This window comes from Schistocerca nitens, chromosome 8, assembly GCF_023898315.1.
Source record: "Schistocerca nitens isolate TAMUIC-IGC-003100 chromosome 8, iqSchNite1.1, whole genome shotgun sequence".
NCBI lineage: Eukaryota > Metazoa > Arthropoda > Insecta > Orthoptera > Acrididae > Schistocerca > Schistocerca nitens.
In genome coordinates this window covers 48,233,965-48,522,322 of record NC_064621.1, presented here as the reverse complement: position 1 = coordinate 48,522,322, position 288,358 = coordinate 48,233,965, and positions in this window count along the sequence as shown.

Below are 288,358 nucleotides of genomic sequence, written 5' to 3'. Positions count from 1 at the left end.
TACGGGGTGTACATAAAGTCCAGGAACACTTTAAATTATTTATTGGACAAGAATCATACATTGTACAGATATCATACATACGTCGTTTTGAAGAGAAACCCTGAAAGTTTTTTTTTTTCATGTATACCGCCACAGCGTAGTTTGATAATTTGCTGATAGTCAGCACTAGTCGCAAGCATGGCGAGTTCAGGTGCGGAGTGAGCTGTTTCATGAAAGATCTGGTGTATGCATCGCCTCTACCATGTGATTTAGCAGAGCTCTGGGAGAGAATACGGGAAGCGACTGTCAAAGTCAACGATGCTGTACTGGGACAGGTATGGCAAGAATTCGATTACCGTATTGACGTCTGCCGGGTCACTCATGGTTCGCATGTCGAATGTTCGTAAAAAAAAAAAAAAAAAATCCTTTCAGAGTTTCTCTTCAAAATGCAATATGTATGATGTCTGTACAATGTTTAGTTCTTGTGCAATAAATGATTGTAAGTGTTCCCGGGCCTTACGTACACCCTGTATTTATCCAGAAAGGCTCCTCAACCTGTTCATAGTAGTGGCAGCGTTCCGCCATGTCTGTAGCCCGTAGCAGAGCGTCACCCTGTGTCTAGCCAACAACAAATCTAATTTTCTGGGCTTCAGTCCAGGTACGAGGCAAAACATTCTGAAATGCTCTGATAAAGACCACGGGGTTTGTTCTTCTCCCTTCAGAGGCAAATACCAGCAGTTGTCAATGTATAAGTAATCCTTCATCTGCAAGTAATGTTGAGAAACACGCCGCGCTGTCAGTGACAGGCGTGTTTATATTCGTTTGTGGTGTAGCACATGGCAACTGCACTTGCTCGACAGGCACAGCTGCCGCAAGTGTTGTTGCATTCTGCAACCTTCGCTATTTTCCTTCGACGTGCTAGCCACGTGTTGTGGGAAACCAGAGAAAGAATCTAACTTCTGCAAAGCTTTGTTTTCTCTCAGATGTTGTTTTGGAATGGCAGTAGTTCTAGCGATGCTGATTCATAAACTTTCCTCTGCTTCCTTTAAACCTGAGTCTATTATAGCTAGAAATTGACTTTCTTTCTCTTTTAGAGCTACTTCTGCTGTGTCTACATAAATCTTGAACTCCGATGCTACCTTTTCAGCAAGTGTGCTGCCCTTATCCAGCACCCCGGTTTCAAACTTTTCAGTTATTTCCTTTGCTTCTGCACATATCTTATCTCTCTGCTTTTTGGCAAATTTTGACTCTAAACTGTAAGTGGATGCATCGGTAACAAATATGAGGGATGCAGCCATCGAGCTGCAAAACATGTGCAAAAAATTACCTAGAGAAGTAGAAAAGTTAAGTCTAAGACCACTCTTAGACGTAACTTTTGTGCTTCTCTTGGCAAGTTTTTGTACACGTCTTGCACCTCGCTGACTGCGTCCGTCATATTTTTTACCGACACATGCACTTGGTATTGCTTCTCCTGAATTTGAGAATATGCTTCACTAAGGTTTTATAACTCACCTGCAAGTTGTTCCTGTTTATCGTCTATGGATGACACTATTTCTGTTAACGTATTTATATTGGTGGATAATTATTTCTTGTTTTAGTTCTGTTAACTTCCTGGATAGTTCATCAGATAATTCAGTGCGTATAGTTTTGCTCATCTCATTGAATTGTTGACTGATATTATTCTTGAAATCGTTAAATGCCTGATTTTTCTGTTGTCCTATATTTTCCTGATGTTTAGTGAAGTGCTGTGTCGTACCCTTAAGTTGTTATGTTACACTTTCCTGAAATTCCTGTTGTTTTGTAAACTGTTGTGTTATTTGTTGCATGAGTTGCATCAAATTGTGTGTCTCACTAGTATTTACATCGTTTTTGTGAACTGTTTCCTGTTCTTGCGTTAGCGATGTCGTGAGCAAGTAATCAAAGGAATTTTCGCTGTCGCGCCCTTGAGTTTTAGTATTTGAAAAGATGTTTCCCGGTGAGAACTGAGAAATTGTCTCATCGAGCATCATAAAAGTGACATCATGATTGGTTATATAACCACTGTCATCATTTATTGATAGTGGGACACCAACCTCGTTTTCGTTGCCATCAGCCAGTTCACGAGTTGGCGATTTATTTTACGTGTTGCGAAGCTCAGATTTCCGACATCTAGGCTTACTGCATTTTGTAATGAATTTTTAACAATGGCCATTTTTTTGACTCCATTTTGAATAGATTTTAACAAAATTATGAATAAAATTTTTCGAAAATAATATTTTGTCTATATGGTCTAGCATTAAAAGGTTTTCGCTTTGCTTTTCGTATTTAACCAAATATAACATTGATGATGATAATTCATGGCAATGTTTGCCGACAAGATAAAGAATACAACCTTTTAACACTAGATTGCGTACTCACGGCAGTTCTCCTTGGCCGTTTTTTCGTACGACTTGGAAAGAGAGAAAAATTAATGAATGATCGACGATGCGTCGGTTCTCGATTGTGTTCAGGAGACGTACAGATTGATTGCGCGAAAATAGTTTCTCAAATGACCTCTTAACCCGGATTGCTTTCACGCAATCAGACTCTTCAATGAAATTACCTAAGGGACCTATTTGAATAATAAAAAAATGCAAAACAGTGAAATTTTGTAAAAAAAGTTGTCAGATCGGAAATTGAACACATTAATGGTCTCCCAAATACAATCGAGACACCGCGATAAAGAGCGAACCTGTAACAAAGTTCATTTAAACATAAACATTATTTGTGGTCAATTTAAAGAAAAGAATAAGCATAGATTTTCTGTACAGTCAAACATCAATATATTCTCAAAGAACAAAGGCGTTAAACTATAAATATTAACAAATTTACAATGAATACAAAACTTACATTTTTATGTTTTTCTCATACATGGAGCAGTCCAACAATCGCTGCTTTTGTATGTGTGATATTTTGTAAAAATTAAATGTCCTGGCGTGCGCGTATTTTTTTATCGTCACAAGGTTTACAAAAGCGTTTACTTTCTTGATAATAACGTGGTTTTTCACACTAAATGAAATATAACTTGTAGCAGTGCTACACAACACGTCTTAACAAGTCGGCAACCAAACATCAAAGGTAATGAAGTACACGTTAACATATCGGCGACCAGAAGTACAACTAACTATAAAGACTCTAGAATTATCCTAACAAATGATAAATTGTTCTTTCTTCTGTTTCGCAGCTTCTTGCTATCAAGCGCTGCGGCAATGATTTTAAATATCTGCGCCCAGCGAGTCATAGTGTACTTTTTAAGCGCTGGCCGCGCGTCTTGGTATAGGCGCACGTTATAAACAGATTTCATTTCTTTTCTCTCGCGTTGTCATGCTTAGTATCATTACAAACTACAGCTCGGTGGCTATCCTTTTCTCATATGCAAAATGTCTGAAATCCAATAATATCACATTGCTTCCCGCGTGAGGAGCGATGACTCCGTCAGGATCATCGCGACTCACGCGTAGTCGTGATATTATTGCTTTCGTGAAACAAGTTAGTAGGCCTATTACTTGCAAAAATTCTTTACAATAGATTTTACACACTACATCAGGCAAAGTGGTTAACATACAGAGTATCAGGTAAGTATATTCGTACGACTGAAATTGATAGTAACTTGTCCATAGGGTACTACATGACAATTGAACTGTGCTCTTTCTAATGTATTGTACAAGGATAACAAATGTTCATTACTCGGTAAAAGTTAATGAAATTAAGATAAAGATACACATACATAGATACATTATACATGGCATAATAAATATTAAAAAATAACAAAGAAATAAATTACTTGACTTCGCAGGAAGTCTGGGTGCTGTGTGCACTCGTGGAAAATACATGTTACAAAAAATTGACATTCTTGTTTTTCAATGACATATTACAGGAATATTTTTGTCGTTTTTTCGTCGAAGATTTCTTGCAGTAAATACGTAGCACTTTACTTATTTGTGGCTTTCTTGACCTGCAAAAAAAAAAAAAATGTTTCACTACACTTGGGTAGGTATGAGTTGCACTGGGAGTGGTAGAACTTCGGGTATAAATGATAGCACTGTACTTGAGCGGGGAAATTGATTACACTTTGACAGTGCAGGAAAAGTGGGGCATCACTTTCACTGTGGAAGTTGGAGTAGTTGTCGGGGTGTGATGTTGCGTTGGAAATACGTCGTGGATCAGGAACTGGAAGATTGGCTCTGCAACATGTTGAGCCGTATGGTGGCGGTCTCTATTTCACTTGACACATGTCCGTGCTTCCATTTATGTTTTCGTACATGAAAAATACAAAAAAAAATCTGTATTAGAACGTGCTTACTTACTAATAACTTAGTCTAAAAGAAAATTGGATTAGGTAAGGATAACAATTATTTATGTAGATAAGCTCTCATTCTCTTAGGAATGCTTAGTTCTCATATTTATCTATTTTTCTGGTTTTATTTGGTTCGACACATTTTCGTCATTACTCGGCCTGGTCAGTAAATTCGGTAGCAATTGTCAAAATCGAGCTTAAGACTCTTCCGATTAGTGTCTTTATAATTTCACAAGGTACATGAGTGCTTAATTCATTGCTTTATCATATTTTATTTTGAATGCATTTCAAACACATTTGGCATCCGCGCTCGTTGTGCAAAGAAAAATTGATTGTTGAGCGCTCAGCGTACACAGTGTTAACGTCCGCTGGTCACAATCACGTGATAATAACTTGACAGTTCCACAACGCTAGCAGCAGTATTCTGCGAGAAGCAGAGCGTTTGGTGTCTACTAGCCGTGGTGTCAGTTTTTACACAGTTTTTCGTCGACTCTGGATCACGGAAGCAGCCAGATGCGGCGACTCCCGCAGCTGTTTCGAAGAATGTGTCCGTGGAAAGACGTACAGTACCGTTTGTGGTAAGTACAACACTTATTCACTTTCACTCTTCGGCTTTCTACATCGCGGTTTCGTGGTACAAGTACTTATAACTTTACTTCACACGCGGTATTTCAAACGTGTCCTTGGAGTTATCATCTTTTCAGTTCACACGTTATTGTTAATTCGTGTTCACATTTATTTGGTCGTCATGTTAAGGTTCACACGCACCACTTTTATACGTGTCCATTAATTACTTGTCTATAGTCGGTTCACACGCAGCAGCATATACGTGTCCATTTATTACTGACTGCATTATTACTACAAAGTACAGTTAACATTTAGTATACATATCGTGTCTAAAAATTATTTACAAAGGAATATGTAGTCTCTGTGACTACAAGGCCTGACGAAAAGCGTGTCTCTTGTTCGTAGTGTGTGCTTCCAAGGCACTTTAGGTTTACACTTTGTTCGAAATCTTGTTATTCTTTTCTTTTCACAATAGTTACTCTTTTCTGAAGTTCAGCTCTTTTATTTTCTCTCTATTACGTCGTTAGTTTGAAGACATAATCAAGGTGGCTTCGTTTACGTGATGAACAGTTCGTGTTCAAACTACCATTAGGGAAATTGGGAAGCTTAGTATTCCCTGTCGTGCAATTGCACATAACAAATCTTAATTGAACTCGCAATTTGCGGAGAATAAGCATAGCCCGTCGACAACCAATGTGTCACGACTATCCATTCGTATAGCCTGTATGTATCAATCATGCAACCAGCCCGTAAAATTCACTTCTCTACTGGATAAGGTAGGATGGTAAGGATACTGGTTAGAGGAAAACACAAAAGACTTTTATGGAGTGAAGAGATTTGAAGACACATTGTTAATGACATACGATATGATGAGCTTAACATAAATTATCATCAGCTTAGTTTTTCATGACAAATAGTATAATTAAATCGATACAGTAGTTTCAGTGTCGTCTGATCCAGCTCTCTAAACAATTTTCTATGCATATCTAAAATTACTTAAACCATGCATTAGCAGTGAACTGTGTCTGTTAACTATCTTCTGTTCCATGTATCGTAAAATTGGTTTTCTAAAAAAAAAATCGTCGCATCTCGAGGACCTGAAATAGATATTTCTAGTACTAAATTAGTTTATTTATAAATGATCTTTGTAAGTATTTCAGCTGCACTGTGCCGTAAAATTCTTATGTGCGTATACGGTTTTCTCCGTATTATAATAAAATAATTGAGTTGCGCACTTCTTTCCTGCTACCTGGATCGTTATTGACTTACTTGATTCTTATATGCTAAGCTGCTGCTTTTTGCCTGCTGCGTTTCATAGGTGGTCTCATAAAATTTGTTGTCACACACTCCTTATGCATAACATGACATTTACCTCATTAGAGTAAGCGACCTTAATAAAAATTTTTTTTTTTTCCTACGAGCAATCATTCTGGTCTGAATGATCATTTTAATTTATTTCATTCAAGAGGAGAGAGCTTTGCTATACTTAAAACTAGTGATAGCAGGTGGCACTTAGCACGTCCCTACTATAATATTTATTTGTCAGCTCTTTCGGCTGTGGCCGTTCATGGCTCAATCAACTTAAAACTAACTTACATCTAAGGCAAATCTTGCTCTCCTACAATAAATGTGTTTTACTTAAGGTGCTCATATAAATTACTTATCTTGCTGTGGCAGGTCAACAGGGTGTTAGTCCTGTGCATTACTCTTACATACGTTGGTACTTCACACATAGTATGACAACTTCTAGTGTGTGTATATTTTATTTTAGCAGCTTAACTTAACAGATATTTTCATTGGTTGACTCTGTATTTCTTCAAGTCTGCGTGATGAAACAATCCTTTTATTCGTCCAGATACAGGGTCAGCTAATAGCAACCAATGTGCGGCTTTCTTAAGATAATATATGGTCCTTCATACAAGTGCTGCCACTTGCGATTCTTATGATGAATCAAAGATGGTTTGAAGTGGGTCTTTAATAGCACTCGTTCATTTATACGATACGATAAGACTTTGCTAATGTGTTTGTCATGCGTCTTTTTTCTTAGGTTGGCATGAGTGGTTAAAGATATGAGAGCTTATTGGTTCCGCAGCTTCCCCGTGGAGGCCTAAAGAAGCTGCTAATGGTTTTCCGACTGGGGTGGAGCTGAAATGTCAGTTATTTTTACTTGACTAGTATTTTGCGACATACCAGGTCGAAAATTTGCGTTCGTATCCCATACGACTTGTGCATCTCTTGATTGCGTGTTATTTGACATCGCGTTTGGTGCTTGGTTCGCCTGTGTGTAGAAAATGGTCGGATTTCCTTGGCTATTATGACCGGCGGTGTCAGGAAAAGCATGCGACGAATTGTCCTGACTATTTTTCCTGAACTGTTGGTTGGGTTGGTGAGAAAATGTCACATTTTTCGGCTGTGCATAATTCATTTGGTGAGAGGGAGTGAAGTGACTCGGCTGACTGTACTGTTGTGGTCCGTTATAACTGTTCCATTTTCTCTTGTGACGATTTCCATTATTCGTCTTGTTGTTCTGGTACTGGTAATTAGCGTTGTGATTTATCGGTGAATTACCGTATTGTTGCTGTGTGTTTTGATAAATCGGATTGTATCTGTTCTGGTGTGGATATTTGTTATATTGTTTTCCATTACGGCAGTTGAAACTGTTATGATTGCCGTAAGGCTGAGCGTTTGGTTGTCCCGTGTTATGTTGGTACGACATTCCAGTGACGCAATTTGTTATGTGCTGCTGCGGAGCGGGCGGTCCATTATTATAATTATTCCGCGCGCTCGCACGCACATCCTCATAGATCATATCCAAATTGTCAAGAACAGAAAGAAAGGCTTCTAGGTCTTCTTCACTCACATTAACTAGTTTTTCTCTTATTGACACAGGAAGTTTTGACTTTAAGATCATGATTACATCTTTGGTTGAAATGGGCGTGTCCCAATACTGAATTTTACGTAGATATTTTTCAAAATAACGTCTCAACCCTCCTCCTTTGGTGTTGAAAGGTTCGGCGTTGTAAACCTCCTTTCGGAGTCTTTGTTGTATACCTGAACTCCAGAATTTATTCAAAAAATGCTTTTCAAAATCTGCATAGGTGTGGCATTTGTCTATAATTTCTGTACCCCAAATTGATCCTTCACCGTGTACATAGCCTAAGATGAACTGTATCCGCTGCCTGTCGTTCCATGATTCCGGAAAAGCGCCTGTGAATGATTTTAGAAATACCATGGGATGTATATTTTGTTTTTCAGGTATAAAAGGCTGAAAAACTCTGTGTTTTAGCACACTCTCGTCTCGCATTAGTTCAACGAGTGTTAGTTGATCGGCATGACTACGTGATGTGGAAATTTCGTCACGCGTATTGTTTACTGGTGGTGAGAATTGTTCCTGACACTCGGGATATTGACGATTATCGTGTTCTGGCGATAGCGAATACTCACTTTGATTGTCACCTTGCAATTCCGTAACTTGTCGTTTCAGTTGATCTATATCATTGCTTAGCTGACGTTTCCATTCCGGAAGATCGTGGCTAAATGCTCGTCTGATTTCACCTAATTCACTGGTTAAAGTGTCACCAGAAGTACCGGGAGCGGTTAAGATTTCTGCTGTAGCAGATTTAACCGTACCCTTTAGTTCAGCGTGTACCTTGCTGACAATGTACTGTTCTTTGGATTGCATCCACTCTTCAAATTCCCTATTAAGTGTATTGCTTATACCGGTGTTGACATCTGCGATCTTTTTGTCAATATTGACATCGGATATTTGCTGAGCCAGGTCTTCGACTCGCTCGCCAACGTGGTTGACACTTTCTGTCAATTGGCTTACTCTCTTTGAAACATCATTGTAATGTTTCAAAGAGTCACTCGCAGTTGATTTACACACATCTATTTGGGCCTGCATATCTATGAACTTGCTACCAATATTGGTCTCGGCGGATTCCACCATCGAAAGAACACTATCAATTTTTGCGTGTACGCTTGCGTTTAGCTCGCTTGCGTAAGCAGTGGTAATGGCTTTAATTTTTTCCTCCATGGTGTCATTCGAATTTTTGATTTGTGCTTGGATGTCGGTAATAACAGAATCTATATTGTTCATTCGCACTTGAGTGTCCTCTATCCTTGATTCTAAACTGTTGAACCTGCTGTCACTTTGATTTGCTAACTGACTGATTTGCGTTTCAATATTGTCACTTTGGTTTGTTAACTGACTGATTTGCGTTTCAATATTGTCACTTTGGTTTGTTAACTGACTGATTTGCGTTCCAAGATTGACACTTTGGTTTGTTAACTGACTGATCTGCATTCCAAGATTACCCATGTTTGCTTCAAAACTGGTTTTCATATCAGCAAACAATTTTAGTATATCTGACAGCGAGCATTCACGTGACTGCGACGCTGTCTGTGGCGCCGACAGCTCACGTGTCGCTTCGTCGTCTGTTGTTCCCTCACTACGAGATTCAAGTTTGTTTACACCCGCGCGCGGTCTAAGTTGCCTTGGTTGCTCATCAGCCATCGTAAATTTGAAGTAGTTACACTGCACGAGCTAGAAAAGATAATTTTTTTTTTTAATTATGATTTTCACTTGTCAGGTGCGCCAAGGATTTCGCGTCCTGATTTCTCAGATTTTGCTTGCGCGTTATAAACAATTGAAACTCTGACACGAAAATGCCAATATGGCAACGGGAGTGATAAAATAAATGAAAAAAAACTTATACAGCACTGAAACTGGCACAGATAGCGGCCATTGTGATTCACTTAAAGCACAACAATGGAAATTCTTCCTAACTATTTCTAACTATTGTAAGCGAAATGATGTGATAGAGGCGGATCTAATAGCAAAAGGAAACAGAAATTTGGAAATTAAATTGCTTGAGGAAAAGGGAAAAAAGCGTAGAGAGTGAATGTCACGAGCCGACTGAATGCTCGGTACGCAAAGCTTCAAACGTAATGAAAAATCGTACTCACATTAGTTGTCTTGCGCGCTGCTATTTATTGCTGTTGTGGTTTCTTACTGCGATTTTCTGCATATGCGTCCTTTTTTTTTTTTTTTTTTAATCACTGGTTTTGGCTTCCAATTTTCTCCAGATGGTAGCATGAAAATAAAAGGAGCAAATTAGTTTTTTAGTCATGTCCCTGTTCGGGCGCCACATCTAGCATTAAAAGGTTTTCGCTTTGCTTTTCGTATTTAACCAAATATAACATTGATGATGATAATTCATGGCAATGTTTGCCGACAAGATAAAGAATACAACCTTTTAACACTAGATTGCGTACTCACGGCAGTTCTCCTTGGCCGTTTTTTCGTACGACTTGGAAAGAGAGAAAAATTAATGAATGATCGACGATGCGTCGGTTCTCGATTGTGTTCAGGAGACGTACAGATTGATTGCGCGAAAATAGTTTCTCAAATGACCTCTTAACCCGGATTGCTTTCACGCAATCAGACTCTTCAATGAAATTACCTAAGGGACCTATTTGAATAATAAAAAAATGCAAAACAGTGAAATTTTGTAAAAAAAGTTGTCAGATCGGAAATTGAACACATTAATGGTCTCCCAAATACAATCGAGACACCGCGATAAAGAGCGAACCTGTAACAAAGTTCATTTAAACATAAACATTATTTGTGGTCAATTTAAAGAAAAGAATAAGCATAGATTTTCTGTACAGTCAAACATCAATATATTCTCAAAGAACAAAGGCGTTAAACTATAAATATTAACAAATTTACAATGAATACAAAACTTACATTTTTATGTTTTTCTCATACATGGAGCAGTCCAACAATCGCTGCTTTTGTATGTGTGATATTTTGTAAAAATTAAATGTCCTGGCGTGCGCGTATTTTTTTATCGTCACAAGGTTTACAAAAGCGTTTACTTTCTTGATGATAACGTGGTTTTTCACACTAAATGAAATATAACTTGTAGCAGTGCTACACAACACGTCTTAACAAGTCGGCAACCAAACATCAAAGGTAATGAAGTACACGTTAACATATCGGCGACCAGAAGTACAACTAACTATAAAGACTCTAGAATTATCCTAACAAATGATAAATTGTTCTTTCTTCTGTTTCGCAGCTTCTTGCTATCAAGCGCTGCGGCAATGATTTTAAATATCTGCGCCCAGCGAGTCATAGTGTACTTTTTAAGCGCTGGCCGCGCGTCTTGGTATAGGCGCACGTTATAAACAGATTTCATTTCTTTACTCTCGCGTTGTCATGCTTAGTATCATTACAAACTACAGCTCGGTGGCTATCCTTTTCTCATATGCAAAATGTCTGAAATCCAATAATATCACAATGGGTACTTTTCAAATTAAAATAGCTTTAGCTGCACACCTGTTTGGTTCATTAGTACCTTATCTTACACTTCAATGATGACTTCGTGGAAATTTTCGTCTTTTCTGTAGAAATGCACTTTCCATAAAGGATATTAACTGGAAGGAAAAGGGATTATCTACTGGGAGAGACGGCACCAAGTGCGGCCATATAAGCAAACAGCTAGCAGCTTCCTACCTTTACCGCTGAAATCCACATTCCCAGCTTGTCTCGTTTGTAGGCATAATTTAATTTGCTCATTCAATGGTTTTATCATTCCAAATCTCGCGGACATGATCAAACACAATGAAAGTTTCATTAGTTCCTTGTAAAACTAATATTAATCAAACAATAGAAAATCGAGGATCGAATGTAACAATATTATGAGAAGGAAAATTGCTACTCACCATATAGCGGAGATACTGAGTCGCAAATAGGCACAACAAAAAGACTCTCACAGTTAAAGCTTTCAGCCATTGGCCTTCGTCAACAACAGACTCTCTCTCTCTCTCTCTCTCTCTCTCTCTCAATCACTCACGCAAATGCAACTCACACACATGACTACAGTCTCATGCAACTAAAAACATGTGTGTGTGTGTGTGTGTGTGTGTGTGTGTGTGTGTGTGTGTTCGTATGTGTGTCTATTGTTGACGAAGGCCAATAGCCGAAAGCTTTAAATTGTAAGAGTCTCTTTGTTGTGCCTATCTGCCACTCAGCATCTCCGCTTTATGGTGAGTAGCAGCTGTATGGTGAATAGCAACTTCCCTTCTCACGATAATATGAATCATTTATCTCAAAAATTTTTATCACAACAATTGAAAGATCTGTTCATATTTCGCTCGGTGCCATCCTTTAACTGTTCGCCATTGAATACGGATGTGGAAATGGATTAAAAATTGCTTGAATAATTGGAAAAATTGATCGGAAAGATTAGTTGAGAAAATTTTGAAGGTAACTTATGAATGTGTGCACAATCTTGGGTGAACCTAAACTGATACCAGTATCAACAGACCTTGAATATCATTACATTCAAGGCCAATAAACATAATTTGCATTACATATTGCTGCTACCAGTAGTGTGCAGTACCAAATAAACACCGCAACCATTGAAATTGTCGATCTGTCTATAAGTTCTTCAATGCACGAAGCAAAATATTTTTAGTATAAGAAAACAAAGTTCGGTAGGTGCCTATCAAGTCAGAGTCATTGCCCTCACGTTAATTCCATTGCGCTTAGTCTTGAGTGTGACAATGTTGATGCGGAAACGCTCCTCCAGATTCGCCGTTAATTATTCCTGTCTGCACCGAACCTCTTGATGCAGGATCTCGGCAACGAGTGAAATGATAAACAGATAGGAGTTGAAATTATAACCGTGCGAATAAATGTTCCTTTTCTAATAACTTTTTATCAGAATTTTAAACGAACGGTTAAAATACACATGTTTAACAATGCCGGTACGACGGATCCAATACGTTCGTACGCTGCCACTCCACAAACAAAAGGGTGAAGATACATGAATTAATAAACTGAAGAGCGTATTTCTTACTCTGTTTCATACAGATATTTAACGATGTATGAAAACATTATCCTTGCCACAAAACAACTCATAAATTTATTTTTGGCGGTTTCTTTGGTTTATAGCTCCTTCCGCTTACATATAGCTTATATATAAGAAAAGAAAGTAAAATCATATGATTCAATACACAAACCATCCTAGAATACTTCTCAAGTGTGTGGGATCTGTATAAAATAGGACTAACCAAGGGTACTGAATGGATAGAAAGTAGGGCAGCACAACTGGTTGCAGATTTCTTCGACCTGAAGGGACGATTTAGGTAAGCTACTATCCTCGTAAGGGGCATATGTGCCTTAATCAGTGCACTAATTGAGAAAGATAACAGTAAATAACGGGGCATGCTGGAACAGCCTTCGAGCTGATTTGGAGATATTACCCCTAAAACCTAACAACATCAGTAAAATTTAGTTACTACCTTTTAACCAAGGAGGGTCCTCACTCATGGGGAAGTCTGTGGACAGGGAGGACCGTGAATGGCTTACAGCCTTTGTTCTGGGTCGTCTGGCTGCACAGGAAAACCAACATCAGTGGTGCACTTGGCGGCGAAGAGGTGCCATTGTGGCAGTGGATGCATTGGTAATAAGCCCGGCTGGTACTCCTGGCGCACACCGCCCTTCACTGTACTGTTTACCCCACACTGCACGCAGTATTCCAGATGATGATACTGGGGGGATGAAGCAGGCAGCCAGCATCACATCAGGCTTTGTACATGTATAGTCAACAGAAGCACCTCATGGTAACGCAGCTTGGGAAGGCAGCGCTGACAACGTCGTAGCACTCGTCTTGTTAAATGAACCGTGACAAAACACTGACACTGGATGCAGGGTAACAATCCTGCCTGCTATTTCCACATTCCCTGGTGAAGTACAGCAGATGGCAACGGGAGTCAGTGGCGCTGCGCGAGCGAACTGCCGACGGCACGACCGAGAGTGTTGCCTCGTCCAAGCGGAAGAAGAGACCACCCGAGTGACGGTTCAGCGTGCGTGGCGTCTCGAAAGTGCGGCCCTCTAAGTTCTACCTCTGGCGGAAGCGACAAGTGAGGATCTTGGGGTGATGCGGTGGTACTTAGGCCAGCAGGCACTTCGCTGATCGCTGGTTTTTGGTCTGTGCAGCCTATCGTCTGCCGCTACAGTTGGAGGCGCTGCAAGGAGTCGCCACAGATCTGTGGGAGAGTGTCACGAAGATGCTGAAAGAAATGAATTGTCAGATGATTGAATATAGATGTGAACTGTTCTGTGAAAACCTACTTTCAAGAAGAAACCTTCACTTATGAAATAAGATTAGATCAATTGCAGCACACACTGAGACATTTCAGCAAAAATTCTTCCAATGGACCATGAAAAAGGACCTAATAACAGACCGAGCGAGGTAGTCTGGGGCTAGAACACTGGACACACATTCGGGAGGACGATGGGTCAAACCCGCATCTGGCCATCCCGATTTAGGTTTTCTGTGATTTCCCTAAATCACTTCATGCAAATGCCGGGATGGTTCCTCCGACTCCCTTCCACAACCTCAGTTAACCCGATGGGACCAAAGACCTCACTGTTTGGTCGCCTCCCCCTAATCGACCGACCGACGTAATAATTGGTACAATGTGTAGGATGCAGATGGATTAGCGGTGGAGTGATGGGCAGGTGGACCCAGTAACACACTGCTTAGCAAGAGGAATGTTTTATTCAACTTCAAATACACATCACATCATTAGTAATGTGAGACAAACACGCCTCACTCTGCCAACCCTGGTCAGCATCGGCTCACAGGGGCTGCTTCGCACTGGTGATGAAATGCGCATGGAGGCCGAGCAATGACGAGTGACAGCATACTCCTACTTACCCTGTGATGGCGTTTCAGTGTGGAATGACGACACCTGGTGACTCAGGCCCCACTCGCAGCTGCCCTTGGGGTGAAGAGAGGCTGCCATTCACTAGATGGGACCTGCTACCGCTTGCAGAAATCTGGTGACAGCAATCACAAGTGGCAATTGAGTTGTACTCTGGCACTGAGTCCTAGAGGGAGGCTCAGTGCAGGAGGTGGCTGGAACGATCCAGCCTCAAACCTGTAGTTGCAGCTGGTAGTGCTCAGTTGTCTCATTGTCCAGAATGGATCTGGTATTGTGGAGTTGCTGCAGAACTCTGAACGATTCTACCTCAAAATTCACATCTATTTATATAGCTCTGAGGCGCATTTGCTGCACTGTTACCCAGCCCCAAGAGCTCACAACACGGTACTCTCCCTGGTGTGGTGATATTGCCCTTCCGACTTGAGCCGTTATCACAGTGCAGTATTCCATCAAAGCAGTGTTATAGTTGTTTCCTTTTATTTCATTATAATTCAGTTTTGGTCTGAAAGTACTCAGTGGTACCTGACCACAAAAGTAATAATTATAATATCATATAAAGAGGAGCATCATCCACCTCCATTAATTACTTTCAAAGACTAGTGAAAGTATTTCTTTATGTCCCTGTAGGCATGTACTCCTTTAATTTTCATATTAGACAGATAAATTAATAAATAAGTGGCCTTATGGGCAATTCGTATTATTTGAAAGGATTCTGTGTACATCAGTTGACATTTCTTGTTTTTCTTTAATAATAATGACGGTTTATAATGAGTCTTGCGTAATACTTTTTCACCAGTGGAGTAGTTCCACATATTCTCTAATTTGCTATCACTTTTGTAAGGTGACATGGTCTCCTGACCTTCATAGCTTACATATTCCGCCCTCACAATCGTATTCTGCACGTCAAGACGCTTCATTCGAAGCCAAACTCGATAAGGTAGAGTCAATTTTGTATGAATTCATGTAAGCGATATGCAAATCTAATAAGTAAATCGCAAGTGCACACTGAGGTTGAAGAAGTCGAGGCTAGTGTACACAACATGATGGCCACAGGAATTTTCGTTCTAGGGAGGCGGCCAGCCCGCTGGGAGGCCAGTCCCTTCAGAGGGGTGAGTTGGCACACACCTACTTCGGCCGGAACGACCGCCCAGAGAGAGGACAGCTTTTGCCAGAGAGAAGGGATAACGACCCCGTGTTCGACTTAACAGCAAATTCCACTACATTGTGTGGGAAAAACCAGAAGACCCATTTTTTGACATGACCTTAAAACCTGCGAAGATCCCGACACATAGTCCCCGCCCACCCCACTTAAGCTCCACCCCTGATCAGCAAGATGCTCCGCCCAACCGGAGCAAAACGATACACATCGTCGCAGATATGTTACTCCTAGAACGAGATCTAGAAAATGAACAATTTCCAACGTATAATGCAAAGACTTTAAGTTTCAGGTATTAATGTAAACGTTTACAGACACGACTACGATTATAACTGTGTGTTATTGATGAAGTAGAAGTGTCTATAACTTAAAATGGATTTCCGGTACCTAATGGTACTTACAACAAGCGGAACAAAAAATCACGAATGATTTAAAATAATAAATGAAAGCGAAATACAAACGTGCTGTCTGTTAATTATAATGTGAGCCAATTATCATCAAATTAATCGCTTAAAATAACGTGATCTTTCGGGAAAACTACACTTCGCAAATAATGTGATTGGAAATGTTATGTATGACGGTAATAAAAGCTTACGATGTCGCAGATGGCAACAGAGTTTATTTCTTTTATTCATCCAAAAAAAATCTTTCCAGATTATAAGACACAGAACAAACACAAACCAAAACAGCACAGTAAAAATACTGTATTATGTCAGTAGAGACATAAATGTAAGCTTTATCCACCAAACAGCTTGCACTATTTGCATTAGCTTCACTATCTTGTTTCTAGTCCCTGTATCTCAAACATCCAAAATATTCTGCTACGGAATAGAAGCAATAATCTAATAAGAATAGACAGGCCTACTTGTTTACAATGTCCTCACTTGACTCAATATTTTTATGTTTATAAAATGTAGCTTGACTCATTAGACCTAAAGAAATGAATAATATAAAAATCATACTGATAACAAAAACGTTATGAAGACAGTCGTATTTTCCATACATGACACATGAGGTATTTTATTAATATGGTATTTGCGTCTGTATGTAAAGTTAGAAGCAGGTACCTATATTGCAACCTATGAATTATTGTTATAATTACCAAATACTTCAATGGAATGACTAATTCACTTCAAAATTACGTACTATTTATTGATCTACTTTCAGTTTATCTGTAGTGACTTAAATGTTGCGTGGGTGCAGGAGTGCCTTAAGAAGTAGGAGCTCTTATTTTGTATACTTGCTGTAGTGTCCGTTCTTGTTACGAAGTAAATATTTAGCGTTTTCAGTAATACTTTTTCTTAAAAGCAATTCATTTAATAGAAATCCCAATACTCGCGACGTAGGCCGAAATTTTGTGTTACATAAACATTAAAATATCTGCTTAAGTTTTCTTAATAATTTAAATTTCGTTAAAACAAGGCAGCAGTTAGTTCCAGTAGTGTCTATTCTGTCTGTTCTTACCAGAAAAGAGTAATTAAACGTTTTAATTCGTTTTTATCAACACAGTTCGTATTTGTTACTGGTTAGACAGATGTGATGTAGGCATACAATATATGAGTTGCTAACGTTTAAAAACATATCTAAACATTCTTTATAACGTGATTCTCCAAAACCAAAGCAATTAGTAATTAATTCTTCTGCCGCTGTACCTCTAAAACAGAACGTAAACAGCGGCAACAACACAAAACAATTTATCATCGTGTGTGTGTGTGTGTGTGTGTGTGTATGTGTGTGTGTGTGTGTAGTTACAGCCAATCTCACGTCCTTGACAAATTTGAACTAATTCTTCTATGGAATTCAATCATGAGTGAGAGATACAGGAGCTGTTATAGAATAGCGAGTAGGGTGATTTGTTGCCAGTCTTGTAGAAAATATTCTCACTAAGGTGGGAGGGGGCGGGGGGGGGGAGATGCTGTGGGGAGAACACTGGGAAAACTCCTGGAAATGCAGAGTATGCAGTAGGAACATTTTGTCTGAAGAACAGAAAAGGAAGCAAGTAGGAATTGATCAGGATCAAGAGAGATAAAGGGGAGGACAGTGGTTAAGAACTGGCAGTGGGCAGGAAGAAAAAACGCAAAAAACAGGTATTTACTTCTGCCAGAGTTCAGTGGAGCAGAGCCTTGGGTAGGACTAGCAACATGAAATGTACAATGCATTTCAAACAATGTCAGGAAACCTAGGAATATACGCGTTGGGAAGAAAAAATGTGGTGCTGCTAGGTAGTAGTCATGGGCAAGATGTAGGCCTCAGTTACAGAAAAAATTAGGGTAGCATACAAGGTCACGAGTATATTCAAAGTAAATTCAGGGCTTTGTCAAATGATGGAGGACTTAAGGTCTTTAGTTACGGATTTCACAAAAGATGACCATGTGGTGATGGTGGGTAGGGGTCGGAAACAGTTTGGACAGGAATGGGGCAAAAGACATAGGTGGTGACCTGGAGAAGACAGTTTCCCTGACACATGGCACAAATGCACACTTTGATGAGTTGTCCCAGTGTCATGATCAGCCACACCTATATGGAACTTTGAGGCAGATTAATGTGGGGTTACAGAAGGCAGTGATGGCAGCCAGGTTCACACATGTTGCTGTCATGCCAGTCAATACCATCATGGTGTCTCACTAGACATGGCCTAGTCCTAAGCAGGAAGAGGAAGAGAAGATTGGTACAGTAGATTCACCATAGTACATGGGGTGTACCTCGGGCCAAGCATGATGAAATATTTGCTGTCATACACAGGAGAAGCAGATCCTTTTTATAATAAATCCAGATAACAGATTTCCCCAACTAAAGAGTATCTGCAGCAGATAAAAAAATCTGATACAATAGTTTACAATATGGATATTTTTACATGTCATAAGAAAACAAGAACCCATCGGAAGAAGTATCATGGGACATTCCAGAGACTTAACAACTCTTCATCAAATCATACAATCAATAAAACATAAAATACAACAGTCTGAAGGTGAGATTCAGTCCTTGTACTGCACAGTAGTTTCTGTCACTGAGCACTGGTGTAAAGACACAGAAATCAAACATGTATTATTAGCATTGTATGTAAGGACAGACCCTTACTGCAGGGCTACTTCGAAAGGGTTGAGGATTGTGAATTTATACAAGAAAAGATATGTGGCTCAAATCAAGGTGTGTCCTTACTATAATAAGTGAAGACAAACACTTTGAAATATCAGCTACTGAATTAAGAGGGCTTCATACAACCAGAAAATTAATCATATTGTGTGTGTATCAAATTCCTAGTAGTAGTGTGGGAACTTTTTTCAATAAATTAACAGAAGTTCTAAAAGCCTCAGACACTAAAGTAAACAAACCTCTCTGTGGAGACATAAACACAAATATGAAAACAAAACCCTCATCAATATTCTTCAGAGTTTTCGCATGTCCCTGTTGGTCAATGGTGTAATAAATATTACTGCAGTGACTCCATAGGTGATTGACACTGTGGCCACAAACATGGACAGGGAAAAGTGTGATGCAGCTGAAAAATATCTTTGGCTGTCAGACCATTTCTGGCAAATAACAACAGTAAAATCTGGCATTGGAAAATCCCCGAAACTGCAAGTTTGTGAAAGACATCTATCAGAAATAAAAATAGAAGATATTTCAAAATAACAAGCAAACCAAAGTTGAGATGAATTATATGGAGAAACTGATGTAAATGTGAAAAATCTCTAAATTCTCAACATTTTTAAATTGAATTTTGAAAAGATATTTCCAGAGGTACCTACATCATATCAATGTCTCACAAAACAAGTGGATAACGGCAGATATTCAAAGGCCTTGTGAGCCATTAAATACCTCAGTTCCATGAAAAACAGTTATAATGATTCAGAGTTCTTAAATAATTATTTGAAAGCTATGATAAAACTGTCAGGGCTCCAGTATCTAGGGATATGGTTTTGCTGATGGGAGAAGGGAGGGATCTTCTGAGAAGGTTTCCCCAACTCCCCCATTTTGGCTGAGCTGCTGTAGGTGGCGGTCATGTGTGCGTGAGATGTGCTTGCTTGTGTGAATGAATGATGTGTTTCTCTTTATCTGATGAAGGCTGTGGCCGAAAGCTTGTGTTTAAGTGTGTTTTAATTGTGTCTGTCTGCAACTTAACATATAAACTTTATGGTAAGCAGCAATGTGTCTTTTCCTACACTGTTGATATCCTTCCCTGGATTTTCTGTTGTTTGAATTTTGACAATATACTTTAATAATGGGCCTGTTTAATGGCATACTACTTATAGAAAAGGAAACAGTGAGGCTTGCTTCTATGCTCCAAATAGCAGAAAGGGTAATATGTAGAGACCTCATAGACATGATTTTAAAATATGAAGCAGCTTATCAATGGATCATGGATGCAGTACAAGTCACTGCTAGGAACAATAAACACGTGGAAAAACTGTTACATTTATTATGATTTAGCATTCCTACTTACCACAGTATGTAAACACAGGTAGTAATGTGTGCAGTGGTTAGGGCATTCATCATCAGCACCATGTGATGTTTTAAATTTCACTAGTTGGGTCTTATGGTAATGACCTGCAAGGGTAAGACATCTTACAGCAAATATGTTGAGGCACACATGAAGCATGCAGGATGTACCTCATTGGTGCACATTGACTACTTCAGATACCTCTCAGATTTGAGAAGTGATTACCCTATTTTCCAAGCGGAGAAAGATTGTAATAAGTAAAAATAATGAAAGGAATCATATTCAGTGGACTCTGAGTTTAATTGTAGGTCACCAAATCCCAGCATTTCTGGCCTACGCTGTTACAGTGGTGAAGACAGTGTGGGGATGTCAAACCGCTGGCTCTAACCCCCAATAATATTGCTGCCCTATACGGCAGCAAGAAGAACTGTCTCTTTGCCAGATCAATTCTCTAAAGAGAAGAGAACTGACCTTAGCAGCTAAGTCCCATAAGATTTCACACACATTTGAACCTTTTTTTTGACAGTGGGCAACTGATCTGTGGGGTAGGAAAAGCAGGATTTACAGACACGAATGTGGAAGCATCGGTGTTGTGTGGGTTGGGGAGCATTTGGCTTTTGGGTAGCAAGCCTATTACTAGAGTTTGACACTGAAACATTTTCTTCCATAATCTTCCAGATGCCATGACCACTACTCTTATTTCCTTATGACAAGATCACCTGAAGGTGGAGGATTTTGATTGTTTTTGGAGAGTTGGCTCGTGCATATGTTTCTGTTGATGTTGCAGGCAGTGAGGAGCTGGTAATTATGATGATAAATAATCACTCAGCACTTGCTACAAATACTTTTATTCTATGCTACATCCATTGTGTATATGCTGCGGTAGAAGAAACAAAGTAGATAAAATTGCGCCCATGTAATGGGTTACACAATTCACATACAGGAAATGAAGCTCATAGTGCTGGAAAGACCATTGTGTCTCTGTTTGCAAGGAACATTTTTAAAACCTATTGACACTCCTGTGATGGTAGACAATAGCCTCCACTGAAGAGAAGACAGTACCAATCACGCAAAATGCGGGCTGGCTGTTTTTGTCAATGACATATATCAGCCTTTACAGCACCCTTAATCACATCAGCATAGGCAATTGCTGTGATGGTACATGCTTATTTAATGTTTAGTGTCTTCCACCACATGATCCTTGACAGTGAGACCCTCTAAGAGGTTATTGCTCAGTTTTCACTGATAATTCTCCTGCATAAAGTGTAGTATGAGGGGAGTGGCACCTGGTTGAGGGTTTGAGAAACTGAGGGTCTCACACAGACTGAAGATATCATTCTATGCTATGCAATGCATGCTACCTGCTTCAGCACTGCTACACGGTCACCTACTACCATAGATCTATTCTCACCCTGCTTGCTCATCTTGACTGAAACTGCACATTGGGACGTGGCTGTCAACCTTTGTATATGTGAATTCTTCCCCATCTGAACCCACGCACCAGATAAAGTAGACCTGACAGAGGGAGTGCCCAAAATGGCTAACTGGGCAGTAGCCAGCCAGTTGGCTGTCTTTAAGCATTATGAAAGCATTTCATTACTTCCACGTTCCACCAAGCTACTCACACATTCATCCTCACGAACTTTGATTAGCAAAGAAACGTCTGCTGACTTGAAGGAAAATAATTAGAGATTAAGTAGAATTTTTGAGTTCCTTCAACAAGTCAACTTTTGCAAATATTTGTTACTAAATTTTGATTGTTACTTGAAAATGATTAACAGAATTGTTTTTCTAAAGATGATGGACAATTCACATCAGTCTGGTGATTAATCAGTGACACTACTCTTGTTTGTGTCTGATTATCTCATTAAGTTTGTCTTAAAGACTCTCTGTCGTTTTTTTCATGGGAGATTTTAGTGTGTCCAGAGGGAGGCTGCGGTTGCCAAATATGTTCCACATTTACTAAGCAGCAAAATTATTCTGTTATATTTTTAATTATTTTCCCCTTCTTGACAAGAGTTTATCTAATGACTCAATGTTGTTGTTTAAATTTTATTTCTCTGAACTTTTTTTAAAAATCCAAATCCCCAACCACATATTGGGGTGGGTGGAAACTAACCATACATAAGTATTACATATTACTGTTTTATTTTGTATAATAGTATTATTGTACCATCTCTATTATACATACATACATAAATACTTGTTCCATAGATTATGAATACGATATTTCGTAATGATGTGGAACATGTCACTTAAACGTAAGTTTCCTTTATACATAATTATTTTTTATTGAGTATTATTTTGAAAACCCTCGCTCTAAAGTTAAAATGTCTGATTCCATTTCTGACTTATATTACTACTCATAATATAGTTGTACATCAGATAAAACACACACTGAAAACATAACAATGCATAACACTGTAAATCAGAATGTTATTTATATCAGTTCAAAATGTATTTAGCTGCAGTATTCTTGTGTAAGTGTTATGCATCCTACATTTCATCAAACATCATTTCACAACAAAATCCTACAAAGACAACTACCAACATACCTCAGATCATAATAAGATTAGGTAGACATAGAAATTCTGGAGGTAGTTAAAGTGATTATATAATTGAATTTGCTGTGAAATTGACATTTATCACAGTAATGCAAATTTCCTTCCATGAAAAGAATTCATCAGTCTCATTATAACACTAGATGCAGTATATTTCATGACTCTTGACAATTAATTTCTCAGTAGTTAGCTTACATTTCTTCCTTGAGGTCATTCTTGGTATGAAGTTACTGATCACAACTGGAAATGTAGCTATTCTATTATCCTCTGAAAAGTTTTGTATATCACCACAAGACTTCAAATATTATCAATTATCTATAGTGTGAGACCTAATATTTTTATTTTAAAAGTGTTCTGCACAGAAGTACAAGTTTCATTAATTGCATCTTTATGCAGTCACCATCTTGGCTATTGGATGCATAACAAGAACCCCAGGGATTATGTGTAAACACACAGAACATGGAAAAGATTCTTGCACGGGTGATATACCCTGGCGAGAAAAAAGGGACCAGACTCCATTCTGGCTCAATGTCCCGTGTTATTAAAATATCCTGACTAATTGTTCAATACATCATGTGTATTGTCATGATATTAGGTGTTACCAGTTTTCAACTCAAGCAAGCGTCAGTACTGTGGCGCATGGTGGCAGCACTTGGACTTCATTAAAAAAAAAAAAAGAAACTGGTCAGAAATATTTTCCAAGGACCTGCAAGATAATGAGATTAATGGTGACTTAATTCCTTCATTTGTTTGTCACATCCCAGTTTTTCCACTATTAGACATGAACAATAACCTAGCTTCATTGGAAGTGATGTAACAATTAGAACCATTTGTGATGTATACACCTCAAAAATGAAATCTTTTACAGTGCAGTGGAGTGTACTGTTTTTGAAACATTAATGAAACATGAAATTTGTGAACCAGCCTGAATCTGAATCCAGATACCACACTGGTTTTTGTAGAGTAGCTCTCTTGCCAATTGAGCCAGTCATCAGACTTTGATAATCTACTACCTCTTTTCATATCTTTCCAAACAAACCTGTGGCTCTCTCCAAGACCTTCCAGGAAGACCTTTATTGACTGAAATGATAGAGAAGAATTCTTACTCTCAGCATAGGGGCTGATTTTCTGTTAAATGTAGAAAGATATGCAGGGAGGTGCTGGGTATAAAATCGTGAACCACCTATGAGATTTGCTTCAGAGGCTCAATTTGTTTATGCCTTCAGTACATTCATGTTACATAACATATTTAGGATGACTACTTTCTTGACACTGCAGCACAGAGAATGGCATTTAATTATGTAGGACAGGCAATGCAATAATGAAAATGAAAATTCTTCAGTGATGTAATTTTATTGAATCATTAACTTTCTATAAATTACTAACACAACAGATTAAACCAAATGTGGGGAAGAAGGTGCATTTAGCCTGGGACTCAATATCTGATGTTCCAAGAGGATACCATTATCTTTGGGAGTGTAGTAATGTCAATAGTTAATCATTAAAAAAAATCTCAAAGGTCACAAATGAATTCCTTTCACTTTGCAAACTACAGTCTCAATCATAGATGGTTAAATTCTCTCACTGGTCATACAAATGGTGTAGCAAACTATATTTGATTATTCAGATAACTATATTTGAAAACACAATCTGTGGTACACTACATGCCACAATTTCAATTGTTTCTTAGGATAGTACACCACATTAACATTCAAAAGTTGTACAATTTAGAACATTATGAAATAATTCCATACATACAGTACCAACAGTACAATGAAATTACAAGATGATACATACATTGTACGTTGTACAAAATAAAAGTTTACTGAGTACTCCGACAATATACAACCAATCATTTAATTGCAGATACATTAGTACAAAAAGAAGTGTCATGAATAATATAGTATTACAGAAACAGATTACAAGTAGACATACAAAAAACATAATTACATTGGGCACTTAAGGAGAAATACTGCTTGTACCATGATGACAGTGAACAATCAATCTTACACTACTATAAATGACAGACATAAATCTTAAGAGTTGAAAGTACCTATTTGTCTTTACCTCCAGCAATTTTGATGTTGTTTTCAAACCTATAAATACATGCTTGTGTAGGTCACAAATGCAGTAGTAGAGACATGCAAAACATCACGAGTATCTATGACCAGTGTCCAATTGGGACATTCTTATGTTTATGCCAATCGTCATGCATTAGAACACAACGTCTGCAGTAATATGGGAAATACCTAGCTATTTCAAAAAGCTAAAATTAATAACATTTCCAGCTGTGTTATATTACATCATAATGTTTCAGAGGATGCATACATTGTGTCAATTATGCTACAAGAAATCTTGTGCAATTATGATGTATCCATCATTTGTATTAAAATTGTCAGAAAGACAGACACAAATTCCCGTCTGTTCATCTCAGAGTAGCACTTACACCCATGTCTTCAAAAATGGTTCAAATGGCTCTGAGCATTATGGGACTTAACATCTGAGGTCATCAGTCCCCTAGAACTTAGAACTACTTAAACCTAACTAACCTAAGGACATCACACACATCCATGCCCGAGGCAGGATTTGAACCTGCTACCATAGCTGTCGCGCAGTTCCAGACTGAAGCACCTACAACCGCTTGGCCACTCTGGCCAGCCCCCATGTCTTCAATATTTGCTCCATGTACTTGAATTAAACCAGCAATTAATCGTAGTAAGTCAAATGAGTGCTTTTAAATGGGAAGTGTGTGGGCAACTGTATAATTACAGAAAGAAACTCAGTCAGCATCTTTGCAAAAACCGTCAACAAGAGCTGCCTGTTGCCACTACAACTACTGTAGCGTCTTATCAGTGCTATGTGTGTGACAAAATTTTTTCTCTTAAAAATAATTTGTATCACCACCAAAGAAATATTCATGGTTTGCAGGAAGGGGGGTTGTTCTTCAAGTGTACATTGTGCCCATTTCAAAGTAGTTCAAAAGAGGGTTAGATAGATCATTTACAAACTGCTCATCAAATTCAACTTAATTCCGAAGATCTGCAGTTCTCAAATGAAGACGAGTTTTTGCAGTGGAAAGAAGACACTGAACGCACGACACACCCAAAGTTTATTAAAACGCATGGGTCTACTAGTTCCACACATTATTATGGCTGCCATCGGCCAGGTAACTTTATCTCCAAAGGTAAAGGCACAAGACATCTTAAATTGACAGGCAGCAACAAAATGAATGGAAAGCGCCCTGCAGAGATGAAAGTAACTGTGCACGAATGTGGAACATACCAAGTACATTTTGTGTCGACCCACATTGGTCACAAACAAGATTTAACGCACCTGCCCCCGAGTCAAAAAGACTGGGAAACCATAGCAACAGATATTGCAATGGGACTTCCGTATGACAAAGTTCTAGATAACGTACGACAAGTTTGCAGGATTCAGACTTGCAGAGAATCCATTTGACTACCAAGCAAGACATATATAACATTGCAGCAAGCTATAACCTCTCCTCCAAGTCGGTCAGACATAAAAATGATGCAATCAGTGTCGAAGCTTGGGTAAAAGAAATGAACGAAATTGAGAATCCGTCTGTGTTATTCTATAAACCACAAGACTCGACTAGTGAACATCAAGAACTGAGGAGTGAGGATTTTGTATTAGTGATAATGAACAGAGCACAACGCAAAATGTTATCAAAATATGGAGAAGACTGTATCTGTATTGATGGAACCCATGGGCTTAACGGGTATGATTTCAAAGTGATCACTCTCTTAGTACTGGATGATCTCAGGCAAGGATTCCCATGTGCATTTCTAATTTCGAACAGGAAGGACGCCGATGTCTTAAGTATATTTTTGCAGTACGTAAAATCACAGGTTGGACCAATTTGCCCGAATGTATTCATGTCTGATTTGGCAGAGTCATACAGTATTGCATGGAACAGGACAATGGGTGCTCCTAAGATGAGACTCTATTGTACCTGGCATGTGGACAGAGCATGGAAAACTAATATCAAGCGGAAAATTTCAGATCTGGATCAAAGAAATAAGGTGTATCGGCTCATTAAATCAGTGTCAATGCTGAGAAATGTAAGTATGTTTCAGGAATCACTGCAAAAAGCACTGCAGAAGCTCAGTAGTGACCCTGACACATCAGAATTTGCTTCATACTTCAAGACACACTATGAGGGAAATGTGGAGTGTTGGGCCTACTGTCACAGAATGTATGCCGGTCTCAATACCAACATGCATGTGGAGAGTATGCATAGGACGTTAAAGGAAATACATGGTAATACAAGACAGATAAAACGACTGGACAAAGGCATATCTACACTAATGTCCCTAGTTACAGCCAAGATGTTTGACTGGCTTATAGCAAATGTAAAAGGGAAGGCTACAAGCAAAGTTCAAGACATTCGTAATAAACACAAAACTAGTTTGTTAATGGACAAGGACCTCATCACTGAGGTAGATGGTGGTTGGGAAGTGCCATCCACATCATCTTCAGAGGTGTACATTGTTAAAGATAACAGAGTCAACTGTGAGTGCAAATTAAAATGTAGTGATTGCAATGTGTGCATACATAGGTATTACTGTACATGTATAGATTACAGTATTAGATTCAATATGTGTAAGCACATTCACACTGTTTGCCGAGATGACAGTGTCAGTGAAAATCCCCTGCAAAGTCCAGAGGTACTGGGTACTGATGTTGATGCCACCAGTGAGAGAGCAGCAATATTAGCTGAAGTAAGCACAAAATATGTTTAAAAAACACCAAAATCTTTGTTAGAAGGGAGACAGAAGCTTATTTCAGAGTTTTCCAATATTGTCAGTGGAATGACTGAGACTGAACTTCAGTTGGCCAAAAAAACTGTGTTATCCTTAAAGGCAAATGTAGGAGCTGTTCGAGCCCAAAACAGTTATTTCAAACAAACAGATAAGGGCCAGAAAAGAAAGCTAATACCACAGCGGAGGTTGTTTTCTACCAGGAAGAAAACAGCACGTAACATTTCTCTGGCTGTTCCAAATGCTGAAGAAAGATGTGAAGTAGTAAAATCACTTCTGAATGAGGGTATGTATCAATTTTCAAGTTATTGAGTAGATACATTTCTGTGTTGAACCTTGGCAGAGTAAAATGTAATTCATGGTTAATGTACGAATTTGTGTTCAGTACCTGTCAACTTTGTGTGAATTATAATTTGAAATTTATATGCAGAGCTCAACATGAATCATGATGTTCCTGCAGAGCATAGTCGTGCCGTGCCAGATGTACAGAACAGCAAAACAAGTAAAACTTGATGGGATCCATCATTCTAAATATGTGTGGTACTACTATAATGTCCTCACACCAAATAAACATGTCACATTAAGTAAAATTTAGAATTTTGCTGTTCAGTAGCAATGCAGTGTGTTTGGAATCTGATGTAATAGTTACTTGCAGTACACTATATGTATATAATATCTTTCAGTACCTATCAATTTTGCCTCAATTGTGATATGAAATTTATTTGCAGGGCTTGACACCAAAAGTCACTTGCATGTTGTAGAACAACCACACAGTATGTTATGGCAGTCAGGTATTCATCATGGTGCATCAGGTGTGTGTAAAGTAAATCTAATGGAGGTAACATATCTGAATATGATAATAATCTGAATTCATATTAATGTATATTGATATCTTTAAATTCTATTTTACTGTGTCCGCATTATAATATTAAATTAACTTACAGGGCTGGACATGAACCACATTGTTGCTGTGCAGCATGGTTATGCCATACCAATTGTGCAGCACAGCACAACAGGTAACACTTAATCGGACCCATTATTCCAAATGTATCTCATACTGCTCTAATGTCCTCATATCAGCTAAGGGTGTCAGATTAAGTAATATTCACAATGTTGCTGTTCAGTAGCAATGTAGTGTGTTTGGATTCTGATTTAAAAGTTACTTGCAGTGGGATATATGCCACCTTTTAGACCTATCAATTTTGTCTGTATAATAACACAAAAACTATTTGCAGGGCTTGACACCCACAATCAGGTCCATGTTGAAAAACCACACACTATGCCATGGCAGCCAGTTGTTCATCATGGTGCATCATATGCGTGTAAAGTAAATCCAATGGAGATAACATTATTTGATTATAATGAAATTCTGAATTTATATATGTATAACTGAACTTTAGTTAGCCAAAAAAACTATGTTATCCTTCAAGGCAAATGTAGAAGCTGTTTGACCCGAAAATGGTTATTTCAGACAAACAGATAAGGGCCATAAAAGAAAGTGTATGCCTCAGAGGAGTCTGTTTTCTACCAAGAAGAAAAGAGCACGTAGTATTTCTCTGGCTGTTGTTGATGCTGTAGAAATCCAGTTCTTGATGACTGGACCTGCAAATAAAATTCACGTCAGATCGCATTAGATATTAAATTAATATTTGTTTCACAGATCATGAATATGACTCTTTATAATTATGTGGAATGTATCAGTTTAACAAATGTTTACTTGTCATGACTCTTTGTGTTTTATAGAGGAAATTATAGGAATTTGATAAAAGCAGTGTTATCTGGTGTATTACTACATGAATTATTGTTACTTACTTCAAGCATTACTGTGGTGACCCGGCCATGCCAACAGCATTTCAGTCCCTAATTCTACTTATTATAGATGCATGACCTCCACACACTCGAGTCTTCCTGAAGATGCTGAGTGGTCTTTAGTTCTGGGATCAGATATTGCAGTTCCTCTCAAATCTGATCCTAATGCAGCTGTAGTGGACAGGGTGGAATGCTATCCTGAACTCCAAATGGTGGAGACATCTCAGGTCCTTCCCACCTGCTTGCAATGCATCACACTCTGGACTGTAAATAAAGATTTAATTAGAATTCAGCCATGCCATATTGCTATCAAATAACAAAAGTGTGAATAATAATTAATATTATACTGGGTTGAAAACCAGTATCAAAAAATACTTATATTGTGCCGGATTAACTGAAATACCATTACACACCTGACTTGCCTTTCACTAGGCCTGATGAGGCTGAGTGAATCACAATCCTGACCTCTGAAGTGCTGATATTTCATGGACATTTCCACTCTCCTTCTGGCAGAGTGCATCCCAGTCCTGACCTCCTGAACTCCAGATGTTGGGGATATAAGGTCCTCCACTCTTGATACAGTCTATGGGGCCTGACTCTACATCAGTGCCAAGCTCCAAATGTTTGGGACTTCCCTCTAGTCCTCAAGATGGCATAGTCCGGACTGCAAGTAAGCATATAAACAGAATTCAGAAATATCACATTGCTCCCAAATAATAACAATTTACATGGTGGATAATGACGTACTGGACTAAAAACCAGCATCAAAACATCCTTATATTGTGCCCTATTAACTGCAATACCATTACATACCTGTCTGGCCATTCAGTAAGCTTGATGAAGCTGAATGGATCCGGATTGCCCCCTCTGAAGTGATGGAATTCCAAGGTTCTTTCCACTCTCCTTCTGGTGGCCAGATAAGGCTTACTGTATCCCAGTCCTCGTCATCAGCTCTTGTGGCATCCTAAGGTGCCTGACTTGACATCAGTGTCAAGATCCAAATGTTTGGGACCTCCCTCACTGCTCCTTAACATGGCATAATCCAGACTGCAAGTAAACACTGCATTGAATTTCTACTGTTCAGAAAGAATATAATTACAACTACTACTCTGTCTTCTCAACAACTACCACTTTAGAAACTGTATAGGCCTAAGGCGAGTAAAGTAGAAAGTTTGCATTATGGTATCTTCATATATTAGACAGGCAGTCTTCAGATGAAACACTATTACTTTAATAAATAGGATTACTTAATTAAAAAAAACAATGTTACATACCTGATGTGCTGCTCATATATAATTTGTCATTGTTAAAGAATATAAGGTCAATGGAGCAGTACCACAGACATTTGATATGATGGGTTCCATCAGGTGTTACCTGTGCTGTGCAGCAAATTTGATGTGGTGTAACTATGCTGCACAGAAACAATGTGGTTCATGTCCAGCACTGTAAAATAATTTTATATAATATTGCAGACAGTAAAACAGAATACAAAAGTATCAATATACAAATATCAAATCAGAACTTCATTATCCTCAAATAATGTTATCTCCGTTAGATTTACTTTACACACACCTGATGAACCATGATGATAACCTTACTGCCATTACATAGTGTGTGGTTGTTCAACATGGACCTGATTGTGGGTGTCAAGCCCTGCAAATAATTTTTGTGTTATTATTTAGACAAAATTGATAGTTCTACAAGGTGGCTTATACTCCTGCAAGTAACTTTTAAATCCAGAATCCAAACACACTACATTGCTACCGAATGGCAACATTGTAAATATTACTTGATCTGACATCTTTAGTTCATATGAGGACATTACAGCAGCATGAGATACATTGGGAATAATGGGCCCATTAATGTGTTACCTGTTGTGCTGTGTTGCACATTTGGTATAGCATAACCATGCTGCACAGCAACAAACTGGTTCATGTCCAGCCCTGTAAATTAATTTTATATTGTATTGCAGACAGTAGAATAGAATATAAAAGTATCAATATACATACATAACTGTCGTGGTGGTTACTCTGCGCCAAACCACCCCTCCGGAAGGCCTTGATAGGCTACGGCCGAGATGTTGCAGCATGAAAGAGACATACCATGGACTTTTACTACAGCATCTTAAGGGAATGTATGACACTGCCGTACGCACCTACACGTCAGGTGACGGTGGACCGTGCCAAGGCACAGATCATCAGATTAACACGTTGCCACCTTGAGGGTGCGATCGTCAGAGCGCGCACTCAAGACAGAGTGGCCCAGGAGGAACCGTCCATGTACCACGTCACTACAGAACGACGGCGCCGACGCAGGACACTGATCCAAGCTATAACGACGGAGGACGGACGACGCCTTGATACCCAGCGCGACATAGGAAACGCCCTTCATGCTCACTACACTAGGCTATACTCGGAACATCGACATCCCCCAGAGGTGATCGCCGAAGTCTCTCAACTCACTTATGGCTCGATCTCTCCGACAGCGGCGGCGGATTTGACTGCAGATGTAACGGAAGAGGAAATCATTGAAGCAATACAGGCTGGGGCTGCTCATAAGTCCCCGGGACCTGATGGCCTTCCTCTGGAATTTTACCGGACGTATCAACAATTGCTGACACCAGCACGGACTGATATTTGCCGCGATCTTATGTCTCCCACGACGCAGATACCTGGGGCCTTCCTAGAAGGACTGATTGTGCCCATACACAAACCACGAGGCGGATCCAGGATCAGTGACTATCGGCCCTTGACCTTACTCAACAGTGACTTGAAGAATTTCACCCGGCTTCTGGCGGCACGCCTAAAGCGATCAGTACGATGTGTTGTGTCGCAGGACCTGGCATCGTTAGGTGGTGTCCATAATATTCGCACTGCATTGTGCCGATATAGAGATACAATCGCGCTAGCCAAAGCTCGCCAACTGCCAGGAGTTTTGACCTCACTCGACTTTACCCAGGCCTTTGACAGAGTCGACCACACATTTTTGATGGAGGTACTGCGACACATGGGGTATCCGGACGTCATAGTTAATGTACTGATGCGTCTCCTACGCGGCGCGACGTCCAAGGTGTTATATAATGGCCGTCTTACGCCGCCGATACAGATCCAGCGATCGGTGCGACAAGGCTGCCCTCTTTCGGCGATATTGTACGCCCTCGTCTTGGAACCACTCCTCTGCGGCTTCCGACAACGCCTGACTGGGATGTCCGTTGGTGGACACACTTTTTGCTGCACTGCCTATGCGGATGATCTGGTACTCCTTCTTCGCAATAATGACGATGTTCGTGCAGCTCTGGCGTGGGTGGCGACCTACGGCGCGGCATCGGGGAGCCATTTCAATCTCAACAAATCACACGCCCTGTCTATAGGCAGGGGCTACCCGACGAGAGCGTTGCACCGCTACGAATCAGTGACACAATCCGCTGTCTTGGCATTGATTTCACATCTGACATGAAGCGTTCAACAGCCCTTAACTACAGGCGTTTATTGAATCAGATGAGAGCAGGAATAAGTGACCACCGTCTGAGACATCTAGACCTTCTGCAACGGACACGATATGCTAACGTCTATTTGGCGTCACATATCCCCCATTTTGCACAGATACTCCCCATACCATCTACCCTGGCTCACCGCATGTTGGCGGCTTTGGGATCCTTTGTTAATACGGGCATGTTATTTAAGATTCATTACGAGTCCCTAACCCTCAAAATGGTTCAAATGGCTCTGAGCACTATGGGACTCAACTGCTGAGGTCATTAGTCCCCTAGAACTTAGAACTAGTTAAACCTAACTAACCTAAGGACATCACAAACATCCATGCCCGAGGCAGGATTCGAACCTGCGACCGTCGCGGTCTTGCGGTTCCAGACTGCAGCGCCTTTAACCGCACGACCACTTCGGCCGGCCCCTAACCCTCCCGAGGAGCAGAGGGGGTTTAGGCCTTTGTCATGTTCAGGACAGAGCGAAGGCCCTTTCTGTCAGCTGTCACCTGCAACTGTGGCGACGAAGGCCGACGTGCCTCACAAGTCTCTTACTGGAAGCCTTACGACCAATCTCACTCGCACCCCGTGTGATGATATCGGACATCCCAGCACCTTTCTTCTACATTAGCCAGTTCTTCCTTGAATTAAGCTACATCCGCACCGCACTACTACCCACACGCTTGATGATGACGAGGGCGGTATATACTGCCATGCAAATGAACAGGACGCCGAATGTGATTGAAAGCAAACACCCCACTACAAAGTGGCGCGCTGTGTGGCAGGCAGTGAATGCCACCACCCTTGATACTGACGTGCAGTCTGCATGGTACGTAACTGTTAATGGGAAACAGTTGTGCCAGTCCCGCCTACATCACATCCACCTCGCCGATTCACCCTTGTGTGCCATATGCCAAGTGATTGACACGAATGAACATCGTTTCGAATGCGGGTCGGCAAAGGACGTTTGGTATTTGGTGCGTCAGATATTCGCTTTTCTCACACGCACGGCTCCCGACAGGATAACTGCCCGACCACTTCTTTTCCCCGATGAGATTTATTTCCCAAGAGCAAAAACGAACTCTGTGACGTGGATCAGCGGCCACGCTGTTCACTACCTCTTCGGTAATGGCGAAAAGACAGTACCCGATTTTAGCTATTACCTCAACGAACAACATTGTGCGATCGTCAAGAACCCTAAATATAGGCAATATTTTTCTAATTTCCTTTGGAGCGCATTCCATAATCCGCCTTGCAGCTGGATTATCGATGAGAAGATAACCATAGCACCTCTTCCCAGTTCCTTTTTTTATGAGATTGAACAAACAACGGAAACAATACAGCAACGAGAAGACAGTCATCGAAAAATTCGCAGCGGCCTACGGTATGGAGCATCCTTTGTCGTAACGGGACGACTTTCTGTTATTCTGTTTATATTATATAGCCGAAGAGGAACGGCCTTCCTTTTATCCATTTGTATAAAAAAAAAAAAAAAAAAAAAAAAGCAGAAAAACAAACCTTCCAAAATCCTTTTTCCTTTTTTTCATTTTTGTTAAAACAAGTGGCTAGGATAGCTGGCTATAAAAAAAAAGTCTATCCTAAGGTCCCGGGTTCGATTCCCCTGCTGGGTCGGGGATTTTCTCCGCTCAGGGACTGGGTGTTGTGTTGTCCTAATCATCATCATTTCATCCCCATCGACGCGCAGGTCGCCGAAGTGGCGTCAAATCGAAAGACCTGCACCAGGCGAACGGTCTACCCGACGGGAGGCCCTAGCCACCCGACATTTTTTTCAATGCTCCAAACACGTAAACACAGCTGACGCACGTCACTGTCCAAGGATTCCCCGGCGACGGCATAGAACAACATCACAGGAGAATTAGAAGGCGAAAACCTCACCTAATATTCCGTCTGTCGATCTGTATTCCTATCTGCCATCGGAAATCTTGAACCATCCGGTAAATCCCATGTACCTTCCCGGCGCCATACCGCGCAAGCGAGAACAAACTGCGCCTACCAAACTGTCCCCTCACGCGTCATGAAAACGCCCAATTCACGCCATACTATTGCCAGCAAGAAGAAGAAAACAAGTGCGTGGAAAACACGCGTGATGGTGACACTTAGATGTTGTACAACAGCGGAGAGCACAGGCTGGTATGCTTACCACCCTGGGCACATCACAATGACCTGGCTTGTCTATCAAGAGGCCAACCATAGCAGCACAACGTCACCATGTTTTTGGCTTGTCTATCAAGAGGCCAGGCAAAGTAATTCAACGTTCAGCTAGCCACGGGAGAGTTGAGTGGCGTACCATCGATGCAGAAAACGAACTGCGCCCTTACCTAGCAGTCTGCAATTGCTTCATGGCCCCCTCCGTATAAACAGTGATCCTTGATTAGTACAACAGCAGCACCAGGTGACTGTTCAAAGTGAAACAAATATTAGTTTGTTTATGTGTTCTCTTTCTATGTCTTCTTGTGTTAGTTAAGATGTTCCTTTCATGACGATTGTGTGTGTACATGTAATTGATGCCTACTATGTTTCTCGTATGTTTTATGTGTTTAGTTAAGAGTTTTCTTTCATAACTATGATGTTTTTGTATGTTCTATTGTTAGTTGTAAGTGAGGTGCAAAGTTTCTTGTTTTGGTTTAGTATATGTGATCAATTGTCTATACTGAAAAAAAAATTAAAATGAATGAATGACTGCAAACAGAATGCAGAGTTGGTATGGGTGCTGTAAGCGTATGACATACAAGTCTTGCTCATGTGAGCGTATGTAAATAAATAATGACATATGTAATATGTTTGCTTCAGTTTCAATTTTGTTTTATTACCTCTGAAGAGCGCAAGTTGAATTTTAATGTTTTAATGTATTTGCAGAAGGTAAAGTTTTCTTGTCAGTCAATGATAGATATGCTTTTCATATTTTTTGCTTAAGGCATTGGCCAAGAAACTCAGTTTTTAATAATAACGTAAATATGGATATAAGCTTCTTATGTCTTGGTGACGATAGGATGTAAGATTTATATGCTCGTGTGGTGTCACCGCCAGACACCACACTTGCTAGGTGGTAGCTTAAATCGGCCGCGGTCCATTAGTACATGTCGGACCCGCGTGTCGCCACTGTCAGGATCGCAGATCGAGCGCCACCACACGGCAGGTCTCGAGAGACTTACTAGCACTCGCCCCAGTTGTACGGACGACATTGCTAGCAACTACACGTACGAAGCCTTTCTCTCATTTGCCGAGAGACAGTTAGAATAGCCTTCAGCTAAGTCCATGGCTACGACCTAGCAAGGCGCCATTAACCATATCTGGAGAGAGTCTCACTTGTATTATCAAGAGAAATGTACCATAATTAATTAAAGTTAAGTATACGAGAAGCTCCGTTCTTTTCTTTGTAGCATTCATAAAGTATCCTGTTTGAGACTTAACGCAAGACGGCGTGAGTTGACGCGTGCCCTTTCGGCTACTTCTCAGTGTGGCGTAGCTAGCTTGTTACGCCACAGCTCGCATTTTTGAAGGCATTTCTGCCAGTTTTCGGGAAATTCCATATGTTTTTCTGTTAGACATTCAATAGTGGTACTTAGCCACGTAATAAGATTTTGATAGGATGTCGTTGTAAAGGTATGAATGCTGTGTTTGAGTGGGAAACTAATAATGTATTTATTTATGCTGGCGTTGGCCAGGTGTAAATCCTTGCCAAATCCGCAAAAACAGCTGTTCAGTGATAGAAATTTGTCTTACACACGCAGAGATGGTTTAAAACTTTTATTTGTATGTATCAATTACTACGCATGAAGTAAGCCATACTCCCTATAAAAATTCTTTGCAACGGGAGTCTGATGAAAAGCGTCAAAGCTTTTCATGTTTATAATTAAAGGAGATAATTGCTTTTAAAATCAGTATTTAGTTTATTGCAATATATGAATTGTGATGGAGGTGAATTCTTGCGCCATTGAGCATGGGTAAAGGGCTATGATTCTTCTCTTTGCAAACTTGGTACACTTTGTGCATGAAAGGAATTCTTCTGATGTGTTCCTAGCTGGGAAGCCCGGCGACCAGGTGGACACAGGTATTGCGCCCACGGGCGAGCGGCGGCCGCGCGCCCATGTCGGCATGCTTCACAGAGGGCAGGCCCCCAGAGCGACAGGCGAAGACGCGGCATACATCAACAAGCTGCCAAGGGAAGCCGTGGACATTCGCACGTGTGCCCGAGGCAGCGGAAACTACAAACTTAGAGCGAAAAACAGCTTTGTCACAATTCTAGGTAACACGGACAGAGCGGCGAGTTGAATAGCAACAGTATAGCTTGGGCGTCCAAGAATCTCAAGTGGACCGGGGAAGTTTGGTCGTTTTCCGCGAGCAGAACACTTGGAAACGTAGCGGCAATACTCAAAGGGAGAAGTCTAGATTTATTTGTATACTCTGTCTCACACAGAATATCGCTTGCGGAATGTGACGGCAAGGAGGGAGGAAATTTTGAAAGAGACTTCTTCATTGGCAAGAATCTAATGTTCGCTTTGAAAAATAGTACGAGCTCCGTAATTTGTGAAAGGGCGGAGACAAGACACTGGAGGAGAGCGGCTCTGTCTCTCTCTCCAGGTGCCAGGAGCTCACTAGTACTGCGCATTCCGAATTTTGCTTCTGAAGAGGCAGGTGTTCCCTCTTGACTGCTTCCGATGAGTCGCAATGATTCTCTTATCGCTTATCATGAGACAATGCACTTTGCATTCGTTGCAATCAGCGTAGAGAACCAAGTTTGTTAGATCCAAGTAGGCGAGCTTCACTCACTGTGCGCGTTATCAAGAGCCTAACTCAGGATCATTTTAATTTACTACATGTCCAATGACGGTAGTACTGTTAGAACAGTTTTGAGCTTTGTTTAATGCAGTTTCACGTAGGTTTTCACTTGCAGATGGACGCATACCGTCGTCTAGTAGTGATAACTTTTCTAGCTGCGCATTCTTCTTTCGCTTTCTTCAGTTTCCTTGCAATGCGTCAGATGTTCATAAAGATGCAAGGCAGAGTATTTACCGTTTGTCCGCTAAGAGAGTCATATGATCAGCTGTTTTTTTTTTATTCCCTCATTTATTAAACCAGGTCAACCCCTCTCATGTAATTTATTTACATGTTAAATTAGAATGAAGTCGTACAATGCTCATGATAAAAGGCAAATACCAGGGCAGGCACCTTATATAATTCACTTGGGAGCTCTTGGTGTCAATTCAATTCTATTTGTCGTTTTTTTTTAATACTTTCTACAGTATCTGGCGACCCAAATTTTTTAATTTTTTTAAAATTTTTGTTTATCATTATTTGATTAATGTGTGAATGAATGTTTAGTGAATTGATAAAATTTCAATAATTATTGCATATACAGTTTAATGCAGTTTCACTGAATAAACCACTTACGTGTTGAACAACACTCCTTGAATTTCATTTATAGAATCTAAATAGAATTCACACTTCTTTCTCCCTCCCACACGAGGTATCTTGCAAAGGTTATTGGTGATAGAGTTTCTACATGTCGCCACTCCTGACTTTATTGTGGATTGACCTAACATCTACTTGGTAGAGAAGGAATATCATGTTTAAAGTGAATTTCAGACCATAATGCCATTATACCTTCTTGAATTGGCGTAGCCAGAAGAGAATAGAATCTGTCTCTCCCTATCAAAAATCATCGGCAGAAGTTGGAATCGACCTCAGACCGTAAGTATATGATCCTATCATCAGTCTAACAGACCATCAAATTTTACACCGTCGAGAGTGAGGAGTGGGGCAGACGTTGTCGGTAGAGGGCGAGGCAGTGCAATGCCTCAGCCCCTGCCGGTAGGCAGCAAACGGGTCGCAGAGAACTCAGATGCAAGCGGTGTTCAGAGGCAGATGGTCGGTCAAGAAATCTCTCGCTACAATGTTGTTGAACCAAATTGTTATTACCAATGTGACAGAAAGCGAAATATACTGTAGATTCACTTCAAGTTCACTCTTAGCTTCAGCACCGAGGAGAAAGGGCGATAAAAATTTTGTCGACGTGTGCTTTCGGTTGCCAGATGTCGTATTAGCCAGTCCCGTGTTTTACTTCAAGACTATGGTCATAGTCAAGGGTAATGTAATCAGACTGCAGTTAAGATTTCCTCCGGGAAGTGCCTCAGTCTACAATGTTGCCAGATCGAGCATACTGCCGGACATAGAATTCTGAGGGGAGCACGACTGTATTGTCCACCTTACGTGAACGACTCGGCGGTCAATGTTTTTGTCTAAGACTGTATCTACAAGACATATTGCACGCTGAATAACTAGAAGAATTTACAAAAAATCAGTTTATGAGAGGAGTGTTAACTACAGCGTTCAAAGTATTCATAGTATTGTAGACGTGTGTGCAAACGCCTTCCAATGCCCACTCAGGGAAGACAAGTATACACAGTCTAGCTTCAGTACTATAAATACACCTCAGTTTGTGGATGAACTCAGACTTAGGTTAATAATCATTTTGAATATTTAGCAGTACTGTACCTATTGGTGTTAAACTCGTTTTCAACCAATGACTACCACAGCTACAGGAACACTACTTGTGATTCCTCTTAGACAAAATACTTATGCAGTGCTATCAGACGAAAAGATCAACCTGACACAAACTGTGGGAAGTTTGCTTTACAACCTTCGTACCTGGATAAAGAGCTTTTCCTTTTTGAGATATCTGTGAACGTTGCTGCATAAGGCGATTTAAGAAAAAACTAAATTCCTTCAGCTACGACAATGTTTAAAGAAATCGTATTAACGGCACTAAATTGTGGTTTGTAAATCGTTTACCGGCCGTACGCTGCCTCGCTTCACTGGTTGGAAGGCATATTGTATATAGACGTGGAAGAGAGGGCACCACTAAATTCTAAAATCCGTATGCATTGCATACACACAGAAATTATTGTTACAGTGTACTTATGGAGCCCAATGAGTGCACTGCCTAATTTCCGGTGAGAAAGAGCACTGGCAAACAGTCTTCGCTCAATACGAGAAGACGACAACGGGAAGCCGGTGGTGCAGGCAATAACACCCAACTATTTCTGTCGACTTAACACCATGACGACAGACAAATTGGCGTCTCACTTTATTTTGATTATAATTCGTTAGCCTTCTTGCGACCTCGTTTTAATACCTCGTGGGAGCACGCATAATATTTTGCTTTTTGAGCACTGAACAATAACACACATAGATAGTAGATGGAAGGATGCAAAGAAACAATCAGACTCATGGGTGTGGATCCAGATCATCAGTAGAAGACTAAACGAGAGGGAAACATTACGAAAGCAATGAATACGCTGGTTAGTATATGTTATTTGTATAGATCTAAAGATGAAAAAGCGCAGATCTGCACAGTGCCCGCAACTGCACTTTAGTTTCTGTCTTAATGGGCATAATTTTTAGTTTCTTCTCTTCTGAATTTTCAAATGAGTTGATTATTACATGGTACAGAATATTTAGTTAACTGTGTTTCTTACAGCTTAGATTCACACCAACACTTTTCTACATTCTAGTGCAATTCATGAAATTCTACTTGTATGATCACAAGACTGCACATAGATGCAATCGATTTTGAGATGCAAAGTGTTTGTTATCTTACTTTTCGTGACATGTGGCCAAAGTTGATTTCCAAAGACTTTTTATTGTACTGAAATAATCTTTTGTCACAAAGTAACAAGGTAAGTGTTTTGTTTGTATATATTTTGTGGGAAACTGTAATCGTGATGTAAGATTACACACCTGAATGTTAGACACAGTTGGTAGGAGAAAACGCTGCATATTAATCAAACCCCGCGCCTCCTCTCCGTATCCTCCTATGACTCGAGCACAGGATTTTCCTCCTACAACACTACAGAGCTGCTCCTAGCACAGCTGAGAATTGGCAACATCGTCACAAACATTTGGCAACACTGCGACAGCGCAATCACTTCCGCATATGTTACTGAATTGACTCGCTAAATTTACTTGATATTCCCTTTCCATTTGAATAATTCGTGCTATATAATCCTCATGTAATCCAAGGCACTGAGACAGAAAATTAAATTTGTTGCCTACAGAAATGCTATTCTTCAAATAAGTGGCAATTTTTTTTTATCTTTCACGATGCGTTATGAGGCTGAGCGACCAACACCATGATGAGAGTTGCGTGCTGGCAGCAGTGTGTCCCTAGCCCCGTGGTACCGCCCGTGTCTCGTGTCGCAACGGCTCAATGAGTCATCAGTTCTAACAGTAGTAGGGGCCAGCATGTGCGAGCTTTTTTTTATGGTTTATTTTATGGAGCTGCGAAATCCATAAAACAAATATGTAACGAAATCAGAAGAAAACCTTCACACATGAAAGCCTCTTGGCAGCTCGACTCAATAAGTTGTGTTGATGGTCATAGATCTCAGCTTTCTGACTGCCAAGCTGCTTCACAATACAAGCGTCTCTGAAGAAATTCGAATCGACCGTCAACGATACGAAATTCAATATTGTTCTTTACTTAAGACTCACATGCCAGGGTGATAAGTATGAAGGCCGGCCGCGGTGGTCTCGCGTTTCTAGGCGCGCAGTCCGGAACCGCGCGACTGCTACGGTCGCAGGTTCGAATCCTGCCTCGGGCATGGATGTGTGTGGTGTCCTTAGGTTAGTTAGGCTGAAGTAGTTCTAAGTTCTAGGGGACTCATGACCATAGCTGTTAAGTCCCATAGTGCTCAGAGCCATTTGATAAGTATGAAGGAAATGAATTGATTAGCAAATCGCAAGAAAATACTTTCAGCTCACAGTGCAATGGTGAAAAACTTACAATGCTGCACAACAGGTAACGCCTATTTCCGCTGCTTACAAGTAAATTTTGGCTTTCTAGGAATACATAACTTTATTTATGAAATGCCACATTTGCATACCTGTTGAGTATTACACAGCATATCAATTAAACACAGACCCAATCGAAACCTAAGTGAGTAGTATTTTACTAATTTGTGCCGAAGAGGCACGCTTGTGTACAGATACTCAGTTTTATTAAAACAGACTTTTGTCGTAAGGTTATCGTGGGTAGTTTTATTTCATTTCTTATAATACAGTGCACAATTTTCGTAAGGTTTCTTTTAGTGTTGTTAAAACAATACTAAACATGAGAGAGAAATTAATCATCAATGATATATGCGAATTCTCTGATGTTATCTAAACAGTCTGACAATGCAAGTGCAGTTTATTGATTACATGCATGTAGAAAACTTGTTCTGAGTTAAAGCTGTCAAACAAGGTTTGAAGAAGAATAACATGCCACTACCAGACGACAGCTAATGTAGAAATTACTTTTCTATTTTGGCACGATGCGCTCTTCCCATACATAATACAGAATCTTCGAGATGCATCTGCTGCCTGGCCGTCTATTAAACCTGAAAAGAACAAATTGTCGCAGAAGTTAGCCCTTTTTCCACATGCGACTATTTTGGGTTGAGAAGTGAAGGGAATTATGTTCAAAGTTACATTAAATTGATAACTTCAGCAGACAGCAGTATTGAGTTTTACAAAATGTAGCAGCGAATGTCATAGAACTCGCGACGCAGTATCTACAGTGCGCGACGCTTAACGTTACGCTACTAGCTAGCAGCTCCATAAGTCAACAACAGTTCCTCCAGAACTTCCGCATTCCACAGCGCTGTGAGAGAATGCATATGGCTGGATCTAGACTTCTGAGGGACAGAAAGTTACAGCTTTTCTTTTGCACTGCACGACGGTTTCAACAAACAGATAGCGCAATAGAGTAACTCAAATGGAAAGCAACACTTCCTATTTAAATTTCTGCATCCTACAGTATTGGCATATACGTTATTTTATGTTGGTGATTACAAAATAGAGTCGAACGTATGCACTGGATAGCCGAGGCAGCTAGTTCATGGCGATTCGGTCAACCAAGTAAATGAATGTTCTGAAGATGCTGTAAACCACTACAGGGAGCCCGTGTGTCAGAATTCTCATCGAGTGTGCCGCATTGGTGTTAGGATAGAAAAATAAGTCACAGAGAAGAGGATTTGGTGGTTTGTTGGAGTGATGATATGCTCATATACTGACGGTCTAGGTTCGATTCAAACTTCTGCCGATGCATTTTGATGGGGAGAGACGGATTCTATTCGCTTCTGGCTACGCCTGGTGAAGAAGGTACGAGGGCGGTTCAGAAAGTAACCTCCGATTGGTCACAGTGCGGGTTGTGGGGGGAGTAGCGACGCCATCTGTGCGTTCACGCACTCAACAGGTCAGTCGGCATCAAGCCGTGGTCGAGTGAACGTCGTACCTGCGCTAGTTTAGTTTTTGTGGCAGTTTGAAATGTGTGCTGCAATAGAAAACCCCGCCAAATGTGAAGTGCGTGTTGTCATAAGGTTTTTTACAGCCAAAGGATATTCTGCAGCAGCTATTCATCATGAGCTTTGTGCCGTGTACGGACCAAGAGTTATGAGTGAAGGAGTTGTCCGTGAATGGGTACGTTTATTTAAAAGTGGACGAGAAAACGTTCATGATGAAGAGAGGAGTGGTAGACCATCATTGGTGACTGACGAACTCGTTCAGACAGTTGATGCAAAAGTTCGTGAAAATCGACGTTTCTCAATGTCGGAGTTGTCTACTGGTTTTCCACATATTTCTAAGACTCTCTTGTACGAGATAGTGACAGCAAGATTGGGTTACCGTAAGTTCTGTGAACGATGGGTGCCCAAAATTCTTACCGACCACCACAAAACTCAAAGAATGGCCTCTGCATTAGACTTTCTGTCACGTTATGAGGACGAAGGAGAACCATTGTTAAACAGAATCGTGACCGGTGACGAAACCTGGATTAAGTACGTGAACCCTGAGACAAAAGAACAATCAAAGATGTGGGCACATTCAAATTCGCCTACCAAACCAAGAAAAGCCTCGCAAGATTTTTCTGCCAGAAAACTGATGGCAACGGTGTTTTGGGATGCCAAAGGGGTGTTGTTGGTTGAATTCATGGAACGTGGTATGACCATTAATCAAGACGTGTACTGTGAAACAATAAAAAAGTTACGACGGGCTATACAGAACAAACGCCGTGGTATGCTGACTTCCGGTATCGTTTTTTTGCACGATAACGCCCGTCCTCACTCTGCTCGCAGAACAACGGCCCTTCTTGAGTCCTTCAAGTGGGACGTTATCAACCATCCACCTTACAGCCCAGACCTGGCGCCAAGTGATTATCACCTCTTCATGCATTTGAAGAAATGGCTCGGGTCACAGCGGTTTGATGACGACGAAGAGCTCAAAGATGCGGTCACAGGCTGGGTCCAGGCACAAGCGGGTGATTTTTATGCAGAAGGAATTTCAAAGCTTGTGAAGAGATACGATAAGTGCCTCAATCGCTATGGAGACTATGTTGTAAGATGTATATATTAAAATATTTTTATTTAACTTGGTGTATTTTTTTAAATCAACCGGAGGTTACTTTCTGAACGGCCCTCGTATAACGGCATTGTGGTCTGAAATTCACATTACACATGATATTCCTTCACTACCAAGCAGACGTTAGGTTGAACCACAATAAAGTCAGGAGTGGCGACATGTAGAAACACTATCACCAGTATCCTTCCTTATACCGGTTATTTATTTCTGGTGACGAAACAAGCGCTATGAAGGGTCACAGAACACTTATTCCATCTTTTATGTGAGCTTCTGTATGTCGATAAAATTGTTTCTGAACGGGGAATGCAACTCAGACCGCCCTTAACGTGGAATTTGATCCCTCTGTGACAATACAGCTCAACTACAATTTGTTGTTTGTTCAAAACTGCAGATTCCTCAACATCTCCACATATTGCACGTGAATGGGTTCGAATTCTGGCCCGGAACTAAAATTTTCATTATGTATTATCAAGCTCTAGCATGAGATCACCTATCTGCTGGTGGATAACAATTTTGATTTGTAATGTATTTTCATTTGCAGTGAAAACTTACGATATCTGACTTTTCGACTACCAGTGAGACACAGAACTACTTGCTAGATCACTCTAAGTTCAGGGATGTTATTCCGAGCTGCTGGTGCAGAAAAATTCGATAGCTGACGTCTGTTTGTATGTAGTCAACAATGATATGTGTGGGGTTCGATTCCCAGTCAGCATTGAACTCTGCATCATATTATTTCTTGTTCAAACATGCTCACATGTCGCTGCTGGTGTAACAAACCCATACTTAAAGTTCGTTTTTCCTAGAAATTAACAGCGATATGTGCCGGTTTGGAGACCTGGGAAGTAAAAAATTAATATTTCCCCTCATCATTTCAGTTAAAACATCTAGCTACTGCCGAGGAAATCCGATATGTCACAGTTGATTGTGCTTCGATAACAATCCGATTAGGTTCTGGGTTCGAATCCCTGCCGAACACAACGCTTTACCTAACAGCATTTCAAGTGAGTTACTTGTGAAGAAGCAATAGTTAACATCTCTCGTAGTTCGTTAACAGGGACAATAGATGTTGGGCAGGAATTCGCGTCCATTAAAAATGTTTACATTATGTAATTTAAAGTTGATATTTGCTAACTTATACTGTCTAAAATCGAGGTATATCACTCTCTGTATGCCTAGTCAGGAATGACTGTTAGTTTCCGTCAGTCACGAAATCTTTGCTTAGTCTGCATGACCTGGGTTTGAATCCATATGGAGAACGAGACGGTTCGTCGTGTCATTTGAAGTTCATACATATTCATAACCAGCTGCTCGTGAATTACTTAAAGTTTTAATGTCATTTTCTCTTAAATAATAAGTACAGTATGTTACTCTGAAGAGAAAATCAGGACTATGACGAACGTACTACGTGCGTTACCTATCTGACGTAATAATGAGAGTGCTAACATTTCAGGTACGTGAATTGTTGTAATAAATGTGAGCTTACAAGCCTTAAGGACAGTCTTATCTGTGATAAGGTGTCCCTTGATATTTGTAGTATCGTGTTATTACATTACATCTTGAGCTATTGCGATGCAGAGCAGTGTTTTCTAGTGGTGACTTGTTGGAACTATTTTCAATAGTCAAATGACTGTACGAAGGAGCGATTAGAGGACCTGCTAGACAGCTGCGTCATGCGGGTTGCATGCGAATCAGGCGAAGTGCAATTCAGGTCGTTCGGATACTATGAAGCGAGACTGTACACTTGACAGCATAAAAAGTGGGTCACTGCCGAATGCAACCAACATAACGTAGCTGTGTTGCAGGTCCTCTAAACACCAAAACCCCATGGGGTACAGTCCTTTGACTACACACAATGGGTACCGCAAGAGACTACTAAGAGATCAAAGGTCTTTATGGCAGTCAATCTAAGCGTCAACTAATATCGTCATACAAAACATATTAGAAAACACGTTCTTAGCGATGAGAAACCCCATAACACTCATAAACTAACTTTAATTACAACAAGTGACATTCCAAAAGTTCTGAGAAAACGGATTATTTTACATATATTGTACAGTAATCCTTGGTCAAAATTAAATACTTGAGACAATATATGGAGTTACAAAGCTGTACGGCAATTGGAAAAAAGTTTTTCGCTCTCTAAAAGGTTTCCCATCCACGTGCTGAAGGTCGCTCAACGGCGAGTGGCTCTGGAAACTGGATATTGGACGAACCAGTAGAAAAACGCGATTAACGGCAACAAGCACTCTAAGGAAATCTCAACATTAACAGTGAATCACTGGTAATTTCTCGTAACACATCAACAGCTACGTGTACACAAATTTCAACTTTAAATGACATGACCAACGTCGTCGTTATGGACCTGGATTCAAACCCAGCACCTATAGCCATTGCCACCTAAGCTAAGCTTTGTTTGTGTCTTATTGAGACCGGATAACTAGGCACAAAGAGACGTGAAGTATAGACGTTTGCACCAGTATCAGTTATCAATTCAGATCCTGAAAATAAATGACGAAAATGTTTGTACTGAACAGGATATCCTGTCATAACAGTTACCGTCCTGAGAACTACCCCCAACGATGTTTAATATGGTGGCATTGACAAGGAACAAGGTATGCTCATGTTTAAAATTGAAATGCCACCATATAAAGCTTGTGACAGGGATGCGAACCCAGCACCTAATCGGATTGTTAACGAAGTACAATCATGCTCAAAAGTATCCGAACGACCTGGATTGCATTTCGCCTGATTCCCATGCAACCCACATAACGCAGCTGTCTAGCAGGTCCTCTAATCGCTCCTTGATACAGTCGTATAACTATTGAAAATGGTTCCAACAAGTCACCACTAGAAAACACTGCTCTGTATCGCAATAACTCAGGATGTCAAGTAATACCACGATACTAAAAATATCAGGAAACACCTTATCACGGGTAAGACTGTCCTTAAGGCTTGTAAGCTCGCATTTATTGCAATAACTGACATACCTGAAATGTTAGCACTCTCATTATTACGTCAGTTAGGTAATGCACGTAGTAAGTTCGTCGTATTCATGATTTCCTCTTCAAAGTAATATACCATACTTGTTATTTAACACAAAATGTCATTAAAAATTTACGTTATTCACGAGCAGCTAGTTGAAAATCTGTATGAACTTCATATGACACGACGAACCGCCTCGTTCTGCATATGGATTCAAACCCGGGTCATGCAAACTAAGATTTCGTGACTGACGGACACTAACAGTCATTCCTGACTAGGCATAGAGAGAGTGATATACCTCGATTTTAGACAGTATCAGTTAACAAATATCAACTTTAAATTACATAACGTAAACATTTTTAACGGTCGCCAATTCCTACCCAGCATCTATTGTCCCTGTTAACGAACTATGTTAAATACTGCTTCTTCACAAGTAACTTACTTGAAATGCAGTGAGGTAAAGCTTTGTGTTGGACAGGGATTCGAACCCAGAACCTAATCGGAGTGTTATCGAAGCACAATCAACTTTGACATATCGGATTTTCTCGGCAGTAGCTAGATGTATTAAATGAAATGACGAGACGAAACATTAATTTTTCCTTTCCAGGACTCCAACCCGGCACATATCGCTGTTATATTCTAGAGAAAAGGAACGTTACGTATGGGTTTGTTACACCAGCAGCGACATGTGAGCATGTTTGAACTAGAAATAATATGACGAAGTGTTCAGTGCTGACTGAGAATCGAACCCCAAACATATCGTTGTTGACTACACACAAAGAGGCGACACTTACCGAATTTTTCTCCACCAGCAGCTCGGAATAACATCCCTGAACTTACAGTGATCTCGCAAATAGTTCTGTGTCTCACTGGGAGTCAAAAACGTCAGATATCTAATGAAAATGCATGAAAATGCATTAAAAATAAAAATTATTATCCACCAGCAGATAGGTGTTCTCATGCTAGAGCTTGAGAATACATAGTGAAAAGTTTAGTGCTGGGCCCGGATTCCAACACATTCATACGCAATATGTGGAGATGTCAAGCAATCTGCAGTTTTGAACAAACAACAAGTTGTAGTCGAGCTGTATTGTCACGAAGGGATCAAATTCCGCGTTAAGGGCGGTCTGAGTTGCATTCCCAGTTCAGAACCAATTTTATCGACATACAGAAGCTCAAATAAAAGACGGAATAAACGTCCTGTGACCATACACAGTGTTTGTTTCGTCACTAGAAATAAATAACTAGTATAAGAAAAGTTACTGGTGATAGAGTTTCTACATGTCGCCACTCCTTACTTTATTGTGGTTCCACCTAACGTCTACTTGGTAGAGAAGGAATATCATGTTTAATGTGAATTTCAGACCACAATACCACTATACCTTCTTCACTTGGCGTAGCCAGAAGAGAATAGAATCTACCTCTCCTTATCAAATAACATCGGCAGAAGTTGGAATCGAACCTAGACCAACAGCATATGAAACTATCATCAGTCCTACAGACCACCACACCCACTTCACTACGGCTCATTTCTCTATCATAACACCGTTGCGGCACACAAGATGAGAATTCCGACACACAGGCTCCCTGTAGTGGTTTGCAGGATGTTCAGTACATTCATTTACATGGTTGACAGAATCACCATGAACTAGCTGCCTTGGCTACCCAGTGCATACATTCGTCTCTGTTTTGTAATCACCGAAATGAAATAACGTAACTGCCACCTACACAGAACTGCCAACAGTGTAGGATGCAGAAATTTAAATAGTAAGTGTTCCTTTCGATTTGAGCTACTCTATTGCGCTATCTGTTTGTTGAAACCATCGTGCAGTGCAAAATAAATGCTGTAACTATGTCTCTCTCAGAAGTCTATATCCGGCCATATGCATTATCTCACAGCACTGTGGAATGCCGAAGTTCTGGAGGAACTGTTGTTCACTTCCAGAGGTGCTGTACCTATGTCACAGCTAGCAGCGTAACGGTAAGCGTCGTGCACTGTTGATAAGACGTCGCGTGTTGTATTACATTCGCTACTACACCATCGTGCAGTGCAAAATAAATGCTGTAACTATGTCTCTCTCAGAAGTCTATATCCGGCCATATGCATTACTTCACAGCACTGTGGAATGCCGAAGTTCTGGAGGAACTGTTGTTCACTTTGTTCACTTCCAGAGGTGCTGTACCTATGTCACAGCTAGCAGCGTAACGGTAAGCGTCGTGCACTGTTGATAAGACGTCGCGTGTTGTATTACATTCGCTACTACATTTTTTTTAAACGCAATTTTGCTGTCTGCTAAAGTATTCAATTTAATGGAACTTTGAACATAATTCTCTTCACTTCTCAATCCAAAATAGTCGCATGTGGAAAAAAGGCTAACTTCTGCGTCATTTTGTTCTTTTCAGGTTTAATAGACGGCCAGGCAGCAGATGCGCTCGAAGCATTTGTATTATGTATGGGCAGAGCGCATCGTGCCAAAATAGTCAGAAAAGTATTTTCTACATTAGCTGTCGTCTGGTAGTGGCATTTTATTCTTCTTCAAACCTTGTTTGACAGCTTTAACTCAGAACAAGTTTTCTACATGCATCTAATCAATAAACTGCATGTGCATTGTCAGACTGTTATAGATAACATCAGATAATTCGCATATATCGTTGATGATTAATTTCTCTCTCATGTTTTGCATTGTTTTAACAACACTAAAAGAAACCTTACGAAAACTGTGCACTGTATTGTAAGAAAGGATATAAAACTATCCACGATAACCTTACGAAGAAAGTCTGTTTTAACAAAACTGAGTATCTGTAGAAAAGCGTGCCTCTATCTGCACGAATTAGTAAAACACTATTCACTTAGATTTCGATTGGGTCTGTGTTTAAATGGTATGCTGTGTCATATTCAACAGGTATGCAAACGTGGCATTTCATAGATAAAGTTACGTATTCCTAGAATCCCAAAATTTGCTTGTCAGGAGCGGAAAGAGACGTTACCTGTTGTGCAGCATTGTAAGTTTCTCATCATTGCACTGTGAGCTGAAAGTATTTTCTTACGATTTTCTTATCGATGTTTGATCTAACTGCTTGCAGCTCTTACACAGAAGGGATAAAAACGTTACGTTCATCGAGGCTGGAACCGCGAACCATAACAGCCGCTTTTCCACAGGTCAGCACGTCAACACAGAGCTATCGGATAGATATTGTTTTCGCCTTCCTCTTACGAGGCCAATAGTAGCTAGAACACGTAAACTGCTGTTTACAAGCCGAGATTAGTTGCGATTTCCACGTTCAATGACTTTGCTGGGCTGAAAACCGTAAATTTACAATCTTCTGTTGCACCTCAAGCGATAACAACTCAGGTTATTCAATGGAAATGACACGAGAAATCAAGTGAACTTTGAGGCTTAATTCCGTGCACACCAGGAAGTAACTCGTCGATCACTGAGTTGCCAAATATACCTTGCGTCGTTGCCAAATCTCAGTTACATTTCCAGCAGGAAGAAGACGAACCGATGTGATCCTACAGCGGGCTGGGAAGTGACCATAGCTGGCGGCTCAAAGACGCGGCTGCTACGGCCTGGAATACGTAATGCGTCTGATTCGCATATCTGTAACTAGGTTTAGGGACTGGGGCTTAGTTGCTAATAATAGTCAGAACTGACTGCTACTAAGTATCATAAATCAGTAACTCTCATAGTTGTTTTTATATTTCTTTCGTAACTGTACTCAAAACTAAGAAATTCATTCAGGACGTTTTCGTGACTCGCAGATAGTCGAGCACAACAAACAAATAAAAATAAAAAGAGAATGTGTGTGTGTGTGTGTGTGTGTGTGTGTGTGTGTAGAAAATTGTTGTAAAGCCATTGAATACTGGTATGTAAGGAAATCTTTCATTAAAATAACTCGCTCCACATCATTACGAAATGTCGTATTCATGATCTATGGAACAAGTATTAATCTAATCTAATCTAATCATATCATATTGCTGACTATCCATGATGAGTCATGAAGTACCGAAATTTTCGCCTATATGAGTAACCAAATCTAAACTTGAAAATAAAAGACGACAGTTTTTGTAATACACCGGGACTCCTATCAAGAGCTTTTCATCCCTGTTAACTAACCATGAAAGATGTCTCATATACTTCAAATCAGAAGTAACGAAGTGTGTATGAATTTAAAGATGAAGCGCATGATGTGAAGTTCTGCGACGGAGATACGAACCCAAGACGTAATCGGATTGTTAATCAAGTAAAACCAAATGTTACGTATAGGTTTTTCTTGCCAGCTACTATGTGTTTAATCTAAAATAAGGACACAAATTTTTGTGCCTGAGCGACAATCGAACCGCACTCCTATCGTTCTTCTTTATTGTCCACAAATATTGCTTAAGTGTCAATTGCTTACTCACCAACAGTAGGATGTGTGCGTATTTGTTCAGAAATTGTTGGCAACATGAACAGACATTAAAAATGCACGTTAATTTTCACTAGCAGGCCGGTGTGCACGTGATAGGGCTTGAAATGGAGTTATGAATATTTTTGTACTGGATCAGGATTCGGACCCACATATGTACCTTTGGAGGAGACCTAGAGTAGACTGCAGTCTTGGGAAAAGGAATGAAATGATTGAACTATACTGTTCCGAGAGATTCAGATCCTCGGAAGAGGAGATACGAATTCGAATCACAGTCCAGCACCAAATTTTTCAACGTCTCTAGTTCAATCAAGTACAAGTAAAATAAGAGCCTTGTTCCTTTAGGCGGCTATCAGTTCATCAAATAAAATAAAATTTTCTAATGTAAGTAAGTTTACTGGTGACAGTATTTCTGTTTACCCTGACCTCCACCTGTCATTTTCCAACGTAAACCGGCTCTGCCCAGTTTGGAATGAAGGAACGTGATGTTTAATGCGGATTCTGGATTATAACAGCTTTCTCTTGAGGTTACCAGAGGTAAAGTAAATCTGTTTGTGCCTCTTAAAAGTAAATGCCTGAACGCACGCATTGCACTTGTGATAGTTCGTTCCACCAGACCATTGCGGCCACATTTCCTAGCCCCAGGAGTGTGCTGTAATGGATGATGTGCTTATCTTACTAAACTAGTCACGGTGGAAAAAACGCGAGTTTATTAAATGGTTAAGTAGAAGCAAGCTTCTGACGTGGAGATTATGCTATTTTCATGTCAGCAGGATGTAAAGACTCTTCTAGGCGTCATAGCCTCGATTTGAAGCCATTTGGAAATTTTACTAATTCAGGAAATTTCTTAGTTCCAGAAAATCCACTGTGAAGTGTGAAGTTACCGGATAATTCGATTATCACCGTGATTATTACTATCATTTTCTTCATACCGTTGCTGGAACTCATGTGCTTGAAGATCATTTAAGTCCTTTTGGTCATTATAGAAGTAGTTTCCCAAGAACAAGTTCTTTCCCTGTCTACGGAATCCTTTTCATGTTAATATCAAACATCAGCAATTACTCGTAGATCACATTAAAACTAAAGTAATTGATGAAGACCTTACTTGATAACGAAAACGCGCTGCCTTTCTTCATTTACTTGCGCCTAGAAATGGCTGTCGAATACTGCCAAACCAAAAACAAAGGGATCTTACTGCCTTCCAGTATACGTCACTGTCGGTTCTTCGGTATGATTTGGTCGACGTGACCTGTTTCAAGTTGTGTATGACACAGAACGTTTTAGAAAATCAATTGCTTTCCTTTGCAATAAACAGAAAGATTTTCATTCTAAGATATCCAAGTCCAAAATTTTCGCAATATTAGTTCAAATTTAATATTCGCTTCCATAATGTAAGGAAAGTATTTCACAGTTGCAAAACCCGCATCCGACTCACTGTCCTTACACTTAGTCGCTGGCCATAAATTCTAGCTCAAAGTGACGCCAGTTTAAGTAACCTAATGTAGCGAAGACTGTTTGCCAGTGCTCTTTCTCACCGGAAAATATGCAATTCACTCACTGGGCTCCATAAGAACACTGTAACAGTAATTTCTGTGTGTATGCAATGCATACGGATTGTAGAATTTAGTGGTGCTCTCTCTTCCACTTCTGTGTACAATATGCCTGACCTAAACGGCCCCTTTATCATTACAGTCCCTGGGCGGTGCAACATCATATTGACAACAGTAATGTGCTTATACTGACAACCTCATTGTTCGTTTTACCCGATTTTGTAATCGTTTAAGTAAAACAACATGACCTTCCAGTGGGAGACATTTCGTCCCCCTTTCCTTCTGTGAAATTTGTCAGTAAGCTTTTTGCCTTCGAACCAGCGAAATGCGGCAGAGTACGGCTGGTAAACGATTTACAAACCACGATTTAGTGCCGTTATCTCAAATAGGAAAAGCTCTTAATCCAGGTACGAAGGTTGTAAAACAAACTTCCCACAGTTTGCGACCTCATTTTAATACCTCGTGGGAGCAGGCATTATATTTTGCTTTTTGAACACCGAACAATAACACACAAAGATAGCAGATGGAAGGATACAAAGAAAAAATCAGACTCATGGGTGTGGGTCCATTTCATCATAAGTTCATCATAAGAAGACTAAACAAGAGAAAAACATTACGAAAGCAATGAATACGCTGGTTAGTATACATTATTTGTATAGATCTCAAGATGAAAAAGCGCAGATCTGCACAGTGCCCGCATCTGCACTTTAGTTTCTGTCTTAATGGCCATAATTTTTAGTTTCTTCTCTTCTGAATTAGCAAATGAATTGATTATTACGTGATACAGAATAATTAGGTAACTGTGTTTCTTACAGCTTCCATTCGCACCAACATTTTTCTACGTTCTCGTGCAATTCATGAAATTCTACTTGTGTGATCAGAAGACTGCACAGAGATGCAATCGATTTCGAGGTGCAAAGTGTTTGTTATCTTACTTTTCGTGACAGGTTGGCAAAGTTGATTTCCAAAGACTTTTTATTGTACTGAAATAATCTTTTGTAACAAAGTAACAACGTAAGTGTTTTATTCGTATATATTTTGTGGGAAACTGTAATCGTGATGGAAGATTACACACCTAAATGTTTGACACAGCTGGTAGGAGAAAACGCTGCATATTAACCAAACCCCGCGCCTCCTCTCCGTATCCTCCTATGACACGAGCACAGGATTTTGCTCCTATAACGCTACAGAGCTGTTCCTAGCACAGCTGAGAATTGGCAACATCGTCACAAACATTTGGCAACACTGTGACAGTGCAATTACTTCCGCCTATGGTACTGAACTGACTCGCTAAATTCACTTGATATTCCCTTTCCATTTCAATGACTCGTGGTATATAATCCTCACGTAAACTAAGTCACTGAGACAGAAATTTCAATTTTTTGGCTTAAGAAATGCTATTCTTCACATAAGTGACAACTTTTAACATCTTTCACGATGCGTTATGAGGCTGAGCGACCAATACCATGACGAGAGTGGCGGGCTGGCAGCAGCGTGTCCGTAGCCCCGTTGTACCGCCCGTGTCTCGTGTTCCACCGGTTAAGAAAATCGTCAGTTCTAACTGTGGTAGGAGCAGAACGTGCGAAGTGTATTATTTCATGGAGCTGCGAATTCCCAGAAAAAATTCTGTAACAAAATCAGAAGAAAACCTTTACACATCAAATCCTCTTGGCAGCTCGACTCAGTAACTTGTGTTAATGGTCGTAGATCTCGGCTTTCTGACTGCCAAGCTGCTATACAATACAAGCGTCTCTGAAGAAATTCGAATCGACCGTCAACGATACGAAATTCAATAATGTGATAAGTATGAGGGAAATAAATTGATTAGCAAATAGTAAGAAAATACTTTCAGCTCATAGTGCAATGGTGAGAAACTTACAATGCTGCACAACAGGTAACGCCTCTTTCCGCTGCTGACAAGCAAATTTAAGGGTTTCTAGGAATACGTAACTTTATTTATGAAATGCCACGTTTGCATACTTGTTGAGTATGACACAGTATACCGTTTAAACACAGACCCAATCGAAATCTAAGTGAATAGTGTTTTACTAATTCGTGCAGACAGAGGCACGCTTTTGTACAGATACTCAGTTTTGTTAAAACAGACTTTCGTCGTAAGGTTTTCGTGGGTAGTTTTATATCCTTTCTTACAATACAGTGCACAGTTTTCGTAAGGTTTCTTTTAGTGTTGTTAAAACAATGCTAAACATGAGAGAGAAATTAATCATCAACGATATATGCGAATTCTCTGATGTTATCTATAACAGTCTGACAATGCACATGCAGTTTATTGATTACAAGCATGTAGAAAATTTGTTCTGAGTTAAAGCTGTCAAACAAGGTTTGAAGAAGAATAAAATGCCACTACCAGACGACAGCTAATGTAGAAAATACTTTTCTGACTATTTTGGCACGATGCGCTCTCCCCATACATAATACAAATGCTTCGAGCGCATCTGCTGCCTGGCCGTCTATTAAACCTGAAAAGAACAAAATGACGCAGAAGTTAGCCTTTTTTCCACATGCGACTATTTTGGATTGAGAAGTGAAGAGAATTATGTTCAAAGTTCCATTAAATTGAATACTTTAGCAGACAGCAGAATTGCGTTATAAAAATGTAGTAGCGAATGTAATACAACACGCGACGTCTTATCAACAGTGCACGACGCTTACCGTTACGCTGCTAGCTGTGACACAGGTAAAGCACCTGTGGAAGTGAACAACAGTTCCTCCAGAACTTCGGCATTCCAGAGTGCTGTGAGATAATGCATATGGCCGGATATAGACTTCTGAGAGACAGACAGTTACAGCATTTATTTTGCACTGCACGATGGTTTCAACAAACAGATAGCGCAATAGAGTAGCTCAAATCGAAAGGAACACTTCCTATTTAAATTTCTGCATCCTACACTGTTGGAAGTTCTGTGTAGGTGGCAGTTACGTTATTTCATTTCGGTGATTACAAAACAGAGTCGAATCTATGCACGGGTAGTCAAGGCAGCTAGTTCATGGTGATACTGTCAACCATGTAAATGAATGTACTTGAACATCCTGCAAACCACTACAGGGAGCCTGTGTGTCGGAATTCTCATCTTGTGTGTCGCAACGGTGTTATGATAGAGAAATGAGCCGTAGTGAAGTGGGTGTGGTGATCTGTAGGACTGATGATAGTTTCATATGCTGTTGGTCTAGGTTCGATTCCAACTTCTGCCGATGTTATTTGATAAGGAGAGGTAGATTCTATTCTCTTCTGGCTACGCCAAGTGAAGAAGGTATAGTGGCATTGTGGTCTGAAAATCACATTAAATATGATATTCCTTCTCTACCAAGTAATCGTTAGGTGGAACCACAATGAAGTAAGGAGTGGCGACATGTAGAAACTCTATCACCAGTAACTTTTCTTATACTAGTTACTTATTTCTAGTGACGAAACAAACACTGTGTATGGTCACAGGACATTTATTCCGTCTTTTATTTGAGCTTCTGTATGTCGATAAAATTGGTTCTGAACTTGGAATGCAACTCAGACCGCCCTTAACGCGGAATTTGATCCCTTCGTGACAATACAGCTCGACTACAACTTGTTGTTTGTTCAAAACTGCAGATTCCTTAACATCTCCACATATTGGGCATGAATGGGTTCGAATTCTGGCCCGGCACTAAACTTTTCACTATGTATTCTCAAGCTCTAGCATGAGAACACCTATCTGCTGGTGGATAATAATTTTTATTCTTAATGCATTTTCATTCGTTGTCAACACTAACGATATCTGACGTTTTTGACTCCCAGTGAGACCCAGAACTATTTGCGAGATCACTGTAAGTTCAGGGATGTTATTCCGAGCTGCTGGTGGAGAAAAATTCGGTAAGTGTCGCCTCTTTGTGTTTAGTCAACAACGATATGATTGGGGTTCGATTCTCAGCCAGCACTGAACACTTCGTCATATTATTTCTAGTTCAAACATGCTCACATGTCGCTACTGGTGTAACAAACCCATACTTAACGTTCCTTTTCTCTAGAATATAACAGCGATATGTGCCGGGTTGGAGTCCTGGAAAGGAAAAATTAATGTTTCGTCTCGTCATTTCATTTAATACATCTAGCTACTGCCGAGAAAATCCGATATGTCAAAGTTGATTGTGCTTCGATAACAATCCGATTAGGTTCTTGGTTCGAATCCCTGTCCAACACAAAGCTTTACCTCACCGCATTTCAAGTAAGTTACTTGTGAAGAAGCAGTATCTAACATCTCTCGTAGTTCGTTAATAGGGACAATAGATGCTGGGTAGGAATTCGCGACCGTTAAAAATGTTTACGTTATGTAATTTAAAGTTGATATTTGCTAACTGATACTGTCCAAAAATGAGGTATATCGCTCTCTTTATGCCTAGTCAGGAATGACTGTTAATTTCCGTCAGCCACGAAATCTTAGGCTGCGTGATTGGTTCAAATGGCTCTGAGCACTATGGGACTCAACATCTAAGGTCATCAGTCCCCTAGAACCTAGAACTCCTTAAACCTAACTAACCTAAGGACATCAAACACATCCATGCCCGAGGCAGGATTCGAACCTGCGACCGTAGCAGTCACGCGGTTCCGGACTGAAGTGCCTAGAACCGCACGGCCACCGCGGCCTAGCATGCATGACCTGGGTTTGAATCCATATGCAGAACGAGGCGGTTTGTCGTGGGATTTGAAGTTCATGCATATTCTCAACTAGCTGCTCGTGAATAACGTAAATTTTTAATGACATTTTGTGTTAAATAACAAGTATGGTATATTACTTTGAAGAGGAAATCATGAATACGACGAACTTACTAAGTGCATTACCTAACTGACGTAATAATGAGAGTGCTAACATTTCAGGTATGTCAGTTATTGCAATAAATGCGAGCTTACAAGCCTTAAGGACAGTCTTACCCGTGATGAGGTGTTCCCTGATATTTTTAGTATCGTGGTATTACTTGACATCCTGCGTTATTGCGATACAGAGCAGTGTTTTCTAGTGGTGACTTGTTGGAACCATTTTCAATAGTCAAGCGACTGTATCAAGGAGCGATTAGAGGACCTGCTAGACAGCTGCGTTATGTAGGTCGCATGGGAATCATGTAAAATGCAATTCAGGTCGTTCGGATACTTTTGAGCACGACTGTACATAAAATCAGAAGTTAAATATCAAATGTTTTCACCAATAGCGAAATGCTGGAACCTTAATTGACGATAGAATTGTTTTTGCCTGATTGGGATTCGAGCCCAGCATCTAGCACCGTCGTTTTCTAGCCAGGAACAGACGATAAATAGCGGTTGTTGGTTCACCAGTAGCGAGATGGGCGCATGTTTAGCTAGACATCAGACGACGAAAAGTTCTGTGCTGAATGGAATTCAAACCCCGCACACGTGGTCATGAAGAAACGTTAAGTATCAAATTCTTTTCCAATAATAGCTAGGAATGGCATGTTTGTACTGTCAATGATGTGATGGAAAATACTCTGCTGGCTAGAAGTTGAATCCACAACATGTCGTCGTTGGTGATCACAACGAACACAACGTCAAACCCAAATTCGTTTTCACCAGTAGGATGGGGAGGAATCTTTGAACTTGAAAAGATGTAAGGAAACGTTTGATCTTGTAATGTTGTGATAAAACGCTCATCATGTGGCTGTGAGTTGAAACGAACACGTTACAGCTGACAACGCACGAAGAGACGTTGAAAATGCAACTATTTTTCACCAGTAGTTCGGAGTGCACATGCTAAGGCTTGAAATGAAATAATGAATATTTTGTGCTGATCAGGATTCGAAACCAGATAGGTGCCTTTCGAGGACGCCTAGAAGAGTTTGCAATCTTCGGGAACATAGTGAAATCGAATTGTAATCCCAGTCCAGCACCACAATTTTCAACGTCTCAGTTTCAAATCAAGTAAGACCCTTGTGAACTTACATGGCCATTGGTTCATTAAAATGAAATACGTTTTCTAGTTTACGACGGCTTGCTGGTGACAGAGTCTCTGCCTTACGGGGTTTCTCCATCTGTCACAGCTCGAACAAATGCCCAGTCGGCAGCGAAGGGATGTTATCTTTACTGCGGATATTGAACTACGGAGCTTACAGGCGTTCTGCACTTGGCGTTACTAGGGGTGAAGGAGAGCTACTTGTGTGTGTTAAAAATTTACGCCCGACGTGAGATGTGAACCTACACGTTTTACACCTCAATACAAGATTAATCCACCAGACCACAGAACCCCCTGCCAAGCACATAATTATGAATTGTAGAGTATTCATTTAGATGTAGATGCAGATGTCAAGGGACGCGTAACAGGAAGGAGGGCGGGATCTGGGAATGGATTGAAGTGCAGAAGTGCAAAATATAAGCGTGAAATGCTTGCAAAGTATTGCGTATTTAGATGTGTGCCACAGTTCGTTTTATCTTAGGACCGAGAGATAAGGAAGGACTGTTCTCAGAACGAAGAATGGGTTACAGGGAAGAGGAGATCAACGAATACGGTTTCATAGGTGGTGAGAGGAATGATAGAGAGTAAATACAGCAGCAATTAAAAGAGAAACTGTAGCGTCATTGGAAACCGTTAGATTTGTTTACAAAGTTTTGGGGGAGTGTAATAGAAGGGTACTTGCGGCGATAGTGACAGAGAGAGAGTGTGTGAGAGAGAATAGAAGAGATATTAACAACGAGTAAACATAAATGTTCGTATGTGTGTGAAACCTTAACGGACTTAACTGCTAAGGTCATCAGTTCCTAATATTACACACTACTTAACCTAAATTATCCTAAGGACAAACATACACACCCATGCCCGAGGGAGGTCTCGAACCTCCGCCGGGACCAGCCTCACAGTCCATGACTGCAGCTCCTAAGACCGCTCGGCTAATCCCGCGCGGCGAGTAAACATAATATGAAATCGTTGGCGTATTGTGTGGAGGACGGAGGGTGTATTCATGGATGGAGGGGAAGAGAGAGACGTATTTGAAATAACAAAAACTATTGTGACAGAGTCCATCTACGGTGATTAGTTTGTAGGTATGTAGACATGGTATAAATGAAATCAAATGGTTCAAATGGCTCTGAGCACTATGGGACTCAACTGCTGAGGTCATAAGTCCCCTAGAACTTAGAACTACTTAAACCTAACTAACCTAAGGACAACATACACATCCATGCCCGAGGCAGGATTCGAACCTGCGACCGTAGCGGTCGCGCGGTTCCAGACTGTAGCGCCAGAACCGCTCGGCCACCAGCGGCCGGCAATGAAATCAAAATAGAATACTTAACAAACTGTATATTCAAAAGAAACCCACTTGAATTAAAAGGGCAACTCAAAGGAAAGCTAACCCATATTGTATCATTTCTGTTGCCACGCGATCTTCCACTAGCTTCCAATGACGAAAAATGGCCGGCGGATGTGGCCGAGCGGTTCTAGCCGCTAAAGGCTGGAACCGCGCGACAGCTACGGTCGCAGGTTCGAATCCTGCCTCGGGCATGGATGTGTGTGATGTCCTTAGGTTAGTTAGGTTTAAGTAGTTCTAAGTTCTAGGGGACTGATGACCTCAGATGATAAGTCCCATAGTGCTCAGAGCCATTTGAACCATTTTTTGACTCTACCTCGAATAGACCTCTCCCAGTGAGCCATTATGGCAGACAGCCTGATGTGTATTTCTGCTTGCCGCTCTTATACTGATTCCAGGAGAGGAGGTAAACATATTTACGTCAAACGGAGCGGCAGAGGCAGAGGCATGCGGCGCAGCCGTGCTGGCTCGTCCCGGGCTGTTGGCCCCCCAACGCCACCGCCAGATCGCTCACTTCCGTCTCGCCTCGGCCAGCCTGGCTGGCCCGTAGCTCGCGAGCCGCGGCTAGTACAGACCCGGGCCGCAGGGCCATGATCACGCCTTGAAGGATCAAAAGTTACACCTAATCTACCCAAGTCTGTAGTACGAACAAACGCAGCTACAGCTATTATGCTATAACATGTGCAGGCACACCTACAGTTGACGATTTATTCAAATATTTGACGAACAATACTTTCAAAAATACATTCATTTTAAACATAGCTAACACAAAATATTTCACCTAGCTAGCAATAGCGTGACACAGGAAACTATACTATCTTGTAAGCGCTGTGCATTAGATGTAGCCTCAAGAAAACCTGTATTCAACCACGACAACTGAGCGGAATGTAAAAGTAAACAGGTTTGGCGGCAGCTTCTCCAAATAATAGTATATACTTAGTATATAATATACGTTTTGTGCACTTATAACATGTTCTCAGTGTCTCTGAAACAATACGTGCTGCACGACGGAAATTACTTTCTGCTGAGGCACTTCATTTACATCTCAATGATACACGACTACTAGAGAACATTGCTCTTTACGGCAGTCAATCCACTTGTAAATTAACATCATGATATCGCAGATATTAGGCAACACGTTACTAGGGATGAGTAAGGCCTTAAGGTTTGCAACTAAACATGCTACTCCTAGCTACTACTGACTATGAAGTTGGTTATTAACGTGTCTCCATAACCATGTGTGCAGCGTTCGACTCTCAGTCAGCATAGACGTTTTCGTCACCTTATTTCTAGTTAAACGTGTCCACATCTCGCTGATGGTGAACCAACATTGGACATTTCTCGTATGTTCCTGGTTAGACAACGACGGCGGTAGGCGCCGGGTTCGAAACCCGGTCAGGCAATACAACTTCAGTCGTCATTTAAGGTTCCAACCCCACTACTGGTGACAAACTGTGATATCTACATTCTGATTTTACGTACTTATTCAATAATCCGATTAGGTGCTGGGTTCGCATCCTTGTCCCCAGCATTACATGATGGCATTTCAATTTTAAACATGTGCATCCTTTATTCCTTGACAATACAACACTATACAGCGTCTTTCGAGGTTAATTATCAAGAAGGTAATTGTCATGTTAGGGTTCCTGCTTTCGTACAAACATTATCGTCATTTACGTTCAAGTTGAGAATTGATAATTGATACTGGTGCAAACGTCAATATTTGACGTCTCTTTCTGCCTAGTGATCGTGTCTCGATAAGGCACAAAGCTTTGCTTGGTTAACAATGGCTTTACGTTCTGGGTTTGCATCCGGATCCAGAACGAAGACGTTGGTCATGTCATTTAAAGTACTACTTCGTGTACAAGTAACTGTTGATGAGTAATGTGAACAATGATGTTACTTGTGATTCGCTGTTAATGTTGGGATTTCCTTCGAGTGGTTGCCGCCGTTAATCACGTTTTCTTTTAACTGCTTAGTATTACATAAAGTTGATGTGAAACCACTCCCCGTTGAACGTTGAATGACGTTCAGCATGTGTTGGGTAATCCTTTCAGACAGCAAAGAACTTGTTTCCAATTGCCATACAACTTCATAAATCCATATACTGTCTCAAATATTTAATTGTGCCTAAGGATTACTGAACGATTTATGTGACAAAACTAGTTGTCCCATAACATTTGAAATGTCACTTATTGTAATTAAGTTTAGTTTACAAACGTTAAGGACTGTCTGATCTCTTCTGTACTATCATGATTTTACTTTACATCTGGATGGACTGTCATAAAGACTGGTGTTCTCTAGTAGTCTCTAGCGGTACCCATTGTGTATCTTACAACGACTGTACTGTGGAGGGTTGCGACTGTGTGCAACACAGATATGCTTTGTTGGTTGCATACATTCAGTTGCAGCCTACACGTTGGAATTCAGGGGTGACCCACTTTTTTTGCTGTCGAGTGTACATATGAGATAGAACAGAATGGTGCTAGCACGTGAAATTATAAAGTACTCTCAAGAAGGTATTACAATCTGGCCAGCATCTACCACAAGAAAGAGGGATCACACTTGGTAATCACTGCACACAGGTACCTGCTACTCTATCTGATCAAAGGTATTCGGACGCCACTAAGTATTACAGAAGCGAAAACTAAATGCATCGCTAGAGGCTGTCTCGCCTGTATCGAAGGTGGAGGAGCGTGTTGTGCTATCAGTCGAGAGGCAATAACTGCAGAACTGGTCAGTCAGAAGAACTGAGACACTTCGAAAGTCATTAAATGTCACCTGAGTAACAAATCCATCAACAGACGTTTCAGTCCGTCTAAAGTTTTCGAAGTCAACTGTTGGTTAGTTGGTACTGAAGTGAAAATGCGAAGGGGAAACCACAGCTGAATCGAGACCAAGTCAGACCTCCTGTATAAACGGGCAGGAAAAGTCGAGCGTTGTGGAGGATGGGTGTAGAAAATTGTATGAGGTCAGTGAACGAATGACTCGTCCGTTCCAAAGTGCTGCCAGCAATGCATCTGACATAAGGCCAGCACTTAGGACTTTAGGATACGGTGGTAGGGCAGCTCCTCATAAGAGCAGTGTCAGGCGCAGAGGCAAGAGAACGCCCATGTAGCGGTAGCAGCAGTACCTGTTGTTTGATACACAGTAGTTTAGGTTAGTTTGTGTGAACTGTACTGTGTATTTTACTGCGTCAACTACTGTTTAGCAAATTACCCTAAGCTTTTTTCTCTGCATGAGTATTAGTGCATATCCTTATGTCAGGTGGCTTCCTCGCGTGTTTCTTCCTCCACCAGAAGTGCAAAGTCTTGTGATTACATTTCAGTGTCGTGTTAGTACGAAGTGCATAGTTTAGATCAGTGCATTAGATTTTCCACATTTATTTCCTGGCGTAGCTTTTGTAGAAGCAGAGTCTTTAGTAAAAAAGGAACTGTTGATTTATCAAATTGTCAGCAGAGACATTTATTTATGTTTTCAGAGGTTGCAGATCTTGCGGTCTCAGGCTATAGTGCGAACCTGCAGAGCAAATTTTGGTGTTCGTTTATTCGCCTCGTTATGTTTTGCTTACATTCAAACCTCAGTAACACCGCGGTCGGGTAATTTCCCTTTCGTGGGGGGGGGGGGGGGGGTCTGTTTGTACTTTCTCATTTACTCCTGACTGCTTTGCTTGTATTTTTTGAGATCTTGTTCAGTAACTTTAGACAGTACGATATCAATACAGACTGTGCTTGTTGTGAATGGACACTAGGAGAAGTGGCTGCTGTCCGTAAACTGCTGCAAGCTAAATTGGCCATTGTCGACAGTCTTCTAGATTCTGTTCAAAGCGTCGGCGACATCAGCGTGCCAGTGTAGAAGCCTACGACACCGCTGGTGTCGTTGGAATCCGCTGGTGACCTGGTTGCCCCTTGTCGATGTATCCTCCGATATGCAAGATCTGACCACTCCGTCCTCACTCGAGAGAGAGTGACAGACAGTGGTGGGTTAACGTGGGGTGTCTCTGGGCGGAAGGCGAAAGAGGGAATACGCTTACACCTGGCTCCGTATGCCTTAGCAACAGGTGCGAGGTGCTACAGTAGAGTCTCGATAGTTCGAGTCTCGATTGTTCGAGTCTCAATCGAGTCTCGATAGTTCGAGTTTCCATTAATCCGCGCCTCTTAGAAAAAAAAAATTGCAACGATCTACTTTCTTTTCTTTACTGACATGATAAATAATGAAAACATCGTTGCAAAAGATAGATAGGGAGAGTACAGCTCAGTGACAAAGCAGACAACAATGCAATCAACACCGACGAGCCGGCCTGGGTGGCCGAGCGGTTCTAGGCGCTACAGTGTGGAACCGCGCTGCTGCTGCGGTCGCAGGTTCAAATTATACCTGGGGCATGGATGTGTGTGACGTCCTTAGGTCAGTTAGGTTTAAGTAGTTCTAAGTTCTAGGGGACTGGTGACCTCAGCAGTTAAGTCTCATAGTGCTCAGAGCCATTTGAACCATTTTTGAACACCGACGATAAGCCCGCTGCCGTGTTGCACGACCATCAGTTGTCAGTATGGCACGAAGTACCCCGACTGCTGACTGCTGCTACCGATCAAAACTGGGGAGTTCATACTCTGCTGTAGTTTCCAGTATCTGTACTGCACAGTGTTGTGTGTCGTTTTGTTTGTTGGCTGTGTGTTCCGTTGTACACCTTACAAAGATGAGTGCTGTAACAAAAAAGAGGAAATTTGTGCCTTTGCATCTAAAGTTAGAAGCACTAAGACGACTTGACAAAGGAGATACTTGCTCTCGAATACGGTCTAGGTGAAGTTACTGTTGGTGACTGGCGAAGAAACCGAGTTAAATTGGAACAGTTTTCTTCACAGAAATGCTCGCATGAATCCCTCAGTCGAAGAAGTATAAAGAAGTCAAACTTCGAAAAAACAAGTGAGGCATTTTTCATGTGGTTTACCCAACAGAGACAGAATGGTGCTCCGATTTCTTGCCCAATCTTGCAAGAAAAAGCTTTGTTTTTCAGAAACCAGCTGCAGGAAGGAGATGACAATTTCGCCGCTAGCGTGGGCTGGCTCGAAAAGTGGAAGAAGAGGTATGGAGTGAGTCAACTAGACGTGTGGAGAAATACTCTCTGGTGACGCTCAGACCGTTTCAAAATTTATCGTCGAGTTTAAAAAAATCATAACTGGCGAAAATTTGTCTAATGAACAAATATATAACTGTGACGAAACTGGGCTAAATTTTAAAATGTTACCAGCGAGAACACTTGCTTCTTGTGAAGAAAAAAGTGCTCCTGGGCACAAAAAAAGCAAAGAGCGGCTCACAGTTATGGCAACTTCAAATGCAACTGGAAATCACAAACTAAAACTAGTTGTGATTGGGAAGTCTGCCAAGCCAAGAGCGTTCAAGTAATGTATCCATCTCAGGTCTTCCGGTTGTCTATACACATCAGAATAATGGCTGGATGAATCAGGAACTCTTCAAGAACTGGTTTTTTAACTCATTTGTACCTGACTGCAAAAAATTTTTAAAAGAAAGGGGACTGCCATGCAAAGCAATTTTGCTCATGGATAATGCGACCTCACATCCAAGTGCAGGAGAACTGCAGTGCGACGGTATCCGAGCCTTGTTTTTCCCACCAAACGTTACCTGTCTCATTCAGCCCATGGATCAGGGCGTTCTGGAATGTCTAAAAAAAAAAGAGTATCGACGGCGATTGCTACAGTCAATCCTGCATTCCGAAGACAACGAAAGCATTGTGGGAGCTTTGTAGAAAGTGACTTTGAAGGACGTCGTGTACTGGATTAGCGAATCTTGGAGCGAAATAAAGTCAGACACAATTTCTAAGTCAGGGAGGAAAATTCTACAGGGAAGTGAGCCAGACACAGAAACTGAAGATTTAGCGGATGAGGACGATCAACCATTGTGTAATTTAATCAGAAGATTGCCAGGGTGTGAAGAGGCAGAAGAGGTGGAAGTAGGCGAGTGGTTAAATTCGGACGAACAGTTGGAAGTGACAGACTCTCTATAATTGACATGTTTAACATTCCATCGCAGTGTGAGAGTGACGAGGAACAATAAAGAACAGCGGTAATTGTTTATTTCCTATTGTACTTCTACGAAACGTGAGTAATTCATAGTAATACCAACAGTGTTTGTCGGTATATTGCGTGATATTTTAGAGTCCTCCAGGAACTCTGTCGTATGACGAGCTATGTTGGCGTAATGGTTAAGGTGTTTGGCTGCCAAGCGTAAGATTCTGATATCAAACCTAATTCGGTATTTAATATTTTCTTTATTTAAAAACAATATCGAAGTGTTTTACTTCATGAATTTTATTCGTTTGAATGAAATTTTTTGAAATTTCCAATGCTTTTTCTGTTCATTATAACCGTAATAGATTTTCGGTTTTTCTAATTTTGTCCTCCAATATTTCTTTTCACAGCAGTTAAAAACAATGAAAAGGCACACATACAATATTCATGTTATCTGTTTTGTTTGTGTATCTTCTCTTCGGCAGTCGCTGTTTTACTACTCATATTGAGATATATTCTTTTGCGACACTATTAAAAGTACAGGGTTATTACAGGATTGAAGCGATTTCACAGCTCTACAATAACTTTATTATTTGAGATATTTTCACAATGCTTTGCACACACATACAAAAACTCAAAAAGTTTTTTTAGGCATTCACAAATGTTCGATATGTGCCCCTTTAGTGATTCGGCAGACATCAAGCCGATAATCAAGTTCCTCCAACACTCGGCGCAGCATGTCCCCATCAATGAGTTCGAAAGCATCGTTGATGCGAGCTCGCAGTTCTGGCACGTTTCTTGGTAGAGGAGGTTTAAACACTGAATCCTTCAATAACCCCACAGAAAGAAATCGCATGGCGTTAAGTCGGGAGAGCGTGGAGGCCATGAGATGAATTGCTGATCATGATCATGATCTCCACCACGACCGATCCATCGGTTTTCCAATCTCCTGTTTAAGAAATGCCGAACATCATGATGGAAGTGCGGTGGAGCACCATCCTGTTGAAATATGAAGTTGGCGCTGTCGGTCTCCAGTTGTGGCATGAGCCAATTTTCCAGCATGTCCGCGGGCTACGCGAGAAACTTGCCCGCACGCGTTCAACCGTTTCTTCGCTCTCTGCAGGCCGACCCGTTGATTTCCCCTTACAGAGGCATCCAGAAGCTTTAAACAGCGCATACCATCGCCGAATGGAGTTAGCAGTTGGTGGATCTTTGTTGAACTTCGTCCTGAAGTGTCGTTGCACTGTTATGACTGACTGATGTGAGTGCATTTCAAGCACGACACGCTTTCTTGGCTCCTGTCTCCATTTTGTCTCACTGCACTCTCGAGCGCTCTGGCGGCAGAAACCTGAAGTGCGGCTTCAGCCGAACAAAACTTTATGAGTTTTTCTACGTATCTGTAGTATGTCGTGACCATATGTCAATGAATGGAGCTACAGTGAATTTATGAAATCGCGTCAATCATTTGTAATAGCCCTGTATTATTTAGAGCAGAATTTGAAATATATTCCTCTTCTGCAACCGTAATAAGCGTCTTATTTAGACCAGACGCGTTTTTCTCTTTTGAAGCATCTTCAGTGGACAGTATTTTGTCTCCTCCATTGCCAAGTAGCCTTTCGTAGTTTTGTGCTGCGGTAACACAATATTCAACGTTTGTGTCGGCTGATCAGTGTTTTAGCAAATAAATGCTGTTTGTGTGTGCCACACACAAAAATTATATTTGACATAGCTCAGAGCACTTCACTGATACACAGTATATTCAAGTCCTAATGTTTTTGTAAGTCCACAGTTTTGTTTAATGTATTTTGTCTACTTCCTTTTGATTAATTGAAGTGCTTTAAAATAAAGCCAAACGCAATAAAACTTTTATTACAGTCGCGAAAGACGGAATATTTATCAATATTACATACGATACCTATCTGGTACTTAAATTAAATGAGATATTGTTATACAGTAAATTTTATATGAAATTTAGGTATCTTGTCCACATTTCATTCTCAACATTGTGGCAACTAAAATCGACCATACGGAAAGTATACGCTATGGACTTCTACCTCTGCAAACTCTTCAAAATTTCGTGCAATGGTTTTCTACATTCGGGGTGCACAATAACTGCGCTGAACATCGAAACAAAATTAAGTCATTTATGGGGGGAAGGTATCAGTCAATAAGATGTGTAAAAATAAAATTTTTGTGAAATCGAATGATAAGTGTGTAAAAGCAGTCGGAACACCACGTGTCTGCACAGGCGAGCAGTGCAGTCATGACAAAATCGCGCACAGCGCGGAATGCGGGGAGCACGTCTCTGTAGCAGCGAAAGGGTTAATGCGACCGTGGTGGCTTTACTTCATGAACTGCGTGCTCCCCCTAAACGTTAAGTTTGCGAACTATACTATACTACGGCGCTGCTTCTCTTGGCGCGTGTGTCGTGTGCAACTGGCAACACAGCTATCTCCCGCGTCTGGGCGGGCATGCGCGAGCCGCCAAGATAAAAGAATTGAACTATAGGTGCAAAGTAATATTCGATTGGATAAATTGAACCTAGCTTGTGTAAGGCGAAGCTACTGGAACTCATAGTACTGTACAAGCCAAAAACTCCACGCTAACAGGCCGAGAACAGGCTAACGCTAAAGGGCATAGTTTAATAATGCTCCCCCCGTATCATCCACATTTAAATCCGACCGAGAATATATAGGCTTAGGTGAAAAGTAATCTGGCAGAAATAAGAAATTTACGCTCATTGAGGTTGAAATGCTGATAAAAGAAGTCATCGCAAATGTTACATAACAGGACTAGTGTCAAGTTGTCAGTCATACCAAAAATGTATTTATGTAATACCTCCCTTCTCTTGTTATTGTGTTAGCAACTACCTCTTTTGCCTAGACTCAGCAGAATTTACAGATATACATCTGACTAAGATTCTACTGCAGTTGAAATAGTGGCAGAATCATAAAACAGCGTATTATTAAACTAGCAACAGAGGGCGAGACATATCATTAGTTATGAGAGAGCCCATTGTCAGTATAAAATAAATGTGCAGGTTCTTCAGTTACATTGTTCCAAAATTCACAGCAGTTTTCGTTTCACAGGCTACTGAAGGTCCTTGAACATTGCATTATTTCTTTTAAAAAATTCTATAGTTGCTTGAATACCGTGGTAGACATGGAAGTTGCGCATATTAATCATATGGCAAAATCCTCTACTCTTTGCGATCTATCATTTGCCAAAATCTTGTTTGGATATCTCAGACCGTTTATGAGTTACGAGGGCTTTGTGAATATTTCATTCTGCGTTTTTCAGTGGCTTGTGCGTTCGTGACGGAAACGTTTACACACATTCCATTTTCTGGACGCTGGAGATATATAACGATATTCTTCGAGGTTTAATAAATAATTCAATGTGTTACCTAAATTTTGTATGCAGCAACATAAGATATACCACATCACACGAAAATTCGTAGCGATACCTATTTTTCACTCCAAACTTTAAGAATTTCTCGCAGTAGTTTAGCTAGTACCGAAATATCATAATACACTCCTGGAAATGGAAAAATGAACACATTGACACCGGCGTGTCAGACCCACCATACTTGCTCCGGACACTGCGAGAGGGCTGTACAAGCAATGATCACACGCACGGCACAGCGGACACACCAGGAACCTCGGTGTTGGCCGTCGAATGGCGCTAGCTGCGCAGCATTTCTGCACCGCCGCCGTCAGTGTCAGCCAGTTTGCCGTGGCATACGGAGCTCCATCGCAGTCTTTAACACTGGTAGCATGCCGCGACAGCGTAGACGTGAACCGTATGTGCAGTTGACGGACTTTGAGCGAGGGCGTATAGTGGGCATGCGGGAGGCCGGGTGGACGTACCGCCGAATTGCTCAACACGTGGGGCGTGAGGTCTCCACAGTACATCGATGTTGTCGCCAGTGGTCGGCGGAAGGTGCATGTGCCCGTCGACCTGGGACCGGACCGCAGCGACGCACGGATGCACGCCAAGACCGTAGGATCCTACGCAGTGCCGTAGGGGACCGCACCGCCACTTCCCAGCAAATTAGGGACACTGTTGCTCCTGGGGTATCGGCGAGGACCATTCGCAACCGTCTCCATGAAGCTGGGCTACGGTCCCGCACACCGTTAGGCCGTCTTCCGCTCACGCCCCAACATCGTGCAGCCCGCCTCCAGTGGTGTCGCGACAGGCGTGAATGGAGGGACGAATGGAGACGTGTCGTCTTCAGCGATGAGAGTCGCTTCTGCCTTGGTGCCAATGATGGTCGTATGCGTGTTTGGCGCCGTGCAGGTGAGCGCCACAATCAGGACTGCATACGACCGAGGCACACAGGGCCAAAACCCGGCATCATGGTGTGGGGAGCGATCTCCTACACTGGCCGTACACCACTGGTGATCGTCGAGGGGACACTGAATAGTGCACGGTACATCCAAACCGTCATCGAACCCATCGTTCTACCATTCCTAGACCGGCAAGGGAACTTGCTGTTCCAACAGGACAATGCACGTCCGCATGTATCCCGTGCCACCCAACGTGCTCTAGAAGGTGTAAGTCAACTACCCTGGCCAGCAAGATCTCCGGATCCGTCCCCCATTGAGCATGTTTGGGACTGGATGAAGCGTCGTCTCACGCGGTCTGCACGTCCAGCACGAACGCTGGTCCAACTGAGGCGCCAGGTGGAAATGGCATGGCAAGCCGTTCCATAGGACTACATCCAGCATCTCTACGATCGTCTCCATGGGAGAATAGCAGCCTGCATTGCTGCGAAAGGTGGATATACACTGTACTAGTGCCGACATTGTGCATGCTCTGTTGCCTGTGTCTATGTGCCTGTGGTTCTGTCAGTGTGATCATGTGATGTATCTGACCCCAGGAATGTGTCAATAAAGTTTCCCCTTCCTGGGACAATGAATTCACGGTGTTCTTATTTCAATTTCCAGGAGTGTAATTGTGACCATTAACGAAGTAATAGGTAAGTGATCCTGAAGCTGACGAATGAAGCTCACAATTTACTACCGTATAGTTTCTCCAAAATTAGGGTGACCAGACGTCCGGATTAATCCGGACAGGTCCTCATTTTTAGCTCTTTGTCCGGGGTCCGGACGGATTTTCACAGTGTCCGGCTTTGTCGCAAAGTTGAGCGTAATACAGCTAAATTCACAATTCGACCCGTTCTATTGCTGCTTCCTTAAATACTTTAACTATTGGCACAGCCTTCGTGATAAACACGCACGAAGGCGGTGTTAGTAGGTGGTACCAGGATCGTCGATGTTATCGTTGATCAACCTATAAGCGAATGCAAATATAGATTATTTAAAATTTTCGTTTCGTATCTCCGCTTTGTATTGGCTTGGCTTCCTGTAGTGCACGTTTGATTTGTGAGTGTAATTTTTAACCGAGTGAGTTACGTAAAATATTTGGCTATGCCTAAACGATAGTGTACATTTTCTGATGTCCTTTCCTGCAAATATTCGGGTTTCAAGAAAGGGAGAAATGAATTTGAAGCGGAATGTAAGATATGTGGAGCTGGAACGTACGCCTCAGTGGCCAATAAAGGTAAGAAACAACTCGACAGATTAGCTGTCATGGTTTTATTTCATTGTTTAATAGTCAATCAATTTATTTGTATTCGGAAGGTTAAAGTGCAGTTTACATGTCGTCAGCTGCTGCTTGATTGGAAATGTTGGTAGCGGTGCGTCGAATGAAGGGAGGTGAATAGTCTTACGTTTTTCACTTTGTAAACAATTCCGTGTTGTTGACATAACAAAACAATTGACGCCACACAGTCACCATAATCAATGTTTTTAATTTTTTTATATTGATCAGTTAACTACCACCGGACCATCAGTAACAATTGACAACTAGTTTTAATTCCCGGTAGAAACACGCAATCTTATTGGCTGCCAGACTTTATAAAACGAAATGCATGTTGCTTTGTCACTGAAATCTTAAATTTCTTGCACAGGTGACCAAGATCTTGAAGATCACATTGCCACTCAGAAGCATAAAAGAAACCTTCAGGCTTCCAGTTCAATGTCTAGGATAGAGACATTATTTCAGCAACAACAATCTACTTGTGCTATAAGCCACAGAGTTCTTGCTGGAGAAGGAGCATTAACATTCCATAATGTTAGCCATCATTTTAGCTACAGATCAATGAATTGTATGCCAAAGAAAGTATGTATGTTATGTCTATAAATAATAAACTCATTTATTAAAATTGAACGTGTGTTTGATGGCGAATACTGCAGATAAGGATACCACCCGTCAGCTCTGGAGAAGTTACATGAAAGTAGGCAGTCAGGAGTGGCGTTTAGGCAGCCGTCTTCGTTAAATCTTAAAACTACCGGAGGTTCGAATCCTGCCTCGGGCATGGATGTGTGTGATGTCCTTAGGTTAGTTAGGTTTAAGTAGTTCTAAGTTCTAGGGGACTGATGACCTCAGAAGTTAAGTCCCATAGTTCTCAGAGCCATTTGGACCAACTCGGCAGTCACGTGACTTCTCCAAAGCTGACAGGTGCTATCCTCATCCGCAGTTGACCCGTTTGATGTGTCTTCTTTTTTCTTCCTTTGTCATCCTGTTTGAAGCTGTTTGTCCTCGTTTTTAAACAATTGCATCTGGTCACCCTATCCAAAATCGTTTGAAAAAGACTGCAGATGGAGCAGCTTGCGCGGCCGACAGTTTTACGCAAAAGCAGGCCTGGCGTTATCTTCGCATGCTGACGCATTCAGCACGCGCTGGCAACTACGCTTTCCTCCACTCGATCCGTACTGAACTGTCAAAAGTCGCAACTAACTTCAAATGCACTATAGTTTCCGTTGCTTACTACAATGTGTAAACAAGTGAAGAAAAAGCAGGCCAGGAAAATTTTTACTGTAGAGTAGGAGACACACTCTGGCAGCAAGTAAGGACGTGTATTGCAGCGACATGGATTGACACCAGAGTCCCAGACCGGCCCAAAATATAAGATGTGCTGCGCCATCTTAAAGACGACACAGCTCTTCGTGTGCCCCGTGCGTATGGTGCCGTTGCGAGTGCAGAAGCATCTACGTAGGTCAGACAATTCAGCAAATCGTACCGAGCACGACAGACATCTTAAAAAAAAAGAAGAAGTTTGAAAAGTCGGCCGTAGCTGAGCGTTGCCTGGTAAACGGACACAAAATACTGATTGGCTTGTGCGTGAACGTAATGGGATTCCGTTATACACTACTGGCCATTAAAATGGCTACACCAAGAAGAAGTGCAGATGATAAACGGGTATTGATTGGACAAATATATTATACTAGAACTGACATGTGATTACATTTTCACGCAATTTGGGTGCCTAGATCCTGAGAAAAAATGGTTCAAATGGCTCTGAGCACTATGGGACTTCTGAGGTCATCAGTCCCCTAGAATTTAGAACTGCTTAAACCTAACTAACCTAACGACATCTCACACATCCATGCCTGAGACAGGATTCGAACCTGCGACCGTAGCGGTCGTGCGGTTCCAGACTGTAGCGCCTAGAACCGGTTGGCCACCGGTCCGGCGATGTTGAGAAATCAGTACCCAGAACAACCACAAACAGAGCTTGGATGGCGTGTACGGGTACAGCTGCCCATGCAGCTTCAACACGATACCACAGTTCATCAAGAGTAGTGACTGGCGTATTGTGACGAGCCAGTTGCTTGGCCACCATTGACCAGACGTTGGTGAGAGATCTGGAGAATGTGCTACCCAGGGCAGGAGTCGAACATTTTCTGTATCCAGAAAGGCCCGTACAGGACCTGCAACATGCGGTCGTGCATTATGCTGCTGAAATGTAGGGTTTCGCAGGGATCGAATGAAGGGTAGAGCAACGGGTCGTAACACATCTGAAATGTAACGTCCACTGTTGAAAATGCCGTCAATGCGAACAAGAGGTGACGGAGACGTGTAACCAATGGTACCCCACACCATCACCCGGATGATACTCTAGTATGGCGATGACGAATACACGCTTCCAATGTGCGTTCACCGTGATGTCGCCAAACACGGATGCGACCATCATGATGCTGTTAACAGAAGCTGGATTCATTCGTGCACCCAAGTTCGTAGCTGAGTACGCCATCGCAGGCGCTCCTGTCTGTGATACAGCGTCAAGGGTAACCGCAGCCACGGTCTCCGAGCTCATAGTCCATGCTGCGGCAAACGTCGTCCAACTGTTCGTGCAGACGGTTGTTGTCTTGCAAGCGTCCCCATCTCTTGACTCAGGGATCGAGACGTGGGTGCACGATCCGTTACAGCCATGCGAATAAGATGCCTGTCATCTCGACGAGGCCGTTGGGATCCAGCACGGCGTTCCGTATTACCCTCCTGAACACACCGATTCCATCTTCTGCTAACAGTCAGTGGATCTCGACCAACGCGAGCAGCAATGACGCGATACGATAAACCGCAATCGCGATAGGCTACAATCCGACCTTCATCGTAGTCGGAAACGAGATGGTACGCATTTCTCCTCCTTACACGAGGCATCACAACAACGTTTCACCAGGCAATGCCGGTCAACTGCCGTTTGTGTATGAGAAATCGGTTGCAAACTTCCCTCATGTCAGCACGTTGTAGGTGTCGCCACCGGCGCCAACCTCGTGTGAATGCTCTGAAAAGCTAATCATTCGCATATCACAGCATCTTCTTCCTGTCGGTTAACTTTCGCGTCTGTAGCACGTCATCTTCGTGGTGTAGCAATTTTAATGGCCAGTAGTGTAAAATAGACGGCCGAGAGTAGAATGAACAACAACAATTATAACAGAGAAAAGAGGCTCACAGTGAGTAGTGCGTGGGGGTGGGCTGCGGGTGCCGAAGGAAACCACGGCGGATGCTCAACGCTTGCAGTTCCAAACTTGTCGCCGGGCTCTTGCGCCACCTGACGCCACCCTGTCCCGCGGCGGGCCGGAGTTGCTACGAGCTGTCCGCCTCACCTTCCTCGCTCGCATCGTTTCGGCCCTCTCTCACTGGTGCCAGCCGCCACATTCGTGGTTATAAAATCAGAACATTGTGCTATCCCCTGCTCCTGACAACGATGGCGGTGACAGCCAGAAAACCTTGAGAATTTTATTCGAACTGACGCGGCTTTACAATCGAGAAGACTTGATTCTGATAACCCTCTTCTTATGAGGTGTACACCGTATTATTGGTCGAATATCCATACGTGTCGAATTCCTCTGGACTGTATCTCGTTACTTTATATGAATTGCAGTCTTTCATCCATTAGATGAAACAGTCTTCATCCATATAAAGTAACTCCGTGTTAGTGAATTTGGTCTTCAGAAAGGCATAGTGAAATTGCTGCACATGGAATTAGGAAATGTCCGATATACACATACAAACATAAACAGCTCTCATGAACTCCGTCGAAAACTTATCCATCGCGAGAACGAATAAACCTTGGCTGAAGAATGTGGCCAAGCGACGGTGTTTTCTTAATTTGTCGACTCTTTCTTGAAAATAGCATTATTCATCAATTTTTAAAAAAATATTTCTCTAAGTCACGTGTCACAAGGACACTCCGTTCCGTTTTAACGTCAATATACTTCCTCAACCAGTGACTTCACTTGAAAGACATTCCACAGGTGACGCCAATCAGAACCATTCCAAATGGATACGTTGCTGGAGATATCTGCAGTGCATAATGCATATCTGTTTTCGACCCAGCGCCGTCATTAGACTGAGGCTGGAGTCCTTTTATGGGACGAGGTGCTCCATTGCTGTGCGTATCATGCAAGCTAGCAGAATATGCCAAGTCCATCTTCCACACCATATCCTTTACCAGACCAGCTGCCACACCTTGAAATCACCTAATATATGGCTGTCCTCCTCAGACAGCCATCGAAACTTCCCAACCGCCAGATTATGTTGCGTGGCATATCCGTATAAGTTGTTAACACGAAGATACGTATGTAACTCTCATACTCATATGCTTTAAACTGTCCGCCCATTGCCGGCCTGGGTGGCCTAGCGGTTCTAGGCTCTACAGTCTGGAACCGCGCGACCGCTACGGCCGCAGGTTCGAATCCTGCATCGGGCATGGATGTGCGTGATGTCCTTAGGTTAGTTAGGTTTAAGTAGTTCTAAGTTATAGGGGACTAACGACCTCAGAAGTTAAGTCCCATAGTGCTCAGAGCCATCTGTCCGCCCATTCACGTCTTGTTTGCCTTGGTGTGTCTGTGCACACACAGCCAAAGTCCACCCTGCATGCTGCATTCGAAAAAGAAAACCATGTTGACATTGAAATTCAGTTGCGACATACAATATAATGTGGAATTCAAAGTGTATGTGGTCATGCATACTATCCAGAACTTCTCGAAAATACCTGCAAGTAGTTGTACGCCCATACCCATATATAGCTTTGCATACTCCCCTAAATCATGGAAGCTGAATTCCTGCTAAACATTCACCAGATGCTTATACTCAGAATTCGTTATGGTATAGCCTGTAAGATTACTGGTGAATGTGGGTGTGTCAGGCAATGTGACTTACAAGGGGAGGCCACGACGTTTGGAACGCGGATTTACCGCAAACTTCATACAATCGTAGTACTCCATGAGGACAACAAAATCTGTAAGCAGTAGCGCGTACTTCTCAAGCGTTATTGAGAAAATCGCAAGATAATTTCGTTACAGTAAATACGCGTTCCAAACGTCGTGGCCTCCCCTTGTTAGTTGAGTCTCTCTTTGAAATGCAGGTATTTATAAGGAAAGACAACATTATTCGTCATGAGTGGAAGTTCGCATCATCGGAAAATGCAGCTTTAGAGATTTACGTGTCCTCCTAATGTATTTCTAAAGCAGCGCTTGCATGAATCGAATTAAGTCCAGGAACTGTGATGTAATGTTTGGCGTCCTCTCGCCTGGAGACGAGATGTGTGGCTTAACGCTCTCAGGCAGGACATGATCTGGTCTTTGTGCAAACCAAAATCACCCAAATGCACAGTTATGAAATATTCATTATAACTGCTCAAATTGTAGAAGGATGTGAGTATGAGTCATGGCATGTAGTTGTTTAAGTTGCATGCAGTGTTGCTGCGCTGCAGAACTTCCCCTGGGGGATGATCACGGAGATGTAGGTGCCATTATTGTGATCAAAATACCACGCAAGTTGTTCTACCTCACTGAGCAGCCACCTCCCAGAATTGTCCCTCACAAATGATATCAAACGATTTTTACCTGAGTCCTACCACCATCCAACTCTATAAGTCGCAACATGTGGTACATGCTGCTCTGTAAAGGTTGCATATGTATCAGTGCAGTCTCTCTTACAGAGCGCGATATGAGTGAGTAGACATTTAAAGTCAGTGTATGCTGTGAAGGGGTAACGCTCCTCGTGCTGGTATTTCTAGTTTTCAATTGTCATTTCCACATGTCCCCGGTTCCTACGTGGAACAGTCAGTCAGATGCTTATCTAGACCATCTCTCGTAGTACAAGTGTTGTTGCGTCTAGACCGATAATGACATTTAAGAATGTTTTTCTGTTTGGGGTGAAAAGGTAGCAATATATATTCTCTACCCACTTGTATCTGAAAAGTGTATAAAGTTATTCCTAAAGTTTATAAAAGAATTATGAATGAGCGCTATAATTTGAATGCAGTAGAGTACTTACTATCTGTTTCCTAAAAACTAATATCTGTTTTTTTGTAACAGAACACAGAAATTTCAAAAGCTACCACCTGTGTTTCATAGTGATGAGGTTATTTCCAAGTATGACTCTGTGATAAGCATTTACCGTTCGATGTAAATTGCTATGTTGATGGCACATCTTCCATTACTGCACTGTGGAGGTAGTAAATGAAGGTTCGAATAAAAATGCCTTTCTTTAAAAAAAAATAAGTTTTTTTCTCTTCTTCTGTATAAATTTTATGGCTGGTTTAGCGGAACCAGTTGGTAATGATGATTATGTTTGCTTTGTCGGGCGCTCAAATGCTCTTTCACCAGCGCTTGTACACATTCCCAATCTGTACACAGTGGAGTCCAGCCACTTTCATGAATGATGAGGACAACACAAAGGCCCAGTCCCCGGGCAGGGAAAATCCACAACCCGGCGGGGAATCGATCTCGGGACCCCGTGATCCAGAGGTAGCAACGTTAGCCGCGGACTCGTTGGCAATGAGGGCTACTCCCTTTCTCTATTAGCAAGTACCCTCTTGGTTGTGCTAAACCAGCAGCACATCCTTAAGCGTTTTGAATTTGATGCAGTGTATCCATGTTATTACTGGAGCGGACGAGAAGGAGGAGATGGACTGCATTGATCTGCTCTCTCAAGTATCCCCAATCAAGTGCAGTACCAGTGTGCAGAAGGTATATAATAAAATACATTGATACCGTATATGACTGTTATTTACCACAGTACTGTACTATCAAAGTAGAAAGTAATAATAATAATGAGCTTATGGCTTTGGTAGCCGGGAAACCCCTCGCGGGGCGGTTCCGGCCGCCGCTCCACAACTTCTTTAACGCCACTACGGCGACTTGCATGTGAATGAGGATGAAATGATGATGAAAGACACGCAACACCCGGTCATCTCGAGGCAGAAAAAATCCCTGACCCCGTGCGCGAGAAGCGAGAACGCTACCGCTAGACCACGAGCCGCGGACAAAGTAGAAAGTGAGTATTTTGTTGACGCAGAGTGAAGTTAACTACACATTTGTACGCATGATTGCCATTTATGTCCTGTAATGTTAGTTACAAGGTCCTATTTTCTTCTTATGTAGGAACGTTATTTGCTATAATATGAGAGTAGCAATAGTGCATTTTTTTGTGTCTTTTGATGTTAAGTTCCATATTTACAACCACGTTCCTCAAATAATCAGCAAACAGCATTGAGGATGCATTACCGTGCTGGAAATTGCAGATGTTTCTTGCAGTTGCCCCGTGGAGGTACAGACTAAGAATGACGGTCTCAGCATGATGGAGGCACTAGGGGGGAGGGTGGTGGCGGTGGTGGGAGGACCAATGTGAGCACACGACAATATTGTTGGTAGGAGAAAGAGCACACTGGGGGAGGAGAGGCATCAGTTGTGGGTCATAAGTTGCCGTCTTCATTATGATAGTTTATTCTTATTTTTTAATTTTTACGTTCTTCTGGGCCATGCCCATTCAGCCTTCTCAATAGTAATGTCAATTATGACGATACCAAAGTAAGGACAACACAACATGCAGTCCGAAAACGGATAAAATCTCCGACCTAGTAGGAACTGAACTTGAGACCCCTCACTCAGCAATTCGCCTCGCTAGCCACTTAGCTACCGAGGTGGACATGACAGTTGCCACTTCACACCGAAAGTAATCGAATTCCTGTTTAAACATGAATGCAAGTAGGCTACTCGACAGCTACCATGGCCATAAATTATAGTAACTGTCATGATAGTTATAGATCACCTCCAAAATGAACAAAAGAAGGACCTAAATGAAAGCTTTATTTATATAAGTGGTACTAAGGCAATTGTCCGGTTTGGTTCCATAAGAGAACAGTACTCCCCCACTTAGCTTGTGCTGGAGCTGCACCCCCACTCATAGGGAGAAACGAACATAAAAAAAAGAGAAACCAGTATTCGCACAGAAAGATTTGAGTATATTTAAGCGTTTGTTTTCCCTGCGCGCCTTTCGGGAGTGGGACTGTAGAGAAATAGTGTGAAGGTGGTTCTATGAACCCTATGAACCCCCTGTTTTAAGGGTGAATTACATCTGACCTCTAACAGCGGCCACAGTGTACTGTATGTATCGAGTTTGTGGTTACACAGTTCGGAGAACTTCAGGTTTTGCTGAGGCGCCTTTAATTTACATTTTGTGTGCCGTAAGTCATTACTACGAGTCACCTTTCGTCCTGAGCAAAAGAGTCATGCATGGCTTCAGTGTGTAATCATTGACAAATAAGGGTTGAGTCGTCTCGTCTGCTCAGCAATAGAATCACGGAACAATGGAATCTGTGCGCTGCTGATCTGGCCACTGTTAGGCTATCAGAAGTCAGTAATCTCAACGACAATCAAAGTGGAACACTGACAACGAATAACGTGGATTGTACCTCATGTGGCTATAGTCAGTGTAGCATAATATTCTGCGAAATTAATTCACAACGATGAACGGCGAAATGAAGCAGCAACATACGCCTACAGAGGGAACATCAAGATGGTAAACTGTGCAGCACAGTGAAACACGGCGTTCTGCATGAGTAATAACAACAGTTCGCAGAATTTCCCAAACACTTAACATAGGTTTTTCTAATAATTTTGCTCTGAAACGACATACAACAAAAATACTGTAAAACAGTTTTCTGAATGTTCTGGCCCTTTTATTAGTTTGCCTTTGTATTTCACTGTACACAGATTTCATTGGTAGTAAACAACGGGTCAAGCAGTCCTCACTAAAGGCGGGAAAGCGAACTTGGACGAGAATCTGGTCCAATATATATGGCGTCACAACGGGGAATTTCACAACGAGCAGCATATCGACCGTGGCAGGTAGAATCAGATGCCGCAGAATTTTGCTTCATGGAGAGAAATGTGACTGATGAGATGCATAAGGGCTTTCTGCCTAACAAACGAAATTTAGCAGCCACCATATTTGTAATTTTGGCCCTTATTGCTGGTGTTTCTACATTATTGCTTAAATACTCTGAATATGATGTGATGTAATGCTATCATATTGATGATCTCCAGAAAAAAGAGCCGCTTGTGGTACGGTTCTTTGTAATAAAATGTAGGTAGCGAAGTATTGTTGGTTAAAAATATTCGTGTTTGGTGTTTTTCGTTGTTGGTGTTTTTCGTATCGTTACTTGGTGGATCCCGTTTCAAGATACCAGCGCATTAGAAGTTTAACAAAATCGCGCCTTTTTTGTATAATTTATTGTAATTAATTGTCAGTTAACGACATCCCAATAGATAAGGCTTTGACAACATCATAAAATCAAATAAATGGATATACTTTACGTCTTTGAAAAATAGTGTTACGCATATGGACACGAGCTGAGAACGAAGCGGTTTCTGGCTAGGATCTCCTTTCAGCGAGTCATTTTTTAGTCTTCTTCAGGAGTCACATTTTTTAGTCGTTTGTGTATTTTCTCTCGGCATCTGTGACCTCCTTCTACATTTAATAGAAGCATATTCTGGAATATTCGATGTTTTATATAAGTGTATATATTATATATAAGTTTGGGGCTGTATTTGTTCCATTTTGGAACGTCGTACGGAACATCGACCATTTAATTGCAAAAATTTCTGTCTGCGTCACTGGCTGACTACCTCACAGTTCAGTACAGTGTGTCCTACAGGCACAACGACATCTTGATAAAGGAGCAAATATTCGCTTTAATACACACTGTGAAAGAGAGGCAGTGTTAGTTCAGTGGGGATATTATCAATTAGAACAATAGACAATCCGAATCCCGGACACTTTCTCGCGCATGTGAAAAAGTAAAATGCGTCAGGCCGGAGTTAATACTCCAAAGGAATGTCAAAGCAGTTCTCTAAATACGCGTTACAATTCATTGTTAATTCCACCGACATGTCCACAATATTCTCCGCTATTTTTTTCGCTTATCTTCAACGTTCACTAACGGAACTGACGTAACTATTTCAAAGGCGTCCATTATTGTTAAACAATCTTTGTTGTTTGCACGGCATACACAGTCGAAAATTGCAGCTGGAGGGGCAGTGCTAGCAAATTACCGTGAGGAGGACGGTCTGTATGAAACACCAACTCGTAACTGAATGTTCAACGACTACATTGGAAACCCCGTTAGAATGTGTGAATTTTATAATGCCGATTACCATTACAACAAATAGAGTTTCTACTTTCCAACAAAAACTTTCGTCGGAGCAGCGCACTTCGTAAAAAAACAGCATTGCTGAGAATTTCCTGTGGTGTTTTGAGATACACTGCCGGTCAGAAGTTTTCGATCCCTTACGAAAAAAGCTATATACTTTGTTTCAGTGTTCAAACACAACATACAAACTAAATTCACCAACAAAATAAATGTTTTCTCTCTCTGTGATTAAGTACAGTTGAATATGGTTTAGATTTTAGCCTCTTCAAAGTACCAACACGGTGCCCTCAGTACAATTACACAAACTCTTGTCATTCTGGAGATAAGATTTTGTAGTGTTTTTGCAGATAGTGTAGTCCAACACTTCTGTAAATTATTCCACAGACCATCAACATTAGATAACCTCATTTATCTATTCTGCCTGTCAAGTCCATCCAGTAAGACTTCAATTGAATTTAAAGCAGGAGACTAACTTGGCCAAATCATATTCTTCTGATCCCCAGATTTTTCTTTCCCATTGAAAAGCCCTCTGCACAATTTAGATGCATGTCTCGGATCGTTGTCCTGCTCCAGAACAAATCCACGAAATGTAAGTCTCTTGCCAGATGGAACTGCATCGTTGATGAGTATCCTTGAGCTATTACTCCTCTAATTTTTTATTAATTCTCTTTAGGCCATTGACTTCATCAACCATAAAACATCCCCACACCATGGCTGACCATCCGCCGTTGCCGCCAAACAATACTGCTCATACGTTCTCCACGAAGTCGACGATGGCTTCTAAAATACTTCATATCTAGATTCGTCCGTGAAAACCACTGCTTTCGCGGTGCCCGTTGTAATAGTTCCACCTTATTTTGGTCACATAATAACCGTTTTATGGCCGCTATCCACACTTTAAAACTGGTTCACGGAGGAGTCGTTGCACTGTTGGGACAGCGATTGGAGTTGCTCGCATAGTATTTACTTTCTCGAGAATTTGAGGTGCAGTACGCGTCCTCTGGTGATTAGTGTGTGCACATATGAACTGATTTTCCCTGTATGATGTTACTCGGTGTCTTCCAGACACACTTACATTGACACTAGTTTACTTGAACCGCTACAACGTATATGTCACTGTAGATGGGGTTATGCCAACTTTTGTTGCTGTAGTCTTTCTGGAGTAGCGTTCCTGATGCAGGGCTAAAATTACAGCACGTTTTTCAATTCCAGTCTTCTGATTCTGTCTCTTTAGGAGATAATACGTTATGAACGTCACTAGGTATACAAGCACACTGCCAGATTCACCCACTGTACTGTACACTAACGCGAACTGAAGGAATGAGGCCTATTAGAACGGAACCAGTTTAGGTTAAGGTACGTCAGTGTTGTAGCGGATGCTCATCAGTGCCCCTGTAGGTGAACAACTAGTCAAATACACAGTACAGGCGCTTCCAGCTTTACATGATTGTAATTGTTTTATTATCGGAATTGGGGATGTGATAAAATATTCAGAATGAATTCTCTGTTTTAATTAAAAATCCGTAGTTGTGATAGGTAATCGAAAAATTTTGTCCGGTAGTGTATATAATGACGGATCCAAAACCACAGCTAATGGCGGGGGTTGTTGCGTGTTCCTGTGGCCAAGCACATGTTGCAAAGAATCAGATTGCACTTCCCAGGGAGACTTTCCATAGAAGCGCCAACGAACTATGCGTGAAGCTTTAAATTAGCTGTGGAAACTCACAATATAAACATTGCGCTTTTACTGTACTGTAGAAGGTTGTTCCAAGACATTCAGACGTGAGCTCTTCTCAGGAAAACTAATTTAATGGTAGCGGACACTAAGAATGCCACAAAAAAAATCTGTAATCTCGCGCAGAAGTTAATGTTTATGTGGATCTGGGGACACGCAAACATTATATTTAATGAAGTAGTGGATGAGTTAGTGGGGATCGCTGATAAAAATGGCTCTTTAAAATATGCCATCTCACCGAAAGATTGCATTATACAGAAGAGGAAGACTAGAGTGGGCACTCGAATATCAGTCATCAAGGAGCAGTAAATGGAAATATTATGGACAAACATAGCCAAACATGCCCTTTAAGCACTAGTTCCTGGTTTCACAGCGTCAAGGCAAATAAAGTTTTTATGTTCCATAATTTGCATTACATTTAGTCACGAGTGATTCCTCAGCCATTTACATAGAATACACGTTCGACATAATCTTCATCGTGAATATGCTCTGATCTTTATTCATCTCTGTAATATATATATATATATATCTCTGATTGGAGACGAAAATAAAGCTGTAAACATCACACGTCAGTTAATGCACGGTGCATAATACGGTGCCGTCACCCGGGAACCTGTGCCTAGGATAGTATGGCAGTGGAGTGGGAGTCCAGCTACCAGACGAAAATCGACGTCCACTTGCTTCACGCCCTCGAGTCGAGGTAAGAACGGAGACAGCATGTAGCAGAATACTCAGCAGCCGCATAGCCTCGGCACAGCAATTGAGTTGTGCGCTTTACTGTTCTAGTAAACGTATATTAAGTAAACTCTCCAAGTATTGTGAGGTTCAGTGACAGGCTGGATAGTAATAGTTTAAACAACGTCGTGTAATGATAAAATATTTAACCGCAGGCAGCGCTTTCTATTGTTTGTTTATATTGCTATAATCTTTGAATTTTCCAGCGTAGCACCAACTCGCGATAGCGCAATCTATGGACAGTGTCTTGTACGATATTCTCTGATTCTTCGCATCTGACATCAAATCAAGGTATGATGTGGAGACGGATACAGAAATACGTTTGTGCAATTTCAATAACAAACGAATCATTGAAAGAAAGCTAGTAACGCTGTTCAGTACGGCAACTGATGAGGGAGGCAAAAACAAAGATACAGATTATGAGTACTTTCAAACGCGCTGAAAGAGGTGTTAGACGGTTCGAGAGTCCGAGATGACACAATTCAGGATCTGCTTTCTAACACACTGACATGAGCGACAGCAGATACTGCATCCTAATCGGTTGCAAACGTGACACTTACTCCATCTCCAGCCGCGACATCAGCAGCTGTAGCTGTAACACCCACCGTTAAACTCCCAGCCATCAGCTTAGAGCTACTTTCAGGAGAAATATTTATTTATTTCTAAATCTGAACAGCTGAGGGCCATCGGGCCCTGTCATGCATCTGAGCAAAGTTTCACATATGAAATACATTTTTACGGCATATTTACCTAAAAAATAGAAGTTTTAATATGATAAATAGTATCAAAATGGTTATAGTATCAATACGAATAATGTGAGTAATACTATGAGCTGAGAGGTTAATACTGGCAGTACTTCTACTACTGCTGCCGCCGCCACTAATAACGTTAATAACAATAAAAATGGTAATCATGACAGCGATGACAATGCTGATAGCGGCAGATGTAAAAAGAATGTGTAGGTGTACAAAATAGATCTTTTTTCGATACAGCGAGTGCTGGGGAAAGGTAATTTAAGTATGTTTGGCGCAAACGAGTGCGTTGAAGAACAGTCGTATCCATTATTTATGCTTCAGTAGATATGTCACTAGCTCTATTCTGAAGTTGTAAATGTTATTCAGTTATCTAGTATAGTGCAGGAGGTTATGCCAGAGTCGAGTTCCTGCTTCAGAGAAGGACTTCGTGAAAGTGCCTCAACCATGGAGTGGTGTAGAAAGGATTTTTCTCTGATAGGAGTGGGTATTACTGCGATGTTGTTGAGACAAGAACGTTAAGGTCCAGGAGTGATATGAAGGACAGTGTACGTTGGTAAGACAGCAGAGAATCCGAAGGATATGGAAAAAATCTGGACTAGTCTGCACGCAGTCAGGATAGGTATGTATATGATGGTGAAATATGATCAAGGAGTGGAACACCACAGATGCGACGAACACAGGCATCCATGACCAGTTACAGGTACCTTGAGCTTTCCTGAGAAAGACCTTGCAGGGTACATTCAGTGTAATCAATAACTGGAAGTATATGTGTTTATAGTAATTTCTTTTTCTGTTCAAGAGGGAAGAGGTTTTTATGGTATATTATTGTAGGGCATGCAGAGATGCTGATGCCGTCTTGTACAGAGCAGTTACGTGTTCATCCCAATCTATATTTTCATCTATTATTTCTGCTAGAACATATGCTGAGATAGATAAGTTGATATTTTTTCCAATTAGGATTGAAGGTGGTAGGAATTCCCGATAATTCGGGCTAATGAGGCTAGAATGACGGGTCAGAACTGCTGAGATTTAGGGTGGGTTGGCCTTTAACCCGACAGACTGTCTCCATTTTGGTATCGCGCAAAGGTCGGTATTGACATTCTCGATGACTGTCTTCAGGCCTATTGGTTTTGTACTTAGATACACCTTTGTCACGTTGTGTTTTCAGCAGGGCAAAACTGATGACACATCATTGTCATTCAATGAACAGATTATAGAAACTAATAAAGAACCGTAGGACCTGTCTAAAACTGCCTGCGTCCTTTGAGTCTCCATGGTACCCAACATGACACACTGCTGGCGATGCGACGTGTATGAGCGATACCATTACTCTGCGCTCGGCGATAAATTTAGTCTGCTAAGTTCGGAAACTAAATGTCGGCAATGTCAAATGCTTCACTGAAGTCCTAGCAGCATATGGTAGTTGCCTCTTGTGCATCCATGACAAGCTTCAGGTCATACTGTATGTTAACTTTATTAAGGCAGATATTGTGCTTCGATGTTTACGGAAGCATGATTGTTATTCCTCTAGTAGGTTGTCTGTAGTTAGCTAATTTGTTAGCTGGCCTCATAATGTTTATTCTAAGACCTTCGGCGCCGCAAGAAGAACGCAAATAGGTCTGTAATCAGAGGGTACTGTTGCAGCGCCAATTTTAGGTAGTTCCGTAACTAGTCCATATTTTCAGACCTCAGCGAAGACACTTGTGGTTAAAGAGTGGTGTTAGATGCCTCCACCTTCACCTACACCCATACTTCGCAAACCACCGTATTCTGCATGGCGGAAGGTATCTTGTCCACTACTTGTCATGTCCCCTCCTATTCCTGTCGCAAATAGAGCGAGAGGAAAACGACTGCCTAAAAGCCCCCGTACGAACTCTAATTTCTCGCATCTTATCTCCATTGTACTTACGCTAAATGTACGTTGGCAGTAGTAGAATCGTTCTGCAGTCAGCCTCAAATGCCGGTTCTCTAAACTTGTGCAGTAGTATCTTGAGGAAAGAGCATCGTATCCCCTCCAGGGATTAACATTTGAGTTCACGAAGCATCCGTGTAATAGTCATGTACCGATTGAAACGGTCGGTAACAATGCTAGCAGTCCACCTCTCAATTGCTTCGATGCCTTACTTTAGTTTGTCCTCTGCGGGGACCCCAAAAATTCGAACAGTACTCGAGAATGCGTCGCACTGGCGTTCTAAACGCCGTCTCCTTCATGGATTAGTTACTCTTTCCCATACTTCTCCCAATAAATCGAAGTCGAGTATCAACCTTACCTATAACCAAAATGATGTTTTCATTACATTTCATACCGCTTTGCAACGTTATGCCTGGATATTCAATCGAAGTTGCACCCAACTAATGCTGTATTTGAAGGTTACAAGACTGTCTTTCCTATTCATCCGCATTTACTTACGCTTTTCTACGTGTGGAGCAAGCTGTCACTAGAAATTTTATCTAAATCATCTTGTATGTTCCCATAGTTATTCACCTCAGTGTCGTCAGCAAACAACCGTAGGTTGCTGCTCACCCTGTTCGTTGGACCATTTATGTACATGGAGAATAAAAACGTTCCTACCACACTTCCCAGGCACACTCCCGAAGATGCCCTGAACACACGCCGTCGAAAATTCTGTGCTGGGTTCTACTACTTAAAAAGCTTTCAAGCCACTTGCATATCTAGAAACCTAACACATATGCTCGGACCTTTAACAGTCTGCAATTGGGCACGAAGTCAAATGCTTTCCGGAAATCTAGAAATATGGAATCTGCCTGACATAATCATGGTTTGTAGAATATCACGTGAGACAAGATTCAAAAAATGGTTCAAATGGCTCTGAGCACAATGCGACTTAACTTCTGAGGTCATCAGTCGACTAGAACTTAGAACTAATTAAACCTAACTAACCTAAGGACATCACATACATCCATGCCCGAGGCAGGATTCGAACCTGCGACCATAGCGGTCGCTCGGTTCCAGACTGTAGCGCCTAGAACCGCACGGCCACTCCGGCCGGCGTGAGACAAGGGGATGCTGTAACTGTTATAGTGGCAGCAGTGAGTCAATAGCAAGCTTCATCACTTGGCCAGTGGTGCCATCGTGTCCAGTAGATGCTGATCTGATACGCATGACAGCTTTCGTGACACTATTACGAGTAACATGGTTCAGATAGAATTTTTCGTGCTACAGTCGTTTACCACTATCAAGGAATCAATGAGTTTCTGTTTCGTTGCCGTTCAATTGTGGTTGTTGTCAATGTGAAGAATCGGTTGAGTTCTTCAGCTGCGACAATGAAATCAGCTGCAGCTTTAACTTTCTATATGCCAAGAGAACGCAAGTTTTTCCTTAGGGCAGCTAGTTTGTTTCTGTTGTCGGTCAACGTACAGGCATTCCTGAGTTTTCCCTCCGTGACTGATTATTACTGTTTTGCTTGTAGGCAAGGCGATTTTCCGGCATAGGGCATACATTGTATCATTGATGTCCCGAATCTCTCAGACTCATGAGCTGTTTTATTTCTTCAGTTAGACAACGTGCAGATTTCCTCCTTTTTTTTTTTGTCCGTAGGGGAGTACATTTTTTTCATAAATATTTTTTAGTAAATCGAGAGGTTTTTCGTTTCCAAGGAAGAATGTCACTCAAACTATTTCGTGCGCCTTACTTGCAAGTTCAGATAAATTACTGCATCTGAAGCCTCGGTATGTAGTCAGTTGTGTTTTCTTTCTGGGACATTCTACTGCATACTTCATGAAAATTACGTCACAGGCAGGCATGCCAGGTGCAAGTAGTTGAGAGGTGAAAAACACTGTGTTAGGGATTTAATTGCAACTATATGTACGAGAGGCTGACTAGAGCCTATATGATGGGTAAGAGAAACTTGAAGCAGTGAAACGTTTGAAGAAGAAAGCACCTGTCAAAATTTCGCACTGGAAGGAAATGTTGTGTAGAAAATTTACACTCCTGGAAATGGAAAAAGGAACACATTGACACCGGTGTGTCAGACCCACCATACTTGCTCCGGACACTGCGAGAGGGCTGTACAAGCAATGATCACACGCACGGCACAGCGGACACACCAGGAACCGCGGTGCTGGCCGTCGAATGGCGCTAGCTGCGCAGCGTTTGTGCACCGCCGCCGTCAGTGTCAGCCAGTTTGCCGTGGCATACGGAGCTCCATCGCAGTCTTCAACACTGGTAGCATGCCGCGACAGCGTGGACGTGAACCGTATGTGCAGTTGACGGACTTTTAGCGAGGGCGTATAGTGGGCATGCGGGAGGCCGGGTGGACGTACCGCCGAATTGCTCAACACGTGGGTCGCGAGGTCTCCACAGTACATCGATGTTGTCGCCAGTGATTGGCGGAAGGTGCACGTGCCCGTCGACCTGGGACCGGACCGCAGCGACGCACGGATGCACGCCAAGACCGTAGGATCCTACGCAGTGCCGTAGGGGACCGCACCGCCACTTCCCAGCAAATTAGGGACACTGTTGCTCCTGGGGTATCGGCGAGGACCATTCGCTACCGTCTCCATGAAGCTGGGCTACGGTCCCGCACACCGTTAGGCCGTCTTCCGCTCACGCCCCAACATCGTGCAGCCCGCCTCCAGTGGTGTCGCGACAGGCGTGAATGGAGGGACGAATGGAGACGTGTCGTCTTCAGCGATGAGAGTCGCTTCTGCCTTGGTGCCAATGATGGTCGTATGCGTGTTTGGCGCCGTGCATGTGAGCGCCACAATCAGGACTGCATACGACCGAGGCACACAGGGCCAACACCCGGCATCATGGTGTGGGGAGCGATCTCCTACACTGGCCGTACACCACTGGTGATCGTCGAGGGGACACTGAATAGTGCACGGTACATCCAAACCGTCATCGAACCCATTGTTCTACCATTCCTAGACCGGCAAGGGAACTTGCTGTTCCAACAGGACAATGCACGTCCGCATGTATCCCGTGCCACCCAACGTGCTCTAGAAGGTGTAAGTCAACTACCCTGGCCAGCAAGATCTCCGGATCTGTCCCCCATTGAGCATGTTTGGGACTGGATGAAGCGTCGTCTCACGCGGTCTGCACGTCCAGCACGAACGCTGGTCCAACTGAGGCGCCAGGTGGAAATGGCATGGCAAGCCGTTCCACAGGACTACATCCAGCATCTCTACGATCGTCTCCATGGGAGAATAGCAGCCTGCATTGCTGCGAAAGGTGGATATACACTGTACTAGTGCCGACATTGTGCATGCTCTGTTGCCTGTGTCTATGTGCCTGTGGTTCTGTCAGTGTGATCATGTGATGTATCTGACCCCAGGAATGTGTCAATAAAGTTTCCCCTTCCTGGGACAATGAATTCACGGTGTTCTTATTTCAATTTCCAGGAGTGTATGTTAAAGTCACCAGTTATCAACATGTGCACGTGTATTGTTTCGAGACCTGAAAGAGCAATTTCGAAGCAGGCAAGCACACGTACTTAGGAAGTTTGTAAAGAACACATTTCAGGCACTTTCTTTCAAGGAATATGAACACATATTCTACTTATTTATCTTCATTTTTGTTCGATGTGTGTAACATAGTAGGTTAAGAACCATAGAGTACGTATACGCCTACTCCTCCCTCTCGTCTGTTACATCTATCGTGTCTAAGAAACACGTAGTCGTCAGATTTACCGAGCTTGTGGGAATGCTTTGTTTGAGCCAGATCTCTGACAGCAGTATAGTACGGACACCTATGTCTTCCAATCCATGACGGAAGTACTCGAGATAAGCTGCCAGAAACAGGATATTTGTACATGCAATATGGAGCTTAGTGTATTCAGGTGCAGCACGTGTGAGGATACTGCTAATGGACACTTGCGACACTGAGTAAGCAATGAGCAGACTATAACAGAATACGCGAAGGTGGGGCAGTGCTGGTTCAAGGAAGTGAAAGCGCTGGGTATCTTTAGGAACGAAGGAGGTCTTATGGCCAACGCCACAGGGATTAGCAGCAGTCGTTAAACAGCCGAGAGGCGACAAGAAAATAAAATCCCCATACAGAGCTAGAATAGTCTGTTAACAACAGTATTGAAATCAAGATAAATGGAATAAAAGTAGTATGTACAATACCATTATTGGCTCTAACGATAAGAAACAACAATAATATGGTAAAAAACTGTTCCATAAAAATGGGGTAAGACTAACAAGTGAACGTTTCCAAGTTTAAATAAACGATGTTGATGAAATCTGGGAGTATAGCTTTGTTTCTACCTAGTTCCACAGTAAGAAGTAGAACGCAGCCCATAATGTGATCTAGATTTAGAGGGAATATCTTCTAAATGAAGTTCCACCTACCTCAGTACGGCATCTGGTCACCAGCTCGATTCTCTGCATACGTTGATACTGTTCAGAACTGTTCAGACGATGTTAAAAGCAGCGTTGAAGAAAAACGTCGTCAATACCTACGTTTGCAAAGTCCGCCTAAACTCTGGTAGCAAGCTATCCTGTAATATCTTGTAACGATTTTCGGGTGGAAGACGATTGCTTCGTTCTTTTAGAAAAAGTGTCAAAATTCGGCAACAAGTTCTTTATTTCTTTAGGTTCGAAATTAAAGAATTAGCCGTCAGCCCGTATTTATTTAAACGACTGATATAAATTTCCTCAGCTCACAGTTCATACAACCCAGTGTACACGCAAAACAGCCAGAAATGTACTTAAGTTCGACCCGAATTATTACGTGATCTACAGTCGATGCTTTGCTGCAATATATGAGTTTCACATTCGGTCTTTTTTCCAGTGGATTTGTAATAAAAAAACTGCTCGCCAACTATTCCATAGATGAATATGAAACATGCGACGCGGAATTCTACAGAGGCCGAAAGTTCACACGCGTTAATCTTCCCAACTAAACACTTCACAAAGCTCAAATTTCCACAATCTGTCTGTAAATGAAACTGCTTTCACGGCAATACCACCCGGACGCGAAATACCAGTAACTTCTTCATTTTACTCATAACATAGACGGACGCGTCCCACATGGCCTGTACGTCCAGTGGCTAGCCAACGACTGACTCCCTGCCGTTCCTTGGAGGGCCTATAACTGATTGATAGAGCGCGGGAAATGCTTAACTCTGATTGGTTGTTCAAAATGACCAGCCAATCGAAACAATCCTTCGAGTTATTTCTCGCGCCAAAACTGTCCAACGCCAATCAATATTCAAATATGCATTTACGTCACTTCACCGTGCAAATCTTAATAAAGTGTTAAACAAAACCAAACGAAAAGAAAATTAATCTTGAAGTGACTTTAGAAAATCTTTACTCTGCAAATGGGTATTCTGGCTGCCTTCTTACAAAAGCAAGTACTCTTGGACGTACGTCATCAGCAAGGTAGGGAAAGTACAGCTTTCATTGCAACTGCTTGCTTCACACTTTCCCATGACATAGTTACGTAACGTTAAACATAAGATAATAATGAATCTTTACGTATGTCCCACATATACGCTCTTACTCACTCTCATTTATTCGCACAACGAAACAAATTGTTATTAAATAAATATTAACCCTCTCTGAATTCTATGTTACTAAAATGAAAAATAGTGGACATTTTTAATTATAAAAAATGTAAATAAATTGTTCTGCCATTTAGTGAACTTCAGTAATAATTCCAAATGATACTAAGAGACAAACTGCTGTGAATCCTAATTGACTTTAATCCTATTAGTGTCAGTTTTTGGTGTTTTAGGTAATTGTCTCTAAATCTGAAAGTATCTCAGCTAGATAGCTGGGATTTTAGCACAACCTTTCTTTCAATAACAAAGGGCTGTATATTGGCTTTTAACAAAACTGAGTAATATATAATACAGGTTATTTAGATTCTTAGGGACTTGAATAATCTGTCGGTCGAACTAACACAGGTTGCACTTCCCACGGCCAGGCTAGCGTCAGGTGCGAGTGAGCCACGCTAAGATACCAGCGGCCGTATATTGCCACCGCCAATGGCTCCAAAGCTACGAGCCCGTACTTCAAAGTAACTTACTGCAATAAAATGCTATTGCGTATTGACTCGCGACGTTAAAGGTGGTTTCTAAAATCCCATTTTTGGAAGATAAGCTGTCACTATATGATGCCAGAGAATTTAAATATTATGTTTTAAATTGTTATTTTACATTTCACATTTATGTCCTTCTTTCCTTTTATTTTACCGTTTCACATACATGTATTTTGTTAACTGATAACAATCAGTAACTCATTATTATGATGTAAAATCATTACATTAATGATAATCTGTGAACAAATTTTTAAAGCATAGAATTCTTTTTTTACATCTAACACATAAAATGAACGAAATTTCTTCACAAAACGTACACGACAAACACAATATAAAACAACGTTCAGCAATATTTTAAGCTGTGAAGGTCATCCTCTAAATATCCCGATAAGCCTTACGAGCCAAAGTGAAAAACGTGAACAATTATAGCCGCATGATGGCACCCAAAATTCTGCGTGCTCAACACTGGTTTATGTGTGCTACAAGACTATAGAACGCAGAAAGGCACGTCATGAAGCCAATGGAATTTTACGATTGTTAAGTGGTAGCAAGATTAACTAATGCAGCAAGAAAACTAAAGTAGAACGTTCTAGACGCAAGGAGTCCTTTATTCGAATCGTTGCAACGCAGGTAAACGTTGCATATCATTACAACGAAAATTTTCTGAAAACGTTCTGTTTTGTGAGATGTATCATTCCCAAATATTTCTTTACATTTAGAACCAGCAGGACGAAACGATCAGTACGCAGGATACTATAAATTATGTATCCTAGCTTCCTTATCAGGCTGCGAGCAAAGAAAGACTGAGATTTACAGAACACAGAATTAGTTGATGCTTCAACTCGGATAAACAGTTCACCATCACTCAACGACATTTTGGACACAGTCTCCAATCTGTCGTCTGAAATATTGTCATCATGAATTTGCTTCAGGATGTTCCAGAAGACAATCATTGGAGATGACACTCAGGTATATTTACAACTGACGTAGAACGAAAAGGATAGAGATACAACGAGATTGCCCCGGTTTCATGTCGAGAAAAAAGATGCAATTTGGCAAAGTATGATGACGTCCTCATTCACAGGTTTAATACACGTGTACCGTTTGGCCTCACATACATCAGGTTTCTCCTTTCCGCAACTTTGCGTGATTTGGATACACGACTTAGGGGCACATATCCTACTGCAGCAGAACTCCTGCTGGAAAGTACTTTCGTGGACGACTGTGCCGCCTGTTGCGATGACGAAAATAATCTGATATCCTTACAAAAGCAGCTGACAAGTCTGCTGAAACAGAAAAAACTTCCAATGAAAAAATGGGATAGTATTTATAATATACTAGAGGTCATATGGTAAACGGATCAGCGAAGAGTTGAAGAACACACAGCAGTGTTAGGCATTGATTGAGACACGGAATAAGTTTTCTATGATTACCGTCCCGTAACCGATAAACTGCAGTATGATCCTGCTAATTAAACGAAAGTTACTGCACGTGACTGCGAAATTCTATGATTCTCTTGGTATCTTTTCATCACAAAGATTGTAGAAAAAATTAAAAATTGTTTTTCAGGGTATGTGATGCCTTGGGGAGGGTTCATGGAGCAGTGCTGTACATCAGAATCTCCAGGACTAAAAACACATTTGTTATTTTGATCGTAAGTAAAAGCAGTGTACCTTTATTAAAATGGTGATGCTTCCGCGCCTTGACTAAGTATACGCCTTCCTGGGTTCGCGACTTCTGAGATTTTTTCACCAGTTCTCCGTAATTGACATCGCAAACGCCAGAATGTGGAGCGATCCTATGGTGACTCTGGACTAGATACGGAGACACCGAAATTGCCAGAATATGTTTGTCCGTAGAGTAATTGATACCTAAGAGAGTTTGACGCCATTGCAGGGGCGACATTGTCCCATCACATATGATCCTGCAGATCTGGTATTACGTGGAACATCAATGAGAAAATTCCGGTCTTCTGTACTATGATGGAATGGACCTCCGTGTGAAAGTCAGCCACTTCACACGTGGTCTCTCGAAAAAATCTCTGACGATTCCGTTCCAGAGATGCGAAAGATATCGAACATTCTTTCATTATTAATGTTTTGGTGTGGTCCATTGACGCGTCAAAATATAGAGCTTACTGGAAACATTACGCATAACAGCATGGATTATTGCCTTTGGTCTATAATGTTCGACGCTCAGAAAATGTTAAGAGCAAATTCACTTTCCAAGAGTTAGAATCAGAAAAACGCAGGGATGCGGATGGTCCAGCATCATAGCTTCCCTGACAAATACCCAGCTTCCAACGGAATATGAAATTTAACGTTATAACAAGTTTCTTCGTAACGAACTTGTACGACTTGGAAGACGAGTACACTTTGCAGAGTCTAAGATATAAGAAAAGCATCCACTACTCATAGAGTATACCCACCCATTCACAAAACTACTCACTCGACAGAGGCATGTACATTTACACCACCTAGGAACTGCTGTCTGAAATATGTAACGACTTTTGAATCTTGAAGGGAAGAGAAACGGTAAAAATGATCATACATACGTGTCTCCTTGGAAACTAAACAGAAGTGCCCGCGTATCCGAGGTAGGAGGTCCTCTACCATCTGACTGTATTGAAATCACCAAGTCGTTTTCTGTAACAGGCCTAGATTTCGTAGGTCCACTTTTCGTCAAGCTCGATAACTTGTTTCGGTGCTACAACCTTCTTTTAGATTTGCTATAACAACATCTCGAAGCCATTTGTGTGATTGTGAAGTTATCTGGACACGTTTAACAGGGCTAGGGGAAAGAAAGTTAATTGTGGGGTGTTATTACCGGCCACCAGGTTCCACCGTGACAGTTCTAGAATCATTCAAAGACAGTCTACATTCTGTATCGCAGAAGTACCCGGATCATTCTATATTAGTCGGAGGCGAAGTCAACCTATCTAGTATAGACTGGGATGTCTATGGATTCATTACAGGTGGTACAGACAAGCCGTCGTGTGAATTACTTTTGAACACATTATCCGAAAACTGTCTTGAGCAGCTAAATCGACAGCCAACGCGTAATGGAAATATTTTAGATCTGGTAGCCACGAACAGACCAGACCTCATCGACGGTGTCAGTGTTGGGACGTGGATTAGTAATCATGATGTTGTCATTACGACTATGGTTACGAAATTAAAAAAGTCGGTCAAGAAGGCTAATTGAGTATTCTTACTAGAAAGAGCAGATAAGCAGTTGTTAGCATCCCACTTAGTAAATGAATCGACTTCATTTACTTCCGGTACGATGGACGTGGAAGAATTATGGGCAAATTTTAAGCACATTGTAAATCACGCATTGGATAAGTATGTGCCGAAAAAGTGGGTTACGGACGGAAAAGACCCACCGTGGTTTAACAGCGCAATTCGGAGAATACTCAGGAAGCAAAGGCAGTTGCACACGCGGTACAAGAAAGATCGGGATAATGAGGACAGGTAAAAGTTAGTAGAGATTCGTGCTTCTGTAAAAAGAGCGATGCGCGAAGCATTCAACCACTACCACCGTCATACCTTAGCAAAAGATCTTGCTGAAAACCCAAGGAAATTCTAGTCTTACATAAAATCGGTAAGCGGGTCGAAGGCTTCCATCCAGTCACTCACTGATCAGTCTGGCCTGGCAACGAAAGACACCAAAACGAAAGCTGAAATTTTAAATTTAGCATTTGAGAAATCTTTCACGCAGGAGGATCGTACAAACATACCGCCGTTTGAGTCTCGTACAGATTCCCTTATGGAGGACATAGTGATAGCCATCCGTGGGGTTCTGAAGTAGCTGAATGGGTTGAAAACAAATAAATCGCCAGGGCCTGAGGGGATTCCAATTCGGATTTACAGAGAGTACTCTACTGCATTGGCTCCTTACTTAGCTTGCATTCATCGCGAATCTCTAGCCCAACATAAACTCCCGAGCGACTGGAAAAAAGCGCAGGTGACGCCTGTATATAAGAAGGGTAGAAGGACGGATCCTCAAAATTACAGACCAATATCCTTAACATCGGTTTGTTGCAGGATTCTCGAACATATTCTCTGTTCGAATATAACGAATTTCCTTGAGACAGAGAAGTTGCTGTCCATGCATCAGCACGGCTTTAGAAAGCATCGCTCCTGCGAAACGCAACTCGCCCTTTTTTCACATGATATCTTGCGAACCATGGATGAAGGGTATCAGACGGATGCCATATTCCTTGACTTCCGGAAAGCGTTTGACTGGGTGTCCCACTGCAGACTCCTAACTAAGGTACGAGCATGTGGGATTGGTTACCAAATATGTGAGTAGCTCGAAGACTTCTTAAGTAATAGAACCCAGTACGTTGTCCTCGATGGTGAGTGTTCATCGGAGGTGAGGGTATCATCTGGAGTGCCCCAGGGAAGTGTGGTAGGTCCGCTGTTGTTTTCTATCTACATAAATGATCTTTTGGATAGGGTGGATAGCAATGTGCGGCTGTTTGCTGATGATGCTGTGGTGAACGGGAAGGTGTCGTCGTTGAGTGACTGTAGGAGGATACAAGATGACTTGGACAGGATTTGTGATTGGTGTAAAGAATGGCAGCCAACTCTAAATATAGATAAATGTAAATTAATGCAGATGAGTAGGAAAAAGAATCCTGTAATGTTTGAATACTCCATTAGTAGTGTAGCGCTTGACACAGTTACCTCGATTAAATATTTGGGCGCAACATTGCAGAGCGATATGAAGTGGGACAAGCATGTAATGGCAGTTGTGGGGAAGGCGGATAGTCGAATTCGGTTCATTGGTAGAACTTTGGGGAGATGTGGTTCATCTGTAAACACTAATACGACCTATTCTTGCCCGATCTCGTGGTCGTGCGGTAGCGTTCTCGCTTCCCACGCCCGGGTTCCCGGGTTCGACTCCCGGCGGGGTCAGGGATTTTCTCTGCCTCGTGATGGCTGGGTGTTGTGTGATGTCCTTAGGTTAGTTAGGTTTAAGTAGTTCTAAGTTCTAGGGGACTGATGACCATAGACGTTAAGTCCAATAGTGCTCAGAGCCATTTGAACCTATTTTTGAGTACCGCTCGAGCGTTTTGGATCCATATGAGGCCGGATTGAGGGAGGACATGGAAGCAATTCAGAGGTGGGCTGCTAGATTTGTTACTGGTAGGTTTAATCATCATGCGAGTGTTACGGAAATGCTTCAGGAACTCGGGTGGAAGTCTCTAGAGGAAAGGAGGCGTTCTTTTCGTGAATCGCTACTGAGGAAATTTAGAGAACAAGCATCTGAGGCTGACTGCAGTACAATTTTACTGCCGCCAACTTACATTTCGCGGAAAGACCACAAAGATAAGATAAGAGAGATTAGGGCTCGTACAGAGGCATATAGGCAGTTATTTTTTCCTCGTTCTATTTGGGAGTGGAACAGGGAGAGAAGATGCTAGTTGTGGTACGAGGTACCCTCCGCCACGCAACGTATGGTGGATTGCATAGTATGTATGTAGATGTAGATGTAGATTTCTAAACTGGAGAACGGTTGACTTCATTAGCCACTGCTCTTGAATCTCGTATACACAATAATCTTGGAAGAGATGCGAAAGTAGCAGAAAAACTGCAAAATAACTTCATGAAGAGATGGAAGAAACATTATCTCCTCGAGTTGAGGAAAGTTTATGAATACCACCGTCCTCACATGAAAACTGAAAAATACCGAGTTGGCGATATTGTACTCTTTAGCTGACAGTTGAAGCATATGTGGAAGAGAATCCGCACTATTGAAAGAAGTGCAGGGAAATGTGGAATAGGGCGGACCTTAATCCTTCAAACTTTGGTCGGCCGGTGCAGACGGTCACCCAACTTGAGAGTGACTAGGTTGGGGAGGCTGTTGATGGCTGAATAAGTTCTCTGTTTGCTATTTATCTCTGTATTATGTATATCTCTGAATGGAGACGAAAATAAATCAGTAAACACTACACGTGGTCACCTGTCAGTTAACACATGAAGCATAATAAAAAGTGTTAGTATTTTCGAGTGCCAGCAAGTTCTCTAGATTGAAAATATCTGCTCACGAGCTGATGAGCGACTAAGTACGCCACCAGTTGATAGCTGGAATGACCGATGGTCTCTGGCACTGAGTTGAGGTAGCACGGGATGAGGTACCAATATCTCCCATCCAAGCTCAATTAGGCTCTACGTGGAATCGTCTTATAACTATTACTGCTGACTGAGATGCGAGCTCTGTATAGATCGTACTCTGTATACCCCCTGATCACCAGCAAATTTAATCGTGTTTTCTTGCTGCTCTTGCGTTTACGCAAAGTAAGTACAACTTAGTTACTTACTGATCTTCCTGGGGTTGCAGTTCCAATGGACAGCTGTGAATTTCTTTTGGGTAGTGGATTGGGCATTATCAAATTGAAGGATTGTCTGTGTTATTTTCTGTAAAGTTGTCGCACTCAAATCATTCCTGGGGCCAAGAGTTGCCTGAAACCTGAAGTAGAAGACTCTGAGGTATTTGGCAAATAATGTTACATATATCGGAAATTTGGATCAGACGCCATAGGAGGGGGAGTATTTAATGCAGTTCACGAAAATATTGTCTTTACTGAGCTCAAAGTTGGGTGTGGCAGTAACGTTATCTGGTCTCGTATTAGAGGTCGAAGTGAAACCATGTTATTTGTTATACGTTTCACCAGCCATCCAATTCCGCTGTGACAGTTCTAGAGTCATTCAAAGAAAGTCTACGGCCAGTTGCACGTAAATACCCAGATCACGCAATAACAGTAGGAGGCGACTTTGACCTATCGAGTGCAGACTGAAACGTGGGGTATAGACAGACAGTCTTGCGAAGTACTTTTCATCGCGTATGCTGAAATCAATCTTGAGCAGTTAGTTTGATAGCCCACACGCAGTTGAAATTTGTTAGACATCGTAGGTAGAGGTAGGAATTAATAATCAAGATGTCATTATAGCAACTATGGTTACAAAAGTTAATAAATCAGTCAAGAAAGTTAGGAGAATATTTCTTCAAGAAAGAGCAGATAAGAAGTTGTCAGCGTCTCACTTAGTCAGTGAACTGGAATCACTTAGTTCTAGTGAGACAGACGCAGAAAAATTATCCCCGAAGCTTAAACAGTTTGTAAATCGTAGACTGGAGAATTATGGTCCTAGTAAGTGGAATAAGGACGGAAAAGAGCAACGGTGGTTTAACAACGAAATTAAGAAAATCCTAAGACAACGAAGGTTGTTGCACTTTCGGTTCGAAAGAGAACGCGCAAATGGCGACAGACGAAGGTTAACATACATTCGTGCCTGCGTGAAAAGATGTATACGCGAAGGATACAACTACCACCGCCATATCCTGGCAAAAGATATGGGCGGGAACCCGAGAAACATCGCTAAGCGTGGCTAAGGCTACCATTCAGTGCCTTGTTGACCTACCTGGCGTGGCACTTGATGATAGCAAAACTAAAGCCGAAGTTTTAAATGTCTCGTTTAAGAAATCGTTCACGGAGTGGAGTCGCACGAACAGACTCCGATACGGGCGACATAGTAATAAGCATCCCTGGCGTAGAGAAACAACTGAAAGAGATGAAAACAAGTAACTCACTAGGCCCGGAAGGAATCCCAATTCGGTTTTACAAAGAGTGCGCCAAGACACTGATCCCTTACTTAACTTGTATTTATCGTGAATCTCTCACCCTGCGCAAAGTCCCAAGCGACTGGAAAAAGCGCAACTGACTGCTGTGTGTAAGGAGGGTAAGAGAACGAAGAGAACGGACCAGCAAAATTGCAGACTAATATCCTTAACACTGGCTTGCTGCAGAATCCTTGAACATATTGTCATTTCAAACATAATTAAATTTTCTTGAGACCAAGAAGCTTATGTTCACGATTGAGCATGGTTATAGAAATCATCACTCGTGCAGAACTCAGCTCTCACATGATGTACTGCGAAATATGAATGACGGCCAACAGGCAGGTTCCACATTTCTAGATTTTCGGAGAGCTTATGACACGGTTTTCCACTACAGATGTTTAACGAAGCTATGAGAATACGGAACAGTTTCCCACATATGTGAGTGGCTGGAAGTTTTCCTAAGTAACACAGCCCAGTATGTTGAACATCCACTGGTAGCAGTTACTTTTGTAAAATATATGGGAGTATGCGTGCGGAACGATTTGAAGTGGAATGATCATATAAAATTAATTGTTGGTAAGGCAGGTGCCAGGTTGAGATTCATTGGGAGAGTCCTTTGAAAATGTAGTCCATCAAAAAAGGAGGTTGCTTACAAAACACTCGTTCGACCTTGAGTATTGCTCATCAGTGTGGGATCCGTACTAGGTCGGGTTAACAGAGGAGATAGAGAAGATCCAAAGAAGAGCTGCGCGTTTCGTCACAGGGTTATTTGGTAAGCGTGATAGCGTTACGGAGATGTTTAGCAAACTCAAGTGGCAGACTCTGCAAGAGAGGCGCTCTGAATCTCGGGGTAGCTTGCTGTCCAGGTTTCGAGAGGATGCGTTTCTGGATGAGGTATCGAATATATTGCTTCCCCCTACTTACACCTCCCGAGGAGATCACGAATGTAAAATTAGAGAGTTTCGAGAGCGCACGGAGGCTTTCCGGCAGTCGTTCTTCCCGCGAACCATACGCGACTGGAACAGGAAAGGGAGGTAATGACAGGTCACGTAAAGTGTCCTCCGCCACACACCGTTGGGTGGCTTGCGGAGTATAAATGTAGATGTAGTGCGAGGTGCCGGGGCTAGCAGTGTATTTAACACTAAATTCTTCTAGAATCTACATATGTAAATGACGCTCTAAGCCCCCCCCCCCCCTATTCTAACTCCGACTTTTGCTGTTGCACATGGATTAAAAAATATACGCAAACTGACTGTAATCAACCCTGCAAGTGGAGTATAAAAGAGTTTGGCACCTGCAATAATTTAATTTGATAAATATGTTAAATAAAGGAAGGTTTCATTAACGTAGTGTGAAATGATATGGTTGCTCTACCGATTAACAGAATGAAAGTTCTGTCCAAAATAACAACATGATTTATTAAGACTAAACACAAAATAATAAACAAAAACACATGAAACATTTATAATACATCAAATTGGCTCAAATTGGATACTCAAACAAACGCTGTGAAGGTGAAGTTGTCCCTAAACTAGATTGTGAGGTTTATGAAGAAGTGGTATGTGGAGCCAATTCCTTGCCACTCAAATCTCAAGAGAGACACACAGCTAACCCAACATTAATTGCTGCTACCCAAGACAGAACAAAGTTAGAAAAAGACGAACAGGCGCGCTCTGCTGAGCTCTGATTATCACCTAGGAAAATCCCTATCTGCCGGTGCTGCGGACATACATTACCAAACTGTCTTCTTAACTGCCAGAACACGATCTGGCGGACCGGAGGCGATGGCTGGTTGCTTCGACGTCCTGTCGTGGTGATGATAATGTCGCGAGTATAGCCCGAAACGAATTATCCTGGTTTGGTTGTTCCAGACTAAAGAATACCTAGCAATACAAATGCGCCTCTGAGGGAGACGAAGAAGGCTCGCCACACAATCACTGACAGTACAGTGATTGATTTTAACAAGCGAAGTCACACTGTAACTCCGATACAGTCAACTTTAGCCAAAACTGCTCAAGACAGACAACATAGGCCGCTTGTACGCAGAACGCTCAATTGCCAACTGTACTCGGAAAGTTACGTTGAAGTCGAAACTACAGCAACTTCGTCAAACAGTTACAATTAAATAAAAGTATATTAGACAGCCAACGGAAAGCAGGCTGTCCAGAGCAGCGAGAGCTCACTCATGTAACCTACCTCGACCGAAAGGCGAGAGCCGACTACCCTAGAGCACCCGTACAGGCCGAACACACAACATTCCCGCCCCCACAACAGTGGCCGTGGTTAAACGTTCCAATCAGCAACTCGAAAACCGGCGGAAAATTCCACTCTATTGTCGGAGCACTACCATTCCACCAATGGAGATTCTTGGCGCCTATTTCTGCGCTGATTTTGCTACGTCACGGAGCTATGACCTGAGCAAGCCAATCACAGTTACTATTTTGCAGAAAGCGCGAGAATTTTCCCGCCACAACTGCCTGGGTACACAAGTCATTCCCACGCCTCGCTGGTAGCCCGCCACAAAGTGTTTTCGCTAAGTTTCTGCGAAGTAACGGAACCTCTAGCCCAGCCGCTACTTCAGGCCCCTGCGGGCTTGTCTCTTGACAATGTCGGCGTCTGGAAAGTATTCACTCGACTCCCTCACACCCGTCGGCTTAACCCTCTCAAGATCTGCAGAGCCCGCCTGTCACCGGACCACCTGGGTGACGAGAGACACTGCGTGGGAAGTCCGCGTGTGAAGGAACAGCAACTTTCCACCACATGCAATTAGAGAGGAGAATCGTAAGATAGAAATATGAGAGGGGGCTCATGCCATCTCTCAGTAGATGTAGATGGAGATGGAGATGTAGACGGCGAGTGCTCATCAGAGACAACGGTATCGTCGGAAGTGCCCCAGGGAAGTGTGATAGGGTCGCTATATTTTCTATATACATAAACGATATGGCGAAGAGGGTGGGTAGCAATCTACGGTTGTTTGCTGATAATGCTGTGGTGTACGGAAGGCGTCAGAACTGAGTGACTGTAGGAGGATACAAGACGGTTTAGAAAAATTTTCTAGTTGGTGTGATGAATAGTAGCTGTTTCTAAACGTAGAACAATCGAAGGCAATGAAGCTGAGTATGAAAAGCAAACCCTTAATGTTGGGATACAGCATTGGTAGTGTCCCAGGTCACAGTCACGTCGTTTAAATGTATGGGGGTAGTGCTACAAAGCGATATGACATGGAACGAACATGTGCGGATTGTGGTGGGAAAGGTGATCAGACGGCTGTTGTTTATTGGAAGAATCTTGGGGAACCGTAATTCGTCTCTAAAGGAGACCGCACATAGGACGCTAGTGCAACCTATTCTTCAATACTGTACGATTGTCTGGGATGCTTACCACGTGGGATTAAAGTCAGACATCCAAGTAATTCAGAGGCGGGCTGCGCCCCATGTTACCAGTAGGTTCGAACAACACGCAGGAGCTACGAAGATGTTTCAGAAATCTAAAATGGAATCCCTGGAGGGAAGGCGACGTTCTTTTCTAGGAACGTTACTGACAAAAATAGCAGACTGGAATCTGAAGCTGACCCCACAACTGTTCTACTGCCGGTGATATACATTTCGCCTATGGACCACGAAAATGAGATACGAGAAATCAGGGCTCGTATGGTCGCATTGTCGTTGTTGTGGTCTTCAGTCCTGAGACTGGTTTGATGCAGCTCTCCATGCTACTCTATCCTGTGCAAGCTTCTTCATCTCCCAGTACCTACTGCTGCCTACATCCTTCTGAATCTGCTTAGTGTATTCATCTCTTGGTCTCCCTCTACGATTTTTACCCTCCACGCTGCCCTCCAATACTAAATTGGTGATCCCTTGATGCCTCATAACATGTCCTACCAACCGATCCCTTCTTCTAGTCAAGTTGTGCCACAAACTCCTCTTCTCCCCAATTCTATTCAATACCTCCTCATCAGTTATGTGATCTACCCTTCTAATCTTCAGCATTCTTCTGTAGCACCACATTTCGAAAGCTTCTATTCTCTTCTTTTCCAAACTAGTTATCGTCCATGTTTCACTTCCATACATGGCTACTCTCCATACAAATACTTTCAGAAACAACTTCCTGACACTTAAATCTATACTCGATCTTAACAAATTTCTCTTCTTCAGAAAAGCTTTCCTTTCCATTGCCAGTCTACATTTTATATCCTCTCTACTTCGACCATCATCAGTTATTTTGCTCCCCAAATAGCAAAACTCCTTTACTGCTTTAAACGTCTCATTTCCTAATCTAATTCCCTCAGCATCACCCGACTTAATTCGACTACATTCCGTTATCCTCGTTTTGCTTTTGTTGATGTTCATCTTACATCGTCCTTTCAAGTCAGTGTCCATTCCGTTCAACTGCTCTTCCAAGTCCTTTGCTGTCTCTAACAGAGTTACAATGTCATCGGCGAACCTCAAGTTTTTATTTCTTCTCCATGGATTTTAATACCTACTCCGAACTTTTCTTTTGTTTCCTTTACTGATTGTTCAATATACAGATTGAATAGCATCGGGGAGAGGCTACAACCCTGTCTCACCCCCTTCCCAACCACTGCTTCCCTTTCATGTCCCTCGACTCTTATAACTGCCATCTGGTTTCTGTACAAATTGTAAACCCCTGCCAACTTCAGTATTTGAAAGAGAGTATTCCAGTCAACATTGTCAAAAGCTTTATCTAAAGTCTACAAATGCTAGAAACGTAGGTTTGCCTTTCCTTAATCTTTCCTTGATGGACACATGTAGACATTAATTTTGACTCGCTCTTTTTGCGAGTGTAACAGGAAAGGAAATGACAAGTGGTGGTACAGGGTACCGTCCGCCACTCACCATACGGTGGAATTTGGAAATTTGTGGTAAGGATTATGGGACCAAACTGCTGAGATCATCGGTCACTATTTAATCTAACTTAAACAAAGTTCTGCTAAGGACAACACACACGCCGATGCCTGAGGGAGGACTCGAACCTCCGACGGAGGGAGGCGCGCGAATCGTGGCAGGGCGCGTAAAACCACGCGACTACCCCACGCGGCAAGTAAGAAGCAAGCGACACTTATCTGAATTTTTTAATTATGTGCTGCTTTTAGGTCGCTGGAGAAAAGTTGATCACTTGATATTCAGCAGTTCAAAATTATATATATTTCTAACACTACATCTAAAAATAAGACACTGATACACTGCGCGTGTCACCTCAGTCTTCTAGCTGGCTACACAGAAGTTGCACAAGTCTCGTAAATTAGTGATGGTTGGCTCTGAGCACTATGGGACTCAACTGCTGTGGTCATTAGTCCCCTAGAACTTAGAACTACTTAAACCTAACTAACCTAAGGACATCACACACATCCATGCCCGAGGCAGGATTCGAACCTGCGACCGTAGCAGTCGCACGGTTCCGGACTGCGCGCCTAGAACCGCGAGACCACCGCGGCCGGCTAAATTAGTGAGCTCCGGGGCGAGTCAAACGATAAGTAGAAAATCTGTGCGTGGCATCATCTGGCAACAGTTGGCTCACAGTTAGCACAAAAATTGCATGCACAGCAGCTAAACTAAAACACAATGAGCAAACTGCTATAGCTCATAAGGCAAACAACATCATTATGAGAAACATTCACCAGAACAAAATGTACAATAAGGTGAATACTGAACATAGGACTTTATGTGGCATAAACAAGAAACTTTCAACTCAAAATGCCCTCATTGACAGAGCAGACAAAGGCAACACAGCTGTTGTCATATATGAATCAGACTACATTAGCAAAACTTTCGAATTCTTCAGAAACAATAACATAAAGGAAATAGCATATGACCCTACCTCCAAATTCAATGATAAAATTTAAAAAATTGCTTAAAAACTGCAACTTCTTGTTGACACCATTAGAAGGAAAGCACTGTATAGTGATGAACCCATCCGCACCAAAACTGAGATCACAGCCTAACGTCCACAAACCAGAATGTCCGATACGTCCCATTGTGAACTCCATCAATAGTCCAAGCTACAAAATCACCAAGAAACTTAATGATATTATCGATAAGGCATATGTATTTGAAAATAACTTCTCCATCAAAAACAGATATGAGCTCATCAATAATATAAAAGATATCCCCAGCCCTGTCACAGCCAAATTTGCATCTCTTGACCTAGTCAACCTATATACAAAATACCTGTCAAAGAAACAATTAGTTTAAAAAGAAATACTTACTCAAACGTGGGACATTGGGTACAGCTGAAATCTATGAACTCTTAGACATCCTGGAGCTTATATTATCTCACAACTACTTCCTGTTTAACTACAAGTTTTACATTCAGAAAGATGGAATGGTAATGGGTAGTTGTCTTGAAGGCTTGCTAGCAGACATATATATCAATAACCTTGAAAACAACTTTTTTATCTCCCAAACCCAACTAAAAGGTAAGCTGCTTTATTACAAACGCTATGCTGATGACACTCTCTTTCCGTTCAATGGAACAACAGAAGAAATAGATAATCTAGCCAAAGAACTTAATAAAATACACAATAAAATTCAATTCACAGTAGAACATGAAATACCAGAAGGCATTAACTATCTAGATCTAACAATCTCAATTAAAAATCAAAAGCATAAATTTCAAATTTTCAGAAATACAACAAATACCAATTTTACCATACACAAATCCTCTTGCCATCCAGACCAACATAAGAAAGCTTTCTTCAGAACAATGGTTAATCGCGTGCCTAAAATCCCAATGGACACAAATGAAAGACAAAAAGAAACAGAAATTTTTAAATCAATTGCCTCCAGCAATGGGTACAACCATGCAATAATAGATAAACTAATCCATACAGCAAAATTAAATCAACCAACTGCTGAACAACCACCCACAAACAAGAAGACCACATTTATAACTCTGCCTTTCCTAGGGAAGATTTCTGACCAAATTGCCAACCTCTTCAAGACATACAACATAAAAATAAGTTTCTTCAACAACAACCAAATACAAATTAAAATCACACACAGCACCGAAACCACTATAAAACAGTATCAAAAGTGGGGTGTGTACAAGCTCATTTGCAACTCATGTCCAAGCTTCTACATTGGAAAAACTGGTAGAAGCTTCACAATTAGATTTAAAGAACACATAGATGCACTCCATCTTAATAAGTCCAGCTTTGCCTCACATCTTGCCCAACACAATCATTCTGTAAACAACACAGAAAAGTATCTACAAATACTCCATTTTGCCGACAAAGGCACAATACTTGACCTTCTTTAAGAAACTGAAACATTTATCTACACAAATACAGCACCTGACTCAATGATCAACTGAACTGAGAAACAAATTTTTCCTTCAGAACTTTAAGATCTACTAGTTCAAAACAAATAACCACTCAACGAATCCTACACCGCCTCTCCACCCCCACCCCCCTCCAACGACCCCCTCCCCCTCCTTACATCCTACCTACATTGGTGCCAATGTAATATCGTATCACAGAATAAAATCTGTACTATATTTCTAAATGTTAAAGTCCTCTACTAATAACATACATCAGTACTTTTATACGTATTGCTTCTAGCTGGAACAAACAGAAGCTTCCTTTACCAATATTCCAGATCACTTTAATGGTTCAAATGGCTCTGAGCACTACGGGACTCAACATCTTAGGTCATAAGTCCCCTAGAACTTAGAACTACTTAAACCTAACTAACCTAAGGACATCACACACACCCATGCCCGAGGCAGGATTCGAACCTGCGACCGTAGCAGTCCCGCGGTTCCGGACTGCAGCGCCAGAACCGCTAGACCACCGCGGCCGGCTCGCTTTAATGTTACAATAAAAATAAGTCAACAGTTAAATAACTTTTGTTCATGGTTTTTAAATATAAAGTGTACAGCCATACAAAAAGCTTTAGTCCATTACAATCACTATAACTTTTATACATATACCTTTAGCTAAAATAAACAGAATCTGTTCTAGCTAATACCCCAGATCATGTTAACATAACAACAGAAATAAGTCAACAGTTCATCTGAAGGTTAGTTATTAATTTAAAATTAAATATAAAGGTCCTACTCTAACATACAGCTGCATCTCACTGCAGATACAATAACTCTGTAGCATTGATTCATGGATATCCATGTTAATGCCAATCACATAAAAAAATAAAAAAATAAATAAAACGCTATAAACTGCCTGTATTATACGTAATATACAAATAGAAATAAGATATCAGATCATCTGAAGTTTGTTCTTGTAGTAGTTTATTTATTTATTTTATTTTGTTCTCTCATGTTATCGCCAGTCTGATTAAGATATTTGCCCTTATATCGATCTTAATACATGTAAAGAAGAACAAATTACATATCTGTGCAAAGTAGGCCTACGCCATATCTTTCTGTCAAGACCTTCGTTACAGGCAACAGATGTATAGCGCATGCTGGATGCTGGAAAAGTCTCGCTGTCAGAGTGTAATCAATATAGTTTGTGTGGAAATGTGTGTAGTGATACAACAATTGCCGGCCGCGGTGGTCTCGCGGTTAAGGCGCTCAGTCCGGAACCGCGCCACTGCTACGGTCGCAGGTTCGAATCCTGCCTCGGGCATGGACGTGTGTGATGTCCTTAGGTTCGTTAGGTTTAAGTAGTTCTAAGTTCTAGGGGACTGATGACCACAGATGTTAAGTCCCATAGTGCTCAGAGCCATTTGAACCATTTGATACAACAACTGGATATCAAAATGGAGGTAGCCAGATGGACACTAACCGGAAAAAGCTGCCTATACTGTCGCAGGAAGTAAAAAACTACATTTATATCCATATGGACAGATAAGCTATAGTCATGACGATACATTAAAGAGTGTTCCATCTTTTTGTCATAGAGCCAGCATTATGCTAGCAATAATGATGTAATTTCCTGAAACCATCTGAAGATGAACCTGAAAAGGTTCGAAAACCGGTTAATGTAATAAAACATAATTATTATAATTATTCAAAAAAGTGACTGGTTGCAGTTTTGTGTAACTTACTTACAAAAAGATTTTCGTTCTGACGCAAACTGAAAGTGTACTGTTTTAATTGTATTGAACTGCTAGTTGAAGTGTCCTGGCATGGTAAGCCAATTCTAAGATATAATTGGGTTTTATATCGTGTGACTTAACTAATGCCCGCAGGGTAACCTAATTGAGTGGTTACTAATCTGTAAATGTTGCAATAGTGCAAAATTTGAGTATATTGACTTGTTTAATTTGTTCCTTATAGGAATCACCCGTGTAATGTGCATGTGTCTGTAGTGTATACTTTATGAAACCTATATTAATATACTGAAAAGCAATTAAAAAGGGATACTCAAATGACTGCAAATTATAAGCATGTTAATTCAGCAAGTAAAGGGAGGCTATTTCATTCTGTGGTCACTCGATGCACTGCACGTCGTCTTACATCCCGAGGCTCAAAATTACACTTGATTAAAATACTTACGTACGTAGCTTCCAGTGCATGACACGTGAATGGAATGTCCAATAAATTAGTATCATATGGAAAAATTGGAAATTTGTGGTAAGATCTTATGAGACCAAACTGCTGAGACCATCGGTCCCTAAGCTTACACACTACATAATCTAACTTAATCTAACTCACGCTAAGGACAACACACACACCCATGCCCCAGGGAGGACTCGAACCTTGGACGGGGGGAGTCGGGCGGACCGTGACAAGAGGCGCTCAGACCGTGCGGATACTCGGTGCGTCATTATCATATGTGTAGCACACTCACACACTATATATGGTAAAGGGAAAAAATCGCAACACCGAAAAGTAATTAAAGCAGAGAACTGAAAGTTCTCGGGAATAAATTTGCCAAATGGCATGTAAGTGATTAACAACGCAAAACAACAAATTAATGCACGCATGAGATAAGCCACTGCAAAAGTGAAACGCTGGTACATTAATAACCGGTGTACTTTCCAGAATGTTGAATATAAGCATGAAAACGTGCCTGCTGTGTGTTTTACAGGTGCCGATTGTTGGTTTGCGATGTTGGGATCCACGTCTGCTGCACTTGATCCGTAAATATAGGTACGGTTAACGCTGGTTGTGGATGACGCTCTCGTTCAAAAACGAAGAAGTGATGACAATGGAATCTTAGTCACCTTAAAGGCATCACTGATAAACATCGAGTCACCACGTCCCATCTTAAAGGCAACTAACCCCCACGACCGTTACAGCGCGTTTTTAAAGCAAACCTGAGCAAACCAGACGCACTCCTGGACGAAACTTCAGGAACACAGGAGTTTCTGGGACCACGACCCCACGTCCCGAAAGGTTTACCAGCAGCTAAAACTGATTTGAATCCTTACAGTGGCGTTAGTAGCGCCACTCCTATGCGACTGGCGCTAAATTTAGAATAAATATCATGTTTCAGATGTAGAAACACGCCTACTAACTTTCGTTTATGTCGCAAATTCCTTCTTGGTATTGCGATTTTTTCCGTTTTAATTTAACTTGAGAAAACTAAGTATTTTGGAAACGACTCATCGCACGAAAAAAGTGTTCTAGGTTAAAAGTTGACGTCTATCTCTGCTGCAATTGGCTTTCTCCTAATCACTCTTCCTACGTGGGCGGGGTCAGCTTCGTATTTTCAAATGGGAAATCCCATTTTTTTAGCACATTCGGATTCTATGCCAAAAACTATGTACTGGTTACTGGAGAGATTGTTTCCCATTCGTGGTAGATGGGGCCGTAATCGAAAAATATCATGTGTGCCTCTTTTTGCAATTAGTAACCGATGCATTTTATCCTACATTTCGTTTACGATGTAAGTGTAAATCTGTATGTTCTATTGGTTGATGCTTATGTTCAATGTTACTTGAGAGTTGCATATGATGTGATTGTACAGCACAAATAGTATGGTTAGGCCTTGAAATTTCTGGCAGATAAGCTACTTGTATGGTGACGTAGTTTTATGTTCCTGTAGGGTTGCTTTTGGTGAGTCCCGATACCAACGGAATGATTTATTTGGGAGACCACCTGCGAACCCCATCACCAGAGTGGCTGATACCGGTGTGTTTCCATCGAATCCCCATAACTCTCGCACTGGCAGCTGTGCTGCTATCGATGGAATACGAACCACAACCTCTGAAATAACGTAAAATGTCCGTGAAGTGAACGTGACAGGCCCATGTGCCATGGATACTCAACGAAATGAGGCAACCCAATGGTAAGAGGCATGGGGATTCGCCGAAATCAAGCATTCCTAGGGGAACAGAGAACTATTACATTCACATGCTAAACTTAGCTTCTAGGCAGACTTTGAAACGGCTAACCGTATTGTACTGCACAAACAAACATGGAACACAAGAGTAAATTTCGAACATAAATACGAGCTGTTAGGACACAAAGGCTTTCATTTACACGGTAAATGAAATGTATGACCAAGTAATAGCAAACAAGCACACTTTATATTTATCGATTACACAGCCGTCTATGACGAATGGGAAACAATGGCTTCAAAAAAACCGCAAGTATTTTTTGGTTTAGAATCCGAATAGGAAATAAAAATAGGGGGGGGGGGGGAGGCTTCTCGTTTGAAAATATAAACTAAATTCCTCACAAACACGAGAGGTGGTTAGGAGTGGCTAGTTTTATCACAGACAAATGTCCCCTTTACTAATGTTAACTTTTCAACTAGAAATGTTTTCCGTACGATGCGTCTTTTACGATACATTTGGTTGTTTCAAGTTAAAACAAACACCCTGTATATATATATATATATATATATATATATATATATATATATATATATATATATATGGTGTTCGGAAATAGCCGATACAAGTTCTAGGACTTGTAGAGGGGAGTGAGTACATACTCGTATTCTGAATAGGAGCTAATTTCCAGAAACGTACCGTTTCCGTGCTACAGCCGTTTAAAAACATGTTTGCTAGGTAGGTATGCAATAGGGTATCATAGTGAGGGGTACTTACGTCGGATCGACTGAAGTCATTTGACGTCTGTCTTACCTCCCTGACCTGGTCGAGCCTCATTCACATGTCTCTGAGTGTTAGAGCAACATGCTCGAGTACACGTTTGCAGAATACATAGACATCATGCTGCTGAATAGTAATGGAAGAGCTGCCCTTCGCCATTGTCACGATTTTTTCCACAGCGTCCGGCTCTATCGTATACCCTTTTTTTTTTACCCACAATTACGCAACGGCTTAGAGAAATGGTACCATCACCGCACGCAGGCATGACTGTGGTGTTGTAAAACAAGTGATGTGCTGGGTCACGACTAATCAGTCACTTGTAAAAGTGTTCGCGTCAGCAATACGTTTTCAAATGGTTTTAGTACGGGAACGGTACGTTTACAGACATGGGTTCTGGATGAAAATATTACCTGTCCACTCTCCTGCATAGGAAGTAATGGCAACCTGCAACGAGAATTTTCGAACACCCTGTATACACAACCCAACGGAAATGATGACACTTGGCAACTAGTCCAGAGCACTCGTAGTCACTTGGTGTAGAGTCCTCAGATCACTGTAAAATACACTGCTTAAAAAGGTGTTCTATAGTTTGCTCCTGTGCTGCGAAGTTGCAGTCAGAAACAAACGTCGAGGTATAATTAAATCTCCCTTGACATGCCCTAATCTTGGGCCAGATTTAACATGGTATTTGGAATTCTTCAACCTTCTTCTTGAACCAGGTAAGCATTGTTGGCCGGATGTTCGTTGCAGCGTCATCCTCACATGGAAGTCGAAAGAACTGATACTTTCTGATTCAACCGGGGTGGGATACGTGATTTCAGACTGTTTGTTGGTAGATATTGTAGCACATCGTACATGGGAGAGCAAGTTGATATAATATGCTTTCTTGCTTAGATTTTCTATCAGCAATGTAAGTTACAACAGATAATTGGCGCATGAAATTCCATCTAACTAGAGGATTATGAAAATATGGGATAGTTGGTAAGCAAAGGAAACTGGAATTAACAGCTGGGAAAGCTGAGATGAGGTTTACATTTTCTTCATTTAGTCCTTAACATTGTACGAACAAAGGGAAGGTTGACGTATCTATCGATATAGGATCAAGTGACTACTTACTTTTAGAATAATTTAACTATCCAGCACAATTAAATTTATTCCTACCAAATGACCTGTTTCGGCCGACATCGACCATCCTCAGATCATAAAACACAGGCAGTGGTTCCATCCCACCGCTGCGTAAACCACGTTGTCAGTGGTGGGGCTGAAGCAGCTTTTGTATTTTATGATGTGAGAGTGGCAAATGTCGCCCGAAACAACTATTTTATCTGTTTATTTGTTAGAAAAATATGTGATTGTTTCAGATAATTAAATTATTCTAACTTTAGACACAAGTGTAACATGCAAGGTAGACTTGCTGTTATTATTGTGGTCCTCAGTCTGGAGACCGGTCTTATGCAGCTCTCCAGGGTGCTTTACCCTGCGCAAGGATCTTTATCTCCGAATAACCATTGAAAACTAGATCCATCTGAATCTGCTTACAGTATTCATTTCTTGGTCACCCTCTAGAATTTTTATCCTCCACGCTTTCCTCCACTACTAAACTGGCGATCCCTTGACGTCTCAGAATGTGTCCTATCGACCGATTCCTTCTATTAGTCAGGTTGTGCCGAAAATTTCTTTCTCCCCAGTTCTGTTCAATGCTTCCTCATTAGTTATGTCATCTTCCCATCTAATACTCAGCATTCTTCCGTTGCACCAAACTTCAAAAACTTCTATTGTCTACTTGTTTAAAGTGTTTATCACCCATGTTTCACTTCCATACCTAGTTACACTCCATACAAATACTTTCAGAAAATACTTCCTGACACTTATATCTGTATTCGATATTCACAAATTTCTCTTGCTTCGAAACAGTTTTCTTGCCATTCCCAGTCTGCATTTTATATCCTCTCTACTGCGGCCATCATTAGTTATTTTGGTGCCCAAATAGCAAAACACATCTATTACATTACGTGTCTCGTTTCCTAACCTAATTCCCTCAGCATCATCTAATTTAGTTCGAGTTCATTCCATTATCCTCGTTTGGCTTCTCTTGATGTTCTTCTTATATCAAGACACTGTCCATTCCATTGAACTGCTCTTCCAAGTCTTTTGCTGTCTCTGACAGAGTTACTGTGTCATAGGATAACCTAAAAGATTTTATTTCTTATTTCTGATCTTTAATTCCTACCAAAAAGTTTTCTTTGGTTTTCTTCACCGTTTGTTCATTGTACAGATGGAATATCATCGAGAGTAGGCTACAAACCACTCCACTGCCTTATCAGTCACTGTTTCCCTTTCGTACCCATCAACTCTTATAACAGTTGTCTGGTTTCTGCACAAGTTGTAAATAGACTTTGGCTTCATGTATTTTGCCCTGCCACCTTCAGAATCTCAAACAAATTATTCCAATCAACGTTGCCAAAAGCATTCTCTAAGTCTACAAACGCTATAAACATAGGTTTGCCTTCCCTTACCCTGTCTTCTGAGAGGAGCCATAGATCTAGTATTGCTTCCTGTGTTCTTATATTTTTCCGGAATCCAAATTTGTCCTCCCCGAGGTCGGCCTCTACCAGTTTTTCCTTTCTTCTATAACGAATTCGTGTTTGCATTTTGCAACTATAGCTTAATAAATTGATAATTCGGTAATATCCAAATCTGTTAGCTCCTGATTTCTTTGAAATTGGAATTATTATATTCTTCTTGAAGTCTGAGGGTATTTCACGTGTCTCATATATATTGCACAGCAGAGGGGGGTGTTTTGTCATGGCTGTTCTCCCAAGGTTATTAGTTGTTCTGACAGAATATCGTCTACCCCCGAGGCCTTGTTTCCACTCAAGACTTTCAGTGGTCTCTCATATTCCTTTCTCCCAGCTCATCTTCATCTAAGTACTTTTCTGTCTCTGTAATACTGCCTTCAAATTCTACTGCCTTCAAATTTATCTCCCTTGTACGGACACTCTATATACTCCTTCCACATTTCAGCTCTCTCTTCTTTGCTTAGGACCGGTTTTGAGTCGGCGCTCTTGATGTTTATACAACTGCTTCTCTTTTCTCCAAAGGCCCCTTTAATATTCCTGTAGGAGATATCTGTCTTTCCTATATTGAAATACGCTGCTGAAACCTTACATTTACCGTTTAGCCATTTCTGCTTAACAATCTTGTACTTCTTATCAGTCTCATTTTTAGACATTTTTATTGGGCTCGACCTACTACATTTACTGCATTTTTATATTTTCTCCTTTCATCAATAAAGTTCTACACTGAAGCGCTAAAGAAACTTGTATAGGCATGCGTACTCAAACATACAGATATGTAAACAGCAGACTAACCTGTATAAAACAAAAAGAGTCTGGCGCAGTTGTTAGATCGGTTACTGCTATTACAGTGGCAGGTTACCAAGATTTAAATGAGTTTGAACGTAGTATTACAGTCGATGCACGTGCGATGGAACGCAGCATCTCCGAGGTAGCGAAGAAGTGGAGATTTTCCCGTAAGGCCATTTCACGAGTGTACCGTGAATATCAGGAATACGGTACAAAATCAAATCTCCGACATCACGGCAGCCGGGAAAAGATCCTGCAAGAACGGGACCCACGACGGCTGAAGAGAACCGTTCAACTCGACAGAAGTGCAACCCTTCCGCAAATTTCTGGAGATTTCAATGCCGGGCCATCAGCAAGTGTCAGTGCGCGAACCATTCAACGAAACATCATCGATATGAGCTTTCAGGACCCGAAGGCCACTCGTGTATCCTTAAGACTGCACGACAGAACTCTTTACACCTCGCCTGGGCCCATCAACACTAACATTGGACTGTAGATGACTGGCAACATGTTTCAAATTGTATCGAGCGGATGGACGTGTACGGGTATGGAAACAACCTCGTGAATCGATGGACCCTGCATGGGCTACTGATCATGCTGGTGGAGACTCTGTAATGGTGTGGACGTGTGCAGTTGGAGTGATACGGAACCCCTGACATGTCTAGATGAGACTCTGTCAGGTGACACGTACGTAAGCATCATGTCTGATCACCTGTATCCACTCATGTTCACTGTGCAATTCGACGGACGTGGGCAATTCAAGCAGTGCAATGTGACGCCCCCCCCACGCCCAGAATTGCTACAGAATGTCTGCATAAACTCTCTTCTGAGTTGAATCACTTCCGATGGCCACCAAACTCACCAGACGTGAACGCTATTGAGCATAGCTGGGATGCCTTTCAACGTGCTGTTCAGAAGAGATTTCCACGCCCTCGTACTCTTACGGATTTATGGACAGCCCTGCAGGACTGATGGTGTCATTTCCCTCCAGCACTACTTTAGACATCATTCGAGTCCATACCACGTCGTGTTTCGGCACTTCTGCGTGCTCGCGGGGGCCCTAGACGATATTAGGCAGATGTACCAGTTTATTTAGCTCTTTCACCTTATTCAGATCCCACCTCCTTAATTTCCTACTTTTTTGCAATTTCTTCAGTTCTAATTAGCAGTTAATAACAAGTCAATTGTGGTCAGAGTCCATACCTGCCCCTGGAAATATGCTGAAATTTAATATCTAATTCCTAAACCTCTGTCTTGCTATTGTATAATAAATCTGAAACCTCCTGGTGTCTCCAGGTCTCTTAACGATTCTCTGGCCAGATCTTGGTGATAAATGAATTGTGCTATGCGCAAAATTCTACCAGGCAGCTTCCTCTTTCGTTCCTTTTGCCCAGTCTATATTCACCTACAAGTTTTCGTTCTCTTCCTTTTGCTGCTATCGAATTCCAATGACGAAATTTTCGTTTCCCTAATCTATCTGAATAATTTCTTTTATCTCATGGTATATTGCTGCAATTTCTTCACCGTCTGCGGAGCTAGTTGGCATATAAATTTGTACTACTGTGGTGGGTGTAGGCTTCGTGTCTATCTTGATATCTTGGTTACAATAATGCGTTAACTGCACTGTTCACAGTTGCCTACCAGCATTCCTATTTTCTTATTCATTATTAAGCTGACTCCTGCATTCCCCCTGCTTGATTTTGTATCTATAACCATGTGTTCAATTGTCCCAAAGTCCTGTTCCACCTGCCAATAATCTTCACTTATTCTCACAATATCTAACTGTAGCCGCTCCATTTCCCTTTTTAGGTTTTCTAACCTACCTCCCCCTACTAAGAGATATAACACACCACTCTCCGATCCGTAGAACGCGTTTCCTGATGTTGTCATCCTCTTGAGTAGTCCTCTCCTGAGTATCCGAATGGGGGACTATTTTATTTACTGAATTTTCTACCCAAGGGGATGCCATCATCATTAAACAGTACAGTAAAGCTCCGTACCCTCGGGAAAAATTACGTATCTAGTTTTCCCTTGCTTTCAGCCTTTAGCAGTACCAGCACTGCAATATCGTTTTCGTTTATATTATAAAGATTGTAGACTTTTAAACTAAAAATCTACAAAAACCATCAAGTGAATTACAAAATAGACTAGCAATGGGGATATTAAGATGTAACAGCATACATTATTCATGAAACAGTACTTTACAGGTTAAGAAAATACGTATACCCGTTATGCTTACATGTTGACTTTGATTGCTTGCTCCGAGAGAGGCTACGTAAACATTACACAAGAACGAATGATGGAAGACTGGAAGACTGAACGGTATCTTACATAACAATGGCAGAATGAAAAATGCTATCATAGGACAAAAAAGGAAGGAAGGCCTGTGCAGACTTAAGGATGTAAAAGAAAGGGAACTAGCTTTTCTACTTGTCTGGCACATTCAGAGACATTTAAATCAAAATATCTTGATATACTCGCAATTTTTTACTTGTTAGTATTAGTACACATGCCATGTAATATAATGTGTCATGTCAAGTCAAGTAACATCGTACAAGATGTCATATAACATGCAACATGTCATCATGTCTACCAGAATGGTGTTTGCTTTGTCGTGCGGTATGATACAACTGGTCACCGAAGTTTAGGATGCATGCATCCCCACTCGGGGATACATCCTATATACTCGTACAGGCAAACACGTATCTTGGATACTTCCTATTGAAGATACATCCCACCCCCTAGAAGCACATAAGTTTGTTCTTGCGTCTCTTACTGTACATGTAACAGGTGGTGGGATTGGCGAAAAATTGTCCCTTCGAGGAAAAAAATCAACTCCCCCACCCAAAAAAATAAAGAATAAAATGTTTTTTCATCCCAACAGTAGCAAACCCGGCTCCAGAAATTTTGTCCCTGTAGAAAAACTTTCTCAGATATTACATGTATGCTCTTCAGGCGTATGGTACTATATATTGTTTAGTGTGACTAACGAATATTCTGGATTTTGGCACAGGATGAGGAACTTTTGCAAGATCAGGTGTACCAACACCTTGCAGCACAGATAGCTCACTGCCCTGAGGATGTAGGGTTAACTCAAAAAAGAGTGAATATGTCAAGACGTTTCCATTTAAATTTCGTTGAAGCTGGCAGATAATTTTCCTTCTTCTGCATCTCTACTCTGCCCAGGAGGTACTCACCTTTTCTATGCTACAGTAAGAGCATTTTTCATTCGTGTGTCCCAACTTTTACTGTATCACAATTCTGTCATTAGACCGCCACACCTGGCCAAACGATGTATATTTTTGTTGACTCGGACGACGACCGACCCGGTATAGGTTTTTTTATTGCCTTTTCTACCATGTTCTTTGAGTTGGGCACCGTTAGTCTTTCTCCTCTACGATTACCAACCTGGGATGGTTGAACTTGTCCAGTATCGCATGCTGTGTCCTCAGAGCTTGCAAGCATGACCACCATTCCCAGTTCACATGCTTGTACGACGGTTTTTGCTTTAATTTTTTTCGTACGTTTTTATTTTTTACTATTTTTCTATTTTCGTTTATAATTTGTATTTTCTAATTCTGCATATTTTTTTATTTTTTATTCTTAATTTTTTGTTTTGTAGTTACACGTCTTATTCATATACGCATGAGGCTGTCTACCCATTGTAAAGATAAATGCTCAACACAGTATACAAAATAACAGCAAAGAAAAACAGGATACATACAAAACATTAAATACGGTTCAAAGTTTTTGATAATATTTATATAAATAGTTTATGCTGCCTAGATAAACTTACGATACAACCATAATATACTGATAAACTTAGGATGCGAACAAAAATGTAGAATGGCTGTACAAAAAATGACGTGTGCACATGGTTCATGTGAAGTAGCAGCTTCGAAGCTTAAGAAAATGTGTAAATCTCTCCACTCACACATACTACTGTTAAAAAGGGTTACTTGTCATAGGCTTTCTCGACGGCAAATGGCTTTCGCCTATTTCAACAGCAATAAGAGACGTTACATCATTTTGCTTCGTAAAAGTAGCTGCAAAGTAGCCACCAAGATCCAAGTGACCAAACACGTTATGAAACATTTTATAGACAAAGTTACAATCGACCACTATAAAATGTCAAAGTATCTTCATAATGTATCATGACAAGCAGGTAACCACGCCCTAGCATAGGCTGACCAACATATACCCAACTTATTGGGAATCGTATGGATCTGTGGTCAAATGGAATCTGCTTGTCAGCTAAGCGTATGTGTTGTTTCAAAATTTAGAAAATTTCCGAATGATCCTGTAAATGAAATGTTTCATCTCAATCACAACAAGAAAAAAGTGACTCTGTAATGAATCATACGAACGCTGAAAGTTTCGGGCAACATATAATAAATTACCGAAAAGCATACATGTTGCTGTTATGTCTTATCGTAAAGCTCTTGCCATTGTTTGTTTGAACAAAGCAATAACATCTACATTGATACTGTGCAAATCACACCTAAATGCCTAGCAGAGGGTGCATGGAACCGCCTCCATAACAATTCTCAGTTATTCCAGTCTCGAACAGGGCGTGGAGAAAACGAACACATATTCCTTTCCGTGCAAGCTCTGGTTTCCGTTATTTTATCATAATGCCCGTTTCTCCGTATATATGTGAACATCAACAAAATAATTTTGCATTCGGAGCAGAAAGTTGATGATTGAAATTCCTTGAGAAGATTCTGCCGCATCGAAGAAAGCCTTTGTTTTAATGGTTCTTTATCATGGCATCTCTCCCCTACTTCGCGATGATACAAAACGTGCTGCTCTTCTTTGAACTTTCTCGATGTACTCCGTTAATCCTACGTGGTAAGCATACCATACCGCGCAGCACTACTCCGAAAGAGGACGGACAAGAGTAGTGTAGGCAGTCTCTTTAGTAGATCAGTTACATTTTCTAAGTGTTCTGCCAATAAAAGGCAGTCTTTGGTTTGCATTCCGCACATAAACATAGCCAAAGCCTTGCAGACAAATAAAAATTACGCGAAGCGAAAATGTAGTGTGAGGAGGGCTGTGCGAGAGGCGTTCAATGAATTCGAAAGTAAAGTTCTATGTACTGACTTGGCAGAAAATCTTAAGAAATTTTGGTCTTATGTCAAAGTGGTAGGTGGATCAAACCAAATTTTCCAGACACTCTGTGACCAAAATGGTACTGATACAGAGTATGACAGACTAAAGGCCGAAATACTAAATGTCTTTTTCCAAAGCTGTTTCACAGAGGAAGACTGCACTGTAGTTCCTTCTCTAGATTGTCGCGCAGATGACAAAATGGTAGATACCGAAACAAACAACAGAGGGATAGAGAAACAATTAAAATCACTCAAAAGATAGGAAAGGCCGCTGGACCTGATGGGATACAAGTTAGATTTTACACAGAGTACGCGAAGGAACTTGCCCCCTTCTTGCAGCGGTGTACCGTATGTCTCTAGAAGAGCCTAGCGTTCCAAAGGATTGGAAAAGAGGACAGGTCATCACCGTTTTCAAGAAGCGATGTCGAACAGATGTGCAGAACTATAGACCTATATCTCTAACGCCGATCAGTTTTAGAATTTTGGAACACGTATTATGTTCAAGTATAATGACTTTTCTGGAGACAAGAAATCTACTCTGTAGGAATCAGCATGGGTTTCGAAAAAGACGATCGTGTGAAACCCAGCTCGCGCTATTCGTCCACGACACCCAGAGGGCTATAGACACAGGCTCCCAGGTAGATGCCGTGTTTCTTGACTTCCGCAAGGCGTTCGATACAGTTCCCCACAGTCGTTTAATGAACAAAGTAAGAGCATATGGGCTATCAGACCAACTGTGTGATTGAATTGAAGAGTTCCTAGATAACAGAACGCAGCATGTCATTCTCAATGGAGAGAAGTCTTCCGTAGTAAGAGTGATTTCAAGTGTGCCACAGGGGAGTGTCATAGGACCGTTGCTGTTCACAAAATACATAAATGACCTGGTGGATGACATCGGAAGTTCACTGAGGCTTTTTGCGGATGATGCTGTGGTATATCGAGAAGTTGTAATAATGGAAAACTGTACTGAAATGCAGGAGGATCTGCAGCGAATTGACGCATGGTGCAGGGAATGACAATTGAATCTCAATGTAGACAAGTGTAATGTGCTGCGAATACATAGAAAGAAAGATCCCTTATCATTTAGCTACAATATAGCAGGTCAGCAACTGGAAGCAGTTGATTCCCTAAATTATCTGGGAGTACGCATTAGGAGTGATTTAAAATGGAATCATCATATAAAGTTGATCGTCGGTAAAGCAGATGCCAGACTCAGATTCATTGGAAGAATCCTAAGGAAATGCAATCCGAAAACAAAGGAAGTAGGATACAGTACGCTTGTTCGCCCACTGCTTGAATACTGCTCAGCAGTGTGGGATCCATACCAAATAGGGTTGATAGAAGAGAGAGAGAAGATCCAACGGAGAGCAGCGCGCTTCGTTACAGGATCATTTAGTAATCGCGAAAGCGTTACGGAGATGATAGATAGACTCCAGTGGAAGACTCTGCAGGAGAGACGCTCAGTAGTTCGGTACGGGCTTTTGTTGAAGTTTCGAGAACATACCTTCACCGAGGAGTCAGCAGTATATTGCTCCCTCCTACGTATATCTCGCGAAGAGACCATGAGGATAAAATCAGAGAGATTAGAGCCCACACAGAGGCATACCGACAATCCTCCTTTCCACGAACAATACGAGACTGGAATAGAAGGGAGAACCGATAGAGGTACTCAAGGTACCCTCTGCCACACACCGTCAGGTGGCGTGCGAAGTATGGATGTAGATGTAGAGTAGATGTAGATATTCTATGTGTCATTTCGAATTTAAGTTGTTCGTAATTGTAATGAAAAGGTATTTACTTGAATTTATTGCTTTTAGAATAGAGACTGATTTATCGTGTAACCGAAAGTTCATGGATTCCTATTAGTACTCGTGTAGGTGACCTCACTCTTTTCATTATTTAGGGTCAGTTTCCAATTTTCGAACATACAGACGTCTTTTCAGAATCGTTTTGCAATTAGTTTTGATCTTCTGATGACTTTACTAGTCGATAAATGACAGCGTCATCTGCAAACAAGCTCAGTCGGCTGTTCAGATTGCCTCCTAAATCTGTCTACATAGATAAGGATGGTTCAAGTGGCTCTGAACACTATGGGCCCCCTAGAACGCAGAACTACTTAAACTAACCTAAAGACATCACACACATCCATGCCCGAGGCAGGATTCGATCCTGCGACCGTAGCGGTCGCGTGGTTCCAGACTGTTGCGCCTAGACCCTCTCGGCCACTCCGGCCGGCCAGCTTTTCTTGATTCGAATTCTGGAATACTTGTTTAGTATTCTTTGGTGAAGGAATTTAGGAAGGCTGTGTTTAGTAATTTTGCTTCAGCAAGACTGTAATTGATAGCATTTCCACTGCTATCGTGCAGAGAAAGCACTGATTGTCTCTTGCAGCTTTCATACTTTACATACGTCCAGAATCTCCTTGAATTTTCGTTGTGGAAACCGTTACAAGCGTTTCGCACTGAATTACGCGTTAAATTTCGAGCTACTGTAGAAGATCGCCAATCTTGGAGTCTCCGCGTTCGTTTAAACCTGGCGTGCTTTTTTCATTGTTTCTGCAACAGTGTTCTGACCCTTTTTGTGTAGCAAGGGGATCAGCTCGGTCGTTTGTAAATTTATTTGGTATAAATCTCTCAACTGCTGACGATACTATTTCTTTGAACACCGGTCTACACTTGCATTGTTAGTTTGGAATGAGTTGAAATTGGTCCTTAGGAATGCGTCAAGCGAATTTTTATCAGCTTTCATGACTAGAGGTATTTTTAGTTTATTTTTGGTGGATTTTTAAGTTAATGTATTTAGTCTCGCTACGACAACCCTGTGTAAACTAATCCCTGTATCTGCTTTGATGATCGTTATTAGCGCAGGATTATTTGTTGCTAAGAGGTCAACAATGTTTTCGCATCCGTTTACTATTGGCATGGGTTCATGAATTAACTGCTCGAAATAATTTTCAGCGAATGCGTTTATCACAGCTTCAGATGATGTTTTATGCATACCTCCGGATATAAACAAGTATTTTCGACAACATATCCTTTGTACATTTAAGTCATCACCAACTATAACTGTATGAATCGGGTACGTATTTAAAATTAGACTGAAGTTTTTTTTTAACCTTTCAGCAATTGTATTATTTCAGTTGGGAGGTCTATAAAACTATCCAGTTATTACTTTATTCCAGTTGCTACGAATGACATCCACCCATACTAACTCGCAGGAACTACCTACTTAAATTTCGCTACAAGATGAACTACTTCTAACAGCAACAAACAAGACAACGCTGACTGTTTGCCTTATCCTTTCGGAATACCGTTAGATTCTTTGCAAATATTACGGCTGAACTTATCTCCGACTTCAGCCAGCTTTCAGTGCCTATGACGATTTGAGCATCAGTGTTTTCTATACCACTTGAAGCTCTGGTACTTTCCCAACACAGCTGCAACAATTTACAACTGTTAAACCGATGATTCCTAGACCTACGTTCATCTTGCACATTTTGAGACAGAACCTGTTTTTGTCTTTCCCCGAGACTCTGTAACCCTAAAAACCGCCCAGTCCACGCCACACAGCACCTCCTACCCGGTAATGCCGCATCACGTGTGTAGTGGGCTCCTGACCTATTCAGCGAAGCACGAAACTCAAGCACCCTATGGCGCAAATCGAGGAATCTGCAGCCTACACTGTCACAGTACCGTCTGAGCCTCTGATTTAGACCCTCCACTCGGTTCTCTACCAGAGGTCCGTGATCGGTCCTGTCGACTATGCTGCAAACGTTGCGCTCTCCTTTTATCCCGCCAGCTGGACTAGCAGCTTTTGCCAGTCTGTTAGCCGCTCGAAACCAGAGAGAATTTCTTTCGATTCAAAGCGACACACATCAATGCTACCGACTTGAGCCACCACCTGCAGTTCGCTTTAACCTCTTTCTTCATGGCATCCGAAAGGACCCGGTCCATTTCTGGAATGACTCCACACAGTATGCATACGGAGTGCACACTGGCGTTCTTCCCCTCCTTGACAGTCATGTTTCTAATAAGCCCCATAACACGTCTAAGATTGGAGTTCCCAATTACCAATAATCCGACACTCTGTGATTGCCCGGATCTTGCAATAATAACAAAAATTGAACATTAAAAATCCATCGCCAGATAATTTCACATAATTAATTTTGGCACGAAATGTTGCAACAACCACACCGAATTAGGAGTGAGTATGATTGGCTGAAATAAACAGACGAACAGCGAAACATCCTATGCACGACAAAATACTATCAACTTTTCAGTCCTGTACGAAAAATGACGAAATTAAGCGTGTTGTGTCCGAAAATAAATTTTCTGTAAGCAGCACGTTAGTGTTTAAGAAAACACAGAAAAACCTTATCTACTGGTTAGAAGTAAGGTGACCTCTTTTCTGACACTTATTTTTGTACCAATTCGTAGGTTAGTTTAACTGTCTGAGTGGTCGTCGACAAAGCTTTAAATGCTCTAGCAAACAATATATCATTTTATACAGGACTGGGCATAATTATGGTTTGTTACATGTTTTATTTTGATGTCCAAAGATTTTTCGAGAGTTATAAGCCACTGGCGAATAAAATGTAAACGCATTAACAAGGAGATGATAATCAACTGTAATAAACGTTATTTTAATTTTGTCCAAATGCACAGCTAAAAATGAAATGCATTTCTACGAAACACAATTTCACGTGAAAATGCATAATTTTGCGCAAATAAAAGACGAATGATAAAAGATTTTGGCAAACGTTTCTTACATTTACAGTAGGACTCAATTTATTACTATCACCTCTGTCTCCTTAAACGGTCTCAACTTGTGCTATTCACATAAAACCAGATTTCACTTCCATTTTGTGTGCAAGCTTAGACCGCTATATCGTGGTAAGGGATAGAGATTTCACAAAACAATGGGTTAGCTATTAATTACACGATTTTGTCTAACTTCTTGCAATATTTGAACCGATTCGCGCAATTTGGGAACATAGAAGTGGCGTAGCGTGCTTAGAAAGGCTCACAGAAATGTGTATTTTGCGCATAAAATCTAACTCTATCCAAATTTTCGAAAGCGAGTTTTCAATTTTACTGTCGTAAGGCGTTTTGTATTAGTTTGATTTACTTGAAACCGTTTACGCGCATTCGATTCAAGTAAGTACGAATTTTATGTACTACAAGAACCTCGAATCTAAACCATCTTATCTCGATAACGGATCAACATTATTGGTTCGCCGATGACACTGTAATTCGGTCAGAGACAGCAAAGGACTTAGAAGAACAGTTGAATGGAATGGACAGTGTCTTGAAAGGAGGATATAAGATGAACATCAACAAAAGCAAAAGGAGGATTATGGAATGTAGTCGAATTAAGTCTGGTGATGCTGAGGGAATTAGATTAGGAAATGAGACACTTAAAGTAGTAAAGGAGTTTTGCTATTTGGGGAGCAAAATAACTGATGATGGTCGAAATAGAGAGGATATAAAATGTAGACTGGCAATGGCAAGGAAAGCGTTTCTGAAGAAGAGAAATTTGTTAACATCGAGTATAGATTTAAGTGCCAGGAAGTTGTTTCTGAAAGTATTTGTATGGAGTGTAGCCATGTATGGAAGTGAAACATGGACGATAAATAGTTTGGACAAGAAGAGAAGAGAAGCTTTCGAAATGTGGTGCTACAGAAGAATGCTGAAGATTAGATGGGTAGATCACATAACTAATGAGGAGGTATTGAATAGAATTGGGGAGAAGAGGAATTTGTGGCACAACTTGACAAGAAGAAGGGACCGGTTGGTAGGACATATTCTGAGGCATCAAGGGATCACAAATTTAGCATTGGAGGGCAGCGTGGGGGGTAAAATCGTAGAGGGAGACCAAGAGATGAATACACTAAGCAGATCCAGAAGGATGTAGGCAGCAGTATGTACTGGGAGATGAAGAAGCTTGCATAGGATAGAGTGGCATGGAGAGCTGCATCAAACCAGTCTCAGGACTGAAGACCACAACAACAACAACAACAACAACAACATTATTGGATTAAAACAAAATTGTTTTCAGTTCAAGTATAGAAGTGACGCGCTTCAGAAACCTCACAGGGAAAGGTGTTTCTTGCACGCAAAATCCAAACGAAGCAAGATTGTTTTGAAACTGTTGAAACTTATCTTAGACGATGGTCCGACACATGAGTGGACCAAATTTGAACCATCAGTCTCACTCCAATCAGCAGTTATTTAAGGTCGACTGTTTTTCCTCATAAAACCGGAATGGTTCACATACAAATGGTATCATTAACTGAGCTTTAATTGCAGCCCAATTACAATCTTTTGCGAATGGAATTAATCGATTCATCCATTTTTCCTGAGCGCCAGCTCCGGGTCGTCGATCAAACGTTGCTTATTATAATGTAAAAAAGCTACAGCAAAACCGATGTCAGAACGTCTATAAAAATGGCCGCAGGTCCGGGCTAAAGAAAAATATTCCTACCCTATGTTCTTAGGTCAAATAGGAACCTAACACCAAGAGCCCGCAAAAAACAATTCCGTGCGTGGCCTTTTCTTCGGTGTAACAATTCATCTCTATTGCTTGTTTCTTTAAATGTTTTTACTGTCTATCATACTCCTTCAAAACATTTTCGTGATACATTTATTTTCCTTTATTAATCTTCAATTCAATGTTGCGTATGTGTGTTCTGTCCCAATTAATATTTTGTTATGATGAAATTTTGAACTTTTGATTTCTACACAATGTTTTCTTTTACACATCTCACCACTTTGTTACAGATACATTGCTTTTGAGGCATCTGTTTGTTATTGCTGTCAGTCTCTAGGCTTTAGTTAGCGCCTTTCTCTGAAATATCCCGTCTTCCAGGAGTGACAGTGCTGGGCAACTGCTGCGACGTTTGGAATGTGGGAGAGAAGTACTGGCGGAAGTAAACCTTGGGAACCGGTAATCGAAACCGGGACCCCGTGGGCCAGAGGCAGCAACGCCAGCCACTAGACCAGGAACTACGGACATCATCAGAAAAGGATAAATCTGTTTTTCATTGTTGTGAGCCCAGAAATTCCATGAAAAGCAACAAACAATTGGCTTTTACCTGTCGCGAGACTGTTCCAAGATATGTTCAACATGCTGCCCAACGTTTTCTGCACAAGTTGAGATTGAGAAAAAACATGTTCCACAACAGATCGAAGCATCTCAGGGGTCACGTTGAGAATGCGTTTGGCAATTTGTGCCTTCAGTTGAGCCCTGAACACGACATTTTTCACAGCCAGAGATTGCAATGACACTGTGGGAAACGGATTAGAAGAAGGGTTTAGGAGAGAATACGAGCTAGGTCGTAGGAATGACAGAGGAGAAAGACTAACGGAGTTTTGCAATAAATTTTTAGGTGCTAATAGCGATTATTGCCTTCAAAACTCACAAGAGGAGGAGACATACCTGTAATAGGCTAGGAAATAGAGGGCGAATCCAGTTGAATTACATTTTTGGAAGGCGTAAGTTCCGAAATCAGATACTGAATTGTGGGGCTTACCTAGTAGCAGATATAGATTCAAACCGCAATTTGGTATTGATGGAGAGTTGGCTGAAGATCAAGAGACTATTTAGAAAGATTCAGTGCGTAAGATAGTGGGTTACGGAAGTACTAAGGAATGAAAAGATAGGCTTTCAGTTCTCTGAAGCTATAGATACTGCGAAAAACATATTAGTCAGTCGGCAGTTCAGTTGAAGAGAAATGAGCGTATCTAAAAATGGGAGTCATAAACGTTCGAAAGAAAAATGTAAGTTCTTGAAAGGTAACTGCGAAAAAACCATGTCTAACAAAGGAAATACTTCAGCTGGCCGACGAAAGAAGGAACTACAAAAATGTTTAGGCACGTTCAGGAATATAGAAGTGCAAAACACTTAGGAACTAAATAGGATATTCAGGGAAGCAAAGGCGAAATGACTACATGAAAAATATGAAGCAATCGGACAATAAATTACTGTCAAAAGGACTGACTCAGCATATGGAAAAGTAAAACGAAGGCGTTAACACTAAGAGTGAAATGGAAATTCCTCTCCTGAATGAATACGGGAGAACGGATGCGTGGAAAGAGTACATTAAAGGCGTCTGTGAGGGGGAGGACTTGCCTGATGACATCATGGAAGAAGTAAGTAACGGAAGTCGACAGGAAAGGGCCAGGAGATCCAGCATTAGAGTTTAAAAGAGGTTCCGATGAGTTGCGGTCACATACTGGAGAAGGGATGGATAACATTCAGTCAGAATTTCTAAAATTATTCGGGGGTGTGGCAACAAAACGACTAGTCACGTTGGTGTGTAGAATAAATGAGACAAGTGATTTACAGTGTGACTTCCGGAAAAATATCACTCGGCAGAAATGGATGGGTTTGAGTGACTTACAGCGATGGACTAGTGGGTTTGGTTAGGGGAGCTGGTGGGACTCTGAGGTGAGTTGCATGTTAAGAAAAGCCCGAGTACGTTCGCAAGCCGCAATTTTTGGGAAAGTTTTTAAAGGTACTGAAAAAGGTAAAATGAGGGAGCTGATAACCTGCTTTTCAGTCAGAGTCCTTTAAATAAACAGGAACTTATTCGAATTTTTTGTGCTCCCATAGGAGCATTGTTCCACCGGTTGACAGATCCTCGGAATACTCGTAGAAACGGGGTTCGTCTACAGAAGGTCCCATGGTCGCTCATTGTACACTGCCATGCGAGTGAGGAATTCTAGAGCAAACGTTTATCTAACTCCACGCCAGCATGAAGCAAGTCCTGAAAATGATTAATTTTGTTTGGATATGGATACATGATGTTTCGTATAATGTTATGCACCGGTCTCACAGGCATGTCCAAAGTTCGGGTAATTCCCCGTGCACTCCATGTTTACACACCTCTGCTCGAGCCCCCTGGCAATGCAGAATATTTCTTCAGGAATATCGTTATCATTTATTCCAGACCCTTGGCAGACATCGGACCAACAATCTTTTCCATACCCCTGAGTGTCCAGAACTTCTGCAAAGCTACTGGCGCACAGTCACCGTTCTTGTAAAAGAGCTTTACAAGCAGCTTGCGATCCTGCATTGAGATAGTTACTCTGAGTATCTCAGACGCAAACTGAAAAACAGCCGTTTACCATGCGTCTTATATTTTGCATATTTTCCCCCTTACAGCGCCACGTGATGGCAAAACTTTCGTATTTCTTTTCCTATAGCGTTTCCCCCTTTATCGATAATAACCCGTTCAAGTTATAAATAGTTCTGAGAAGTGGTTAGGTTAGCTGTTTACAGCGTTCTGAAAATGAAACTACAATTTTTATAACCCTGTGAATCGATAACGTTATTTTCCTTTCTAACACCATTATTATAATGAACACCCGCAATCGAGTTAAACAGATTACGACAATCAATTCTGAATTATCATTAGTAGGCATTCACCCCATTATGATCTGAGCAATTGACGTGTTGTCATCAAGATGTCGAGCGGAGAGCGAGATTGAGTGATCCTGCAGAACGCCAAGGCGCTAACGAAACGTCATTAAATTAAAATCATTTCTTGGCGGGAATTTTACAGTCCCTCAGTCTTTTTCCCTGTGCTGTCTAGCAGTGAACGTGCCGACTCCGCGCTGCTTGAAAGCGGGAGAGATAGCGCATCAGTGCCAGGCAAGGAACTTGCCGAACACAGCCCCCTTTTGCCTTTCGCGGGCAAGTGCTCTATCAACTGAGCTACCCAAACACGACTCACGCCCCGTCCTCACAGCTTTACTTCTGCCAGTATCTCGCGTCCTACCTTCCAAACTTTACAGAAGCTCTCCTGGTAGAGCACTTGCCCGCGAAAGGCAAAGGTACCGAGTTCGAGTCTCGATCTGGCACACAGTTTTAATCTGCCAGGAAGTTTCATATCAGCGCACACTTCGCTGCAGAGTGAAAATCTCATTCTGGAAACATCCCCCAGGCTGTGGCTAAGCCATGTCTCCACAATATCCTATCTTTCAGAAGTGCTAGTTCTGCAAGGTTCGCAGGAGCGCTTCATTAAAGTTTGGAAGTTAGGAGGCGAGGTACTTGCCGAAGTAAAGCTGTGAGGACGGGGCGTGAGTTGTGCTTGGGTAGCTCAGTTGGTAAAGCACTTGCCCACGAAAGGCAGAGGTCCCGAGTTCGAGTCTCGGTCCGGCACACAGTTTTAATCTGCCAGGAAGCTTCATATGGAGCTGCTGCTTCATGATAACGCACGTCCCCACATAGAAAATGTCGTAATGTACAAGTTACGAAAAATGTAAGTGGGAGACACTTGAACACCAGGCCTAGGGTCCTGGTCTCATCCCGTTCGATTATCACGCCACCGCTCTCTTAAAATAAGACCTTGACAAACCAGCTATACCTGTCAGAGGATGTGTATCAGGTAGTTACGGACTTCGTCAACCAGCAGGACTTGTTCTTTTAGCTAACAGTTATCTCCAGCCTGAAGCGTCGGTGGGATGATTTTCTGAATACCCACGGCCATTTTTCCTGATCGGCATACAGATTCTGGACTGTACGTCTTTTAAGCAGAAACTTTATAATCGTTCTTTATAAAATTAGATGACTGACAGGCATATGTGATTGAGCTTAAGTTGACATTTTATATGATTACGATCTTATTTTTTTAGTTACTGTCATCTTAGTAATCGTTTGTTTAGGTATTCCGTTCTAAAAATACATTTTCTTCAGCACCAAGCTCCACAGCTCACATTACGCTCTCCACTAGTAAGTAGAGCAAACACAGACTGAACCATTAAAGTCTCCTATGGCAAATTTTAAAGTGGACAGCTTTCATCTAGAGTTGTGTGAGGATTTAGTGTCATCTAAGCTGCTATGGGTCATTCTAAGGAACACAACATTTTAAGACCTTCCTGCAATATACCAGGAAAGTCGACACTGCAAAAATTATTTCTAACATATGTATGAAAAGACGATTGCTGGTATTAAAACAGACATTTATGACCACTGCATTTGGCTTTCAGTCGACGGGACTACAGACGTCTATGGCTAACCTTTCTCAGTCTCCAAAAATGTACTGAGAGACACCAGAAAAGTTTCATATTACACAGCTTAGAAGTGTGGTTCATTGTGTACTGCAGTTCCAAAATGTTATATGATTGTAGCGTTAGGCCACGGACTGTGGTCGTACTCAGGTACGCATAACAAGTCTGTGTTTTTGTGTGAGTGACATATGATAGGATTTTTTCCGTAAAACGCGTCCCATTACTATATTACCAAAAGAGAAGATAGTTGTAGCACCTGTAAATATCTCAACTGCTTGTGAATTTTTCCGAGTTTCGACATAGGGAATAATTAGGCGCTCATTTGCCACAAAGAACTAGCTAGAATGGCTCTGTCAAAAAAATAATGCCGGCTTCTATGTTAATATTGGAGTCCATTACACTTTCAGTTGAAGGACTCCAAAAACGCTAAAATCAGTCTTACAAAAACCCGATAATGCGGGCGCTAGTCATCACCAATATTCGCTGCTTAGCATCGGTTCCAGGGCAGGCTCACAACAATGCGAAAATCGCGCGACTTGACTCTGCCGTTGCTTAGCAACTGTCTGCTTCGAGAGCTCAAGTCATCCGGGCGTGCGTCGGAGTTCTTTGAGAGTAATACAGTGATTAAAGAGTTTGCTGCCGTTCTTAGCACATAGAAGTTAAATAAGGCTTTGAAAGAAGGTTAGCTGTTGAAGAGAAGCAGACTTTTGACGAAAAACAATGGAGGTAAGTGATCAATCCACATTCAGCCATCATAACAAGTCCACGCTGAAATCTGATACTGTAGGCAACAATGTCAAAAGCTGCTACTGCTGATTGCTGCGTGTCCTAATGAGGGTAAGATACAGCGTGAATCCTAGCATCACCAAAACCACTTCCAAAGTTTATACGCGTATTTCCTTTGTATTTTGGATTGTGAGTCTCCTGTGAATCGTGTATCACTCCGCTTCGACAGATATGCTCCGCGCCGGCCGGGGTGGCCAAGCGGTTAAAGGCGCTACAGTCTGGAACCGCGTGGCCGCTACGGTCGCAGGTTCGAATCCTGCCTCGGGCATGGATGTGTGTGATGTCCTTAGGTTAGTTAGGTTTAAGTATTTCTAAGTTCTAGGGGACTGATGACCTTAGAAGTTAAGTCCCATAGTGCTCAGAGCCATTTGAACCATTTGAAGATATGCTCCGCACCGAGTGTTTCACCACTCCTGCCTTCCCTCTTGTATTCGCACGTGGAACAGTGAAGGTCTCCTGTAAACAAACCATCGTAACGACTCGAATTGTTCTGATTTCCCAGTAGTTAGCATTTCGTGAGAATATTGTGCCCATCTTTCTTCGACATGTATGCTCTTGAAATTTCTGCAGTACCATCTTCGTGATGTACATCTTGTGGTGTCTGCGACTGGAGTATAAATTTTGAGCATACTCGTAACGTTCTCACGCCTACACAAGAATCCTTCGACGAAACGTTCCGACCTTAGTTGAATCTTCTCAGTCACTTATATTAATCAAACCAGACAAAGGCTCCAGGGTGATCAGCAATTATTAAAAATCGGTGGAACAAAATTTTTGTAAGCCACTTCTCTTGTGAATGAATTACAGTAATACTGGCCTGCAATTATGTGCAAGTACCCGTCGACCCCTCTTGAATACAGGAATGCCTTGCACTTCTTTTCCAATCGCTTGATCCGAGTAGTCTGTGTAGAATGTCGCACTGTCTCACGCATCAACAATGTGTTTCCTCTGATGAACGATTTCTGTTGATTTCCTTCGTGGCATAATGTTTTCGGACAGCCAAATACAGCAATTCGTCCTTCTCTTTATTGTCTTCTATTTCTGGGCCAGTAGGGCTAACGCAGCAACTAATCAGAAAACTTGGATCGTTTAAGGGGACTTGCGATGAACTCACACATATTCAGTGGATCTACACTTACGATGCTCTCAGCATGAGCCTCATGAGACTGACAAAACGAGCAGCGGATACTTCTTCGCTAATCCACGTGAAACTAGCGTAGATGCAGTAATCGAGAATGCACGCTGCTAAATTCTAACTCCAGCTCAGGTGTGTGTATGTTCCTACAAGCAGTAAATATACGTTCGAAGGAAACAGGTCTGTTAAACGGTTCATCTGCAAACCTCCGACCCTTCGCCATCTTAGATTTATTCTTCGGGATATTTGCTAAACAAAACAGATCGCCTTATATCCATCGTCAATCAAATTAAATTCTTTTGAGAATCAGGAGAGATCGATTTCTATTTGTTTTGCGTTTGTAACGTGAATGTAAAACTGCAGTAGTAAAGCAAGCATCCCAATTAAATAACGTGTTTTCTCACTACGTACGAACCTATTTGTCTGATTACCATTAAGTCCTTTATGTTCAGTACACATGAAGGTGGAAGTGAATTGAAATATGTGGTTAGATGCATCTGAAAATAATGTTAGGAATAAATAATTAAAATACAATCCCAGATACGGAATCATTTTCACTATTGCCTCGCATTATCAGAATTTGCTGTTCCGTTACTTAGAACCATTCATTATGTGGTCCGGAATTGAAGTGTTTCGTAGGACAGCGTTCATACTGAATGTCATTATCAGCATAGCATTAACATTCCCATTGAAGTTCCTCGAAACATTTTATAGAAGTTTACATGTTCAGTAAAGTATGTATTACGTAAGTTTTCTTAGGAATTAGAAGGTAAAGACACTGCACCATGCATGTCATCAAGTGATGTACGTATTAATCTTCCTCCATTCCGCAGGATTTTGCATCTAAGTACGAGATATAAGATGACAATTTAGATTTTAACAACTTGTTTGCATGTTCCTGAAACTACGATCTTCAGTATACTCATTCGGACACAACGATATATCAGTCACAAGAAAGGTGTGACATGAATACAATTAGTTAAATGTTCTCAAGTCTGATGCACATGTTCATCACAAGGTGTACGCTGCAAAGGCAGCGAATTTTCTGATTCTGCTGCGGCTGCACATTGGGCTGTGTTGTAGCACCGGTAACTGTTTACAGTAAACGCAACTAGCAGTCAATTTTTGAATCTCACGTGTCTGATCATGATTTATTTACTGTCGGACTATTTACTGAAATTTATGACTAATGCAATGAAAGAAACTGTTTAGCTTTGTTGGTCGTAGGAATCGTTCCCTACTTAAAGAGACAACCCAGAAAGAGGGATGGATGTGGATGCTAAACATGACCGATTTACTACATGACGCACTGTTTCACTCTTTACTCTTCATCTCTAAACAAAACAATGAAAGATTTTAGTAAGGTCCAGGAAGGAAGGAAGATAATGCAAAGTTGATTACTAGGATCCAAAAATTTACCACCTGATTTCTAGAGCTGCGTTGGACCTTCGGCCTATACTGTGAAGCTCTATATTCACAGACGTGGAGAGTTGGTTTTGGCGTCTCGTCGACTTTCGGATTGGGCAAAGGTGTACCAATAAATGGATCATAAACTTTTCAGGTGAACCAATCCCGTTTCTTAAGTGGCTAAAGAAAATGAATTAAATTTCACGTGAGATCGCTGAATGACGGTGTGAGTAAATTTAGACGTATTAAACTCCAGAGCGTTAACCGCTCCGCCAACACTCCAGCATGGCTACTAGTTTACAAGAGAAATCTTTTGTGTGTTGGAATTTGCGTGAGGTCAGTCCATTGTTCACGTCCAACGTCATTTCGCCGGCGATACAGCAAGAAGCCACCTCTGCACTTGTAGATTCATTACTGGTATACAAAATCCTTGAAAGTTGGTTGTATACCCACAGGAAAGGGCATTGGTCGGCTACGCACGTGTGATGATAACGTCGAGCATATCCGAGACGCGTTCACACAGAGCCCTCGCAAGTCCACAAGAAGTCAAGGACAGGATTGTAAAGTTCCTCAAACAACAGTTGGGTGTTCTGAAACGACGTCTGCATATGAAGGGGGTGGGGGCAGGCTACAGAAGACTTCCCCGGGAGGCCACCCCGGTTAGGCTGACAAATAGATTCCAGGTGCTATCTGCGGCTGACAATGTCCCTCAGTCAGATGCAGTCGCTTGCCCTATTTCAAAAGAAACCTCTCGGCCTGCAACATCCGGGCACTCACAAAGGGTTGGGTTATTGGTAGCTGGGAGGTCCAATGTCAGGCGCGTTATGGACACCCTTAGGGATATGACTGCCAAGGAAGGGAAGAAAGCCCGTGTGCATAGCCGGTGGGGCCAATCCAGATGTGGAACGTGTCCTTCCGGATGCCATGAAGAGCACAGGGTGCAGCCAACTGCAGGTGGCTAATAGAAAGTACTGATGCTCTAATCGTTATAGGTACTTAAAGTTATGCTTAGACGACATTTTTTGAGAAGAACCTAACAGAGTTGAGAAAGGACAGGCTAAATACAGCTGGCAGTCGCGTGTTTGTTGCTGTTAGAAGCAGTTTATTCTGTACCGAAATGGAAGTAGATAGTTCCTGTGAGTTAGTATGGGTACATGTCATTCTTGACAACCGGAATGAAATAATAACTGGGTCGTTTTACCGACCTCCCACCTGAAATAATACACTTGCTGAAAGGTTCAAAGAAAACTTCAATCTAATTTCAAACACGTACCCGACTCATACAGCTAGAGTTGGTGGTGACTTCAACTTGCCCTTGGTAATTAGGTGATTCCTAAGCTCACAATATTTTTTTCCAGATAATACACAAGCAACATGTGTACCAAATTTGGTTGACATTGGATTTAGGAGCAGTTGTTACTTGCAGCTTGTGTCACATACATTTCAAATATATTTAACATATTTCATACAAATTGGTACCCGTATTTGACTTGTTACCCCTACTGAATTTCACCCCGCAGTTTCCTTTCCACGAAGTTCAATGTTTTCACGTCTTATCTTCTGAACAATGAGTCGCACTATGATATAATGTTCCAGATTCATTCAACGGTATTTTTGCGTACTGTCCGCAAAGTGTGTTTGGAGTAGAGTTGGTTCTGGAGTAGCAATAAGTTAAAACGTCATGCACACTGAAGCAGATTTTCACGCATGACGTCATATTTCCAGAACTATGTGCCGTAAATTGGTATATTTTGCAAGTGCAGTCGGTGGTATATGTGAATACTGTATGCGATGTGTGTCACGAATAGAGTTTCTATCAAAAAAAGCCATAAATTGAAATGCAATTCCTGATGCATCTGTTTTACTGCAATACATGAAAATGTAGTAAGGCTCAAATGGTTCAAATGGCTCTGAGCACTATGGGACTTAACATCTTAGTTCAGCCGGCCGGAGTGGCCGAGCGGTTAAAGGCGCTACAGTCTGGAACCGCACGACCGCTACGGTCGCAGGTTCGAATCCTGCCTCGGGCATGGATGTGTGTGATGTCCTTAGGTTAGTTAGGTTTAAGTAGTTCTAAGTTCTAGGGGACTTACGACCACAGCAGTTGAGTCCCATAGTGCTCAGAGCCATTTGAACCATCTTAGTTCATCAGTCCCCTAGAACTTAGAACTGCTTAAACCTAACTAACCTAAGGACATCACACACATCCATGCCCGAGGCAGGATTCGAACCTGCGACCGTAGCAGTCCCGCGGTTCCGGACTGCAGCGCCAAGAACCGCACGGCCACCGCGGCCGGCCATGTAGTAAGGGATAAACATTGAAATTACGTATAGAGTTTGTTCCAAGTGATTAAGTGCTCTCACTCTTAAATGTTAAATGAATAAATTCCAGATATTTGTCAGTCGTGGCCTACGCTACTTTTTCACCTGCACCCCCACGTCTTTGATTGGTAAGTGGTTCCTACACATCACAGCGCTTCTTTCCAGACAGTGCGAAGTTTGAATCAAATAGATCCAGTTTTTTAGATACGGATGTGGAATATAGGCAACGATACAATTATCCGTTTTTATAAGATATATGGATTAATTCGGCACACAAGGACAGGTTATTTCATTCTGTACTAAGGAAATGAACTGCATGTGGTCACTGGATGCGCTGCTCGTCTAATTACACTGTGTACTTAAAATTACATGTGATTAAATTACTTAGCTTCACAGCAACTAATGAATGACTTATGGACAGAAATTTTCATTAAATTACTGTCATATGGATAGCACACACACACACACACATATGCATGCCCATAAGTGTGTGTACGTGTTTGTGTGTGTGTCGGTTTCCTTGCACCGAAAAGTGTCTACTCTAAAATGCAAATGTCTAAACTTGACAACCAGCTCAGAACACCTGGTGCCGAGTCATCAGATCGCCATGGAATACCGCAAGTGCTCACTCATTAACTACGATTTCATAATTTCCTCCTTTGCTCCGCAATCGGCACCAACAGTTTAGAGGAAACCCCACTTCGTCAAAGCGTAACCACATCTCCATTAACCCGTCCTATTGCCATTCATATTCGGTCAAATTTGGCACGGTAGTTTAAATCATCAAGTTTTTTCGTTGGGTCTTGAAGTGGCGGAGCGTTGTTGAGTGTACGTACGTTCGTTCCTGCGTTGGCGCCACCCGGGTGTCACGTCGAAGGAACTGATACCTTCTGAACCAGCCTTGTGTGGTTCACGCCATTTCGTAGGGGTTGTTTGTGGATCTTACAGCGCGTCGTACATGGGAGAGCAGGTTTACCTTAGCTGCTTTCCTCCTTAGATATTTCGGAGCAGTGTAAGATAGGACAGCTAATACGGAATGGAACCAATAGGGTGATGGAAACATGTGATAACTGGTGAGCGAAGGAAACGGGAATAATACCGCTGGGAAAGCTATTCACACGGGGTAGAGGGCAGTTTTAGTTTCTCTTTATTTGACCCGTAAAAGTTTACAAACAATGGGAAGACCGCCATTTGTATTTAGAAGGGAATACAGTGACTGATTAGTTTTAGAGTAATTTAATTATCTGGTACAATCGCATTTATTCCTAACGAAGTAACAGGTTTCGCCCGCATCGGCCTCCAGTGATACTAAAATATAGGCTGTGCTTCCGTTCCACGACTGCGGAAACCATGTTGTCAGTGGTGGGACGTAACCACGCACTGTATTTTATGACATGAGGATTGCAAATGTCAGCCGAAACAGATTATTTTGTTAGATATAAATGTGATTGTGCAGATGATTTTATTATTATAATTCTAAAAAAAGTCTAACGTGTATGGTAGACTGCATCCTGGTTCATACGTATGAGCCGTCAATAAAGTGACTGAACTCATCACGTGTGAAAGGAACGTCGGAAGCAGGCTGAAGTTCACGCAGAAAATTTTATTAGTAATGTGTTCCCAACTTGCAAGAGCACCATGCCACCCCATCTATTAAAGGAGCATGTGGACGTGCCTAGATGTTCGTCCGGTCAGCTCCTAAATTTCACCGCAAGAGCTAGAAAGCAGAAACTGCATATTTCAATCACGTTTCGGCCAAGGTCTGGTTTGTCACCACACCAGAAACCCTGAAAGGGTTTTATGTAGCCCAGCCACAGGTCAGCTCAGAGAGAACTGTGTGAGTTCTGCCATTGATCGACACGTGCACACATCTCTGGTCATTTCATTGCTTATACGAACTCACGGTAAGAAAGGAGTCCCAATAAAAGCAACTTTTCAGCAGCATTCAGTTTCTGCTAGATGCGCTTCTACACACTTCCAGCTCAACGTTTCTTCCGTCATTTACAGCATTACTCACCACCTGTCGTCTTTCCGCCAACTTTCACACAGACATGTTTGACCGCCTGTTCGCCATATGATGGCTGTCTAAACGGTAAGACACGAAGCACACAGTGAATTCCCGATGTGCTAGCCATACCTCTCATAGATATTTCCATATTCAGATGTCGTACATGAAGCGCACTCGAACATATTAAATTTCACACTTTTCTTTCGTTAGAGACGAGCTGAGGACCATGTTTAGAACATTAAATTTGCGTTACGCTTTCTTTCTTCTCTCCTTCTCTGCATTTTCTTAAATGTCTTTTCCGAACAGCTTTGTCTTAGAATTCTTGCCAACTTTCAGTTTCGCTTGAGTATGGTGTGTATATAAAAAGACATTTGGATGGATTACGTGGAAGAGGTGTATGGCGTACAAGCTGATAACATCAGATTGAATTTGGAAGATGAAGGGGAACAAAATGAAGAAAAACGAAGTCCTGACATATTAAAATGTGTGTTGGAGAAAGTGAATCAGGAGCTCCGGGAAAAGAAACCATTGGGCTGTAGCAAAATACCATCTGAAACACTGAAAATCTTAGGTGTAAATTCGACAGCCAGATTGACTGTGGTGGTAAACAGAATTTATGACATCGGAATCTAGTATCATGATTTACTTAAGACTATTCTACTACATTTACCTAAAAAGTACTATACAAAAGAATACAAACAATATAAGACAATTAGCTTTATCTGTCCAGTAACAAAGGCTATAACGAGAGTCATCCTACAGAGAATCGAAAGGAAAATTGAGGAAAATAATGGGGACAACCAGGTTATGTTCAGAAACGGTAAAAGAACAAGAGGTGCTATAGGTTGTTTGAGGATGATAAGAGAAAGAATGACAGAAATGAACAAGGTGATGTATATTTGCTTTGTCGACTGGAAGAAGACTTTCGGTATTGTCAGCTGGAGTACACTGCTGATATTTTTAAAAGAAGTGGAACGTGGGAGGATGAAAGGTTAATATAGGACACGTGTACAGAGCAAAAAAAAAAAGATTCAAATGGCTCTGAGCACTATGGGACTTAACATCTATGGTCATCAGTCCCCTAGAACTTACAACTACTTAAACCTAACTAACCTAAGGACATCACAGAACACCCAGTCATCACGAGGCGCAGAAAATCCCTGACCCCGCCGGGAATCGAGCCCAGGAACCCGGGCGCGGGAAGTGAGAACGCTACCGCACGACCACGAGCTGCGGACACAGAGCAAAAGGTGATACTATAGGTAATATGGTGTTGGAATAGATGTGCACTGAAAGAGTTGTAAGGCAAAGATGCTCACTGTCACCGAAGCTATTCAACATATGTGGAGAAAAACAGTTAGGTACGGCCATAGAGGATACAAGAGGCATTTTAATTAGAAGAGAAAGGAGAATGACTATAAAATAAGCGGATGGGCCAGCAGTGCTGGCGGAATGAAAAGAGAAGCTACAGTAAATTTTGAAGAGTGTTGCAGGAAGGAGCAAGGAGTATAGGATGAAGATAAATACTGGAAAGAGGAAGTGCTGAGAACCGGCATGAAGGAAGCCCCAGGAAACATATTCCCAGAGAGAAAAAAGAAAAAATAAAAGCAAGTTTCGAAATGTAGCTATGGAGAAGAATTGTGAAACGGACTTTAGAATGAGGAGGTTTTGAAGAAAATAGGTGATGAAAGAAAATTTATCGAAGGAATCTGAAAAGAACGCTTAGAAGTTGCCTGCAACAAAGAGTTACAAGGGAAAAGTGGAAGGAATTAGAGGAAGAGGTAGGAAGAGAACAGAAATAACAGATGACATTTGAAGATGACGGACGTAGAAACAGATGATGCTCAGAACAGTACAGATTTGAAATCTGAAACATCATAGGTACTCTAAAGAAATCGAATAAGAAGCAGCACATAAGCTTGCTGCACAAGAAGCTCATGCAGACTCTAATCGAATTCGCGCGGCAAAGTTACGACCTTGGGCTGGTACACGGAGCAGTCTGACGGTGTGTTTTAGGTGGTTTCCACGCTCGTTTAGGCGAGTGATATGCTGGTCCCCAAATTCCGAATCACATAACATAACACATAAGCTGTTCAAATACGATAACATACAGAACAAAGTTTACGCGATTCACAGACAAATGGCGCACATTGCTTTCCTCCCTCATGTTATCGTGACAACTGTGGTATCAGGAAGAGCATTCGTCCACAGAGTTAAATAATCAAAAAACAGTTACTAAGTCGTCGAATAGGGGACTCCGTAATAGATGGCAATAAATACTGGGGAAATAAAAGAAAGTAAAAGCTGTTCAGTTGTTCTTATAAGCTTACTATCTGTACGCACCTACAGAACGTTAGTCTTCTTTTCCTAATTTAGTTCGTAATTATTTCTGCATAATTGTATACTTTTATATTACATGTTACTTTAAATGTTTTTACTTTTTGTAGCACTCTTTCTTTCCATTTCCCTCATTTCTTTATTTTCCTTTATTGATTTTTAGCTCAGTGTTTCTGTTGCATATCGGCATTATGGCCAACTCAATCTTTTGTAATGGGGAGTTTTTGAACATTTGCTTTCTAGACAATTTTTTGTTATGTACGAGTTTTGTTAAGTCGATTGCTAAGTCCATCTTCGTTAATCGTATTCTGGTAGCTTCCTTTCTCTTCCATTGGTCCGAATACCTTCTCCTATATATCAAAATTTGCTTGTTCTTCATGTACTCATACTTGGTGTTTAATTTTGATGATGCAATAGTGAATTTTATTATTGTATTTCTCAAAGACATTTGTAGACATTCATGCTGCTGATTTTATTACTCTTACTTATTTTAATGTTACCTCTACGTTCGTGGACGTATGTATGGTCCATGCAGCTAAGTGAAGGGAGTTTGTTTATTGCCATACGCGTTTCGCTCCTATTATTTGGGAAGCATCATCAGTGGCAGGAAATACATGTTTCTTTCTATACATACAATAAACTTATTATATGACGGATATAATATGCTGCTATATTACATTTTGTCGTGTTTATCTCTTGCTTTTTGGGTTATAAATATCTCCTGTAGCACACGTTCCGTATTGTGAATGTGTCGTTCGGTGTTACTTACGATTTCCAGCTCTGTTAACACATGTGTGTGGTCCTCTAGATGTATTTGTTAGTTTTCGTACTCCAGCTGGCCGATTTCTGGCGTTCCTTCATCCACATTTGTCACATCACAAGTTTCACTTTCAATTTCCATTTGGTGATCAACATCTGTGCGGTTTTTGGTGTGTAGTGTTGCCAACTGTTGTTGTTTGTTTGTCTTTTGTTTGAGTTGTGTTTCACGTTTTCATTTGTTCTGTGTGTGTGCGTGTGAGAGCGCGCGCACGGTGAGGGGGGGGGGGGGGGGACGGAGCACGTGTGTGTATTCTGCTGTGTGTAAATGTAATTTTTTTAAGTAAATATGAGGTTACATGTGTGTGTGTATTTTTCTGAGTGTACGCTAATTTTTTATAGTAAATATGTGTGTGTGTGTTTTGCTGTGTGCAAAAGTATTATTATTATTTTTAATAAATATGAGTTCATGTTTCTGTATGTGTGTGTGGGGGGCGGGGGGGGGGAGGAGGTGAGGGGAAGGAATTCTTTAATTATTTGTCATGGTTGAATACCTTTTCTTCCATTGCAATGGCTCATTATATGTGATAGTTTTCTTGCAATGTCAGATGATTTCTGTTGTGGTTATTCACTCTGATAACTGTCATGTCACATTCCATGTTGGATGGTTGATGTCCATGTTTTATAAGGTGTTTAGCGAAGGTAGAATGGCTATTTTGATGTTTCCAACTTCTTATGTGTTCTTTATATCTAGCTTTGAAGTTCCTGCTTGTCATCTCCATATATACTGATTTACATTCTTGGCACTACACCTGGTATATACCTGATCCTTGGTATTTATCTGGTTTGTCTGTTGTTTGTAAATGTTACTGGAGTGTGTTTCTTGTTGTGTAAGCTCTTTGTAATCCCTGTTTCCTTAGTATATTAGCTACCTTGTGTGTTGCTTTTGTGATTGTATGTAAGAGTGTACCATGTTTTTTGTTATTCATGTCATGGGTGTTATTGTTTTGTGTTTCCGTGTGTGATGTAGTGTACGTAGGTTTCTGTACTCTCTACATGTCTTGATTTCTCTTTAGTTGTGTTTTGATTGCGTTATTGTATTATATGGGTGCTGTAATCACTGTTTGTGGCTACGAGTTGTACTGTTTGTAATTCTTTTTCATAGTTTTCTCTGCTTAGTGGGATGTTATTTAGTCGCGATTGTTGATTCGGATGGTATTTTTTGGCTGGTTGAACTTTGAAACTGATTCTTCAAAACTGTTTTATAAGCACATAATATTAATTTTAGTTTTAATTATTTTATGCCATTTGTCTGCTGCTTGAGTTTATGCAGAACGCCACTTAACTCACTCTTTGCGAACCTCTTCAGAGCAGAGGGGTACTTCCACTAAACGTCTTCAATTATCTGTCGTACATATTCCTTGCTCTGTCTTCCCCTACAGTTTTCAACCTCTATAAATCCCTCTAATGACAAGAAAACTGTTTCCTGATGTCTCAACACACGTTATATCATTATGTCTCTTCTTATGACCTCTGTTTTCCACATATTCCTGTCCGGACGCCTTTTGCAGAGAAACTCTTCATCCCAGAATGAAATTTTCACTTTGCAGCGGAGTGTGCGCTAATATGAAACTTACTGACAGATTAAAACAGTGTGCCGGACCGAGATTCGAACTCGAGACCTTTGCCTTTTGTGGGAAGTGCTCTACCATCTTTTTTTTTTAATTACCAGATTGACTTGGTATTTCCGTGAAAATGAGGCAACCATAGTCTAATCATCATTTAATATCAGCTGCAAAAAGAAAATCAACAAATTAGTTCAAGCACAAACAATCATTAAATTCTAGAGGGGAAGACTAACCCATTATCCCACCCTTCTAGTCATTTTTTTATATACATGTGGAAGAGAAAAAGTGACAAAACAAAGCTACAAGGGAGAGGACTCAAGCTCAGGGGAGAAACAGGGATCACAGGGGAGCTTAACCAACACCCGGATGGTTAAACACAAGGAAAAGCATATTCGCAAAAAGCGTTCGGAATCGTGGCAACTGCTGTTGTCAGATAATGGTGAAAAACGCGGGGATCTGGGTCATTCCCACCTTCAACGACATAGTGAACATAGTAACCCAAGAGCCAAACAATCGTCTTTGTTTTCGTCTGAGGAAAAGGAAAAAAGGATATGTCCGAATGTAGCAGAATGTCGTCTGGGAAAGCGGTTTCAGGCCATCGAGTAAGGCGAACCCAGAGACAATGATCCCGTCCGCAGGCAACAAGCCTGTGAAGTAAGGTGTCAGTCTGATGACATTCCTCGCACTCATCAGTCGGACGAAGGCCAATATCAAAAAGACGACCACTAGTAGGTATCAGACTGTGAATGACCTTATACCACGTCGAAGCAATCTCCATCGGAAATACAGGAAGACTAAAATGAGACCAGACCGTTTTCCAACACGTTGATGGGTAAGCAAGTTCAACAAAAGAAAAGGGAAATGGTGCACCCCAACGAGGTGACAGCATGCTCGTATTAATATGCGTCATAGAAAGTATGTCAGCACCTAGGATACCGATAATTAGAAAATATTCACTAATGTTCCGCGATTTAGTATTAATCCGTCCAACATCAACAGGAGAGGTCAGACAGACCGGCCAGAGGTGGGAAAGTAAACGAGAGGTAACTGAATGCAGAGCCCACGTACAGGTTAAAACATTGCGGCAGGCAAATAAGATGGCTGTCTTCATTTTGATATCGGAAAGAGCGAATCCTCCAAGCTTTCGAGGCCTGGCCACTACTTGGTACCGGACATGAAAGATATGGCGGCGCCACAGGAATCGACCAGACAGCTGTTTCAGTCTGCGGGCCATCATCGTGGAAAGCGGGAAGACCTGCGCAACTTAATATACCGGGTGATCAAAAAGTCAGTATAAATTTGAAAACTTAATAAACCATGGAATAATGTAGATAGAGAGGTAAAAATTGACACACATGCTTGGAATGACATGGGGTTTTATTAGAACAAAAAAAAAACCATGTTGCTAGACGCGTGGAAGATCTCTTGCGCGCGTCGTTTGGTGGTGATCGTGTGCTCAGCCGCCACTTTCCTCATGCTTGGCCTCCCAGGTCCCCAGACCTCAGTCTGTGCGATTATTGGCTTTGGGGTTACCTGAAGTCACAAGTGTATCGTGATCGACCGACATCGCTAGGGATGCTGAAAGACAACATCCGACGCCAATGCCTCACCATAACTCCGTACATGCTTTACAGTGCTGTTCACAACATTATTCCTCGATTACAGCTATTGTTGAGGAATGATGGTGGACATATTGGGCATTTCCTGTAAAGAACATCATCTTTGCTTTGTCTTACTGTGTTATGCTAACTATTGCTATTCTTATCAGATGAAGCGCCATCTGTCGGAAATTTTTTGAACGTTTGTATTTTTTTGGTTCTAATAAAACCCCATGTCATTCCAAGCATGAGTGTCAATTTGTACCTCTCTATCTACATTATTCCATGATTTATTCAGTTTTCAAATTTAAACTGACTTTTTGATCACCCAGTACTTTACTCAAGACATAGGTTTCTAAAACCCGTACCTTGTGAAGGAAGCTAAGTGAATCTCGTTCGCGTTCAAGGATCGCCCAATGAACACGACACGCAACCTCAGGCCAATTCAGGGTCGCCATTTTGATCGGATTGCGATTCACTGAGATCCCTAAGGTCTTGGCGATTGACGACTGTCGCCTAAGGAATGACGACATTATCGAAGCCTCTCAACTGTAGGAATGTGCATTTACGATCATTAATGCGAACACCAGCAAGACGACAAAATGAATCCACAAGGTATCCTTAAGCCTCGATATGTCCTCCACATGTCGTACTAAACCAAGACGTCATCGGCGTATGCACGGACCGGAAAAAGTTCCTCCAATATAGTCCAGCCACGTAATTGCATGGTGAGGCGGCGGAGTAAGGGCTCTAAGGACAAAACAAAAAGGGACATGGATAAGAAGGGTCTTCCCTGGGGTAAAACCCGTCTGATAGATATCTCGGGGTTGGGAGGGGGGGGGGGGTAGGGTGACCGTTCACAATCACCGAGACACTGATACCGGTAAAAAGGCGAGTTAAGACCTGCCGAGGGTCATTATTAAAGCTGACAGCGGTGAGCACTCTCGTTAGAAAATCATGGCTGACACGATCAAGCGCTTTTTGGAAATCAAGAAAAAGCAAAGCTCCTGGGATATTAGCGGCAGTGGCCACCAAAATTACATCGCGACATTCGAGAACAGAAGTCAGTATCGTGCGTCCAGGCACACAGCTTTGGTGGGTGGCAATAATGGTATCGAGCAGCTTAGAGAGACGGATATTAATTGCTCGAGCGACGATTTTATAATCGAAGTTAAGGAGAGTAACAGGACGGAGGGAATTAAAACCTGTGGTTTTCGGAGGAGGACTAGTTTACCTACACGAAAAGGAGCAGGAAGTGAGATTCCCGGTATCACTTCATTTACCATTAACGTTAAAGTGTCACCAATGAGCGGCCAAAATTAAACATAAAACTCCTCAGGAATACCGCCTAATCCATTGACTTACGGGATTGAGATCCTGCAACAACATCATATATATCGTCCTTGTAAAAGGGATGCTGGAAGGCGTCATTTAATTGAGGAGTGACGACGCGATGCAGCAAGGATGTAAAGTCGTCGAGAGAGTTTTCAGCCCGGACATGGGTCTCGTACAGATAAGTAAAATAGGTGTAAATAAACTCGGAAATGTCACGGTGAGAGGTGAACATGCGGACGTCAGCGGTCGTGAGTGAGGCAAGACACACACGTTTCCGGCGCGCCAGTAAACGGACTAGATGGTATAGTGGCGTCAATTCGTCTTGTAAAAGGGAACGTGGTTGAGACCTATTCTGCAGTCCCTCCATTTGAATGCGTTTGCGGTGCAGCAATTTGCCTTTGATGCATTGTACCGGGTGATCAAAAAGTCAGTATAAATTTGAAAACTTAATAAACCACGGAATAATGTAGATAGAGAGGTAATAATTGACACACATGCTTGGAATGACATGGGGTTTTTATGAACAAAAAAAAAAAAAAAAAAAAAGAAAACAAAGCTCACAAACTGCCCGACAAATGGCGCTCGACAGCAAAACGTCAGTAACTGCTACCGTGAGGGTGAGAGGTACGCCGATATGTTACAGAATCGCCTCATCCCCAGCCTGGCTGATAAACACCTGCTGGAACGTACGATGCTTATGCAGGATGGCGCTCCACACCATATTGTTAGACGCGTGAAAGATCTCTTATGCGTGTCGTTTAGTGATGATCATGTGCTCAGCCGCCACTTTCGTCACGCTTGCCCCCAGGTCCCCAGACCTCAGTCCGTGCGATTATTGGCTTTCGGGTTACCTGAAGTCGCAAGTGTATCGTGATCGACCGACATCTCTAGGGATGCTGAAAGACAACACTCCACGCCAATGCCTCACCATAACTCCGGGCATGCTTTACAGTGCTGTTCACAACATTATTCCTCGACGGCAGCTATTGTTGAGGAATGATGGTGGACATATTGAGCATTTCCTGTGAAGAACATGATCTTTGCTTTGTCTTATTTTGTTATACTAATTATTGCTATTCTGATAAGATGAAGCGCCATCTGTCGGATATTTTTGAATTTTTGTATTTTTCCGGCTCTAATAAAACCCCATGTCATTCCAAACGTGTGTCAATTTGTACCTCTCTATCAACATTATTCCGTGATTTATTCAGTTTTCAAATTTATACTGAATTTTTGATCACCCGGTATATCAGTAACCCGTAGGGGAGTATGCGTAGCACTATCGTACAGTTGACGTAAGACTGAGTAGTAAAATTCTTGCGTTCGTCGATCGTCTGCCACCTTCGCAGCTCCAAATCGCATGAGAGCCCTACAGATTTATGGTTTAACATGCGGTGTCCACCATGCCACAATAGACGAGTATCGGTCCATAGTACGAGAACAACGAACTCATACGTCCTCCAGGACGACACCAAGAGAGGTATCCTGCAAATAGGCTATACTAAGCAGCCAGGGAGGACGAAACAATTTCACCAGTTGCCGCTCCTAATTAAACGTGACGGCTACAGCTCAATGATAAGTAAAACAGGCTGGTAAAAGCGATCGAGGCGACTGCTAGACGTGGGAGTAAATCCATCTGAGGTACCCAAGCATGACACATGACCCGTCCTCACAGCTTTAATTCCACCAGTATCTTGTCTCCTACCTTCCAAACTTCGGCCATACTTGGATAGCTCAGATGGTAGAACACTTGCCCGCGAAATGCAAAGGTCCCGAGTTAAAGTCTCGGTGCGTCACACAGTTTTAATCTGCCAGCAACTTTCACATCAGCACACCTCAGCTGCAGAGTGAAAATTTCATTCTGGAAACATCCCCCAGGCTGTGGCTAAGCCATGTCTCCGCAATATCATTTCTTCCAGGAGTGCTAGTTCTGCAAGGTTTCACAGGAGAGCTTCTGTGAAGTTTGGAAGGTAGGAGACTAGGTACTGGCGGAATAAAAGCCGTGAGGACGGGTCGTGAGTCGTGTTTGGGTAGCGCAAATGATAGTGGACTTGCCCGCGAAAGGCAAAGGTCCCGAATTAGAGTCTCGGTCCGGTACACAGGTTTAATCCGCCAGGGAGTTTCAACTCTTTATTACTTATATCAACAGTTCACGTAATTCTCAGCGACATTCTGTAACAGCACATGACAAACGCTTCGATAATCATCTTGCGCGGTTTCCACACAAACCTTGATTACTTCTATACAATGCTGTATGCCAGACACATACTCAAAGAAATTTCTTCATTAGTTGTTAAGGACAATGTGCGATACTACTGGGCTTCTTTTGACCAGGAAGGCCTTCATTCTTCTAATTCATGACCCAATTTTTATTTTGAGCTTTTCGGTGTTCTCCTTTCTCCTACTCCTAATTGCTTTTTAATCTTTCTGGTTCACTCTGTAACTACTGTGTGTGCTCTTTAGACTATTGATTCCATTCAACAGGTCTGGGAATTCTACCTAACTTTCAATGAGGGTAGCAATGTCATCAACAAATCCTCTCATTGATATCTTCCACTTTGAATTCAAATCCAACTCATGAATTTCTCTTGTACACCCCTGGTTGTTTCGAGGACGTACATGTTGAACCATAGGGTCCTGTCTAATTAGAGCTCTCCGATCTTGGTTTTCATTTCCTTCGTTCTCTCTTGTTTCTTGTACATATTTTATATTATCCGTATTTTCCTGCAGGCTACACATTTCCTGTGAATTTTGAACATGTGGTACCATTTTACATTGCCGAACACTTAGTCTGTTGTCTTTTGTCTTAATTTTCCATAAATCTTGCTTCAATTATCAATCACTATGTCAGAACTGCTTGCTCGTGTCCGTCTGCATCAAAGCCAAATCCAGAAGCAGATCCAGATCATTCTCTCTCATTCTTCTGTATATTATTCTTATCACCAATGTGGATGCATGAGCTGTTAAGCTGATTGTGCTACGGTCCTGCATGATACGAGAGTAGCATTTGTTTCATATACGTATGTACTTCAGTCGTGCGTAATAGGTGGAACATTGTGGACCTCTTGGTTGCTTGCTTCCATTGTGCCATAACAAGAGCCAGGTTTGTTGGGTCATTCAACTTTAAACCGGTCCGAACTTAAGCTCCAGAGCTTCGAAGATTGTGACTGATTCCACTGACGGATAACCAATCTCGTGATCAAAGCTCCTCATAACCTTTCGCCCATTTAACGACATTCATTATTTTTATTCTTTGTGGTCAGTCTCTGCGATATGTGATCATCACCCACACTACCTGTGGATAAATACAGGTGTTCGGAAAGAAAGTGTCATATATTCCAAACTAACGCAGTATTGTCCAAATCATCAAGGAAATTTCCCGTAGTCACACATGGAGCTAGACTCTATAAGTAGGGAGGCATGTGATTTTCTCGTATCATGACATCCTTCTCTGTTAAGCACACTCTTTCAAATACACCTGCCTCTGTCCAGTTTGCGTTACATGCGTTGGCCACACGCTCCTGTTACGTTCGCACTTTGTCGATGGACTGGGCGTACACCGATGACCTTAAATGCCTCCATAGCCAGAAGTCCGGCACATTCGTCTCCGGTGAATGATGGGGACATGAAACCGGACCTAATCGGCGAGGATATCGCCTAAGAAACGATGCGGTATGGTGCCCCGCTGTACACAGTTCTGCAATAGGACTGGTAATCGGTAATAGAAAGCACTTGTTAACCTGTTTGGATAAGTGTCTCGCTCAGTGAGTCTGTCACCTGCAACTGCTGCGCATTAACTGATGCTGAAGCAATCATGACCCCACAAAGCCACGTTTGCAGCAGGAATGGCATCAGCCCTCACGACCGTACCGCCGTAATTTACTGTGCCGTCACATGAGAATGCCGCCTTACTTGTAAATATAACGGAGACTGTGAACTGGGGATATTCAACGATCTATATCTCAAGATGTTCTTGTTTACGAACACGTCATTATTTTCTTCTTTCAGTTTTGAATAATATTACATCCTGCAAAAATATCTGAAACTTCTTAAAATAGCATGCATCAGTTAACGTCTGCATAGTGAGAAAAATCCCGATGGTATATGATTACAGGTTGACGCAGCTTCCGAACTATTTGTTAAGTCGGTCAACATCTCTGTCTGCAGAAGACTCTTTTACAGATTTTCTTTCTGCTGAAACATCCAAATGAGTGAGGATAAAACTTGTTCCACAGATCTACAACAGACGGACGTGGTCAGTAGCGCCGTATTATCATGTGAATCTGCCCGGCGACTTCTCATGAAAACTGGATTGACCTACTCTTCTTTTCCCATCGCTTGGTACCGTCAGTTGCTCCAGCTACCTAGTTGCTCCAGCGACCTATAATAAACTGGTAATCGAAGGGATGCAACTTCTTTGAGTGACCCCTGTAGAATATCCCAGCTTCTCATCCGACCTTGATGCGTTTCCTCTGGCAAGGGATTTCAGTTGATTTCCTATATCCTCAATAGTTGTCCCAAAACTAACACTTTCACGTTTGTGCAATGACTGAAAGTAGCATCCAAATTACGATCTGGTGTGATTTTCGGAAAATCGAATTCAGCAATATGGTCTTGTCTTATCGTCTTGCATGGCCAACGAAGTGACTGATAGATAATTCCGATTATTTAAGCGGATTTGCAATGAACTTACGCATCTTCAGTGGAGTACAACTCACGCCCGGGTTCCCGGGTTCGATTCCCGGCGGGGTCAGGGATTTTCTCAGCCTCGTGATGACTGGGTGTTGTGTGCTGTCCTTAATTTAGTTATGTTTAAGTAGTTCTAAGTTCTAGGGGACTGATGACCATAGATGTTAAGTCCCATAGTGCTCAGAGCCATTTGAACCATTTTTTTTTTTTTTAGTACAACTTGCAGTAGTCACAGTATGAGCTCATTGAGTTTCACCAAACTGCTAATGCGAGCAACGTATTCTCTTTGTGCTAGTTCATGTGGAGCTGTTTCCACAAGTCCACAGTGCAGATAGAGTAATCGAGAATGCACGTTGCTAAATTTTAACTCCATCTCACGTGTGTTCATGTTTCTGAAAACAGCATTAAACATATATCCCAAGCAAATAAGTCAGTTAAATATCTCATCCGAAACTCTCCCACCTAACGCCATCATAGATAAGTTCTTCGCTTTGCGTTCTACCCAAATAGATCGCCTTATGTCCAATGTCAATAGCAAAACGACCATCCAGATTAAATAAATAGTTTTCTCTGGATGTACGAACCAACTTTCCTTATTACCGTAAGTGATTGGGTTCATTCCAGAAGAAGATGGAAGGGAATGCAAATACGTTGTCAGATGCATGTGAGAAGAATGCTAAGAATAAGTAAATTAAAAAAAAACACAGTAGTTGTATGATCATCACTATTCCCTGTATCAGTAGTTCGTTTTCCACTACTTACGACCATACGTAGTGGGAGACAGAAGTGAAATAGTCCGTAGTAAGAACGTTCATACTGACTGTGATTCTCGGCTTAGCATTATCATTAACGTGAAGTATTTCGGAACGTGTTATAGTGGTTTACGGGTTCAGGAAAACAAGTCACATATGTTTTTTTAGGCGTTTGAAGTCAAGACCTTGCAACATCTGTGGCCGAACTACATCGTCGTCGGCTCTTTCCCCTTTCATAGCATTTTATCACTGACACCCTAACCTCCAGATGTGAAACAGCTAGATCAACACTAAACGTTGAACGTTGTGTGTCGATAGAGTATTCGTTGCACCCCCTACGCTTTCCTTTGTTCCTGGAGTGTGAAACGTCTCCTTAGAAATATTTATGAATGACTGTGCTGATAAACCTCTTACGTTATTTGCTTTTCAAACAGCTGAGGAAAACTGAACGTACTCAGACATTACTCTCTTTACTTATTCTGACCAACAATAAACTGACACACAATATTTTTAGCGCAACGCAATCTGACTTTCAAAAATCCTTACCAAAGAATGGCCCGGACTAACAATAACCTATAACTTTCATGAATCACTTCCCCCACAAAAATCTTCGTTACTCGAACTACTGCAATACAGCGAGCGCCAGTACTGCCAGCTAAATAAAAGATTCCAACTACTGAAGGCACTAACTACTGATAGGCATAGTCAGCAAATGAAAGATTTTGACAGAGAACAAACAATGTATTTACCTTCATAATGTATTTACCTTAATAATGTATTTACCTTAATAATGTATTTACCTTAATAATGTATTTACCTTAATAAATTTCGTGATATGTAGTATTGCAAATTTACTCTTTCTGATGGACACACGTCCAGATCGTCCGCTCTCAAAATTCTGGCATTTCTCTCCCCACATCCACCACTGCTGGTGGCTCACCTCCAACTGCGCAACGCTACGTGCTGTTCACGTCCAACTGCCCAACACTACAATAGCAAATATTCCAACAATCCCAACCAGCCACAGACTGCACTCAGCACAGCCAGTGATTTTCATACAGAGCGCTACGTGGCGTTACCAACATAAAAACTTAAACAGCCTACTTACAAGTGTAGTAACGGGTTATGATGGCCAACGTTGCTACAAACTCCGAAACGTCCTTTTACATGTCAGGAATATGTTATCCCTTATAACAATTTCACGCGTAAACTGTTTTAAAAAAAAATCGTCGTCAGTGGGCTTCGAACTCGGGACGTTTAAGACGAGGAGCTAACGCCTCACCCTCTCGCCTACCAAAGCTCTCTGTGACGTTTTATCACAGATACGCTTCTCCTATACTCCATTGTGCTGGTGTTACTTTTTATTATCGTTTATGAATGGTCTATTGGACGACAGCACCCAGCACGAACTAAATCGTTGTTTTGGTTGGTACTCTATTGACACACAACGTTTGGTACCGATCTGAGTGTCTGCTATCTGGAGGTTTGGGCGTAAGTACAAGCAATAACGACACAATTTAAATTTTCTAACTTTTATTTGCGTGTTGCCGAGTTTACAATCTTCAGTGTTCTAATTTGGACGCAGTGATATATCAATAACAAGAAAGGTGTAACTGAAATATAATAATGTAAATGTGCTTAAGTGTGATGTGCATATAAATTACAAGATCTATGACTACACAAAAAGAGCTGAAAGACAACAGAATTTCCTCATTCTGCGACGGGAGCAAATTGAGAACTGGTGTAACACGGATAAGGACATACAGTAAACGCAACTAGAACTTATTTTTCGAGTCTCAAATGTTTGATCACGATGGATTCATAATTGAATTATTCAGTGAAAGAAACTGATTAGGGTTACTGCTGCTAGGGTACGTCTAGTACCTCAGGGAGACAACATGAACTCAGAAAAGTTGGATGGATATCAATGATAAACTTGGCAGTTTTACCCTATGAGGCATTACCTTTCTTCTTTACTTTTCAACTCTAAATAAAATAGTGAAAGTTTTAGTAGGCTGAAGGAAGGAATTAAGATGATGCAAACTTGATTACTCTATATCCAAGCTATCGATTAAGGATCCTCAAAGTTGCCAGCTGATTAAAGGAATTTCTAGAACTGCGCTCAAACTTTATCCTACTTTGTGATGTACTAGATAAGTAGAAACGAAAATTTGCATTTGACGTCTCGTCGACGTTCGGATCGGACAAAGATGTACCAATAAACGGATCATAACCTTTTTAGGTGAACCATTCCGGCACCTGCTTGAAGTGGACTGAGAAAATGAATAAAATTCAGGTGAAAACGTTGAATGAGGATCTCAGCAGCTCGAGATGTATGAAACTACAACGCGTTAACCACTTCGGCAACAGGGCCTTCTCTTCTTTCTCGGCCATAACTCAAAGAATAATTTGTATCTCATTAAGAGATCAGATGTGGGTTACTAAGCGCTGCTAGGCATTGGATACATTTGATGCACCGGTTTTCTCTGCCTTTTGGGGTCGTTAATCTAACGACATTATTGTTAGTCCTCTCATATTAGCTCTCAAGTCGACTTTAATCAACTGGGGAGCAGAGGAAGTAAAGTATGGAGTTATATGAAGAAGGCATAGGTAGGACAGCCAACACACACACACACACACACACACACACACACACAGAGTCTTTCCATTGTTGCATTTTTATTAATTTTATTATTACTACATTATTTCGCTTGGGTTTACTGAGCCATACTGCAAACTGCGTGGTACAAATGTCAACTCATATATTCAGAGAAAACATAGCATAAATAATGTATACAGTGGTTTTAAATTAATTTGCTGTTTCACATATGTTCAATACTTAGAGCTAAGGAATCTTCACATATCAAATGTAGTCAGAAAACATGAAGTAGTATTCAAGAGAGAATGAAGTGCACACACACAGAGATTAACAAGAGTATTCACTTATAAATAACAAACCATATTTCGTACAACCACACTATTATTTCGTGTAAAGCAAATAAGGGCTTTGTTGAATGACACCTCAGGTTGGCTGCCGCATTATAAAATCAACTTCATTCAGTATTTCGGCGATCCAGTTGTTCCTCATCCTTATCAGAACCCCTGTTGCTGAGTCCTGTTGAAAACTGATGACAAGATTGCAGGTCTTCGTAATATACAGCCTCTGAGGAGACTTTCCATTCTGATTACTCCGGGAAAGCCTAAAATTTCAAACAGGAGCTTTATTTATTCTCCTCGGTTCCGAGCTTGGGTTTTGCGAAAGAAAATCTTCTATTTGTTGTCAATTAAATGTTCTGGGACCGAATAAGACTGAAATGACAAATTTTAAAAAATTCTTATGAATCATAAAAGTATTAGGGCAAGTAGACTCATATATGCTACATCATTCATCAAACTCGTTTTACGTCCTAATAATGACATATTTTCACGGATTATCTTTAGATATTTTATTTGTAATCTGACAACTGAAATATATAAACATTTTTACGTAAGTACCGCAAAATATTAGTTTATTATTATGTCATAAAATACCATCAGAAAATTGTTCACTTCAGCGCCCTCAGAACGTACGTTGCACGTTGTTATGTCACGCCAAGTAATTATATTGATTGCTGTATTAAACTTCGAACAAACACAGATACATGACAATGTTATGCAACACAGTCATCGATGCTCTGTAAGCAAGACTCGAAATGTTTTAACAATCGCTCACTTTCTCGACTATAGAAGCCCGCTCCTGGCCACGCAGCCATTGTAGAACAGCTGTGTAAATGATACTAAAATGTAGACTTTCATGGCCGGAAATGTCTTGTCCATTATAATTATCCGGGATGTTATGCAGTGGCCGGTTGATGAATTCTGTGTCAATTCTCAACGTTTCGTCCCCTTTTGCGGGAGACATCTTCAAGGGGTTCTGCAGCTCGACGGAAGGTCTTGGACCTTCCGTCGAGCTACAGAACCCCTTGAAGATGAGCTCCGCAGAAGGGGACGAAACGTTGGGAATTGACACAGAATTCATCAACCGACCACTGCATAACATCCCGGATAATTATAATGGACATGTTGTTGTTGTTGTGGTCTTCAGTCCTGAGACTTGTTTGATGCAGCTCTTCATGCTACTCTATCCTGTGCAAGCTTCTTCATCTCCCAGTACCTACTGCAACCTACATCCTTCTGAATCTGCTTAGTGTATTCATCTCTTGGTCTCCCTCTACGATTTTTACCCTCCACGCTGCCCTCCAATGCTAAATTAGTGATGCCTTGATGCCTCAAAACATGTCCTACCAACCGATCCCTTCTTCTAGTCAAGTTGTGCCACAAACTTCTCTTCTCCCCAATCCTATTCAATACCTCCTCATTAGATACGTGATCTACCCACCTTATCTTCAGCATTCCTCTGTAGCACCACATTTCGAAAGATTCTATTCTCTTCTTGTCCAAACTAGTTATCGTCCATGTTTCACTTCCATACATGGCTACACTCCATACAAATACTTTCAGAAACGACTTCCTGACACTTAAATCTATACTCGATGTTAACAAATTTCTCTTCTTCAGAAACGATTTCCTTGCCATTACCAGTCTACATTTTATATCCTCTCTACTTCGACCATCATCAGTTATTTTACTCCCTAAATAGCAAAACTCCTTTACTACTTTAAGCATCACCCGATTTAATTTGACTACATTCCATTATCCTCGTTTTGCTTCTGTATGAGCTGTGTAAATATCTTCATCGTCGGAAACTTTGTGACTGGTGTGAATCAGTTCCTCGATACCTTCACATTGTCGTCTATGGTACAAGTCGATGGCCTCCAATATCGATCAGCATGACCCTCATCTGTCTGGCTTTGGTCAAACTGTCGGCAGAACTTCACTGTTGTTGAGCGCTATAGTGAATGTAGTCCACACTGTTTTGGTTGGCAGGAGAGCCAACACCAGGTTACTAAAGGAGGCCGAAAGGCACGCGTTTTAGCTCATGCAGGCTGGCGTGAGGTCTGGAACAGGACAAGGAAATTAGAATTTAGAAAAAGGGCCGTAGCTGGTGGAATACTTAACTTTCATCCATTAAAGGTGAACGTCGGTCTGGAAAGTCCATGATTCATAATATCAATAGTAACTGTTAATTGCGCCTTGCTAGGTCGTAGCAAATGACGTAGCTGAAGGCTATGCTAAACTATCGTCTCGGCAAATGAGAGCGTATTTTGTCAGTGAACCATCGCTAGCAAAGTCGGTTGTACAACTGGGCGAGTGCTAGGAAGTCTCTCTAGACCTGCCGTGTGGCGGCGCTCGTCTGCAATCACTGATAGTGCCGACACGCGGGTCCGACGTATACTAACGGACTGCGGCCGATTTAAAGGCTAACACCTAACAAGTGTGGTATCTGGCTGTGACACCACATTCCTGCCCCGCAAATCAGTGTACGGTTGTGGCATAAGGCTTCCGCCCGCCGTGGGGAGGACCCCATGTTGACGTATGCAACGAGGTGGGGAGCCTAACAACAGGCGAGGCTATGCCACCCGCACCCTGCCAGGGTGCGGAAACGCCTGAAAACCTGCTCCAGGGTGCACGCCAACATGCGGTGTATGCGCCCGCAGAGAGACAGGAGGGCCCGAAGGGTCGACCTCCATCGGGTCGGGGCACCCGACGGGCGAAGACGACATATGGTCTGGAGCGGGCAAGAGTTCCATGTCGGAGAACATCCGGTCACGGGAAGCGATCGGCAGCGTGTGACCCAGGGAGGCGCCCGGCGGTTGCAGCTATGCGTCCACTGTGGTCGTCGCCGGCGGGAGAACAGGCGGCGGCGGCGGTGGGGGCGGCGCGTCGCCATGGGGCAAAATGGAAGGCAGCGTCGGTAACACCTGGGGATGAGGCGAGCCAGTAGATGGGTCCCCAGGGCGCTGACCGGACAGCACCATCGCTGAAAGCAGACGGCGAGCAGGCAGATCCCATGCGACGACAGAGGCGCAGCTGGTTGAGATGCCGGTGCACCTCACCAGAGGCCCCCAAAACCAGATACATAACGCGTCCGAGGCAGCGAAGAATGCGCCCCACGAGCCAACGCCGTGAACCTCGGTAATGACGATAGTAGGCAACGTCGAATGGAGCAAAAGCAGGTGTCTGCCGCTGCTCAGGAACCTGATGCGGTGGATGTAGCAAAGACATCAAGGTTCGATGATGACGACCGTGGAGCAACTCAGCCGGCGAGCGACCATCTCGGGGCTAAGAGCAATACGAGGACAAAAAGAGCAATAACGCGTCCTCCCGATAATGCGACTCTTCAACTTCAACATCTGGGACTTGAAAGTCCTGACCAATCGTTTAGTGGCACCGTTTGACTGTGGCGAAAACGGCGCGGACGTCAGATGTTGAATACCATTGGCCTTGCAGAATGACTGAAATTCTGCGGACATGAATTGTGTGCCATTGTCGGAAACAATAGTCTGTGAAAGACCTTTAATGCAAAATATAGCCGATAATGCTTGGATGGTGGCAGATGACGTCGTGGAAGACATCCGGACAACAAAAGGAAAATTACTGAATGAATCTACCACAACCAACCATCGAACATTCCAGAATGGACCAGCAAAATAGATGTGTAAGCGTTTCCAAGGGGAAGTGGCTTTTCGCCATGCAAAGAATTTCCGCGGTGGGGCTGATTGTGGTTCGGCACACACCATACAAGAAGAGCACATATTCGTAATCGCGGCATCGATTCCGAACCAAGTACAGTGCTGACGAGCAAGTTGTGTCGTTCTCACTATACCCCAATGTCCTTGGTGGAGAAGCTGTAAGACAGAGGACTGTAACGAACGTGGGACCACGATCCTGGACTGATCATTATCAGAACGCAACAGCAAAACACCACGTCGAACAAAAAGTCTCTCCTTGTGAGCAAAAAATCGGCGAACCAACGGATCCCCGATCCGTGACTTTGACAAGGGCCATTGCGTAGCAACAAAACGCACAACGGTAGCAAGGATAGGGTCGGCAGCTATGGCAGTAGCTACACGACGAAAATCAATCGGAAACGATTCGACCACGCCATCGGTTTCCGAATCAATGAACATGCAAGCAAGTTCGGAGGAATCGAATGCTCTATCCTCAGCAACAGGCAAACGGGACAACGCATCGGCGTTTCCGTGCTTAGCAGTGGACCGATACAAGATATCGTAGCGGTACTGCGAGAGGAAAATAGACCAGCGAATGAATTTCTGCGCTGTACGTGGAGGTACATGCTTGTTCGGATGAAAAAGCGATGTCAAAGGTTTGTGGTCTGTGATGATGGTAAGGTGACGACCATACAAGAAATCATGAAACTTTGTAACACCAAATACGAGAGCCAATGCTTCTTTCTCGAGCTGTGAATAATTTCTTTGCGCAGACGAGAGCTATTTGGACGCAAAGGCAGTAGGGCGATCATGCTCATCCATCTTTGTGCGCAAGCACAGCACCGATCCCGAAATCCGATGCATCCACCATCAACAAAAGGGGCTTCTTGTGATCGAATGGTGTAAGGCAAGTATTGGAAAGCAACGCCGATTTCAACTGGCGAAAGGCGCGTTCGCATTCCGTCGTCCAGACGAACGGAACACCTTTACGGCGTAAGCGATGAAGCGGAGCTGAAATGGAAGAGGCGTGTGGTATATAACGGTAATAATAATTAATTTTTCCCAGCACACTCTGTAGCTGCTTCAAATCCTGCGGCGAAGGCAAGTCTTGTATGGCACGGAGGTGCTCGGGACTAGGATGTATGCCTTGGGCATTGAGTACATGTCCCAGGTAGGGCAAGTCACGACCAGAAAACACACATTTGTCCTTCCGCAAGCGAAGACCATTTTGCCGCAAGACCTGAAATAATGTTCTGAGATTGGCTAAATGTTCTTCTTCCGTCTTTCCAGAGATCTCAGTGTCATCCAGATAATTTGCTGCAGTAGGGGCCGACGCACAAACAGTTTGGAGATATTGCTGAAACAATGCTGGGGCGGATGCACACCCGAATGGCAGTCGTCTGAATCGATACAAACCAAGATGCGTGTTAACCACCAAAACGCGCTGGGATTCTTCGTCCACCAGTATTTGCAAGTACGCATCTGCTAGGTCCAACTTCGAAAAACATTTACCCGGGCACAGTTTGTCAAAAAGATCTTCCGGGCGGGGTAAAGGAAAAGTTGCAATCACTAGTTGCGGATTCACTGTTGCCTTGAAGTCCACACAAAGTCTCAGTTTTCTGGAAGGTTTTGGCAAAATTACTAAGGGTGATGCCCAGAGAGAAGCCTGCACACGTTCAATTACACCTTGTGACTCCAAATCTTGTAATGTTTTTGCGAACTCACCGCGCAATGCGTGGGAACATTGCGCGCTCTGAAAAATTTCGGTTGCGCGTTTACTTTCAGTTCCAAATGTGCTTTATAGTTCTTTGTGCAACCGAGGCCCGGTGCAAAAATGTCTGCAAATTCTTCACATAGACGAGAAACACTGTCTGAAGGCACAGTCTGGTTCGCCGGCCGCGGTGATCTCGCGGTTCTGGGTGCGCAGTCCGGAACCGTGCGACTGCTACGGTCGCAGGTTCGAATCCTGCCTCGGGCATGGATGTGTGTGATGTCCTTAGGTTAGTTAGGTTTAAGTAGTTCTAAGTTCTAGGGGACTAATGACCACAGCAGTTGAGTCCCATAGTGCTCAGAGCCATTTGAACCACAGTCTGGTTCACTGATAGGACCTGATTTACTATAGACAAGTTAAACAACTGAAATAAATCGAAACCAAACAAGTTCACTGCTGAAGAAGAACAAAGGACGTAAAATGACACAAAAATTTTGTTTGTTCTTTGTATGTTGCAAGAAGGCTGCACTGTCCTAACACAGGGATATCTTGACCTGAATAACTAATTAACTTAACATTTGCGGCACACAACGCAGGTGCCGGCCGCGGTGGTCTCGCGGTTCTATGCGCGCAGTCCGGAACCGTGCGACTGCTACGGTCGCAGGTTCGAATCCTGCCTCGGGCATGGCTGTGTGTGATGTCCTTAGGTTAGTTAGGTTTAAGTAGTTCTAATTTCTAGGGGACTGATGACCACAGCAGTTGAGTCCCATAGTGCTCAGAGCCATTTGAACCATTTTTTGAACAACGCAGGTGTGCCCAGCTGTTTGTACGTGTCTTGATTGATCAGTGAAACTGCAGCTCCGGTATCAAGCTGGAATGGTATCACTTTGCCGTTAATGTCCAAGTCTACAAAAAGTTTATTGCCCTGCTGACGTCAAGAGTGACTGTCTCGTGCAACGTGAACTGACAATGGCACATTATCACTTGCGACTTCACGGGATATCCGGCAATGTCGATGCACACTATTTGTGGGACGAACACAGTCACTGTTAGAGAGAGTGGCACTGGGCGGAGTGGAATGAACTACATGAATTTCCATGGACGAAGTTTCACGAGCCTGAGTATCCTTGGTTCGAATTCGGCATGAAGCAAAGGGCCTGGAATGGTTGTGAGTGTCCGATCTGAGCTTTTTCTGGCAAACACTCTGAACATGTCCTTTTTTATTACAGAAAAAGCAAATAGCCTGGCGTGACGGGCAATTCTCACGCGAATGTCTAGTAGCACTCCACGGGCATGATTTTAGCACTGCATTTGCTTGCCTGCGGCACACGTGGCTGAGAGCCGGGCGGCAGCGGCGCGGCCGGACGCAAGGGCTGGTTACTGCTCTGTGCAGCTCGCCCGGCGGGCCGGTTAACCTGACACACGGCTGGTGAAGTATCAAATGAGTCCTGAGCAAAGTCAAGTGTGTCCTGCCGATCCAATATGTCCATCACTTGTTGAAGGGAGGGATTGACTAGTTTCAAAATCTGTTCCCTTATACGAACATCAGAAACGTTCTGTGCAATTGCATCATGTACCATAGTATCTGAATAAGGGAGTCCACATTGACACTCAAAAGCACAATCCCTAGTAAGGCCTTGTAAGGTTGCAACCCACTCCGGATTAGTCTGACCTGCCGTACGTTTTTTACGAAAGAAGGTATACCTTTTCGCAACTTCATTGACTGATTCTTTGAAATATGCATCTAATGCAGACAAAATTTCGTCGTAGGACAGAGTTGCTATGTCGCGTTGGGGAAATAATTGGACTATCACACAGTATGTTTGGACGCTGACCGATGATAACAAAAAAGGCTGCCGCTCGTTACGTTGAATTCTGTAGGCGGCGAGATGGAATCCAAATTGACGTGACCACTCCGTCCAGCTTTCCAGTGCAGCATCAAAAGGTCGAAAAGTTGGTGCAACAGCGTGTTGTGGCGGCGTTAGCGGTGGAGCGGCGGCTGCCGCATCGTTTTGCATTGCCCGTTGACCCTGGACGTGCTGTCCAAGGGCATCCAGTAAGGCCTGCGTCTGCTGATTCTGTAAGTGATAAAATTCGGACAGTACATCTGGATATTGTGGCGAAGCCATTACACAAGTAAATCAGGCCAATATCGATAAGATCGCGGTTTTGCCTCGTTGCCAATGTTTTGGTTGGCAGGAGAGCCAACAACGGGTTACTAAAGGAGGCCGAAAGGCACGCGTTTCAGCTCACACAGGCTGGTGTGAGGTCTGGAACAGGACAAGGAAATTAGAATTTATAAAAAAGGACGTAGCTGGTGGAATACTTAACTTTCATCCATTAATGGTGAACGTCGATCTGGACGGTACATGATTCACAATGTCAATAGTTACTGATAATGGCGCCTTGCTAGGTTGCAGCAAATGATGCAGCTGAAGGCTATGCTAAACTATCGTCTTGGCAAATGAGAGCGTATTTTGTCAGTGAACCATCGCTAGCAAAGTCGGTTGTACAACTGGGCGAGTGCTAGGAAGTCTCTCTAGACCTGCCGTGTGGCGGCGCTCGGTCTACAATCACTGATAGTGGCGACACGCGGGTCCGACGTATACTAACGGACCGCGGCCTATTTAAAGGCTACCACCTAGCAAGTGTGGTGTCTGGCGGTGACACCACACATACAGCGTCAGAATTCACGGCTAACCTGTGTGTCAGACGTTATGCCCACAACGATCGTACTGTCCCTCGTAATTCAAACTTGAGGTATGTGTCAGCTGTCGCGTGATTTCACTCTCACTTGTTATCTGTACCACTGGAGAACTGTGTCTGCAAGATACCCAGAGCATGTAGTGTCTTCTGACAACACGCCACACTTGTTGCACAAGCATGGGCCGACCTGTGTCACTTACTTTTGCAAATCCCTATGTATATGGTCCTTTATACTGTTACTTCTATTTGCTCTCTCTCTCTCTCTCTCTCTCTCTCTCTCTCTCTTCATTCGAACAGGCTATGAGGCCCAATGGTACCGACCGACCGGCCGCCGTGTCATCCTAAGACCACAGGCGTCACTGGATGCAGATATTGAGGGGCATGGGCTCAGCACACCGCTCTCCCAGCTGTGTGTCAGTTTACAAGACCGGAGCCGCTACTTCTCAAACAAGTAACTCATCAGTTTGCCTCACAAGGGCTGAGTTCACCCCGCTTTCCAACAGCGCACGGCAGACCGCATGGTCGCCCATCCAAGTGGTAACCCAGCCCGACAGCGCTTGACTTCGGTGATCTGACGGGAACTGGTGTCTTCACTGCGGCAAGGTCGTTGGCTCCATTTGTTATGGAATTGAAAATATAGTTGCTTCTTTCTCTTTCTCTGAAACGAAAACGTATTTTGCATTTAGTGCACTACACAAATGTGATATGGAGAACATCATTACACCAGAGATTAAAACTCTCCAGTATGCAGATTATTTATGCCTTTTACTACATTTAAAGGCCAAATCTCTATGCCTGACTTCAGACAGGTAACCTTAAAACCAGGCAACGCAATGAGAATCAACTTTTACAAGTTTTACTCAACATCTCAGGTAGATGTACTGTATGAAACATCCTTAATGTTCCGTTGGCATAGGCCTTGGTGTTCTGGTGCGTTACCTCATTGGTAAAGAGTAATCTTTGTCATCATATTCCGCCTTCTCTTCTTCGCTCTTTTCTACGTCTAGTATTCTCTGCTGTGAATGTGCCGAATGGAGACATAGCGCTACACCTATAAACAGCACCGCTCTGTTGTTTTGAGGAAATAAATGATCTCTTTCTCTATAGCGCAGGGTATATTAACATTTTGAAGCACTTTCTATAGTCAATCCAGTCCAAAAGTACAGAAATTACCTCTATTTCTTAAAACCATGCTAACGCTGCGATAAATATGTTTCTTCAGTCAACCTACTGCAAGGTTGCAGAAACGAAAGTACGCGATGAACAGAAAGCACGTGGTGTGAAGTACAAGCCACAATCGAGGACAGCGAATTTACTTACTTTCCTGAGATAGAAGAAAATAAAATTAGTATGTAGCGTAAACGCATCAGAAGGAGTGGGAAAGATATTTGAGAATACTTATGATATAACGAAACATGAGCACTTGTTGGAATGGGAATCATCAATTTCACAAGGTTTTGCACTAAAGAGTTTTGATGTATTTCCAAGCACTTGTTGGTAAACAGATGGTTACTTGCGTCTCCTTCTTTCTTGTGTGTCCTGACACTCGCAAAAACGGATATCCCGGACATCTACCAAATGTAAGTGATTAGGATGAACTTACGGTTCATACGAATAAGTACCAAGATAGTTTTCCGCTTCCTGCTAGGCTGAAAGTCTCGAAGACTGGAAGAACCTTCTAATTACTAGCTGGAAGCTTCCTGCTAGGCTGAATGTCTCGAAGACAGGAAGAACCTTCTAATTACTAGCTGGATCGCAGTGTTGCCCACAGCTGGAAATCTGAGGATGGTAGAGCGACGTTCATCGCACATCCAGAACCACTGGAATTCTTCGCCAGCTTTGCGACTAACTTTCCTAAGCCAGCCATACATGATCTGGGGCCCATTGGAATGAAATTCTCATGCCTTTTCGTTTGTTTATCAATGCTTATCGTAAAATTTCAAATACCTGAATATTCATTTACTGCTACACTCTAGTCTGAATAAAATGGGAGACGCTTTTTGATTCCTAGACTACTGCAGGTTCTGGAGCCTCGTATAAATACCTAATGTCGGAGCTTCTCGAATCGCTGCCGCTTCTGCAGTGAAATATGAACAAGGTGGCGGCAGACGAAGTTCTTAGGAATACTCCAGCTGCGGGAGAAGTAATACGCATCCTGCTGCTGAAGTCTCTTGAAATTAAAAGCAATCAATATAAAAGTGAACAAAGTGCGTCAGTAAAGTTTAAAGTAGGCAATGAAACTGAAACTCATTGTGCCAAAGCAATTTTTCGTCGTACTGTAAATAGTGACTACCGAGATTTTACGTCTGATACCGGAATGGATTTCTAAGTTGGTCTATGGATGTATCTGTTTGAACCTAACTGTAGATACTGTGCACCGAGTCTAATGCTTTCACTAGCAGAGGGCAAACACTCCTCATTTCCAATGCAGACCTTGTGTGTGGAAGACACCCACATTTGTCGCAGGAGCATGATTAATCTGTATTGGGCTGCTGCCCTACTTGGCTATTAAAATATCTCTCGATGTACTGACGTCGACATGCAGTAGAGCTTCAACAACGTCTCCTAGTAAGACATTCTTGTAAGCTGATCGCATTTCTCCAAAGCCTGCACCCGAATTCTATTAAGTCAAACTGACGAAGTGCACCTTTCGCAACGGTACGGTACAACGATCATTCTAATCGATGATTCAGCGGACGAAGACACAGTTACAGTGGTCACACCGTCAAGTTCCAGCTGCAGGTCTCATTGCGTTAATGCTGCTTCTTTTCGTGGTTGCATAGTGGGCTGATGACAACTGTAGAAAATTTCTTAGTCAAACTGTTGGGTCGTTGGCAGTCATACAGTCATTGAAGGTGTAAATGGCTCTGCCTGACATTAGGCATAGAGATTTGGTATGTAGGAAGTTGGACTTCCAGGCACCGTTTTAGATTAGGGAACTGGAACCATTATTTGAAATGTTCAGGGAGGTAGCAGACTCTAATTCAGATGTCGATAAGGTTCGTAGAAGTCGTGAAGGGACGATTTGTCACGAGAGAGAGCAGAGGACAGTGAGCATAGTACATTCCAAGGACTGAATTCGTAGAGGACTTCCGTATCTAATTTATCTCTTTCATCTGAGACGGGGGTCTTAGAAAATGATCATATGCGATGACTCTGGGTGGGGGGAATTTATCCAGTTAAGAGGTTTTCACAATTTTTAAAACACGTTAGTTCGAGCATTTACATCACAGTTTCACGGGTAATCCTCCGCAGATGAGAAGATTTCACCCTTCTTACGTTCTAGACGACGTTCGGCAGTCACTGGTGATTATTCCGTATTCCACCGTACCACGGAGTTCTTAACATGTAACTAAGTTAAATGTCGCTTTTGATACTAGAAGTCTTACACATTTAATACTCTAAAGAATGTGTAGTAAGATACTTACACTGAGCCGGTCTCTGGTAAACTTACTTCAGCAACTGTATTATTACTTTTTGAAAGAGTGCCAGTTTTTGTTATTTATTTTCCAATGACTTTTAGAAAAGAATTCCACGTCTCTTGTTGTCGCTTCCATCGTTCAAATAACAGGAAAAGCTACTTTATCCTGATTTTTGATTCAATATCGACCTAGTATAAATATTCACTTTTGGTGGCAAGAATTACGAGAGCCACTATTGTGGCGAGAGACTCCAGGACAGGAGAGCCGTCGTTGAAGACTATGTGGTGACTGTCTTCCATCACATGAGGTGAGCTCTGTCCTGGGTCTCTTGCACACGAATTTCCCTAAATAGAGGTGTGAGCGCTGAAATTACCGCAGAGCACCAGCGGTTGCTTAAGTTGGAGCAACAGTAATTTGCACTCTTATTTCACCTATCTCCCTTCTCGGGTATTAAAAACCGGCTAACGGGCAGGATAATAAAGAACGTAATTTAATCCGTGCTACCGATATCTGCAGTCCTGCGGTAGGGGAGCTAATGTGTATATCCGAGAAAGTAATTCCTGCCGCAGCAGGACAGCGGCACCCCCTTTAGAGTCGAGTCTGCCTGACCTAATAACAAAGTACCTTCTACAGGTGATATGCCTATCTAGTTTGGATCACGTTTCGGAAATCGAAGCAGCACACACATTTTTTAGATGGATTTCTTGTAACAGGCTGTCTCTGTTGTCTACGGCTGACCGAATATGCCATTCAAGGACCATGAAAATTTTGATTGGAAATAATGCTTAAGAGTTAAAATTCTTACGCCTCTCGTGTCTAACTCTGCTCGGATAAGGAAATATACCTCACTGGTTAATATGATACTCCAGATATTATCTCGGAGTTAACTGCAGCTGCCATTCGTCGTGGACGTCCTGAACACTTGATACTGTGTTACGGCTTGGTAATACGGAATTCCAATTCGCCTGGGATAAATGAAGCAGGAGGATACTGAGTGAGCCTCCATTGTATCTCATAGCTCCTCACTTGATGTAACATAAAACTAATTCGAAAACATATGCATACCCGCACTGTTCGATATTGCACTTCACCACAGTCCCACTGAACGTGAAGCATTGATCGAAGTATACATTTCATTTTTTTTCTCAACGTTTGGAATAAATACGTCTATTAACGCAGATTTTACAGTTTCAAGAGATTATTCCAACAAACTGAGGCAAGGGTCAAATCCGTGTCGGAGCCAGTCCACAAAAAAAACCTCAACTTTCTGATTCTATGTAGTCCACGTTTGAGGCGGCGTCATCGTTGTCTTAATGCATAGGCACTGGTTTACGCGTATAGTGATTTTGTTTTGGCTTCTCAGGTGCTACGGAGCATCTTGTGCTGTTCGTGTATTCCCTGCAGGAAGAAAACGAAGAAAACGCAGAAAACGAAGGAAGCGACACCTTATGTGGAGCGCTACACAAGTAGAAAAGAGTGGAAGAAAGACCTTGATGCTGGAATAATGGATCTGAACATGGTGAGCAACTCCAATACGTATCAAAAACGGCACAGCGATGTTAAAGCAGTACTGAAATTAGTAACAACGCTTACTCTGGTAGCAAAATCTGTTCTTTTAACGTCCCAGTTTTTTTCAATATTCCAACTACTTGTTTTAGTTTTCCGGTTTATATTAAATCTTAAATTAGACCTTACAAACATACACTCGTTTTCGGTGTCTACGTCTAATTCTGGAGAACTGTTGTTAGACTTTATTTGATATCTTTAAGCTCTCAACGTGAATATAAAATCGATGAAATGGCTGTCATTATCACATTGACTTTCCGGGTGCAGTTTTTTATTTTATCCACTTCAAAGATTATGATTGTTGTATCATGTTATGTTCATCTGAACACTCCAGGAGACGCTCTCCTTTATCGTTGGTGGTTCACTGTCCAAATCTCTTTGCCCTCAGCCATCCACGACCACTTCCCATAAAGAGTTTCAGATCTCACCTTAAGATAATTTTACGTCTTTATGAAGCAACTATATTTTCATAGCTAATGAACATATATTTAAATGAGGAGCGTAGTATTATATAGTCGAATACTAACAATTAAATAAATCCGTATAAATCAAATAGTGGGTGTGTTATTAATAATTGCAAATCATATAATGTCTGTTCGCTTTCATTATTAATTTCTACAGCAGTATTATCATAAACATACGTTCAGTTGCCCATGAACTTTGCTACATACAGGCTTTACAAATACACTGATCAGACAGAACATATGACGACGTACCTAATAGCCGGTATGTCTACCTTTGGCACGGATAACAGCTCTGTCACGTCGTGGCAAGGAAGCAATGACACTTTGATAGGTCGCTGGCGGGAGTTGGCACCACGTCTGCACACACGAGTCACCCAATTCCAGTAAATTCCTGGAAAGGGAGCTGTAAGCTCTGAAGCCACGTTCGGTCACACCCCACGTGTGTTCGGTAGGGTACAGATCTGGCGGGTTGAGGTGTGTCAAATCACTCCACTACACTCCTGGACTCGTGACATGGTGCATTATCTTGCTGAAAATCCCACAGCTGTCAGGAAACGTAATCGTCATAATGGGATGTACTTGATCTGCAAACAGTGTACTCCCAGCCGTTACGGTGCCTTGCACAAGCTAAACTGTACCCACGGATGCTCACGTGAATGTTCTCCAGAGCATAATGGAGCCGCCGCCATCTTGTCTCCATCCCGCAGTACAGGTGTGAAGGCGCTATTAACCTGGAAGACGATGGATTGGCACCCTCCCACCGGCATTATGAAGAAGGTATTGGGATTCATCGGACCATGAAACGCTCTGCCACTGTGCCAACTCCTGCGTCGATGGTCACGTGCCCGGGTCAGCCGTAGTTGCCGACGTCAGGTGCTTACATTGGCACACGCATGCGTCGACGGTTGTGGAGGCCGTTCGTTAGGAGTGTTCGGTGCTCTGTGTACTCAGATTCAACTGTAGTCTGCGCAGCCTTAAAGTTTGATCTTAGTTTAGGCACAGTTCGACACCTGTCCTGGTTTTTGCAGTTTGACTTCTGTAATGAGGTGTTGCCGCTCAACGTCACGACGTAAGGACATGGTTTTAACTTTGTTTTCGCTGCATCTTGAAGTCATTCACCACAGCACTTCTCGAAAACTCGGTAAGTCGTGCAATTCCCGGCATGGTCATGCCGAGCCTCTGGGCCATAATCTGACCTCAGCCCAACGTAGATATTCCACAAAAGAACAACATTGTCACTGAGAGTACATGCACAAGCGTGTGTCAGACTAGCAGTCATTCCTTGCCGTGTGACGCCGCTATTGCCTGGACGTGTTTATAGACTACTGGCCATTAAAATTGCTACACCACGAAGATGACGTGTTACAGACGCGAAATTTAACCGACAGGAAGTAGATGTTGTGATATGCAAACGATTAGATTTTCAGAGCATTCACAGAAGGTTGGCGACGGTGGCGACACCTACAACGTGCTGACCTGAGGAAAGACTCCAACCGATTTCTGATACACAAACAGCAGTTGACCGGCGTTGCCTAGTGAAACGTTGTTGTGATGCCTCGTGTAAGGAGGAGAAATACGTACTATCACGCTTCCGACTTTGATAAAGGTCGGATTGTAGCCTATCGCGATTGCGGTTTATCATATCGCGACATTGCTGCTCGCTTTGGTCGAGATCCCATGACTGTTAGCAGAATATGGAATCGGTGGGTTCAGGAGGGTAATACGGAACGCCGTGCTGGATCCCAAATGCCTCGTATCACTAGCAGTCGAGATGACAGGCATCTTATCCGCATGGCTGTAACGGATCGTGCAGCCACGTCTCGATCTCTGAGTCAACAGATGGGGACGTTTGCAAGACAACAACCATCAGCACGAACAGTTCGACGACGTTCGCAGCAGCATGGACTATCAACTCGGAGACCATGGCTGCGGTTACCCTTGACGCTGCATCACAAACAGGAGCGCCTGCGACGGTGTTCTCAACGACGAACCTGGGTGCACGAATGTTAAAACGTCATATTGTCGGATGAATCCAGGTTCTGTTTACAGCATTATGATGGTCGCATCCGTGTTTGGCGACATCGCGGTGAACACACATTGGAAGCGTGTATTCGTCATCACCATACTGGCATATCACCCGGCGTTATGGTATGGGGTGCCGTTGGTTACACGTCTCGGTCACCTCTTGTTCGCATTGACGGCGCTTTGAACAGTGGACGTTACATTTCAGATGTGTTACGACCCGTGGCTCTACCCTTCATTCGATTCCTGCGAAACCCTACATTTCAGCAGGATAATGCACGACCGCATATTGCAGGTCCTGTACGGGCCTTTCTGGATACAGAAAATGTGCGACTGCTGCCCTGGCCAGCACATTCTCCAAATCTCTCACTAATTGAAAACGTCTGATCAATGGTGCCCGAGCAACTGGCTCGTCACAATACGCCAGTCAGTTCTCTTGATGAACTGTGGTATCGTGTTGAAGCTGCATGGGCAGCTGTACCTGTACACGCCATCCAAGCTCTGTTTGACTCAATGCCTAGGCGTATTAAGGCCGTTATTACGGCCAGAGGTGGTTGTTCTGAGTACTGATTTCTCAGGATCTATTCACCCAGATTGCGTGAAAATGTAATCACATGTCAGTTCTAGTATAATATATTTGTCCAATGAATACCCGTTTATCATCTGCATTTCTTATTGGTGTAGCAATTTTAATGGTCAGTAGTGTATGTATAGTAGGTCTGTTGTCATAATGTTCTGTCTGATCAGTGTATGTGGCTTCTGCTATGGTAAGAACTAAATATAAAACCGTCACCTACGCAATACCATAACTCCATGATATTTTAAGGTCATCACACTCTCTTCTTTTTCATATTGCTTCCTACGGTAATATTATCATGACTGTGAACCTATTATACCCATCACAGGTTATTGTCCGCTTATTTTATTGTATTATTTACATACACTCACACTTGTCCACTCCACATGCCTTTTAAAGATTGAAGTACACGATTTTCTTTTGGCAAGAATGGAGTTATACTAACTCATCAAAATTTCTAGTCACCACTCTCCACCACGTAAATCCATTATAATCTTTTCGTTCTATGTCCACCCGTTTATCCACTTTCATTGCTCTCTTAAGATTAACTTTTAAAGAACAACATATTTGACCTGTGCGAATTATGATTTGCTTATTTTAGTGCGATGTTAGTTTAGTTTTGAGAGCCAGTTTCCGTTTCTTATATATTTATTGGCTGAGTACACGGAGGCGCCCGGGTATTTATTTCTCCCAATTTACTATTAGAAAGGAAGAAATACACACCTTTTCTGTCTCCTCTCTTCCATCTACTAACTCACACACTCTCCCTCTCCAATTGACCACTACATCACCATCTCCCTCATGCCCACTTCCCAAACGCCCCTTCCCTCTATCTGTCTACTTCTGCCACTTCTCTCTTCCCATCTCCACTTTCCACCTCTCTCTGGCCATCTACTAGCCCGGTCTTGCTCCGTTCACTTCCTCCTCCCACACTATGTTCATGTACTCCTCCCCCTTTCTATCCGTTCATCTTTTTCTCACAATATCTCCTGTCCAATGCGCCTGTCTCTCTTCTCTCCCTTCCATCTCTTCTTCCCCTCACTCTGTCCGTCTCCTCTGCCGTGTCTCGATGTCCATCTCTTCCTTTCCCTCTCCGACTGTCCCTCTCCTCTTCGCTCATCTCTCCTATACACATTCTGACACACACAGAAAACAGCAGTGTAACCCATAACACGCGAATAACCACACTCCATGTTTTCAGTATTTGACCTGAGAATGAGAGCACTCAGTGTCTTGCAAATTTCTCTCATTGACAACTCCAGGAAATGTAGAAAGGAAATTAGTTTGCCGTTTCTACATTTTCGCTGTTCGCACAGCACCAAGTTTTAATTTTTTACTTCTGTACTACTGTGTACGAGACACCTCTTTGCAGGCTGTATTCACAATACCACAGAGTCTACCATCGTTGAACCACATATAACTGAGGAGACATGATATCAAAGACTAAGAAGCGTGAAATACTGACACATCATGCATCACTTATTAATCTATTGGTTCTTTACTATCAACAGCATTCGCAACACTTGTGGCAGACGTATCCACAAATCCCGTAGAGCGTACTTAGAAAATTATTTATTTGTAAGTCATATATAATTCAGGAGATTTGATGTCATAAATAGTGAGCTGTGTGGAAATGAATCTGCAGGACGAACTTCGTTAGAGATACAGGTAAAATATATCTACAAATACACGTTAAATACAGAGTCCGCAAGAAAAATTTATACACACTTCAAGGAACGAAAATTATTACTTATGTGTTATTTTACATTTAATAGTTATCACACATGTTTTACAACCTACAGTTTCGCACATTGTTACTTTAATTGTTCAAAATGTTACCGTTGGCGGCTGTACACATAACAGAAAGACGAGCGGTCGCCGCAAATACATCAGTCACTGCTACAGTGGAGATCGCTGCACATGTCGCTGTAATGTCCTGGCGAAGTTCCTCCAGCGTGCGTGGCTTATGTCGATAGACGTTATCTTTCACAGTTCCCCACAAGTAAAAGTCCATAGGTGTTAGACCTGGAGACCGAGTAGGGAACTCAATGGGCCCTCTTCGTCTAATCCAGTGCCCCCGAAAATTATCATCCAGGAAAAAATGGTGTGGCTAGGTGGTAGTGTGGTGGCGCCCCGTCCTGTTGGTAGAAGACCTCTTCATCAGCTCCACAAAGCGCACATATACATGGCAAAATTTGTGTGTGTAAAATTTCCAGGGGCGTTTCTCCAGTGACAGTAACATCAAAGAAAGAGAGTTCTACTAAGCCCCTGGTTGATAGCCCACCTCACAAATGGACCCCTGGCAGACTGAGCGCTTTATCCACATAAAACATGCGGATTTTCAGCTGTCCAGCAGACACTGTCATGGAGATTCTCAGTTCAATTAAGTTTAAATTGCGTCTCCTCATTCCACACTACCTTCGTCACAAACTGTTCGTCATCCGTTACCATTTGCTGATACCATTCGCAAAATTCCATTCGGCGATCATGATCGTCATCATAAATCGCGTTCAGTAATCGTGTAATGTAAACTTTCAAATTTGCAGCTTTGAGGGTTCTTCGTATACTTGTACTGCTAACCCTCACTTCACGTGCACATTGCGTAGCAGACGTCCGAGTAGAATTTGCAAAATAATTTTCAACACGAGTGCCGACGAAGCAGGACTTGAAGCTGTACGCTGTCTTCCTGATCTTCCTTTATGAATATCACAAATCGTTCCACGCAATTCAAACTTGTCAATGATGCATTTAATTGTTAGGCGGGTTGGCGGTTCCCTTTTCCAACTCCCGCCTGCACTCACGTTTCACTTCAACGGCATTATCAACCCTGAAAAATCACTTCACTATACATTTTCGTTGCTCGAATGTCAAGCGTGCTCCAACCATCTTGTTTTCTCAACTCAAAGATAAAAGTACTAACACCTGTTGAGCCAAAGATCTTACTACAACAGACTCGTAACTCAAATCGAATGAGATTATCGATATCTCGATAGAGCCTGACAAAGAGTGTATACATTTTTCTGGCGGACTCTGTATTTTAAATAAATGTGAAACATAGTCGTCATGTCCATACACTGTCAAAGAGACTACAAAAATGTCATCCTATATGTTTAACATATTTGGTACACATATTCATTACGATCTGGGAAAAGCATATTGTGAGATGAAAATCACAAGCCTCCTATACTTGTGGAAGTGATAACATGGACAAACAAGGGGAAAGGAGGATGTGGATATACAGTGCGGGAAAAGGAGGAGATCGAAACAGATAGTGAGAGGAGGTGACAGACAAGGAGTGGTGGAGGAAGAAATGGGCAGAGAGAAGGGAGAGGAGGAGATGGACAGTGAAAGGAAAGAGGAAGAGCATGACTTTGACAGGCAGAATAGAGAAGGGTGGAGAAAGGGGAGAAGAAGATGGAGAGAGAGAGGGGGATCCAAAAATGGGTTGAACAGGGGAAGAGGAGGAGACGGTCAAACAGAAGGAGGGCGGGAAGGATGGGAAGAAGGAATAAGAGGGAGGGGGTACGAGGAAGTGGAAATAGAGGGGGCATCAGGAGGTCGACATAAGGGAAAGGAGTGCATAGATAGAGGGGGAGCACAGAGAAAGGATGAGAAGATGGAAGGAGAGAATGGTTCAAATGGCTCTGAGCACTATGGGACTTCACATCTGAGGTCATCAGTCCCCTAGAACTAGAACTTAGAACAACTTAAACCTAACTAACCTAAGGACATCACACACATCCATGCCCGAGGCAGGATTCGAATACTGCGGCCGCAGCAATCGCGTGGTTCCAGACTGAAGCGCCTAGAACCGCTCGGCCACAGACTAGTGAGACGTAGAAAGATGGAGAGAGTGGTGGGACGAGAAAGACAGAGTGAAGGGCGCGAGGAGATGGACAGAGAGTTGTGAGTACACAACGTCCAACGAATAATGCGTCCAAGAAAGCGACAGCTAGACGAACGTTGATCGTAAAAGGAACAAGTGTGCTTCCGCAATTCCATATGCTTGGTTACAAGTCCCCTATATTCTTTCTCTCGAAACCGTTATGGAGGATAATTCCGATTACCTTAATAATATTGGCCCAAGTGACCCGTTGAGACAAGTGGGATCCTGCAAGCAGATTGTTTATTTGCACAGTTTGTATGAAAACGTAGCGAACATGAACTGTGTAGCATAAATCGTGAAAAATATTACTGCGCTTCATTAGAGAGGACCAGAGGTGGCGAATGTTTCAAGGTACATTTTCTTGTCAAGATACTGTGTGGACCAAACGGCATCCTACAGCTATTACACGTAATCGGAAACTTAATCTAAGTAAAGGCACCATGATATGAACACGTTACTGTCTGATGGCAAACTGTAACCAGAATTGTGGAATTTTGTTTTTCGGCTCACGACGGCAGTAAGCTCCTCCGAGGGTGAATTCTTTAATGAACGAATGGGACATTGGGTGAATTACTTTCTGTCTCAGGTTAAACCAGACCTCATTGACGACCCTGAAATCTGCTGAAGGCGTTGCTTGCAGTAGTAGTTATTTTATCACTGTTTGAGCTGAGCTTAACGATAGAAGTGTGATTCAAGAATGGAGACAGACCGGAAATGTTTTAGACCATATGCTCTTTCCCGGCCACACGTATCACATAGTGTGGTGGAAATCTCGACCCACGACGTCTGAAGATAGCGAACCAGTACAATAAAAAGTTTGTCGGCTTATTACCCTGATGAAAGCCTTGCCTGTGTCTCAGACAAGCATTCAGAGGTACCAGTTTCAATATCAAAAGCGTCAACCGTGCAAAAGAGTCACTGTTTCGGAATTGTCATGCTCTACTCAGAGGCAATAGACAGGATATTTCGTCACAAAAAGAACACTGACTCTGTCAGTCAATACGTATCCCCAGATAGTCTCTGTGCTATAACCATAATATCATCGTCAATGCGTCAGCATAAGTGCTGTTAAGGAGCCGTAGCACGAGTGACAGTTAAGATTACTCCCTTAAAGAATACCATTGGTGCATAGTACAACACTGATTATTGGAAACCCTGTGGAAATCGAAAGTATTACGGAATGATGGCCGATGGGACCGATCTAATGGCTCATTGTTCGTCTGGTTTGCATTAGAACGCTCCTTGCATTTATTAGTAGGAAAAATTTGATTGAAAGCATTGGCGCTTACGAATACTTGCTTGTTTTTCCATTTGATAACAGTGCTACATTATTCGATGGAGAAATACTGCCTTTGTTGCATCAAAGCGGAGGTTCTGGAACTATAAACATACAAGAACATTTGCCAATGAAACTTACATGTTACCAAAAAAACTGGAAACCATTTAGGCCATTGAAAGATATTCTGTAACGGTAGATCAAGTATGTTTACTTAGGGAGATACCTAAACGAAACAATTGCCCTATAATAAAACAATAATTAAAAAGAATAGCGATGTACATATGGAGTAACATTATGGGTGTTAATCATTAAAGAAAAAAAGATATAGTATCTTTAGAGACTATACAACTTCAGGAACTATTACACCGTGCGATGAATCTGAATTATTATATGTGGCTTAATCTATTCCATCTAATAATTTATCAGGACACCTAATTTATATGCTATTAACAAGGTATTAGATTAATTAATTTAATTCAGCAGATGATTTAGGGTAGTATTATTAGCATAACTTTATATTATCGTTTCCAAGTTTCATGTTTACATTTGCATGCAAATTTTACTATGTACTTAGTGTTCACATGTATGCATACACATGTGCTGTGTAATTAGTAAACAAAACAGCATCATAGACGTTATACACACCCTGGGCCAAAGTTAATCAATTGTAGTTATGGAACATGAGTCTCTTTACTGGTTTCATTCTTCTTCATGGGCTAATCTTTTTATATCAGTATGTTTACCACACGGCATTGGCAAAATCTGCTTAATATCTTCTACAGTTAGCACCTACACAAAAGTTTTGGTTTCAAGCGGCCGTTACTAGTTTAGGATTTCTTAGCAGCAGTCTCATTATATAACCATTCCCTATAACACTATGTAACAACTTCTTCAGACTTTACACTTACAAGTGCCTTTGTAATATAAAATCCATTCAAGGGTGGTAAGTCGAATCTCTAGAGTATTCCTATGTGTTAGATATTTGCAATACTACATGAGTCAGTAACAGCAAAAACAAAACACCCACAGTTTATGGAGTATGGACGCTTCAGAGAGAGAAGGGAGCCAGAATATCCGTCCATCTTCGAGATATTTCCCTGTCAACCGACTCCAGGACCTGCCCCTCGCATGAAGAAAGAAGAGAATAGTAACGACGATACTCGGAAGGACGGCCGTGCAGAGGTGAGCAAACATCAGTACTACCGGGTATACAGCACAGAATCAGTCACTCTCCCAGACAGCTCTGTCATTTTTGCACGTGGGACTAGGTAAGGAACTCACTTTGTTGTAATTCATTAATACAAAATAGCATTGTTTACAATATCCTAAAATAAATGTAACATACAACGGAATGATATTGCTGTGGAAAGTGAACTTCCGTTGTAAACTTAAAAGGATACGGAATATTCCACTCGTTTGAAGTACAAGCTAAAAACGCATGTTAACAGTCGATTCAGTCTTACATGCTACCTCAAGTGTTCAGTACACGATGTACGATCATACGGAGTGTTAGCTTCAATACCTGTTCATGACACTAAGTGCTGCTATGAACTGCACTGGGCACATGCTGTCGGTAATAAGAGGCACAAATCCGACTTCAACTTCTATTCAGTAGCTGCAGGAGAAACAGACAAGATACCAATGCGACGTAATATGCTTCACCGTTCCAGTGCTTGTGGCCCCCTTCAATGCCACATGCAGAGTAAGGTTTTGAAACACGAAGAATAGTTAATAAGAATATAAGTAACCAGACCAAACCACACGAAGATATAACAGAGAGTTGTATAGTGTGAGGGATCTTAAACAAAAGGTAACGATGTTGTAGTAATCTCTTTGTGTAGTCTTCCAGAATGTGAATTCGGAGAAGACTAGGCGGCGCCATAGAGCTTTACACGTATATTCACGTGACGATCAGAGGATCACGTGAGAGAAATTAAGGTGGTAACAGAGAGTATTATAAAAATAAATGTAGGTCCTCGCTAGCAAATTTTCTTGTTTACAATTGCTTGCGTATTTTGCTATGTCCTTGCTGTGCGTACACTTCTGCTCAACTGTCGCAATTAGTGAACAAAGATGCATTACAAACGTTATACACAAAATGGATCACAGGCAATGTATGTTTTTCGAGTCATATATCTATTGACTTGTTTCAGCTTTCTTCATATGTTGTGTACTACATCTACATCGGCATCCATACTCCGCATGCCACCTGACGGTGTGTGGCGGAGGTTACCCTGAGTACCTCTATCGGTTCTCCCTTCTATTCCAGTCTCGTATTGTTCGTGGAAAGAAGGATTGTCTGTATGCTTCTGTGTGGGCTCTAATCTCTCTGATTTTATCCTCATGCTCTCTTCGCGAGATATACGTAGGAGGGAGCAATATACTGCTGGACCCTTCGGTGAAGGTATGTTCTCGAAACTTCAACAAAAGCCCGTACCGAACTACTGAGCGTCTCTCCTGCAGAGTCTTCCACTGGAGTTTATCTGTCATCTCCGTAACGCTTTCGCGATTACTAAATGATCCTGTAACGAAGCGCGCTGCTCTCCGTTGGATCTTCTCTCTCTCCCTTCTATCAACCCTATGTGGTACCGATCCCACACCGCTGAGCAGTATTCAAGCATTGGGCGAACAAGCGTACTGTAACCTACTTTCTTTGTTTTCGGATTGCATTTCCTTAGGATTCTTCCAATGAATCTCAGTGTGGCATCTCTGCTTTACCGACGATCAACTTTATATGATCATTCCATTTTAAATCACTCCTAATGCGTACTCCCAGATAATTTATGGAATTAACTGCTTCAAGTTGCTGACCTGCTATTTTGTAGCTAAATGATAAGGGATCTATCTTTCTATGTATTCGCAGCACATTACACTTGTCTACATTGAGATTCAGTTGCCATTCCCTGCACCATGCGTCAATTCGCTGCAGATCCTCCTGCATTTCAGTACAATTTTCCATTGTTACAACCTCTCGATACATCACAGCATCATCTGCAAAAAGCCTCAGTGAACTTCCGATGTCATCCACCAGGTTATTTATGTATATTGTGAACAGCAACGGTCCTATGACACTCCCCTGTGGCACACCTGAAATCGCTCTTACTTCGGAAGACTTCTCTCCATTGAGAATGACATGCTGCGTTCCGTTATCTAGGAACTCTTCAATCCAATCACACAATTGGTCTGATGGTCCATATGCTGTTACTTTGTTCATTAAACGACTGTGGGGAACTGTATCGAACGCCTTGCGGAAGTCAAGAAACACGGCATCTACCTGGGAACCCATGTCTATGGCCCTCTGAGTCTCGTGGACGAATAGCGCGAGCTGGGTTTCACACGACCGTCTTTTTCGAAACCCATGCTGATTCCTACAGAGTAGATGTCTAGTCTCCAGGAAAGTCATTATACTCGAACATAATACGTGTTCCAAAATTCTACAACCGATCGACGTTAGAGATATAGGTCTATAGTTCTGCACATCTGTTCGATGTCCCTTCTTGAAAACGGGGATGACCTGTGCCCTTTTCCAATCCTTTGGAACGCTACGCTCTTCTAGAGACCTACGGTACACCGCTGCAAGAAGAGGGGCTAGTTCCTTCGCGTACTCTGTGTAAAATCTAACTGGTATCCCATCAGGTCCAGCGACCTTTCCTCTTTTGAGCGATTTTAATTGTTTCTCTATCCCTCTGTCGTCTATTTCGATATCTACAATTTTGTCATCTGTGCAACAATCTAGAGAAGGAACTACAGTGCAGTCTTCCTCTGTGAAACAGCTTTGGAAAAAGACATTTAGTATTTCGGCCTTTAGTCTGTCATCCTCTCTTTCAGTACCATTTCGGTCACAGAGTGTGGGGACATTTTGTTTTGATCCACCTACCGTGCGCAGACAAGAATCTGGTGTTTATACGCTTTGCACACCTTCACATTCTTCTCCTTTCAGGTGCGCGGTTCATTATTCAAATGGTTCAAATGGCTCTGAGCACTATGGGAGTTAACATCTGAGGTCATCACTCGGTTCATTATTCCTAGATGCCTTATCATTATTCTTGTCAACCAACCTTTATTTTGTTAAGTGTGCCCCATTAAAACATTCTGTACCCTTTTCATTCGCGTGCCTCTCTGTTCCCTATCTCTAATTGATATATTATTTTTTGACAAACGCCTATAGCATCATATTTCACATTCGTTATTAGACACAATTGTGGTCTGCTAACTTAAAATACCATCTATTTAACAAAGCTAAGTCAGTTGTCTAAAGTTTTCTTCTGTTAGACATACGGCATCCTAGCTGAATAAGCGATAGTAAAACCAAACCATCTACAGGGCCATGCTGTTGGCCGCGTCAAGAAGAGAAAGGCAGCCGAAGAAATACCACCGTCTGATGACCGCGAGCGCAAACACACCGAGCAGCGTCGCCGTCGCCGCAAGAGACGTCAGAATAAACTGGTCGCCGCGCCGCAGGAGGGCCCTGCTGGGGTAAGTCAGCGTCATTACTGCCGTGGAGGGCAGGCAGGGAGAGGCGGACAGACAGGTTGAGAGCTGAGAAACAACAGGTACTTCTTAAACTGCACTCATTGCAGAATCAGCCACTCTGCCAGATCACGTCTATCGAGCATTTCTGATTCTCCAGACATGCCTCCTCGACTATAAATTCCGGAAGGATAGTTTAAGTGATTCACTTTATTGCAATCAAATGATAGATTGGTTACAAGGTAATGATGTAAATCTTGGGTCGTACGGATAGTTATTATTGTGGGACAGTAAGGCCCGGTGTAAAATATCCACGGGTTACGATTTTAAAACTTGTGTGAAACACAGCAGCTTCAAACAGCTTCATGTGCACAAATTATAGATCTGCAGCTGTGCGAGTCACAACTGGCCAATGACTACTGCCACTCGGAGACACATCCGTCCATCAGTATCGCAGATTAGAGGTAAGACTAGCGAACGGCTTCCATTGTCGACGAATTCAAAAAAGTTCAAATGTGTGTGAAATCTTATGGGACTTAACTGCTAAGGTCATTAGTCCCTAAGCTTACACACTACTTAACCTAAATTATCCTAAGGACAAACACACCCACCCATGCCCGAGGGAGGACTCGAACCTCCGCCAGCACCAGCCGCACAGTCCATGACTGCAGCGCCTTTAGACCGCTCGGCTAACCCCGCGTGGCTGTCGACGAATTCATTATAGATGTAGTTCGAAGTGTGGAATGACGGGGAATGAAACTGTTTGACACATTTGAAACGAAAGTATGCCGATAACCGTTTTATGTGATTGATGTAAACACGGAGAACCGCAATCCGATAGGCCGACGTGAATTTAACTGAGCATAAATACTGGGGCCAGGACCTATCACATCAAAGAGAAAACTGCCATGTACGTAAAGATATAGGTATAAGTGATATTAGCCCAGACTGTTGACGGAACTGAACACTTCAGTACGAAACCACAAGCTGAATATCAATGACGCCCCATATAGCATCAGTGGCACTTATGAGACACTAGAGAACCAATAAAGCACTCGAAATCAATTACCACAGTTCGGCGATTTATGCCTGCAAGAAAGTGATGACTCATCTAACGTACATGGTAGAAGCGAAGTGACCTTAACATAGCAGGAAACTTGCTAAGAATTAGTCGAAGTTAATCAGACTTCGAGTACATTCCGACTGTATAATGAAATCCTCTGTGACAGACACAAATGGCATACCGAGAACAACTTAAATTTTTTAAAACAGACCCGACACATGAAGAGCATCAGTGCAGTCTTTTCTGGTTTATTATAATTCCATCAACAATTGTTCACGTTATGAGATAAGCGTGAGTTTGCAACTACTTAAGTTAGCCAGACTATTTGTGTGAAATAGTAGCAATAAGAGTCGATAGAGCACACACGACGTCAATGGCACAACTCGCAAAAATGTGTTACTGCCTCTCACTGGAGCGAATCAGAGATGGCCCAGGAGCCTTGGTGCAGGTTCTGATAGGATTACTCCGAAGACGAAACCAGATGTCATCCCATCTGTATGTCCACTTCGTCTGTGATCAGTTTAATAACTGGAGTTTTAGCACGTAAAGATACTAATTAAGAGCAAGGACAATGTACACAGATATAAAGGGCTCTAATATCACAGGTGTGAACTGATAAAATTGTGCTGCGTTAATAATCTTACAGCAGATATAAGGGCTCCGATACTATACGGGAACCGCGCGAAAATCTGCTACGTGTCACTAAATACTTTCAGTATAACGAGTAATGTTTTATCAGGGCAACTGACATACAGGTAATTAATAACTCCACGTTATTCACTCTTAATTGAAAGTAACACTTTCCTTTGGTACAAGATTCCTCATAATAATGTAAAAATAAATTACGTTTTCGTTAGGAAGCTCCCGTTGTGAGGTTACGACGAAGCCGTCGACATACCTCTGTGGCAGTCACAAGTATCTGTGCCGGATGACCTTACCGATTAACAAATCGCTTCCTATAGGATCACAGGAGTTTAGTTAAAGGTATTGGACAAGGCCAAAATTAATAAATTGAATTTATTTAACGAATTTTGGTCCTAGCGGCGTTATAAAAATATAAATAGCGCGTTTATGATACTACTGAATGAACAGACGTCATGTTAAACACAAGCGCACACGAACAGAAAACTAGTATGTTCATGAAGTACACTACTGGCCATTAAAATTGCTACACCACGAAGATGACGTGCTACAGACGCGAAATTTAACCGACAGGAAGAAGATGCTGTGACATACAAATGATTAGCTTTTCAGAGCATTCACACAAGGTTGGCGCCGGTGGCGACACCTACAACGTGCTGACCTGAGGAAAGACTCCAACCGATTTCTGATACACAAACAGCAGTTGACCGGCGTTGCCTAGTGAAACGTTGTTGTGATGCCTCGTGTAAGGAGGAGAAATGCGTACCATCACGTTTCCAACTTTGATAAAGGTCGGATTGTAGCCTATCGCGATTGCGGTTTATCGTATTGCGACAATGGTGCTCGCGTTGGTCGAGATCCAATGATTGCAAGCAGAATATGGAAGCGGTGGGTTCAGGAGGGTAATACGGAACGCCGTGCTGGATCCCAACGGCCTCGTATCACTAGCAGTAGGGATGACAGGCATCTTATGCGCATGGTTGTAACGGATCGTGCAGCCACCTCTCTATCCCTGAGTCAACAAATGGGGACGTTTGCAAGACAACAACCATCTGCACGAACATTTGGACGATGTTTGGAGCAGCATGGACTATCAGCTCGGAGACCATGGCTGCGGTTACCCTTGACGCTGCACCACAGACAGGAGCGCCTGCGATGATGTACCCGGATGAATCCAGATTTTGTTTACAGCATCATGATGGTCGCATCAGTGTTTGGCGACATCGCAGTGAACGCACATTAGAAGTGTGTATTCGTCATCGCCATACTGGCGTGTCACCCGGCGTGATGGTATGAGGTGTCATTGGTTACACGTCTGTCACCTCTTGTTCGCAGTGACGGCACTTTGAACAGTGGACGTTACATTTCAGATGTGTTACGACCCGTGGCTCCACCCTTCATCCGATCCCTGCGAAACCCTACATTTCAGCAGGATAATGCACGATCGCATGTTGCAGGTCCTGTATGGGCCTTTCTGGATACAGAAAATGTTCGACTGCTGCCCTGGCCTGCACATTGTCCAAATCTCTCACCAACTGAAAACGTATGGTCAATGGTGGCCGAGCAACTGGCTCGTCACAATGCGCCAGTCACTACTCTTGATGAACTGTGGTATCGTGTTGAAGCTGCATGGGCAGCTGTACCTGTACACGACATCCAAGCTCTGTTTGACTCAATGCCCAGGCGAATCAAGACCGTTATTACGGCCAGAGGTGGTTGCTCTGGGTGCTGATTTCTCAGGATCTATGCACCGAAATTGCGTGAAAATGTAATCACAAGTCAGTTTTAGAATAATATATTTGTCCAATGAATACCTGTTTATCATCTGCATTTCTTCTTGACGTAGCAGTTTTAATGGCCAGTGGTATATTAACTTACTTTACACTGTAACTAAAATACCCATACCTTGGCAAAGATTGGTTAATTAGTCTGGGAAAGCAACCACGTTCGCAATAGTTCCACAGTGCTTCCCGAATATTAATCATATATGAAAGAAGTGCAGAAATACTCGTGCCTGCACCCATTGCCTTGACTTGAGTAAATGTTGTGTTCGAGATTACCAGTAAACTCAACTGAACAGTGGAAGTCGTAATGTCAGTCTGAAATCCTCACATACACCGTGCGCTTAGTTAGCGAACGCCGCTGTCGCTCACCATACTTAGCGTTACCTGTGGCCGCGGGCGGCTGCCGTAGTGGCTGCAGCACTCTCAGTCATCTCACCTGTACTGAAGACTGCTCTCCCTGAGAGCCGAAACCCTGTGTGTCTCTCTCAACTGAAGTGTCCGCTGGCGAGTCTCTGACGGAAGTTTGCTCTTCAGAGCGCTCCCAATAAGAATCAGAAATTTTATTTACTTTTCGGAGTGTGCGTGGTTTCGGATAATCAGTGACTGTTACTCTCCTGAGTACCAGCCAATCAGATCCCTTGTAACAGTGCCGAAATCTCCCTTCCCTATTTAGTTTAACATAATATACCAGTCATAGGTTCATTGTGCTGGAGCTGAGAAACAGGCAACTTCTGACTCCCACCATCTGTCCTATGTCACGTTCAGCCAATCAGACGTTCTCCATGTAGACACATGTGAGTTCCGTTCTTCCACTCCAGAATTTATTTGCATTATCCTATGTCAGTGCTCGCACGTTTCTTAGCAGAGTCAACAAAATTTCAGTTAGCTTCGCAGCAGCCTGTCATCTCAGGGAGCCGTGCTGTTAAGCACATAAGATCCAGATGGTCTTTCGTCCCACTCCATCCTTACCTTTTCACCGTTGTGGACCTATCAGTTCCCACAACATGGGAACACAACCTGTAGCTGCCAACTCACGATATGCCCCCTCTGCGCCAGTGGACACGCCAAGTTAAAACGTACAGATCAGCTTTCCGTCGTTTAGGATGCAGACACGGACAGTGCCTCTGCCGTGGAGCTCACGCCTCACGCTCTATACTGTCGCCTGACACCGACACACGCTCCCTTCTTTTGGTGCCTGTGTTCAACAAATGGTTCAAATGGCTCTGAGCACTATGGGACTTAACATCTGTGGTCATCAGTCCCCTAGAACTTAGAACTACTTAAACCTAACTAACCTAAGGACATCACACACATCCATGCCCGAGGCAGGATTCGAACCTGCGACCGTAGCAGTCGCGCGGTTCCGGACTGAGCGCCTAGAACCGCGAGACCACCGCGGCCGGCTGTGTTCAACACGCAGTCTGTAGGATTCCCCGCTACTCATTTAAACAATCGCCTAGATTCAGGAAATAATATGGAGATCTAGTGTAAGATACGAAAATCGCTGACGTCAGTTTCAACAAAAACTCTTATTTCTTGGTGGGAATTGATTTAGATTCGTTGGGTTAGTGAAGTTAACGGAGTTTGACTATGGCACCAGACAGGGTTCACGAAAACTTTACTTTACTGCGTATTTGGCATACATAATTTTGTGCTGTACTGTGGTGAGTAGTAAAGAAAAAACCTTCACGAACGTTACATACAAAACAGGCCACGAAAAATGTCTCATGTGGTTAGATTTATCACTTAAGAGGCTGGTTTCATTCTTCTGTGTGAGCTAAACTCTTTATGTCTTCTCGCACATTATGCACTGCCTCGGTAGAAAATTGTTTCTTATATTCCAATCTAGGCACATCGTCTCAGCTTTTCCTATCAAGTGTCTACGTAACTAGCGTAACTATTCATGGATGAGATAGAAATAGTCATGTGAACCTACCACTAATCATCGACCTTCCATTCTTGTATCCCACAGTTGTCTACCTTATCTAATAACTTAGTTCTTAACTGACGTCTTCGTATAGTCTACATTTAAGTGCTGCTAATTTAATATATAATATGTTTAAGAATGCTAAGTGAAATATATAAAGCTTTAAGTATGATTGATATACGCCATCCTAGCTGAGTAAGCAACTATAAGATCAAACCACCCACAGGTCCACGTTATCGGGCGCTTCAAAGTGAATAAAGTCGCAGAAGATAATCCACCGTTTAAGGATCAACACAGGGAGCTCACTACACAGAGAGAGATTTGCTCCGAGGAACGAGATATGATACTGGTCGATGCGCCGCAGGAGGGCCCCAGTGAGGTGAGTCGACTTATTACTAACATTAAGAGTATGCGTGTGAGAGCGATGAGGAAACAGTTACGTCTCTGATTGTACACGTTGCAGAACTACCCACTTAGGCGGGTGATATCAATCGAGAAAATCTCATGATTTCCACGTATCTCTATGACTGTAAAATGCAGTTGGCCCTCATCTTTACATGAAGAATTAACAGACTGATTCACCATGTTAGAATCCAATAATATAGCAACCGTTGGTTGTACTACTCAGGGAATGTAAGAGTCCGTTGTAAAACTGTCACGGGTTCGGCAAATATTACTCGTGTTACAGACGCTAGCCTACAACGATTGTGAGTCCGCCAACTGTAGAACTCCGTCATGACGGGTCTCAACGGTCCGAAGGCTGCTACCAGTCGGAGACACATCCGTTTACCAGTAGTGCACGTACCAGGCAATGCTGCAATATCAGCAGCTGAATTTCAGTTTGGGATAAAGTCGTAATTGACCTAGTGCAACTTATGGCATTTTCTGTGGAATACCATTTATGATTGGCTTGTCTCTTACAGAGATGTAAGACTTCGGCAAAATATCCTACTGATTCATTGCTGAAAAATTATACGGTTGCTAGTGAGGGTACGAACGTCTGGCTACAGTTGCGATTGCTGCCATTGTCATTTGCTATCAAGGATAGCGGAGGTCCTTTAGATGCTGCTGTGTGATGCAAATCTGGATCACAGCAGCATACACTCGTCTAGTCAGTCACACCTTCAACAGTCACATTAGCGCAAAGAAATATCACAATAAAAGGCAATACTTCCGATGTACTTATATACAAATAAGTACAATTAGGCAAACCTCTAAGTGGAGAAGAGCACTTCTGCGTGCTACGTAGGGGTCAGTGGACGTGAAACCAGCAGCTGGGAATAATTGACACCATGAATACCACCAAAGAACATGTGAAACGGTAGAGGACGGATAAGGCAGCCACAACAGTTACAACACTTCAACGATTGTGGCCAAACAAGAAGGTTATTATATCCCATCTAACACGGATGGTTGAAATGATATAATTACTACATCTAGTAATTGATAGCGGTACTTTGGCATGATCTCTTGAAACAACTGAGTAGGATATATCCGGCCTCATAAACATTCCATCTGTGTCAATAAATGATCGTCTGACCTAAAGAACATTGTCATCTCTCTTGCAACGCTACTCACACAATGAGAGCACAATTCGAACCAATTTCGTGGGGTTTCCTTTGCTCTGTTACGACGTTTCTTCGAACATTGAAACAAACGTGATCTTGTAAAAGGATTGTCAGTCCATATTATCAATTTAACTTGATAAGAAGTGCAGGGGCCCAGGTTATGAGAAAGTATTACTGTCTCTCATTGAGGCGAATGATAGGTTTACGACGTGTCTCCATGCAGGTACTGCTAGAGATACTATGCCCACATTAGTTTTCAAGACCATAATACTTAAGTTTTGGAACCAAAAAGATCATTAACAGGGTATTACCATATCCTTAAATGATGTTAGTCTATAAAGTGGAATTACTTTGTTTTCGACAGACATAGGCTGCTTTAGAATTAAGCTCATTAAGTTACAGTTAGAACAATGGTAAGGATTATACTCTGTTCCAGACTGAGCTACAAGTTTGAGGTAAAGCGTACAAATTATGATTTGATGTACTAAAAACATTTACTTTAACACAGCTGTCGCGGATTGACAAAAAATTTACTCGTAGTAGGAGGTTAACAGGGCAGCGTGTGCGAGGTACACAATGTGATCGGAAGTATCCCAACATCTGGCTGAAAATTACTTACAAATTCATGGCTCCCTCCATCGGTAATGCTGCAATTCAATGTGTTGTTGGCCAACACCTAGCCTTGATGACAGCTTCCACTCTCGCAGGCGTATGTCCAATCAGATGCTGGAAGGTTTCTTGGGGAATGGCAGCCCAATCTTAACGGATTGTTGCGCTGAGGAGAGGTATCGATGTCATTGGGTGAGCGCTGACACGAAGTCGGCGTTCCAAAACATCCCACAGGTGTCCTGTGGGATTCATTTCAGGACTCTGTGCAGGCCACTCCATTACAGGTATGTTATTGTCGTGTAACCACACCGCGATAGGCCGTGCATTATGAACAGGTGCTTGATCGTGTTGAAAGATGCAATGGCCATCCTCTAGTTGCTATTCAATAGTGGGAAGCAAGAAGGTGCTTAAAACATCAATGCAAGCCTGTGCTGTGATAGTGCCACGCAAAACAACAAGGAATGCAAGCCCTCTCCATGAGAAAAACGACCACACCCTAACACCTCCGCCTCCGAATTTTATGCTGACAGATGACGTTCACCAGGCATTCGCCATACCCACACCCTGCCATCGGATGGCCAGATTATGTACCGTGATTGGTCACTCCACACAACGCTTTTTCACTGTTAAGTCGTCCAATGTTTACTCTCCCTACACCAACAGAGGCGTCGTTTGGCTTTTACTGGTGTAATCTGTGGCTTATGAGCAGCCACTCGACCATGAAATCCAAGTTTTCTCACCTCCCGCCTGTCATAGTACTGGCGATGGATCCTGATGCAGTTTGGAATTCCTGTGTGGTGGTGAGGATAGTGTCTGCCTATTCCACATTACGACCCTCTTCAACTGTCAGTGGTCTCTGTCAAACAGACGAGGCTAGCCTGTATCCTTTTGTGCTGTACGTGTCCCTTCACGTTTCCACTTGTCACACCGGAAACAGTGGACCTAGGAATGGTTAGGAATGTGGAAACGTCTCGTACAGACGTATGTCACAAGTGACATACAATCACCTGACCATGTTCGAAATCCGTGAGTTCTGCAGAGCGCCCCATTCTACTCTCTCACGATGTCTAATGACTACTGAGGTCGCTGACATGGAGCGCCTGGCAGTAGGTGGCAGCACAATGCACCTAATAAGGAAAACGTATGTTTTTGGGGGTGTATGGATACTTTTGATCACACGGTGTAGGTGCATTTCTCGCTTCACATGTAGCACAGGCTAATTACTCAAACTTATCATGATCTCCTTCTTCTTCTTTGGTCTTTAACTATCAGGTTGGCTATCAGCAATTTGCCAAGCATTTCTGTCTCCGGCCTTTTCCTTTAGTGCAGCATAGGTGGTGGAACTTGTGTCGTCCACGATACGGTTGATGTATACTAGACTATGTTTGTCTCTTGTGTTCTTCCTTTCTGCTGTCCTTTCAGCAACACCTTTAATGACACCATAATGTCTCAGCACATTGAAAGGTCTCTGTTGGATTCCTTTCATGTTTAATTTCTTAAATCGGTCGTCATTTAAGGAATAAATTCCTCTCCTAAATTTACTGTGGCGTTTCTGACTATCTGGGAGGAGACTGAGTAGTGGAACGTGTTACTTTTACACGTAAACAAGAACGATCTGTCACACTACTACACTTTAAAGCACAGTTTATATGTAATTCTTATATGTAATTCATGTCACACAGTCTCATACGGAACCTACATCCGCTTTCTTTTATATACTGTATATGATAAGATACTGTCATCCCCCTTCCCTTCTGTGTGAGAGGATGAATGATCAAATGTGTTTGTAGTTGCATGCTTGAGGGTAGCAGACAAGGCTGTCTGCTAGAGAACAGTAGGACCAACGTCGGAACAGGTAGCTACGGTTCCTAAAAGCAAAGAGGTTTCTATCCTTAGTATGGTCCTGTCCGTCCCTTGTCATGTTGGTATAGGAAGCTGCCCCTCTGGCCCCTTCCGTTTGTCTTTGTGAGCGACCCTCAGGAAGCACGCTGGGCAGTAGGGAGTTGCAGTCTGGCAGTAGCGCAAGGCAGTTGCAGTCTGGCGGTAGGCAGCGTCTGAAATGGTAAGATCTCCGGCTAAGCGCGTGTCTGCTAAGTCCGTAGGACAATGGATTTGTTAAGTTCAGCTTAACTGAGAATTTAATCACTTTTATTTCGGGTTTAGCTCTAAAATATCTAAGGTTATCTTTAATTGCAGCGGAGTGTAATTCTCGTGTCCAGTTCAGATTATTTTGCGGTAGTTGCTTTGTCACTACTTTATGAGTAAAGTGGAACCACGTGTTGGTCAGTAACTCTAACTAAGATCAATCTTAAATGCGAATGCTTGTGTGATTATAACGTCTCGTCTTGATAATATTTTCAATATAGCAACTTTTCTTTATGTTCAACCCACGTGGAGTGTACTTTGCGAGACCAGTACCACGTGCTTATATAACTGTTTGACCCATCAGGTTAATAGAAAGACGTTAGTAACCAGTTCGAGGTTTTTGTTTTGTAATTTGCTTTTTGATCTAATTTATTTTTATTATCTAAATTATTGTGGAGTTATACGCTTTCTGTAAACCAAGTTGACCACGTGAAGGGTAATTACAAGACGGACAGGATTGTGCTACGAAAGTAATTTCTTTAACTGAAAAATTGAACCTATTGGTTGTGGTTAACTTTCTGTTGCATGTGTTTCAATGTTCTTTGTGTGTTGTTTTATGAATGCAGTGTTATATCCAGTCTCCCAATCTTGGGTCCATATTTTATGTGTTCCGTAATATTCCAATCTCACAGTCTCACAATCGTAAATAAGGCACCAGTTCTGTTATAATTCACGTATAATATGCTGAAATTTCAATGAACAATCTTTAAAATAAATTTGCAAATATAAACTGATTTCTTTCTTTTTATTTAAATTCTCCTTTTATATAGATATATTACCGGTTGTTGTATGACTGTAAAAGATTATAATCAATGTTAGTCTGATTGGTAATGTGGTAAACCAAGACTAGATACCCAGTCGTGAAACAGTTGCTTAGTAATGCAAGATTAACTTCCCCAGACAGCTCACAGCTTTTAACCCGGTTTCATTGGCTAGTAGCACCGATTTCATACCAAATTAAAGATAAAATATCACACATGCACACCTGTGTTCGCATTTAAGATTGATCTTAGTTAGAGTTACTGACCAACACGTGGTTCCACTTTACTCATAAAGTAGTGACAAAGCAACTACCGCAAAATAATCTGAACTGGACACGAGAATTACACTCCGCTGCAATTAAAGATAACCTTAGATATTTTAGAGCTAAACCCGAAATAAAAGTGATTAAATTCTCAGTTAAGCTGAACTTAACAAATCCATTGTCCTACGGACTTAGCAGACACGCGCTTAGCCGGAGATCTTACCATTTCAGACGCTGCCTACCGCCAGACTGCAACTGCCTTGCGCTACTGCCAGACTGCAACTCCCTACTGCCCAGCGTGCTTCCTGAGGGTCGCTCACAAAGACAAACGGAAGGGGCCAGAGGGGCAGCTTCCTATACCAACATGACAAGGGACGGACAGGACCATACTAAGGATAGAAACCTCTTTGCTTTTAGGAACCGTAGCTACCTGTTCCGACGTTGGTCCTACTGTTCTCTAGCAGACAGCCTTGTCTGCTACCCTCAAGCATGCAACTACAAACACATTTGATCATTCATCCTCTCACACAGAAGGGAAGGGGGATGACAGTATCTTATCATATACAGTATATAAAAGAAAGCGGATGTAGGTTCCGTATGAGACTGTGTGACATGAATTACATATAAGAATTACATATAAACTGTGCTTTAAAGTGTAGTAGTGTGACAGATCGTTCTTGTTTACGTGTAAAAGTAACACGTTCCACTACTCAGTCTCCTCCCAGATAGTCAGAAACGCCACAGTAAATTTAGGAGAGGAATTTATTCCTTAAATGACGACCGATTTAAGAAATTAAACATGAAAGGAATCCAACAGAGACCTTTCAACATGGCTGACACATGTGGCGTTCAATAAGCTTTAGGAGACATAGCTGAACGTTATCTACCCTGCAGTGCACCAGTTCGTTTAATACGTTATTTTCACAGAAAATCTTGAGCCTTCTGCGATAGAACCACACCTCGAAGGCTATCAGTTTTTTTCCGCCTCCTCGATTGTCCGTATTTCACATATGTACAGCGGCACACTCCACACAAAATCTTTATGAGGTCTTTCCTCAGGTATTGGGCTATGAAACTAGATATGTAAGGTTCCTGCTCTTGTTGAAAGCAGCTGTTGCCTGCTTTATTTGGCTTGCAATATCCTTCCTTGATCCGTGTGAGGGTGGTTTTACTCCATAGGAAGCCAAAGGATTCCATTGTCTCCAGTCCCTCATTGTTAAGTGAGCACTGGGCAACGGTATTTTGACTACTCATCAAGATTTTTGTCTTAACTTTATTAATTTGCATGTTAGGAAGAAATGGGGCTGACTTTCATCTGCATCTCGCTTCTGTAGTTCCGCACATTCACTTAACGCTGTAGTATCATAAGAAAATCTCAATATGTCTGTTATCTTACCTTCAATTTTAATTCCTACTACAAGTCCTAGTGTGTCCCTAAAATCATCTAGAGTCCTCTGAATGTATCTGCTGAATAAGATAGCAGAAAGTGAACAGCTCGGTCGTACACCTTATTTAACAGTGGCTTGCTCTTGATGTCATCCGCTTCTTATCACAGCCACCTTTTCTCTGTAAAGTTAGTGCAGTACTTCTCTGTTCTGATGCATTACGGCATTCCCTCTCTCAGCATCTCAAAAATCTATCGCTAGAATACAACGTCTAATACTCTCTATTTGTCAACGTGGGCAGTATACAGTGTCCTGTGAGGTATGATCAGTATTCAGAGGTGCGACAGGAACGGTCATTCGAAGCAAAAGAGGCTATTAAACATGAACTCTACTCGTAGCTCAACATCTGTAAGTACATGTTTTGTGGAAGAGATATGTTTCACAACAGTGAAGCTGCACAAGTGCCGAAAGTCTGAAGGTGATCACTTTACAGCCCATATTTACATGAAATTTTTTTCGTGATTTGGGCCATACTTACGCCCCTCGTTTCGTATGTAATTTGTATGAAATGGAACAGTTCTTCATGTAGCTGTTGTCTGGCAGCCTTGATGAGTTCTGCTGGTTTATCACCATCTTCAGCGGCTTTCCCATGTTTTAGCTGCTTAACTACGAGATACAATTGATCACGCGGGGAACAAACTCCCCCCTCTTCCGGAATTGCTTGCCTCAGCGTTCTCCAGCTCCTTATCTTCACTATTTCTTGCATACGGCTTTTCAAGGCATTATTTCCATCATTCTAGTACATCTTTATGATCATAGAACAAGAACCAGATGAGGGCGTAGCAGGTTGCTTGAAATACATTAAAGGGTAACGAAAATATAATCCATTTATTGAAACAGATATAACACGTTCACGTTGTGGCAGAGTGAAAATATCCCGATGTTACACCAAACATCGTGCGCAACATAAAACAAAAAATTACAATAGATGTGTTATCAAATGCCATGACAATAACAGTCTAGAATAATCAATTACAGAAGATTAGGAAAAGAAAGTGTGCTGAATGTTAGAAGGGTATTGCAGCTATTGAATATGGAGTTATAGGAACTGCTGTTTTATTACTTAAAGTGAGTTAATCACTGCTACCAGAATGCACCACAACATAATATTTTTCGCGTGAGGGTATATCCATGGAGTCTAGGCCCCTCTCTTTCAATGAATAATACGGCCATTTCCCGTTGGTAAGTAAGGGCCAAGCAACTGTTGGAAAATCTTCACGTGGTGTGTTGTTGATGATGCGGTCTCCCGTTTGAAGTATGATGTGATGCAGGTTCCCAGGGTAGTCTATCCTGTGAGAGGCTCTTTGCTTCTCCATACGTGCAGCAGCCGACGTTAATTTCAATCTGCTTAATGTGTTCAAGTCTTCCTCTACCTGTACGAATCTTACAACCCTTCCACCTCCTGTCCCCACTCACCCTCTCGCAACACCCTGTTAACAGCGTAAGATCCTATGTATCTGCACGATGCATACTAGAAACTGATCCCAGCTATCAGCGAATTGTGTGATAAAAGACTTTTTCCTCCATTTCGATTCATTTCCTCCTCGCAAGTTACACGCTGTACCCAGCTTATCTTCAGTGCTCTCCTGGATAAATATATCAAAACTATATATTCCATTCTTTATGAATTATCTATCTTCAGCGTTCCACTCATGTACATGGCTACACTATAGACAAATAGCTCGAGAGAAGACTACCTAGTACTGAAATTTATATTGTAGGTTAACTAATTTCTGCTTTTCAGAAACGTCTTTCTTGCTATTGACATCCTGATGTTTGCATGTCCTCTACTTTGCTAATAATCTGTTATTTTTGCATAAACAGCAAAGCTCAGTTTACTTCTCTCAGTGTAATTTGTTAATATTTTTCCACCTTCAACTCCTAGTTCAATCCTACCGCATTTTGCTATCCTACTTTTACCTTTGCTATTATTCACTGATAATTTCTTTTCAAGACATTACTCATTTCGTTCAACTGCTAATCAAAGGAAATTGGTGTGTCTTACAGAACTGTAATTTCATGAAGTCGACTTAAAGTTTTATTTTTTCTCTCTGAGCTTCAATCCCCATACATAATTTTTGTCTACTTTCCGTACTGCTTCCTGAACTGCTAGGTTAGAAACGTATCTCACTCCCGTCCTAGCTGCTGTATGCCTGCGAGATCCTGAGACCTTTATAATTGCACTTTGTTTTATGCACACGTTTTGGACCACATCACTCCCTGTATTTTATCCCTGTGACCCTCAGAAATGGAATTCCTACCGATGTACTTTTGCCTTGCAGCAGTCTGCCTTCAGAGTGCTAAGGTCGGAAATGACTTACTGGTCCCCATACTTCCGAGAAACCTCCGCTACCAATGTCTTCATTAATTCTATTAGATTTGTCGTGACCATTCCGTTAACTTTGAATCTTGTGAGCATTTGGCCTATCTGGGAATGGATGTATTACGTTTTTCTGAAAGCCTGAGTATATTTGGCCTGCTTAGGATGTTTTACGTATCACGTGGAACACCTTTCTCAGGTTCCCAACTAGTGATTTTAACAATTTTGAAACACTGTAGTGTATGCCATGAGTATTTCTCCGAATTGGGTCTTTTACTGCAGTGAGAAACTCTTTTTCGTGTACCATACTTCACTTCGAATCTTCATCCACTTCCTTTTTTCAGTTGGTTTACTTTGTAGGACCCATTCATACGTTAAACCCAGCTTTCAGACCTCCGTCCTTTCGTTCGTAATGGCTTGCCAGGTAAGCGTTTGATATTTATGCATCTGAATCTCTCTCCTCTAACGGTTTCCATAATTTTCCCATATATGGTATCTAACTTTCCCGTTGTTACACACGCTTCTATTGTTTCGCATTTCTTTTGCATCCAGCCTTCTTTTCCCGTTTTCAGCTTACTGCACAACTTATTTTTACGTGTGTGTATTCACGTTTGAGGCTTCATTTCCTGTTTTTCTTTTTTAATTTTCTATTTTAAACAGTTAAAAGCAGCATCTGGTGAATTAGGTAAGAATTCTATTGGAAATAATCTTTTTGCCCATGTGATTCTCTACTGCCCTCTCTATTTCATCTGTTCAAGTTTTCCATTCGTTTTGTAATGCAATGCTTCCCCTTTCTCAATGGGTTCTGGCCTTATCTCGGATCATTTTCCCAGATTTCAATCTTTCGGCAGCTTCTTCAATTTCAGTCAGCCGTCTATAAACAACACAGTATGGATATAGTCCATAACTGCTCATGGAAAGAAAAACGAGTTTAAAATCTAGTTTTCAAATCTCTGTCTTGTTAATACATAATCTGCGCGGCATTTAAAACATAGGGACTAAGAGAAAATGAGGAATTATGCGTCATTTGCGAATCCCCAAACCACATAACGCTTGTAACTGAACAGTTCTTCGTTGGGTGGTAACATCATTTTCCGAGTCTATACTAGCACTACTGAAGGCGAAAAGACCGACATACGTAAAATTTGTATCCCGTACTTCGGTTGACGTATACAGGTCAACTGAAGTACGGTATACTGGTGCTAGCTAGATGAAAAAAGCAACATGTCTAACATTGATGTGATTTACCCATATAGGTCAGTTGAAGTACAGAATACACATGTTACAATTCTTGTTATTTCCCATTCGCCAATACTAATTAGTATCATATTCTTCAGTTGACCTATACAGCTCAACTAAAAAATGGGATACAAATTTCACTGCTATTGGTTTTCTTGTCGTCGCTAGCAAGACTGTGATAAATTTCAGTCGATACTACAAGTATAGAAGACAAGAGTAAATTGTATCCCATACTTCAGTTGACCTACATAGGTCAACAGGTTGCCAATGATACGTGCGTAGATTTCCTCGTTTCCGTTAGCACTAGTATCTTATTCTTCAGTTGACCTATATAGGTCAGCTGAAGTATGGGATGAAATATAATGTATGTAGATATTTCTGCCTTCGCTAGTAATACTATCTACATCAGAACAGAATGTTAGTAGTAGTGGAGGCGAAAGAAACAACACCTTTAAAATTTGTATCCCGTCTATCACTTGACATATACAGTTCCACTGAAGAATAGGATACCAATGCTAACGACGTACGTTAAATTTTTATCCCATACTGCAACTAACCTACACACATCAACTGAATATGTCAACTGAGGTACTCTACGCTATCCCTACTTCTATCCTTTTCTTCGTTTATTTTTTACAGAAGCACTCGGACTCAAACAAGCGGTATCCTTAACATTGTGGTCGAAATATTACTGGACGTTATATATGTCTACCACCTGTTTTTCTCTCCTGCATTCCTTAGTTTAGGATCATTTGTCTCCGCTGTTAAATCTGTGTAGTAAATCATCTCTGGCAAAATCTGACGTCATTGGTCAGAGCCGACAGGTTGTATCCCGTTCTTCAGTAGGCCGGAGACATTTTACTTACAGACATTCTGCCAGTATGAGGATCTCAGCGATATATTACTGTGCAATCGCTGATAATGGAAGACCCTCTCTTTCATACCATACACTGAGTCATCAGCTTCTAATACCTGTCCGGTAGTAATATTCCAATACCTTACTACCTGTTAAGCACTACCAATACTATTGAAATTTTTAATTTCTTTTGAATCTGACATAAAACAGTGATAATCCATAGAAACCTCTTGTTCAACGCAATGTCTGAAAACTCATACCATTATTATTTCATAATGTAAGTTCTAACGTATAATGTTGTTTCTAGTTTAACCAAGTACCTAAAACTATCTTGGTTGCCTAGGTGGATGTTCTCAAGATGGATCAAGAGGAGGAGAGAGTAGCTGATTGTCTCGTGGAAGCTTTTAAGATCGACCAAGCCTGTCAAGATTTAGAGGAGGAGTCAGCTGAGAGTCTCACGGGTGCTGCCAAGATGGGTGAAGCTTGTGGAGAGATTGAGAAAGGGGCAGATCATGGTCTCGTGGATGTTGCTGAGACTGACCCAGTATGTGGAGATGAGGTGGAAGGGACAGCTGAGAGTCTAATGTGTCCTACCAGGATGGAACAAACCCATCAATATTTAGAGAAGGAGGCAGATGAGAGTCTCACAGGTGTTGCCAAGATGGGTGAAGCTTGTGGAGAGATTGAGAAAGGGGCAGATCATGGTCTCGTGGATGTTGCTGAGACTGACCAAGTATGTGGAGATGAGGTGGAAGGGGCAGCTGAGAGTCTAATGTGTCCTACCAGGATGGAACAAGCCCATCAATATTTAGAGAAGGAGGCAGATGAGAGTCTCACAGGTGCTGCCAAGATGGGTGAAGCTTGTGGAGAGATTGAGAAAGGGGCAGATCATGGTCTCGTGGATGTTGCTGAGACTGACCCAGTATGTGGAGATAACGTGGAAGGGACAGCTGAGAGTCTAATGTGTCCTACCAGGATGGAACAAACCCATCAATATTTAGAGAAGAAGGCAGATGAGAGTCTCACAGGTGCTGCCAAGATGGGTGAAGCTTGTGGAGAGATTGAGAAAGGGGCAGATCATGGTCTCGTGGATGTTGCTGAGACTGACCCAGTATGTGGAGATGAGGTGGAAGGGGCAGCTGAGAGTCTAATGTGTCCTACCAGGATGGAACAAGCCCATCAATATTTAGAGAAGGAGGCAGATGAGAGTCTCACGGGTGCTGCCAAGATGGGTGAAGCTTGTGGAGAGATTGAGAAAGGGGCAGATCATGGTCTTGTGGATGTTGCTGAGACTGACCAAGTATGTGGAGATGAGGTGGAAGGGGCAGCTGAGAGTCTAATGTGTCCTACCAGGATGGAACAAACCCATCAATATTTAGAGAAGGAGGCAGATGAGAGTCTCACGGGTGCTGCCAAGATGGGCGAAGCACGTGAAGAGATTAAGGAAGGAGCAGATCATGGTGTCATTGATGTTGCTGAGACTGACCCAGTACGTGGAGATGAGGTGGAAGGGGCAGCTGAGAGTCTAATGTGTCCTACCAGGATGGAACAAGCCCATCAATATTTAGAGAACGAGTCAGCTGAGAGTCTCACGGGTGCTGCCAAGATGGGTGAAGCACGTGAAGAGATTAAGGAAGGAGCAGATCATGGTCTCGTGGATGTTGCTGAGACTGACCCAGTATGTGGAGATGAGGTGGAAGGGGCAGCTGAGAGTCTACTGTGTCCTACCAGGATGGAACAAACCCATCAATATTTAGAGAAGGAGGCAGATGAGAGTCTCACAGGTGCTGCCAAGATGGGTGAAGCTTGTGGAGAGATTGAGAAAGGGGCAGATCATGGTCTCGTGGATGTTGCTGAGACTGACCCAGTATGTGGAGATGAGGTGGAAGGGACAGCTGAGAGTCTAATGTGTCCTACCAGGATGGAACAAACCCATCAATATTTAGAGAAGGAGGCAGATGAGAGTCTCACGGGTGCTGCCAAGATGGGTGAAGCTTGTGGAGAGATTGAGAAAGGGGCAGATCATGGTCTCGTGGATGTTGCTGAGACTGACCCAGTATGTGGAGATGAGGTGGAAGGGACAGCTGAGAGTCTAATGTGTCCTACCAGGATGGAACAAGCCCATCAATATTTAGAGAAGGAGGCAGATGAGAGTCTCACGGGTGCTGCCAAGATGGGCGAAGCACGTGAAGAGATTAAGGAAGGAGCAGATCATGGTCTCATTGATGTTGCTGAGACTGACCCAGTATGTGGAGATGAGGTGGAAGGGGCAGCTGAGAGTCTAATGTGTCCTACCAGGATGGAACAAGCCCATCAATATTTAGAGAAGGAGGCAGATGAGAGTCTCACGGGTGCTGCCAAGATGGGCGAAGCACGTGAAGAGATTAAGGAAGGGGCAGATCATGGTCTCATTGATGTTGCTGAGACTGACCCAGTATGTGGAGATGAGGTGGAAGGGGCAGCTGAGAGTCTACTGTGTCCTACCAGGATGGAACAAGCCCATCAATATTTAGAGAAGGAGGCAGCTGAGAGTCTCACGGGTGCTGCCAAGATGGGTGAAGCTTGTGGAGAGATTAAGGAAGGGGCGGATCATGGTCTCATTGATGTTGCTGAGACTGACCAAGTACGTGGAGATGAGGTGGAAGCGGCAGCTGAGAGTCTAATGTGTCCTACCAGGATGGAGCAAGCCCATCAATATTTAGAGAAGGAGGCAGATGAGAGTCTCACAGGTGCTGCCAAGATGGGCGAAGCATGTGGAGAGATTAAGGAAGGGGCCGATCATGGTCTCATGGATGTTGCTGAGCGTCCCTGTAACCAACCCTCGGGTGACGCTTGCACCCACTGAAAAAATGTTCGTTTGTTTCTAAAGTTCTTGTTTGTGTTACAATTTTGTTCTGTTTGTTTTTGGGTTCGTTTTTCGTTCTGTGTTTAATATTTTGCTGTGTTCATTTAATGTTGTTTGTGTTTATTCATTTTTCAATTTTCTTTAAGAATCCTTGGTTTATTTAATACAAAAAAATAAATTTTACGTATTTCACCAATTGTTCTCTTATTTTTTAGTGTACATCTGCAACAATAATAGTTGCCGAATGGAAAGTACGCTTCATTTTCAGTTTATTCTATAGCTGACTGTCTCCCTCTCGTTACAATGAAATCAACAATAGACTAAACCTGGGGCTCAGTCTAAGGCATTTATGAAGCTCATTTCAGTGGCACGAAAGGTCTGTGATATATACACGATAATAGTCATCAGTAAGTGCTACATTCACTTCTGTATTGCGAACATCACATAATGCCGATTTACGCAGTATGATTTTATAGTTGTTAGAGAAGGTTATGTAACCAGCCGTAATATTGTTGGCCCGATGTCTCTAATGACTCTGGGGAGGATCATGGCATGGACAATTGTCAGCACTTGTGACCAATCTGTGTGAGTGTATTTCATGGCTGCAACACGTGTGGGAGAGAGTTGGATGAAAAATGCCCGAAGAATATTGCATAGATTGCTGTAATCTCCTCTCCTCTATGTAACTAAATTCTTTGTAGTAGAAGTGTACTTCCTTAAATGTGAGAGTTGTCAGATTTGGGACATTTTGTTTGTGATTGTCCCTGCTTCTCCACTGAGTTTCTTTGTAGCTTGTTTAAAAATACTGTCATGACGTGCTGGAATATACAAACTGAAGTCAAGCTGCCATAGTCTCATTTTTTTCTGGTATGATTCTGCGCTAATAATACATGCGCAATAAATTGGGTTGGTTTAGTATCCTCTCGTTTTAACTAGGGAAGATCCATAGAGAGGAGAAATAGAGTAAGAGTGGTTCTGTGGGGAGAAGTCCAAATTCGAGCACGTATCCTTCTCTGACCAGGTTCTCATCTACGTAACACGGTACTATGATACACTTACGTGAAAGAAATGTATCGTATGCCACTCAGCTTAATTATGCTGCTCATTCCTATCCTCAATGAATATTTTTGCACTATATGCTCATCATTAGTATGTAAAACGACCCAGTTATTTACGGTTAATGGGCTACGAAAGTACGTGCGTGAGCAACATAGATTTCTTCCGTATGCTAAACCAACGTGTAGTATTTGAAAGCAAGTGTGTGGGGGGGAAACAAAGCATACAATTTTGTAAGTACATACAGTAGGTGCATGGCGTGATGTACCATCTCAGTATGCTAAATGGTCTCATTATTATTTAATTTAGTGCAATGGATATGGAAGGGAAGTGTCTTCAGTAACTTACAGGTCGGTATTATAGCTGGGCCGTAATACAATCACTTAAAAAGTCTTAAGAAATCAACTGGGGCACCGTACGCCTACGGAGACTAAATGTTTACAAACGGTACACAGAGAGAGCAGAGCACACGTACCCATTGTTTCTAGAAGTTAAGCAAGTAAGCGTAATAACAAAAAGAATGTGTGCTCATCGGTATATCAGCGTAACAGAATGCACAACATCACACAGGCCAAGAAAGAAGAAACCTCATCGTCTATGTAGTTGTGACCATGTGCGAACATAGTAGAGATATTTCATATACCTTCCTCACAGCTACATCGTCCACGCATCGACTACAACGCACACAAAAGATTTATATCAAATTCATATTAACACACGCACACTGCCTGATCTGAAAGCTACGCACAAGGAGCGGTTGCCCATTGTACAGTCATGCGCACATGGCTTTTTTAAAACGATGGTATACACATTACGCACCGTTTAATAGATCTTGATTCCGATAAAATTCACACACTAATATTCTTTCTCAATGTATGTTTGCACACGCATTCTGCCTTAAATGAGAGCCATTGATGAACGATGAGAGATCACTGTCTGTGTAGTCATGGCCACGTGGTACACGGAGAACAGTGGCGTACAGTTTACTGACCGTGAGATCGTTCGTCATTGTAAGAACGTTCACACGATATTATTTTTATACAGTACACACGAAACATGCATCGTATTCTGTGTGAAATGTCCGAGTTAAAGTGAAAGCTAATTGTCTGTGCGGCCAACAACGATAGCCCATGGAAGGCAACGGCTGATACATTTCTCACAAAGAAATCATCAGTTGATCCTATACAGATTGCTGGAAAAATATGAAAGGAACACCTGTAATTAAATAATGATAACATCAGCAGTCCTAAAGCTAAAGGTTAAAGGCTAAACGCTGATGATTCAATGATTGCACGATGGAAATTCCATCAGACTTTGCTCTTCCTATTGAATTTACCGGAAACATAAAAATTAATGTGTATTATAACACTTCGCTACTATTAAAAGATTCACAAGGAAAGTGATTAATCAGTTACATTTGTAAATAACTCATTCTTGTACCTTAAGACAGCAACCTGAAGGAGACGCTGTGACGGAGCGACCGTTCACTTAAAAGACGAAAATACGATGCCCATCGTGGCGTACAGATGAGGCTGCATCGACTTTCTGTTCAACGGTAGAATAAATTGAATCATTTCTGTGCCCAATCATGGCAACAACAAATTTCATACTATTGTATATCTCCGTCATACCTATTTTGTTTGCATTTTTTCCCAGAAACATAGGTAGTTAACAACCTGACATTACACATGCATTTATGGATGCATCAGCAAACATTCATGCTCTTGACTCACTCCACGCTATCTACATGATAATAAAATGCGGACGGGTATGTGCACTAAACAATAATTAACCTGTTATCCACAATCTTCCTCAAGAGGCTACTGATACACTGGATAGGTAAAGTTGTTAAAAATATAGTAGTACTGATAAATTAAAAATTAAGTAGCACTTGTATAATGTAAGTAATACCAAAGGCCGCAGTAATTTAACGGTATATATTGTAGCCTGTCAGCATTAATGTAATATTGTAACTATCATATTATACAGACCTCAGATGATTGGGTGAATTAACGTTTTGATTAAATGAACCTCCACCTTCCATGATCTTGGCCAAATGGCGATTTTTATCACCTGTATACAAAGTCACTGTTACCGAGATACCGAACTGAGTCGGAGTTCTATACCGACTGATGTATCGAGATATTATGGTTCTGCTAGATCTTATTTTTTCGTAGAGTATACCAACTGTGCTGATCTCACCTTGATAATCGTTTAAAATTAGAGTGAAGTTGCCTGCGTACGCCTAACCTGCCCTCTTCACCAGTAGGAATGTTAGGGGTTTTAAGGGTCGAGTATGCACACCATTCCTTCCTCTGAAGATGGTAGGTAGAGACTCCGACTGTGGCAGGTGGAGGACATGTCCCTGCCTAAGCCGTGCCTATTTCTGTCATTTCATGATGTCTCAGTGCTCCAGTTTCAAGCAAGTAATTTACCAGCCATGAAAACTGAGACAGCCAGCCAGACTACAGTATTAAACTTGCCTCTGAAAGGAAACTGCCAATCGCTCTCCTTGTTCTCTGTACTTTGTAATAGCCAACAGTTCTCCAAATTAAGTATTATCTTACCTAAATTGAAGGTATTTTTTAATAGACTGTGTTAAGATGTTGATAACATTGATGTACCTTACAGTACTTCAGTGTCTAAAATATATTTATTATCTATCGAAATGCACATTTGACTATAGACAGTTAAATAGCAAAATTATTGCACACATCTCCTAATTGTCTGAGGTAATTAACAGATTACGAACGGATATTGGCATTCCTATTTTAGGTAGATCTGAGGCAATGAACTCTCTTTACAAAGATCGAATGTTTATCACCTGACATTGCTAAGCACTTTTATGGAGGGGGAGGGGATGGAAGTTTTACGTTTAAATGTAATCGATGTAACTGAGCGCTAATGCTGTGCTGTTTGTATTACTTTATAACTTTAGCATACATGGGGTAACGTGTTTAACCATCAATGTTATATTCATATGGTACTTAAGTACACACAATACAATAGGAATGATACTTTGTGACGAGAGATCTAATGCCTTGTATCACTTGCACTACATATTATCTTAATATAGAAAGGAAGTTTTATCATGTTCCCAATACAATATGCAAACACCCAACATGTCCAAAGGATAACATCATATAACTCCCACCTGAGGCCTAAAACCGTAAACGCGTATCCTCAAATTGACTGAAACAGTAATAACTATAACTATGATATAGCACGTGATGTACTAAAATAACTTGCTAAGCTCGCAGCTCATAGCTTTTGTTAGCTATACAAGAGACTGTGGACAAAAATCAAGCTGATCAAGCATCATTTTAGGGGAGAAGATTGCCGTCTCATGACAAGACCTTTAATGCACTTTATCGCTAAAATTACGTATTTGCGTAGTTCCAAAGTGTAACTTTGCACTGCACTATTATGACGTGTAAAGAAACGAAATTATGAAAGAAAATGGTAATGTACGTTACGGATAAATAACATTTTTAACGTGAACATTTTGATCACTGAAGCACTTTTGCAAGCCACAATGGATCCACGTGTATTTGTCCGTATTATTCTTCACAGTACTTTTGGCTGATATGTTGGCATCAGTGATATAACATGCATGTTTATCAACGATTTCATGCCGACTTTTGTACCACAGATCAAAGAAAGCAAGAGTTGTATACATTATTTATCAAAATACCTAGAACTGTTTCCTAGAAGAATACAAAGCACACATGGCACATGATCTGACTCAGAGCTTAAAGTGCACTAGTCAGTGGGAATATGTTGATGTTTCTATGCAAGTAAACATTTTATTCGCACAGCTAAATCGTGTGCATTAGTTGCCAAAACGTATCAACTAAAACCAATATCAAAGTCAAATAAATGTGTTAGTAAGCCCCAAACAAAGGAATCAACTGTATCTCCCAATGGACAATTATAACAAATTGCCTCATGTATTACTACGTTTCAGCAAATTTGTAATAGATTACCCCATGTTAGAGCAAAACTGTAAGAAATTGCCCCTTACATCGCCTTATTTACAGCAACGTTGTTACAAAGAGCTCCAAAAATTGTGTCATTACAGCAAAATTGTAAGATGTTACCACAAAATCCGCTCTGCCACAGCAAAATTGTAAGAAAATTATGTTATATTACAACAAAGTTGTAACAAATTGCCCAATATATAAAAAAATACCTCATACTTCAACGTGTTATAACAAATCGTAACAAGTTACGCCAAATTGTAACTAACAGGTCTACAAATACACATGCTCCACCTAAATTGACCGAGCGAGGTGGCGCAGTGGTTAGACACTGGACTCGCATTCGGGAGGACGACGGTTCAATCCCGCGTCCGGCCATCCTGATTTAGGTTTTCCGTGATTTCCCTAAATCGCTCCAGGCAAATGCCGGGATGGTTCCTTTCAAAGGGCACGGCCGACTTCCTTCCCCGTCCTTCCCTAATCCGATGAGACCGATGACCTCGCTGTCTGGTCTCCTTCCCCAAAACCAACCAACCACCTAAATTGCAGTAACTTGTGGCATACTTCAATGTGCTATTCGAAAACTATCGTAAAACACCCTACACATCCCCATGTTGCATTAAATTGTCAGAAGCTTTTACTATTTATTGTACCATGAAGTCAACACCATTTACGATAGGTTTCTGCAAAATGACAACGTATGGTGTGAGAAATGTCTTGTAGTCTCCACTGTGCGATGACATGTCGAGATTATCTGCAAAGGATGGAAAATGTTTTGTACTGCAAGGTAATGTTGACTCCCCATCTTTGGGGTCACTATAACGTTTTGATGGCCTTCATACTGAGATGAGACAAAGACAAGTTTTGACAGTTAAAGAGTTTTGAAGTGGGAATAACGTTGTTTAGTTTAGTGCAAAAAGCAAAAAAGTCTTGTACACTAGTGCACTCTAACAGTAACTTAGACCAGTAGTTGTGTCATGTGTGTTTATGATGCTGTAGAACAATTTTCTACATACTTCGACAAATAATACAAGCACTCCTTGACTTCTTCAATACGTGGTACAAAGATCGACCTAAGACCATTCGTTAACATGTAACTTATGTTAGCAGTGCCAAATGCAAGTCATGTGTATGCCACAGCTGCCAGAAGCTACCCGACCTGGTTACCCCCTTCTCAGTACGGCCACAGACGCTGCTGTCCCACCTACATACGCGCAGTATCCTACCAGCCCAGCAGTCAGCAGGTTTACTTCTGTGGACTATGACGGAGAAGTGCTGTGGTTACTCGCGAGGCCGGCCTGCCGCATCTGGTGCGCCGCATTCTGCCTGTGTCTTTGTATCGTGCACTTGTTCACGTTTATTATTTCTAGGAACTGTGAAGTGGCAGATTCATTGGTTTCAATCACATCTGAAACTGTACCATTTATGAAACCTCCAATATGATTAGTGATCACTAAAGCTTGGGAGTTCGTTTTGCAGTGAAGGGCCGGCCGGAGTGGCCGAGCGGTTCTAGGCGCTACAGCCTGGAGCCGCGTGACCACTACTGTCGCAGGTTCGAATCCTGCCTGGGGCATGGATGTGTGTGATGTCCTTAGGTTAAAGTAGTTCTACGTTCTAGGGGACTCATGACCTCAGAAGTTAAGTACCATAGTGCTCAGAGCCATTTTTTTTCGCAGTGGAGAGAGGAGTCAAACAGGGAAACTGCATCGGTCTAATGCCTAGGTACTTAATTGATGTGACTCTGTCAAACGCCACTCCACCACTGCTGTACTCGAATTTAAACGATTGTTTCTTCTAGTCAGTATTATCTTGTATTTTTCTACGTTTACAGCAAGATATCATCCATAAAAAAAAATTAGAAGTAGTGTCTACGTAACCTTGTATCCTCCTAAAGTCACTCAACTTTGACACCCCCCCTGTATACCACATCATCAGAAAACAACCATACACAGCTTCTATCCAAGACTGCGAGACCATTTATAAGCAAATGTATAGATGATATGAGCATTTCTATCACACACTACTGGAGCATTAGTAACGATAGCCTTGTCGCTGATGGATACTGGCCGTTGTCGGGAACGAGCTGGGTTCTTTACTTAAGAAGTCTTCGAGCCACTATTGCGCATGCTCATACCTTCATTAACAGTCTTCAGTTGACACCATTTCAAACATATTCCGAAATACTCTGAATATGGAAACTGCAAGTTTCCCTTCACCCACGGAACGTAGGACTTCATGCGAAAAAAGGCCAGGTTTCGCGTTAGCGGCGCTTCCGAAATGTGCCTAATTGTGGACAGAAGCTTTTCCGTCTCAAGGAAATTTACATTCCAACTCAGAATTTGTTCAAGAATTCTGCATAAAACCTATGTTAGAGATGCTGGTGTGTAATGTCGTGGGTGTGCCCTTCTAGCCCTCTTGCATACAGGAGTCACCTTTCTTTTCTTGTAGGCGTTCGGGGCCCTGCACTGGGCGAGCGATTTGCTATTAAAGAGAGCAAAGTAAGAGGCTAATATCACGGAGTACTGTCCGTAAAACTAAACTGGACTTGCGTCTGGAACTGCCGACTTACTTTTTTGTTTAATTTACTATCTTCAGTACGCCAAGGATGCCTGTTTCTTGCGAGAGGGAAGTTAGTACCAGTGTTGAACCACAGTATGTTTGTACGATTCTCATTGCTCAATGATTTCTTAAATGCCTATATGATTTAGTATTCAAACGTTCCTAAGAAGAGCGTCGTCGATAGCTAGAGGTGTAAATGTAGATGGATGAGACTGTGGTTGTAGCGGAGGTGGAAGGGGAATTGTAAGAAGAAGAAGAAGAAGAAGATTGGAAAACATAAATGAACACGCTGTTTAATAAACCAAATTTCATTCTCGTAATAAACGGCAGAAGAATTTAATGGCTGGAACATGAATCAAGGAACAGAAAAAAAATGGTGAAGGAAGGGCAAGAAGTGAACTTTGGAAGCAGACCAAAACTGTGGTGCGTCGATGATCAAAGATGACCTGGAGCCCAGGTCATTCTCAATGGAGAGAAGTCTTCTGAAGTAAGAGTGATTTAAGGTGTGCCGCAGGGGAGTGTCGTAGGACCGTTGCTATTCACAATATACATAAATGACTTTGTGGATGACATCGGAAGTTCACTGAGGCTTTTTGCGGATGATGCTGTGGTATATCGAGAGGTTTTAACAATGGAAAATTGTACTGAATTGCAGGAGGATCTGCAGCGAATTGACGCATGGTGCAGGGAATGACAATTTAATCTCAATGTAGACAAGTGTAGTGCGCTGCGAATACATAGAAAGAAAGATCCCATATCATTTAGCTACAATATAGCAGGTCAGCAACTGGAAGCAGTTAATTCCATAAATTATCTGGGAGTATGCATTAGGAGTGATTTAAAATGCAGTCATCATATAAAGTTGATCGTCGTTAAAGCAGATGCCAGACAGATTCATTGGAAGAATCCTAAAGAAATGCAATCCGAAAACAAAGGAAGTAGGTTATAGTACGCTTGTTCACCCACTGCTGGGCTCACAGAGAGTGATATACGTCGATTTTAGACAGTATCAGTTAGGAAATATCAACTTTAAATTACATAACGTAAACATTTTTAACGTACGTGAATTGCTACCCAGCATCTACTGTCCCTGTTAACGAATTACGAGAGATGTTAAATACTGCTTCTTCACAAGTGACTTACTTGAAATGCCTTGAGGTAGAGCTTTGTGTTGGACAGGGATTCGAACCCAGATCCTATTCGGATTGTTATCGAAGCATAATCAACTGTGACATTTGGGATTTTCTCGGCAGTAGCTAGATGTTTTAACTGAAATGAAGAGATCAAACATTAATTTTTTCCTTTAGAGTACTCCAACCCGACAACTATCACTGCTATATTCTAGAGAAAACGAACGTTAAATATGTTACACCAGCAGCGACATGTGGGCATGTTTCAACTAGAAATAATATGCCGAAGAGTTCAGTGCTGACTGGTAATCGAACCCCACACGCCGGTCGTTGTGACCGAGCGGCTCTAGGCGCCACAGTCTGGAACCGCGCGACAGCTAAGGTCGCAGGTTCGAATCCTGCCTCCAGCATGCGTGTGTGTGATGTCCTTAGGTTAGTTAGGTTTACATGGTTCTAAGTTCTAGGGGACTGATGACCTCAGAAGTTAAGTCCCATAGTGCTCAGAGCCATTTGAAGCATTTGAACCCCACACATGTCGTTGTTGACTACACACAGAGACGTCAGCTACCAAATTTTTCTCCACCAGCAGCTCGGAATAACATTCTTGAACTTACTGTGATCTCGCAAATAGTTCTCTGTGTCACTGGGAGTCAAAAAAGTGAGATATCGTTAGTACTGTCAACAAATGAAAATACATTAAATATCAAAATTATTATCCACCAGCAGATAGGTGTTCTTATTTTAGAGCTTGATAATACATAATGAAAACTTTAGTGTCGGGCCAGGATTCGAACCCATTCACGCGCAATATGTGGAGATGCTGAAGAATCTGCAGTTTTGAACAAACAACAAATTGTAGTCGAGCTGTATTGACCTGAAGGGATGAAATTTCGAGTTAATTGCAGTCTGAGCTGCATTCCCAGTTCAGAACCAATTTTATCGACGTACAGAAGCTCATTTAAAAGAAGGAATAAGTGTCCTGTGATCCTACATAGCGTTTGTATCGTCACTAGAAATAAATAACTAGTATAGGAAAGGTAAAAAGCGTCAAACATTTTCATGTTTTTATTTAAAGGAGATAATTGCTTTTAAAATCAGTCTTTAGCTTATTCGCAATATATGATTTGTGATGGAGGTGAATTATTGTGCCATTAAGCATCGGTAAAGGGCTATGATTCTTCTCTTTGCAAACTTGGTACACTTTGTGCATGAAAGGAAATCTTCTGATGCATTCCTAGCTGGGAAGCCCGGCGACCAGGTGGACCCAGGTAGTGCGCCCGTGGACGAGCGGCGGTCGCGCACTCATGTCGGCATGTTTCACAGAGGGCAGGCCCCCAGAGGATTAGTGACAGGCGAAGACGCTGCATACATCAACACGCTGCCAAGGGAAGACATGAGCTTAAAACCTGCGAAGATCCCGACACATAGTCCCCGCCCACCCCACTTAAGCTCCACCCCTGATCAGCAAGATGCTCCGCCCAACCGGAGCAAAACGATATACATCGTCGCAGATATGTTACTCCTAGAACGAGATCTAGAAAATGAACAATTTCCAACGTATAATGCAAAGACTTTACGTTTCAGGTATTACTGTAAACGTTTACAGACACGACTACGACTATAACTGTATGTTATTGATGAAGTAGAAGTGTCTATAACTTAAAATGGATTTCCGGTACCTAATGGTACTTACAACAAGCGGAACAAAAATCACGAATGATTTAAAATAATAAATGAAAGCGAAATACAAACGTGCTGTCTGTTAATTATAATGTGAGCCAATTATCATCAAATTAATCGCTTAATATAACGTTATCTTTCGGGAAAACTACACTTCGCAAATAATGTGGTTGGAAATGTTACGTATGTCGGTAATAAAAGCTTACGATGTCGCAGATGGCAACAGAGTTTATTTCTTTTATTCATCCAAAAAAATCTTTCCAGATTATAAGACACAGAACAAACACAAACCAAAACAGCACAGTAAAAATACTGTATTATGTCAGTAGAGACATAAATGTAAGCTTTATCCACCAAACAGCTTGCACTATTTGCATTAGCTTCACTATCTTGTTTCTAGTCCCTGTATCTCAAACATCCAAAATATTCTGCTACTGAATGGAAGCAATATTCTAATAAGAATAGACAGGCCTACTTGTTTACAATGTCCTCACTTGACTCAATATTTTTATGTTTATAAAATGTAGCTTGACTCATTAGACCTAAAGAAATGAAGAATTTAAAAATCATACTGATAACAAAAACGTTATAAAGACAGTCGTATTTTCCATACATGACACACGAGGTATTTCATTAATATAGTATTTGCGTCTGTATGTAAAGTTAGAAGTGGGTATATTGCAACCTATGAATTATTGTTATAATTACCAAATACTTCAATGGAATGACTAATTCACTTCAAAATTACGTACTATTTTTTGATCTACTTTCAGTTTATCTGTAGTGACTTAAATGTTGTGTGGGTGCAGGAGTGCCTTAAGAAGTAGGAGCTTTTGTTTTGTATACTTGCTGTAGTGTCCGTTCTTGTTACAAAATGAATATTTAGCGTTTTCAGTAATACTTTTTCTTAAAAGCAATTCGTTTAATAGAAATCCCAATACTCGCGACATAGGCCGAAATTTTGTGTTACATAAACATTAAAATATCTGCTTAAGTTTTCTTAATAATTTAAATTTCGTTAAAACAAGGCAACAGTTAGTTCCAGTAGTGTCTATTCTGTCTGTTCTTACCAGAAAAGAGTAATTAAACGTTTTAATTCATTTTTATCAACACAGTTCGTATTTGTTACTGGTTAGACAGACGTGATGTAGGCATACAATTTCTGAGTTGCTAACATTTAAAAACATATCTAAACATTCTTTATAACGTGATTCTCCAAAACCAAAGCAATTAGTAATTAATTCTTCTGCCGCTGTACCTATAAAACAGAACGTAAACAGCGGCAACAACACAAAACAATTTATCATCGTGTGTGTGTGTTACAGCCAATCTCACGTCCTTGACAAATTTGAACTTAATTCTTCTATGGAATTCAAACATGAGTGAGAGATACAGGAGCTGTTATAGAATAGTGAGTAGGGTGATTTGTTGCCAGCCTTGTAGAAAATATTCTCACTGAGGTGGGAGGGGGCGGGGGGGAGGGGGGGGGAGGGTAGATGCTGTGCGGAGAACACTGGGAAAACTCCTGGAAATGCAGAGTATGCAGTAGGAACATTTTGTCTGAAGAACAGAAAAGGAAGCAAGTAGGAATTGATCAGGATCAAGAGAGATAAAGGGGAGGACAGTGGTTAAGAACTGACAGTGGGCAGGAAGAAAGAGAATGTGATCTGATAGTTTTATTATCAACGCAAAAAACAGGTATTTACTTCTGCCAGAGTTCAGTGGAGCAGAGCCTCGGGTAGGACTAGCAACAGGAAATGTACAATACATTTCAATCAATGTCAGGAAACCTAGGAGTATACAACGAGTTGGGAAGAAAAAATGTGGTGCTGCTAGGTAGTAGTCATGGGCAAGATGTAGGCCTCAGTTACAGACTAAATTAGGGTAGCATACAAGGTCACAAGTATATTCAAAGTAAATTCAGGGCTTTGTCAAATGATGGAGGACTTAATGTCTTTAGTTACGGATTTCACAAAAGATGACCATGTGGTGGTGGTGGGTAGGGGTCGGAAACAGTTTGGACAGGAGTGGGGCAAAAGACATAGGTGGTGACCTGGAGAAGACAGTTTCCCTGACACATGGCACAAATGCACACTTTGATGAGTTGTCCCAGTGTCATGATCAGACACACCTATATGGAACTTTGAGGCAGATTAATGTGGGGTTACAGAAGGCAGTGATGGCAGCCAGGTTCACACATGTTGCTGTCATGCCAGTCAATACCATCATGGTGTCTCACTAGACATGGCCTAGTCCTAAGCAGGAAGAGGAAGAGAAGATTGGTACAGTAGATTCACCATAGTATATGGGGTGTACCTCGGGCCAAGCATGATGAAATATTTGCTGTCATACACAGGAGAAACAGATCCTTTTTATAATAAATCCAGATAACAGATTTCCCCAACTAAAGAGTATCTGCAGCAGATAAAAAAATCTGATACAATAGTTTACAATATGGATATTTTTACATGTCATAAGAAAACAAGAACCCATCGGAAGAAGTATCATGGGACATTCCAGAGACTTAACAACTCTCCATCAAATCATACAATCAATAAAACATAAAATACAACAATCTGAAGGTGAGATCCAGTCCTTGTACTGCACAGTAGTTTCTGTCACTGAGCACTGGTGTAAAGACACAGAAACCAAACACGTATTATTAGCATTGTATGTAAGGACAGACCTTTACCGCAGGGCTACTTCGAAAGGGTTGAGGATTGTGAATTTATACAAGAAAAGAAATGTGGTTCAAATCAAGGTGCGTCCTTATTACAATAAGTGAAGACAAACACTTTGAAATATCAGCTACTGAATTAACAGGGCTTGATACAACCAGAAAATTAATCATATTGTGTGTGTATCAAATTCCTAGTAGTAGTGTGGGAACTTTTTTCAATAAATTAACAGAAGTTCTAAAAGCCTCGACACTAAAGTAAACAAACCTCTCTGTGGAGACATAAACACAAATATGAAAACAAAACAAGTAGAACCCTCATCAATATTCTTCAGAGTTTTCGCATGTCCCTGTTGGTCAATGGTGTAATAAATATTACTGCAGTGTGTAGTAACACTGTTCACGTTACGTCGCACTTCACTTAGCGTAGACCGGGACTGTGTTCTAGGCATGCCCGATGTTAACTGACTGGGCATGGCCCGTGCTGCCGGAGTTGTTGTTGTTGTTCTTGTTGTTACGCCGGCAGAGGTCGCGTCCGAATTCTCGCGTGCCCTCTGGTGGACGGGACTCTACTTGCGGCAACTACCGCCCGTGACGCGCCGTGCCAATGTGCGCCTCCCACGATCTTCCTGGTGGCTACTACACTCCTCCTCCTTCGGGGGGTGAAGCCACTGTGATCCACTGCATCGGAAGGTGGAGCGTTGGGCAGGAGCGATGACCTCCACATCCATTGGATGGCCGGAGTCGAGGGGAGCTGCCAACCCTCGAGCCGGAACCTTCGAATACGGCTGGAAGTGACCCACACGAAGAGGCCCCCGTCGTCCCCCAACTGGAGCTCGGGACAGAACAGGTGACAAGCTGTCGAACTCCGGATCCTGTTCCACCTCGGGAGGGGCAAGACCCAGTGGCGGGGACGAAGGGGAAGGGACGACCACAGGTGAACTAGCCCCCTGAGAAACCGGGCCTGCTAGGGGGGCCGGCTCTCGCTGGGGCATCGCGAATGATGGCGATGCCGGTGCTGGGGCTACTGGAGGCTGCCAAGGCTGAGAACCATCGCAGTGCGGCAGAGTCACAGCGGGGAGGGGAGGTAACGTCCCCTGTGAAACCAATACAGGTGCCGGCAATGGGGAAGCCGGCGTCCGAGAGGTCGGAGGGTGGGTGCCCGAACGTGGACGTAGCTGATTTTGGTGACGACATACCACCCGATCCCCCACCTGCAAGGTATAGAGCCGGCGGCCATTTCGGCGCAGGACCACCGCCGGTATCCAACGTGGATTGCGACCAAACCCACGGGCCCAGACCGACATACCCAGTGGAAAGCCAGGTACTCCGTTTTGTGAAGACTGGCGAGGACCAGGCCGGAGGAGGTGCAGCAGAGTCCTAGGTTGACGCCCATGGAGGAGCTCTGCGGGGCTGCGTTCGCCCATTGGTGTGGCCCGGTATGCCGTCAAGAAAAACGTCAAGGCTTCCTCTGCAGGAAATTCGTGCACATACTTTTTCATTTGCGTCTTAAATGTGTGCACCATGCACTCGGCTTCCCCATTCGATTGTGGATGGAAGGGGGGAGAGCAAACGTGCCGAATACTGAAGTGCCTACAAAAATCCTGGAAGGTCTGCGAAATAAACTGCGGTCCATTGTCGGAGACCAGGGTGATTGGCAGACCTTCCACAGAAAAGATTTTTGCTAGTGCCTGGATTGCAACTTCTGAAGTGGTTGAGGAGCAGCGAACCACATATGGGAATCGGGAATAAGCATCAATGACAATGAGCCAAAAGCCATTGAGAAACGGGCCTGCAAAATCTATGTGAACACGTTCCAATGCTTGGGTTGCCGGCGGCCATGAAGAGAACGCTGCCCTGGAAGATGCCTGTTGGTTCGCACACTGGGAACAGGCGGCCACTAAGTGCTCAATTTCTCTGTCAATACCGGGCCAGTACATATGTCTGCGAGCCAAGGTTTTAGTATGGGAAACACCCCAGTGCCCCGCATGTAATAACGTGAGGACCTCCCTTCATAAACCTGCAGGAACAACCACGCGAGGAGCTGTATCATCGGTAGCCAGAAGGAGAACTCCTTCCAAGACCGAGAGGCGGTCTCGTAGAAGAAAATAATTACGAAGAGGGTCCGAGGCCCGGCCCCGAGGGCGGGAGGACCACCCCTGCTGAATGAGGCGAACTACTTGCCGGAGAACCGGGTCAGCCGCCGTTTCCCTGGCGACTCGAGAATTAGTGATCGGGAAGCCATCAACTGCTTGGCGGGACGCCACATCCAAATGAAAACACATAATCTCCTCTCGATCGAATGTAGGATCCGGGCCCACCACAAGACGGGAAAGAGCGTCAGCGTTGGCATGCTGTCCTGTAGGGCGAAAATGAATGTCATAATGGTACTTAGAGAGGAACAAGGCCCAGCGCTGTAGTCTGTGGACCGCCCTATCCGGAATCTGAGAGGCGGGGCCAAATAACGATATTAACGGCTTATGGTCAGTGATTAACTGAAACTTCATGCCATACAAGAAAGGGTGAAACTTGGTAACAGCGTAGACAATGGCCAAAGCCTCTTTTTCCACCTGAGAGTAATGGGCCTGCGCGGAACTAAGCGTTTTAGACGCAAACGCCAGTGGTTGCTCGGAACCATCTGCGTTGCGATGGGCCAGGACCGCCCCCACCCCATACTGCGAAGCATCTGTAGCCAGGACCAACGGCTTATGGGGATCAAAAGTAGCCAAACAAGGGACTGAAGTGAGGAGGCGCTTCAACGAGGTGAACGCTCGCTCGCATGCAGGCGACTAATCAAAAGGAACACCCTTGTGCAGAAGGCAGTACAGGGGGTGGGCTATAGTGGAAGCCCTGGGAATGAACCGGTAGTAATAGGCTATCTTGCCTAAAAAAGCTTGTAACTCTTTCAGCGAAGTGGGCTGAGGAAGGTTGACGATACCTTGGACCAAACTTCCTAGTGGCTGGATGCCATGCCGAGATATGGTGTAGCCCACATACTCAATGGACGGTTGGAAGAAGGTTGACTTGTGCAGGTTGCAACGCAAGCCCACAGACCTGAATTTGAGAAAGAGGGTGCGAAGGTTGTGCAAGTGTTCGTTCGTGCTGCGGCCTGTGACAATTATGTCATGCAGGTAATTAATACAATGAGGGATTGTCGACGTGACATGTTCAAGATAACGCTGGAATATCGCCGGGGCACTGGATATTCCAAAAGCCAACCGCTGGTATTGGTAAAAGCCAAACGGGGTGTTGACGACCGCCAGCTGTTTGGAGTCCTCATCAAGTGGTATCTGATGATAAGCCTCCGAAAGATCTATTTTCGAAAAATATTGGCCTCCCGCTATGGCGGAGAACAATTCATCAGCACGAGGCAAAGGATAGGTGTCCACCACCAATTGGGAATTAATGGTGGCCTTGAAATCGCCACAAAGACGTAAGTTTCCCGAGGGCTTCTTGACAATAACGAGGGGCGAAGCCCACTCACTGGAAGAAACGGGAAGAACGACCCCTAGGGCTGTCAGCTGGTCTAGCTCTTCCTTTACCTGAGGGCGGAGAGCCAAGGGGATCTGTCTCGCGCATAGAAAACACGGGCGAGCCGACGCCTTCAACGTTAAGTGAGCTTCAAAATCGGAAACACGCCCCAGGCCCTCCTCAAAAATATCTGGAAAGTCTGAGATCAAAAATTCCAATGAGTGATAGGGAACGTCTTCGGAGACCAACTGTATGGTGTCAGCAATAGAAAAACCGAAAGCTTGAAAGGCATCCAGGCCAAAAAGGTTAGCGGAGCTCGCATCACTGACAACAATAAAAGTAATAGGCCGAGTGACTGATTTGTAAGTCACGTCGGTAGTGAATTGACCCAGTAGGGGAATGAACTGTTTACCATAACCGCGTAGACGCCGGTAAACTGGCGCCAACGGGGGCGATCCAAGGTCGGAATAAGTTTGTGCATTCAACAACGAAACTGCCGCCCCCGTATCGACTTGCAGTTGTAACCGTCGCGACCGAACCGACACCTCGATAAAGAGTTTGCGTGCCGATGCGTCGGGAGCCTGGCCCGATGAAACTTCCTGAATGTCAACGTCCATGTCCTCTGTACGTGCTTCCTTCGATTCGTTCGAGGCTGAGCGGCAAACTTTAGCAATGTGACCTTTTTTATTACATTTGCGACAAACGGCCCAACGCCGGGGGCACTCTGACCGATCATGATGTATATAGCACGACGCACAGGACGGCAACAGGGGCCGGCGGCCGGAATTCTGTTTACGCGCCGTGCGGGAGCGGCCGTAACGGCCGGATTGTACCGCTCGCACGTCGTCCATTCCGGACACAGTGGACGCGGCCGCGCCGCCCTGAACCTCCGCGACGTCGCACCACGCTTCCAGCTGTTGACCTGCTGCGTGAGAGACTTCATACGATTGAGCAATGGACAGGACTTCGTCGAGGGAAGGGTCCTCTAACTGCAGGGCCCGTTGCTGGACCTCCCTATCAGGGGCCGAACGAACAATGACGTCGCGGACCATAACGTGGGCATACGACTCTCGCGACTGCTCCGTGACAAAATTACACTTGCGACGAAGACCGTGCAGGGTAGCGGCCCACGCCCGGTAAGACTGATGGGGCTGTTTCTTGCATTGATAGAACTCGACCCTAGCCGCCACAACATGCGTGCGGCGGCGATAATATGAAGACAGCAATGAACACAATGCGTCAAAAGACAAGGACGAAGGTTCCTGCAACGGCGCTAGCTGCCGCAAAACTTGATACAGCGAGGGAGATATCCAAGACAAGAAGAGAGCACGACATACCTCCGCATCGGCAACATGAAACGCCTGGAAATGCTGCCGAAGGCGATGTTCATATGCGTCCCAATCCTCCGCCGTCTCGTTATACGGGGGAAAGGGAGGAGTGAACTGCGCCGGAGCAGACGGCGTGGAGAGCAACGCCGGAAACACTTGTTTCATGGTGACCATGAGCTCCGTCTGCTGCGCCACCAAAACCCGTACCAAATCCTCCATGCCGTGGAGAAGCTGCGAAACCGGAAAAACGACGCAACACGCGAAAGAACCACCCTACTCGTCGCCAATTGTGTAGTAACACTGTTCACGTTACGTCGCACTTCACTTAGCGTAGACGGGGACTGTGTTCTAGGCATGCCCGATGTTGACTGACTGGGCATGGCCCGTGCTGCCGGTGTTGCTGTTGTTGTTGTTCTTGTTGTTACGCCGGCAGAGGTCGCGTCCGAATTCTCGCGTGCCCTCTGGTGGACGGGACTCTACTTGCGGCAACTACCGCCCGTGACGCCCCGTGCCAATGTGCGCCTCCCGCGATCTTTCTGGTGGCTACTACACAGTGACTCCATTGGTGATTGACACTGTGGCCACAAACATGGACAGGGAAAAGTGTGATGCAGCTGAAAAATATCTTTGGCTGTCAGACCATTTCTGGCAAATAACAACAGTAAAATCTGGCACCGGAAAATCCCCGAAACTGCAAGTTTGTGAAAGACATCTATCAGAAACAAAAATAGAAGATATTTCAAAGTAACAAGCAAACCAAAGTTGAGATGAATTATATGGAGAAACTGATGTAAATGTGAAAATCTCTAAATTCTCAACATTTTTAAATTGAATTTTAAAAAGACATTTCCAGAGGTACCTACATCATATCAGTGTCTCACAGAACAAGTGGATAACGGCAGATATTAAAAAGTCCTCGTGAGCCATTAAATACCTCAGGTCCATGAAAAACAGTTATAATGATTCAGAGTTCTTAAATAATTATTTGAAAGCTATGATAAAACTATCAGGCCTCCAGTATCTAGGGATATGGTTTTGATGATGGGAGAAGGGAGGGATCTTCTGAGAAGGTTTCCCCAATTCCCCCATTTTGGCTGAGCTGCTGTAGTTGGCGGTCATGTGTGTGTGAGATGTGCTTGCTTGTGTGAATGAATGATGTGTTTCTCTTTATCTGATGAAGGCTGTGGCCGAAAGCTTGTGTTTAAGTGTGTTTTAATTGCGTCTGTCTGCAACTTAACATATAAACTTTATGGTAAGCAGCAATGTGTCTTTTCCTACACTGTTGATATCCTTCCCTGGAGTTTCTGTTATTTGAATTTTGACAATATACTTTAATAACGGGCCTGTTTAATGGCATACTACTTATAGAAAAGGAAACAGTGAGGCTTGCTTCTATGCTCCAAATAGTAGAAAGGGTAATATGTAGAGACCTCACGGACGTGATTTTAAAATATGAAGCAGCTTATCAATGGATCATGGATGCAGTACAAGTCACTAGTAGGAACAATAAAAACCTGGAAAAACTGTTACATTTATTATGATTTAGCATTCCTACTTACCACAGTATGTAAACACAGTGTGTGCAGTGGTTAGGGCATTCATCATCAGCACCATGTGATGTTTTAAATTTCACTAGTTGGGTCTTATGGTAATGACCTGCAAGGGTAAGACATCTTACAGCAAATATGTTGAGGCACACATGAAGCAGGCAGCATGTACCTCATTGGTGCACATTGACTACTTCAGATACCTCTCAGATTTGAGAAGTGATTACACTATTTTACAAGCAGAGAAAGATTGTAATAAGTAAAAATAATGAAAGGAATCACATTCAGTGGACTCTGAGATTAATTGTAGGTCACCAAATCCCAGCATTTCTGGCCTATGCTGTTACAGTGGTGAAGACAGTGTGGGGATGTCAAACCGCTGGCTCTAACCCCCAATAATATTGCTGCCCTATATGACAGCAAGAAGAACTGTCTCTTTGCCAGATCAATTCTCTAAAGAGAAGAGAACTGACCTTAGCAGTTAAGTCCCATAAGATTTCACACACATTTGAAACTTTTTTTTTTTTTTTTTCCAGTGGGCAACTGATCTGTGGGGTAGGAAAAGCAGGATTTACAGACGCGAATGTGGAACCATCGGTGTTGTGTGGGTTGGGGAGCATTTGGCTTTTGGGTAGCAAGCCTACCACTAGAGTTTGACACTGAAACATTTTCTTCCATAATCTTCCAGTTGCCATGACCACTACTCTTATTTCCTTATGACAAGATCACCTGAAGGTGGAGGATTTTGATTGTTTTTGGAGAGTTGGCTCATGCATATGTTTCTGTTGATGTTGCAGGCAGTGAGGAGCTGGTAATTATGATGATAAATAATCACTCAGCACTTGCTACAAATACTTTTATTCTATGCTACATCCATTGTATATATGCTGCAAGAATAAAAGTATTTGTAGCAAGTGCTGAGTGATTATTTATCATTATAATTACCAGCTCCTCACTGCCTGCAACATCAACAGAAACATATGCACGAGCCAACTCTCAAAAAACAATCAAAATCCTCCACCTTCAGGTGATCTTGTCATAAGGAAATAAGAGTAGTGGTCATGGCAACTGGAAGATTATGGAAGAAAATGTTTCAGTGTAAACTCAAGTGGTAGGCTTGCTACCCAAAAGCCAAATGCTCCCCAACCCACACAACACCGATGGTTCCACATTCGCGTCTGTAAATCCTGCTTTTCCTAACCCACAGATCAGTTGCCCACTGGAAAAAAAAAAAAAAAAAAAAAAGAGAGAGAGAGAGAGAGAGAGAGAGAGAGAGAGAGAGGGGGGGGGGGGGGGGTTCAAATGTGTGTGAAATCTTATGGGACTTAACTGCTAAGGTCATCAGTCCCTAAGCTTACACACCACTTAACCTAAATCATCCTAAGGACAAACACACACACTCATGCCCGAGGGAGGACTCGAACCTCCACTGGGATCAGCCATACAGTCCATGATTACAGTGCCTTAGACCACTTGGCTAATCCTGTATGGCCCCACTGTCACAATAGAAGGGTAGAAGAAGCAAAGTAGTTAAAATTGCACCCATGTAATGGGTTACAGAATTCGCATACAGGAAATGAAGCTCATAGTGCTGGAAAGACAATTGTGTCTCTGTTTGCAAGGAACATTTTTGAACCTATTGACACTCCTGTGATGGTAGACAATAGCCTCCACTGAAGAGAAGACAGTACCAGTCACAGAGCAAAATGCGGGCTGGCTGTTTTTGTCAATGACATATATCAGCCTTTACAGCATCCTTAATCACATCAGCATAGGCAGTTGCTGTGATGGTACATGCCTATTTAATGTCATAGTGTCTTCCACCACATGATCCTTGACAGTGAGACCCTCTAAGAGGTTATTGCTCAGTTTTCACTGATAATTCTCCTGCATACAGTGTAATATGAGGGGAGTGGCAGCTGGTTGAGGGTTTGAGAAACTGAGGGTCTCACACAGACTGAAGATATCATTCTATGCAATGCAATGCATGCTACCTGCTTCAGCACTGCTACACGGTCACCTACTACCATAGATCTATTCTCACCCTGCTTGCTCATCTTGACTGAAACTGCACATTGGGATGTGGCTGTCAACCTTTGTATATGTGAATTCTTCCCCATCTGAACCCACGCACCAGATAAAGTAGACCTGACAGAGGGAGTGCCCAAAATGACTAACTGGGCAGTAGCCAGCCAGTTGGCTGTCTTTAAGCATTATGAAAGCATTTCATTACTTCCACGTTCCACCAAGCTACTCACACATTCATCCTCACGAACTTTGATTAGCAAAGAAACGTCTGCTGACTTGAAGGAAAATAATTAGAGATTAAGTAGAATTTTTGAGTTCCTTCAACAAGTCAACTTTTGCAAATATTTGTTACTAAATTTTGATTGTTACTTGAAAATGATTAACAGAATTGTTTTTCTAAAGATGATGGGTAATTCACATCAGTCTGGTGATTACTCAGTGACACTACTCTTGTTTGTGTCTGATTATCTCATTAAGTTTGTCTTAAAGACCCTCTGTCGTTTTTTTTCATGGAAGATTTTAGTGTGTTCAGAGGGTGGCTGCGGTTGGCCAAATATGTTCCACATTTACTAAGCAGCAAAATTATTCTGTTATATTTTTAATTATTTTCCCCTTCTTGACAAGAGTTTATGTAATGACTCAATGTTGTTGTTTAAATTTTGTTTCTCTGAACTTTTTTTTTTAAATCCAAATCCCCAACCACATATTGGGGTGGGTGAAAACTAACCATACATAAGTATTACATATTACTGTTTTATTTTGTATAATAGTATTATTGTACCATCTCCATTATACATACATACATAAATACTTGTTCCATAGATTATGAATACGATATTTCGTAATGATGTGGAACATGTCACTTTAACGTAAGTTTCCTTTATACATAATTATTTTTTATTGAGTATTATTTTGAAAACCCTCACTCTAAAGTTAAAATGTCTGATTCCATTTCTGACTTATATTACTACTCATAATATAGTTGTACATCAGATACAACACACACTGAAAACATAACAATGCATAACACTGTAAATCAGAATAATATATTTAGCTGCAGTATACTTGTGTAAATGTTATGCATCCTACATTTCATCTAACATCGTTTCACAACAAAATCCTACAAAGACAACTACCAACATACCTCAGATCATAATAAGATTAGGTAGACATAGAAATTCTGGAGGTAGTTAAAGTGATTATATAATTGAATTTGCTGTGAAATTGACATTTATCACAGTAATGCAAATTTCCTCCCATGAAAAGAATTCATCAGTCTCATTATAACACTAGATCCAGTATATTTCATGACTCTTGACAGTTAATTTCTCAGTAGTTAGCTTACATCTCTTTCTTGAGATCATTCTTGGTATGAATTTACTGATCACAACTGAAAATGTAGCTATTCTATTATCCTCTGAAAAGTTTTGTATATCACCACAAGACTTCAAATACTATCAATTATCTATAGTGTGAGACCTAATATTTTTATTTTAAAAGTGTTCTGCACAGAAGTACAAGTTTCATTAATTGCATCTTTATGCAGTCACCATCTTGGCTATTGGATGCATAACAAGAACCCCAGGGATTATGTGTAAACACACAGAACATGGAAAAGATTCTTGCACGGGTGATATACCTTGGCGAGAAAAAAGGCACCAGACTCCATTCTGGCTCAATGTCCCGTGTTATTAAAATATCATGACTAATTGTTCAATGCATCATGTGTATTGTCATGATATTAGGTGTTACCAGTTCTCAACTCAAGCAAGCGTCAGTACTGTGGCGCATGGTGGCAGCACTTGGATTTCATTAAAAAAAAAAAAAAAAAAAAAAAAAAAAAAAAAAAAAAAAAAAAAAAGCAGGAAACTGGTCAGAAATATTTTCCAAGGAACTGCAAGATAATGAGATTAATGGTGACTTAATTCCTTCATTTGTTTGTCACATCCCAGTTTTTCCACTATTAGACATGAACAATAACCTAGCTTCATGGGAAGTGATGTACCAATTAGAACCATTTGTGATGTATACACCGCAAAAATGAAATCTTTTACAGTGCAGTGGAGTGTACTGTTTTTGAAACATTAATGAAACATGAAATTTGTGAACCAGCCTGAATCTGAATCCAGATACCACACTGGTTTTGTAGAGTAGCTCTCTTGCCAATTGAGCCAGTCATCAAACTTTGATAATCTACTACCTCTTTCCATATCTTTCCAAACAAACCAGTGGCTCTCTCCAAGACCTTCCAGGAAGACCTTTATTGACTGAAATGATAGAGAAGAATTCTTACTCTCACCTTAGGGGCTGATTTTCTGTTAAATGTAGAAAGATATGGAGGGAGGTGCTGGGGATAAAATCGTGAACCACCTATGAGATTTGCTTCAGAGGCTCAATTTGTTTATGCCTTCAGTACATTCATGTTACATAACACATTTAGGATGACTACTTTCTTGACACTGCAGCACAGAGAATGGCATTTAATTATGTAGGACAGGCAATGCAATAATGAAAATGAAAATTCTTCAGTGATATAATTTTATTGAATCATTAACTTTCTATAAATTACTAACACAACAGAGTAAACCAAATGTGGGGAGCAAGGTGCATTTAGCCTGGGACTCAATATCTGATGTTCCAAGAGGATACCATTATCTTTGGGAGTGTAGTAATGGCAAAAGTTAATCATTAAAAAAATCTCAAAGGTCACAAATGAATTCCTTTCACTTTGCAAACTACAGTCTCAATCATAGATGGTTAAATTCTCTCACTGGTCATACAAATGATGTAGCAAACTATATTTGATTATTCAGATAACTATATTTGAAAACACAATCTGTGTTACACTGCGTGCCACAATTTCAGTTGTTTCTTAGGATAGTACACCACATTAACATTCAAAAGTTGTACAATTTAGAACATTATGAAATAATTCCATACATACAGTACCAACAGTACAATGAAATTAGAACATGATACATACATTGTACGTTGTCCAAAATAAAAGTTTACTGAGTACTCTGACAATATACAACCAATCATTTAATTGCAGATACATTAGTACAAAAAGAAGTGTCATGAATAATAAAGTATTACAGAAACAGATTACAAGTAGACATACAAAAAACATAATTACATTGGGCACTTAAGGAGAAATACTGCTTGTACCATGATGACAGTGAACAATCAATCTTACAGTACTATAAATGACAGACATAAATCTTAAGAGTTGAAAGTACCTATTTGTCTTTACCTCCAGCAGTTTTGATGTTGTTTTCAAACCTATAAAAACATGCTTGTGTAGGTCACAAATGCAGTAGTAGAGACATGGAAAACATCACGAGTATCTATCACCAGTGTCCAATTGGGACATTCTTATGTTTATGCCAATCGTCATGCATTAGAACACAACTTCTGCAGTAATATGGGAAATACCTAACTATTTCAAAAAGCTAAAATTAATAACATTTCCAGCTGTGTTATATTACATCATAATGTTTCAGAGGACACATACATTGTGTGAATTATGCTACAAGAAATCTTGTGCAATTATGATGTATCCATCATTTGTATTAAAATTGTCAGAAGGACAGACACAAATTCCTGTCTGTTCATCTCAGAGTAGCACTTACACCCATGTCTTCAAAAATGGTTCAAATGGCTCTGAGCATTATGGGACTTAACATCTGAGGTCATCAGTCCCCTAGAACTTAGAACTACTTAAACCTAACTAACCTAAGGACATCACACACATCCATGCCCAAGGCAGGATTCGAACCTGCTACCATAGCTGTCGCGCAGTTCCAGACTAAAGCATCTACAACCACTCGGCCACTCTGGCCAGCCCCCATGTCTTCAATATTTGCTCCATGTACTTGAATTAAACAAGCAATTAATGGTAGTAAGTCAAATGAGTGCTTTTAAATGCGAAGTGTGTGGGAAAGTGTATAATTACAGGAAGAATCTCAGGCAGCATGTTTGCAAAAACCGTCAACAAGAGCTGCCTGTTGCCACTACAACTACTGTAGCTTCTCATCAGTGCTATGTGTGTGACAAAATTTTTTCTCTAAAAAATAATTTGTATCACCACCAAAGAAATATTCATGGTTTGCAGGAAGGGGGGTTGTTCTTCAAGTGTACATTGTGCCCATTTCAAAGTAGTTCAAAACAGGGTTGGATAGATCATTTACAAACTGCTCATCAAATTCAACTTAATTCCGAAGATCTGCAGTTCTCAAATGAAGAGGAGTTTTTGCAGTGGAAAGAAGACACTGAACGCACGACACACTCAAAGTTTATTAAAATGCATGGGTCTACTAGTTCCACACATTATTATGGCTGCCATTGGCCAGGTAACTTTATCTCCAAAGGTAAAGGCACAAGACATCTTAAATTGACAGGCAGCAACAAAATGAATGGAAAGCGCCCTGCAGAGATGAAAGTAACTGTGCACGAATGTGGAACATACCAAGTACATTTTGTGTCGACCCACATTGGTCACAAACAAGATTTAACGCACCTGCCCCCGAGTCAAAAAGACCGGGAAACCATAGCAACAGATATTGCAATGGGACTTCCGTATGACAAAGTTCTAGATAACGTAAGGACAATTTTGCAGGATTCGGACTTGCAGAGAATCCGTTTGACTACCAAGCAAGACTTATATAACATTGCAGCAAGCTATAACCTCTCCTCCAAGTCGGTCAGACATAAAAATGATGCCATCAGTGTCGAAGCTTGGGTAAAAGAAATGAACGAAAGTGAGAATCCGTCTGTGTTATTCTATAAACCACAAGACTCGACTAGTGAACATCAAGAACTGAGGAGTGAGGATTTTGTATTAGTGATAATGAACAGAGCACAACGCGAAATGTTATCAAAATATGGAGAAGATTGTATCTGTATTGATGGAACGCATGGTCTTAATGGGTATGATTTCGAAGTGACCACTCTCTTAGTACTGGATGAGCTCAGGCAAGGATTCCCATGTGCATTTCTCTAATTTCGAACAGGAAGGATGCCGATGTTTTAAGTATATTTTTGCAGTACGTAAAATCACAGGTTGGACCAATTTGCCCGAATGTATTCACGTCTGATTTGGCAGAGTCATACAGTATTGCATGGAACAGGACAATGTGTGCTCCTAAGATGAGACTCTATTGTACTTGGCATGTGGACAGAGCATGGAAAACTAATATCAAGCGGAAAATTTCAGATCTGGATAAAAGAAATGAGGTGTATCGGCTCATTAAATCAGTGTCAATGCTGAGAAATGTAAGTATGTTTCAGGAATCACTGCAAAAAGCACTGTAGAAGCTCAGTAGTGACCCTGACACATCAGAATTTGCTTCATACTTCAAGACACACTATGAGGGAAATGTGGAGTGTTGGGCCTACTGTCACAGAATGTATGCCGGTCTCAATACCAACATGCATGTGGAGAGTATGCATAGGACGTTAAAGGAAATACATGGTAATGCAAGACAGATAAAACGACTGGACAAAGGCATATCTACACTAATGTCCCTAGTTACAGCCAAGATGTTTGACTGGCTTATAGCAAATGTAAAAGGGAAGGTTACAAGCAAAGTTCAAGACATTCGTAATAAACACAAAACTAGTTTGTTAATGGACAAGGACCTCATCACTGAGGTAGGTGGTGGTTGGGAAGTGCCATCCACATCATCTTCAGAGGTGTACATTGTTAAAGATAACAGAGTCAACTGTGAGTGCAAATTAAAATGTAGTGATTGCAATGTGTGCATACATAGGTATTACTGTACATTTATGGATTACAGTATTAGATTCAATATGTGTAAGCACATTCACACTGTTTGCCGAGATGACAGTGTCGGTGAAAATCCCCTGCAAAGTCCAGAGGTACTGGGTACTGATGTTGATGCCACCAGTGAGAGAGCAGCAATATTAGCTGAAGTAAGCACAAAATTTGTTTCAAAAACACCAAAATCTTTGTTAGAAGGGAGGCAGAAGCTTATTTCAGAGGTTTCCAATATTGTCAGTGGAATGACTGAGACTGAACTTCAGTTGGCCAAAAAAACTGTGTTATCCTTAAAGGTAAATGTAGGAACTGTTCGAGCCCGCAACAGTTATTTCAAACAAACAGATAAGGGCCAGAAAAGAAAGCTAATACCACAGCGGAGGTTGTTTTCTACCAAGAAGAAAACAGCACGTAATATTTCTCTGGCTGTTCCAAATGCTGAAGAAAGATGTGAAGTAGTAAAATCACTTCTGAATGAGGGTATGTATCAATTTTCAAGTTATTGAGTAGATACATTTCTGTGTTGAACCTTGGCAGAGTAAAATGTAATTCATGGTTAATATACGAATTTGTGTTCAGTACCTGTCAACTTTGTGTGAATTATAATTTGAAATTTATATGCAGAGCTCGACATGAATCATGATGTTCCTGCAGAGCATAGTCGTGCCGTGCCAGATGTACAGCACAGCAAAACAGGTAAAACTTGATGGGATCCATCATTCTAAATATGTGTGGTACTACTATAATGTCCTCACACCAAATAAACATGTCACATTAAGTAAAATTTAGAATTTTGCTGTTCAGTAGCAATGCAGTGTGTTTGGAATCTGATGTAATAGTTACTTGCAGTACAGTATATGTATATACTATCTTTCAGTACCTATCAATTTTACCTCAATTGTGATATGAAATTTATTTGCAGGGCTTGACACCAAAAATCACTTGCATGTTGTAGAACAACCACACAGTATGTTATGGCAGTCAGGTATTCATCATGGTGCATCAGGTGTGTGTAAAGTAAATCTAATGGAGGTAACATATCTGAGTATGATAATAATCTGAATTCATATTAATGTATATTGATATCTCTAAATTCTATTTTACTGTGTCTGCATTATAATATTAAATTAACTTACAGGGCTGGACATGAACCACATTGTTGCTGTGCAGCATGGTTATGCCATACCAATTGTGCAGCACAGCACAACAGGTAACACTTAATTGGACCCATTATTCCAAATGTATCTCATACTGCTCTAATGTCCTCATGTCAGCTAAGGGTGTCAGATTAAGTAATATTCACAATGTTGCTGTTCAGTAGCAGTGTAGTGTGTTTGGATTCTGATTTAAAAGTTACTTGCAGTGGAATATATGCCACCTTTTAGACCTATCAATTTTGTCTGTATAATAACACAAAAACTATTTGCAGGGCTTGACACCCACAATCAGGTCCATGTTGAACAACCACACACTATGCCATGGCAGCCAGGTGTTCATCATGGTGCATCATGTGCGTGTAAAGTAAATCCAATGGAGATAACATTATTTGATTATAATGAAATTCTGAATTTATATATGTATAACTGAACTGTAGTTAGCCAAAAAAACTATGTTATCCTTAAAGGCAAATGTAGAAGCTGTTTGACCCCAAAATGGTTATTTCAGACAAACAGATAAGGGCCATAAAAGAAAGTCTATGCCTCAGAGGAGTCTGTTTTCTACCAAGAAGAAAAGAGCACGTAGTATTTCTCTGGCTGTTGTTGATGCTGTAGAAATCCAGTTCTTGATGGCTGGACCTGCAAATAAAATTCACGTCAGATCGCATTAGATATTAAATTAATATTTGTTTCACAGATCATGAATATGACTCTTTATAATTATGTGGAATGTATCAGTTTAACAAATGTTTACTTGTCATGACTCTTTGTGTTTTATAGAGAAAATTATAGGAATTTGATAATAGCAGTGTTATCTGGTGTATTACTACATGAATTATTGTTACTTACTTCAAGCATTACTGTGGTGACCTGGCCATGCCAACAGCATTTCAGTCCCTAATTCTACTTATTATAGATGCATGACCTCCACACACTCGAGTCTTCCTGAAGATGCTGAGTGGTCTTTAGTTCTGGGATCAGATATTGCAGTTCCTCTCAAATCTGATCCTGACGCAGCTGTAGTGGACAGGGTGGAATGCTATCCTGAACTCCAAATGGTGGAGACATCTCAGGTCCTTCCCACCTGCTTGCAATGCATCACACTCTGGACTGTAAATAAAGATTTAATTAGAATTCAGCCATGCCATATTGCTATCAAATAACAAAAGTGTGAATAATAATTAATATTATACTGGGTTGAAAACCAGTATCAAAAAATACTTATATTGTGCCGGATTAACTGAAATACCATTACACACCTGACTTGCCTTTCACTAGGCCTGATGAGGCTGAGTGAATCACAATCCTGACCTCTGAAGTGCTGATATTTCATGGACATTTCCACTCTCCTTCTGGCAGAGTGCATCCCAGTCCTGACCTCCTGAACTCCAGATGTTGGGGATATAAGGTCCTCCACTCTTGATACAGTCTATGGGGCCTGACTCTACATCAGTGCCAAGCTCCAAATGTTTGGGACTTCCCTCTAGTCCTCAAGATGGCATAGTCCGGACTGCAAGTAAGCATATAAACAGAATTCAGAAATATCACATTGCTCCCAAATAATAACAATTTACATGGTGGATAATGACGTACTGGACTAAAAACCAGCATCAAAACATCCTTATATTGTGCCCTATTAACTGCAATACCATTACATACCTGTCTGGCCATTCAGTTAGCTTGATGAAGCTGAATGGATCCAGATTGCCCCCTCTGAAGTGATGGAATTCCAAGGTTCTTTCCACTCTCCTTCTGGTGGCCAGATAAGGCTGACTGTATCCCAGTCCTCGTCATCAGCTCTTGTGGCATCCTAAGGTGCCTGACTTGACATCAGTGTCAAGATCCAAATGTTTGGGACCTCCCTCACTGCTCCTTGACATGGCATAATCCAGACTGCAAGTAAACACTGCATTGAAGTTCTACTGTTCAGAAAGAATATAATTACAACTACTACTCTGTCTTCTCCACAACTACCACTTTAGAAACTGTATAGGCCTAAGGCGAGTAAAGTAGAAAGTTTGCATTATGGTATCTTCATATATTAGACAGGCAGTCTTCAGATGAAACACTATTACTTTAATAAATAGGATTACTTAATTAAAAAAACAATGTTACATACCTGATGTGCTGCTCATATATAATTTGTCATTGTTAAAGAATATAAGGTCAATGGAGCAGTACCACAGACATTTGATATGATGGATTCCATCAGGTGTTACCTGTGCTGTGCAGCACATTTGATGTGGTGTAACAATGCTGCACAGAAACAATGTGGTTCATGTCCAGCACTGTAAAATAATTTTATATAATATTGCAGACAGTAAAACAGAATACAAAAGTATCAATATACAGATATCAAATCAGAACTTCATTATCCTCAAATAATGTTATCTCCATTAGATTTACTTTACACACACCTGAAGAACCATGATGATAACCTTACTGCCATTACATAGTGTGTGGTTGTTCAACATGGACCTGATTGTGGGTGTCAAGCCCTGCAAATAATTTTTGTGTTATTATTCAGACAAAATTGATAGTTCTACAAGGTGGCTTATACTCCACTGCAAGTAACTTTTAAATCCAGAATCCATACACACTACATTGCTACCGAATGGCAACATTGTAAATATTACTTAATCTGACATCTTTAGTTCATATGAGGACATTAGAGCAGCATGAGATACATTGGGAATAATGGGCCCATTAATGTGTTACCTGTTGTGCTGTGTTGCACATTTGGTATGGCATAACCATGCTGCACAGCAACAAACTGGTTCATGTCCAGCCCAGTAAATTAATTTTATATTATATTGCAGACAGTAGAATAGAATATAAAAGTATCAATATACATACATAACTTCAGATTTCATTATACTCAAATAATGTTATCTCCATTAGATTTACTTTACACACACCTGATGCACCATGATGAACACCAGGCTGCCATGGCATAGTGCGTGGTTGTTCAACATGACCCTGATTGTGGGTGTCAAGCCCTGCAAATAATTTTTGTGTTATTATACAGACAAACTTGAAAGGTCTAGAAGGTGGCATGTACTCCACTGCAAGTAACTTTTAAATCAGAATCCAAACACACTACATTTCTAGTGAACTGCAACATTGTGAATAGCACTTAATCTGCCATCTTTAGTTCATATGAGGACATTAGAGCAGCATGAGATACATTTGGAATAATGGGTCCATTAATGTGTTACCTGTTGTGCTGTGTTGCACATTTCGTGTGGCATAACCATGCTGCACAGCAACAAACTGGTTCATGTCCAGCCCCGTAAATTAATTTTACATTATATTGCAGACAGTAAAATAGAATATATAGGTATCAAATACATATGTAACTTTAGATTTCATTATACTCAAATAATGCTATCTCTATTAGATTTACTTTACACACACCTGATGCACCATGAACACCAGGCTGCCATGGCATAGTGTGTGGTTGTTCAACATGGACCTGATTGTGGGTGTCAAGCCCTGCAAATAGTTTTTGTGTTATTATACAGACAAAATTGATAGGTCTAAAAGGTGGCATATATTCCACTGCAAGTAACTTTTAAATCAGAATCCAAACACACTACATTGCTACTGAACAGCAACATTGTGAATATTACTTAATCTGACACCCTTAGCTGATATGAGGACATTAGAGCAGTATGAGATACATTTGGAATAATGGGTCCAATTAAGTGTTACCTGTTGTGCTGTGCTGCACAATTGGTATGGCATAACCATGCTGCACAGCAACAATGTGGTTCATGTCCAGCCCTGTAAATTAATTTAATATTATAATGCAGACACAGTAAAATAGAATTTAAAGATATCAATATACATTAATATGAATTCAGATTATTATCATACTCAGATATGTTACCTCCATTAGATTTACTTTACACACACCTGATGCACCATGATGAATACCTGACTGCCATAACATACTGTGTGGTTGTTCTACAACATACAAGTGATTTTTGGTGTCAAGCCCTGCAAATAAATTTCATATCACAATTGAGGTAAAACTGATAGGTACTGAAAGATAGTATATACATATACTGTACTGCAAGTAACTATTACATCAGATTCCAAACACACTGCATTGCTACTGAACAGCAAAATTCTAAATTTTACTTAATGTGACATGTTTATTTGGTGTGAGGACATTATAGTAGTACCACACATATTTAGAATGATGGATCCCATCAAGTTTTACCTGTTTTGCTGTGCTGTACATCTGGCACGGCACGACTATGCTCTGCAGGAACATCATGATTCATGTCGAGCTCTGCATATAAATTTCAAATTATAATTCACACAAAGTTGACAGGTACTGAACACAAATTCGTATATTAACCATGAATTACATTTTACTCTGCCAAGGTTCAACACAGAAATGTATCTACTCAATAACTTGAAAATTGATACATACCCTCATTCAGAAGTGATTTTACTACTTCACATCTTTCTTCAGCATTTGGAACAGCCAGAGAAATATTACGTGCTGTTTTCTTCTTGGTAGAAAACAACCTCCGCTGTGGTATTAGCTTTCTTTTCTGGCCCTTATCTGTTTGTTTGAAATAACTGTTGCGGGCTCGAACAGTTCCTACATTTACCTTTAAGGATAACACAGTTTTTTTGGCCAACTGAAGTTCAGTCTCAGTCATTCCACTGACAATATTGGAAACCTCTGAAATAAGCTTCTGCCTCCCTTCTAACAAAGATTTTGGTGTTTTTGAAACAAATTTTGTGCTTACTTCAGCTAATATTGCTGCTCTCTCACTGGTGGCATCAACATCAGTACCCAGTACCTCTGGACTTTGCAGGGGATTTTCACCGACACTGTCATCTCGGCAAACAGTGTGAATGTGCTTACACATATTGAATCTAATACTGTAATCCATACATGTACAAACTAGTTTTGTGTTTATTACGAATGTCTTGAACTTTGCTTGTAACCTTCCCTTTTACATTTGCTATAAGCCAGTCAAACATCTTGGCTGTAACTAGGGACATTGGTGTAGATATGCCTTTGTCCAGTCGTTTTATCTGTCTTGCATTACCATGTATTTCCTTTAATGTCCTATGCATACTCTCCACATGCATGTTGGTATTGAGACCGGCATACATTCTGTGACAGTAGGCCCAACACTCCACATTTCCCTCATAGTGTGTCTTGAAGTATGAAGCAAATTCTGATGTGTCAGGGTCACTACTGAGCTTCTGCAGTGCTTTTTGCAGTGATTCCTGAAACATACTTACATTTCTCAGCATTGACACTGATTTAATGAGCCGATACACCTCATTTCTTTTATCCAGATCTGAAATTTCAGCTTGATATTAGTTTTCCATGCTCTGTCCACATGCCAGGTACAATAGAGTCTCATCTTAGGAGCACAAATTGTCCTGTTCCATGCAATACTGTATGACTCTGCCAAATCAGACGTGAATACATTCGGGCAAATTGGTCCAACCTGTGATTTTACGTACTGCAAAAATATACTTAAAACATCGGCGTCCTTCCTGTTCGAAATTAGATATGCACATGGGAATCCTTGCCTGAGATCATCCAGTACTAAGAGAGTGGTCACTTCGAAATCATACCCGTTAAGCCAATGGGTTCCATCAATACAGATACAATCTTCTCCATATTTTGATAACATTTCGCGTTGTGCTCTGTTCATTATCACTAATACAAAATCCTCACTCCTCAGTTCTTGATGTTCACTAGTCGAGTCTTGTGGTTTATAGAATAACACAGACGGATTCTCACTTTCGTTCATTTCTTTTACCCAAGCTTCGACACTGATTGCATCATTTTTGTCTGACCGACTTGGAGGAGAGGTTATAGCTTGCTGCAATGTTATATAAGTCTTGCTTGGTAGTCTAATGGATTCCCTGCAAGTCCGAATCCTGCAAACTTGTCTGTACGTTATCTAGAACTTTGTCATACGGAAGTCCCATTGCAATATCTGTTGCTATGGTTTCCCGGTCTTTTTGACTCGGGGGCAGGTGCGTTAAATCTTGTTTGTGACCAATGTGGGTCGACACAAAATGTACTTGGTATGTTCCACCTTCGTGCACAGTTACTTTCATCTCTGCAGGGCACTTTCCATTCATTTTGTTGCTGCCTGTCAATTTAAGATGTCTTGTGCCTTTACCTTTGGAGATAAAGTTACCTGACCGGTGGCAGCCATGATAATGTGTGGAACTAGTAGACCCATGCATTTTAATAAACTTTGAGTGTGTCGTGCGTTCAGTGTCTTCTTTCCACTGCAAAAACTCCTCTTCATTTGAGAACTGCAGATCTTCGGAATTAAGTTGAATTTGATGAGCAGTTTGTAAATGATCTATCCAACCCTGTTTTGAACTACTTTGAAATGGGCACAATGTACACTTGAAGAACAACCCCCCTTCCTGCAAACCATGAATATTTCTTTGGTGGTGATACAAATTATTTTTTAGAGAAAAAATTTTGTCACACACATAGCACTGATAAGAAGCTACAGTAGTTGTAGTGGCAACAGGCAGCTCTTGTTGACGGTTTTTGCAAACATGCTGACTGAGATTCTTTCTGTAATTATACACTTGCCCACACACTTCGCATTTAAAAGCACTCATTTTAGTAACACAAACGCTATTTTGTAATCATAATAAAAAAAGACGCACAAAAAAAATACCACGCGCATCCGCACTCACAATAATTTTATAACACACGAAAATATCACGTGCACTCCGCACTCACAATAACAGCTACTGCAGCAACACCATGCGCACTCCGCACTCACAATGATTTTAAGACACACGAAAATATCACACGCTGTCCGCACTCACAAAGCGATGCACAAAGCAGTAACACCACCCGGGCTCCAAACCGCAAATGCAGGTACTGTTTCCGGTCTTCCGTTGTGAGGGAACTATAGGGGGTGGGGTGAGGTCCCGTTCGTGAGCGAGGTATGGGGGTGGGGTGAGGACCCGTTGTGGGCGAGCTGAGTGCGGGGTGAGTGTCACAGGGAGGTAGAGTGGGGGGGATCCTCGCTGGGATCTTCGCAGGTTTTAACGTTTGCTCATTTTTTGATGGACCGACTGCGAATTTGCGGAGTTCTCACAGGAGGACAGTATACGCCTAATGGAGATGCTACATATATCCGCATTGGTCGACTCAAACGAAATGTCATTCTCCCGTTTAAAAGAGCAACGCTGATTGGTGGAATATTTCTGACACAAAGAGCAAGAGGAGTGAGGGAAGACATCGAATGATATACCCGTGCAACTTCTCCAGAAAAAGGGACCGTTCCACTGTCGTTCTTGGAGCAGGAACATGTAACAAGAGTGTGTGCACTTGTATGTCTATGCAAAGAACGAGGAACAAAATCTCTCCTCAGTACTTCACTGGGAGAGCACCTCTGTCATTACCGAATCGGAGTGATACTATATACTGAGTCACTCGCGATTAAGCGTTGTTCACTGTGTTGGCCGCCACACTTATTGCGTGGTGTTAACAGGGACAGAGTACTAGTTAAACGCCTGCGAGCAAATATATAGTGGCATCGCGGGGGACGGGTTATCTGACCGGTGTACCATGCCAATAGTTTCACTTCATGAAGGTGTAGGGAGAGTTTGATTGGCGAAGGTCAGTCCAGATACAAAGAGATAGTTGTGCTATTTGTCAGCAGCGAGTGACGCAGGCAGCAGTCATCACAACTCACGGTATTGTCCGCTACAGTGTATGCGAGCCCCATCTGTCCTCCATAACAGTACACTCCATTACATTTCTCACGTGACAGCCCTGACCGTACCTAGAAAAGTTATTCAAGTTGTGTAGGCGCGACTCTATCATTCTGCCGAGTAAATAACATCCTTAAAGAAGAGGGAGAAAAGAACCTTTCCATACTTTGTAAATTAATAGCATTCCTATCCATAAGAGGCAATCTACTGTTCCGAAAAGAACCCGGAAAATTATTAATTTGTAAGAAAAAGTTTCACTTGATTTCTCAGAAATTTTTTGCAATGAATAATATTTTTCGTTTGGTTAATGTTTTTTTTTTTTTTTTACACTACCTAGCGATATTCCTGTACCCAAGTAATCCACAAGTTACATAAGAATATAGAATACTTTTGTGTCTTTTCCTTACAGCATACGACTCCAGAAGATATTTATTGCTGAATGTTTTTCAAGCAGTTCTTGTTGGTACAGTAGGAGCGTCTGTCTGACTTCTGTAGTAGTGTGAGATGGAAATTATTTCTTGCAGGAGCCAAAGGGTACTTGTTGAATCAATCCATTGCGAAACTTGACAAAATAAAACCCACACACTCATACTGTATGCTTTCCGTAATTGGCACTTCCTCTTCCGAGGCTGTTTCCTTTTGATGTAAACATGGGACTGGATCTACACTTTCATTCTTTTCCCTTTCCTTATGTATTACATTGGCTGATATGTGTGGTGTAGAATACAGGGAAACAGTATTTACTATTTGCTCAGAAACTCCCAAGAATTCAACCCATTTGGTGTGTTTACAAGTTGCCTATGTCCTCGTAAGTCCATAAAATTTCCAAAAATTCCTTTCTATGAGATTTTATTGAAGATTAAATTTCGACATTAACATCTGCTGAATGTTTTAATCTTTCAAAAATACTTTCTCCCTTTTCCAAGTAAAATTTGGTGCATTACCCATTAATACTGCCATGAGTTTACACACCATGGGAATATAGTCTTTCACCATGCGCCTTATTATTGGGCTAGCAGTTGCTGATTTCACTGTGTGTAATTTAACATATTTAAAAAAATATATTACATTACATTTATACTTGTTCCATAGATCATGAATACATCATTTCATAATGGCGTGGAACGTGTCAGTTTACCATAAGTTCTCTATATATTGCCGCAGAAGAAACTGACTAACACTGTGGTGTAGTGATTGTGATACTAAGCTGTTACATGGAGGGTTGTGAGTTCAAAACTCACAATGACTGTACAACTTTAATTTCTAGTTTCGGCTCGAGTACATTCTAGAAGTATCCACAAATGTCAAGCATCACTGTACTGGAATGTTCTGTAGCTGTATATGTACTGTATGTGTTCCGGCTGGAGGCAGTTCGCTCCACGCTCTTATATGTGCAAGTGCTGAATAAACCTCCGTTAAGTGTAGTGTTCGTCATTCAACTAATTACACCGTCTTCTACGTGACATTATTTCTGGTGGAGGCGCCGGCTATTGGAACTTGTGATAACGCACATTATCGACGACACAGTGGCTCCCATCAGGCCACGATAGAGCCGCCGTTTACGTGGCGAGAAACAAGAGTTCGAGCCATATTCAACAGACTGCAATCTACCGGAGACAGAAGAAGAAGAGGGCGTTACAATGACAGCAACGGTGTGCCACGACATGAAACATACTTCCGGGTTCTCTGGTGACGATGGCGAAGATCCATACAGGTGGCTGAAGGTACATGAGCGTATAGCCAAATTTAACAAATGGGATGACACCGTATGTTCGGCTAACGTATTTTTCTACTTGGAGGGCACTGCCAAGCAATGGTATGAGAACAACGAGGAGAAGTTCACAAGCTGGGAAGTATTCCAGGCAGAACTGTGCAAGTATTTCCATGACACACAACGAGTATTTCCATGACACACAACGACAGAAGAGCAAGGCTGAAGATATATTAAAGTGCAGGGCATAGCGTCCCGGAGAAACTGCAGTGTCCTACATTCAAGACGTCTTGGAGCTGTGTAAAATAGAGGATCCGAGAATGAAGGAGGAAGACAAGGTTGCACATGTCATGAAGGGTGTTGCTGAGAACATGTATAAAGCCCTACTTCTGAAGGAAGTTTCGACAGCAGACGACTTCATAAAATGGTGCCAGTATATCGAGACAATGCATCAAAAAATAATTACTTGCAAGAAGTTTGAACGGCTTCCAAACGTTGTATCGATGTCTTTAATGGAGGAAGCAACTGATTTCACAAGTGTTCTTCGTCAGATAGTGAGAGAGGAAATTCAGAACGCATTTGGATTTCATGGCGAGCAAAAAACCGAGACCCTTCAAGAGGTCATAAGGGAGGCAGTGGAACAGATATTGAACCCAATCTCTCGTCCTTCATTTCTCTTTAAAACGGTGAAAACGTCGAGACCCAGGCGAAGTTACGTTCCTACAATGCCGCATGAGGAACCTGTTTGGGCACCAAGGAAGACTGACGTCCGGAGGACCCAGGATAACCAGCCAGTGTGTTTCCACTGTGGACGACCGGGACATGTGGTGCGCTATTGTCGAGAAACGCGGCGGATATTTGATGACGCCAGCGCACAGCGGACTGATCTTAGCTGACGCCAACTCCGTGACGATGAAGATGAACAAGAAGATGGTGAGTGCAGGACGACGTAGGTCACCATCGCCGCAAGCTAGCCGCTGGAGAGGACGCTCCCCAACATGCTGATCAAGCTCCAGCCGATCACCTAGCCGCCGCAACCTTGAAAACTAAGGGGTGCGACCTTCCTTGGAGGTGAGGCCGCCGAAGAGAAAAATCGTCTGCCGTCGATCACAACAAAAATGGTAGGAGACTACGTCGATATCCTCATAGATGGCCGACCAGCCCAAGCTCTTGTGTACTCTGGAGCATCATATTCAGTCATTTCGGAGAAGTATCGTCGTCAGTTGCAGAAAATCGTAATCTTCGACAGAAACATGTCTGCTGAAGGTGGCTAATGGGAAATATGTATAACCTAGAGGAAGATGTACCATTCATGTGGATATAAGTGGCCATACGCAGCACTTAGAATTCATCGTCTTACGAGAGTGTAGTCACGATGTCATTCTCGGATGGGACTTTTTGAAAGATTTTCAGACAATTATACATTGTGGTCACTCGAAGATTATGCTAGATGACATGAGATACAGTAAACAGGAAGATGCGCATCCGAGTGTGTGGAGACTATGTGTTCTGGATGAAGTGATCATTCCTGCACTCAAAGCTAGAAAGGTACCTGTCATGCCATGCATCAACCCATGGATCTTGTAGTGGAATGTAAGAGAAGCACACCACTGAAAAATAAGTTGGTCATCTCAGCCTCTGTCGTCTCGTTTAACATTCGATGAACATATAAAAAGACTGAGGGCCGTTCTTAAGTGTTTCCAACAAGCTGGACTGAAACTTAATCCAAGAAAGTGTCTCTTGGAGCAAAAGAAATCAAAATACTTGGACACCTTGTGTCAAACGGAGGTGTGTGGCCAAACCCAGAAAAGGTGAGATCTATAACGGAATTTCCTATTCCTAAAAGTATTAGAGATGTGAGAAGCTTCCTCGGATTATGTTCTTATTACTGTCGCTTTATCAGAGACTTTTGTATCAAAGCCAGGCGACTCCAAGAGTTGTTAAAAGCTGATGCTAAATTTATCTGGGGTGGTGCTCAACGAGATTCTCTCGAGGTGCTGCGAAAAGCTCTGACAACTGATCCTGTACTTGGTCTGTATGATGAGAGAGCACCTACAGAACTACACACAGATGCCAGTGGGTATGGGATCCGTGCTGTTCTGGTGCAATTTTCGGATGGAAAAGAAGAGGCTATAGCCTATGCTTCTAGGACACTTACAAAAGCCGAGAGAAACTACTCAACTACAGAAAGAGAATGTCTTGCTGTGATCTGGGCCATATGCAGATTTCGACAGTATCTCTATGGAAGGCCATTCACAGTTGTTACAGACCATCATTAACTTTGTTGGCTGACAGGTCTTAAGGACCCAACAGGACGACTCGCCAGGTGGGCAAGAGTATGACATTACCATAGTGTACAAAAGTGGAAGAAAACACCAAGACACTGTCTCTCAAGAAACCTTGTGCAAAACCATCAACACTTCGATGAAGATAGTGGCTGTTTCGCTGCACTACAGGATCTCTCTGCTGAGCAGAAGGAAGCCAAGATATCTCAGATTATGCTTACCTTAAATCAGTCGGAGGATGTGAAATGACAATATAAGGTAGTTAATGGATTACTTTGCAAGAAAAACTTTGATCCATGTGGAAAGAGGTGGCTAGCAGTGATTCCTAAACACATGTGCTTAGATGTTCGACAGAAATTCCATGACACACCTGAGGCCAGACAGCTAGGATTTATTAAGACGTACGACAGAATCCGCAAGAGATTTTTCTGGCCAGGTTTATGTAGGAGTGTCCGTCACTATGTGTCGCACTGTCGAGAGTGCCAGAGGAGAAAGGCAGTCCCTCAGAAACCACCTGGCCGACTCATACCAATTCCACCAGCCGGAATGTCTTTCCAGCGTGTTGGGATTGACCTCCTCGGGCGATTTGCAACGTCTGCTAGTGGCAATAGATGGATTATTGTTTGCACTGATTATCTGACACGCTATGCCATTACAAAAGCCGTGAAAACAGCCGTAGCATTCGAGGTACCCAAACTCATTGTGGAAGACATTGTTTTAAAATACGGTGCCCCAAGGTCCTTAATTACGGATCGAGTGAAAGTTTTTCAATCGAATCTTGTGACAGAGATAAACCGTTGGTCCAACATTACTCATCACATGACAACTGCCTACCATCCGCCAACTAAGGGGCTTACTGAACGCCTTAATAAGACCTTGGCCAACATGCTATCGATGTTGGTCAGTGTTCAGCAGAGGAACTGGGATGAGGCGCTACCTTTCGTGACGTTAGCCTACAACACCGCCAAACAAGTCACTACGGGATTTACGCCCTTTTTCCTGGTGCATGGGCTTGAGGCGACTACGACGATGGACACTGTGTTTCCGTTACATCCTGATGACGTGGACGACGACTGCATCGGCCAGGTGTTAGCCAGAACTGAGGAAGCTCGGCAGTTAGCTCGACTCCGCACGCTTCAGGCTCAAGAACACGATTGCCGAAGGTACGACGCGAGCCACCGACCTGTTGTGTACCAGCCTGGTGAACTCGTATGGATCTTCACTCCTTTTCGGAAGATTGGTCTGTCTGAGAAGCTCCTCAGGCGCTACTTTGGACCTTATAAGGTTGTAAGACAGTTGTCTGATGTTACTTATGAAGTTGAAGATATGAACCCCGACACAAGACGATGTAAGATCAGAGATACGGTCTACGTCCTTCGAATGAAGCCCTACAAGGCTCCTGCAATCCAGTGTAAATTCGAAGCTTCAGCGACAGGCGACAAGCGGAAGGCGTAGCGGCAGAAGAAGTTCCAAGATGACAGCCAGGCCGAGCTTCAGTCATTGAGAGTCGGAGTATGACTCGTTCCTGGACTAAGAGGACATAACACCGAGACACTGTTCTCTTAAGGAAGGAGCAATGTCGCAGAAGAAGCTGAGTAACGCCGTGGTATAGTGGTTATGATACTAAGCTCTTGCATGGAGGGTCGTGAGTTCAAAACTTACCTGCTCTGTACAGTTTCAATTTCTAGATTCGGTTCGAGTAGATTCTAGAAGTATCCACAAATGTCAAGCGTCATTGTACTGGAATGTTCTGTAGCTGTATATATACTGTGTTCCGGCCGGAGGCAGTTCACTCCACGTTCTTGTATGTGCAAGTGCCGAATAAACCTTCGTTAAGTGAAGTTAGTGTTCGTCATTCATCTAATTACACCGTCTTCTACGTGACAACATGATACAATCTATTTTTTCTTTATAGTGCTCCAGATCTAAAAACTCATCGGTTGAGTAGAAGGAGTTGTCATTCAGAATTTATTTATTTATTTATTTATTTTTTACAGTCGTGCTATGTATTTGACACCTTCATGATCAGAGGGCAAGGGTCCTGATAAATCAATTCAGACAATACTTAGAGGCTTTGATGGTCTGGCTGATGTGATGGTTTAGCCTTTTGGCAAATTAAACCAGTATTTTTATTTGACATGCTCGCCATAACATATTTGCAAAATAAGAGAACAGGTTAAGTTTCTTACAATGTTTCTTCACCCCATAGTGTTATGCCTATTCAGAGCACCATGAGATGCAACAGGTATGCAGACATACCACATACAAGTGAGAACATCTCTCGTATAAAACAATATGTCTTCATTAAGTCTACAGTGTCTATAAACTTCAGTATTATTTCCTGAGACGTAATTTTACCCTTTACCACCCAGGGTCACTCTCTTGTAATTCTTTTCTACTTTTATACATATCTATTACGGTAACATAATTTTAAATTCAGAGGTTTTTCCGCAAGGTCCTCAAATTCCGGCTGATTTTTTGGTCGTTGTGATAAATCATCAGCTATAATATAGTATTTTCCTTGCACACATAATTTCAAATTCATACGACAACAGGAACATAGTCCGATACGCCAGGTGATTATGCAACAATCCATAGGACAACAAGAATCTTACTGATTGCTAATCACATTAGTTTTCCAGATGTTTGGCAAATTAATAATAATTAAACTTATAAATGACCATATTACAGCCAAGGTTTCAAGCTCTGTAGCTAAATACCCATGATCGCATTCCAGTATAGTCCAACTAGCAAAGCTGATTATCGGAATCTCACTTTTAGCTTCCTGATTAGAAAGTTGGAATAGGCATGCCCCGAAAATGAGGCATCAGACGCAATAGAAAAATCTTTTGTCATACCAGTATACAGATGACATAATACTCTGGAACGTGTTAAACAATAATTTATGGTTTCAAAATCTTTCTGACATTGTTTTATGCAACACCACAGTGACAGTTTTCTTTAATAACCTCAACAAGATAGTGCTGTTTAATATTTTTTATGGCACTCATTTTATCACGATCCAGGTTTATCACTTTTGAAAAAATTGTATGTCCTAAAAATTTAATTTCACACCCAACAGATTTTGATTTCGTCAGCTTGGCCATGGCATATGCAGATAAAAACTTCTGCAATGTTTGTTCCAATAATTCTAAATGTTCTTATCACATGAGCATGGCTATGAGAATTTCATCAACACAGAGTTTAATTTCGTCTAATAGATTGAGTCCAAGCACAGTATCAAGTGCAATGAAGAAAACTGAACTTACATTTAGACTGAAAGGTAACACACAATACTGGGGTAAGATGTCCTAGGAGGCTGTATATTTTCTGGAGTCCTTAGAAAGTGGTATCTGCCTCAGTACTAAACAGAAACTTGATCCCATGAAATTTTTGCAACTGTTCTTCACAGTTTTCAGGTACAATAATCTGATTGCTCTAGCATCCAACACTAGGTGTACCTTCTCATTTGGTTTAGCTACTACTGGAAGCTAAGTAGTGTGGAGACAGTGAAGGTTTAATGACTCTCCACCTCTAATTTCTTGCTTAGCTGCCGCCCACTTTTACCATGGAATGGGGTGTGTTTTCTTAAAATATGTCTGATATGGTTTGATTTCCGTATGATATTGATAACTATTAATCACTTCTGGCTTACTATTAAACACACATGCATATCTTAACAGTATCTCTTCAAATTCTTCTTGCTACTGTTTTGAGAAATTCCAGTAGTTCCGATACTTCATTATAAACATCATCACTACCTCCATATGCTGCGGCATGAAGGTCAGAGAGAGTATTGATCAGATAATCTTTATCTTCTATTTTGACAAAACTCGGCATGGCGCTTGCTTATCCGAACCAAACCCACAACACAATCTTTCCCTTCTACTTCCAGGTGACATTTACCCTACTGAAGATAATTCTTTGATTTCTTTCTTGAAGAAACTCATAACCAAAAATACACCTTTCAGTTGATCTCTGTACCACTATAAAATTACACTCCATAACCACATTTCCGACATTCATGTCAATCTGCTTTTGCACTTTGACGGGATTTGACTTACCACGTACAGTACAAATAGTTGTATAGTTTTGTACAGGGCAAGAAGGTAATTTTCTAACATGTCTGATTTCAAACTTTCAGGCGGATTAAAACTGTGTGCCGGACCGAGACTCGAACTCGGGCACACAGTTTTAATCTGCCAGGAAGTTTCATATCGGCGCACACTCCGTTGCAGAGTGAAAATCTCATTCTGGATGTCTGATTTCGTTTAATAGTATTCAGGATATCACATTAACTGTAGCTCCAGGGTCAAGTAGAATAGTAGTTGGAATAGTTCCCATAATACCATGTATATAAGCTAGTAAACTAATTTCATTCCCTTTCTTAACCAGTTCTTCATGGATATCAGTATCGTCATTGCATCCCAGCAGGTTACTTGTTGGATTTAAATTGCCCTGAAATGCATAAGAGGTTTATGGGTTTAGTGTTGTAAGATTGCCGGATCCAATGATGTACGCTATACCACATGTAATATTTACTATTTTATTGGTTCGAAGCACACATATACAGATATTGTAATATTATTGGATTTCAGATACTTTGCGTATGAGATATTTGTCATAAAAGAAAAGGACAGCCAACGAGCTGTAGTTCGTAAACATGCTAAGCATCACAGCGCTAGAGTAAAGAGACGAAATATTTTTTTTTTTTTAGGTGCGCCTATACCAAGACGCGCGTCCAGCGTTTAAATACCCTAAATAAACACAATGACCCGCTGGGCGCAGATATTTAAAATCATTGCCGCAGCGCTTGATAGCAAGAAGTTGCGGAACAGAAGAAGGAACAATCTATCTTTTGTTAAGAAATAATCTAGAGACTTCGTTATCCATTGTACTTTTGGTCGCCGACATGTTAAGACGTACTACACAGCATTGCTACAACTTGTATTTTTATTTTGTGTAAAATATATGTGAAACGACGAACAAATATTTAGGTAACTCGGGTGAGGATACAATGTACTTAGCACACGCAAGGACATTTAATTTTTAAGAAGGAACGGACTGACAAAGCAGCGATTACTGGACGGCGCCATGTACAAAAGAAATATCAGATGTATGTCATGCATTTATTGGGTATTTGTCAATGTCTAGAAGTTTAAATCCAATTTGTTCAAAATATATTAATATTTTACGATGTAGTAATTTTCTTCTTATTCTTTTCTTTCACTAACCAAAAATGATTTTCAAATTGTATATGAGCTTTGTTACAGGTTCGCTCTTTATCGCCGTGGCTCGATTGTATTTGGGAGACCACTAATGTGTTCAACTTCCGATCAGTTAATCTGTCTGTCACGAAATTCCATTAATTTGCTTTCATTTCCATTTTTATATTCATATAGGTCCCTTAGGTATTTTCATTGAAGATTCTGATTGCGTGAAGGCAATCCGGGTCAAAAGGTCAATTAAGAAAACCCCTTCACGTAATCAATCCGGACGTCTCCTGAACACAATCAAGAACCGACAAATCGGTGATCAATTAATAATCTCTCTCTCTCTCTCTTTAAGTCGCACTAAAAAACGGCCACACAGGATAGCCGTAAGTACGCAATCTAACGTTAGGTTGCAATTTGTCAGTAAATATTACCAACCAACAGTTACAGCATCACTATTATTATTTACTACTATTTGTTATACAGAATAAGCAAGTTCCAGAATAGTATTCGGGATATCACAGTAACTGTAGCTCCAGCGTCAAATAAAATAGTAGTTGGAATAGTTCCCACAGTACCATGTATACAAGGTTGTAAACTAATTTGATTCCTTTTCTTAACCAGTTCTTCATGGATATCAGTATCGTCATTGCATCTCAGCACGTTCCTTGTTGGATTTAAATTGTCCTGAAATGCATAAGAGGTTTATGGGTTTAGTGTTGTAGGATTGCCGGATCCAATGATGTACACTATACCACATGTAATATTTACTATTTTATTGGTTCGAAGCACACATATGCAGATATACACATTCTTGATTCCTGGTACACGTGTATGGGTAAACGTATTGAATTATACAAAAACTTAAAAAGGTATCTCAGTTTGAGGCGGCAGACAGATACCGTTTGAGGTGCGCCATTAATGAGGACTTTGAAGATGCTGTTACACCACGATATGACTCTGTGCGGGTCCAAGTATGGAGGGCTGAGTGCCGGTCGGATGGTGTTATTGCGCACCATGACATGAGTGCATGACGCCAAGCACTTATACAGGAATACGAGAGGGAGCGAGTGCGGCCGTGGAGGGGACACACAAATGTCCTCTTTGTACGTGCCTGAACGCCTAACATTACCCACAGTAAGGCGTCGGCCCACTCACCTCCGTGGCACATCAATGAAGCTTTACGCGTTCGGTGCCAGCATTCGACAAACCCATTGCTCTGGGGACGGTATGCTGTGATCCTAAATCGTTTCACCCTGCACAGTTCACAAAGCTGCCGGAAGAGGGTGGACTTGAACTGACGGCCCTGGTCGGTGGTGATAGAAGCTGGGCAGCGGAAGTGCGAGATCCACGTTAATAAAAAGGCTCGGACCACCGCGTCGGCTGTGATAGTAGTGAGGTGAATTACCTCTACCCAGCGGGTAAACCTGTCAGTGGGGAACAGTATGTAACGAAAGTCGCCCGGGGGGGGGGGGGGGGATGGGGGGTTAAGGGCCCGACGATATCGATGTTTATGTGCTGAAATCTTCGTTTTGCCACATCAAACGTACCCACGGGGGGCTGTGCGTGACATCCTACTTTTGCGCTCTGACAAGCCGCACAGGTTCACGCCCAACTGCAACATTGTTTTATCACACTGGGCCAAACGAAATTTTCAGATGCCAGACGTGTGGTCGCGAATATGCCAGGGTGTGCCAAGTCGTGAATAATATTAAAAATGTCCCAGCAGAGAAGTGCAGGAATCACCAGACATATGCGTCCTGTTGAAATGTTGTACCAGATGGGTGACGAGAACTCAGGAAGTGTCCGTAACTCCAGTTTGCCTTCCTCCTGTTTTAGTATTGGAGCGCAATGCAGTGAGTTCAGTATCTGTTTGCAGTTTAGGGAGTTCACTGAGGTTCAGTTGTGAAGATAATACCGACACACGAGATCGGCAATGACGTTGTCTGCCCCTCTTTACGTAACGTATGTCATTAGTAATTTGACATATGAGGTTCATATGACGAAAACGTATCAGGGACGAGTCCTTGCTTGGGTTACAGAAAGCGTATCCAGTGGTTCGTGGGCGGTAAATACCACGAGATGGCGACCTTCGATATCATCTTGGAAATATCTGATAGCGGCATAAATAGCAAATAGTTCCTTGTCGAAGGTCGACCATTTACACTGGGAAGCGGACAGTTTGTGGGAGAAAAATTTGAGTTACTGTACAACAGAACCCAAGGATTGCTGAAGTACCGCCCCCACTGCTGTATCACTCACATCTGTAGTAAGCGAGATGGGAGCATCAGGGATGGGACAAGCGAGCGTAACGGCTGTCTGTAAGGCCGACTTGAGGTTATCAAATGTGCTTCTGTGAAGTTTGGAAGGTAGGAGACGAGGTACTGGCAGAAGTAAAGCTGTGAGGACGGGGCGTGAGTCGTGCTTGGGTAACTCAGATGGTAGAGCACTTGCCCGCGAAAGGCAAAGGTCCCGAGTTCGAGTCTCGGTCCGGCACACAGTTTTAATCTGCCAGGCAGTTTCAACCATTGCCATGTCTGTTCAGCATTTTTAAGGCCAAACGACATAAACAGATACTCAAACAATCCGAACGGGGTGATGATGACGGTTTTTCAACGACCTCCGGTGCCATTGGCAGTTGGTGGTACGCATTGTGATAATTGATTACACTGAAAATTTGTGCCTCATGCAGGTGGGAAGCAAAATCTTGAATATTTGGTACGGGATAATTATCTGAAATTGTTCTGGTGTTAAGCGCCCGATAGTCTCCACAGAGGCGGAAAGTGTCATCTTTCTTAGGCACCAAATGGATGGGTGACGACCAACTACTAGAAGAAGAGTGAATAGTCTTACTGTTTACAAGTTCCATAATAATAGCTTTGGCGTGTTTTAAGTTTTTCCAGGTTTAAACGCCTAGCCTTTGCACGTACAAGTGGACCTTCTGTGGTATTGATTCCATGGACTGTACTGTTCTTGATCACGAACACCGACGGGGATGATGGAGCCGCATCTGATGCAGTATGACTAACCTGCAATGCACACGCTTGGCCGGCCGTGGTGGCCAAGCGGTTAAAGGCGCTACAGTCTGGAACCGCGCGACCGCTACGGTCGCAGGTTCGAATCCTGCCTCGGGCATTGATCTGTGTGATGTCCTTAGGTTAGTTAGGTTTAAGCAGTTCTAAGTTCTAGGGGACTGATGACCTTAGAAGTTAAGTCCCATAGTGCTCAGAGCCATTTGCACACGCTTGTGTGTCCTAGGCCGGCGGATCATCAGCAGTGGCGGTGATCCAGTGGTAGTCCTTGTCACGGAGCTCAGTGGGGTACTAGGTAGTGTCGCAGGCACAGCTTCTGTCACGCAGTAGGAAAGTCACGCGGCATCAGCGGCGGGCGCGAGGAGGCGGGGCGGGGGCTGGGGGCGTGGCTGGGTGTGAGAGCTGGGCGACCTGCTTACGAGCGTCCGTGAGCTTGGCTTGCATGGCAGTGATGCCTTTAGGACGGCTTTGTTGCTGTCCCGAAGTTCGCCGTTGTGTGATTTAAGAGAGAGCACTGCAGCAGCGGCTTCAGCTAGCTCACACATTAGAGTGGCACTCTCGGATGAGAGGGAAGAAATATTGGAACTGGTGATACAGTTTACCTCGTTGTAGGTTAGGTGAAAGAGCGTGGATTGAGAGAAAGTCTACCCCAAGCACAGGTTCATCCACATTGGTGATAGCGAAAGTCCACTGTAAAGGGGTGTTAATGTCCTGCAGTTTAAGGTTTAAATTGGTTATTCCATGAGATTGGATCAAGGAATTACTGGCGGCTCGAAGCGGGGGCAAGGCTGAAGCTCGAATTTAATACCTGCGGACAAAGGTACCACACTAACCTCGGCCGCTGTGTAGACTAGAAACGAAAGACAAGACACTGCGTCCTTCACATATAAGCGTCCTGGCACACGAGATGAAGTATTAAGGGACAGGCATCTGTGAGGTGCAACACGGCCTGTAGCACCTGAGTTGGGTCGCACTATTAATTTGGGGACGTGCACGGGGAACAACGTTTCTTAGTCACATTGCCAAAGTGGGAATGGAAATAACACCGAGCAGAACAGCACATAGTATTGTCTGTCAAGCTGGCTGAGGCCGAAGCAGCAGTAGAGGGGGTCGTGTTTGTAGATTCCACCAAAGGTGGCATCGCAGTAGAGCTGGTAGGAGAGGAGCTACGGTGGCCACTGCCAGGCAGCATTGGGTCGACGGGCATGCACGGAGCGAGTCGTGCGCACTCTGTACTGAACAATGGAAACTGCCGCGCAGGTGTGCTAACCCCTGAGGCCTGAGGGCCCCTCGGGGGGGTATGCAGGCGTGGCATAATGTTGTAGACCTCGTCTGCGATATTCAGTTTAGCATCTAGTGGCGCCAAAGTTAAATGGAGAAGGTGAATTTGAAATTCCGGAGGAAGTTTGAGCAACTAGATGGTCCGAAGTGTAGCGTCCAGCATACGATGTGTGTCAATAATAGCGCAGAGCTGCGACAGGGATTTGGAACCCAGCAACTCGTGACTGATGACGAGGCAGATAGATTCCTCTGTATATGTGGATAGGTACTCGAGGATGGTGCATCGGGCAAACGCATATTTGTCTGTAGTGGAAGGCAAAGCCACAGTTTCGCAGATCGGGTCCGGTTCATCTTACAGGTGACACAGTAAGCATAGGAATTTTGAATTGTCATCAGCAATGCTGCGTAGCTGCAGGATGTGGTTGACCAAGGCAATCCATGTGTGTGGGTGGTCCTTGTGAAGGGGCGGTAGCTTAGGCCAACGGATGGGGAGTCTTGGCGTAACTGTTGGTCGGAAACTGTCACTCCTTGTCCATAGCTCTTCAGTGTAATTGACTCAGGTACAGTAGCAGCGTACCAGTTCCCAACACTGTCAGTGGTACATGGCACGGTAGGCACTGCTGGCTCGACTGTGGTCGAGAAATCAATAAGTCGGGCATTTGACAGAGTAACGCCAACAGGCGTAGAATGGACCGGCGTGGAAGAGTCGACCATTGTCGATCGACGTGCGGAAAATGACTGTGTACAGTTTATGCGCCCTCCCCTACAGGTGCATTAAAATTGTTAAAAGCACCTAGCATTTGTTGGAACACATGTGACAGTCGGGGCAGGAACAGTGTGTGCCTTCGGAAACACTCGTAAAGTGCACACTGGTAGGGGGGCGGTTTGGGCTGGTGCAAAATCTGGAGCTCCAGGATAAGCATGAAATCTCCTGTCTTGAGTGTCCGGCCCGATTTGTACTGCCATTGACTTGGGTGGAAAGTTCACACTGGCACTTGGGAAACCTGTAAACATAGTCACTGGGGTTTGAGCACATTGTGTCAGCCATTGTTGAGCGCTCGGAACACATGGAAAGTTCACATTCGATGTAAAACGTTCACTTCTGAAGTTTTTTGCACAAAAAAGTTCTGATGGTACAGAACACGGCCACATGACTGCTGATTCATGTACGATAACGAAAAGTTATTGCTTGTACCTGATGCCAGCACATGTGGCTGTGTAGCTGTGGGAATGCAGAAGCACTGTCCTGTCAAATACAGCTAGCTGGTGTGTTCAGAAACTGCGTCGAATTATTGCGATCACAAGGTGGATAACTGGAAAACAAAGCCAAAGCATCTGTCGGAAAACCAGGTTGGCGCATGTGTGGTGTAGCAGGTGGCAAGCAATCCACTGTGTACTGCTCGATGGTACGAGGGTTCGTTGTAGCACTTGCAACTAAATTCAGGGTCACCAGTATGGGTTTAGTGTTGTAGGATTGCCGGATCCCATGATGTACACTATACCACATGTAATATTTACTATTTTATTGGTCCGAAGCACACATATACAGATATACACATTATTGATTCTCAGTACATGCATGCAACCACAGACTGCCCACAAAGAGCTTGCCAAACAAAGATGTTACACGCAAGTTGGTTGATAGTCGCCACAGGTATACAGCCTGAAATAAGGGGAAAAAAGCTATTAAGGAGTTCAAACAAGACCTAAAAGTTCAGAAAGTGTTAAAAATGGCTAATAATACAACCAGTAAAAAGACTGATGACAAATTATGAGAAGTTCATAGGAATCAGGTGAGGATGGATACAGCATCAGAGATTCCAACGACAACTATTTGAATGACATTTTGGAGAAAAGCATAGCAGAGGAGGAGGGAGAGGAAACTGTAAAGCTGGAAGCTGTGAAGAAAGAAGTGGAACAAGTGAATGATTCAGTTTTAAAGTTATAGAGGAGCTGGCTGCATAGTATTGAAGTATGCTGGTAAAACATGAATGAGGTACGGTGTACATTCAACACCCCTCCTACCAAAGACATTTGCTCAGTAGAAAAGAGTTATATTATACATGTAATTCCACGCCCCAGAGTGATAAGAGGGGGTGGGGGGTGGGGGTGGGGGGTGGGGACAAGACCTTTAATAATGAATTCTTTAATCATAAGGTGCAATAATGTGTATTTCACTATACTTAGCTGTAATTTACTATTTAGTACTATTACTGCCAATTCTTTTCATCATGGTGAGATTTGTTATCACTTGCAATTTCTCCCTTTACTATAAGCTGTATTATGTGTAAGGATGTACATCTTTATCATTTGTCAATCATTTATCTTGATGAAGAAAAACTGTTTTTATGATACTTCATTAAAATATATTCTTTGACACAGTAAATATTGGTTCTGATGTTACATATTTGCTTGAGGTTCACAAGCACAGTGACAGATCAAGGAACAAAAGTTTATAACTAAAAATATATTAATCCAATTTCGGGGCTTCCACCATAAAAATAAATACCATAATACGTACTACTGTGTTTTGCTCCAGTATTATTGTCAAATAAAAAGAGAACTTTCACAGTCCATGTTGTGCACTTAAACCATTTTAGTGGGAAAAATGCACAACTGCACATTTTTAAACAACTTTTATATTTTCATCCAGGTATACTTTAAGTTAACAGACAAAGCATGATTCTTGGACTTATCTTTCATGTTTTTCCTGGTCTGCCATTATTATTATTATTATTATTATTATTAATGTCAGTCACTGTTCCTTTCAGCTACCACTGGAATTTTCCCTGACATGTTGTGGGAAAACTGGATTTATAGTGGAGCAAGGAGCAAATGACAGTAGAAATCGGTAGAAGGCCTATACGTTCAGAAATGGTTTAAATGAGGTAATCAGGAACACAACACATGCAAGGGTGATACTATGAAGAATTACATACCATCAGGACAGAGTGAAGGCAAATGATTTCATATATCAGCTGAACAAGCCCACTGTAAAAGAAGGTGGACAATACAACCAAAAGTGTGTCAACAGAAGAAAGGCCGGAACTGCACTAAATTTAATAAATGAACCATCACACACAACACCACAAAAAGAATATGGAATACAAAAACAGTACAGAAAAGCAACAATCAGCAACTTCAGAAGTTGCACAAACAAAAAGGAAATCAACATGTACTTTGCAGAGAGTAAGATCGTTTCCCCGCTACTAAGCAAAACATTTTTATTCTACAGCCAACAAAAGAAAAGAGGGATAAGATAAATATCATGAACATAATGTGGTCACATGTCAGTCTCCAATTAGAATGTATTTTCAATGACAGAGGAGTCATCAAAAAAGTCCTTACCAAAACATTTAGTCTGTACTCAAAAGAAAACTGGATGTGCCTCTGAGTGAAATAGAACCAAAAGTATTATGTCTTAGTGAATGTGGGCTAAATGAAACTGAACTTAATAAGAGACTATGATCTGATTGATTATTTCTGTAGATCAAAACATAAATGTGTGCACAAGAAGAAAATTGGTAGTCTACAAGATACTGAATGCTGTAAATCTATAAACCTTCTAGCATGAATAGAAGAAGACTGTGAAATTACTGGCATAATGAAAGAAGAACTAAGAATTTTCTGTGTATACTGTTTTCAAGTGGTAATTTTGCAACATTTCTGAAAAACTAGCAAAATTATTACTCAAGTTTAACATGAAGGGTGTTGTAGTGTGTGGGACTACAACATAGATATGAGTAAAGAATCAAAACCAAAAGAAGAAATAAAAGAAACACTACTATAGTGGAATATGAAAATAATGATAAATGTTGTCACAAGAGTGACTCATCAAAAGTCAGACCATCATTCATTACATTGTCACTAATACTGAAAATAGTAAATTGAGGCAAAAGTTCTGTAAACAGCAAACTCTGAGCATCATGGGTTAATGTTTTGTGTCCATAAAAATAGGAACTCAAAAGAAAGTAAGACCAGAGAGAAGTCAGGATTATAAATCTACAAAACACAAAATTTTTTTAAAATAGTGCTGAGAAAAGATTAGACTAAAACAGGAACTCAGACAATTAGGGAACATACAGCCATATAAAGAGCATCCGAAGAATCTCAGACAGTCAATAAGACAAGCAAAATCCAGTTCAATGAACAGAACCAAAAATATTCATAAAAGAAAAGCAGCATGGGATACAATCAACACTGAAAAATGAAGTCAAAAGAAAATAGCAGAAATTTGATTAAGTCAATGAGAACTGAGAACACAAGTTATTAATATAGTTAACAACAATTTTATACATGCTATGCGCAATTGAAAAGGTGAAGGAAGTCATCAGGGGTCAAAGCATCCTAGACCAGTTGGTCAACCTCCCCATTGGTTCCTGGAACCAGTACAAAGACAGAACTCATAAACGTAATTCAGAAATTAAAATTCAAGAAGTCTGCAGGAGATGCTGAAATATCAAATTATGTACTAACAAATATTATGAAAAGGAAAGCTGCTACTCACCATATACTGGAGATGCTGAGTTGCAGACAGGCACAACAAAAAGACTGTCACAAAAAAGCTTTTGGCCAGCATGGCCTTCACCAAAAACAGACATACACACACTCACACTCACGCAAGTGCAACTCACACACACATGACTTCAGCCTCTGGTAACTGAAGTCACACCACAAGCAGCAGCACCAGTGCATGATGGGAATGGTGACTGGATGAGGGTAAGGAAGAGGCTGGAGAGGGAAGGGGGATGGGGATAGTAGAGTGGGGTTGGGAGACAGTGAAGCACTGCTTGGCAGCACACGGAGATGAAGTGGAGAGAGGGTAGGGCAGATATGTGCAGTCGGGAGGTTAGACATTGGGAAGGGGTAAGGTGGGGGAGAGGGAGAGGGGGCAGCAGGAAAGGAGAGAAGTAAAAAGACTGGGTGCAATGGTGGAATCAGGGCTGTGTAGTGAAGGAATCAGAACAGGGAAGGGGCTGAATGGGTGAGGATAATGACTATTGAAGTTTAAGGGAATACAGGATATATTGCAGGGAAAGTTCCCACCTTTGCAGTTCAGAAAAGCTGGTGTTGGTGGGAAGGATCCATATCGCACAAGCTGTGAAGCTGTCACTGAAAAGAGGGATGTCATGTTGGGTAGCGTGCTCAGCAACAGGGTGGTCCACTTGTTTCTTTGGCACAATTTCTCATGGCCATTCATGTGGAGAGACAGCTTCTTGTTTGCCATGCCCACATAAAATACAGCACAGTGGTTGTAGCTAAGCTTGTAGGTCACATGACTCATTTCACAGGTAGCCGTGCCGTTGATAGCATAGGTGATGTTTGTGACCAGACTGGATTAGGTGGTGGTGGGAGGATATATGAGTCAGGTCTTGCATCTAGGTCTATTAACAGGGATATGGGCTATGAGACAAGGGGTTGGGAGCACGGGTTGTGTAGGGATTGTTGAGTATATTGTGTAGGCTAGGTGGACAGCAGAATACCACTGTGGTAGGGGTGGGAAGGATAGTGGGTAGTAAATTTCTCATTTCAAGGCATGACGAGAGGTTGTCAAAACCCTGCTGGAGAATGTAATTCAATTACTGCAGTTCTGGGTGGTACTGCATTACGTGGGCAATGCTTCTCTGTGGGTGGATGGTGGGTCATTGGGAGGTGGTGGGAGACTGGAAGGATAGGGCATGGGAGATTTGTTTTTGTACAAGGTTGGGAGGAGAGTATCGGTCTGTGAAGGTTTCAGTGAGACCCTCAGTATATTTCAAGAATGACCACTCATCACTGCAAATGTGACAACCATAGGTGGCTAGGCTATATAGAAGGGACATCTTGATAGGGAATGGGTGGCAGCTATCAAAGTGGAGGTATTCCTGGTGGTTAGAAAGTTTGATACGGACGGACATACTGATGTAGCCATCTCTGAGGTGGAGGTAAACATCTAGGAAGGTGGCTTGTTGGGTTGAGTAGGACCAGGTGAAGCAAATGGAGGAAAAGCTGTTAAGGTTCTGGAGGAATGTGGACACAGTGTCGTCACCCTCGATCCAGATCGCAAATATGTCATCAGTGCATCTGAACCAGGTGAGGGATTAAGGATTCCTGTAGATGACCCATGAATAGGTTGGCATAGGATGGTGCCATGCAGGTGCCCATAGCTGTTTGTAGGTAATGTCTTCAAAGGAGAAGTAATTGTGGGTGAGGATATAGTTGGTCATGGTGACTAGGAAGGAGGTTGTTGGTTTGGAATCTGTCAGGCATTGGGAAAGTAGTGTTCAACAGTGATATGGCCATGGGCATTAGAGATGTTAGTGCAAAGGGAAGTGGCATCCATAGTGAAAGGGACAGGAACTGTGGAGAGTCGGTGGAGGTGTTTGGTATCTTTTACATAGGGGGGTAGATTCTTGGTAATAGGTAGAAGGTGTTGGTCTAGAAGAGCAGAGATTCTCTCGGTGGGGACACAGTAACCTACCACAATGGAGCGTCCTGTGTGGTTGGGTTTATGGATTTCAGGGAGCATGTAGAAGGTAGGAGTACGGGGAGTGGTAGGTATAAGGAGAGAGATAGACTCTGGGGACAGAGATCATGATGGATTTTCAAAATGGGGTAATTATGGCAAGGTTTGTAAGTGGATGTATCTGACAACTAGCAGAGTCCTTCTTCCAGGTAATACTTGCAGTTTCAAAACAACAGTGGTGGAGCTTTTGCCCACAGGTAGGATAATAAGGTCAGGATTAGACTTTTAGATGGTGGACTGCAGTTCTAAGGTTAGTTTGCACGTAGAGGTATTTGGGGAATGATGGTGAGGCAAGGTTCAAGGTTATTCTGGAAAGTAAACAGGGGGTAACATGGGGGCAGTGGGGGTAGATCACTACTAACCACCACCGATACCACCAATTTGACAAATGTCACCCATTCCATACAAAGAAGTTCCTTCTGTACAGCCTAGCCTCCCATGGTTGACACATCTGCAGTGATGAATGGTCCCTCTCAAAATACACTGAGGGTTTCACTAAAGCCTCCACAGACTGATATTATCCTCCCAACCTCGTACAAAAACAAATCTCCCATGGCTTATCTTTCCAGTCTCCCAAAGTCTCACAGTCCAGCCACAGAGGAGCATTTCCCTCATAACTCAGTACCACCCACGACTGGAGCAACTAAATCACATTCTCTGCCACAGTTTCAACTACCTCACATCATGCCCTGAAATGAGAAATGTCCTGCCCACTATCCACAGTCGTATCCACCGAACCCATACAATATACTCATCCATCCCTACACAATTCTTGCTCACAACCCCTTACCTCATGGCTAATATCCCTATAATAGACCTAGATGCAAGATCTGTCCCATCAAACCTGTGAAACCAGTAATGTGATCTACAAGCTCAGGTGCAACCAGTGTGCTGTATTCTATGTGGACATCACAATCAACAAGCTGTCTCCCCGCATGAATGGCCAACGACAAACTGTGACCAAGAACAAGTGGACCACCCTGCTGCTGAGCACACTGCTCAACATGGCATCCTTCATTTCAGTGACTGCTTCACAGCCTGCATTATATGGATCCTAACTACCAACACCAGTTGTTCTGAATTGTGCAGGTGGGAATTTTTCCTACAATATATTCTACATTCCTGTAACCCTCCTGGCTTCAACCTCCATTAGTCATTGTCCTCATCCATCCAGCCCTTACATGTCTCCATTCCAGCACTACACAGCCCTGATTCCACCATCACACCCAGTCTTTTTACTTCTCTCCTTTTTCACTGTACCCCACCCCCACCCTACCTCCACCTCCACCTCCCTGCCCCAGCCTCCTCCTTAACCCCCACCCAATAATGCAGTGGTGCTGCTGCTTGCAGTGTGGCTTCAGTTGCCAGAGACTGCAGCTGCAGTTGTGTGTTTGTGAGTTGCAATTATATGATTATGTCTGTGTGTGTGTGCTTTTGATGAAGGACATACTAGCTAAAAGCTTATCTGTCGCAATCTTTTTGTTATGCCTATTTGTGACTCAGCATCACTGCTATATGGTGAGCAGCAACTTCCCTTTTCATAGTATTGTTATATTCCATCCTGGATTTTCCATTGTTTGAAATTATCTAGTAAGGCATATGAATGAAGAAATAATTGAACTACTTTTTGGTATAGCAAACTGCCCATTCAGGGAGGGAGTATTCCCAGGAAAATTAAAAATAAGCAAAGTGATACCAGTGTATAAGAAAGGTGAGAAAGATGATCTGATTAACCACAGGCCAGTATCTTTAATCTCTGGTTTCTCTAAAATACCAGTGATGCTCATATACAGGGTGTCTCACCTAACTCTGCCACCTCAAATATCTCTGGAACAACAATTGATATTCAAAAACGGTTTTCACCACCATGAACGTATGGCAGGGGCTTAGGAAACCAAATACTATGTGAAATTTTAAAACGCAAACAAATAGTATTTTCAACACAAACTTGTGTATTTTTAAATGGACGCCCCCTATTTTTTTGTATGTAATCAATAGCATGAAAAATCACAAAAATCGTGGCATTGGTTGCATCACAATATATCAAATACATCCCAAGAAATTGTGAAGTGAAGCTGATGCTTGAAATAAATTAAGCGCACAGCTAGTGCATGTCCTGACAATCAAGCGTTCATCTCACTCTGCTGGTAATCGTGAGGTGAATGACGTACTACATCAGTGGACTGTTAATGTATGGTGTGATATTGTATGACAACACATCATTGGCCCATATTTCATTGATGGAACTCCTAAAGGGAGATAGCTTATCCACTTTTTGGGCTGTACCTTATTTGAACCAGTCCACCTCTTATAATGTGTCAAATAATGCGGTATCAGAATGATGGATGTCCTGCACATACCGTTTATTGGTGGAAAATAACAACTAGAGGTACAATTAGTGGTAACACACTGGTTTTCACGTTTCTAAACCTCATAAGTTCTGAAATACGTGGATTGTAAAGGATAGCAATGGTGTCACTGTTTCTGACGTAATGGATCGCATGTAGTACTGTGCTCAGAGCAGCGGTACTGCATTGGCACCTGTATCCAGCCGTAAACATATCAATATCACAACGGCATGCTCAACCTTCAGTATACAAGTGTCACCTAATCTGGTCTGCTGAACTGCTCTCATACTGTAACGTAATTCACACCTGCTGCCACATCAAAACCTGTTTTCTTGTGGCTTGTTATATTTGCCGTCATCTAGTCGATATGCCGGCTTCAGTAATAAAGAAAAACTAGGTACTATTTTAATTTATGACGAATGTCACAGAAATACAACAGCAGCTGTGACACTGTATGCTGAACGCTACCCAGATCAGCAGTGTCTGTCACATCTGCAAGACACTCACGGAAACAGGAAGCTGGGCTCCCACAAAATATCAATGTACAATGCCAGTGACTGGCAATGGAAACAAAATTGGTGTTCTGGCTGCTGTATCACACAATCCTCAGGTGGGTGTGGGAGAAATTGCATGAGGTGAAGGAATAAGCCACAGTAGTATGTGAAGCATATTGCACTGGCATTGGTTTCATCCGTTCCATATCTCACTGTACCAAGAACTGTACGGGGATGACTTTGAATCTCGCATTGCATTCTGTCATTCTGCACTTCAGCAGTTGCAAGGCAATCCAGTATTCCTAAGTAATATGTTATTTATCGATGAGGTTTCATTTACAAATCATGGTAATGTGAATCTGCGGAACATGCACTACTGGTCCGATCTGGATTCGCCAAGTTGCTCATCAACGACAGTGGAGTGTCAATTTTTGGTGCAGTATCATTTCTAACTGTATTGTAGGTCCCTATTTTTACCATGGAATATTGAATGGACAGTGATATGCGTCATTTCTTCAACACACGCTAGTGCTCCTTATTGAGGGTCTAGGAGGAAACTCGACTATCAGTGTGGTTCCAACATGATGGATGTCCCAGAACACAATGCAAAAGTTGCCAGAGACGTTCTAGATGCAACAAATAGGTGGATGGGGTGGGGAGGTACTGTGTGATGGCCAGCACGGTCCCCCGACTTGCGCTATTAGACTTCTTTCTCTGGGTTGCAGTGAGAGACAGAGTGTATCAAGAAATCAAGAACCTCCAATGACAGTAGAGGATATGCAACATTGTATTACTGCAGCATGTGTGGCAATAGAAACTCTACAATCTGTGCAACACTCTCTTGTTACGCGTCTGCAAACATGTATTGATGCAAACAGAGGGCACTTCGAACATATGTCAATGTAACACAATTTCGTTGGTCTAGATGTGGGTGTATTTGTATAAAGTTTCTGTGAGTGACAGGGCATGAGTAAATGTGTTTATAAAAGTGAATGCAAGTGTGGTATCTCTAATTGTAACTCTAGTTGTCATTTTGCTAGAATAAACATACAATACAATTTGAAAAACGTAACTTTGCATTGGACATGTTACTTGTTTATTTTTGTGGGCTGTGCATACCTTCCCATTGTGTGAGCTCCTGACACAGGCAGTGTGAGGTGCACACTTGAGTCTCAGGAAATGTGCTAGCTGTGCATTTCATTTATTTCAAGTGTCAACTTCGCTTCGCATTTTCTCAGGATGTAATTGACATATTGCGATGCAACCAATGCCATGATTTTTGTGATGCTATTGATTCCATATTAAATAATAGGGGGTGTCCATTTAGAAATACACAAGTTAGTGCTGAAAATAGTATTTGTTTACGTTGTAAAATTTTGCATAGTATCTGGTTTCCTAAGCACCTGCCATACGTTCATACTGGTGAAAAACGTTTTTGAATATCTATTGTTGTTCCAGAGGCATTTGAGGTGGCAGAGTTAGGTGAGACACCCTGTTTAGTAGGAAAAACACAGTATCCTGATTACAGCACAACATGATTTCCAGAAAGGGAAATCTACAGAAACTGCTATCTCAGGCCTAACAGAATCTGTTACAGAGACATTAGACAAAAGTAACTCTGCATCTGCTATGTTTATGGATGCTTCTAAAGTTTCCACACAATCACCCATTCTACACTAACCAAAAAACTTGAAAGATATGGCATGTGTGCACATACACTGCAATGGATAAGATTTTATGTCCATACTAGAAATCAGTATGTGACACCAGAAGCTGGATGCAGATCTCAAGCCTGTTGCTGTTCAACCGCAAAAAATACTGTATGCAGATGACATGACATTGGTAAATGTAGAAAAAAATCTGAAAACATTCAAGAGAAATGCATTTACGTTGATAAGTATCACTGTACAGTGGCTCATATAGCATGAGTAAATCATAAATCTAAAACTACATGTTCATGGTGTTCACAAACAGAGAAGAGGAAGATTACTTAGATATTTTCATAGATGAAACAAGACTGGAAGAAATTACTTCTATAAAATTTTTGGGAACTACAGCTGACAATCAGCTCCAATGGAGAAACTCCAACAGCAATAACACAAGAATTTTTGTATTGCAAAAAAGGGCCATTAAGACTATTTTGAATAAAAAATACAGATGGACTTCTGCACAGCTACCTTCCTAACCTAAAAACACTGACTTTTCCATTGATTTGCATATACAAAACAATAATTTCTTTCATCAAAGGCAATACAGTACTAGAAAAAGAATGCCAATGTTCATTCGCATAACACAAGAAATGAAATCCAGCTGAGAAGTATACTATGCACACTGAGAGCTCCTGAAAAAGGTCCACAATAGTCAGTTGTACAATTGATGAAGTATCTTCCCAAGAATTCACAGGGAAGTATGAGTAACAGAACATTCAAGAAATTTCTAAGGGATTACTTAACAAAAAAAAAAAAAAAAAAAAAAAAAAAAAAAAAAAAAAAAAAAAAAAAATATATATATATATATATATATATATATATATATATATATATATATATATATATATATATATAACTCCGCCTAAGCCGGTCCCAAGCCCGGTTGTAAAAGGAGGAGGGGGAGGAGTAACACCTCGTAAAAAAACCTTGGTTCACCTGGCCCGGGTGATAGTACCTTGTGAGGGTCCCTTGCCAGGGATACGGCGAAGACCTCAACGGTAGTGAAGACGGAGATGAAGATCATTGGTACGGCGGAACTGGCGGAAGAGGCAAGCATTATCAACAAGATAAAGCATATTGAAAAGCCCAGACACGTCTGTGTGGCAACCACCGGTATTCTGGCCAGCGTCTGTTCGCCATGTGAGGTGCGGCTGAACACCAAGCTCCAGGAACTAACAATCCCTGGTTCTAACTACCCAGCATTAGCTGGAACTTAATTACAAGCAGTATGATTCGTACAAGTAAAATTAATATTACCCCAGGTGGCCAATCCACTCGCCCTGTGGCGACAACCAAGCTATCGGATTCTGGGGAGCTTGGGCTCGTACGACAGAGAAAGTCGGAGTTCTCTAGTAAACGTCCACGAAAGTCCCATACATTTATTGGCACTTTTAACATTCAGACACTAATTCAGACAGGCAAACTTCATAATCTTACAACAGAACTCAACAAACAGAAAATTCAAATCCTTGCTCTCCAAGAGACCAGAATTCAGAAACAATAGACTACAACAATTACCGTATCTTTAAAAGTAAAACAGACAAGAAAATTGGCAAAGGAGCTGCAATATTTGGCATGGCTTTTATTGTAAATAAGGACACCCTTGACTCTGTTATAGACATAAATCAAATCAGTAACAGACTAATGACCATGCGAATCAAGCACACCAACAAAATATATACATTTATTAATGTTCATGCACCTACCAACATTGCCAACAAAAAAGAACCGGAGAAGACAGAAAAATTTTGGGAAAAACTCGAAACTGAAATGTCCAAAATTCCAGAGGAGGATGTAAAAATTCTTCTAGGGGATTTCAACGCGCAAATTGGCAAAGAGAGGAAATATAAAAAAACAGTCGGTAATTACCCTGCACACAAATTCACAAACAAGAACGGCATGAGACTCATCGAGTTATGTCAGCAAAACAACCTAAAAATCGTGACAACATCACTTCGAAAAGACCCCAAGAAACAAAAAACATGGAGATCACCAAACCTTCAGCTTGGTGAATTTCAAATAGACCATGTTGCGATCTCCTATGACTTCCAGAAAGAAATACACGACGTTCAAGTCCGCAGAGGGGCAAATATAGATTCTGACCACTACCTTACCAGAGTTAAAATTAAATTCACTCCAAAAAGGAAACGCCAAAGGAAATCACCACTAATTCCCAAATTTGACTTGAAAAATATCAAGGAATCAGAAATTACAGAAGCATGGGATAAACAACCAACAAACAACTGGAAAGATTTCCGAACGAAAATTATACAGAAAGCAAGAGATTTGATTCCGTTAAAGAAAATATCCAAGCATCCATGGTGGAATTCGAATTGTGATAACGCATTAGAAGAGAGACAACAAGCCTTTTTAAATTACAATTGTGACAAATCAGAAACCACACAACAAACATTTTTCAAAGTGAGAAAACAAACAGCTAAAATACTTAGACAAACTAAAAGAAAATACCTTAATGAACAGCTAAACACAATTGAAGAAAACTTTAAGAACCACAACACTCAAGATTTTTATAAACTATTCGCAAATCAAATCAAAGGATACACTCCACAAAATCTCTGCTTCCGGAAACAGAATGGAAAATTGGCACTAACTAACAAAGAAAATTGCCAAGAACTAGCTAAATATTTCTCACAACTCCTAAATTGCCCACAACCAAGTACAAGATTCCCCAGATTACAACCAGAACACACGAATGAGACTTCACTACCACCATCTCAAGAAGAAATTTATAGTCACATTAGAAAACTCAAAAATAATAAATCATCGGGAGAAGATGGAATTGTAGCTGAACTACTGAAAAACCTTGGTCCAAATTCGTTAAAAGAGATCACTAGCATCATCCAAGAAATTTGGCAGACAGAAAATATCCCAGAGGAGTGGAAGTGTGCACTAATTCACCCATTGCACAAAAAGGGAGAGAGATCAGACGTAAACAACTACAGAGGCATTTCACTTTTACCAGTTACCTACAAAATTCTATCTGCATGTCTCCTAAAGAGGGCACAAGAACAACTAGAACATACAATTTCAGATTACCAAGCAGGCTTTCGTCCTAATAGATCATGCCCGGAACAGATATTCAACCTTAAAACTATTTTAAAGATTAAAGCAATCAGGTCAAAACCAATAATCTGCACATTCGTTGATTTCAAAAAGGCATACGATTCCATAGACAGACAGTCTCTATGTCACATTCTCGAAGAACGAGGCCTAGACACTAAAACCCGAAAACTAATTGAACAAACACTAACAGAAACCAAATCAAAAATTAAATTCAGAGGGGAAATTTCGGAACCATTCTCAATTAAAACAGGAGTAAGACAAGGAGATGGGATCTCACCACTATTATTCAATATAGTTTTGGACAAAGTTATGAAAGAGTGGGAAGTAACACTAAGGAAACAAAGCTTGTGGAAGCCAATTGAACTAGGAAGAGGTAAAGGAAAATTGAACATCCCTTATTTAGCGTTTGCAGATGACTTGGCAATTATAACTGACAGTGAAGAAACAGCAGTAAAACAAATTGAGACACTTAAAGAATGTGCTGAGAAGGTTGGCCTGCAAATCTCCTTTGAGAAGACAGAATTCATCTGCTCAAAATTAGATATTTCGAAACTAAAAACAAAGTATGGTGAAATAACTAGAGTCAAGCACTTTAAGTATCTCGGTGAAGTTATTGAACCAACAGGACTTGAGAAAATAGCACAAAAAAACCGATTACAGAAAATCAAGAAAGCATTCGGACTTATTCAAAATATATATAACAAGAAATGTCTATCAAAAGGCACTAAAATCAGACACTACAACACAGTCATCAAACCAACAGTCACATATGCAAGTGAAACACTCTCCCTGAATAGAAAATTAGATTTACACGAAATTAAGAAAGTAGAGAGAAAAATTATTAGAAAAATCCTAGGACCACGATACACACAAGATGGATACAGGCTGCAGACTACCGAGACAACCGAAAAAATATCAAACATCGAGGCAGATATCAGGAAGAGGCGGATGAAGTTTTATGGACATATAGACAGATTACCTGGAAACAGGTTAACTAAACGTCTATTGGACTATATGACATCACTTAAGGCAACAATACCCTGGGTAACTGAAGTTAAGAAGGATTTGAAAAAGGCAAAAATTGACATAACAAACACATCAGACCGGGATACATTCAGAAGAAAAATCGACAAGTGGAAGTTTACTCCAGAGACGGAATCTAAACCTTTCCGACCAAAGTGGACCGAAGAAAGGAAGAAGGCCTTTGGGGAGGCAATGAAGAAATACTGGGAAAATAAGAAGAACATTAAGAAATGTTAATCACCTGCTTATCGTTCTCCCATGGGGACATTCGCTAATAATAATAATATATATATATATATATATAGTGTGGAGGAGTATACTGGATGTATAAAAAAGAATCATCCGATTTGGCACATACGTATTTCTGAAACTAATAAACATGTACGGCAAATTTTGTTTTATGATGAACAGTAAACTCAAAAAGTTTTTTTTTTCATACCTTTTCGTACGTGTTCAAAATGCCCCCATTAGATTCACGGCATACGTCATTGCTGTATTCAAATTGTTCCCACACTGCATGGGGCATGTCAGCTTCCACAGCTGCTGTTATGTGATCACTCATTTCATTCATTGTTGCTGGTAATGGAGACACACAAACAGAGTCTTTTATAAACCCTCACAAGAAATAATCAAATCCAGTCAGATCTAGTGACCTCGGAGGCCAGTAATGTAAGACTGAATAATTTGGTCCCATGCAACCGATTCATCATTCAGTAATCCTTTGATTTAAAAATTCCTGCACTTCCAGATGCCATTGTGATTGGTGCCCCATCCTGTTGCTAAACGAAGTCATTTAAATTAGTGTCCAATGGGGGAAAAGAAAGTTCTCAAGCATATCGAGATATGTGATTCCCGTAACAGTGTTCTTGACAAAGAAAAATGGACCATACAACTTTTCCCATGAAACTGCACAAAACACATAAAATTTTGGAGAGTCTTGGTTCAAATGGCTCTGAGCACTATGGGACTTAACTTCTGAGGTCATCAGTCCCCTAGAACTTAGAACTACTTAAACCTAACTAACCTAAGGACACCACACATATCCATGCCCGAGGCAGGATTTGAACCTGCAACCGTAGCGGTCACGCGGTTCCAGACTGTAGCACCTAGAATCGCTCGGCCACCCCGGCCAGCTTTGGAGAGTCTCTCTCATATTGTACAACTTCATGTTGTTATTCTGTACCCCATATTCTCTCATTATGATGGTTCACATTTCAATCGAAATGGAATGTTGCCTTGTCACTAAAGACTAAACACAGAAGAAAACAGTCATCCTCCATCTTGCTAAGAATGAAATTACAGAAATCCACACGTTGTTGTTTGTCAACTTCACAAAAAGCTTGTAGTAGCTGGATTTTGTATAGTTTCATGGGTAAACATTGAAGCAACACATGCCAGGAGGACACTGAGTACATGCTGAGCTGTTGAACTGCATGGCAAACAGATTTCTGTGGACCCCTTGTGAGACAATGGCAGATGCATTCGACATCTGTGTCAGACACTTGGGGATGGCCCTGCGATTTGCCTGTATATAAACAACCTCTTTCTCGAAATTGTTCATGCCATCATGTTGCTCTGTGCTGTAGGAAGATCCACACCATACCTAGTACAAAAGTGAAGCTTAACAGTTACTTCCGCACTGTGCAAAACATAGGCCACAAAATGTTTTCTGTTGTCCCAACACCATTTTTTCTAGAACTGACATGGCCGCAAACTGCTGCTACCTAGCGAGAACCATATAAAACTCGAGAGTTTACTTTTTCCAATAATACATTGTTCACACACGTATCTCAAGTAACATGATAGTTATGATTTTTAAAAATCAGCTGATTCTTTACATTACACCCTGTATATGTAAATGGGAATGGGGAATATATTGTAATTAGCTGAAAATATTGTAGTATGATGTACCTAAATAACTCATAGCATGTTATTTTATATTACAATTGTAGGTTAAATATTTTGATATATTAGGTTTAAATTGACCATCCTATAGTAAAAGTACACATCCTGTAGATAATGTAATTGACACCATCCTATATTAAAAGTACATATCCCGTAGATAATGTAATTGATTTGGACCAAATAAAAATCAATCAGTCAATCTTTAGGGAAGAATGAAATTTCTCACCTACCATTTGCTCTCTGAAAATTACTTTGCTTTGTTCACCAAGTACATTCTCTCTTATAATAAAGCCGAGTCCCTATATTGATTATTTGAACCTTTCTTGGCTAAATATGATTAAATGGCGGGTGGGGGTTGCTTTATCATTAAAATTTGACCATCATGGTTAGATAAGCCATTTAATATGGGGCTCACATTGGTTTCATGAAAGGAACAGCTAGCAATAAATTATCAGTTCATGTTCATCATCTCGGATGAGACGCAGGAGTTGGCAGTCATGTGGGTTTGAGGTGTGCTTGCTTGTGTGTGTCAATGTTGTGTGTGTGTGTCTCTCCTTACTGCTGAAGGCTGTAGCCAAAAGCCACATGTGAGTGTTTTTTAATTGTGCCTCTCTGCAACTTGGCATATCTTCTTTATGATAAGTAGCAAACTGTCATTTCCTACATTGTTTAATTCATTTCATGTAGGGGTGACTGTACAATGCAGGTACTCCTATTTAGTAATTCCACAAATCTAATACTGCACAGCATTTAAAGAGCAGTTTGATGCAGCATTCTTTCTTGTCTGTGGTCTCTGGCTTTATTCCATTTTTTGTGTAGATACACACTCCCTCTTTTATTACATTATTCTTGGATCGAATTGATATCAACATCTAGCCATTAGGTGCATCTTCTGAGTATATATGTCATCCACATGATGTTCTCTTGTTTTCAGTTCCCTGTAGTGATGTGAGAGTAGCAGATAGGCACAACAAAAAGACTGCCAGAAAGTGAGCTTTTGGCCAACATGGTCTTTGTCGAAAATGGACAACACACACACACACACACACACATGCACACACACACACACACACACATGCACACACACACACACACACACAACACACAACACACACACACACAGTCACACAAACGGATGCTGGGGTGGGGAGCATGAGGGACGATAAACTGCTGCTTGGGGGAGCGAGAAGGGAAGAGGTGGAGAGAGGGTATGGCAGCTATGTGCAATCAGGAGATTAGATGGAGGGCAGGTGAGCAGTTGGTGGTGGGGGAGGGGGTAAGGTAGCAAAGAAGGAGAGAAGAAGTAAAAATACTGTGTGTGATGGTGGAATGAGGGCTTAGTAGTGCTGGAATGGGAAGAGGGAAGGGGATGGATGGGCGAGGACAGTGACTTACTTAAGGATGAGGTCAGGAGGGTTATGGGAAAACAGTATATACTGCAAGGAGCGTTCCCCACCTGCACAATTCAGAAAAAAGCTGGTGTTGGTGTGAAGGGTCCAGATGGCACAGGTTGTGAGGCACACATTGGAATGAAGAATGTTGTGCTGGGCAGTATGCTCAGCAACAGGGAGGTCCAGCTGTTTCTTGGCCAGAGTTTTTCAGTGGCCATTCATGTGGACAGGCAGCTTGTTGGTTATCATGCCTACATAGAATGCAGCACAGTAGTTGTGGCGTAACTTGTACATCACATGACTGGTTTCACAGGTAGCCTTGCCTTTGATGGGATAGGTGATTTTTGTGACAGGACTGGAATAGGTGGTGGTGGGAGGATGTATGGGACAAGTCTTGCATCTAGATCTAATACAGTGATATGATCCATGAGACAAGCGACTGGGAGCAGTGGTTGTGTAGGGATGGATGAAGATTTTGTGTACATTCAGTGAGCAGTGGAATATAACTGTGGGAGAGGTGGGAAGAATGGTAGGACGGACATTTCACATTTAAGGGCATGACAAAAGGTAGTCAAAACCCTGGCAGAGAATGTAATTCAGTTGTGCCAGTCCTTGGTGGTACCAAATCACGTCTGTGACTAGGCGGTGGGTCTTTGGGAGGTGGTGGGTGACTGGGAAGATAAAGTATGGGAGATTTGTTTTTGTACAAGGTTGGGAGAGAAATTACGGTCTGTGAAGGCGTTAGTGAGACCCTTGGTGTATTTCGAGAGGGACTGCTCATCACTACAGATGCGATGGCCATGAGACTGTATGGAAGGGACTGGGTGGCGGCTGTCAAAGTGAAGGTATTGCTGGCAGTTGATAGGTTTGATGTGGACAGAAGTACCAATGTAGCCATTTTTGAGATGGAGGTCTAGGACGGTGGCTTGCTGGGTTGGCTATGACCGTGTGAAGCAAATAGGGGAGCAGGTGTTGAGGACATGGCGTCCTGACCCTCAACCGAGATCACAAAGATGTCATCAACGAATGTGAATCAGATGAGGGATTTGGAATTCTGGGTGTTTAGGAAGGTTTCCTCTAGATGGCCCATGAATCAGCTGACACAGGATGGTGCCATGCATGTGCACATAACCGTACCCCATATTTGTTTATAGGTACTGCCTTCAAAGGAGAAGTAATTGTGGGTGAGGATACAGTTGGTCATGAAGACTATGAAGCAGGTTGATGGTTTGGAATCTGTTGGGCATTGGGATAGGTAGTGTTCAATAGTGGTAAGGCCATGAGCATTAGGAATGTTAGTGTAAAGAGAGGTGACATCAATAGTGATGAGCAAGGCACCGTGTGGTAATGGAACAGGGACTGTGGAGAGTCAGTGGAGGAAATGGTTGGTTTTATACATCTACGTGATTACTCTGCTATTCACAATAAAGTACCTGGCAGAGGTCCGCAGCTCGTGGTCGTGCGGTAGTGTTCTCGCTTCCCACTCCCGGGTTCCTGGGTTCGATTCCCGGCGGGGTCAGGGATTTTCTCTACCTTGTGATGACTGGGTGTTGTGTGATGTCCTTAGGTTAGTTAAGTTAAAGTAGTTCTAAGTTCTAGAGGACTGATGACCATAGATGTTAAGTCCCATAGTGCTCAGAGCCATTTGAACCTGGCAGAGGGTTCAATGAACCACCTTCAAGCTGTCTCTCTACCGATCCACTCTCGAACGGCACGTGAGAAAAACGAGCACTTAAATTTTTCTGTGTGAGCCCTGATTTCTCTTATTTTATCATGATGATCATTTCTCCATATGTAGGTGGGTGCCAAAGGAATGTCTTTACAATCGGAGGAGAAAACTGGTGCTTGAAATTTCATGAGGAGATCCCGTCGCAATGAAAAACAGCTTTGTTTTAATGATTGCCACTCCAATTCTCGTATCATGTCTGTGACATATATCTCCCCTATTTTGTGATAATACAAAATGAGCTGCCCTTCTCTGTACTTTTTGATGTCATCTGTCAGTCCCACACTGCACAGCAATACTCCAGAGCAGGGCGGACAAGCGTGGTGTAAGCAGTCGCTTTAGTAGACCTGTTGCACCTTCTAAGTGTTCTGCCAATGAATCGCGGTCTTTCGTTTGCTCTACCCACAATATTATCTATGTGATCATTCCAATTTAGGTTATTTGTAATTGTAATCCCTAAATATTTAGTTGAATTTACAGCCTTCAGATTTGTGTGACTTATCGTGTAATCAAAGTTTAGTTGATTTCTTTTAGTAATCATGTGAATAACTTCACACTTTTCCTTATTCAGGGTCAATTGCCACTTCTTGCACCACAGATATCTTATCTAAATCATTTTGCAAGTGGTTTTGATCATCTGATGGCTTTACAATATGGTAAATGACAGCATTATCTGCAAACAATCTAAGACGGCTACTCAGATTGTCTCCTCTGTTGTTAATGTAGATCAGGAACAATAGAGGGCCTATAACACTTCCTTGGGGAACCACGGATATTACTTCTGTTTTACTTGTTGACTTTCCATCTATTACTATGAACTGTGACCATTCTGACAGGAAATCACGAATCCAGTCACACAACTGAGGCGATAGTCCGTAGGCACACAGTTTGGTTAGAAGATGCTTGTGAGGAATGGTGTCGAAAGTCTTCTGGAAATCTAAAAATATGGAATCAATTTGACATACCCTGTCAATAGCACTTATTACTTCATGAACTAGTTGCGTTTTTCACAAGAGCAATATTTTCTGAAACCGTGCTGACTGTGTGTCAATAAATCGTTTTCTTTGAGGTACTTCATAATGTTCGAATACAGTATATGTTCCAAAACAGGAGGGTACATTGTAGGTAATAGGCTGAAGGTGGTGGTCTATGAAAGCAGAGATTCTCTCCATAGGGACAAAGTAACCGACCACATCCTGGATGGTTGGGTTTATGGATTTTAGGAAGCATGTAGAAGGTAGGAGTATGGGGAGTGGTAGGTGTGAGGAGAGAGATGGACTCCAGGGACAGGTTCTGGCATGGGTCTAAGGATTTGAGGAGAGACTGGAGATCCTGCTGGATTTCTGGAATGGCAGGGTTTATATGTAGATGAATCAGATAGCTGGCAGAGTCCTCCTGCGAGGTAATCCTTGCTGTTCGAACCAACAGTGGTGGAGCCTTTGTTGGTAGATAGGATTATAAGGTCAGGATCAGTTTTTAGGTGGTGGATTACAATTCCTCCTGCAAATATAAAGTTAGTTTGCATGGTTTTGGGCAGTAGGGGTGGATCATGGTTGGATGGCGAAGTAAACTGAATCAGGCAGGGTTCAATGTTAATCTTTGGTCGAATCTGATTGGTCTGGTTGGTGGTGAGAAAGTGTCTCTGCTGAATGGACCAGGAGAAGGAGAGATCTTTAACAAGTGCTGCGTGAATGAATTTATGAGTGGGGCACAAGATGAGGTCTTTGCAAAGGACTGATGCCTCTGCAGGGCTAAGGGGTTTGGAGGAAAGCTTCATAACTGTGTTCTGGGTCTGTTTAGGTTCTTTATTCTGTGTGGTGGCAGGAGGGAGTTGTTGAGGGTGGGCTAATGGTAGTAGGTCTGCGAGACAGGGTTTGTCAGCTATGAGGGGACATGGGATAGGTTTTAGAGGTTGTTGTTGTAGAGATGGTGGATAGAGGTAGTCCAAGGCTGGAGTAGGAAGTGAACAAGGTGGAGAGTTTTTTGAGGTGTCATTGTGCATGTTGCTCGGGGCAAGAATTTCAGTGTATGTTATGGGAGCTAGGATTTTGGGACTGCATAGTAGGAGAATTTTACAGATAGAGAGAAATTATTGCAAGGAGATTTAAGTCTGATTGACATGGCTTTTGCAGGATTGTTGGTGAGGGTTAAGGATTGGTGGAATCTGAACAGATGGAGGTCATTGTGGAAGGAAGGGTGGCAGTTGGAAATGGGTAATTTGATGGTATGGCTGTCTGGGAGGATTCTGTGAGCCAAGCAACAATCAAGAACAATATGTTTGATTGGGTTCTGGCTTCAAGTTAAACTGCAACTACTGTGCTGCATTCTATGTGGACATAACAACCAACAAGCTGTTCATCCACATGAATGGCCAGCAACAAACTGTGGCCAAGAAACAGCAGGGCCACCCTGTTGCTGAGCATGCCACCCAACATGGCATTCTTCATTTCAATGACTGCTTTACAGCCTGTGAAGCTAGATCCTTCCCACCAACACCAGTTTTTCTGAATTAAGCAGGTGGGAACTCTCTGCAATATATTCTATGTTCCCATAACCCTCCTGTCCTCAGCCTTCGTTAGTCATTGTCCTTACCCATCTAGCCCCTTACCTATTCCCATTCCAGCACTACGCAGCCCTCTTTTTCACCAATCCGCCCAGTCACTTTACTTCTCTCTTTTTCGACTACCCCTTCTCCCCCACCCTCTATCTAACCTCCCAACTGTGCCTAGCTGCCCTACCCTCTTTCCACCTCCTCCCTGTTCACTCCCACAAGCAGTGTGTACCATCACCCATCCCTACCCTGCTATACCTCCTCCTCCCTCTATCTAACCTCCCAACTGTGCCTAGCTGCCCTACCCTCTTTCCACCTCCTCCCTGTTCACTCCCACAAGCAGTGTGTACCATCACCCATCCCTACCCTGCTATACCTCCTCCTCCCTGCCCCAGCCTCCTCCTTACCCCCACCACCTGGTTTCCCCTCCCATCATGCACTGTAGCTTGCAGTCCGGCTTCAGCTGCTAGAGACTGTGGTCATGTGTGTGTGTGTGAGTTGTGTATGTGTGGTGTCTATTTTTGACAAAGGCCTTGGTCAAAAGCTCACTTCCCAACAGTCTTTTTGCTGTGCCTACCTGTGACTCAACATCTCTACTATATGGTGAGTAGCAACTATCCTTTTTAGAATACTGTGACATTTCTTCCTGGACTTTCTAAATTTATTTTCATTGTTATTCTTTGTATTGTCCAAGCTGCAATCTTTCCCCATTAATTGGTACTACTGTCTCTATGGTTATTTAACAGTTCTGTCTTTCAGAATCAATGCCCTAAAGAAAGGACTGCAAAGCAGTTGGGATTGGCAGGCACAGATTTGGTTATACTAAATCTACCAGTGAAAGACTTCAGCACAGGGGTGCCCTTTGTATGATATGTATCTTATTTTCTTGTTTACTATTTACACTTCCAAATGGCTTGACAAAGCTCCATAACTCTTTATGAAAGAGGCGTATTTGAAGTAATTTTCAAAGCTGTTTTAAATAAATCGATCTCTGTCTTTATATAGATCGCAGTTTTAAAACTTTAAAAGAATTCATCTTTGTAATCTCTTTAATAGTGGTGTCCTACAGTGTTGATTAGTTGTGCCTGTAGTGCTTTTATGGGTGACTCTAGGAAATCTGTCTTTGAGTCCTTAGTTTTAGTGCAAATGTTTTCTGCCACTGATACAAACTATTTATTCAATCTGGAGATCAATAAGTTCATTCTGTTATTATATATGAAACACACACACACACACCGACCGGTGTGTTCATTTATGAAACAGATTGTCAAATTCTAAGTAATACACAAAGAGGTAAGAAGAATAACATTTATTTCAAGAAGGAAAAATATAAAATTCTGCAGTACAGTATAAGGATTTAAAATTTGTTACAGTAGGTTGGCAGATTTTTAAATGTCAAAAAATGTGGTTGTGTAACCACACAGCAACTGCATGAGTACATGAAGTGTAAATTCAGGTTTTGGTTTGACAGGGAGTTTCATGCAGAATCACTTTCTACATATGAGTTGAGGCTGTAAAATAACAGGATTGATGCTATCACAGAGTGAATACACATGTGCCAATGATGAATGACCAACAGCTGCAACTGTGAAGCTTTCTCAGTTCAACATGACATCTGTGGTGTCTGTGCACAAATCAGTATGGCCATAGCCTTTGTTTGTGAAAGAGATGTTATTTTGTTTCAACAGAAAAATGATAGGTGTAATAATACAGCAAAGAAATGTTGTGAAGTATCACATGAAACTGTAAAAATTCATATTGAAACGTATCTGTTACTAAAAGAACTGTATGGCAAAGACTGTTTACATTTATGTGATTTTTCGTGTGGGTCAAGTGTCTCCAAGACAGCCAAGAAGATGCTGAAGATATGTAATGCCTGGAATGCCCTTCAACTTCAAAAACATATGAAAATATTGGAAAAATAGGTAACCTCCAGAATGAAATTTTCACTCTGCAGCGGAGAGTGCGCTGATATGAAACTTCCTGGCAGATTAAAACTGTGTGCCCGACCGAGACTCGAACTCAGGACCTTTGCCTTTCGCGGGCAAGTGCTCTCCCATCTGAGCTACCAAAGCACGACTCACGTCCGGTACTCACAGCTTTACTTCTGCCAGTATCTCGTCTCCTACCTTCCAAACTTTACAGAAGCTCTCCTGCAAAACTTGCAGAACTAGCACTCCTGAAAGAAAGGATATTGCGGAGACATGGCTTAGCCACAGCCTGGGGGAAGTTTCCAGAATGAAATTTTCACTCTGCAGCAGAGTGTGCACTTATATGAAACTTCCTGGCAGATTAAAACTGTGTGCCCGACCGAGACTCCAACTCGGGACCTTTGCCTTTCGCGGGCAAGTGCTCTACCATCCGAGCTACCGAAGCATGACTCACGTCTGGTACTCACAGCTTTACTTCTCCCAGTATCTCGTCTCCTACCTTCCAAACTTTACAGAAGCTCTCCTGCGAAACTTGCAGGAGAGCTTCTGTAAAGTTGGGAAGGTAGGAATGAGATATTGGCAGAAGTAAAGCTGTGAGTTTCACAGGAGAGCTTCTGTAAAGTTTGGAAGGTAGGAACGAGATACTGGCAGAAGTAAAGCTGTGAGTACCAGATGTGAGTTGTGCTTTGGTAGCTCAGATGGTAGAGCACTTGCCCGCGAAAGGCAAAGGTCCGGAGTTCGGGTCTCGGTCGGGCACACAGTTTTAATCTGCCAGGAAGTTTTTTTTTAATAGGTAACCTGATTCAATCTGACCAATGGTTGAGTATTCGATCAATTGTTAAAACTGTAGGTACCAAAAAGACCATGTAATACAAATTTTATATAAGTAATGTAAAATAAAAAAAGTGAGTGTGAAATTGGAGCCAAAAATTCTCAAAACTGAAAAAAATAGACACTCATGAATATATTTGTACTTTGAATTCCACAGAAAATGCTCCTAACTTCTTGGAAATGGTGACAATATACCATAAATCCTGGTTTTACACTTCTGATCCGATCCAAAAACTAAGTGCCAGTACATGCACTGGAAGGGTCCAACTTCACTGGGAGCAAAAATAGCTTGAATGAGCAAATCGAGAGAAAAAGCGATGATGGTTTTTTTCTTTTTTTTTCATGAAACTGTGTATACTCACTAGGTTCAAACTATTAATCAACATTACTAACTTGAAATACTTGCTCAATTTTTTGATAAAATAAGAAAAAAAAACCAGTTGTGGAAGAATAAGTAATGGGTTCTGCATCAAGATGACACCAGCTCGTACAGTATTATCTGTTAAGAGGTTTCTAGTGAAGTACAGCATGTCATTTTTTTACCACTCATCTTATTCACCTGACATAGCACCATGCAAATTTTATCTATTCCCCAAGGTCAAATCTGTATTAAAAGGATCAAGATTTCATTCCATTGAAGCAGTAAAAGAAAAAGTGACACACTTGATCAAGGAGCTCATGCAGGAAGACTTCCAGCACTGCTTTCATGAATTGAAAGTTTGCATGTAATGTTGCAGCGACAGAGGGAGGGAGAGGCCAGAATATTGGGGGTGAAAATATCTAAATATGTATGTTTTTGAAATAAAATGTTTTACACCAATAGTCCCGTTATTTTATACCTGCACCTCATACTTCTTAAATTAACCCCTCTTTTTCACAACCACCGTGCTGTAGTATTCAATTGCAGTATCAGTTCTTTTTTCCAAGTTTTCAGTATATGAAGAAAAATTAGATCTCCATCCCCAATAATGAGCTTCGAGAAATAACAGTGCTTACAATACAAAACTGGAGACATTCAAAACTGGAGAACTTGACTGGCATTATATTAATCCTAATTAATGAACTTCTTGGAATTTAACCCATATTTGTATGTTTCTAGACATTCCAGCACTGTATAATACTGAGATAAATTCTTGGACAACCATAAAATGATGGTTATCGTTGCTTCCCTGTCATTTCTATGCTTACAGAGACAGATGAACAGTATATGCGAGTACGTATATATTAACGAAAGAACATTATTCCATTAACACTTTTTGCTGACATAGTTTAGGATTGTTTATCACAGAATATAACTGTATCCATGCATCACACAAAATGATAAGTTACAATGAAAGCAACTACATATTTGCAGCTTTTTCAACTAATATTTCAGACACCTTATCACAGTGTGTAATTGTCAGTTTAATGCAACTCATAAAATAACAATGTAAGACACACAAAAATCATTTTTTGAATGATGATATCAAAGACACTGGCTTACTGTACATCATTAGTATACATTTGTGCAGTATTTCTGGAAGTTAAACAAAATTTGAGTTTCACTGTTATTTTTTTAAATTATGAGTACATTACTGAATAATACTCATTTTTCGTACTATAAGTAGACTGATGATTTTTTCACATAACTCTTGATTTTGTCAATATGCAGTTTCTCCATTTGTCACGATGCATGTACCATGCCATAGATGAAGGACCACTAAGTTCACTCATTAATTTCAATAGTTTCAAGTATGTTAAATGTGTGAACTAACAAAAAGAATACCAAAATAGTGTAATACACAACGTAGATAAACACGGACACTTTATCACTCCTCACTACAATTGAATGTTTCTTATTACAAATAAGGAAGAGAAGAGTGATGGAAGAAACATACTATAATCAATGTCTTTGTACCGGTATTATAAAGGTAACAGCTAATTCTACACTGTTGTTACATCATAGCAATAAGTGGCACTATAACTATTATTCTGAAATTAGAAGTGAGTTTACATACAATTGTTAAGAGACTAGTGAATACTTTCTGGGGAATGCAGGATATTTAAATAGTCTTTTCCAAAATACATAAAAATAATTCATACTTTCATCAAATCTGATATATAGTAGTCACAATAACTTATCCTGGTAGTAGGCTTGCCAAATGATAAAGCCAGTTCTACCAGGTTTTTGGTGTTTAGTCCTCATAGACACAGCTTACTCAAGTGCTAATAAACAAAAGGCACTTGAAATTGCTTTACAAGTACAGTTAACATAACATTACACATGTATCAGAAATAACTCATTAAAGTTAATATATACTTCTCAATGTGCAATACAAGATTTTTTGGAATTAATTTTTATTAAGTGTTCCCTTTGCTAAAGACCGAAATATTTTTTTTGTTTCTGGGGATTGAACTTTGATGTGAAATGCAATACTGAAGAATCTATTACTAATAAAATGCATCTTAAACTGTTTTAATCAGATTTATGGGAATGTAATCTACTTTGTCATTCGTAACTGACTAGTATCTTGTGAATGTTCGCCAGAAATTTGTCCATTTAGGACAATAAAATTCTTATCATAACACTATTGATAAGTTTCAATTTGAGTACAATTTCATAATAGTCCTGTTCGCAATATACAGGATTTAAATTTTAAGTTGACAAACCAGAATAACTCAAAAAATAAACTTCACACAAAAAATGTGTAGAATCCAAAGTTGATTATTTTTGAGGGGGACATCTGCTGGTGCTAAGATCAGCCTGCCACCCCTGCCCCCTGGGGGTGGAACAGGAGGCAAATTTAAAATTTCATATGGGAACCCCCATTTTTTATAGCAGAATCGGATTCTACAAAAAAGCTATGTACATTTTGTCTTAAACATTTGTCTTGATTCTTGGTAGTTGGTGCTATAATTAAAGAAAATCCATGTTCTCATTTTTTCATGGAAAATGGTAATGGATAAATAACAATACTTATTTACTTCATAAATTTTGATTTGCTAAAACTAAAACTCTCCCCATAGGGTGGGGTTTGAGAGAGAAGAATTAGAGTTTTACAAATGTTGACTCAAATCCGAATCTGTGGAAGAAATTAATATATTTTCACACAAATATGAGAACATGGATTTTCTTGAATTACAGCACCAACTACCAAGAATAAAAAAAAAAAATGTTTAAGACAAAATGTACAAAGTTTTTTTATGTAGAATCTGATTCTACATAAAAAATAGGCGTTCCCATTTGAAATTTTAAAGTTGCCTCCTGCCCCATCCGCAGGGGGCTTGGGTGGTGGGCTAATTTTAGCACCAGTACATGTCCCTCTCGAAAATAATCAACTTTGGATTCTACATATTTTTTCATGTGAAGCTTATTTTTCAAGTTATCCTGGTTTGTCAACTAAAAATTTACCCCCTGTAGTACGAATATTTCAGGATATCTTCATTGCGACACCTCCTTCAAAGTTAGTGACATTCATACCTTATAATCAATAGAAAATTACATCTGCATGTGCAGAGAATTAATTCTTAATTTTCTTCAGTAATACAGAAGAGCAAAACTTGCATCAATATCATTAAAAATGTTATATGATAAACTGATAGATATACGTGTCATTAGTTTGTGCAGTATGACTATTTAAAATTAAGCTTTTCCTTGTGATATTGCTGCAAAGTTTTTTGAAAACCTTAACTGTTTTTGACAATAATACAACTTCCATGGGGGGAGGGGGGATGATGAGAAAACAAGGAACATTACACAGATAAAGATATAAAATGAACTAATTAACCCAAATGCTGAGACCTAGCATTTACAATACCATATCTATTGTCATCAATAACAAAGATTATGGGGAAACAGTGGACATAATTTATTGTTGTTACTCATATTTGTATGTGGTTTTGACAGTATCTATAGCTCACCTGAGAGTAAGAAACACAGTTGAATCAAAGAGAGATCATCACTTTTCACAATTATGTAAACAGGTCTTTGTTGTCTCCACGTCTGGTAATTCACTTCTTTCTTTAGGTTGTTACAGTTGCAGCCACTGAGTACAATGACCAGGATCTCAGTCCTCATTTGCCTTTGCTTTATTTCCTCTCCACATATTTTATAACAGTTTCTCAGACCCCTTGAAACTTCCTCAATGTACACCAAATCCATGTTCTTAAAAGGTCCAAGTATAGGCAACATATAGTACTAAGCATGTCAAACAAAACTCTTCAGCAACATTTACCTTAATCTCATTTCCATATTATGACAGAAATTTGACTCTGAGAATGTCAAATTTGCTATTGCTATTTTGGATATGTCACTGCTGTATTTCCAGTTCCTTTCTGCTTTATTTCCTAAATCCTCAAAATCATGCATGTTTTCCAATTCCTCTCCATGCAGCATAATTTTTACACTTTCATTTTCCCTTATTTTCATTTTATCATCTTTTCCAGCAGTTTTACTTCATTGGACCATTTCATTCCATTTTGTTGTGCCATTTCTCATCAGAAAATTAATAATGTCTGCAAATCATAATTGCATGTTATCTGGCCCCCTCCCCCATTTGCAAACAGTGCTCATTTACATCTTTTAAATATATGTTGAAAGGAGAGGGTGCAAACCACCAATCTTGTCCTAGGTCTACTGTACCCCTTTATTTCTCAGTAAGATGTAAGATAATGCCAAGAAAATCCTTTTGGAATAAAGTTATTAGTGTATTAGTTTTATTAACCCTCTGACTAAAAAAATATTTTTATGACATACCAGTTAAGAAGAGTTTCCGTTATTAGCAAATCAGAAGCTATATTTGAAGCTGTGGATGTATATCTATGTTTACAATTTCTCATGACAAAACTACTATCTGTCACATTATCAAATGTCCATTTAATTGACAAACAATAAGCATCAGAATGCAACTGTTCTTGTCAGAATACTATTCACAATCCCTTAAACAATTTTGTTAGCACTCTTGCACAGAAATGATAAACTATCAGCAGTTTGCAAATTAAGTTCATTGTTGTCTATTACCGTCTTCATTTAATTTTTGTTAAGTTTTCATGTGTCAATAGAGAAAACTCTAAATTATGTGCCATGCTTTTAGTTAATGATATAATAATATAAATATAAACTATGATGCATAATTTAATATTAACATTCTGCATATTAAGAGATACCTGCATGTGCACAATGAAGTCAATTAAGACAAAAAATGTATACAATATGTTTCTTCATCATGCAACACTACTTAGTCAATATATTGTGTATAAATACATGTTGCCAGTTTACAAAGCAGTTTTTTTCACACTAGTATCATGAACTGCAGACACAGTCTTGTTTCAGCTACAACTAAAGACACTGGAAGCACTAGTAACACACATTTTTAATAAGCATGATCTGCTGTGCTAAATACTGCAAGAGAATATCTTCTGCAGTACTATTGTAGGCCTTAAGAGCAAGAGATACCCCAATAAACTCCAAACTACAAAACAACATTTTGTGATGTATATTACTAATATTTACATTCATACAAAATACTGATGACTGTACACAAACCTTATGACAGCCAGAATGGTTTGTAACATGGACGATAGAGGAAATTGAAAAGATTGCTTTCATTCACTAAAATATTTATAAAAATAATTTCCATTCACAACTGTATTCATAGACTTCAAAGTATGATATGTAACCTGCATTACAAAACAACTTATTGCCTTATTAAATGAAAACAATACATAATGTGGATTTATTGACATTCCTTAGGTTCACTCAAAATTATCTTTTAGTAATAAATCATTATTTAAAAAGCCATTATTACACTGATAAAATCCATGGTCTTCAAATTGTTTGTTAAAAACGGGGTTATGTAAGAAAACTGAATATTTTCATAACATAATTCTATTTATACAAAAATTTGAATCCTGCTGCAACAAAAATGTTTGTGTACTTTTCGTTCCATACATGTACAGTGCTTATTGTTCAGTTCATATTTTTATACTTTTAAAGATACATGTTAGGAAAGCTTGATAATAAAAAGGAAGCAAAGAAGATCAGTTTTTAATGTATGTTACAGATGGCAAAGACATTATTAACACAAAATGCAACAGATAACACATTGATAGTACTGAAATACATACTATAGTATCTGGAAAAGCACAGGATGCTAATTCATAGAAATATAACACAAGTAATAGTAGAAGGTCTTTAGACATTAAGAGTGTGAACTGTGGACACCTCAAAGCAGAAGTTTTATTAGTTTTTTGTCATAAAAAATTACAAGGAACTTGACTACAAGCTGTAGAACTTTGTTTAAAGATTTGTGATCATCATAAACACACGCAGCTCAACCAAGAAATGGCAACGTAAATGGGAATTAAAAATGAAGAACAAAACTGCAAGTGCCTAATTTAGGGGCTACAGTACTAATTCATTAATAAGTAAAATGAAACAAATTAAAAATTTACATTTCACAGGTGAGTCAAGGCCTACAGCAGCACAATGCAGTTACAAACAAGTTCAAATTCTTTTTCAGACACAATACTTGGTCATTTTGTCACTGTCCCAGTTTTTAATGTTTTGTTGACTGTGGGTATGGTCTGCCTTCTTTTTGAAGGTAATTATGTAATTATGGACATTCAATGGAGCACCACATAAATCAATTGGATAAAAAGACATTAAAGTCTCACTTAAGAAGGTTGAACCAGTTTGATTTTTAAGGCCTGAAGGCAAAACAGAAGTCATCCCTTCATGTGTAACATTACAGCCTAATAGACATTGTAACCAGAATTACTCTACCTTTCCAAAATTAGTTAAGAAAATAATGTAGTAGAAATAACAGCAGCATTTTCTGCTTCCTGCAAAGCAACAGAACTTTCCGATTTAAGAAAAATGAATTGAAACAAACTTTTGTGACCATGTGAATTTGAAATTTATTCTTCAGCTTAGTATGGTTACCAACTTTACCATTTTTAAGTATACAGTGTATAAAAAACAATAGCAGCAAAGCACTTAAAAAACTTAGTCAAAACAAAATGTAGACTGCAAATAATTTTATTTTATCCCACTATTCTATAATTAGCTCTGAAAGGTGAGAAAATGCAATATTGCATTCCTATTCCCAAATGAAAACCATAAGATAACTTTCTAAAATTACTGCTACCCTGCTACTTTTTTGTTCCTTTCCTGTTATGTGCTGAAAAAGGGAAGTCTGATTTGAATCTGACTTTTTATTTGTCCATGTACTAATAAACAAGTGGGTTAGATATTTGTGTTAAAAGTGAAGTTTATGTGTGCATGTATGTCTGATTAGCAGTGACACAGGGACATGATGCAAAAGAATATACTGGCAAATATCTGATTGTAATCAAAATTGTTTGTACAATTTTAAACAGAGACAATGGAAACTCCAGGCTCAAATATCAACAATGTAATGAAAAGATAGATTGCTACTTACTGTAAATATGACACACTAAGTTGCAGACAGTCACTACTAAAAGACAGTTACACTTCAGCTTTCCGCCACAGCCTTTGTCAGAAAAAGAAATACCACACATTCATTCGCACAAACGAGCACACCACATCAACACATGACTGCCATCTCTGGCAGCTCAGACCAGAATCTGGGTAATGGCAGTATGTGTGTTTCTTTTTCTGATAAAGGCCTTGGCTGAAAGCTAATGTGTAAATGTCTTTTAGTTGTGCCTGTCTGCAACTTAATGTGCCATCTTTACAGTAACTAGCAATCTATCTTTTCTTTACATTGTCAATTTTAAAAAGAAATTGATTTCAGCTTTTATTGCAAGCATGATTTTATGTTAGACCGTGTAAGTCCTTGCCCCATGTTCTGTTGATGATAAGGTGATATTAAGTAGCCCACACAGTTTCACAGGAAGATCTATAATTGCTGATCTTTCTAGTAGAGTTGGTAACAGAATTAACTTGTTGTAAAACCTAAAAATGTGTTGGTTTGTCTTACACACTTTGAATAGGCTTCATACTTAAAGTTGATTATGTAGATTACTAAACATCAAATGTAAGACAATAAATTTAGTGCTACATTTTTTTTTATAAAAGTATCAGGAATCTAGTAATGTAGTTATGTAGAGCACATCTCATATTTCAGTGATATGATCTCTCAGTCCTCAACCTAAGTTTTGAGTGTACTGTTCACAGTAAAATTTATGCCTGAAGTAACAGGGCACCAAATTTGCAATAAATATCAGTATGTTGTAGTTAAAATTACGTATGATTACCACTGTAGTATTTGCCAAGGCAGTAGTTACTGTTTCCATTAGGTGTTTCTGCAGTCTCAATAATGTGAGCAGTGGAGCTAATGTTGTAATTAGGACAAAATATTCATCTATATTCAGAAAATCATGCACTAGGTGTATCTTGATATTTTGTGCACCTCCATGAGATTTATACATTTTTAATATGCTAATAGCTGTATAGTGATATATGTATTTATGTTTTACTAACTGAATGGATAGTTTTCAAATACAATGACTGATTTCCAAAAGAGATTAATGTTGAAGGAGATTGAAATTGAGTTACCTCAGAAATGATGTATAGTCTATGATCTGTACATCTGCTCTAAAGCACTGAAGAGAATTTCAAGACGCCACACTTTATATATTGTCCTCATAGTTTCAAAAATAAAGTTCTTAGCATAAAGGTTCTCAAATTATCCTATGGTCACTAGAACTGTAATCAATTACTTGATGATGTGAAAGTAATGGGAATGAATATAGCAGCATCCCTTGGAGGCTTTAAACTCTTTGCAAACAGTGGTGGTAATGAAATGTGGAGTCAACAATGATGAGGTGGTTCTGAAAATAGTATTGTTTTGACATTCCCTGTTAGAGTGGAGAAGTGTACATTGTACTTCACAAATATGAAAACTGAAAATACGATTCTTCAGTTGCAGATGAAATTTGAATGGCAAATTGTCCACCTTAAAAACGTTACACCCATATAACCTCACTAGTTTTGAATTTCCATTCTTCTCATAGTATCACACACCTGTATATTAATGGAGCAGCAGAGTTGCTATGACCACAGAAAGTCGAATACAGGTGCCTCCATCTGCATGTGTGTTTATATCACACTAATATGACAAGGTAAGTCTGTGTCTGAAAAGTTTTTTGAGTGGTCTCAGAAAATAAAGGAAACAGGAGCTGTAAACAAAATCCTTTACTGGTCTTCAAAGCAATAACCATTAGTTGCAACACATTTCTGACATCAGTTATAAAGCTGTTGGAAACCATCAGAAAAATGCATCTTGTGGAATCGCTCAAAGTACAATGGTCACACATTGCTGGATATCTACATCATTACAGATAGATTCTTGGTTCAAGAATCATAAAAGAAGGTTGTATACCTGGAAGAATCCTGGAGATACTAAAAGGTATCAGATAGATTATATAAGGGTAAGACAGAGACTTAGGAACCAGGTTTTAAACTGTCAGACATTTCCTGGGCCAGTTGTGGACTCTGATCACAATCTATTGGTTATCAACTGCAGATTAAAATTGAAGAAACTGCGAAATGGTGGGAATTTAAGGAGATGGTATCTGGATAAACTGACTAAACCAGAGGTTGTACAGAATTTCAGGGAGGGCATAAGGAAGCAATTCACAGGAATGGGGGAAATAAATACAGTAGAAGAAGAATGGGTAGCTTTGAAAGATGAAATAGTGAAGGCAGCGGAGGATCAAGTAGGTAAAAAGATGAGGGCTAGTAGAAATCCTTCAATAACAGAAGAGATATTGAACTTAACTGATAAGGAATAAATATAAACATTCAGTAAATGAAGTAGGCAAAAAGGAAAACACACGTCTCAAAAATGAGATCAATAGGAAGTGTAAAATGGCTAAACAGGGATGACTACAGGACAAATGTAATGATGTAGAGGCTTATCTCACTAGGAGTAAGATATTGCCTACAGGAAAATTAAAGAGACCTTTGGAGAAAAGAGAACCACCTGTATGAATATCAAGGGCACAGATGGAGAACCAGTTCTAAGCAAAGAAGGGAAAGCAGAAAGGTGGAAGGAGTATATACAGAGTTTATACAAGGGCGATGCACTTGAGGGCGATGTTATGGAAATAGAAGGGCACGTAGATGAAGATGAAATGGGAGATATGATACTGCATGAAGAATCTGAAAGACCTAAGTCGAAACAAGGCCCCAGGAGTAGACAACATTCCAGTAGAGCTACTGATAGCCAGAGCCAGCCCTGGCAAAACTCTACCACCTGGTGAGCAAGATGTATGAGACAGGTGAAATACCCTCAGACTTCAAGAAGAATATAATAATTACAATCCCAAAGAAAGCAGGTGTTGAAAGGTATGAAAATTACTGACCTAACAGTTTAAAAGTCACGGCTGCAAAATACTAACATGAATTCCTTGCAGACGAATGGAAAAACTGGTAGAAGCTGACCTCGGGGAGGATCAGTTTGGATTCTGTAGAAATGTTGGAACACGTGAGACAATACTGACCCTACCACTTATCTTAGAAGATAGATTAAGAAAAGGGAAACCTACATTTCTAGCATTTGTAGACTTAGAGAGGGCTTTTGACAATGTTGATTGGAATACCCTGTTTCAAAATCTGAAGGTGGCAGGGATCAAATACAGGAAGCAAAAGGCTATTTACAATTTGTACAGAAACCAGATAGCAATTATAAGACTCGAGGGGTGTGAAAGGGAAGCAGTGGTTGGGAAGGGAGTGAGACAGGGTTGCAGCCTATCTATGATGTTATTTAATCTGTATTTTGAGCAAGCAGTACAGGAAACAAAAGAAAAATTTGGAGTAGGAATTACAATCCATGGAGAAGAAATAAAAACTTTGAGGTTTGCCAATGACATTGTAATTCCGTCAGAGTCAGCAAGGACCTGGAAGAGCAGTGGAATGGAATGGACAGTGTCTTGAAAGGAGGATATAAGATGAACATCAACAAAAGCAAAAGAAGGATAATGGAATTTAGAATAAGGTGATGCAGAGGGCATTAGATTAGGAAATGAGATACTTCAAATAGTAGATGACTTCTGCTATTTGGGGAGCAAGATAACTGATGATGGTCAAGCAGAGAGGATATAAAATGTAGACTGGCAATAGCAAGAAAAGTGTCTCTGAAGAAGAGAAATTTGTTAACATTGAGTATAGATTTAAGTGTCAGGAAGTCTTTTCTGAAAGTATTTGTATGGAGTGTAGCCATGTATGGAAGAATAGAAGCATTCAAAATGTGGTGCTACAGAAGAATACTGAAGATTAGATGGGTAGATCACGTAACTAATGAGGAGGTACTGAATAGAATTGGGTAGAAGAGGAATTTGTGGCAAAACTTGACTAGAAGAAGGGATCGGTTGGTAGGACATGTTCTGAGGATCAAGGGATCACCAATTTAGTATTGGAGGACAGTGTGGAGGGTAAAAATCACAGACGGAGGCCAAGAGATGAATACACTGACCAGAATCAGAAGGATGTAGGTTGCAATAGTTACTTGGAGATGAAGCAGCTTGCACAGGATAAAGTAGCATGGAGGGTTGCATCAAACCACTCTCTGGACCGAAGACCACAACACAACATACAGCAGATGAAACCTGTTGCTACCAATATGATCTGGAGACTAAGCGATAATCCTACCACAAT